A 288,358-nucleotide genomic window follows, 5' to 3' on the forward strand; every position below is an offset into this window, starting at 1 on the left:
AGCTTAAACTCACCCTCCTCCACCTCCCTCCCATATAAAAACTCTTCTTTCCTCTATTGCAACCCTATATAAAGACTCCTCTACTCTCCAATGCACTTCTGATATAAAGACTCCTCTACCCTCCACTGCACCCCTAGAAAAAAAATCCTCTATTGAACCCTTTCATAAAACCTCCTCTACCCTCTGTTGCATCTCTATATAAAAACTCGTCTATTCTCTATTCCAACCCTATATAAAAACTCCTCTACCCTCCGCACCCCCTCCACGCGCGCACCCCGACGCGCGCAACACCCCCCCCCCACGACGCGCGCAACACCCCCCCCACGACGCGCGCAACACCCCCCCCCCACGACGCGCGCAACACCCCCCCCCCCCACGACGCGCGCAACACCCCCCCCCACGACGCGCGCAACACCCCCACCCCCACGACGCGCGCAACACCCCCACCCCCACGACGCGCGCAACACCCCCACCCCCCACGACGCGCGCAACACCCCCACCCCCCGGGCGCGCGCAACACCCCCACCCCCCGCCCCCCAGTCCTTCGCCCGGCCTCTGCCCCAGTAACGGTTCCCACCCGCGCGCCCTCATTTGAATCTGTTTCCGGCGGCCCTCGAGCTGTTTCCGCTCCTGCGTGCTGAGCAGCGAGCGATGTGCGGAGAGCAGTGGCGGCGGGGGGAGGGGCGGACTGGGTGGCGACACATCAGCGGCCGCCTGCCCATAGCGAGAAAGGACGATGGAAGCCGCAGGCATCGCCGGCTGTAAAGCCGCCAGAGCGGCCGCTCCGCACCCTCTCTCCAAGGACGTGCTGGGTTTCGAGGATGACGACGAGGACGATGACTTGGAGGTGTTCAGTAAGGTGAGGGGCCGCTCCGGGGCGGGTCTGGGGGCTCGTCCCGGTTCAATTGGTTAAAGTTATGTTGTGAGTGTGGGGGTACCGCAGACACACATACCCACCCAACTCTGCTGGGCTGCTGCTGCAGCACAGGGCGGAGGGGATTAAAAAAACTGGCGTACTCCGACCGTGTAAACTCTTCTGGCAACTCGCTGCACCCAATTCTGAAGCAGTGATTTATTTTTTTCTCAACATGGGAGGTGACACCAGGTTATAGTCCAACAGGTTTATTGGAAACCACAAGCTGTCAGGTGAACGGAAAGAAGCGCGGAGGCACAGAATACATAGGCGGCACGACCACAGTCTGACATACTCAAGACTGTCAACGGATAAGTGCCGACAATGTAGTCTACACTCTCAGTTCTCCGCTGAAGCAAAACTCTCGGTCCAGATTGGTTTTAAACTCTCATTATCTCTGGCGTAACAAAGAAAACAACTCGCCCAGTTGTTTGCTTTTTCAGCCTGTGCACCATTAAAAAGGTGTATGGAGTGAAGATCAAGGGCTGAGTTTTCTCAGTTGCCGGGGGAGAGATTTGATTTATTGTTGTGAACATACAGTGACAAGTATTGTTTCTTATGTGCTGTACAGACAAAATGTTCTATTCATAGGAAAGGATACGAGAGTGCAGAGTGTAGTGTTGCAGTCATAGCTAGGGTGTGGAGAAAGATCGACTTAATGCAAGGTAAGTCCATTCAAAAGTCTGACAGCAGGGAAGAAGGTGCTTTTGAGTCTGCTGGTACGTGATCTTGGACTTCGAAGAAGGTGGAAGAGAGAATGGTCGGGGTGCGTGAGGTCCTTAATTATGCTGGCTGCTTTGCTGAGGCAGCGGGAAGTGTAGACAGAGTCAATGGATGGGAGGTTAGTTTGCGTGATGGATTGGGCTACATTCACAACCTTTTGTAGAAAGTTGGTGTCAACACTCAAACATCCAGTGTGTAGTAGGAAAGCAAAATACTGCAGACGCTGTAAATCTGAAATGAAACAGAAAATGGTGGTAAAATTCAGGGTCTGGCAGCATCTGTGAAGAGGAAAAAACAGAGTTCCTAAAGCTAAAACATCAACCACAGTGGTTAGCACTGTCACCTCAGAGCACCTGGCTCTTGGGTCTAATTCCTGGCTTGGGTCACTGTGTGGAGTTTGCACATTCTCCCCACGTGCATCAGTTTCCTCTAGGTGCTCCGGTTTCCTCCCACAGTCCAAAAAACATGCTGGTTACGTGGATTAGCCATGCTAAATTCTCCCTCAGTGTACCTGAACAGGCACCGGAGTGTGGCAACTAAGGGATTTTCACAGTAATTTCATTGCAGTGTTAACGCAAGTCTACTTGTGACACTAATATATAAGCTTGAAAACCTTAGACATCAGTATTTGGGAGTGGATTCAAGTCCAAACTGACTCCCTGCAACTCTGGTATCTGTTTCATTCTTGGGAAATAGTTTGAAAAAAGGAGGGTCGAAACCCCTACACATCTTCCCCATAAAGTTTACACACAGTTCAGATTTGCTTAGATTTGTTAACACATGTTAAGAGCATAAGTAGAGATGTTTGTTTTGTGTGATTGCTAGGGCATGTAGTAAATAATCCAATGACTTAATCTCGTGGCCTGTCTTGAAAACAAGTTAGGCAATTCAGGTTATATTTGGAGCTATTTTCATACCGGTAAACAAGATTGTCATACAGTGCTTTCACTTTGCACCAATTTTTTTTTAAGTATTGGTAAATGTTTTCTAAAGTTGAGATCATTTACCTGACGTTGCCATACTTCAAGGTGTATTATTATTGAAGTTTTAAAATTGGTGTAAATACACTTTCATTTAACAGCAATTCAAACTTCACATAAGAACATAAGAAATAGGAGCAGGAGTAGGCCATCTGGCCCTTCGAGCCTGCCCCGCCATTCAATAAGATCATGGCTGATCTGTCGTGGCTCAGTTCCACATTCCCGCCCTCTCCCCATAACCCATAATCCCCTCTCTTATCAAAAACCCTGGAATCAAGGCACAAGCCAGCTCTGCAAGAAATGATGTGAAGGAGGTAGCTTCGCAATTGCCTGGAGTATAATTCCAGTGCTGAATTAAGCTTAAATGTGGATTTAAGAAGTGTTTGGGTGTATCCTTGTAGACCTACCTGGTATGGAGTTCATAGATTATTCCAGGACCAAAATAGATTTATTTATTTGCAGAAGAACCTAGAGGAAAAGGGGATCTATTTAGGAGAGGGGGGCTGTGTGTGTGCAGGAGAGTCAGGGGACACTCCTGTACACATACAGCCCCTCTAGTACAATTAATTAATTTGCTCTGAATTCTGTTGTGACACGTACTGTCTATTGCAGTAATCTCCTTCTAGTGTGGCATCCAGAACTGAATACAGTGCTCCAGCTGTGGTCTCATGAGCATTTTATACAGCTGCATCATAACTTCCATGCTCTTGTATTCTATGCCTCGGCTAATAAATGCAAGATTTCTTGCGTGTTAACCATATTATCTACCTGTCCTGCTGCCTTCAGAGATCTATGGACATGCACCTTCTGGTCCTGTGCACATACTAGCATCCGACCACTCATTGTGAGTTCCCTTGCCTAGTTACTCCTTCCAAAATGCATTGTCTCTCACTTTTCATAGTTAAATTCAGTTTGCCACTGTTCTGCCCATCTGACCGACTGTCTGTGTTGTCCTATAATCTAAGGTTTTCCTCCTCGCTTTTTACCACATCCCAATTTTTGTGTCATCTGCATACTTATCAAACCTCTGACTTTCAAATCTAGATCATTAAGGTACACTGCAAACAGCAAGGAAACCTGCAGTACACCACTGGATGCAGGCTTACAGTCACAAAAACAACACCCATCAACCAAGCAAGTTTTGGATCCAACTTGTTCTGGAACCAATGGGCTCTTATCTTCTTGACCAGTCTCCCATGTCCAACTTTGTTAAAAGTTTTACTAAAGTCCATGTGGATTATATCAACTGCACTACTACCCTCATTACACACCTAGTCACCACCTTGAAAATTTCAGTCAAATTTGCTAGAGGTAATCTCCCCCTGATAAAGCCATGCTGACTATGTTTGATTAATCAACACTCCCCCAAGTGGAAATTAATTCTGTCCCTCAGTCTTTTCCAATAATTTCTGTGCTTCCTAGATATTGTAGGTGAGATTATTTTACAACATTACCTGTTAACTAATGTGTTACCAATACTTAACATTGGTGATGTCTATAGTACTTCAATTTTCTGCAATAGGGAGCGTTTATGACATGATTTTTGCTTCTAATTGCTTCAAATGCTAAAATTGCTTTACTACATTTGAAAGAATTTGTTTCGTCAACTCTAGTTGGTGTACAGTGTTTGAAAAGAAGTTTAACTTTTGATGAAATGTAATCCAGAATGTTATAGACCTATTGATATTCTTGTCTTCTGCTTTTAAGGCAAGGTTAAAGAGAGTTTGTATGGGATTTTGTGTGTCCTGTTCTTTCCAGTTTTGTTTCGTCCATTGATGTTGGCCAGAGAGAGGTTTGAGTACGTAATTCATGGTCAAAGTGTGGTTTGTCATTATTTTAAAGTCACGATGATTTTAATTTGTTATATTCCTTATTATATAAAGATGTAATTGGTCAGGAAATGAAAAAAAAAATCCTGGAATGTTACACTTTGAAATGGTTTGCCGCAATCAGCCTTACAAAATGGTAACAAAGGGATTGCTGCTGAAATTATATTTTCCAGTTAATTTGCTCTAAATTCTGTTGTAACACATTAAATAGGCATCTTTGTGTGAAAAAGCAGAGTCAAAGTACAATTAATCAGTAGTGAAACCAGCCCCATGTTTGTGAACCTTGCCGGTGGAATTTTTGAGTTAGTAAGACCATTTTAAAAAGGTGTTGGGTTAATAAGAACATAAGAACATAAGAACATAAGAAATAGGAGCAGGAGTAGGCCATCTAGCCCTTCGAGCCTGCCCCGCCATTCAATAAGATCATGGCTGATCTGTCGTGGCTCAGTTCCACATTCCCGCCCTCTCCCCATAACCCTTAATCCCTTCTCTTATCAAAAACCCATCAACCCGCTTCTTAAAAATATTTAGCGAGGCAGCCTCCACCACTTCAACGGGCAGAGAATTCCAGAGATTCACCACCCTTTGAGTGAAGAAGTTCCTCCTCAACTCCGTTCTAAACCGCCTCCCCTTTATCTTGAGGCTGTGCCCCCTAGTCCTACTGTCTTTTTTGAGCGGGAAGAGTCTCTCCACCTCTATCCTATCCATCCCATTCATCATCTTATAAGTCTCAATGAGATCTCCCCTCATTCTTCTAAACTCTAACGAGTACAAGCCTAGTTTATTCAGCCTCTCCTCATAGCTCAATCCCCTCAACTCCGGTATCAGCCTAGTAAACCTCCTCTGCACTCCCTCCAGGGCCAAAATATCCTTGCGCAGGTGCGGCGCCCAAAACTGCACACAGTACTCCAGCTGCGGCCTCACCAATGCCCTATACAGCTGCAGCAAGACCTCCCTACTTTTATATTCAATCCCCCTCGCTATTTATTTGAATAACGTCAGTGAATTTAAAATACAGTGAGCTGTTGTTTTGATCAGATTGTAATCTTTTTTGTACATGACCATAGAAATATGCAGTGTTATTTCAGCTGTTAGGCTCAATAAAATTGAAAGAATTTTTTAATTTGTCTTTGGGATGTGACCATTGCTGGAGAGGCCAACACTTGTTGCTCATCCCTAACTACCCCTTGGAGAAGGTGATGGGGAGCAATTCTTGAACTGATGGTGCTATAGTCATGTGCTGTAGCACCCACAGTGCTTTGAGAGACAATTCCAGATTTTTGATCGAGTCAGTGAAGGAATGGTGATACGTAGGTGGTACGGTGGCAAAGTGGTTAGCTCTGCTGCCTCTCAGCGCCAGGGATCTAAGTTCGGTTCTGGCCTTGGACAACTGTCTGTATGGAGTTTGCACATATTCTGCATGGGTTTCCTCTGGTTTCTCCAGTTTCCCCCCACAGTCTAAAGATGTGCAGGTTAGGTAGATTGGCCATGTTAAATTGCCCCTTAGTGAGCAAAGATGTTTGGGGAGTAGATTTAGCGGGGTTATGGGGTCAGGGTTTGGGATGCTCCATTGGAGAGTTGGTGCAGACTTGATGGGCCAAACAACCTGCTTCTGCATTGTAGGGATTCTATGATATAGGGTGGGATTTTCCAGTCTCATCTGTGGCAGGACCCGCTTCGATCGAGGACAGAAAATTTGGTGTTCCAGTCTAATACTATGATTTTCCAGTGTTGATAATAAGAATGGAAGATTTCAGCCATTATTTCAAGTCAGGATAGTGAGTGGCTCACAGAGAAGATGGTGGTGTTCCCAGATGTCTGCTGTTCTTGTATTTCTAGTGGGTAGGGGCTGTATGTTTGGAAGGGAATGGGGAGGAGCCTTGATGTTGCTGTAGTGCATTTTGCAGATGGTACACATTGCTGTTAGTGTGCAAGGAGAAATTGAATGTTTAGGGTGGTGGATGGCGTACCAATTAAGCAGGTTGCTTGGTCTTGGATGGTGTTGACGTCCTTGAAAGTTGTCGTTTCTGGCCTAGTGGAAGATTTTTTTACTAGTAGACTCACATTCAATAGCTTACATTTGTATCGCATCCTTTGTATGCACTGGAGCATACTGAAGTAGGTGGCACAGTAGCACAGTGGTTAGTGCTGCTGCTTCACATCTCCAGTGACCTGGGTTTGATTCCCGGCTTGGGTCACTGTCTGTGTGGAGTTTGCACATTCTCCCTGTGTCTGGTGAGTTTCATCTGGGTGCTCTGGTTTCCTCCTATGGTCCAAAGATGTGCGGGTTAGGTTGATTGGCCATGCTAAAATTGTCCCTTAGTGTCCTGAGATGCATAGGTTAGAGGGATTAGTGGGTAAATATGTAGAGATATGGGGGTAGGGCCTGGGTGGGATCGTGGTCGGTGCAGACTTGATGGGCCAAATGGCCTCTTTCTGCTCTGTAGGGTTTCTATGGACGTAACAAACTACTACACAACCACAGAATTAGTTTTAAAGATAATCTTTCTGTAATTATTGTTATTAATTAGGGCAATTGTGAGCCAGTTTGTACACAATAAGGTTCCAAAAACAGCAATGGAAATACATTACCACTATTTTAAAGTAAGGTTGGTTGAATTCTAAATATTTATCTTTAGAGAGAGAGAGAACCCAATTGTTCCTCCTATAATGCCTTAGACATCTACCTGAATAGGTATTTTGATCCTTGGGCCATCTCATCCAGTTAATGCCAATAACAGCACTCTCAAAAGCTCACTGTAATGTCAGTCTAAATGAACTGTTCAAATCCTGAAGTAGAGGTTGAACCTTTGACCTTCTGATTCGTACATGAGCCAAGCTGATATTGAGAGAGAGAGAGAACAAGAATCAGCAGTGTGAGGATAATGGATAAGGGAAACATTCCTGCAACTCAACATACAAGCCACTTGGCCCCACTCCAGCATTTATAATTGGCCCATTAAGCTGCTGCTCCAATTGCTTCTGGCTATTCAGTCTGTATTGTATAAATATTTTTAAGTTTTGGTCTAGCTGATTCTTCTTCTTTAGAAAGTATATATTATTTTTCTACTTTGAGCAAACACAGCATTCTTTACCTTTCACCACTTGCCAGCAGCATGTAATTCTCACTTTCACCTCAATCCTGCTTGAAATGTTCAAATGTACCTCAAGAATTGGACTCTGTTTGCTTCTGATCATCTCTAGCTGCTATACTTGCTCTAAAATTTACAAAGTGGAGCCTAAGCTGAAATGGAATGTGCAGTGCTGGCACAGATATGAATCCTGGCACTCAGCAGTTTTTCTTTATCTCATTCAACTTCTGATTTTTTGGTGTTGCTCCCATTGTTTCTCATTTTAAGCAGAGTTCTGCTGCTTTTTAACTTGCATTAGTGTATTTTTTTTTGAAGGACTGTCTCTTTCAAGTGCCTAGTGGTTGTTTCTTTTAATTTTCCACTTTTTAAAAAAATCTACACAACTCTCACTTGTAGTTGCATTTGCCAGTCAATTTTGGGATTTTTTTTAATGTAGCACAGAAAGAGGCCATTCAGCCCTTCTATGGATAGGTAAACTTGATCTTTCCTCACAACCCTTTAAAATTTTTAAATTTATTTTGTGCGCCTGATAGTTGTGTATGTTTCTGTAAAAGTCCACAATCCTTTAAACCGCTTGAGACTTTTCCAGTTTTTTTCGCTGAACTGTTCAAACTTCACCGCTGACCTCTACTCACCACCACCAATTTCCTAGCTTTTTAATTCTTCACCACCTTCGCCTTACCAGAATTGTAACCTCTTTCCCATCCACTGTTAATCTTTCCAAGGCCACATTTCACTTTTGGTTTATATTTCTCAGCTTATCATTCACAAAAATCTTCAGGACTGAATCTTCTGAATGCAACCTGGGAGAAAAATCATAGGTATATCAAAAATGTTTTTGTAAATTTTGGGTACTTAAATGTTAGTTATATTTTTAAAATTGGAGCTAGGGAAGAAAGGCTGTTTAACTAGCTAGAGCAAATGGATTTGGGAGGTCTTTTGGTTAAACCCCAAACACTTCTAAACATTGGCAACTGTGTCCTCAAGACCAACTTCTCAACTTTCACCTTCCATAATCTCACATTCAGCTTCACACTTATATTTCAAACAGCAGAGGTGTTAAAGAGAAGTGAGATGGCATGGCCAGCTGTCAGGAGGAATGAATAGTCAAAGCTTTGAAGAGATGGGTTATGCAGTGTTTTATACAAGGAAGAGTTACTGATTGACCTAGGGTAGACAGTATGGAAAAGTGGGTGCAACGTTTTTATTTCACCAAAGTTAGACCATGGCGCAGAGAAAGCATGGCACTTAGTGCTGAGCAATTTGCCACACAATCAATGATAAAAGGAGATATCAATGTTAAAATAAATGGAAGTGCTCTCTAATTCAAGTCGTTACCAAACACGTAATGAAAAGCAAAACACAAATTGTAATGTCAAAATCAATTTCTGTATAAGTTAACTTCTCGTGGTATTAAGAGTCGCGATCAGTTATAGCCTTGAAGTGAAGCAGGAATAATGATTAGGAATAATAGAACCAAAGCATGCAGACAGAATGCATTCTTTATTTCCAAGGTCAGACATTATTTTGTTCCATTTTTAAAATTCCTTTTTTGAGAAGTTCCTATGTCACACTGCAATTACACTGTCTGACCACTAATGGCACCGCAGCATTTACACAAGGTTACACAGCTGAAAAGCTTGAGCAGGTAGACACTAATTTCTTTGACAATGTGGAGTCCTTTACCACATTGATCACAACATTCCTATCATCAACAACACAGAGGCGGAATTAAATTTAATGGCACAAAAAGTAGTTGAAGAATTTGGGAATCTTGTAGGCTATATTCGGGAATGCCGAATCAATGGATGACCAGACTATGTTCGAAATAATCTCACCTGAAGCAATACTTTGAGCAATGAAGGCATCTTGATGTCAGTGGATGACTTGCTGATTTATGATGAGAGACTTGTCCTCAGACGCAAGATTCTTCAGAGAATGCACCCGGAGATCACTAATAAATAAACTTTAAACAATGGAACACAGTTTGCAAACAAATGTTTTTAGCATATAAATTTGACTGCAGGGAGGAAGATGAATAATGTGCAAATCAAACTAGAAATGATAATCCGTGCCATTGAGTGCATGATTTACCAGAACTGCAGCCAGAGGAAGCAGTGTGGATGCATGACCAGAATTGCAAGAGCTAGGTTTTGGAAGAAACACCACTACTGTGATCTTGTCATGTAGAGGCTGAAATGGAACAATTTCAGAATCTATACAGTGATGGTTAATTTATGATCCTACCAAGTTTGAGAGAGAACATGGAGAACTTGAATCCTGTGCTTCCTTTGAGGGCTGAGAACATGGTCAGAGACATTGGTGAAACTGCCGCAATGCTCATCTCCATGAACTAGGAACGAAGGCAGAAACTTTGGGGGGAATGTAGGATGATGTGGATGATTTGGGTGGGGAGGAGTTGGGCTCTAAGAAAGCAGAGTTCAAGTGCAAGCTTGGAATTTGGTTGTTTGGTGAGAAGGGGAAGGAGATATTTATTTTGGTTGGCTTTTTCTATCATTCTCATCCTTTAGAATTGACTCTTGCCATACTACGGGAAAGTAGCCAGCTATTTGGTGAGAATCTGATACGTTCTACTCTATTCCTAAGATTTAAAACCGTACACAACTTGATGGTAAAGTTAATAAAATAAAAAGCACCATAAATAAATTTAATTGAGCAACTGTTTAAAACACGCTAAGATAGCAAACAGGTGATGTCAAGGCTGCACTGTAGCATGCGGGAGCTCCTGGATAAGTCTAGAATTTCAAGCTTAAATAGAGCAATTATGAGGGCACAAAAGTGGACCTAGCTAGAGTGAACTGGCAAATGTGCTTAAGGGATAGATCAGTGGAGGTTCAGTGGCAGACATTCAAAGTATTTCAGAATACATAGAACAGATGCATTCCAATGAGAGAGAGAACTTCCAAGGAGAGGGCCTGTGGTTAACTGAAGAAGTTGGACATTATTGGCATATATTTGTGCAAAGTCAAGTGGCAGGTCCAAAGACTTGAAAGAGTATAAGGAACATCAAGGAATGACAAAGATTGATAATGAGGAAAAACTATAATATGAGAGAAATCCAGCTAGTAATACAAAGACAGACAGTTTTTTTTTAAATATTTTTTTAAATATTTAGAAAAACTTTTACTGAGTGTTAGTTTTATGGAAAGTGAATCTGTAGGACAGGTAATGGAAAGTAGGACTTTGGCAGATGAATTAAACGGGTATTTTGCATCCATCTTCACCATAGTGGAAACAAGTCACATCCCAGAAACGGCTATAATTCAGGAAATGGAAGCAAGGGAGGAACTAAATATAGTCATCAGGGAAATGGTACTGAGTAAACTGTCAGGTCTGTGGGCAGACAGATCCCCAGGTTTGGATGAACTTCACCCTAAGATCTTGAAACAAATGGATAATGAGATAGTTGATGTATTGGTTTTAATTCTCCAAAATTCCCTAGATTCTGGGAAGGTTCCACAGATTGGAAGGTAATAAATGTAACTCCTTTATTCAAAAAGGTAGGGAGACAGAAAGTGGGAAACTATAGGCCATTAGCCTAGCATTTGTCATAGAAAAAACATTAGAAGCCATTATTAAAAATGTTATAGCAAAGCACACGGAAAAAGATCAAAGCATTTGGGCAGAATCAACACGGTTTTATGAAAGGGAAATCGTGTTTAACCAATTTACATGTTGAGGATAAAGGGGAATCAGTGGAGGTACTGTATTTAGATTTCCGGAAGACATTTAATAAGATATTGCGAGAAGTAAAAGCTCATGGCATTGGGGGTAAGATATTGGCATGGATTGAAGATTGGCTAGTTAACAGGGATTATGGTTGGCATAAATGTTTTTTTTCTGGTTGGCAGGATGAGATGAGTGGTGTGTCACAGGGATCAGTACTGTGGCCTCAACTTTATATAATTTATATAAATGAATAAAAGGACTGAAGATAGCGGTTGCTAAATTTGCTGATGATAAAGATAGGTCGGAAAGTTAATGTGAAGAGGAGGCTACAAAGGCACATCAGTTCAGTGAGTGGGCAAGGAGCTAGCAAATAGAGTATAATGTGGACAAATGTGAAATTTTCCATTTTGGCAGGAAGAATAAAAAAGAAGCTTATCTAAATGGCGAGTGAATGCAAAGCCCATCAAGTAAAGAGGGTCCTAGTGCAAACGGCTAGTATACAAATACAGAAAGTAATTGGAAAAGCTAACAAAATGCTATCTATAGTAAGACGAATTGATTTATAAAAGTAGGGAGGTGTATTTCAATTGTACAGGGCACTGGTGAGGCCACATCTGGAATACTGTGTGCACTATTGGTCTCTTTATTTAAGGAAAGATGTAAATGCATTAAAAGCAGTTCGGGGAAGGTTTACTCGACTAACTCCAGGAATGGGTGGGTTATTTTGAGGAAAGATTAGTGAGGTTAGGTTTGTGTTTACAATAAGAAGCGACTCAGTCAAAACCTTTAAGATCCTGAGGGGTATTGACAGGGTGGATGTGGAGTACTGTATTAAATTTTACTGTTACCACCTAATTTATTTTACTGCAACGGCATTCATTACTGTATTGATATGGACATTGCTGCACAAATAAGGTGAAGCTGACAGTTAGCTTTTTTAGCTGATATTTAGGTTGTCGATCCAATTTGTTGCTCATAGTTTTGCTCACGTTGAAATCAAAGTTTACAGCACTCTCCAGCACACGGGACAAAACATGGCAGAAGGTTTTGCTGATGTGGAGATGCAGGTGTTAGACTGAGGTAAAAACAGAAAGAAGTCTCACAACACCAGCTTAAAGTCCAACAGGTTTATTTGGAGCAAATGCCACAAGCTTTCAGAACAGGCTGAAACTCCTACCCACCTAATGAAGGGACAGCCTGTTCTGAAAGCTTGTGGCATTTGCTAGGATTTTAAGCTAGTGTTGTAAGACTTATTTCAGAAGGTTTGGCTACCATTGCTTTGCCTCTTCATGGCATCAGACCTCAAAGTTCTTCCCTTATAATACAAATTACTAATTGCTAAGAATTCTAGGTTTTGTGAGGTGCCCATAATGTCAGTTTCACACATTCTGAGATTTGATTGATTTATTATTGTCACACGTATTAATATACAGTAAAAAGTATTGTTTTTTGTGTGCTATACAGACAAAACATACAGTTCGTAGAGATGGAAACGAGAGGGTGCAGAATGTAGTCGAACAGTTGTAGTTGGGGTGTAGAGAAAGATTAACTTAAGTCCATATAAAAGTCTGACAGCAGCAGGGAAGAAGCTGTTCTTGAGTCTTTTGGTATGTGGCCTCAGATTTTTGTATCTTTTTAACAAAGGAAGAAGGTGGAAGAGAGAATGTCTGTAGTGCATGGGGTCCTTAATTATACTGGCTGCTTTGTCGAGGCAGCAGAAAGTGTAGACAGAGTCAGTGGATGGGAGGCTGGTTTGCATGACAGATTGGGCTACATTCTTGACCTTCTGTAGTTCCTTGCGGTCTTGGGCAGAGCAGGAACCATACCAAACTGTGATACAACCAGAAAGAATGCTTTCTATGTGCATCTGTAAAAGTTGGTGACATGCAAATTTCCTTTTGTCTTCTAAGAAAGTAAAGGCATTAGTGGGCTTGCTTTCTTAACTATGGTGTTGGCATGGGTGGTGGGGAGGGCAGGACAGGTTGTTGGTGACCTGGACACCTAAGAAATTGAAGCTCTCAACCCTTTCTACTTTGTCCCCGTTGATGTAGACAGGGGCATGTAGACATAAATTGATGTAGACAGGGACTGCTTGTATTAAATTTTAGCCACAAAGCATTGAGGAAGATATGGCATCTTTCTCCACTTTTCTTCCTCACGCTTAATGGGGGGAAATGAAAACTGTTTTTAACCAAATGGAATGTGACTGTAGAACAAATGGATGCAAAACTGTTTAAGCCAGCAACTCATTCTTTTTCCATCCAATTCCCTGACATTGTGCAAGAGCTTACTTTTTAGTTCTAATTTTCCTAGCCCAAGTTATGACAAGTCAATTACTTTTCATTTCTACTAATGATTCTTAATTAAATTCCATGCAATCTTCTTGAGCCGTTAGGACAGTTATCTCTCTACTGAAAGTGAGTCTTTATATGTTAAACCTGTAATCCATATGAGTCAGATGGATGAATAAATGATTTGTCGATTCACCTGTCATTTTAGTTTAGACTGGAAAGTCTTCAGCTATGCTGTATCTCTGCTACTGTAATTTTAATTTTAATTCTTTAGAACCCTGTTACAGATTTAGGAACTCATTTTTTGAGTGTGTTTTTTAGACAGCTTCATAATCACGTTCCTTTACGTCTGCAATCTCACCCAGCTGACCATATCACCCCCTCCCAAAAACTATGTTCCTTTGACTGTGGCCATTGGTGCTCCCCTTCTCCCTACCAGTGGCACTACCCCTTCACTTGTCCTGATCCAACACTCTCTAATTTCTTCCTTAAGCCTTAACCATTCCACTTGTCCATCCTGCTTTAAGACCCTTCTTTAAAAACCCACTTCTTCCACCCTGATATTGGACATTCACTGTATAATGATCATTATGAACCACCCTACTGGCTGCATGGGAAAAAACTGCTGCTTGAACTGAGGTTAACTATAGTTGTGGCTTTTGTGACAACTTTGACCTGGAAACGAGCATTTTGTTTTGGACCGGCTGTGGAATCTGTGATTGTTTAAGAATGTTTGAAAAGGACTTTAGAGTTTGCATAAATTGTAAAAGAATCAATTGTAATTTTCTTGGGTAGTAAGAAATACTGGTCCACGTCACTTGGTGACCCCTTGTCTAGAAGCTCGACCAGGAGGAAGGAATTTAGGAAACAAAGGTGCTTCAGTAGGGGAAGAACAGAAGGCACACACTTACTAGTTACTGTGTGTAATACTGTTAAAAGGGGCAGAAAGCTGAAGAACAAACTTAGAGCTGGGATGGTGGATTGGACAATTCAACTGCTATGCTCAGTTTTTCCAGAGTAGGCTAGACCGGAAGTTTATTAAAAGAGTCAACCAAGTAAAGCTCTGGGGAAGTTGTTAGCATGACTTGTGAATCTGCAGAAATGCAGATGCTAACTTCATTCAGGTGCTAACTTGTATCCTTCCAATTATGAAGTGTTTGTTATTATAAGATACATTTACTGAAATACATCCTTGATTTTATGCAATAGGTACATAGAAATCCCAGCAGTTTCCACTTTAGAACTTGAGGGTTCATCTCTCAATTTCATTGTGTTTAGTCATCTTCGTTTTATCCGATATCCAGCTGTGTATTAGTATTATTTGGCAGGATGGAATGGAAGTTGAATTCAGTCCTCGTTTCTCAAAACAATGTTGTGGTTTGAGTCAAACAGAATTTTGGTATTATTGAATCTAGTATTTCAAAATTCTGAAAGAAAACTGGACATCTTAAAGGACTAAGGACTGAGAATTGAGAACCAGGCAAAGAAACATGAGCATAAACTGGCTGATGTGTATGAAGTGCTACTAAGGTGGCTTAGTCACCTAAGAGCTCAGAAAATCCTGGTTTTCGGAAGCTAGCACTAATGAGCTTGTCAATGGAAAGCTTCAAAGCACCAAATCGATTCCTGTGCTGCTGGAAAATGAGACCTAACCTTATACACACAGGTGTGTGTGAAACAGTAGACACGAGATGAATAGGTTGATTAAAGGATTCCCAGAGGTTTGAGTGAGGCAGCATTCAGTCCTTCAGTTTCGATGGATGATGACCTTGACATCTGCAGAAAGATGACTGATGCAGAAATTGTTTCTTCTTTGAAAGAAACAGAGCTGCAGAGGAAGTAAATAGAGTTGTTACGGAGCTGAAAATTCCTATCGTTAGACATTGTGCTGACTCATTGAGCCAAAAGATAATGAAGCACTGGAAATTCATGACACCATAATGACTTCAGATCTCCATCAAAACAAAAATCAGTGTACTTTGCAGAATAAAATAAATTTAGGGCATGAGTACCTTTCTTTAATGCCATACTGTATTTACTTTTAATGTTTTAAGCAGGAAAGAATTATTGTAACAAACTCTTGAGCATTTCAAAAAAAAGTGTGATGTTGATACTGTATTTGCCCATGTTGTAAGATGTATGAAATTTAGATGCCGTAAAATGTGGCATATAAGGTGACCTTTCAAGCCTGAAAATCCTTTCAAAATCAGGGTTATCCGTCAAGTATAAACTTTTAACCATGGGTGTGGGTGTTTGTCACTTCAAATGTGAAAAAGAAATCTTCCTCTTTGAAGCACAGTTATTTGACACATTAGCAAATGTTATGACTTTTAGCTTGAAATCAGCTTCATAGTTCATTTGTATTGTTGGAAAACTAATTTCTCTCTATCTTTTGACATGTGCTGTCTGTTCTATGTAGCGTGTTATAGCTCTTGCACATTTTTGCAACAAACTGTATTGCCTGCTTGAGTACTTGCTTCCATTTATAAGGTACTAAGTAAAAAATGCATTTAGGGTGAAAAGCTGAGGCTGACAACTAATGTGAGAATAGCATGTCATGGCTGGAAATAAGGGTCAGCCTATACGTCATGTATAATGCAAAAACATGATTGTTTGAGCTGGAAAAATGGGTTTTCCTTGCACAACGAGTTGACTTAAATGGCATGACTTATGATAAATAATGGTTGTTATGCACCAGACTAATTTTGAGTTTGTTGCTTCATAGGAATTTAAATTTGACCATAATTTAGGAGTTTTTCTGAGAGTTTACAGTCGTGTAATTCTCATGCTGGAGTAAAAATCTGGAACTCAGGATGTTTAGACAACAGAAAAGATACTGATGGATATTTTTCCATGAGCGTGGAATTTTCCTTGACTCCAAACATTTATCTTATTTTTGGGCCTGTGGTACTGGTAAAAGTAAATATGGTGTGTTTTCTGTATATTACATCATATTGAAATAAATGTTACCCTCAATGGTTACAAGCCATCACAGACTTGGGAAATCTTGCTGATAAATGTACAAGTCTGAAATTTAAAGGAAGGATCAAAGGAAGTTACAGAACTAGACAACGGACCAAGAATCCTGATGCTATCAGTTGATATACTAAACAATAATAAAACATTTTAAAAAGTGCTGTCTTTGAGTTCATTAGGTAGACTTATGTTGTTACAACCTTCTCCTGTAGCGACAAGTTAAAACGAGTATCAAATTGGATTCCTCCATCTCATTGCTTTTAGCTACTCAGTCAGAGAATGGTGAATGAGAAAAGGACAAATACTGCTGCCCTTTTAACCACTTCCTCAGCTTTCCCCGCCGCCTTCAATAATTTGTGCATATGTGCTTCCTGTTGTCTCCGCTCTCTCATTCCCCTTAGAATTGTGCCCTTAATTTATATTGCTCTCCCTGTTCTTCCTATTAAAATATATCACTTTGCATTTTTCCGCATTAAATTTCAACTGTCATGTATCTGGCTGTTCCACTAGTGTGCCTATGTCCTCTTGAAGTTTAATTCTACCCTCTGCTCACAAATTTTGTAATTGTGCCCTAGTCTAAACATTAATGTACATCAGAAGAGCAGTGGTCCTGGTAATGATTCTAGGGGCATACCTTTCCCAGAATACCAGCTTCTATTGGTTTACTAGGCTGATACCGGAGTTGAGGGGGTTGAGCTATGAGGAGAGGCTGAATAAACTAGGCTTGTACTCGTTAGAGTTTAGAAGAATGAGGGGAGATCTCATTGAGACGTATAAGATGATGAATGGGATGGATAGGATAGAGGTGGAGAGACTCTTCCCGCTCAGAAAGGACAGTAGGACTAGGGGGCACAGCCTCAAGATAGGGGGGGGGGGGTGGTTTAGGACGGAGTTGAGGAGGAACTTCTTCACTCAGAGGGTGGTGAATCTCTGGAATTCTCTGCCAGTTGAAGTGGTGGAGGCTGCCTCGCTAAATATTTTTAAGATGTGGGTTGATAGGTTTTTGATAAGCGAGGGGATTAAGGGTTATGGGGAGAGGGCGGGAATGTGGAACTGAGCCACGACGGATCAGCCATGATCTTATTGAATGGCGGGGCAGGCTCGAGGGGCTAGATGGCCTACTCCTGCTCCTATTTCTTATGTTCTATCACTCAACCAACTTTGTGTCCATGCTGCAACCATCCCTTATATTCCATGAATGCTAACGAGCATATTATGTGGCAATCCTTCAGATGCCTTTTGGGAGTCTGTATACGCTGCAATCACATTTATATCTATGTACACCACATTAACCACGTTACCCTCACCAACACACACTTACTTAATTAGAAAGCTCAGTCAGATGGGTTGCACACGACCTATTTTCACAAAATGCTAGCATTCCTTAATTGTTTGCTGTCAAAGTAATGGTGAAGCGAATGGTACTAACTACCCTTATGAAAGGTGTAGCAACTTCCAGCGAGGAACAGGTCCACCGTTAAATGTTAGTATTTGGACATTGCAAATAGAATTCTGCCACTGGACAGTTAGATTTACCAGAATGCATTGGGAAGTTGCTTTATTGTGTGAACTAAACCCAGAGCTAGTAATCAGTAATATAAATACCCTTTTAATTTTATACTTGTAAACATTGTCATTTTTTAATTAATACTCAGGTCAAGCGGTATCTGTGGAGGGAGAAGGAGTTCTCATTCAAGACCACATAAGTTAAGCCACATCTGCTGGCCTGCTGAGTATTACCAGCATTTTCTCTTTTTATCTCAGATTTCCAGCATCTCATGTATTTTACCTTCTGTGCTAGTTGTCATATTTGAAGTTTGGTCACATTTTGTACTCATTTGACAATTTTAATTTGTAAAATTCAATTCAAAACTTCACAAAACAACTCCTGGATTGAACTTTTATTTAAAATATAACAAAATTCAAATTAGTACATCTGTTCAGTCATGCAGAATAATATCTTAAAATCAGATTATGTAAATTCTATGTATTCTAATAATAATCCCTTTTCTATCTTCCGACAGGATGCTAGTTTCACCGATGCAAGTTCATTCAGTATCTCCATGCAGACTTCGCCATCTTCCATGATAAATCAGCACACTTTGGAAGATGAGCCTGACAGTAAAGATATTTTTGTCACAGTTGATGACCCAGAAAATCACGTCACAGCAATCGAAACTTATGTCACTTACAGGATTACCACAAAGGTAAAATAGTTACTGATGAATGTGATTCCAATATTTAATTCAGAAAACTGACAACATAATTTTGGTAATATTTTGTTGTAAAACAATAGTGAGAGTAAGTCTTGGTGAATGATAGAAGAAATCTAACAAAACGTAGTGATGCTCTAAAATCCAGATCGCCAGATGTAGAATCAAAAATACCCTGATGTAGCCCATCATTAGATATTTTCAGTATATTTTATGATGGCCTAACATGCTTTTCTGTCATGAAAATATTGTCAAATCTGAATTATTCTATTATTTCTCAGTCTTTTTTATTTTCTTGGTACTTTTTGAAGAAGGATAATCACAGGAAAGTATTGTTTGTCAGGCTTTTAGCTTTGCTTCATGTAGTTGTAAAGTAAATGTGCTTGATAACGAAACAAGCTGCTATATTTGAGTGCCATTTACTGATAAACTGGGCTGCTTTGATGCAAAACAATTTTTAGTGTATGCTGGATGTATAAAATTTACAAATAACTAAATCTTTGCTTAAAGCTATTAAAACTTAATTTTTGAAAGATTGAGTTGGCTTCCTAGCTGTCCACCACGCAAGTCAACCCACATACTAAATCTAGCACGCTTTTACTTTAATAAGATTAACTTAAAGTAAAATAACTCAACAACGTTTTGATAATAAAAGATAAGATTGCAATTCAAGGTCATAACGATAGGGTCTTGTAGTGTAGACTTTTATTCTTAAAATCAATGCTGCTTAATGTAAACAGTTGAATTACAAATTCGTATCTGCCTATGGAATGTAATCAATCGTTTTCTGTTAATAATTTTGGATACAATATAAAACAGTTCTGTTATTTCCCCAAATTTTGTAATTAAAAATATAATTTTAGTCTTAGAAGTTGGGTGACTCTAACTTCCTTTACTTAATAATGGATGGAAATTTAAACAAGGTTAGTGAGAGATTTTCAGTTCAAATTTCCTCAATGGGTTGCTTTTAAGCAACTTGAATTTTAAAACTTGTGTTGAATTTGAAGTCTTGGGAGAATTTTAAGTCTTAAGAGGCACGGAATAATGACAGCTCTTATTAAGGCTTTACCCCATTAAAAATCTTTATGAAAATTAAGCAGTAAATGTGCTCCTCCTTCATCTGATTTCAGTTTGAATTCAGTTCCTAAATAAACTAACATACTTCACACACATATCAATTGTTTCTGGGTTGTAAGATTTATTTTTTTCCCCCCAGTTACAGAAGTATTAATTTTATCTTCAGTTCACCAGTTTAAATGTTCATACACTGTTACTGGGGAACATTTAAAATGATTAATGTAGTGATATCAGATTTTGCCTCAAGTGGGATTTGTGTCAAATAAGATGTTATTTTCTGCGATTAGTGCATGTGCAAGGGAGAACACCTTTTTTAAAATACATTTTTCCAAAAAAGTGCCTAATTTATGAAAAAAGAATCGTGTTTGGGAGTGGAGACAGCTAGCTTATGGCATGACTACTATCACTCTTATTTTTGATGTTTAATTAAAATCATGGCCTTCTCTAACTAAATTCCTAGCACACTAGAGATTGCGTTTACAATAACTCCTTAATTTCTAATTTACTATACATTATTTTCTATCCAGGTTACCTTCAGACTATCAATTTTACTTTTTTAGCTCGGTGGCTGGGGCTAGACTTGCTGGGAGCAAGATGAAGTTCTAAATAAGAGTTGTGCTGCACTCAAACCGTTAACTTTATTTCTCTCTCCACAGATGCTGCCAGACCTGCAGAGTTTTTCCAATACTTTGTTTTCCCTGCTGAGAGATTTGTTTTTAACATTCAGTATGGTCAAGAAATCAGAATTAGTGGTTACCTTGCGTGGATAAGAAAGCAGTACTTTTTTTCTCAATAATACCACAGGCATTGAGACTGGCTTTTCTTGAGAACTTGCCAACATTGTGGGAAGCTTTATTAATAGTGATAGCTGCAGTTCTTTAAAATTAAGGCTTTACTGGAAGTCAACAATTTTAAAAATGTCAAGAGAAAACTATGCAGAGTTCTTTTCTCTGTTGGGAAAGTCACAGTGAATGGAGGTGCAACAGTGAGATATAGTGGGGCCCAAACAGGAGTTGATAGAGTAACTGAGGCTGCATGAGGATTGTGCTAAGCAGCCTAATTGCAGAATTTAGAAATTAACTGAAGTATGTCAGTCACTGTGAGGTTTGGGAGTGAGCAGGAGTTGAATTGGGCCAGGTAATTGATGTGAGAATAACTAATGCAGATTTGATAGGCTGAATAGCCTGTTTCTGTGCTGTTGTTTTCAACAAGTCTGACTTCAGATCAAAATGCAATTGGAATATTTTCATTGGCTTCTATGGTTTCTGGGCCATGGACGGAACCATCAACCAAGGTTCCCTTTTCCCTATCACTTGAAAGCCATAATTTAATCTCTGAGAACAACACCAAGCTTGAATGCAATGCTGGTTTTGTTTTTTTTCCTTGGCAGTAATGACCACAATGATTAACAACTGCTCAGCCCCATTTATCTTTGACAAGCTTGCAATGAGCCACCTTCTTGATCCATTGTAGACTGAGTAGTTTTTCCTATTTTCAGAGTGTTATTAAGTTAGGAGATTCCAGGATTTTGACTGTGAAAAAGGATCTATTTCCAAGCCTAGATGTGTGACTCTGAACTCTGAAATGGCGGTGTTCCCATATGCTTGTTGACCTTGTCCTTATGATGGTAGAGGTTGTAAATTTAGAAGGTGAGCTGAAGAAGCTTTGAATTATTGCAGATGAGGCAGTAGTGAAGGGAAGTAGTCTTTTAAGGTTGTTGAATCTGGTGCCATTGAACAAATTATTTTGGATGATATCAAGCTTCTTGGGTGTTGTTGGAGCTGTACTCATCCAGGCAAATGGCAAGTATTTCATCATCCTCCATGCATGTGCCTTGTGAATGGTGGACAGGCTTGGAGAATCAGGCAAAGAGTAACATGCCACAGAATTCCCAGCTTCTTATCTACTGTTGTTGTCACAGTGTCTACATGGATGTTCCAGGGACATTTCTGGTTAGTGGTGATTCCAGGATGATGGTAGAAAATTCAGGAATGGTAATACTGTTGAATGTAACTAAACTTATCTTGTTGGCCATTGTCACTGCCTGTTCATTTTACTTGGCACTTGTTCAGTCTAACACTAAAAGTTTTCCAGTTGTGCCGAATGCGAGCATGAACAGCTTCATTATCCGAGGAGTTTTGAATGGAATAACCCATGTACTATTATAAGTAAATATCCCAATATAGTAGAATCCCTACAGTGCAGAAGGTGCCATTTTGGCCCACCGCATTTGCACTGACTCTCTGGCAAAGTATCTTAGGCCCTATTCCTGTAACACCACATTTACCATGACTAATTCATCTAACGTGCACATCTTGGGATGCTTCGGGACAATTTATCATGTCCAGTGTATCGAACCTGCACAGCTTTGGTCTGGGGGAGGAAACCGGAGCACCTGGAAGAAACCCACGCAAACACAGGGAAAACATGCAAACTCCACACAGACAATGACCCAAGGCCAAATTGAAACCAGGTTGCTGGAGCTGAGAGGCAGCAGTGTTAACCAGTGCACCAACATGCTGTTATTTATGAACTTACGATGGTGGGAAGATCATTGATGGAACAGCTGAAAATTGCTTGGCGTAGGCCATTGTCCAAAGGAACTCCTGCCACGGTGTCCTAGAGATGAGATAATCAGCCGTCAACAACCTAAAAATCTTCCTTTTGTGTTAGGTATGACTCCAACTGGTGAAGGATTTTCCCATTGACTTCAATTTTATTCAGGCTGTTTGGTGTCACTTTGTCATATGCTATCTTGTTGTCAACAGTAGTCACTCCTCCTATCTGCTGGGACTCAGCTAGAATCATCGAATCCCTACAGTGCAGAATGAGGTTATTTGGTCCACCGAGTCTGCACTGACTGTCTGTCAGAACATCTTACCTTGGCCCACTCCCCCCTCTGCACACGCACATGCACACACTACCCGTACCTCATTTATTTACCATGACTAATCCACCTGACCTTTTGGTTTTGGTGGATAGGACATGTCTGAATATTTTCTAAATTGTTGGGTAAATACCAATGTTGCAGCTGTATTGGAAAAGCTTGTATTAGTCCAACCGATTTATTTGATAATAGACTCACAAGCTTTCGGGGTTAGTCCCTTCGTCAGGTGATGAAGAGACTAACCCCGAAAGCTTGTGAGTCTATTATCAAATAAATCGGTTGGACTAAAACCTGGTGTTGTCAGACTTTTTACTGCGTTTACGCCAGTCCAACGCCAGCATACCCACATCTTGGAAAAGCTTGACAGGGCAGATCTAGTTACAAGACATAATCTTCAGCGCTGTAGTGGGATGTTGTTAGTGCCGTAGCATTTTTTATATCCAGGCTGCTTTTTGATATCATGCGGATCAATCTGAATTAGCCAAAGGCTAAAATATCTCTAGGTAAGGATCTCCGAAGTGGTTGAGATGGATAATCCACTCCACACATCTGAATGAAGATGGTTGCAAATGCTTCAGTCTTATATTTTGAACACCTCTACTAAGCTCTATCATTGATGAAGATTGGGATATTTATGGAATGTCTCTTTTTTTCCTTTAGTTGTTTGATATCCACCCACATTCACAACAGGATGCAATCATTGTGTCGTTGTATAGTAAGCAGATACTGAGTATCTAGGCTTGTTTAAAAAAAATGGTTAATTAATATAAGATGGTTGAGAGCATCTACGCCACGTGCAGCTGCTCGAGAAGAGAGAATATTTTCAAAATGGAGAAAAGGACAAAAGTTGGTCAGGGAAGACTTTAAAAAATTGGAAGAACTGAATGATTGTCTATTTGATACTTTCTTTAGAATTCTAATTTCGTTTCCACTTGATAAGTAATTTTACTTGAATTAACAGGATTAGATTGCTGGAAAACAATTTTTATATCGCTACTTGCTTTATATAGCTGAATCAGTTTCAATTGTGTTTTCTATTTTACTGTTGACAATTGAAATTTAATTATTTAGTTAAGCCTTATTTATAATCTTGTGCACTATAAATTCATTACATTCCTTGTATAGCATGATAGTCTTCAGCTAATCAGCCTAAGTAAACCTTTGAACAGTTTGTTCTGCAATACCCAAATATCCACAAGAATACATGGATGCTCTTTGTAATGTAAAAAGCCTGTTTTGAAATACACAAATAATTTGTGCTGTTTTCTATATTTTATACAATCTATTTTGTAGACCACTCGAAGTGAGTTTGACTCTTGTGAGTATGAAGTTCGTAGACGTTACCAAGATTTCTTGTGGCTAAAGGACAAACTTGAAGAAACACATGCTACTTTAATTGTTCCTGTAAGTTTGGGGAAATTCTCTGCCAAATTGTAGATTTGCTTACATTTGCATGTTTTCAAAACACTTCTTGAAGTATTTTGTTCTTTTTGTATTAAAGTTCTTGATTAAGTGAACATAAATTCTTAAAACTGAAATTATTGTATTGTCACAGTTTGTGTCAGTGGGGTAGAGAAGCATACACATGATAAATCAGATCTCTGATCAAGAACACAATTCTTTTAACCAATCAAATCCCAAAGGTCATAGTTTCCAAGTATTCGTAGGATCATAGGAGCAGGAGTAGGCCAATCAAGCCTGTTCTGCTGTTCAATATGATCATTGCAGATTTCCTGCATTATCCCCATGTCCCTTTGTCATTGGTATTTAGAAATCTGTCAGTCTCTGTTTTAAACATACCCAATGACTGAGCTTCCACATCCCAAAGGTTCACAACCCTCTGAATAAAAGGAAAAAGATCTCCTCATCTTTGTCATAAGTGGCTTCTCCCTTATTTTGAAATTGTATTCTCAGTTCTAGACTCCCCAACCAGGGGAACCTTGAATGCATCTATCCTGTCTATCCTTTTTCATATTTTGCAGGTTTCAATGAGATCACGTCTTCAAAACCTTGGATAATACAGACCCAATTTCTCTAGTGCCTCTTCGCAGTACTGTCCCATTAACCATTTGGTTTCCAGAAGGAGGAATCAAACACATCGCAGCTATCATTATAGTGTCAAATCTGATTTAATTCTATTACAAAAATACATACTTGATTTCTGTACGCAGATTGCGTGGAAGAGAGGGACTGTGATAGTTTAGCATGTACCCCACTGTTTATCTTTTAAAGCAAACTTTTAATTTGTTATGCATGCATTGCATAATCATTTGCCAGAAAAGTCATAAACCTATGTGCAAACCTCTTTTCATATGTTGCAATTTGTCTAACACGTTTCCCAGCCACCCACAAAATTAACAGATTTGGCCTTCCCCAGATTGGACAATGATACAATTGTATTTATCCGTGCACTACATGATTTAGCCCAAATTCATGCGAGAATGCATGGACATATTGACTTATCTTGTGCTTGTGCTACCGTGTTTTCTTTGAATGGTTGCTTCAGGTAGTCCAAGTCACCTGGTCCCAAGGAGATAGTAACAAAAAAATGAAGTGCAACTAAGCAGTCAAATGAGAAAAAGAAAAGTAGATGCAACAAAAGATTAACAAGAAAAAGAATAATGGAAACAGTACAGTTTAAAAACATGAAAACAAATAAGTAAAAATAGAATGTAAGTAGGGTAACAGTGAAATAAAGTAATTGATGTATATAAGGATAATAGGAAAAGAGATGAAAGCATAGAGTAGCATATACATACGCAAGTCGCAGTGCAGTATTTTTCCAATAGGCTCAAGCTTTGAACAGGCCTTGTGCCCTGGAGGACTTGAAGTTGGCCTCTTGAGTCACAAAATGTTCACATGGCTGATCAGCTTGATCTGTACCAGAGGTCATTAGTATCAGCCTGTCAAATCCAGCAAATTTCTGTAGTCTTGAGATTTTTGTTGGCTTGATTCCCTAAGATCAAGCAAAACTCCATTGTATCTGTTCAACCATGCTGAGCCTAATCCTGGGGTCTGCAGTGTCCCTGAGCAGGGCTGAGAGCCCTGATTGCTGTTTTTACACCATGGCTAGTTGTAGCATTGTATGTTTGAAATCCACTAATGCAGAACAAATCAGCAATTGAATATTTGGTTTATAATACTCAACCTTTTATCCATTGAGCCTCCCTTCGGGTGTTTACTTATAAAAATTTGCTTTCACAGTGTATATTATTTATTGAACATGTACGTTTTAACAGCTAGGACCGGCATACTGGTCCTGTGTACGTGGTCTAGCATAGAAAACAACCTCCGATTAAATCCTTGCTCTATGCTCTGATATCAGAGGTGTGTTTTTGCCTATTTTCTCAGTTCCTGTTTTGTGACATTGAAACCTTTGTGATACTTGAACATAAGCAGGAATTCTGAAGTGGAAAGCAATTATTTATTGCCAGCTTAGTACGCCAACTATCATCAATGGAAATGCCCAGCAGGTTTGTTTATGAAATATCGATCTGATTGTGTGGAGCATGATTTTATTTTTGCATTTTTGCTCTGGTAACTTTACTATTTGTGTCATATGCAATTTTTACTCTTGTGGTTGAAACCATTGAGGAGATCACAATGCTAGCATAACATCATGGATGTTATTCTGCAACCAAGATGAATGTAACTTTGCAATGTTCTTGTTTTTCAAGCAAGCAAAATAACCAGTTGAATACTCTTGGAATATTTTGCTTATTTCATGGGCATGACTAACATAAAACGTTTGGACTGATTTTTTATAGACCCATTACTATTTAAAAAAATTTACAACTGGAATTCTTTCTTACACTCAAGTTATTTTAGCTATAAATAGCAGTCATTCCCATAAACTAAATTCATTTAGAGTGTGTATGTGTTTTACATGCAAGCTCTTAAGATTTGTTTTCTCTATTTAGTAATTTTATTATGAAATGAAGTGTCAAAATTAAACTTTTGTGGTGCTGTAGTTCATTGTGGATGAGTACTATATAATGATATGAACGTAACTGTTGTTAATTTTCTCTTTTTGCTTAGCCACTGCCAGAGAAATTTGTCATGAGAGGTATGGTAGAACGCTTTAATGAAGATTTCGTAGCAACGCGGCAGAAGGCACTACATAAATTTTTAAACAGAATTGCTGACCATCCTACTCTGTCTTTTAATGAGGACTTCAAAATATTTCTAACTGTACAGGCACGGGTAAAATCTATTCATGTATATCCATTAGATGAACAAAAGTAAGCTATGTGCAATTATATGCTTTAATGCACACTTACATTAAAGCAAGTCGGGAACCATGTTGCGAATAATTCCTGTGGCGGGTGGGATGGTAAAATTCCAGCCCATAGCTTTTACATTTGTTTTGTATGAAAAATAGGATTTTACAGCATAGTCTCTTTTTAACTCTGAAAGAGCTGCACATTTAGCAAATCTCAAAGACCTCAGAATCACAATCGACTGTCCTTCAACATGTTTTTAAGTTTCTCTTTTTAATATTTAGAAACATAGAAATAGAAGCAAGTGTAGGTTATTCAGCCTTTAGAGCATGCTTAGCCATTCATTTGGGCTGCACAGTAGCACACTGGTTCGCACTGCTGCCTCGCAGGGCCAGGGACCTGGGTTCAATTTCCGGCTTGGGTCACTCTGTGCAGCTTGCGTGTTCTGTCCTTCTGGGTTTCCGCCCGTAGTCCAAAGATGTGCGGGTTAAATGGATTGGCCATGCTAAACTACACCTTTAGTCTCTTAGGAGATGTAGGGTAGCGGGATTAGCGGGGCAAATATATGGGTTTACAGGGATAGGGCCTGGGTGGGATTGTTGTCGGTGCAGACTTGATGGGCCGAGTGGCCTCCTTTTGCACTGTGGGGCTTCTGTGATATTATAATTACGGCTGGTCATTGAATTCAATACCCTGATCTCACCTTCCCTTCCATATCACTTGATCCCTTCAGCCCCAAGTGCTATATCAAATTCCTTCTTGAAATCATGTGTTTTGGCCTCAGCTACTTTATGTGGTAGTGAATTCCACAGATTCGCTGCTCTGAATGAAGAAATTTCTTCTTGCCCCAGTCCTAAATGGGTTACCCCTTAATGTTACCACCACTATGTCTGTACCATTACATGCCCCTTACGCCCCTCTGAATACATATGTTGTCCTTTCCTGCCGGTCTTTTAATGATCATCAATTTATGCTTTCCATTTGCTTACCTAGCAGCCAATGGAAGTAGATTCTTGCCTGATTTACTGCAGTGAAACCTCCCATTTTTGACATTCTGCCAACTTTATTCTTGTAAAAACAGCCCCAGAGTTGCTGGCATCTCCTCGTAACTAAATCTCTCACCCCAAATCTGTTAAAGGATATCTCTTCTGCATGATCTCCATAGTCTCTAAATATCTTTCCTAAAGTCAGGTGCCCAAAACAAGGGGCCACAGTCTTGGGGATGGGGTTAGGCCATTGGATTGAAATGAGGATAAACAGTGTCCCTTAGAGGGTGGTGAAGTATGGAATTCTCTACCACACAAGACTCTGAAGGCCAAGTCACTGAATATATTTAAGAAGGAAATCTAGTTTTCTAGACACTGAAGGTGCCAAAGGGTATGGGTACATCCTGGGAGTTGTGATAGAGAATCAGCCATGATCATATTGAATGGTGGATCTGGCTTAAAGGGCCAAATAGCCTATTCCTGCTTCTATTTTCTACGAAATCTGAAATTCTCCCCAGAAAGCTGTTGAGGCTAGGTAAATTGAAGACTTAAAAATTCTGGTAGATTTTTGTTAGGTAGAAGAATTAAAGGGTATGGAGTTGAGGCAGATGGATTAAAATATAGATTAGCCATAATAGTTTGAATTATATATTCCCATTTCATCCATTGCATTACTATGGGTATACCTAATATGCAGTACAATTATTTTCATTTTGGGTTATTCCTGCTTATCTGTTTTAAAAATATTGATGCAGGATTTGACATCTCACAAGAAACTTGGTCCAGGATTCATCAGTAAAATGGGAGAAACAGTCAGAGCTGTTGCTAGCACAGTTAGAAGTGTTAAGAATCGACCTGACGAATTCATTGCCATGAATGATTACGTAGACATTTTCCGTCAAAAAATGGGAACACTGGATAAAATCAGCCAACGGATTTTAAAGGAACTGAAAGGTCAGTACAGCCTTTTATTGCAGCTTAAACAATAATCATAAAAGTTTGTTTGCTAGCGCTTTCTCTCGATTTTTAATATGAAATGGCTACTTGTAATTTATGTGTACGCAATGCCAGCAACAAATTGAATTTGTTTTGCATTGAAATTGTGCATGATTAATTTGGCCTTGAATAGACCCACTGCAAATAATTCTGTGACATGTCCCAAATCAGTCTTGTTACATGCATATCAATTTCAATAATCTGTACCAGCAGCAGTGATGGGAACAATTCCGTCCTTTAAAGTGACCAGTTGGCTGAATTTGAGTGATGCAATGTTTGTGTGTGGCATTGTTTGATGTATTTGTGTGGGGTTAACATTCACAGATAAAAATTGATAAAGCTGTTTTTTTTGTTGATGTTAAATGTGGCATTTTGGATCCTAGGTTAGTAAAATAGTCACAATTACAATAGTAATAGAGGAGAGTGAAGTGTGCATAAAACTCAGCTGCATGAACATTTCCAGAAGTTTGTTTGAAATAAAGGCAGTATTTTCGGAAGACTTATTTAAGTCCATTCGTTTTTGGAACCATATTTTTATCATGTGTCCTACTCTTAGAGTCAACTGCTTGGAGTCTCTCCAAGCAGCTAGCCAATACCATGTCATTGGTTAGCAGTAAGTGCAATCTCAGTGGAATGAACAGTTTTTTTGTTTTAAAATATAATTTTGTTGAATGTACACACTTCCCTCCTTCACAAATGTGTTATGAATGCACTCGAGGTAAGAATGGAGCACTTGTCTTTTACTGCTTGGGTGTAATGCCAGAGTAAATTCAGTGCGGTGTCAAATTGCTGAAGCGATTTTGTTCAACTTTGCCCCTCTTAATCTTATTCTTTTTAAGTATGTGTTTGTGTAAAGATATGCTCTGCTATGATAGCAGGATGCACAGATATATAAGATATAGCCCAATTTATATGACCTCCAGAAAGGAAGGAATTGGAGAGTTTTAAGTCTCGTACAGAATTTGTATGTGTGGGAGAGAGATGGATGGACAGATTGACCATGGGAGTTTAAATTTTCACCGATTCCATGGAACTTCTGCACCCAGAATTTGCTTTGAAGAATGAGGAAAAAAATTAACAAAAGGATCAAGGGGCATGATAATGTTATAGTTGACGATATAAGGTAATAGCTGAGACAAAACCAGAAAATGCTGGAAACTTTCAGCAGATCTAGCAGCATCTGTGGAGAGAGTACAGAGCTAACGTTTCAAGTCTGGATGTCTCTTCATCAGAGCTAACGAAGGGTCATCCAGACTCAAAACATTAACTCTGTTCTCGTGCAGATGCTGCCAGACCTGCTGGGATTTCCCAGCATTTTCTGTTTGTTTCAGATTCCAGCATCTGCAGTAATTTGCTTTTATCTTAGTAAATAATGGCTGAGTTTTTTTGTATTGTTAAATAGATTGATGATTGAACTGGGCTACAGCAGTTGTCCTACTGATCTCGGATATTGCAGTAAGGCCTGTTCAGGTGTTAGAAATGGTGGAAAGTTTCTTCTTGAGCGGTGCTCCCATGGTAGTTCCATTAAAAAATGAAAGTCCACTCTAGAATCAAGAGAACAAAAAATAATCTTAAATAAATGGGGGGGCTGGAGGAGGGGCCAGTTAAACAAATATCTTGACCAAATGATGGCTTTGCCAATTTAGGTGTTAGATTATAATATCTGTAATTTAGAGTTTGGAGGTGAGGAAGGTGCAAAACAAATTTTTTTACCCAGCAGCTTACAACAGTCCAAATAATTGGTGTCACATCAGTGAGCCTGGTATCTTTCAGTACGCAGTGTATAATACTTCCTCTACTGGCCTACATCAATTATTTTAGCACGTTTTTTGCATCTTATAAAATGTCACATTTTAGTTGCCACAGAATAACTTGGAAAACATTGCCAAGTCCCAGTCATCCCCAGCAAAGCTTCTGGAGATGTGATAATAGTTTTGCAGATGGCACCCTTTACATATAGTGCCATTAAAAACAAGTAATACACTATAACCTATCAAATCTGGAAAGACTGGCTATTTATGGCATCACAACAAAGTTAATATTATGGTGGTAAATCGTTGGCATTTTCTTGGGCACTATTTTAATGCCCTTTGTCAGGTACAAATGCCTCTGTCGTGCAGGAGGATAAATGGAGTTTGTGGAGAATGCTGTCAATGGTACGTTTCAAGGAGGTTTTTGAGGATGGCAGAGACATTTTTAATCAGTCTCTCTCTTTCGCAGGCATGCAGATGTGCGTGCACACACACCCCTCCATCCCCACCTTTTGGTCTAGTTGCTAGTGTTCATGATGAACCCAGTGTAAGGAAACTGTACTTCGAAAACATGCAAAATGCAGTATTTGAATGAATAAGACCACTTTTACTATTTTATGATGTTTTGTCAATGTTTTATGTCCTGAGGTACATATTTATATTGGGTTCATGCAATTGTGGTTAGGCGTTCTAATATTATTCTGAATTCCACTATTCCAAAATCTCAATGCCTTTTGTCCCTGCCATTCCAGACTAGAGAATTAAGTGCACCCTTCCAATTTGTTTCCAGAAAAATCAATAGAATTACTGTCATCAACTTGTTTGTGTTCTCAAATTCTGTTGTGCCCCCTAATGCTAGAAGAGATCTAGTGGCTTTCATAATTATTCCACTAACTCAAAACTGCAGGAACAAGTTTGGAATTAAACTGGAATTAACCCTCTGGAAGAAAACTGATTATATAATCAGATGTCAATTACCTTTTTAGAGTGGAAGTGTAGCTTTTTTAAAACCTTACGGCAGCACAATGGCACAGTGGTTAGCACTGCTGCCTCACAGAGCCAGGGACCTAGGTTGAATTTCCAGCTTGGGTTGCTGTTTGTGCAGTCTGTGTGTACTCCCCGTGTCTGCATGAGTTTCCTCCCACAGCCCAAAAGACATGCTGGTTAGGTGTATTGATCATGCTAAATTCTCCCTCGGTGTACCCAAACAGATGCCAGAGTGTGGCGACTGGGAATTTTCACAGTAACTTCATTGTAGTGCTAATATAAGCTTACTTGTGACACTAATAGATAAACTTTAAAACTTAAAACTTTACCCAGAAGAACAATTATGAAGGTGGGTTGGGGAAGAGATTAATAAATCTAATATCTTTCTCACATTTAGTCCTGATATATAGCCCATTTCTGGCAATACTGGGAAATATCGTTCTAATTTTCTCCACCTATTGTCAGAAGTAATCTATCCAATTAGGTAATGTATTTTTTTGATGTATGCATCTCAGTTCTTGTTTGTGATTCTTTGATCTGTTTTTTGAGGCTGCTAAGAGGAGAAGTCTGAAATATTTTCTAATTTTTTGGGATAAAGAACACTTGGCTGAGATGAAGGAATACGGTCCCATTTATACTCAGTGGTCTGAATCTGAACAAGAGCTGGCTGAACCTTTGAAAGGAGTAGCTAGTTCAATTGAAAACTGCTGCAAGGCCATTGAAGGACTTACAATGGGCCTCACAGAGGATTTGCTTCCTGCATTGCATGAATATGTTCTATGTGCAGAAACCCTCAAGGTAGGTTTTTTACTTAAATCTCAAGGTCACCAAATTATAAGAGTGTAGCCAAATCAGAGCTTATTTAAGTGGATTTATTTGTGCTGTTCCAAGGTTGTAGATGAAATGTGTAGTATTTTGGAATGAACAACTGCTGAAATTTGTTGTAAAACAGAATACTGCTTTCCAGTTTATATTTTCCTTTCAAATTCTGCATCTGTGCATTGTATAAGAAAATACATGGGTTGTGTCAGTTCATGAAGTTTGAAGTGAATTTAACAGAATTGATTGTTTAGATATAGGTTGCTAATTATTAAATACATGGAACATTACAGCTGAGTATAGGCCCTTCGGCCCTCAATGTTGCGCCAACCTGTGAACCAGTCTAAAGTGAGTATCAGACCTCGATTCTGGAGTCCCTCTCTGACCTCCAACTTGATCTGAGTGCACTGAGCACCAGGTCTGGATGCGGGAGTCTCCCCCTGAACTCCAGCATGATCTGAATTCAGTTAGCACTAGGTCTGGATGCTGGAGTCTCCCCCTGACTACCACTGGTTGTGCAAAATAAAGATAATTTGAAAATTTCATTGCAAATAATTCTTCGATATTATCAACCAGAAAATCAAATCAGGAATATGCTGTAGTGTTTAAGTTTAAAACAGTCCCAGGCTTTTTTCTTGTCCTTGGGATATGGGTGATGTTGGTAAGGCTACATTTCTTATCTGTTCTTAGTTGCCTTGACAGAATGATAATTGACTACCTTATTCAACAGCTGCAGTCCTTGTGATAGTACTCTCATAATACGGTTAGCGACTGAATTTCTTTCTGGCAGTTGCATGTTAGTTCTTTTGAAAAGGTTGAGCTGAGAACGATCTATTTTAGGATTTTTTTAAGTATATTTTATCGCATTGGCAACTATAATAATTCAAATAATTTTTGCCATTAAAATATTTAACAAAGTATTGGGATTGATGCTTCTTTTGAATTTTGCATCTTAACACCTAGTGCAGAAATGTTATGGAAAAATGATTGTACAAGATATGACACGAGTTTCATATTTTGAAGCTGTGCAGATTGATATCCTCAGGTGATAAGGTGGCACAGTAGTTGGGGCGGTGTAGTGGTTAGTACTACTGCCTCACAGTGTCAGGGACACAGCTTTAATTCCTGGTTTGGGTCACTGTCTGTGTGGAGTCTGCACATTCTCCCTGTGCCTGTGTGAGTTTCCTCCCATAGTCCAAAGATGTGCAGGTTAGGTGGATTGACCATGATAAATTGCCCCTTAGTGTCAGGGAGATTAGCAGAGTAAATACGTGAGATTATGTGAATAGATCCTGGGTGGAATTGTGGTCAGTGCAGACTCGATGGGCTGAACGGCCTTCTTCTGCACTGTGGGGATTCTATATGTTAATTTAAATTTTCTAACTTTTTCCTAACATAACAAATACCTAAACTATTCTATTAACTTATTAAATTTGTGGTTAGAAATGTACAAATCCTAATTTTGTATTAAAAATGTAGAAGGAAAAATTATGTTCCAGCGTGTTTATTTAAACAACTAAGCAATATGTCAATAATACACTTAAAATAATGAAGAAAGCTGTTGTAATGTGTTATTTTGTGTTCCACAGAAGCAGGAGTAGGCCATTCAACCCTTTGAGCCTGCTCCACCATTCATTTTGATCATGGCTGATCATCAAAATCAATACCCTGAACCTGTCTTCTCCCTCCATATTCCTTGATTCCTTTAGCCCCAAGAGCAATATCTAATTCTTGATATCATGCAATGTTTTGGCCTCAATTACATGCTGTGGGAGTGAATTTCACAGATGCACCACTCTCTGGGTGAAGAAATTTCTCCTCACGCTCGTATCTATACGCTTACTTTCAGCAACTGATGCATGACAACACCAAGGTCTCGCTGAGTATCCATGTCTCTCAATTTACACCCATTCAAATAATCTGCTACCAAAGTGGATAACCTCATTTATCCACATTATTTTGCATGTGCCATTCACTTAGCCTGTCTAAATCACACTGAAGCATCTCTGCATCCTCCTCACCGCTTACCCTCCCACCCAACTTTGTTTTATCTGCAAATTTAGTTTTATCTGCAAATTTGGAGATAATACGTTTAGTTTCTTCTTCCAAATTATTAATATATAATGTGAACAGTTGGGCTCCTAGCACAGATCTCTGTGGCATCTCACTGGCCAATGCCTGCGAATCAAAAAAATCCTATTCATGTCAACTCTTTGCTTCTTATCTGCTCACCAAGTTTTGATCCATCTCAAGATACTACCCATAATTCCATGCACTTTAACCTTACAAAGTATTCTGCTATGTGAGACTTTGTTGAAAGCCTTCTAAACTCTAAACAAACCACACCCACCTGTTCTCCCTCATCAACCCCACTAGTTACATCCTCAAAGAATTGCATTAGATTTGTCCCTTTGTAAATCCGTGTTGATTTTGTCTGATTATACCACTGTTTTCCAAATGTGGAGCTATGAAATCCTTGATAATGGACTCTAGCAGCTTCCCCAGTACTGACCTTGGGCTCACTGGTTTATAATTCCCTGTTTTCTCTCTACCTCTCTTTGGACAACTACCACCAGTGGCTCTAATATTTCCAGGGCCGCTTCCTTAAGTACTCTGGAATGAAGATTATCAGGCCCTGGATATTTTGGAGGTGTTCAGTACATTGGTCAGTGATTGACCTTATGAACACTTCCATCAAATGTTTGTTGCTTTTAGGGTTTGTTAACAGTTGTACTAGTATGCCATATTTGGAGTTCATTTTTGTACAAATCCTTGTTATGAGCTCTCTTCCTCTATCTATTTGTGTCTGTACTTCATTATTCCATAAGCATTTACTTCAATGCATTTGTAGGCTATTGGACTGTATATTTTGTACAATTACACAATATATTGTATCCTGCTTGCTAAGAATTTATACCTTACGTCATAGCTATCAACTTGATGTGTATGAAATTATAGACACTAAGCAGTGATCATTGTGTCGTAAGGTTTAGCATGATGGTAGAAAATGGGCAATACAGAGGAAGAATAATTTACTGGGGGAGAGCTGACTTCGGAGGGGCAAGAGCAGAACTGAGGTGGATAGACTGAAGCAAAGGTTGGAGGGAAAAACTGTAACTGTGCAATGGGCTACCTTCAAAAAAGAAATGCTTTGGGTACAGTGAAGGTATATTCCCTGAAAGGGCAGTGGTAGAGTAGAGGAGATTCACCAGGATGTTGGCTGGACTGGAACATTTCAGCTGTGAAGAGTGACTAATTAGGCTGGAGTTGTTTTCCTTAGAGCAGAGATGAGTGAGGGGGGCCTAATTGAGATGTACAAAATTGAGGGACATGGGTAGAATAGATAGGAAGAAACCTTTCCCCTTTGGTAGAGGGTCAATAACCAGGGAGTATAGATTTAAGGTAAGGGGCAGGAGATTTATAGGGGATTTGAGGAAAATCTTTTTCACCCAGGAATGGTGGGAGCCTGGCATTCACTGCCTGAAAGAGTGGTCGGGTAGAACTTAAAAGCTAGGAGCAGGAGTCTACCATATGGCCCCTTGAGCCTGCTCCACCATTCAATATGATCATGGCTGATCTTTTCATAGGCTCAGCTCCACTTACACTTAGCGCACTGTGAATTCTTAATCCTTTCCTGTTCAAAAATCTATCTATCTTTGCCTTGAAAACATTCAATGAGGTAGATGGCTAACGCAGATACAAGAGGCCAAAGGGTTTCTTTTTAGTGCTGTAAAACTGAGTCAAGATGAAGGGTGTATAACTTGGAAAATACATGCCATTTAAACTTTGACCCTTAAAAGTAATTAAGATATTAGATGTATTGGCAGTTAATCAAAATGTTAAGGAGTAGAATAAAACTATGAGCTATCAGTGTGTGATCCACATGGTACTGAATCCAGTTAAAAACTTTCTGAATCCATAATACAGCATTTTAAATGTAGTTATAATATAGACTAACACTTCTTTCCTCAGTCTGTTTTGAAGAGAAGAGACCTCATTCAGGCAAATTATGAATTACGAGTTGATGCCTTGACCAGTAAGAAAGCTGATAGAGAAATGGTGAGTATAAAACATGATTTTTTTTTGTTTTTAAGATCCAAAAATCAGTAATTTAAGCTAATGTAATTCAAATTGGCTTAACAGAATGTAAGATTATAAATTGTACAATTATTTTAATATCAAAAGTCTATCTGATATTTTAATATCAAAAATACTGTCAAAAGTATTCTGCTTATATTGGGGTACATAATTGATTAATCCAAACTTGTGCCAAAGTCAAATGTTAGCTACGTCTCAGTTTTCGATTAAAATGTATTATATCCACTGTTATCAGCTGGAACACTCAGATCTAAGCCTTACGATTGGTGCCTTCTTGGGTAAAAACACAGCAGAAATGAAACAACAGAAGCAGCAAAAGATTGATCACGAAATTGAGGAGGTAAATAATAAATACTGCAGTCAATCTGTATTCCATTGCTTTACTTTGAGGCAACGGCATTATGTTTGTGTCAGCGACGGGCTGATTTTGGTAGAATGTACAATTTTTCTTTTATGATTCAAACATGATTGATGTCAGCAGAACATTGCCAGAGCAGATTCAATCTCTGACAAATTTTGGAGAGAAATCCTTCAGCGGGTGTTATGATAATCATTATTATGCGAAAAGAACCTGATGTTTGGTCAAGAAGGGGCTCCAACTATGTCTGAATGTCATTTCACCCAGTATGGTGCTTAGTATTTCAGATGTCCTCAGAGTATGGAACATAAGCCCCATCATTTTTTTATTATTCAATCGTGGGACATGGGCATTGGGGGTTGGCCAGCATTTATTCCTCATCCCTAGTTACCCTTGGAGGGCAATTGAGAGTCAACCACATTGCTGTGGCTCTCTAGTCATATGTAGGCCAGACCAGGTAAGGACAGCAGATTTCCTTCCATAAAGGACATTAGTGAACCAGATGGGTTTTTCCAATAATCAACAATGGTTTCATTAGTAAATTTCTTAATTCCAGATATTTTTTATCAAAGTCAATTTCCACCATCTGTCGTGGTGGGATTTGAACCCCTGTCTCCAGAACATTGGTTGGGTTTCTGGACTAGTAGTCTAGCAATAATACCACTATTCCCTCTCCTTGTGCCTTTTTTCCATTACCTCCCCTTGTACCTTTTTTGCCTCCTTTCCACCATCAAGAAACCAACAAAACAAGATACAATCTTGACCTCCCTCTTGTTTAATCAGAGTCCTTTTAAGCAGCTTGAATTACTAACGTGATCTTCTAAAAATATTATAAAAGCATAAACCTGTAATGTAGGAGAGCTGAATATAGCAACTGAATGTGTACATAGATACTAATTCAATTATTGAATGGATTTGAAATTCAGAATTCATGGCTCAGGTCTTACCACATCAATCTGCTTTGTTAGTGGAAGAGAGGGAGCCATTTACTGTGCTACTGAGGTCCCTAATTTGTCATTGCACATGACTGTGACATATGCAAATTCCTTTTCAAGGAAATTTTGGAATAAGTTCATAGTGCACATGTACGTGATTGTGGCATGGAGCTGCAATTTATCGCATTCCTGGAAACTCAGGGCCAATGTTTGTAAGGTAAAGAACATTATGCCATATGATGCTGAAGTGCAGAAGCTGCGAGGACACAGCCTGATTCTTGTAGCTTCCTGTTGGAAAAAACTGACACAAAATAACATTGTTGTATGCATCTAGTGCAGATGATCTGAAAATTTATGCTTTTGTATTTGTTGCTTCATTTTGATGAAAACGTGTTTCCAATTTTTTAAAACTGCCACATCAATCTTACATTAGAAAGTTTTCAGTACCTAATTACCTACTTCAAATATTTATGCTGCCTTTTGAACATTAATCTATTTTGGCTAAGATACTTTTAAAGCCACTACTGTATGTGCTTAACAAAACTACAAGCTGAGTCATTCTTAACCCATGCAGAAACAGTTTTCCTGACTAAATTTGACAGCTCCAATCTTGAAAGTTAATGTATAAATGAATTCTTGAAACTGGACTTTGCATTGTCTTTCTGCTCATTAAATATTGTGTGGGGTAAATGCAAAAGTTATGATCTGCTAGTTCATTTTTAAAGCTCACTAGTTATGGAGAGAGATTGAAATTTAAGGTATTGTGAAAAACGTTTGCACTCTTTCCCATTACCTCCGCAAAAAAAAACTAGTACATAAAGAAAACCTGAATGTGTGCTCCATTTGACAATAGCAGTATCTCCACAACAAAAAATGGTATTGGATACAATTTTGATTTGTACAAACCTTCTTCAAAGTTCAAATTCAATTGTGGAGTCAATTTCGAATAAGATTTGCTCTGTACTCTCATATCCCAAGTGCTATATAGAAATTCAAAGCATCCCCAAGTCCCTCAGTATGAAATGGGGGTATGGTACGATAGTGTTATGTTACTGAACTAATAATCCTGAGACGCAAGTTCATATACCACAGCAGCAATTCAATTACCTGAATAAACCTAGGTTAAAAATCTATCAGCAGTTTTGGTGAAGCTGAAACTGCTGGATTGTCATTTGAAAATAAAGCACCTGGCTCGCTTAATGTCCTTAAGCGAAGGAAATCAGCTGTCCTTGTCTGGCCTGCCCTGTATGTTCTGTCTCTCAGCATCGTGGTTGACTCTGAAGTGGCCTAGTAAGACACTCACTTGTATTAAGAAAGCAGCCCATTACTACCATTTCAACAGCAATTAGGGATAGACAAATTGTCTTTCCCAACCAGGCTACATCTGTTCACGAAACTAAAAACAGCATCATGCTATTTCACAGAAGTCCTAGGGGAAGTAACAACTCAATCCAACATTTGAGCCAAAAGTTTGTTTTAAAAAGTTAAAGATAAACCCATTGAGGGAGAGGTTCAAGTTTATGTATTTTCTTGTATGTTGAGATTGGCAATATATATCATAAAGCTCACTATTGAGCAGGTGAGATCATCTGTATTTTTCTAGGCATTTTGAACTAAATACACTACAGCGAATCAGTTAGTGTTGTAGTTATCAGGCATTGAATTACTGTAAAGTTCAGTGAGAGCAGTTTAGAACACTTTTCTGTCTGGTTAATCTGAAGTGAGAGAACATTATGGGCAGTATTTTACCATTTTTAGTCTGAAAGCTGGGCGGGCGTGCAACTGGGAGAGTTCCAGATCTGTTTTTTTGGTGTGTTTTAGCCACCCCCTACCCCACCCCCCAGATGCACTATGGCTGCAAAATTCTGAGTGAGCCTGTTGCTCCCTGCAGAAGTCTGGGTGGGCTCAACGCACCCGAAAGCCTGCAGAGGAAGGTACTACGCATGTGCAGGCCTCTGATGGTGCACATGCGCAATAGCAGGGGTCTGTCAGAAAAGAGAGAGCTGTCAGGCCCCAGCTAGTGCAAGCTGTCTGCAGCAACCTCCCCCCCACCTCAATTGCAGGGTCCCACAGCTGTGAATGTAGCTTCTACCAAACTGCCACCCAGACCAATTGCTGACCCCCTCTTTCCCCCACCGATTGCTGCAGAGTGGGCTCCCTGGCAGTGCCCAGGTGCCAGGTTGGCACTGCCAAAATGGCATTGTCCAAGCGGCACCCACCGACTTGTCCTCGATCTCCCTGGGGGGCCTCAGTGGCCTCCAGTTCCACCAGTGAGGCCAAGTCGACTGCTCCCTATTCGTAGGGAGCATGTATATTCCCCGCCGACAAGATCCTGTTCCCAGAGAGGTCACAAAGGCAGGCAAAGCTGGACGATTGAGCGCCAGGTGCACTAATAACAATGAACAATGAAATTTAAATAAATTTTCAATAAATTAACCTGCCTCTCACCTATTTCCAGCAAAAGACTGACCCTGCATAAAATCCTATTGCTATAAAATGGCGCTGGTCACAAAAAACGGTGTTAATCGCTTTATGCACTTCTTTACAACCACATCGCGCCCGTAAATGGATACAACACAATGGTAAAATCCCAACCTGTGTGAACAGATTGCTGTATCTGAAAAACTGCAATAAATAAACTAAACCACCTGGCACCTAAAATATTTTTTAACCTTAAATTTGTTTTTAATGTACTGGTACCATGCATGACTCCAGTAATTAAAAGTGATTGCGGATTTTAAATAGACTACATGATCTAAATTTTAAATCCTATTGAATCTAAATGAGCTTACTTCCCATATATGTCACAGCCCCTTGTTAAATTCATTATTTAGCGCATAAGAAACCTTAAATGCAATGTCATGCCCATTATGAGAGAGAGAAGGATTAGTAATGTCTCTCTTTAGGCACCCTACTTATCTAATTATCACCCACAGAAATGCTCACCCATATGTTTCGAGTACATTGTTGAAGGGAGAACCTTTCCAGAAGGGAAATCACAAAACCTATCTTTAAATTAAAAATGTTACATCTCAATTACAGGGAAGTAACAATGTTGTGGATCAGCTCCGTTCAACACACGATTGCATACAAAACCTTACAACATGACACTGTTTATTTAGAAGATTAGAGTAATAGTAGCAATACTTGTCCACCCAGAAAGATGGACTGTAGCCTAGTGTTTCTGGATTGAACGTTGTTGTGAATATAGAGGTTGATGTGGCTGTAGAGGCTGATTTGAGAGTGTCAATCTCTTCCACAGCTGGCACAGATGAATAGTGTTGGCCTTGGGTCAATTTTTTTTCTTTTCATTGGGCTGTCTTTTCTGCCATCTGGTCGGTTTTTTTTATTCTTTTTCCTTGCCTGTCCTGACTGCTTGTCTCTAGATACTCCCCTTTCACTGACTCATCATTTTCAACTTGAGGATTCACCTATAGATAACTGTGTATCACAGACATTGTGCTGCTCACTGTAGAGCATTTCCTCAGGAAAGCAGCCCAGCCATTGTCCATTTGACACTTGACCCAGAGAACAGAGTCACCGCTGACTTGAGAAAAAATAAGGTGCTGGATTCCTTATACACTTATGTGCTTTCATATATAGCACAGCATTCTGTTTGCCAGGAGATGCCCAATGTGCATCTGAGGTGGCAGAGGCTGTTGAGTTGCTTTTCTTGGCGCAAGTTGTCCATCTTTGCTACTGTAGTGGAAGGTGCTAAGAACACAAGTGTGGTACTTGCAGAACTTTGTATTTTTGGTGAGTTTGCTATTGGCCCACACTTGCCACCTCAACTATGCTGTGACAGCTGTGATCTTGGCAATTCTGGAGCTGCTTTTAACATCAAAGTACAGGTTGCTGGTAATTTTTGACTCAAGCTAAGTGAAGCTGTCGACAGTATCCAGGGAGAGGTTATTGATGCTAATGGAAGGTGGAGTCTCTACGTCCTGGCCCATAACTTTATTCTTTCTGATGCTGATTCAATCCAAATTCCTTGCAGGTCTGGGAAAACCCATGTGCAAGTGATTTCAGTATGGGATGATAGCGTGGAATCCTCAACAAACTGCACGTCCAGTGTGGGACTTTGTGCTCTGAAATTAATAATACTCAAAGTAAAAGGGGAAACTTTAACTGGATGTGGTTTCCTTCAGGTTCATATGATGCCAGGAGCCTGTGTCTGGTGATGAGGCTGGACTGGATTGAGTTGTCACTATTTAGGATTGCAAATTTGTACAAAGCCCCCAAAGTGATGTGTCACCCTTGTCAACTGCTCTTGGTTGTACACTATTTATTGTTAGTCAATTATTTTATTGTTAATAATGGAGGAGTAAGTCAGACTGCAGCTTCTACAGTACACATACGCAGTTAAACACAGTGTGGAAGTTGTTGCCAGTGATATATTGCTGCTCCATGGAGTGCACTGTAACCATCCATGCTGATGGACTCAGCACTGAAATGCAGTGGTGAAGTTGTAGTACTACCCACTATTCCTAATTTCATTCAGGAATTAATGAATTTTCAATGACGTAAGCATCTTTTATTGCCAGACCACTTATTTGGCCTTGTATCTTTAATTTTACAAGTGTGGAGTCTCATTTATTTAGAAGTTAATTTGTGTTGGAGATTTTTTAACAATTTTTTTCCTTTTCTTTCTTATCTGTCTGTCTCTATCTCAATTCTATATTTCCTAATCTTCAGTTTGCTTTCCTGCTTATATTTTCTAGATTGCTTTGTGTTGATGAGGATTCTTCAGTTTGGTTGAAGAGCCTCAATGTTTCTTATCCCTTTCGCAGGTTCTATGCAGAATGCGTGTGCTGAATTCAATGCCACATTTAAGCTAGTTTCTTTCCAGTAGCTCTCAAAGAACTTCCCTGCTGACTACAAAATGCATGCCATTTTTGTGAAATTTGCAAAATGTTTCACAACAAAAAATAGTGCTTCAAAATGATTTTATTAGAAACAGGTATGAAAATTGAGTTCAGCTTGTCAGCTATGTTGTTGTTCTTGGTGTCTACTTGTGACCTGTGCACTAAGGTTTCAGGATTTTGAGGTACAAAAACTCTTCTAATTAAAAAGGTCTGAATTTTTAATTTCTAACATTAGGGTCTTCCATTGTGTTTGACCTACAAGGGTGAAAATGACTAATATTTATGAATTAAGCAGAATTTGTTTCAGTAAAATGTAAATATACTTAAGTAGTGAGGACAGCCTGGATATTCTATCCTCAAGGGCCCAGGACTCTTGAATGCCGACAGAACAACCGAAGTCCATTTTCTATAGAATCGGAAGTAATGATGAACTATGTCTCAAAAGAAATATACTATTGGAGCGATAAATGCTACGCCAACAAAGATACAAATTCAATTTTTATCTCCACACCTCGTTTCACTTCCTTTTTTGGGAATGGTCCAAATTCACCCTTCTATTGGGTTACAATGCAAATCATCTCGTGTCATCCCACCTTTGCAACCCTTGCCTTAAGGGTCACAGCTCAATCACTTCCTCAGACCAAGCAGGTTGCATTCCATTGCAAATAAATGATGTGTTTCTTTTTTGATACCAGTCAAAAACAAGGTCATGTTCTCTTTGTCAATATATTTTAACCAAACCCTACAATAAAGCTATTAAAATCAACAGTTAAAAACCACTTCCTATCATCACATCATAAAACAAAGGTTTCCTACTGGTACAGATCAATGTGTGATTTGTTTAAATACAAGGTGTCATCTTAAGTTCAATGACGTTAAATATTCCATCAAAGCAGAAAAACCCTTGAATTCAGTGGAACCATTGGAACCTTAAATTCATCAAATATAGCTTCTCACAATTACTTTCCTGTTTCCCAATTACATTGACTGTTATTTGTCTAACAGAAATTCTGTCTGACCATTTTAAAAACAGCTAACTTAAAAGTTCATGAACCTTAGTCCACCCTATACAAAATCCATAGACATATTATACTATTGTCAAAATCTAAACAGCACATAAAAATTTGTTATTTGCTTTGTCTGGTTCATGTGCTTGTATATTGCTCTATTTCTATACTTACTGCCTTACCAAACCAATTTCACATCTTTTACATAATTCTATTTCAAGAATTTAATGCTTATACTTTGATAATTGAATTCTTCTCACCTGTCTGTGAACCAATTAATTTTAATTTTATTCTTAATATGTAAATTAAATATTTTAAAATGACCCTTAACCACCATTCATTTGCCCTATAGTAGTTCACTGGCAATATGTCAGTATTTGCTTACTTGGTAAAATTCTTGCTACTTCACTTTGAAGGTTTTCGGTTCAATTATCATTTCTGGACTTGAACTTAAAAATCAAGGCTCACACTTCACTGCAGTACAGGAAGGGAGTACTGCTGTCAGAAGAACTATCTTCTGGGTGAGATGTTTAATTGAGGTGCTGACTACCACCTCAGGTAGACATAAAGGATCCCATGATACTATTTTGAGATGGAAAGTTATCCACAGTGTCCTGACCAGCAGTTAACCCTCAGTTAACATTCAAAACATTACCTGGCACTCTCACGTTGCTATTTGTGGGAGTTTACAGGTTGGTTGCTGCATTTATTCTGTTACAACAGTGACTGTATATCAAGAATAATACATTGGCTGAGAAGTGCTTTAGAACATCCTGTGCTTGTGGAAGGAACTGTATAAATGCATGCCCACCTGTGAGTTATTTAATAAGATGCATGGGTGTGGGTGCTTTTTGATTGACAGTTTTGTGAGAACGCTACTGTCCAATATTGCTAATCATCAATAGATGGCACTCTAACCAAAATACCAAATATTGTAATGGAAGCTTGCCTACCCAAGTATAGGAATGCTTTGATTCCAAGACTGTACACTGGTTTATATTTTTGTAATACAGTAAGATAAAATTATTATAACACATTCTGTTAAAAGCTGCAGCTTTAGTAACTATTCCCATTTTTTGTTTAATAAAAGCAGGTTTCCTGCCACATACCATGCATGCTGGAGAGTTGGGTGTCTCTCTCTCTCTCTCTCTCTGCAAAATGGTATTTTTATTAAATGCTTGGAGACAAACAAAGGTGACTGCTCTCAGATGTTTCCTTTCTTCTTTGGGAATGCAAATGGTTGGTGAGCTGCACCCCCAAAGGATGGAATGACTGAGCTCTGCAGCTAAACATATGCAGATTTAGTAACCTATTTCAACATTATTTTGCCACATCACTCCTCTACTGTGCATCTGTGCATATTTTAACTGCAGTATATTGTGTATTTGAACATTTTTTGCCCACATTAAAATGGATTACATGATTAACTCTAGTGTCTGATCTCATTCACATGAATGGTCCGGCACATGATCATGGGACCACATCTGTTTGCTTGCTTAACAGAAGTTTCTAGAGACCTGGCAGCATTTTCGTTTTGTTATTAGTTGTTGGGATGAGTATAGTTTGCAAGGCCAGCATTTATTGCCGATTCCTAATTGCTTGTGAGAATTTGGTAATGAGCTGCCGCCTTGAATTGCAGGCATTTATATGGTGTTGGTGCACCCACATAGCCATTGGGGGTGGTGGGTGGGAGGGAGGGTTGCAAGATTTTGACACAGCAACAGTGAAGGAATAGGGATATAGTTCCAAGATTTGATAGTGAGTACTTGGGGAACTTACAGGCTGTGCTGTTCCCAAGTTGCTCTTATCCTTCTGGGTGGGAAGGGGTCGCAGGTCTAAAAAATGTTTTCAAAGGAGCCTTGGTTAATATTATTGAAATATAAAAAGAACTGTGATTACATAAGATATTTGACAACCTCAGTGTCTCGAAAGTACTATACTTTTGAAGATTTGGTTATCACTAATGTTGGCAATGGGCATAATCGGTGAGCTGCCAGTAGTATTTACTGTACCAGACTCCATAAAAATCAGATACAAGCTTTTTGAAATAATTTCTTTGTGGTCTGCAGCAGCTGCTTGAGGATCACTGGTTAGATTGCTTAGTGTCATGTACCAATGTGTATGATGTGTACACACTGCCCATTTCAAAATATTTTGAAATTGCACCAGGTTCTTAATGTCACACTAGAACTCAAATATTGTTTCCAACAAAATGCCAGCCTGTTTCTAGCAGGTCAGGTAGGCAAGCTTCCTATTTCAGTACCCCGATCAAAATGGAACTGGCCAGAACAAATGAGATTGGGTGGTAAATGTTGTCCCTCCTATGTCATGCACTATTGTACCATTAATATCTAGCCGTCAAGAATAAAATGATTGCTTTGCCAATTTATACAAAGAACAAAGAAAAATACAGCACAGAAACAGATCCTTTAACCCTCCAAGCCCATGCTAATCATGATGCACTAACTAAACTGTAAAAAAACTTCTCTTGCTCAGTCCATTCCCCTCTATTTCCTATTTTATGTAAGAAACTTGTTACTTTAACATCTTTTTGTAAGTGTTTCGATGAAATTCAGTAATTAATTCCAAAATTCCAAATTCAGTAATTAATTAAGAAGTACTGAAGACTCAGGTTCAAATTCCATCATGACAAATGGTGACATTTGAATTCAAATCTGGAATTAAAAGTTTAATGATGACCATGAAACCATAATTGATTATCATAATTGCTAATGTCCTTAAGGGAAGGAGATCTGTTGTCCTTACCCAGTCTGGCCTACATGTGATTCCAAATGTGGTTTAATCTTAAATGGCCTAGCAAGCCACTTGGTTCAAGGAAAACTAATAAGAAGTCTTACACCACCAGGTTAAAGTCGAACAGGTTTATTTGGAATCACGAGTTTTTGGAGCACTGCTCCTTCATCAGATGAGTGAGTTTGTGTCCACCTCAGTCCAACACGAGCATCTCCACATCAAGGGAAGTTAGGGATGGGCAATAAATGCTAGCCCAGCCAATGACTCCCACATCCCATGTAAAAATAATAAAAATGTTAAAAGGCCCATTTCTATTCCACACCAACCTGCTATTTTGAATCTTTGCTGGCAATGAGAATTGGTTGCAAAGTATAATTGGTCCAGCATGTGTACATCTATTGAGTAATAAAATGAGTGTCAGTGATTCGAGGTAAAAATACAAAACCTAAAAAAAACTTAATATAGTCTAAATTACACAATTAGTGTCATGCATTTTTGATCTGGGACTTCCTTTTCACTTTTTAGCAAAATCCCATCCTGAGTGGTCCTAGTCATCAAATTCTCTGGTACACAAGAGGCCATGCTCACAAGCAATACATGCAATTTACCTGAAAGATGTGCAGGACTTTGAAATCAGCAGGGCATAATTGAAAAATCTGTGGGTATAGCTGCTGTTTGCCTGACAAAACTGATTTCAGTATGTATGGCACTTTGCTGCGTTGCAGTGTTTGAACAGATCCTGAAATAGACATTAGTCACCAGCATCAGCAACCACCTTCCCTGCCCTTTACCTCAGGCCCCACAGTTTACATAGACAATGGGCATGATGTTTGTTTCAGCTATCACTTAACCAGTATGGCATGAAGTATATACTAGAAGTGGAATGAGCACACTTGCGCTATTGTGAGCCTTCTCCAAGTCATGTGAGTTTGGATAGTGGAATTAGATAAGACAGAACTTTACATTTGGAGAACTTCAATTGGATAAGACAGACCAAACCTGTGGAAAGTGGATCTGATATTTTTATTCAATTGTTTAATCTCAATATAAGTTTAACAATTTTGCACTTAAATTGGCAAGTTTCTGACAGTTTACATCAGAACCATTGTTTTGGCAAGGCACTTGGGCTGCTTACAGAAATTAAAGGCAGCAATATTTGCTAAAAGCACATATATTACTGTGCTTCAAACCACTATCATCTTAGTTTCAAAAGGAATATTGCACCAAGCGATAACCACTGAAATTAGCTTTGTGTTGCCTGGAACAAGGGAGAGTTACCTTCTATATTTTAATTACCCATTGGTTTAGTTGGGCTTTTTCCTGAAAGAGACAAATTAAAAATTAGAGTCAAGAAGCCCATTCAAGCATTTACATAAAGCTATGTACTATCAATCTGGTCATATGTATTAGTGGGAGTAACATGGAAGTCTTAGCATATGGATTTACTGAGTCAAGTTAAAATGTCGACTTTAGAAATGGATTCCAATTCATCTGACTTTGAGTTTGCCAAAATTCCTGGCAGAACAAGTTGGAGGAAATGACAGGGGATCCTTGGAAGTTTGTTGATGCTTCAGAACTTAACTGGTGACATTTTGAATGTCTCTAATAAAGCAGTCAAAAAATTATTGGTAGGGGACAGATTAATGTTGTATATTGACTAAGTACAAAAATATATTCTAAATATGTTAAATTCACCTTGTCTTGAGATTTTAGTTATGTGAAGAATTTCATTGATTCGCTCACATTGATTCACAAACTGGAGGAACAGCATCTCATCTTCCAGTTAGGCACTTTATATCCTTCCGGTCTCGACATCGAATTCAACAACTTCAGATGATTAGCTCTACCCCACCTTAACCCCTTTGTTTTCATTTTATTTAATTTTTTACAGTTCCCTACCTTTTCTTTCTTGTCTGTCTGCATTTTTTTTCTCCCCCACTCTTTCCCCCTACTTTAAAGTTTGTTTATTTATTAGTCACAAGTAAGGCTTACATTAACACTGCAATGAAGTTATTGTGAAATTCCCCTAGTCGCCACACTCTGGGTTTATACACCTAACCAGCACGTCTTTCAGATTGTGGGAGGAAACCTGTGCAGACGCAGAACATGCAGATTCCACACAGGCAATGACCCAAGGTGGGAATCGAATCCTGGTCCCTGGCGCTGTGAGGCAGCAGTGCTAACCACTGTGCCACCACACCGCCCACTTATCCCCCTTCCTTACCTTTTCTTCCCCTTTGCTTCCCTTTCTCTGCCCCTCTCCCCACCCCCCCCATTTTTCTAAATTTCACCTTGCTTCCCACCCACACCCACACCTCCACACATACACACCCCCTCAAATTTGGCTATTCACACCCTTTATTCTCTCTGTGCACTGCCATTAGCAGCCTTTTCCCCTGGTTTCCGTGACTATGACTCATCTTTCATTCCCTCATCCTGCAGTATAAATACCTCCCACTTTCTATGCCTTTTAGTTTTGACAAGGAGTCATCTGGACTCAAAACGTCCACTCTTTTCCCTCCTTGCAGATGATGCCAGACCTGCTGAGACTTTCCAGCATTTTCTCTTTTGGTCATTGATTTGCTGAGCTGATTTAATTATAGCCATTTTGTCAGGCAACAATAATGAACATGTCATTTTCAGTTTACTGCAGCTGTTGCACACGTGATGGGCGTAAAAGCTAACACATGAATGTATATGTGATCTTATTAATTTCTGATTTGATCACTATTGTCCTCCCTTTGTGTAATTCAACTAGTAAATTTTTGGGAATATATTGTAGGTTCACAATACACTGCCTTACAAACAGCTGACACTTCTGGAAATAAGTTCTTGCCTAGTTCTGTGTATTTTTATAGCGCTAAATACTACATCATCTTTAAGTGTATTTTTGAACATCTAAAACCTTAATGAACAGTATCAGAAGATCTCAATTCTCGTCATCACTGTCTATTCACTAACAATTCATGCTCCTGCACTTTTGTTTAGCATTTGCTAATATAAACTTGCACATTAATATGACTAACTTTATTTTAGCTTCAGGCAGATATTGGGCGACTTGAGGATAAAGTAGAATGTGCCAATAGCGATTTGAAAGCGGATTGGGAAAGGTGGTCTATCAACATGCGGAATGACTTGCAATCTGCTTTCCAAAATGCAGCTGAAAATAATATTCATTACTTCGAAAGGGTAAGAAACTTTTACATTCAGATTCTTCTCCTTAGAGTTGGCAAAATACAGTTTGGTAATGAGTGAAGAATAATAAATAAATCAAGAGAAAATATATTTTTACTCTTATGTATGCATTGAGTTTTAAGTGAAACATAAGCATTATGCTGTTGCACTCCACCTGTCACATCCTGCTAACCTGACCCCATTTTAATGCTTGAAAATTGATGTAACTACAAAGTGAGGGTGATTGGGGAGGGATGTGGTAGCTGTTGTTGAGCAGGTTTTGTTCACAACCACTTTGAAGACTCTTTGAGACTTTAGAAGTAAGAACGATATGCACATGTGTAATGGAACCAAAATTCCAGTCCTTCTACAGTTAATGGTGTTTAGATCTGTCCTATACTTTGTTGGAAGTATTTACTTTCCCATTGCTTAGTATGTTGATCATGTTTCTAGCCTTAGTAGTGCGTTACTCATTGCTTGACAATAATAGCATAAGCAGGAATTTGCACTGCCTGTTATGTTGGATTATTCTGAAATGATGTTTAGATGCAGTGGAGAACTGAGTAGTTCTATCCACTGACTTACTCTTATTTTGAATGCTACATATGTAGCTCCTAGGAGGCAGTGCCTCCATCGCTGTTTCACCATCTCTCACTCCATGCATTCTCAACCCCCGTGGTTTTGAATATCCATTTTTAAGTAACTTGAGGGCTGCATATTACACAGCTGTCCTTCCAATCAGGTTTGTTCCCTACTTTCATATGACGCATTCGGCACATGGAATAGTGCTGAGGTACTAACTGGAAGTTTGAAACAATCTTCACTAACACCCTTGTCCATTTTGCATTTCAATGCATGCAAGTAAATCAAACAGTCATTCACCTAGATTTTCTGAGCTGACTTTAAAAATTCAAATTTCATTTCTACAGCACCTTCCACAACGTCCAGATGTCCCAAAACATTTTATCAGCAACTAAATACTTCTGAAGGATCCTCACTTTAAAACATGGGAAATGTGACTGCCTATTTGTTCACAATGACAGTACAGTGATCAGTGACCAGATAATCTGTTTGTGTTGGTTGAGGGATAATGATTTGCCAAGAAACAAAGGATAACTCTGCTTCTTTTCTTTGAAAGCCACAGGGTCTATTTCATCCACCTGAGAGTAGATTTGGGGCCTTGCTTTAACATCTCAACATTATTGCCTCAGCACTGCATTAGAGTGGCAACTTAGACTTTGTGCTGACGTCCTTGGATTAAGACTTGAACCCAGTGTTCCAGCTCCTAACAGCTATAGCCGACAAATGACAATATCAATATCAGTTCCAGTCTTAACTGGTAACTATCATGTTTGCTGTGCTATACCATAGGCGTGTTTATGAAGTTATGAAAGATTTATAGAATTAATCTAATCAGCCAGTTGTTGTAGAGTAAATGCTGTGTCGTCCATACTTTGCTCATCTGTTTTGTATAGCAAATGCTGTTGGACAGCCTTGACTTGGCAGATTTTTTTCCAGGCTGGCAGGTTTTGTAGATTGACTTTTTCAACTGTGAATGCATTACATTCAAGTGGGACGGGTACTCTGCACTATCAAATGGGACAGACAGATATACACACACACACACACACACACACACACACACACACACACACACACACACACACCTGCCCCAACCCAATTCTTAAAACACAAACTGTACAGCTGTGATTATGAAGTTGTTTGTTCATGGCTGTTACTGTTTGCATGTCTGTCTGGAGCTGGAACACTGGGTTCAAGTCCTAATCCAAGGACGTCAGCACTGTTACTGTTATATTATTATGGCATCAACAGTTAGCATCTTCTACTTGTTAGAATATACATGTGTTTTTCCCCCTCAAACACCATGGCTTTAACTTGCTATTAGTTTCAAGAGTTATAGATGCACCAGATATTGTAGCCCTCCTTCCCCCCTTCATTCAAGTTGGGTGCTCACTGAATGCTTAATTAGGACAGTCTCCAAAAGATTGAGAGGAATTAGCTGTGCTCAATACAATTAAAGTGGCTGTGCAGCATTCCATTTTCTGTCAAAGATTGGAAATCTTACAGCAATCATTGCAGTAATCAAATGTTTGAGCAAATATCAAGCAAACTTTGGCAAATGTCATTAGCTGCAGGCCATATTAGAATTCAAGGTGAACATTTTTAAACGCATTAAATTGCACTCTAGAAGATGTCTAATGTCACGAAAAATTTTGCAGTAAGAGAAAATTTTAAAATTAGAATGAGCAAGGTTCTGTGATGGACATGACAGTGGGTAACTTACAATGCTTCTGATGTCAGTGACTATAGGTTTGGAATTCAGGATAGCAGCAAAGTAAGATCTGATATTTATATTACAAAAGAGCATTAACCCTAATCTTTTTAATTATTACATAAACAGCAATACACTGACCTTAGAAAAATTTAAGTACAAATTATATTTCATTGACAAAAAGCGATTAAAAGAAGTTCTCCAAGAAGAATGAAAATGCTATTGTTTTGAGAATTTAATTATATTTTTAGATAAATCCTATGCGCTATAGTGCCTAGATATATACTATAAATGAGGCTTCGCATCAGAACCAAGAGGCGACCACAAGGAAGCAACGTTATGAAAAGTATCAATGCAACCGAGCTAAAAAACCCCAGCATAGCTTCAGCACCGGCTGAAGACTTAAAAATCAACTTGCTGACCTACACCTTGGAGGCAGCACTGAGGACAACTGGGAATGCTTCAGGGATGCTGTCGATACATCTGCACTGAAGATGCTCGGGCCCTCTACCCGCAAGCAGCGTGACTGAGGAAATACAGGCTCTACTTGTTGAAAAACACCGTCTTCATCGGGCCTGTCAGAATGACCCATCAGCTGCTAAAAAAAATGCTTTTACCAATGCTCACAGGACAGTCCAGAATAAACTGCGTAAAATGCAGGATGCCTGGCTGAGTGCCAAGACAGATGAAATACAGAGATACACTGACAGAAACGACTTGAAATAGTTCTATGAAACCCTTAACACTCTACGGACCTCAATCTCATGGGAGATCCCCCCTCCTGAGTACAGATGGTACAACTCTCATTAGAGAGGGCTCAGATCCTGCAACGATGGCCTGAACACTTTGAAGCCGTCCTCAACCGACCGTCATCTATTAACGATGAGAGGATAGACAGGATTCCTCAGGTTGATATCACCGCACTTGGAGTACTGTGTGCAGTTCTGGTCCCCACATTACAGGAAGGATGTGGAGGCTTTGGAGAGGGTGCAGAGGAGGTTTACCAGGATGTTGCCTGGTATGCAGGGGAGGTCCTATGAGGAGAGACTGAGGGATTTGGGGTTGTTTTCACTGGAAAGTAGGCGGCTAAGAGGGGATCTTATAGAAACATATAAGATGATTAGAGGTTTAGATAGGGTGGATGGTGATAGCCTGTTTCCTCAGATGGAGAAAGCTAGCACGAGGGGGCATGGCTTTAAATTAAGGGGGGGTAGTTATAGGACGGATGTCAGGGGCAGGTTCTTTACCCAGAGGGTGGTGAGGGACTGGAATGCCCTGCCTGCTGCAGTTGTAAATGCGCCTAGTTTGGGGGCGTTTAAGAGATTGGTGGATAGGTTTATGGACGAAAAGGGATTGGTTTAGATTAGTGGGTCAGTGTTTTTTTTTAAAAATAGGACTGGTCGGCGCAACATTGTGGGCCGAAGGGCCTGTTCCGCGCTGTAATGTTCTATGTTCTACCAGTGCCATGGATGACCCACTGGTAGTAGCCAAAGTCACGAAAGCTGTCAACTAGCTATCCAGTGGCAAAGCCCCAGGGGCAGATGCCATACCTGCAGAGATCTACAAAGCTGCTGGACCTGTACTTATCGAGAAGCTCACTGAGTTGTTCCAGTCCTTTAGAAAGCAAGGATCCATTCCTCAGCAACTTAAAGATGCTTCCATCATACACCTCTAAAAGAGGAAGGGCAGTTGACAAGTATGCGACAACCACCAAGGAATCTCACTGCGCTCCATCACAGGAAAAACTCCCGCAAGAATCTTGCTAAATCTGCTCACTCGTCTGGATCTGGCCCTGCTTCCAGAGTCACACTGTGGCTTCCGCAAGGGTCGCGGGACTATTGACGTGATTTTTGCTGCGCACCAACTCCAGGAGAAGTCAGGAGCAGAATTGCGAGCTATGCTCAACCTTCGACCTCGTGAAAGCCTTCGACACTGTAAGCCAACAAGGCCTGTGGAGGATCATGTCAAAGTTTGGCTGCCCACCCCCCCCCCCCCCCCCCCCCCCCCAACACCCAAAATTCAATCAGATGGTACACCAGTGCCATGATGGCCAGAGTGCTGGGTGGCAGAGAATCCTCTGAGGCATTCCCAGTCACCAGTGGCATCAAATAGGGCTGTGTGCTCGCAACCACACTGTTCAGCATGATGCTTACTGCCATGCTGAATGATACCTCCCAGGACAGTGTTGCTGGAATCAGCCTCAAGTATAGAATGGATGGGAAGCTCTTCAACCTGAGGAGACTTCAAGCTATTACCAAAGTGAAGGGGATTGTTCTGAGAGATTTCCTCTTTGCTGATAACTGCGCCCTGTATGCTGGCTGAGAGCCAGACGTGAGAGTCAGTATGGACAAATCTTCCACGGCTTGTGACAACTTTGGATTCACCATCAATATTAAAAAGACCGAAGTCATGCACCAGCTTGTTCCTCATACACCGTACACAGAACCCATAATCACAATCAAAGGGCAGAAACTACAGGCAGTGGACCAGTACACTTATCTTGGCAGCACCCTCTCCTGAGCAGTGACTATTGATACAGAAGTTAACTGCAGAATAGCAAAGGCAAGCTCTGCTTTTGATAGACTGTGCTCTACTGTATGGGAACGTCGAGGAATCAGCCCAGCAACACAACTGAAGGTCTACAGCGCTGTGGTACTCACTACCCTCCTGCACGCCTGTGAAGCGTGGACTGTTTATCGAAGGCATGCAAGACAGCTCAATCATTTCCACATGAATATTATGCATCCGATAGCAAGACAAAGTACCAGGCACTAAGATTCTCTCTAGACCAAGTCTACCATCAGTCCACACACTGCTGATGAGAGCACAGACCCGATGGGCAGGTCATGTCATCTGTATGCTAGACGAGCGCATGCCCAAGCTGCTCCTTTTTGGGGAACTCTCTGCCGGAAGATGCTCGCATGGAGGGCAGAAGAAACGTTTCAAAGACACACTCAAAGCCTCCCTGAAGTCGCTTGACGTACACACAACCACCTGGGAAACGCTGGCACAAAACTGTCCTACCTGGCGCTGCCTCATCCACAAAGGCTGTCAAGCTTATGAAGCAAGGTGTACGAGCTGCGCAAGCCCAGAGCCACCAGCACAACAACTGCAGTGCCTATAACAAGTCTGTCCAATATGTGCCAGGACATTCTGTGCCTGATCAGTCATCTTCAGACACACCACATCCAGCCTCAAAATCGAGGTCCTCATCAATGACGATGGACATAAGAACATAAGAAATAGGAGCAGGAGTAGGCCATCTAGCCCCTCGAGCCTGCCCCGCCATTCAATAAGATCATGGCTGATCTGTCGTGGCTCAGTTCCACATTCCCGCCCTCTCCCCATAACCCTTAATCCCCTTGCCTATCAAAAACCTATCAACCCACGTCTTAAAAATATTGAGCGAGGCAGCCTCCACCACTTCAGGCAGAGAATTCCAGAGATTCACCACCCTTTGAGTGAAGACGTTCCTCCTCAACTCCGTTCTAAACCGCCTCCCCTTTATCTTGAGGCTGTGCCCTCTAGTCCTACTGTCCTTTCTGAGCGGGAAGAGCCTCTCCACCTCTATCCTATCTATCCCATTCATCATCTTATATGTCTCAATGAGATCTCCCCTCATTCTTCTAAACTCTAACAAGTACAAGCCTAGTTTATTCAGCCTCCCCTCATAGTTCAACCCCCTCAACTCCGGTATCAGCCTAGTAAACCTCCTCTGCACTCCCTCCAAGGCCAAAATATCCTTGCATAAGTGCGGCGACCAAAACTGCACACAGTTTTGGACGAACAACAATATATGTACTTTTGATGATTGATAGTGAAGTTTGATTGGGAATAGCAAAATTCTTCACTGTCTTTTTATATACAAGTTGTTGTCATTTTTTTTGTTCATCATTCAATAAAAGTCCTGAAATGCCTAAGTTCAATAAATATCGCTATCGTAGTTCTGGAGAAGCAACTAAGTTCATAGAAAAGAGAATCATTGTTTACTTATTGGGTGCTTATCTCTGGTTCTTCATCTTAAAGTTCTATATAAAACATACAATACCAACTTCTATTTATGTAACACATTTAACATAAAAACATCTCTCAAGGTACTTTGAAAGAGTGAGCATAAAGATAAGCTGGCTGAGCCACGGCATGTGAGGTAGTGAAGAGTGACCGAATGGCTGGTCAAAGAAGTGGGTTTAAGAGAGAAAGGTAGAAAGAACGAATAGAAGTGAGTTCAAGTGGAGGTGGTGTAACGTCATCATTGGTGGAAGGGTGTAATTACAGCACTGCCACTTCATTGTGGCAGTTTCTACCGTTGAGCAGATTATGAAGCAGAGAAAAGGATGATTCAGCCTACTGATCTCTGCTGGCATTTGTGGTCCACGAGTCCACTCCCACCTTACTTCACATCTTATCACCATCATTTTTATGGAGTTAATGTAAACTTTCCATTGAATGCGTCTGTAATAATGGGAAATATAAATGAAGGTGAAATGTATGATTTTAAAATAAGAATGAACATTTATATATTGTGCTCTCCAATCCTGCTTGATTTCAGGACTAGATTTATGCTGACTTCTCATCAGTGTATATGTAAAACTGGTTTAATGTAATAGCATCTTTTCCTACTTTTAAAGTATTTTTTTTTACATTGGACCTGATAACTGATTAATCTTAGATTCTGTAGGTCAATTAGGGTCTGTGGAGAGAATGGGTCAGTTTATATTTCAGATGCATCACTTTGCCAGTGATGTAGGGCCCACACACCTGAAATGCTATCCTACTAAGGTGACCCCATAGTCCTTAACTGACCTGTTTGCAGCATTTGATGATTTTTTTCCAGGCTGCTGGCATCTATAATTTTTCTTTGAGGCTATTAATTCTATATTTTTAAACAGATTGCTTTTCTGTTTTAGTGCCTAGCTACATGGGAATCTTTCCTGGCCTCTCAACAGACTGAGATTAAAGCAGACAAGAATGCTAAAGAAAACACATAAAAAAACAAATCTGAAACTCAGCTAAGCTGCTGCTTGTAAGTATTACTTTGGCTAGAACGTGCGTATGTGCATTTAAGGAAAAATACTGGACTCTTTTTAATCTTTTTAAACCTTTTGATGGAATAACTTTAGTTACTCTTTTTGCATTTGTTAATTATTTTGATGACTTGAACACTCTGCGATCCAAAGAAAAAGCAGACCAATAGAATTATCCAATTTTAAACTTCAGGTAATGTTTAAGTTGATGCCTTTGCAAAAATTAGCTATGAATGCAAATGTTTCTGAAATAATGAAAGGATGTTTACTTAAATGAAATAACTGCCTTAAATAAATCGTGTCTTATTAGAATAACAATTTTACAAAAACATTCCTTTTCTGTTCCCATCTTCCCCCTGGTTGGGGAAATCTGTTGGACGTTTTGAGCGCCAACACCATGGCGTCACATCAGTGCAGTAACTTGCCAATAAATTGTGCCACTGAATATATTTCTTATTTTTGTTGCTTTATTTGAAAAGAAGACATATTTGGATCGAAATTGGGCTCTGGCAGTCATGCAAAACAGCCATTAACTGATCAGCAGCAGGCTGGAGAGTCTAGGACTAGGGAGCATCAAGTCAGAATAATGGGTCAGTCGTTTCAGATTAAGGTGGGAGGAAATTCTTCGCTAACTTGGAGAACGTGAATCTTTAGAATTCTATTGCAGAGTGCTGTGAATGCCATTTGAGTGTTTATGGCTGAGATATCTTTTTGGGCTTAAGCAGATCAGGCAGAAAGGTGGCTTAGAAGCCATGATTTTATCAAATGGCAGGGCAGATTTGAATAATTCTTATTATCTCATGTATGTTTTTACACCTACCCAGTTTATTTTCCATTGACTTAACTTGCATTTTCTGCGAATGCCAAAGACCAATTCTACCTACAGTTTATTTTAATGTGCCAGTGTATTCAACTGATAGGAGTGTATTGGTGTAAAATCCATAATTTTTTGCATTATATATTTTATGCAAATATTACTTTTAGAAACTAAATAGCTGGGGTTCTTAAAACTGTTATATATTATCACTATTATTTCTACTCTTTTCCTTAATAGCTTGTGCCTTTTTGAGGGTAATAACGTTCATTATTTGGTGATAAAAGTGCATGTTTATTTAATCCTCAATTACTAAGCCATTGATGAAAGAAATGTGGTATTTGGCTTTTAAAGAACATTGTGATGAAGCACACCATGGAAATTTGACATGCATCCACAAGCAGCATTTCTTCAACCAGGTTCTGTGCATAAAACACTTAGGTCTGTAATTTCCAGGAGTATTTTAAAATATCGTGGGCTGAAACAAAATGTACTTAATTGACATACTGGACCAAATAAGCACCAAAAATTTACTGTTCTTTTGAATTGCAGAGAAAGGTTTCATATTTTTATTGCTGATTGCTGGAAATAAACTTTTTTAAAAATAGTGTTCAAATTATTTTTCGATAAAGCAACTTTAAGTGTGAGATTTTTAAATGCTTGTTAACAAAAAGTACAATCAATTTCAAAATATTAAACCTAAACTTGCTGTCTAATTTGATATTTTGTTGGAAACCAGTAAGTGAAAATTCTTTAATGAAGTAGAATTGTGAACTACTTTAAATGTTTGTAATTTATAAATTTGTTTTCTTCCATGTAAAGTTATGGACGCTAGGTTTCGATTAAAACACTTTCCTGATTAGTAATATGCATGGCTCAGTTTGAATGTATTTACCTTCATGTACAGTATTGAGTTCTGTTAAATGCATGTTTGAAAATGTAGACATTGTATGAGAATGCCATTTATAATGTGGAGAAACAGTAATTGAAAAATAAAGATCTATAGCAATTAAACTAGTATCACGTTGCTCTGAATTATTTCAAGGACATAAGAAATGAGCAGGAGTGGACCATATGGCTCTTTGAACATACTCTGCCATTCAACATAATCTTGGACTTCAACTCCACTTTCCTGACTGCTCCATTGACTCGTTGAGCCCCCAAAACCTGTCTGTCCCATCATTAAGTATACTCAAAGGGGTAGTATCCATAAAGCTCTGGGGTGGAGGAGTTCAAGGATTTACAAACCTATGAGTGAAGAAATTTCTTTTCACTCCTAATGTGCCCTCTGCACTCTTCGTGGAACCAAAGTTTAATCCCTTGGTGGAATGGAGGGATATACGTGACCATAAGGCATGTCACTCCATAAGGTTACAGATTGTAACTGAGTACAGTTCTACTGCTGATGGCCCACATAGCCTCATGGATTGAGCTGCTAAGTCTGTTCAAAATCTATTCCATTTAGCATGGTGGTAATGCCGCACTAATGGACAGTATGGTGGCACAGTGGTTAGCATTGCTGCTTCACAGCTCCGTGGATCCGGGTTCAATTCCTGGCTTGGGTCACTGTCTGGGTGGAATTTGCATGTTCTCCCTGTATCTGTGTGGGTTTCCTCCAGGTGCTCTGGTTTCCTCCCACAGTCCAAAGATGTGCTAAATTGACACTAATATCAGGGGGATTGGTGGGGTGAATATGTGGGGTTACGCGAATAGGACCTGGGCTGGATTGTAGTTGGTGTGGACTCAATGGGCTGAATGGCCTCCTGCACTGTAGGGATTCTGTGAAGACAGGACTGTCATGCACAAATGGATCTGCAGCAGGTAAACTGGGTAGGATGAGGTCAAGTATGTTTTTTCTCTCTTGTTGGTTCCCACCTTTTTGGATTTGGATTTGGCTAGTTCAGTTAGTAGTGACACAACTGAGCCACTGTTGATGGATGTTGAGTCCCCTCTGAGTACATTCTGTGCCCTTGCAACTGCTTTCTCCAAGTGCTGTTTAACGTGATTTGTCGGCTGGTCAGGAAGGGAGGGAGAGAGGGAGGCAGTATGTGATCAGCTGGCAGTTTCCTTATCCATGTTTGACCTGATTCCATGCAACTTCACGGAATCCAGAATTGATATTGAGGGCAGCCAGAGCAATTCCCTCCTGATTGTATGCCACCACCTTGAGTGGGGGGTGTGGGGTTAGACAGGAAAGTGGAGTTGAGAGCAGAAGTAGATCAACCATGATCTTATCGCATTGTGGGGCAAGCTTAAAAGGTCAAATGGCTACTAGATAAGGACAGCCTCTCATAAGATCACCTCTCTACCTCTCTTTTTTTAAACTCCAATGGGTATAGACCAAACTTGTTCAATCTATTTTTATCCCAGGAATGAGTCAAATGAACCTTTAGCATTGCTTCTAACATAATTGTATCCTTTTTTCAAATTAGGAGATCTAAACTGTACCCTAGATGTGATCTCACCAAGAACCTTTTCTGCTGCATTAAAGTTTCCTTGCTTTCATATTTTATTCTCCTTGCGATAAACACATCCTGTAAGTTCCCCTCCAAGCCACACACCACACCATGGGTTGGAGCTATATCACCATTTCTTTGTCACCACTGGGTCCAGATCCTTGAACTTTCTTCCTAACAACATCTTGGTTGTATACACATGGGCTGCGATCTCTAACAAACTGGGTGTGCCTGCATCACATGGACTGCAGTGGTTCAAGCAGCCTGGTTTTTCAAATTGGTTTCATAGTGGATGTGGAAAGCAAAGTTGGATGTAACGGGAGAGGCCAATTTATTATCACCAGTTTTCCCGTCAAAGTTAGCACTTCGATACTGAATAATTGATAGAAACCCTTTGCAGAAGAAGGCCGTTCAGCCCATCGTATCCGCACCAACAATAATCCCACCCAGGCCTTATCCCTGTAACCCAACGTATTTATCCTGCTAATCCCTCTAACCTACATATCCTGGGATGCTAAGGGGCAATTTAGCATAGTCAATGCACCTAACCCGCATACCTTTGGACTCGGAGGAAACCCAGGCAGACACGGAGAGGGTTCATTCACAATCCTTTCACCCTAGCTATGACTGTAACACTACATTCTGCACTCTCTCCTTCTCTGTAAACAATTTGCTTTGTCTGTATCGCATACAAGAAATAATACTTTTCACTGCATACTAATACATGTGACAATAATAAAATTTTGTAGTTTCTTGTGGTCTTGGACAGGATAGGAGCCATACCAAGCTATGATATATTTGGAAGATAAGAACATAAGAAATAGGAGCAGGAGTAGGCCATCTAGCCCTTCGAGCCTGCCCCGCCATTCAATAAGATCATAGCTAAGATTTCAAGATGGAAAGCTTTAGCAACACGTCTCGCTTTTTAGCAATGTTCAAGTTCTGTATCACCAAGCAGTTGCTTGTAATCTGACGATGTTCCCCCCCCACCCACTCAGATGCTAATGATTCCTTGTGCTACAATATGAATATGCAAATTGTTATTTACATGTTCTTCTGCTGCACTTCACTGACACCATCTGCAATTGAAATGTTCGACTGGCAGGACAGAACTCCCACGCACTATGTAGAAATAAAGGGCTATTCACAAACAATTGGATTCAGAACTGGGAATAGAACACTTTGTAAATCGTACAAGCATTTTAACCCAACGTCTCTTTGAAGGAAGTATTTTTGTGAAAATGGCATTTTCTCCTATAACACCTTGAACACAGTGATGAGGTTTATATATTGCTGCATTAAATAATAATTTTGTACTACTTGTTCCCAGCTCAAAGCATGATTTAAAAATCCAGCAGAATTGCTGATTAGAAATTTACCTTTGCTCTACCAGCACGCCCATGGAAATTTCAGGAACTGTAGGTTTTGTTCTTGAAAGTTATATAAGATCACACAAAGATAAATATAGGTAAGGGAGATAATTTATCACACTTAGTTCAGCCTTCCAAACATAACTGTGGCCATACCATTATGGTGCATCCAACTGCTTTTTGAATGAAGTCTATTGCCTGTTGAACAATATCAAAAGTTAGACCTCCATTTTTTTTACTTTATCAAAGAGACCAGTTCAGATATCAGTTCCTTTTTGTATGTAGTGCTTCCCAACATTTGGCCTGAACCTGCCCTTTTACAGGATGGTATCGTTGCCCCCTTGTCATATGTTAATGAAGTACCACTGAGAATTATGTTTTTCTATTCTATCTAGGATCTTAGAAATCCTCTCATTGTTCTTTTTAAGGCTGAAGAATCTGAGTTTTATTTGCACATAACCCAGTTCTTCAGCCATGAGAGTCAATGATGAGGCCTTTGCACTAATGTCAAGGCATCAACCTTTCCTTTATGCTTCAGAGTAGCAGCACTGATTGTAGCCTGCCCAGAGCACTACACCCTCCGCATAATGCCCTTCTGGATGCTGATTTTGCAATGTAGTTCAGCAGTTTGTTAAATTTATTGATCACTGCTCTGCAACAAAAGATTTGATGACACTTTTAAGTGACTACTTATTCCATGCATTATAGTGGCCTGTTCATTACTTGTCACGATCAATATAAAATTATGAGGGTTGGTAATTGTTAAATGTTATTACTATGACCAGCCATAAGGAATGTGACATACAAGTTTTTTTTATATCTATTGCCTATTTTAAAATGTCATTTACACATTTGCCTCTGGACACCCTACAAGGAAATCAACAAAATGTATTTTAATGTTACTAGTCAGAATTTAAAATCTTGCTAAGTATTAATACTTAATTTGCATTTACTGATACAAGTTCATGAGGATTTTCTTCAACAATCATACCAAACTGATTGATTTAACATGGCAACTCCACTCTTCATAAAACAGAACAAATAGTCTGCAAAGGTGTGTGATATCTGCCTCATTTTTTGAAGATTCCTCTCATGTGCTGTCTTTTAGGGTGGCACAGTGGTTGGCACAGTGGTTAGCACTGCTGCTTCACAGCGCTAGGAATTTGGGTTCGATTCCCGACCTGGGTCACTGACTGTGCGGAGTCTTCCTGTGTCTGCGTGGGTTTCCTCCGAGTGCTCTGGTTTCCTCCCCCAGTTCGAAAGACATGCTGGGTAGGTGTATTGGCCAAGCTAAATTCTCCCTCCGTGTACCCGAACAGGCACCAAAGGGTAGCGCCAGGGGATTTTCATAATAACTTCATTGCAGTGTTATTGTAAGCCGACTTGTGACACTAATAAAGAAGTACTTTTTCTCATCAATCACTCTTAATTTTTCCAGACCACCAAGTCTTATTATCTTCATTATGGGAAGCATTTATATTTCCCATTTAAATTTTCCATTATTGTTATGATATAACAAGTTACATCCCAGTGTGTAGAAATCTGCAAAAGCTACTGCCAATTCAATAAAATTTCATTTGTCCCAGTTATGATGTTAAAATCACAATATCTTCACAATCATCCAAGGTGCTGTGAACCTCTTGAGTCTCCGATTCAGATATGCAATCATGGCAAGATGTTGAACAAATGAGATAAAATTGTGTCAGATTTAATTCATCTCAATGAAAACAACTCGCCTTTGGATAACTCCATCAATACAGCAATATAACCCAGTGTGTCCTACAGAGGTGTAAATAGGACAGAAATGGATGTAGAGGCAAAAATTGTTTAAAGTTGCATGTTTTATGTAGGGTATTAAGTTTAGAGTTTATAACGTTTGTTTTGTTAGCATCACAAGTAGGCTTACATTAATACTGCAGTGAAGTTGCTGTGAAAATCTCCTGGTCGCCACATTTTGGCATTCTGTTTGGGTAAATTGAGGGAGAATTTAGCACAACCAATGCATCTAACCTGCATGTCTTTTGGACTAAATGAGGAGAGGGAGATGGAAAGGTGGTATGGTTTAGGCAAAGGTTTTCTGAGCATAGCATTCAGGCAGCTGAAGGCATGGCTACCTATGGTGCACATACAAGATGTGGAGATGCCAGCGTTAGACTGGGGTAAACACAGTAAGAATTCTCACAAGACCAGGTTAAAGTCCAACAGGTTTATTTGGTAGCAAAATCCACTAGCTTTCGGAGTGCTGCTCCTTCATCAGGTAAGTGGGAGTTCTGTTCACAAACAGGGCAAATAAAGACACAAATTCAGTTTATAGAATAATGATTGGAATGCAAATCTTTACAGCTAATCAAGTCCTAAAAGTACAGACAATGTGAGTGGAGAGAGCGTTAAGCACAGGTTAAAGAGATGTGCATTGTCTCCAGACAGGACATTAGTGAGGTTTTGCAAGTCCAGGCAAGTCGTGGTGGTTACAGATAATGTGCCATGAACCCAAGATCCCGGTTGAGGCCGTCCTCATGTATGCAGAACTTGGCTATCAGTCTCTGCTCAGTGACTCTGCGTTGTCGTGTGTCGTGAAGGCCGCCTTGGAGAATGCTTACCCGAAAATCAGAGGCTGAATGCCCATGACTGCTGAAGTGTTCCCCAACAGGAAGGGAACAGTCTTGCCTGGGGATTGTTGAGCAGTGTTCATTCATCCGTTGTCACAGCATCTGCATGGTCTCCCCAGTGTACCATGCCTTGGGACATCCTTTCCTGCAGCGTTTCAGGTAGACAATATTGGCCGAGTTGCAAGTGTATGTACCGTGTACCTGGTGGATGGTGTTCTCATGTGAGATGATCGCACCCGTGTCGATGATTAGGTATGTCTTGCATATGTTGCTGGGGCAGGGTTGTGTGGTGTCGTCATCACTGTTCTCCTGAAGGCTGGGTAGTTTGCTGCGGACGATGATCTGTTTGAGGTTGCGCGGTTGTTTGAAGGCAAGAATTGGGGCGCAGCAATGGCCTTGGCAAGATGTGCGTCTTCATCAATGACATGTTGAAGGCTCTTGAGGAGATGTCGTAGCTTCCACCCGTGTCCCGTGTTTGTCTCCTGCGGTTTTTTGTTGTGACATGTTGGAACTGTTGATCAATGAGTCGGGCACCATATCCCGTTCTCATGAGGGTATCTTTCAGCATCTGGAGGTGTCTGTTGTGATCCTCCTCATCTGAGCAGACCCTGTGTATACGGGGGGCTTGTCCGTAGGGGATGATTTCTTTAATGTGTTTAGGATAGAAGCTGGAGAAGTGGAGCATCATGAGGTTATCCATGGGCTTGCAGTACAGTGAGGTGCTGAGGTGACCGTCCTTAATGGAGATGCATGTGTCCAAAAATGTAATCGATTCTGGAGAGTAGTCCATGGTGAGTCTGATGGGGGGATGGAACTTGCTGATGTCATCATATAGTTGTTTCAGTGATTGTTCACCATGAGTCCAAATGAGAAAAATGTCATCAATGTATCTAGTGTATAGCATCGGTTAAAGATCCTGTCCGGTGAAGAAATCTTGTTTGAACCTGTGCATGAAGACGTTGGCATAGTGAGATGCAAATTTGGTCCCCATGGCTGTTCCATGTGACTGGATGAAGAAGTGGTTGTTGAAGGTGAAGACATTGTGGTCCAGGATGAAGCAGATGAGTTGTATAATTGCATCTGGAAACTGGCAGTTGTCGGCATTGAGTACTGAGGCAGTTGCAGCAATGCCATCATCGTGGGGGATACTGGTGTAGAGTGCCAAGACATCCATTATGATAAGGTGTGCTCCTGGTTCAACTGCTCCATGTGTGCTGAGTTTCTGTAGGAAGTCCATAGTGTTGTAACAAAAGCTGGGGGTTCTTTGTACAATGGGTTTCAGGATGCCCTCAACGTAGCTGGAAAGGTTCTCTCAGAGGGTCCCATTGCCCGATGTGATGGAACAGCCAGGTGTGTTTGCCTTGTGTATTTCTGTGAGGCAATAGAGATCTCCAACGCAGCAAGTACATGGGATGACAGCATGGAGGGTGCTCTGAAGGTCCGGATCAAAGGTCTTGATCAGAGTGTTGAGTTGACAGGTATACTCATTGGTCGGATCTGGGGGTAACTGTCTGTAGCGTTCCTCAGTTGTTGGTACACTTCCTTGCAGTAATCCGTTCTGTTTAGTATGACGATGGTTCCTCCTTTGCTGGTTTGATGACAATGTTGTGACATTATCCCCTTTTCCTTACCTTTTTACCTCCTTTGCTTCCCCATTCCCCCTTTCTCTCAATTTTATCTCCTCCCCCGCCACACCCCACCCGTGCCACATCTTTATCTGTCACAGCTTTCCCTCTGATTTCAGCTTCTGGGCTGTTTGGCCATTCACACCTTCTGTTCTCCCTATGGACTGCCATTAACAGCCTTTCCCCTCTTTGTGGCTGTGGCTTATCTTTCATTCCCTCCCCCTTCAGTGTAAATATTTCCCACCATCTATACCTCTTAGCTTTGACAAAGGGTCATCTGGACTGGAAACGTCAGCTGTTTTCTCCTCTTACAGATCCTGCCAGACCTGTTGAGATTTTCCAGCATTTTCTCTTTTGAGCAGAGAAACGTACAATCCTGCTGTCTTGACCTTCTTACAGGGTTAGCTGCAGAGTTACACTGGTAAACAGATTATCCTGCTGCGTAACATGACAATAGCTGTGTTATAAAGAAGGCTTATGTTAGAAGTCAAATATAATTAAAACATTATTTAAAGAAATCTGGATAAAAAATCTCAATAGTGTAAATTCTAAGAGCAATAATTACCATAAACTATGCTGCAGTCAATTAGATACCAAGGCTAAGTTCCAGCAATTTAAGGGGCATAGCATATGTGAGTGCAGATTTTTGTTCCTTGTTGCTATGGCAACTCATTTTTATTGTTGTCTTGGAAGTTTTACACACGTACTGAGGCTTGCAATTTTAGATCAATGCTGCCACAATGTATTCCAGTGTGACTAGGGATTTGAAGTACAAATTCTCAATATTGTTCAAGGTATATTGAAACCATCAATTTGATGGAGGAAAATTAAGCTTATTTGTGTCTGTACTCGTTCAGGTTTTCTGTTTTGATTGGGCATACAAATCCATGGTTTATCTCTGTGTCACTTTGCTTTTTATGACCGATGGATGGAAACAGTCACGACATAGCTGTTTTCTGGTAATGAATTATATTGGTGAGTACTTGCACATCATTTGTCCCATGGGCTTATTTATGTGAATGAGTCAGCGGTTGTCTGGAACAAGAGCAGCACACAGTCCAATTTCCGGATGTTAAAAGTTTGAAGAAAATCGTAATTAAAAAGTCTACCAACGTTTTAAAAGCGTCAGTTCGACAGAACTTTGCTGTTGTCCAGAAACATTTGCAATTACTTAGAATAAAAGTGCTAAAATTTCACTGAAATACAAGGATTGGCTCAAGAAGTAGCCCGTAAAGAAATCAAGAAATGCACAAAAATGGTTATAGGATGTGGATTTTATATGGACAAAACAGAAAAATGTAAGTTAATGAACGCTTGAATTAGTTTGAGCAGTTGATTTATGGGGAAAACATCATTCTAAGTGAGAATGTTAGTGAGTTGGAAGGATAGACACATTGATTTTAAAATAGCACATAACGTTGCTTGAATTACACTGTGTCAGACCCACAAATTTATTGTTTTCAAGACAAAAAGAGACATCATTTTTGGAAATTCCATTTCCAAAACACAGTAATGATCTTGCAATTCCATGTAATTTAATTTGGCCACACTTTTAGTTGGCTGGTTCATAACATTTAGAATTTTCTCTCGATACCCTTCACTTCAAGGGATGGTGATGGCCTAGTGGTATTAGCGCAAGACTATTAAGCGAATGTTCTGGGGATCCGGGTTCGAATCTCGCCACAGCAGATGGTAGAATTTGATTTCAATTAAAAACAGTATCAGGAATTAAGAATCTCCTGATGACCATGAAACCATCTGATTCACTAAGGTCGTTTAGGGAAGGAAATCTGCCATCCTTAGTTGGTCTGGCCTACATGCGACTCCAGAGCCGCAGCAATGTGGTTGACTCTCAGCTGCCCTCTGAACAAGGACAACTAGGGATGGGCAATAAATCATAGAAACCCTACATTGCAGAAGGAGGCTATTCAGTCCATCGAGTCTGCACTGACAACAATCCCACCAAGGCCCTATCCACGTAACCCCACATATTTACCCTGCTAATCCCTTTAACCTACGCATCCCAGGACACGAAGGGGGAATTTATCATGGCCAATCAACTTAACCCGTACATCTTTGGACTGTGGGAGGAAACTGGAACACCCTGAGAAAACCCACGCTGACACAGGGAGAACGTGCAAACTCCACACAGACAGTGACCCAAGATGGGAAGTGAACCCAGGTCCCTGGTGCCGTGAGGTCACAGTGCTAATCACTGTGCTGCCGTGCTGCCCACCAGCAATGCCCATGTGCCATGAATGGATTCAAAAAACTTTATTACCTTGCTTTCATCCTTAAGACATTTCTTAAATCTACCTCTTTCATCTAGATTTTAACCATTTGACTTAATAGCTCACTTGGCTCAGTGTTATACTTTGTTTTATAATGCCCCTGTCACGATCTTAGAATGTTTTATTATACTGAAGGTGCCATATAAATATAGATTGTTGTTGCTGATTTACCTGTAAATTCTTAGATTTGCAGTCCTCCAAACACCAGGAATCACATAGAACATAGAACATTACAGCGCAGAACAGGCCCTTCGGCCCACGATGTTGCGCCGACCAGCTTTTTAAAAAAAAACAACACTAACCCACTAATCTAAACCAATCCCATTTCGTCCATAAACCTACCCACAGATCTCTTAAACGCCCCCAAACTAGGCGCATTTACAACTGCAGCTGGCAGGGCATTCCAGTCCCTCACCACCCTCTGGGTAAAGAACCTACCCCTGACATCAGTCCTATAACTACCCCCCCTTAATTTAAAGTCGTGCCCCCTCGTGCTAGCTTTCTCCATCCTAGGAAAAAGGCTATCACTATCTACCCTGTCTAAACCTCTAATCATCTTATACGTTTCAATAAGGTCCCCTCTTAGCTGCCTTCTTTCCAGCGAAAACAACCCCAAATCTCTCAGTCTCTCCTCATAGGATCTCCCCTCCATACCAGGCAACATCCTGGTAAACCTCCTCTGCACCCTCTCCAAAGCCTCTACATCCTTCCTGTAATGTGGGGACCAGAACTGCACACAATACTCCAAGTGCGGCCGCACCAGAGTTGTGTACAGTTGCATCATGACGCTGCGACTCCTAAATTCAATCCCCCTACCAATAAATGCGAAGACACCGTATGCCTTCTTAACAACCTTATCTACTTGATTCCCAACTTTCAGGGATCTATGTACACATACACCTAGATCCCTCTGCTCCTCCACACTATTCAAAGTCCTCCCGTTAGCCCTATACTCAACACATCTGTTATTCCTACCAAAATGAATTACCTCACACTTCTCCACATTAAACTCCATCCGCCACCTCGCGGCCCAGCTCTGCAACCTTTCTAAGTCACCCTGCAAACTATGACACCCTTCCTCACAATCTACCACACCTCCGACTTTGGTGTCATCAGCAAACTTACTAATCCACCCAACTATACCCTCATCCAGATCATTAATAAAAATTACAAACAGCAGTGGCCCCAAAACAGATCCCTGAGGCACACCACTCGTAACCGAACTCCATGACGAATATTTACCATCAACCACCACCCTCTGTCTCCTATCTGCTAGCCAATTCCTGATCCAATTACCTAGATCACCCCCAATCCCATACATCTGCATTTTCTGCAGAAGCCTACCATGGTGAACCTTATCAAACGCCTTACTAAAATCCATATACACCACGTCAACTGCCTTACCCCTATCCACCTCTTTGGTCACTTTCTCAAAGAACTCGATAAGGTTAGTAAGGCACGACCTACCCGCTACAAAACCATGCTGACTGTCTCTAATCAATTCATTACTCTCCAAATAACTATAAATCCTGTCTCTAATAATGTCTATAAATCCTGTCTCTAACATGTAAGAAATTGGACTTACTCAAAATTATTACACTGAGCTTTCCTATACTGGGTCTCAAATTAGGATAAATTTTGATGACTCAGCCTGCTTTCTCAATACCGAAAGACATTTCAACACAGCTAAAACTGTAAGTTTTTTAAAATCAGTTATGAGTTGAAGGAGCCCATCACTGCATGAAATGACCCAGTGTTAGCAAAACAATGGCAGTTTTAAAGGATTTATATTTGTATTAGTAAACATTAGAAATACAGAAGAGTTTTAAGTTGGTTTAATTTATTCTCCAATTGCATTCTTGCATTCTCCAAGGCAGCCTTCACAACACACGACAGTGCAGAGTCGCTGAGCAGAGACTGATAGCCAAGTTCCGCGCACGTGAGGACAGTCTCAACAGGGTCTTGGGTTCATGTTGCACTATCTGTAACCCCCATGACTTGCCTGGGTTTGCAAAACCTCACTTACTGTACTGTCTGGAGACAATACACATCTATTTAACCTGTGTTTAATGCTCCTTCCACTCACATTGTCGGCCTGTTTAAGACTTGAATAGCAGGTCAGTTGCAAAGACTCGCATTCTAATCAGTAATCTGTAAACTGTCTGTGCTGTTATATGCTCTGTCTGAGGCCAGAACTCTCCATTCACCTGAAGAAGAGGCAAACCTCGAAAGCTTGTGAGTTTACTATCAAATAAATTGATTGGACTTAAACCTGGTGTTGTCAGACTTCTTACTGTGTTTACTCCAGTCCAACGCCAGCATTTCCACTTAATGTGCAAAAGCAGACTTCAGAGGTAAATCAAAAGTTTATGACATTTCCATAGAGTCTGGGGATCAATAGTTAAAGCAATTGCGAACAGTTCGTACAACAGTCAAGATAAAGATAAAAGCGAAATACTTCAAATGCTGGAATCTGAAAACAAAAACAGAAAATGCTGGAAAGTTTCAGCAGGTCTGGCAGCATCTTTGAGGAGAGAGTGGAACCAATGTTCAAGTCTAGATGACCCTTATGTTGGCTCTTTCTCTCTCCACAGATGCTTCAGACTTGCTGAGATTTTCCAGAATTTTCTGTTTTTGTAGTCGAGACAAAGAAATCCTGAGGAGGGTTAGTTGAAAATCCTGGATGCTGGATTCTTTTTTTAAAAGTGGAGCAGAAGCTTTATTTAAAAGAGTCATTTGAAAAACCTGGACTGGATTTTGTACTGCAAATTGCTGATGGAAAGCAGTGTTGTGAAAGAAAACCTTAAAGCGTGTTTTTTGGGAGTGAAGTTTGGAGACTTTCATGTGACAATTATCTGGAGGGATTCTGAGGAAAAATCCACAGACCACAACTTGGCTTCAGAGTGGAGTGTGTGTTTTGACACAGCCAATCTGTGTGTTTAAAGGGACTTTGTGTTACTGAGACTACTGTAGATTTAGTAAGAAGTCTCACAACACCAGGCTGAAGTCCGACAGGTTTATTTGCAGTCACGGGTTTTTGGTGCCCTGCTCCTTCAGGAGCAGCGCTCTGAAAGCTGGTGATTCCAAATAAACCTATTGTGAGACTAATAAATGTACCCATCCCAGTCCAACGTCGGCACCTTGTTGTAGATTTAGATAGTGTAATATCTGTGTTAACTTTAAAATCAGTGTGCATTTGTGAAGCTATGGGGGAAGTAAAGGTATATTGTTTCTTAGTCCAACTTTTTATGTTTAATTTTTTTTTCTTGCTATTAAAGCTAATTAATGATCCTGCGACTCTCCTTCTCCATGTTTTTCACAAGCAGTAAACAATCTTTTAACCAGGGTTCCATTCTGGGATCTTTCCATCCAGTTATAACGTCAATTGGGACCGTAACATCAGTCAGTAGGAATTCAACGCTCAAAGCTACTCTGCTGATCACAGTTCATCTATACCTCATTTCCATTTATCTGTTTTTGTTCATTATTCTTACCCAACAAACATTGCCTCAAATCTTACACCAGACAAACAGGCTATTTGGCCTCATAGGTTTATGTTGCTATTTATGTTCCACATCAGCCTCCTTCCACTTTGCTTTGGCTGCCCTTATCAACATGTCCTTGTGTTCCATTTTCCCCCACACATATCTAGCTTTCCTATAAATAACCTACACTATTTGCCTGAACATTCTGTGGTGACTTCCATATTGTCATCACTCTCAATTTCGCCTGAATGCCTTATTGGATTTATTAGTGAGTTATATTTATAACTCCCCAACAAGTGGAAACCTCTTAACTCTATTGGCAAACTTAATTGTCATAATGTTGTAAATTGACTCTGTATCTACTTCTTTTAGTGTGCATCATAGAATCCCTACAGTGCTGCAGGAGGCCATTTGGCCCAATTAGCCTGCACTGACAACAATCCCACCCAGGCCCTATAACCCTGTATTTACCCTGCTAATCCCCCTGACACTAAGGGGCTTGGCCAATCAACCTAACCTGCACATCTTTGGACTGTGGGAGGAAAACCGGAGCACTTGAAGGAAACCCACGATGACATGAGGAGAATGTGCAAACTCCACACAGACAGTGACCCGAGGCTGAAATTGAACCCAGGTCCCTGGTGCTGTGCGGAGGCAGTGCTAACCACTGTGCCACTGTATCTGTCTCCTCTCATCAAAATGATTTGAAATGATAAAATGATTTAACTGGGAAACCCAGTCCTGGAAATCTAGTTTCATAAGCTTAATAATAGCTCTCGGCTATTTAGGAGTTAAATGTTAGCGTCATAATGCTTAGTCAGTTTGATGGTGCACATTTTGTATCACCGTCCAAAGTTAACATTATCCCTATGGAATCTTAGGCCAGGCTTTCTGGATGACTTTTCCATTTTCGTGCCTGAACTAGGCAATGCAAAAACCACCTTCCGTACATGTGGAAATTAAAGTGAAACCACACAGTATACTCACTATTGTCCATGGGCTGCCACTCCATCCACACACTTTTATTTATACAGCTTTTATACAGCTTTAACCACAATCAGATTTTGTGATGCAACGGAATTTCAGTTGATTTACTTTTATTTGCCTGAAGGATTGTGGAGGATTTGCCCTCAATATTTCTTACCCTGTCATTCCATTTGCTGAAACAGTACTCCGTGTTTCCTTTAATAACTGTGAAGGTGTATCTGAGATGTACCTTATAGGCACAAGCTAAAACATTTTTATATTTAAACAAGTGAAGGCTGGTCTAGATCTCCAAAGCTTTGGCTAATGATGGGTCAGAGCTCATCAAGTCAGACTTCATTCTTCCATAGGATGTGGGCATCACTGGCAAGGCTAGCATTTGTTGCCCATCCTGAATTGCCCTTAAAATGAGTTGATTGCTAGGCCATTTCATAGGGCAGTTAAGAGTCAACCACATTGCGGTCACGCTGGGCAAGGATGGCAGACTTCCTTCCCTAAAGGACTTTTGTGAACCAGATGAGTTTTAACAGCAATCCACAATGGGATGGCAAGGTGGCGCAGTGGTTAGCACTGTTGCCTCACAGCACCAGGGGCCCAGGTTCGATTCCTGGTTTGGGTCACTGTCTGTGTGGAGTTTGCATGTTCTCCCTGTGTCTGTGTGGGTTTCCTCTGGGTGCTCTGGTTTCCTCCCATAGTCCAAAGATGTGCAGGTTAAGTAGATTGGTTGTGCTAAATTGCACCTTAGTGTCAGGGGGATTTGCAGGGTAAATGCATTGGGTTATGGGAATAAGCCCAGGGTGGGATTGTAGTCAGTGTGGACTCGATGGGCTGAATGACCTCCTTCTACGCTGTTTGATTCTATGATTCATGATCATCATTAGGCTTGTCATTCCAGATTTTTATTGAATCCAGATTTCACCATCTGCTGTGCTGTGATTCGAACCTGGATTCCCAGAGCATTACCCTGGGTCTCTGGATTACTTGTCCAGTGACAATAGCATTGTGCCATCATCTCCCCCACTTTTAACTAAGTAGGCTCAAGAGGTGCAATCCAGTCTTTTCCCCTCATTTTTACCTTTCTTGATATTCACCTGAACACACTGTTGACACAGCAGCATTTTAAGGAAATAGATAGTGTTTAAGGAAACCATAACTCATTTGTCAATCCCCTGGACTGCCCTGGCAGCACCACTTGTACTGGAGGCAATGAATACAGGGAACATCTTACTATTGGGCGAATTACTTGAATTTTGCAAATTCCCTTGAAGCTGGGTTTGGTAATGGCACACAGCACACAAGAGGATAAATAATATGCAATATCGAGGAGCTGACTTGCCTGTGGTTGTAGGATCCTACTTTCTGGAATCTCCTTTTTAAATGTCTCTGCCTGTACACCACAAATCAATCTCTTCAGCATAAACAAATTACTGTGGATGCTAGAAATCTGAAATAAAAACAGAAAAGGCTGCAAGCACCCATCTGATCAGGCAGCATCTGCAGAGAGAGAAAAACATTACTGCTTCAGGTTAGAATCATAGAAACGTGACAGTGCAGAAGGAGGCCATTCAGCCCAACTAGTCTGCACCAACAACAATCCCACCCAGGCACTATGCCCACAAACTCACATATTTACCCTGCTACTCCCTCTAACCTATGCATCCTGGGACACTAAGAGGCAATTTAACATGGACAATGCACCTAACCTGCACATGTACCACCGTGCTGCTGCAGGTTGCTACCTTTCGTCAGAAGTGGTGGACAATATAGACTTACCTGCTTAAAAGCTATTCATCTCTGCACATCTTTTGGTTATGATGAGAAAGCTCATCAAATCTGAAACCTATTTCTCTCTGCATAAACTACTGAGCATGTCTGACATATTCTGTTTTATTCTGTAAATTCTTTACATTATTAAAAATAAATTTGAAAATGCATAAAAAATCCATGGACTATCTTTATGGTTGATTTTGTGCTCAGAAAATTATAGGAAAAGACTAAAGTGAACAATATTCTATGTGCTCCAAATAATAGAAAAAGGCACAAAAAATCCTTCAAATAGATGTCATCACACCCTTCTGGTTATTGTTACTGTGCTTGCATGGATCACTGACCATACCATCATTCCCTCAGCATGTTTAAACACATTATATTGCAACTTGAAGGCTTTGCTACACAGTTAATTCCTTCTGAACAGTGATTTCTTCTGAATGCCCTAATCAGACTGAGTTAAATTGAAATAAGAATATAAAATGTTGGAAAAACTCAGCGTGCCTGTCAGCATCTGTGGAAAGAGAGAAAAACAGAGTTAACATTTCAGGGGGAATTTTCCCATCCCTCCTGCCACGGGGAATGTAGCAGGCAGCACACGGATCATGCAAAGGTCCGCTGAGGTCGGGTGGGATTTTCCAGACCAGGGGTGAGTGCGGCCGGAAAATCCCGCCTTTCAAGTCCAATGTGACTCTTCCTTGGAACTGGTGAGAGACAGGAATGTGATGGGTTTCATGTAGTCAAGGAAGAGGAGCGGGGCAGATGGAGCAAAATGGAGCTCTGACTAAAGGTCATCCTAACTTGAAGCCATGGCTCTATTCCCTTTCACTAGTGGTGTTTGCTATCAAATAAACCTATTGGACTTTAACCTGGTGTTGTGAGACTTCTTACTGTGTTTACCCCAGTCTAATGCTGGCATCTCTACATCTATTCTCTCTCCACAGATGCTAAGATTTTCCAGCATTTTCTGTTTTTGTTAGAGCATGTTAGAAAGTTGGGCATAGTTTAGAGGGCAGAACTGATTAAAAAATAAAGATGTCATGGAGCACAAGACAAGGTGAGTAAGGATTAAAACTTAAGGATTAAAGGTAAGGATTGTATGTAGTAAGGATTAAAATTTTGGTTCAGAGTAGATGTCAGTAGCAGAATAAAGGCCAGCACTATCTGGAAGCAAAGTAGCAGAATGTGTTAATAGCAGAAAAAGGGTCAGTGTTGGCTGAAAGCAAAATTTAGAGAACAAGATATAGCCTGGCATTTTTGGGAGGGAGGGGGTAATTAAATTTAAATTGGAGGCTCCATTTTGAGTTCAGAAGGCTGTCAAGTGTCTAATTGGAAGATGACATGCCATTCCTGCAGTTTGCACTGGTCTTCACTGGAATATTGTAACAGGCAGAAGTGTGAACATGACAGAAAGATAGTAAATCGGAATGGCAAACAACAGGAAGGTTGGAGTCATGCATGCGGACTGAGCAATGGTGTTATGCAAAGTGATCACCCAGCCTGCTTTTGGTCTCCCCACTGCAGCGGAGATTGCATTACAAGCAGTAAATACAGTAGAGTAAATTGAAAGACGAGCAAGCGAATCACTGCTTCACCTGCAAGGAATGTTTGGGAGTCTTGGATGGTCTTGGAGGGAGGGAGTGGGAGGGCAATTGCATCGGTAGGTGCTGTAAGAAAAAGATGAGGTGTTAGGGATGGCGGAGGGGTGGATCAGGAGGGAAGAGTCCATTGACAAGGGAGATGAGGAGAAGATGTGTTTGGTGGTGGCATCGTACTGGAGTTTGCGGACATAATGGGGGATATCCTTTGACTATGAAGGCAGTGAGGATAAGAGGAACCTTATCATGATTCTGGAAAAGACAAGAATGAGTGAAGGTGGAAGTGCGGGAAATGGATCAGATGTAGTTGAAGGTCCTGTTAATCACAGTGGGGGAGGGAGAGGAGGCTCCTCAGCTGAAGTTCTCTGGTGTTTATATTGAGTCAGAAATTGGCAGGCACTATAGTGGTATGTTAAAGGTGCATGCTGTTATTAAAGTCTAAGAAGTTCAGCAACATGTGGTGAAGAAGAAGGGTGGAATTGTCACAAATTATGGTGCAATGACAATAATCTTTTCCTCAATGTCAGTAAAACGAAGGAGATAATCATCGGCTTCAGGAAATGAAAGTGGAGGACATGCCTCTGTCCACATCAACAAGAATGAACTGGAAGTGGTTAAGAGCTTCAAATTTCTAGGTGTGCAGATCACCAACAACCTGTCCTGGTTCCTCCACGCTGATGCTGTGGTTAAGAAAGCCCATCAATGCCTTTAATTTCTCCGAAGCTAAGGAAATTCAGCTTGTCTGTAATGACTCTCACCAATTTTCACAATGTACCATAGAGAGCATCGTCTCTAGTTGTTTCACAGCTTGGTATGGCTCCTGCTCTACCCAAGACTGCAAGAAACTACACAGGGTCATGAGTAAAGTCCAGTCTATCATGCAAATCAGCCTCCAATCCATTGACTCCATCTACACTTCAACTACCTCAGAAAAGCAACCAGCATAATCAAAGAACCCACACACCCCACTACTCTCACCTTCTTCTGTCAGGTATAAGATACAAAAGTCTGAGATTATGTACCAACCAACTCAAGAACAGTTTCTTCCCTGCTGCCATCAGACTTTTGAATGTACCTACCTTATATTAGGTTGATCTTTCTCCAAATCCTAGCTTTGTCTGTAACACTACTTTCTGCACCCCCTCCTTACCTTCTCCCCTATGTATTCTATGAACAGTATTCTTTGTCTGTATAGCACTCAAGAAACAATACTTTTCACTATACCCCAAGACATGCAACAATAATAAATCAAATCAAATCAAAATCAAATGGTTGGATAAAAGCAAATTACTGTGGATGCTGGAATCTGAAATCAAAAGAGAAAATACTGGAAAATCTCAACAGGTCTAGCAGCATCTGTAAGGAGAGAAAAGAGCTGATGATTGTCAAAGCTTTGTCAGCTTTGACAAAGGGTCATTTGGACTCAAAATGTCAGCTCTTTTGTCTCCTTACAGATTCTGTCAGACCTGCTGAGATTTTCCAGCATTTTCTCAAATGGTTGGATGATTGGTGTCAATCCATTTGCAAATCAGGAGCTCATGGTCAGTCTCCCTCTTGGTTTCAGGGAATTGTTGGATGTGCTTGAAGAACATATTCAACTTGTGCTAAAAGTTTGGGCTTGTAATTCGTGGTGTAGCACCCCTTTTACTGAGAGGATTTAAATTCCTGCAATCTCGCTAAACCTGGGAGACCTGAAAAGAGAACAGGTGAGGTTGTCATTAACTGTTCCTCCAGATAGTAAGTTGTTCCTGGAGAATTTTAGATTTCATGTTTTCATTTTTATTATCTTTAACACAATGTTGGTCTCACTCTTCATCGCCGCACCCCCGCACGTCCAGTAATTTACAAATGCAGACATGATTTGACTTGAACACCAAGGGGAAAAGTCTAACAGGGCATCCTATGCCCCCAGTATTATGTGCCAATTATTAATACTCTTTGCGAGTGGAAGGTGGGTCCCGGGGTGGGATAACACAATGGACGAAGTGAGATTCACTCCAGGAAGTTTGGCTCAAGCTAATCTGATTTTTGTAAAGTAAATACAAATGTACTGTCAACCTATATTCCTCCCCCCAAGCCCAGAGAGACCCACTACAGAAATAGGTGAGTGGCGCTTCTACCTGCCGTCAGTCGGCGCGATTGGTGGAAGGGCAGGAAGGAGAACCTGCGGTTACTCCCTCTTGTAATTCCCCATTCAACCGGGTAACAGGAAACACGGCAAAACGGAAAATCCCGCAGAGCAACCACATCCGTCAGATCAGGTTTTAAGGAGACGAGAGGGGCGCAATGAGGGCGAATCGGCAGCAAGTGAATGGGAAGATCAGACCACGCAGGTACTGAGACTCTGCTTCCACTATGATAACTGAGGCTGAGCTGGAGTGAGCTATGAACTGGTCCATAGATTTGAAAAGTGATAAGTAGACAGGGTTAGTCATGTTGAATTGTTGGCTGAGGTTTGTTTCACCCCAAACACATATTAACATATACAAGCTTTCTTTTTGTAATGCTGGTCTAGCTTGGCTCCTCAAACTGCAGTGTAAAACTGAGTGTGAAGCCATTGATTGTCACTGAGAATTTTGTAAGCGGTTTATTTGGCTTGTACTGAGTGAGTTAGCGAGCGTCCCATCTTAGTTCATTGGTGTATTGATGCCAAGGTGTAAATCTGTTTTATTAGGAATGTGTTATCTACAATGCAATATTCAGGGATTTTGCAAACATGCACATTTACAGCAACTGTTGAATAGAGTCAGACTTTAACGAAATAATGAAAATTACTAACGTGAGTAAATTTGTTGAATAATTAACCCAGTTACCCACTAAAAGTTCTAAAAGTGTATAGTAATTTAGTCATTAGCATTAACAGTGTAGATTAGATAGCCTAGTGGTATGATCTCTAGACTATTAATCCAGAAACTCAGCTAACGGTCTGGGAACCCATGTTTGAATCCCGCCACGGCAGATGGTGGAATTTGAATTCAATGAAAAATACCTGGTGATCTACTGATGGCCATGAAATTGTTGTCCATTGTTGGAAGAACACGTCTAGTTTACTAATTCCCTTTAGTGAAGGAAATCTGCCATCCTTATCTGGTCTGGCCTGTGTGTGACTCCAGAGCCACAGCAATGTGGTTGACTCTCAACTGCTCTTTGAACAAGGGTGACTAGGGATGGGTAATATATACTGACCAGCCAGCGATGCCCGTGTCTCAAGAATGAATAGAAAAAAATGGGGTCTGGATAACATTTGTGAAAATGTGATTCAAATAATTTTCTCCCATGGAGAGTGACCACATAGACCACATGAGTTCCATTCAGCTCCTTTGGAACTTCCATGTAGAAAGCACATTGAGTGGAATTTAGTTTGCACACCAGAAATGAACTAAAATAGAAGTTCTATGGTTGAAATGTAGATTTCTGGCTTAAATATTCAAGAGGAAAGTAGAAAAATTTTAATATAACTACATTTGCAATATACAGCACAGAAACTGACCATTCGGCCCAACTAGTCAGCATCTATAAGCCTCCTCCTCATCTATCTCACATCAGCCTTTCAGCATATTTTTCCAGTCCTTTTTCTATCCATTTATTCATCTAGTTTCCTTTGGAAAAAATTTTAATTACTTGCTTCAACCACTTATGCACATTTTAACTACTCTTTGGATATGGAATTATCATCCTTATTGTAACTATTGTGTATTTCTGTCAAAAAGTTCCCACATATTATGTTATATTGGATGATATTTCACTAGATTCTCTCACATTATATATCATATTACATTATGTTATTATGTTTTTTTTGGATGTTTACATAGTATATATTTTTATTGGATTGTATTATAGATACTTTATTGGATTCTCTCATAAGTGAAAACAATGGGCAGACTTTTCCCAACTGTGAAGAAGTTCCAGAGTTGAGGTCCAATTGGATTACAAGGGTGGCAGGACATCTGTGGGGATTTTACTATTTGCAGCCAATTACAGCTGGAAGGTGGAAGAAAGTTCTGTCCAAAGGGTGGCACTTTGTTGAAAGACAGGAGCCAGGTTCGATTCCAGCCTTGAGTAACTGTCTGTGTGGAGTTTGCACATTCTCCCTGTGTCTGCGTAGGTTTTCTCCCATACTCTAAGATGTGCAAGTGAGGTTGATGGGCCATGCCAAATTGCCCATTAGCTTCAAGGGATTGGGTGGATTAGCCATGGTAAATGTGTGGGATTACAGAGATAAAGTGGAGGGGAGAACCTAGGTACAATGCACTTTGGGAAAGTTGGTGCACATTCAATGGGTCAAATGACATCTTTTTGCATTGGGTGGAGTCACTGGACAGACTGGACACAATTATAGAGAGCATTGGAAGGAGTGCTGTTCATGAAAGCCGTGCAGCAATGATTAGAGTCAGAGCAAGGCTGGTTGTGATGTTTAGTGACACTGCCCTGGAGACGCTCCTGCAGTCAGCAAGGGTACAGAGAGAGAGGAGTGTTCTTCCTAGTATATGGGAGGAGGAGGCAGCAAGCCTCAGAAAGAAGGCATGGCTGGAGTGGCTGAGGAAGTCCACAGCTCTGAGGTTGTTGCACAAACAAGTCTTCAGTGCTGGAAGCATTTCTGGTATGACCTGGCAAGGTGAATGGCATTCATAATAGCAAATCTGCAATCCTGCATAGTGTCCATGAGATGTGAAGCCAGGTGGCTTATCCATGCGTTAGGCATGAAAAGGGATCAGTACCCATAGTGAGATGCAGGGCTGAATTCTTTCCACAATGATTGTAATCCTGCCTGTGGGAAAAAAAAACACTCTTTGAAAGAAAGTGGGATCCAGGAGGTATATTCGCAGAAGTGGCGAAATAATGTGGCCATGAGCAGCGCTCCCATCCCGAGTAAGTAAAGCAGCCTGTCTCCCATGTGTTGCCAGCCCAACAGAGAGTCAGCAGTTCAGCAACACTGCTGTTAGCAATCAGTGGCCATCGCTAAGATTGCAGCTTGCGGAGAAGGTTGATATGATTTGATTTGATTTATTATTGTCACAGGTATTAATGTACTGTGAAAAGTATTGTTTCTTACATGCTTTACAGATAAAGCATACCATTCATAGAGAAGGAAACGAGAGGGTGCAGAATGTAGTGTTACAGTCATAGCCAGGGTGTAGAGAAAGATCAACTTAATGCAAGGTAGGTCCATCCAGAAGTCTGACAGCAGCAGGGAAGAAGCTGTACTTGAGATGGTTGGTAACGTGAACTCAGACTTCTGTATCTCTTTTCCAACGGAAGAAAGTGGTTACCAAGGGTGCCTCATTTGAGGAGGGATAAATGGGATTGGAGGTTAGCAGGCTCTGGTGATTAGAGGGAGTTGTAAAGTATAGGTGACGGCATTGCCATGGCACTTACCATTGTTGCTGGGATATGGGCCACCTCAGCTGTTATTTGGGTGGCCCAAAAAGGAGCCCCACCCACCTCACCCCTCACCCTCAATAGCCCCTGTATTTAACTGAATGGTTACCTGTGCTGTAGCCTGACCTGCCATCATACCCACTCTCCCGAACTGGCTCAGACAAATGTCCACAGAGATGGGAAATATTAATTGGACACTGAGGTGGTTCAATTGGGCTCCCAGTGGGTGGCATCCCTGCCAACTTTCTTGCTGCTGGCAAACTGACATGGAAACAGGAGGATGTTGGGTAGGTCCTCAACTATTCACCTTCCTATGCCATCTTTGCCAACCTACTTGCCTCCAAGCCCATTGGCAAAGGCCTGGTTAAAAGTTGACTCACATTGAAGACCCACAGTCGATTAAGAGGCGATCACTATGTTGCCAGGATTAAAGGGTCACTTGCGACAGACTTCCCAGTAGCACGTTCCTGGACAAGGGACTGGGCATAGACTGATGAGTGCAACTGGACTGTGAGGCACAAAGAAACACTGTATGTACATGCTTGCAAAAGAAGCCTGTTCAAGATACTAGGGAATGGAGAACTGGAGGTATCTACTGTTGATGGAGGAGATAATTGATATAGCTTCAGTTGTTACCAAGGGCAAGGTGAGTGTGAAGCTCATAGAGAGTGAGCAATCTGATGGATGCAGGCATCAAATTTTCTGACCTGTGGCCTTTGATGATCATAGGAAGCACCAGGTCAAGGACAGACAGCAGAAGTTAGCTGAAAATGCTATATGTGAACATCGCTCTTATCTGCCCCAGTAGTAGATGAGGGAAAGCCAAATGCTCTGATTCAACAGAGAGCTCAGTGAAGGACCCACCATCTGAGGATAGAGCGTCACATCATTCTAATGCACCCTGCACCAGTGCAGATACTCTCACGTTTATAGACCATTGAGTTGCGCTTCAAACAGATCCAGGTAAAGGTGCCTTGCTCAGGGTTATGAGCCATGGCCAACAGGGGAACTGGTGAATTTTGATGACGCTGCCACAAGAGCTGCAATCTTAAGGGACAATAGCTGCTTAAAGGTGGAGAATATTTCAGGAAGTGGACTTACTATCCATTTAAGCACTCAAGGGGACAGCAGCAGAAAACCACTTCATGTGATCTTATCCTGGTCACATTACTCACTTTACAATGAAGTTGAAAATGGGTGGTCATTATAAAGAAAGAGGAAAGTGCAAGACCACAAGTCATGGAGAAATGAGTAGAAGGCATGGCCTTGGACAGATCATCACTACAGTGCAGGTGGCACCAGCTGGTGAGCTGGGCATAGACGTGCATGAGCAGGGAACAGAGGCAGTGACAGCAATGGCTACTCCCCATCAGAGGGCTGAGGATGAATACAGCAATTCTCAGCTTTGCACAAAAGGTGAACCTTTGGATCATTAGCAAAGCAATGTTAGCTGGAGCAGCATAAACCCTGTGGACATCTGCCAGAAATACCAGAGCCTGTATGCTGCCATTCTGTACGATGGAGGTCTCCATGCTATGAGTGGCACAATGCCTCTGGCATTTAAGCACCATTAAGAGAGTGGCTATCCTGATGGAGAGCCACATGTAGCAAACCATACAGTGGTTGAAGGAGTCACACCTCAATCTCCAAAGTGTTGCCTTACCCACGGGTTGTGTTGAGTGGCAAAATGGCCTGAGGTGCCTGAACTTTTTGCAAGGCATTCAACCATTTCATATAAGCAGGGAAGGGCAGGTGGAACCTTGAAAGGCCAAGGAGTAACTGCCTGAGGCTTTCCAGAGCTCACGTCAAGGCATGCCTTGATTTCTTGGTAGATGCTTAATGATAGCATGAACACCGCATGCAACCTTGATAACAGAGGCAGCCGCTGCACAGATGCAGACAGCTGTGAATTTCCCTGACTCAGGCAGCCAAGTGCTATCTCTGTGTCCATCTCATGCACCACAGCAGCATTGAACAGCAACCTGCCTCTAAATTAACTGTGGGTACCAGGGGAGGATGGTGTATGATCACTTGACAACATTTACATAAATGCCCAAGTTTGTGCAAATTTAAAGACCTTGTGATGCATCCTACAGTGGTTTATTTGTTCATTTATACAGCAGATGTTGAGGTCTTGAAATGGAAAGTTTGAATACATGTGTCCAGATGAAGTTGATGTTGTAACAATGTGATCACTGAGATGGTAATGGTGTCTAATGAAAGGCCATCGAGATGACCTCAGGGAGAAGACTGAATTGTCTCCAGGGATTTTAATGGTCTTTTGGGAGAAATGTGTTCTTGTGAGTGAGTCATGTCTCTCTCTGGCAAGCATGTCAATGACTATTGACATCAGACCCACTGGTGTGTTTCCATTGATTACTTAGTCTTGACCATTCTCCAAATGTGGTCATCATTCTCCAACACTGCTCCCCTCAGAGATGCCAGCGTTATACTGGGGTAAACACAGTAAGAAGTCCCACAACACCAGGTTAAAGTCCAACAGGTTTATTTGGTAGCAAAAGCCACTAGCTTTCAGAGTGCTGTTCCTTCATCAGGTAAGTGGGAGTTCTGTTCACAAACAGGGCATATAAAGACACAAACTCAAAATAATGGTTGGAATACGAGCCTTTACAGGTAATCAAGTCTTAAAGGTACAGACAATGTGAGTGGAGAGAGGGTTAAGCACAGGTTAAAGAGATGTGTATTGTCTCCAGCCAGAACAGTTAGTGAGATTTTTGTATCTGGAGATTGGCAGTTGTCAGTGTTGAGTACTGAGACAGTTGCAGCAAAGCCACCATCGTAGGGGATGTTAGTGTAGAGTGCTGACATATCCATTGTGACAGGGAATGCTCCTGGGGTGATCCTGGGTGCTCCTGAGTGCTTCCCCTCAGGAATTTCAGGTTGTGAAGATAAGTATGATATGTCAGACCCTGGAAGTGCATATGGCCGAAGTTCCCGCAAAATATCTCCAGGCATAGGGCAATAGAGGTTTAATCATAAAAGTAATAAAGTTTATTTATCAGTCACAAGTAAGGCTTACACTAAAATGAAGCTAATGTGAAATTCCCATAGTCGCCACAGTCCAGCTCAATGCATCTAACCAGCGCTTCTTTCAGAATGTGGGAGGAAACCAGAGCATCTGGAGGAAACCTACGCAGACGCTGGGAAATCATGCAAACTCCACACAAACAGTGGCCTAAGCTGGGAATCGAGCCCAGGTCACTGGCGCTGTGAAACAGCAGTGCTAACCACCGTGCTGACTTACATGGAAACACCATGGAAAAAGGCCCTTCAGCCCAACTTGTCCATGCTGCCTAGTTTCTACCAGTAGGTTAGTCCCAATTGCCTGCGTTTGGCCCATATCTATCTATACCTATCACCCATATAACTGTCTAAATGCCTTTTAAAAGACAAAATTGTACCCATCTCTACTACTACCTCTGGCAGCTTGTTCCAGACATTCACCACCCTCTGTGTGAAAAAATTGCCCCTCTGGTCCCTTTCGTATCTCTCTCCTTTCACCTTAAACCTATACCATCTAGTTTTAGATTCCTCTACCTTCAGGAAAAGATGTTGACTATCTACCTTGTCTATGCCCCTCAGTATTTTATAGTCTCTATGAGATCACCTCTAAGCCTCCTACGCTCCAGAGAAAAAAATCCCAGTCTGTCCAGCCTGTCCTTATAACTCAAACCATCAAGTCCTGATACCATCCTAGTAAATCTTTACTGCACTCTTTCTACTTTAATAATATCCTTTCTATAATAGGATGATCAGAACTGTACACAATACTCCAAGTGTGGCCTTACCAATGTCTTGTATAACTTCAGGCGACGGTGCAGAGGGACCTCGGGGTCCTTGTGCATGAATCGCAAAAACCCAGCTTGCAGGTGCAGCAGGTGGTCAGGAAGGCGAATGGGATGCTGGCCTTCATAGCGAGGGGGATTGAATATAAAAGTAGGGAGGTCTTGCTGCAGCTGTATAGGGCATTGGTGAGGCCGCAGCTGGAGTACTGTGTGCAGTTTTGGGCGCCGCACCTGCGCAAGGATATTTTGGCCCTGGAGGGAGTGCAGAGGAGGTTTACTAGGCTGATACCGGAGTTGAGGGGATTGAGCTATGAGGAGAGGCTGAATAAACTAGGCTTGTACTTGTTAGAGTTTAGAAGAATGAGGGGAGATCTCATTGAGACGTATAAGATGATGAATGGGATGGATAGGATAGAGGTGGAGAGACTCTTCCCGCTCAAAAAAGACAGTAGGACTAGGGGGCACAGCCTCAAGATAAAGGGGAGGCGGTTTAGAACGGAGTTGAGGAGGAACTTCTTCACTCAAAGGGTGGTGAATCTCTGGAATTCTCTGCCCGTTGAAGTGGTGGAGGCTGCCTCGCTAAATATTTTTAAGAAGCGGGTTGATGGGTTTTTGATAAGAGAAGGGATTAAGGGTTATGGGGAGAGGGCGGGAAAGTGGAACTGAGCCACGACAGATCAGCCATGATCTTATTGAATGGTGGGGCAGGCTCGAAGGGCTAGATGGCCTACTCCTGCTCCTATTTCTTATGTTCTTATGTTCTTATGTTCAACAAGATGTTCCACCTGTCGAAGGAACAGCCAGTTCCAAAAGCTAGTGTCGTTTGCTACAAATAAACCTGTTGGACTTTAACCTGGTGTTCTTACTGTGTTTACCCCAGTCCAACGCCAGCATCTCCACATCCTGTGGGATAAGCCACACTCTCCTTTAAAGGTGGCAGGGTTAAAGTTGATCCCTATTAATTACACATAGGGTGGAATTCTTGGCCGCGCGGTTTTAAAAGCTGGAAATTCTTGCCCAACAGTCAATGGTGTTTCACATTCTCGGCCTGTGGCAGGCGGGATGGGAGAACTCCGGCCATAATTGGCTGATAATAAATCAGCAGCCCTTTTTACGTTTTGTTACCATTGATCACTTTACTTTAAATATTTTTCTACAGGTGGGACAGCAAACCTATCTCTTACAATCGATGGGAAGTGAATGATTATGCCAATGATGAAGGTAGGATTGAATATTCTGCATTTTCATTTCACTAGAACATAGGAATTAGGAGCAGACGTAGGCAACTTCAGCCCTTGGAGCATGCTCCCCCAGTCAGTCAGATCATGGCTGATCTCCTCCTAGTCTCAAATCCATCTCCCCACCTTTTACCATGTCCCTTTGTATCTTTTTTTATTCCAACTTTCTAACATTTTTGGCCCCACTATGTGGCTTCCTCCTAGCGAAATTCCAACTCTGTATGGGAGCTACTTTGGAAATGAGTTGACCTGGAAATTCTGTGGTATTTTATCAACTTGACTCACTCTTCTCTCTGGGTCCTAAGGTTATCATTTCAAACTCCACTCTAATACCTGAGCACACAATGTAGTTGACTCTTCAGCATTGAAGAAGTGCAGCATTAGCAGATATAACGATATTTCAGAGGTGCTACCTACTTGCTTATGTGGATGGAAGAGATCCCGTGGGCTGGATCACACACTCCAGTTAGTGGGTTTGAAGACAGGGGGGGCACATCAAATCCAGGGCCTGCCTCCTAGCCACCCTCCATCCCTCCTGTTCCTACCACAGTTATACCAACAGTGGAGATGGCATTGGGTAGCCTGCCCATCAGTGAGCCAATTGAGACATTTAAGTGTATAATTAATATCCACTTAAGGGCCTCAACAACCACCACCTCCATCACACTGTCAGTAGAGGCCTACTCCAAGCACCCAGCCTGGCAGCTCTCCCTGCGAAGGCTGCTAATGTTTGGGGGCAGGATTTCCCTTCTTAATGGGCCGTAGGGAGCTACCAAGGAATTACCCCCAAGTTTTCCCCTGCCTCCCCTCCCATGTTCGTCACTGGGACCTATCAAGGCCACTTGCCTCCTTGAGCCATGAGTTTATTGCAGAATCATTGAATCCTACAGTGCAGAAGGAGGCCATTAGGCCTGCATACTGACAGCAGTCCAACCCAGGCCCTGTCCTCATAACCCCACATATTTACCCTGCTAATCCACCCGATACTAAGGGGCAATTTATCATGGACCATCAACCTACCCCATGCATCTTTGGGCTGTGGGAGAAGACTGGAGCACCCGGAGGAAACCCACACAGACACAGGGAGAATGTGCAAACTCCACACAGACAGTCAACCGAGGCCGGGATTGAACCTGGGTCCCTGTTGCAGTGAGATAGCTGTGCTAACCACTGTGCCACCCACAGTATGTAGTATAGGAAGTGGCCACTAAAACGAGTGGAGCTGCTGGTAGTGGAGAGGTACCGGCCTCTAATTGTCTGGCAGCTCTCTGAGGTGAGGCTTGTGATAGCTTCAGGGGCAGCTGTTGGTCCCCTTGGCAGGCTCTTCCCTATCGTTTAGCTGGGGGTAGTGGGGAATATAGCACCCCATACAATTTGTCCCCTTGACACTGTGGAGCCCTGGAGTTCTCGTCATGACAGGCCAGCAGTGATTTCTCAACCCCACACCATCAGAACCAATGAACTGGTCACTTACTTCAATCTGACCTCACTGTGTGGATGGATAATGGCTACCAATAAAACAACAGTGACCGCCTTTCAAAAGTATTTCATTGACTGTGAAGCATTTTGAAATATTTTGAGGATGTGAGAGATATTAGAAAAATACAAGTTGTTTAGTACTATTTTGGCCATTTGTACAAGAAATTTTTAGCCAGCTTGGATTGGATTACGGCCTGAAAATCAGCCTGGTGTGTTTACCCTTTAAAATTTATCTACGAGGCGATTTGTTTTGGCAGCAGGGTTCAAATGCCTCAATTAGAGTTAATCTTCTAATAGATGGGTATGAATTCTTTGTGAGGGATGACTGAGTGATAGCATTCTTCAGAAAATTCTTTCCTAATATTCCTTCATGCCCTACTTACTGCTTGTGATTGTTAAGGAGATCAAAGTAAACAGTGATAGAAAGAGTGGCTGTTATGTTTGAGCTGTGCCAAACTCAAGTTAAAGCTCTATTTTGCGTACTACGCGCAGTGTGGACGCTGCACCTTAGCAAGAATATATTGACCTTGGATGGGGTGCAGAACAAACTCATCAGAATGACACTGGGACTAAAAGTGTTAAATAAGGAGGCCGGATTGCACTAACTTGCATTGAGTAAGGGGCAATCTAATCAAGGTGTTTAATGCAATCAATGGTCGGTTGATAAGGTAGATAATAATCAATTTTCTTTGATAGGGGAGTCCAGGCCAAAGGGACATATTTAAAATTCAAGCTAGACCATGCCAGAAATCACTTCTTCACAAAAAGGCTTATGGAAACTTCACGTTATTGTGCCCTCTCCAATTTTGTTGAGGTTAGGACTATCTATCCTGAGCTATGATTGATAGGTTTTTGTTAGATATTAGGGGTTACAGTCATCTTTGGATGAACTGGGTTACTACACAGATTTTGAAATTTTTATTACGTGGCAAAAAACTGCAGCAGGCGACGGTGCAGAGGGACGTCGGGGTCCTTGTGCATGATTCGCAAAAACCCAGCTTGCAGGTGCAGCATGTGGTCAGGAAGGCGAATGGGATGCTGGCCTTCATAGCGAGGGGGATTGAATATAAAAGTAGGGAGGTCTTGCTGCAGCTGTATAGGGCATTGGTGAGGCTGCAGCTGGAGTACTGTGTGCAGTTTTGGGCGCCGCACCTGCGCAAAGATATTTTGGCATTGGAGGGAGTGCAGAGGAGGTTTACTAGGCTGATACCGGAGTTGAGGGGGTTGAGCTATGAGGAGAGGCTGAATAAACTAGGCTTGTACTCGTTAGAGTTTAGAAGAATGAGGGGAGATCTCATTGAGATGTATAAGATGATGAATGGGATGGATAGGATAGAGGTGGAGAGACTCTTCCCGCTCAAAAAAGACAGTAGGACTAGGGGGCACAGCCTCAAGATAAAGGGGGGGCGGTTTAGAACGGAGTTGAGGAGGAACTTCTTCACTCAAAGGGTGGTGAATCTCTGGAATTCTCTGCCCGTTGAAGTGGTGGAGGCTACCTCGCTAAATATTTTTAAGACGCGGGTTGATGGGTTTTTGATAAGAGAGGGGATTAAGGGTTATGGGGAGAGGGCGGGAAAGTGGAACTGAGCCACGACAGATCAGCCATGATCTTATTGAATGGCGGGGCAGGCTCGAGGGGCTAGATGGCCTACTCCTGCTCTTATTTCTTATGTTCTTATGTTCTTATGAACATACGGATTGGGAGCAGGAATATGACATTTGGCTCTTTGAACCTGCTCCACTACTCAGTAAGATAATTGTTGATCTGATTGTGATCTCAATGCCACTATCCCCCTATCCCCAGTACCTTTTGATTCCCTTGTTGGTCTCTCTGCCTTTAAAATACACAATGGCACCCATCTCTGCTACTCTGTGTTGAAGAGAGATCCACAGACTTACAACCTCTGAGAGAAAAAGAAATTCTCCTCATCTCTACCTTAAATGGAAAGCCCCTTATTTTTAAAATGTGTCCCTTAGCTCTGGTCTCTTTTAGAAAGGGGAGCTTCCTTTCACTCTGTCAGACCCTCTCAGGATCTTTTTGTGGCACACAAGGACAGGTCCGATGGGAGTAAATTCAATATTGCCATGAAATTTGGGGGCTATTTTGAGCCCCCACTCTCCGTCTCCAGGAATTGTGGCGTGTACTCAAAATCTGGACAGTGCGATTTGTGTCAGCGAGTTTCCGAATTCCGATCTTCCAGCTCCCTTGCCGGTGGAGTGACATGAAACACATTGTGGGACTGCAGAAAACTAACTAATACATCGGCATGTCATTAGCAAGCAGTCTCTCCAGGACTCCCCACAATGCCAACCCGTGCCAGGGAGTGAGCCTCAGTGAAGCCTCATGGGGGAAGGTGGAGGGATTCATTCAGGTTGGGTTGTAGGCCGGAAGCGGATGGAGGAGGAGGAGGGCATGCTGGTGATGGCCATTTTGCAAGGGGGTGGGGGGGGGGGGGTGGTGGTTGGGGAGGTTGAGTGCCGGGTCCAACTATAGATGAGGCGGGGAGAGAGGGAGAAGGGGCCAATGATCAGGAGAGCAGGGACCAATGATCGAGAGGAAATCGGTGGAGGGGAGGGGAAGGCAGTGCCAACTGCAATTGGGGTGTGGAGAGTTGTCCCTGAGATCACTGTGGTGGGTTGAGTGGGGGGAGAAGTTTATTCTTGTTATGATCTGTGCATCCTTTAAAGATGGCACCCCAAGCTGAGTGCAGCTGAGTTTTGCTGGTGTGTTGGGGTCCCGCCCCCCTGTATGATGGTGTGAAACACACCCCCTTGACCTTTTTAGGCAGACTCTTCTAAGATCTGAAGAAAAAGAATCATGTTTCTCTAACATGCCAGTTTCTCTCCAGAATCAACACTCTGCCTATATCTTTTTGGTAAAATTTCCCTCATTGTTCCCCGAGAAGTAGATCAGAAATATGCATCTGCTATGTGAGCGCTTCCATTTGAGTAATAGGTGATGACCCTACAGAGTGGGCAAAATTACACATTTTTTTGCTTTATAAAAATTAATTTCTCTCAGAGATGTACTGAAGTGACACGAGTGATGGTGTAGTTATGGGTCTGTTCAGAACTGCTGGCTTTTCTGTGCCAATGAGAAGAAAACAATTGCCAGCCTGATTTCTAAATCATATTAGCTTTGGCTGAACTTCTTTACCCTTTCCGACAGCAGCAGCCCCTGGATAGGAGAGGATGCGGAAGGGCAGCATTTGGCCAACCCATCAGCATCACTTTATCGACTGTTTTACTTGTCGCTCGTGTTGATGAAGTGGAATTATATCTGCGAATCATTGGCAGCAAATGTTTTCTGTTTGGCTCAATACAAGCACCAAGGAAACACATGTCTAATTGTTGTGTTACATGCAGGAGGTAGATTCTTGTCTGAAATAATATGCCGTTGTGCGTTAATAGCTGGTTAAAAGTAAGTAATCCAATTGGTTGCCCTACAGGTACTAATTCCTGCTGGAATCTTGTGTTTCTTGGTTACTATCACTGTTATTATGCAGGCAAACACTGCTTTGACTGTCCGAGGGATATTATGAGGTCGTGAAATGTGCTTCGTAAATGCTAGATTGTTCTTTTCTTTGCTTGGCTGGGTGGAGCCATAAGAACTAGAACATAAGAACTAGGAGCAGGAATAGGCCGTCTGGCCCCTCAAGCCTGCTCCATCATTCAATAAGATCATGGCTGATCTTTTATCAGACTCAGCTCCACTTAGCCGCCCATTCACCATAATCCTTAATTCCTTTTCTGTTCAAAAATTTATTGATCCTTGCCTTAAAAACATTCAATGAGGTAGCCTCAACTGCTTCACTGGACAGGGAATTCCACAGATTCACAACCCTTTGTGTGAAGAAGTTCCCCCTCAACTCAGTCCTAAATCTGCTTCCCCTTATTTTGATGACATGCCCCCTAGTTCTAGTTTCACCTGCCAGTGGGAACAACTTCCTTGCTTCTCTCTTATCTATTTCTTTCATAATCTTATATGTTTCTTCTGAATTCCAATAAGTATAGCCCCAGTTTACTCAATCTCTCCTCATAAACCAACCGTCTCAATTCCAGAATCAACCCAGTGAATCTCCTCTGCACCCTCTCCAGTGCCAGAATATCCTTTTTCAAGTAAGGAGACTACAACTGTACACAGTACTCCAGGTGTGGCCTCACTAGCACCTTATACAGCTGCAACGTAACCTCGCTGTTTTTAAGCATCACCCCTCTAGTAATGAAGGGCAAGATTACATTTGCCTTCTTAATTAACTGCTGCACCTGCAAACCAACTCCTTGAGACTTCTGCACAAGGACACCCAGGTCCCTCTGCACAGCAGCATGCTGCAATATTTTACCATTAAAATAACAGTCCAATTTATTCCCACCAAAATGGATGACCTCACATTTACCAACATTGTATTCCATTTGCCAGACCCTTGCCCACTCACTTAGACTATCTGTACCCCTTTGCAGACATTCAGCAACCACTGCACACTTTGCTCTGCCACTCATCTTAGTGTGATCTTAGTGTCATTCTATGAACTCCTCCTCAAGGCTGCCTTGACTGATCTGGTTTGACCAATTGATATGTAGATTTAAATCCCCTGTGATAATTGCTGTACTATTTTTACATGCATCAGTTATCTCTTTGGTTATTTTTCACCCCACCATAAGGTCATTATTTGGTGACCTATAGACTATGCCTATAAGTGACTTCTTCTCCTTACTATTTCTAATTTCCACCCAAATGGAATCAACGTTTTTTTCCATAGAACCTATATCATCTCTCAGAACAGCCCTGATGTCATCCTTAAGTATCAGGGCTACACCACCTCCCTTATCTTCCTGTTGGTCCGCCCGAACAGTTTGATATCCCTGGATATTTAACTCCCAGTCATGACCATCCTGCAACCATGTCTGTAATGGCCACTAAATCATACTCGTTCGCACTGATTTGTGCCGTTGACTCATTTCCTTTGTTTCGAATGCTACAAGCATTCAGATAAACTGCACTTATGCTAGTTTTTGTATCTTCTTTTTAATTCACTCAAGCAGCTCAACAGCAGAGATGTGCGGGTTAGGTGAATCGGCCATGTTAAATTGCCGCTGGTGTCCCAAGATGTGAAGGCTCGATGGATTGGAGAGGAAAAACTTGACATACGAGGAGTGTCTGAGGACTCTGGATCTGTACTCGATGGAGTTTAGAAGGATGAGGGGGGATCCCATTGAAACTTACAGAATAATGAAAGGTCTGGATAGAGTGGACGCGGGGAAGATGTTTCCATTAATAGGAGAGACTCGGATCCGAGGCACAGCTTCAGACTAAAGGGATGTCTCTTTAAAACTAAGGAGGAATTTCTTCTGAGGAGGAATTTTTTCAGCCAGAAGGTGATGAATCTATGGAATTAATTACCACAGAAGGCTGTGGAGGCCAGGTCATTGAGTATATTCAAGACAGAGATAGGTAGGTTCTTGATTGGTAAAGGGATTAAGGGTTACGGGGAAAAGGTGGCAGTATGAGATTGAGAAACTTATCAGCCATAATTGAATGATGGAGCAGACTCAATGGGCCAAATGGCTGAATTCTGCTCTATATTTTGTGATCTTTATTACTAAATTGCCCTTTAGTGTAGGTTAGGTGGATTAGCCATGCTAAATTTGTGTGGTTATAGGGTCAGGGTGGGGAGGGGGCCTGAATGGCCTCCTCCTGCACTATAGGAATTCAGTGATTCAGAACTGAACAATGATTAACACTAACCTACCAAGACTTATTCCATAGGCCCTGTAACATCTTCCACCAGAATCTATCGGCAACAAGTGCGGCTTTGCCAGTATCACACACACCCCAAGAACAAATTTTAAAATATGAAGGAAGCAATGTGCGCTTTGAGGATCAACAGTTAATCAGTTCTTTGTTGGTGCTTCTTGAGGTGTATATCTCTCTGTTTGACTTTGCTCAGATTACATCAGTAAAAAATGGGCCAGAATTTTACCAGGTCGGCTGCCACAGGAATTGGAGTGGACGAGGGGTGGAGCATGGGAAGATCTCAGGACAAGCTAAGCTGTAAAATCCAGCCCTATGGTATTGACTTCCACTCCGCGTATGAAGAGAGTCCTAGGTTTCGCATTTTATCTGAAAGACAGTGAGCCTGAACTCTTTATGTGGAGGAAGGAGAGGGTGTAGAATGTCTGAAAAACCTGGCACTCTGAGGGCACTGAGAGTTGCCAAACTTGATGATGAGACCACCTTTATTCTCTATGAATGATATCCCCACCCACCAACTGGACCAAATGGCTAATGGGCAGGAGGAGAGACGAGTGGCAGGAAGCTTGCGAACAGCATCAACCAATGATTAGAAGAACAACAAAGAACAGTACAACACAGGAACAGTCCCTTCATCCCTCCAAGCCTGTGCCGATCATGATGCCTGCCAAAACTAAAGCTGTATACACTTACGGACTATCCTTCCATTCCCATCCTACTCACGTATTCGTCTAGATGCCACTATCGTACCTTCTCCCACCATTTCCCCGGGCAGCACATTCCAGACATTTACCATCCTCTGTGTAAAAATACTTGCCTCACACATGTCCTCTAAACTTTTCCCTACGCACCTTAACCCTATGTCCCCTGGTACTTGATTTTTCTGCCCTAGGAAAGAGCATCTGACTATTCACACTGTCCATGCCATTCATAACCTCGTAAAACTCTAACAGGTCACACCCCCCACCCCACCGCCCCCCTCAACCTACGTCGTTCCAGTGAGAACAAACCGAATTTAACCAAGGCTAAGGACTCGTCATCTTCATGGCTTTGTGAGGGTATGGATCAGAAACCCCAAGATATGTTATGAAGTTAGACTAGACCCCAACTATTGGCTATTTTGGCATTTATGTGAGGACAAAATGTTTCACTCCAGGGATGGGATTTTCCAGCCTCAGACATCCCGAAACCAGGAAATCCCTCTCCTGCACATTTTGGGTGATGGAATGCTTGGGGAAAGACTGTTAATATTGAGGTCACAATCTCCAAAAATGCAGCACATCCTCAATCCTACACTGAGATAGGTTGATGCATAATAGAATAGATGCATAAGTCTTTGGAAACATGACTTCAACCCAGTAGACACCTGATTGAGAGGGGAGTAATGCCAGTTGAGCCAAGATGACAGTTTATGTGGAGATCTGTTTATTTTATTAGTGTTACAAGTAGACTTACATTCATGCTGTGATGAAGTTAGTGTGAAAATCACCTAGTCGCCACACTCCGGTGCCTGTTCAGGTACACTGGGGGTGAATTTAACATGGCCAATACACCTAACCAGTATGTCATTCGGACTGTGGAAGAAAATAGGAGCAAACCCACGCAGATACAGGGAGAATGTGCAAACTCCACACAGACAGTGACCCAAGCCGCGAATCAAACCTTGGTGCTGTGAAGCAGCAGTGCTAACCACCCCCTTGGTGCTGTGAAGCAGCAGTGCTAAGCACTATGCCACCATGCCACACCATTTACCCAGGATTTTCTGTTGTCCCGTTAGTGTCAGTACTTAGTTCTATGTCATGGTGCGTGAGCAGAAAAGAATCATTGTGCCCGGGGGTGCTTGAATTTTCTAAGGTCTGCCAGCAATCTCGGGGTTCAATATCTCCCACCCCATTTCGAGCCTGTTGTCTGGTGTAAAAGGCAGCGTGGAATTTCTGGACAGTGGGCATGACATTTTCATTGGAAAGTTGTTAAAATGACCTTTTGTCTCTCCTCTGTCAGTCTGGGACTGCATGCGAAATGCTATCAGGTTTGCCTCAGGTTGAGGGCAGCTGACCTTGTGACGACATCTAATTCATGCTCCACTCCCCCCGCCACCTTCCGGCTCTACCATCTCGTAAAACTCCTGTATGTGTCCTGACGGAAGGTCGGGAAACCTGTCTAACAAATCATTGTTGCCAAGGTCCCACCATCACCAGCAGTGAGATTTAATGAAGCAAAGTAGCGAAGCAGTTTGCAAACCCTTTGCAAGAATTAACCCTATGGCTGCCAGGAGTGAGATGACAACATTTGTGGCTCAACCGATCCCTTTCAAAAAAATTCTCAACTTCCACACTGTGGAACAAAATTGTTTCTCTGTCACCTTAATATCAATCATATTTTAGAAAAAAATATGAATAAACAAAATATTAAAAATTAAACAAATTATTTTCAATATTCCGTCTTCTTTATTTCTATTTCTGTTCCTCTCCCATTCTTTTATTTATATTTTACCTTTCGACTTTTGTGTAATATTTTCCAATGTATTGTTTAATGAAGGGAGCCAATTTTTTCTGTCTCCTCAGGTTGGAGTTTACCAACAAAACATTATGCTTTGATTTTTTTTAATGTTCATAGAATCATCATAGAATCCTACAGTGCAGTCGGAGGCCATTTGGCCCATCGAGTCTGCACCGATCACAATCCCACCCAGGCCCTATCCCATAACTCCATGCATTTACCCTAGCTAGTCCCCCTAACAGTAAGGGACAATTTCAGCATGGCCAATCCGCCTAATCCGCACATCTTTGGACTGTGGGAGTAAATCAGAACATCAGGAGGAAACCCACACAGACTTGAGAGTAATGTGCAAGCTCCTCGCAGATAGTGACCGAAGCCGGGAATCAAACCCTAGTCCCTGGTGCTGTGAGGCAGCAGTGCTAACCGCTCTATCACCGTGCTGTCCTATTCATTCGTGGGATGTAGGTATTGCTAGCTGGGCAAGCATTTATTGTCCATACCTGAGGGCATTTAAAGGCCAGCCACATTGCTGTGGGTCTGGAGTCACATGTAGGCCAGACTGGGTAAAGATGGCAGACTTCCTTCCTTAAAGGAACCAAATGAGACCAAAAGAAAAAACGCTGGAAAGTCTCACAGGTCTGGTAGCATCTGTAAGGAGAGAAAAGAGCTGACGTTTCAAATCCAGATGACCCTTTGTCAAAGCTAAAAAGCACAGGAAGTGGGAGATATTTATGCTGCAGGATGAGGGAATGAAAGATGAGTCATAGCAACAGAAAGCAGTTAATATCCAGTGAACTGGATGGGTTTTTATGACAATGGTTTCATTGTCATCATTGGATTTTAAATCCCAGATTTTTATTGAATTCAGAGGTCACCATCTACCATGGTGGGATTTGAATCTGGGTCCCCAAAGCATTACCCTGGGTCTCTGAATTACAATAATACTAAGCCACCACTCCCTGCTGCTTTTGGGATTGCTGGTATCTGGCTTCGAAGGCAATTTGCTGTACCTGCAAATTGAACCCTAGTAACGAGAGAATCACCTTATCAAGCCTCTTCAGTTAAGAGATCCTGATCACTGAATCAGCACTCTAACTAGTGGTCTAGGTGGTACAGCAAAGATTAATAAGGGAATTTTATAGTTAGTTCTTTTGTTAATTGTTGAGCAGCACATATATTTTCAGTGGTTAAATCGTCCTATTACAGCAAAAGTGTACATAGCTCCCTAGATTTCCAGTGTTGGCTCTAATGAGCTATAGGATGCCAGTGATGGAAGGGGGAAAAGTCTGTGAAGGATGGACAAGGGACCAGTGTTACAAAAACATGGAATTTTATAGAGACTGTAGATTTGGTTAAGGTTGTGATGATAGGATGGGGAAAGGCCAACAAGGAACTTAAGCAGGAAGGTGATTTGATTTGATTTATTATTGTCATACAGTGAAAAGTATTGTTTCTTGCACAAAATACTGTTCATAGAGAAGGAAATGAGAGATTGTAGAATTAGTGTTACAGTCATAGCTAGGGTGTAGATAAAGATCAACTTAATGTGAAGTAAATCCATTCAAAAGTCTGGCAGCTGCAAGGAAGAAGCTGTTCTTGACTCGGTTGGTACGTGATCGCAGACTTTTGTATCTTTTTCCTGAAGGAAGAAGGTGAAAGAGACAATGTCTGGGGTGCATGGGGTCCTTTATTATGCTGGCTGCTTTGCTGAGGCAGCAGGAAGTGTAGACAGAGTCAGTGATAGGTGGCTGGTTTGCATGATGGATTGGGCTACATTCATGACCTTTTGTAGATCCTTGCGGTCTTGGACAGAGCAGAAGCCATACCAAGCTGTGATACAACCAGAAAGAATACTTTCTACGGTGCATCTGTAAAAGTTGGTGAGAGTCGTAGCTGACATGCCAAATGTCCTTAGTCTTCTGAGAAAGTAGAGGCGTTGGTGAGTTTTAACTATAGTGTTGGCATGGGGAGACCAGGACAGGTTGTTGGTGATGTGGATACCTAAAAACTTGAAGCTCTCGACCCTTTCCACTTCATCCCCATTGATGTAACAGGGGCATGTTCTTCTTTACACTTCCTGAAGTCGATGACGATTTCCTTCGTTTTGTTGACATTGAGGAAGAGATTATTGTTGCCGCAGCAGTTCGCCAGATTCTCTATCTCATTCCTGTACACTGTCTTGTCATTATTTAAGATCCGATCTCCCCTACGGTGGTGTCTTCAACAAACTTGAAAATCAAATTGGAGGGAAACTTGGCTGCAAGTCATAGGTGTTTTAGGAGGAGAGTATGGGGGCTGAGGATACAGCCTCGTGGGGCACCGGTGTTAAGGATGGTCATGGAGGAGGTGTTGTTGCCTATCCTTACTGATTGTGGTTTGTAAGTTAGGAAGTTCGGGATCCAGTCGCAGAAGGAGGTGCGGAGGCCCAGGCCACGGAGTTTGGGGATGAGTTTCATGAGAATAATAGTGTTGAAGGCTGAGTGTAGTCAATAATATATAGTCTGACATAGGTATCCTTATAATCTAGCTGTTCCAGGATTGAGTGCAGGGCCAGGGAAATGACGTCTGCTGTGGACATGTTGCAGCGGTGGGCAAACTGCGAGAAGGTGAGAACTAGGGGAAAGATACAAAAGGTGAGAAGTAAGGAAAAGATACAAAAGGGTCCAGATTGCCAAATTTTTCACTCAGAGGGTGATGAGTGTCTGGAATGAGATGCCTGAGGCAGTAGTAGAGGCGGGTACAATTTTGTCTTTTAAAAAACATTTAGACAGTTACATGAGTAAGATGGGTAAAGAGGGATATGGGCCAAACATGGGCACTTGGGGCTAACTTAGTAGTTAAAAACTGGGTGGCATGGACAAGTTGAGCCAAAGGGTCTGTTTCCATGGCTGTAAACCTCTATGACTCTAATTGGAAGCATTTGAAGAATGGGAGCACAAGTAGTTCAACGGCAATTCTGGAGAAACGTGAATAGGACTTGGTGTGGGACAAAACGCAGGTGAATTGAAGTTTACAAAGTGCTGAGGCTAGCAGGGTGCATATCTGTGAACTGCTTCTGGATATGTGAAAGTTCCATCTTTCATTTCTTAACTCTCACCTTTTCTTTTGACAGCAGTTTAGAGATCTTTGGTTTGAATTCCATTGGCTTACCACTTTGTAGCAAATTTCCATCGTGCGTTGAATTAGACCACAGACCATAAGGCATAGCAGCAGAATTAGGCCATTCGGCCCATCGAGTCTGCTGCGGCATTTAATCATGGCTGATATTTTTCTCATCCCCATTTTCTTGCCTTTTCCCCACAACCCCTGATCCCCTTATTAATCCAAGAACCTATCTACCTCTGTCTTAAAGACACGCAATGACCTGACTTCCACAGCCTTCTGCGGCAAAGAGTTCCACAAATTTACCACTCTCTGGCCGAAGAAATTCTTCCTCATCTCTGTTTCAAAGGATCGTCTCTTGAGCCTGAGTTTGTGCCTCAGGCTAGGGTCAATTTAGAAATCAACTTGAAGTGGGCACTGCTTCATGTTTTGTCTCCACCTAAAACATAATAGATTGGAACTGGATTCCGCACTGAAGTGTACATACTTTCATGTTTGTCTTTCGTCTGACCTTAAGTTTAGTAACTTCAGGACTCTGACAAGATTGTCGAAATTCACTGTGCAGCAATACGCCAAAATGAAATAGGGACCAATGAAAAAAGACAGATCCTTCAGCTGAGTCTGCTGATTGCTGAACTGCTGTCAATTTCTCCAACCACAATGTAACGTTATTAGAAAGGGCAGGACTGTTGGCCACTTTTAATTCAATTTGGTTGAAAAACTGAAATGAATCAAGCTATTTCTAACCCGCGTATATCACATTCACTAATATAACTAACAATTCATACAAAAAGTGGACCCCATTGTCCTACCTAGTGTTTTGACATTAGTTCCTATTCAAAGAGTTTGTTAGCTTTATTAGTAAAATCAGTGGGCATAGTTTACATTTTTATAATTGATCAATATTAAAAAACAAGTTTCATATTTTTGTGTTCATATTGATACTCTAAAAAGAGGCATTCTCAACTATTCCTGTTGATTAATACGGTTTATATCTGTTAAGATATATGAAAATCAATCCAAGCCATGGTCCTGAAAATCAAATTTTGTGCATTTCCAAAGAATGCTTGTACACCTTGAATCAAACTGTTTATTTCTAAATGAAGATCTTACAGCTGCACCCAATGAGAGTCACGGCTAATAGAAAACAACCTGAAGGTTATTTGGGAATAGCAATAATTTACATGACTCACAGGGAGTCTTTCGTAATTACAGTAATTATAATCTTCCCCTAGAGCTCGGTGATTTTTATCTCGTAGGTAACTGCACAATGTAAACCAGGAAAGTCCTAACTTTGATCTCGAATCAGCCTGCATTTAGCTGGATTCAGGAAGGGTGACAGTAGGAGGGCTTCACAGCAGGAGCTCTACAATTCACCTCAATGCTCCAACTTTGAGATTGGAAAATAGCCAGGATTCCTGGTCTTGAGCACTTGCTGATAATCCTTATGCATGGCCACCGGTGGGGAGAGGATTGGGTTTGATGCCATCTCCCCTCCTGTCAGAACACCTGACAACACTGACTGCCAAGATTCACACTTGAATGAGGGGAACTAGTGCAAGACAACGGAGGCTGCCAGTGCCTGTGGAACTGTTTACAGTTTATTTTAATTTATTAGTGTCACAAGTAGGCTTACATTAACACTGCAATGAAATGCCTGTGAAAATGCCCTAATCGCCACCCTGCTGTTCAGATACACTGAGGGAGAATTTAGCATGGCTAATGCATCTAACCTGCACTGCTTTCGGGCTGTGGGAGGAAACCAGATCACCAGGAGGAGACTCCTCACAAACAGTAACCCAAGTCGGGAATCGAACCACGGTCCCTGGCACTGTGAGGCAGGAGTGCTAATCACTGTGATATTGTTCCCCTTTTACTGTCTAGTAGCAAGGAGCCCACCTCCATTGGCATCGGAAACTTTCCCTCTGATTTTAATACCTTCACATTCGCTTTATCCAAGACTTTCTTTACTGACCTTCATCCAATTCAACCCAACTCCTCTGAAAATATCCTGCCCTGCTTATTTCCTCTACTTGCCCTGCATTTGATAACCTGGAATGGTTCCATATACATCCCGAGAAAAATCTTAACTGTAGTTGTTTGATGATAAATCCCCCCATAGATCTATTGATCCTTCAACTGCCTTTGGGCATTTCAAAGACCTTTTTTTTGGTCACCTTTCAATTTATTTCATCACAGTTTGATATATGTTTCTCCTTTTGATTTGATTTGATTTATCATTTTCACATGTATTGCATGCAATGAAAAGTGTTGTTTCTGGCACGCTATATGGACAAAGTATAGCGTTCATAGAGTACATAGGGGAGAAGAAAAGGAGGGAGTGCAGAATGTAGCATCACACTCATAGCTAGAGTGTAGAGAAAGATCAGCTTAATGCAAAATAGGTCCATTCAAAAGTCTGATGGCAGGAGGGAAGAAGCTGTTTTTGAGTTGGTTCATGTGTCATCTCAGACCTTTGCGTCTTGTTCCCTGTGAAATGTTTTGCCTCCTTTAAGATAAAATATTAATTTTCCTGCATTTATATAATATTTGTATCCTGTTTAGGTTATTGCCAACTGCAGCTATGTCAACTACGTGCCCATTTGAAATGCAAAAACCTCGATGAGAAAACAATTATCATTTCATCCCACTTGTTAAATCCTACACCTTGTTCCAGTAAAGGAGTTACATCATGTATGAATGCAGAGCAGTTGATTGTCCTGGAAAGTGAGAGTTCTCCCTTGCAGCAAGTTGCAGCCAAAGATCTGGACAAGGTTGCTAATAATTCTCTGAATACAACGGAATCATTATCCGAGGGATGCACATCCACTTCTCCAAATACAACTGAATCGTTATCCCGGGGCTGCACATCCACTTCTCTGAATACAATGGAATCATTATCCGAGGGACACACATCTAATTCTCCGAATACAACAGAATCATTATCCGGAGGATGCACATCTAATTCTCCGAGTACAACGGAATCATTATCCAGGGGATGCATATCTGCACTGTCAATAGGAAAACATTCAAATGGACAGCAAAACAGTAATATTCAAAATGCAACCTGTTCCAATCCAAAGAGTGCAAAGCATATCTTATCCATGCCAAGCTATGGGCTACCTGGCAATCATTTGAAAGATCAGGTACTGAAAGATCAGGCGCAAGTCATGCAGTCAAGGTTAGCGATGTTGGAGTGTGTTGAGCATTGCAACAACAATCCCTGTAAAAAACCTGGCCAGGTTTGTGAATTGCCAACAACAAAACAACTCATGCACAAATTGAACAGGATACCACCCAACTATTCAAGAGTTGAAAGGAAAAATAAATGTTTGGAAGTCTGCAGTGAAGAGAAGACTAGCTGGAAAGAAAATCCATTCCGAGCCAAAGGAACAGTGTGTAAAAAAAGCACCCATTCAAGGAAGTTGAAGAAAGTCAGAGGTGGCAATGCAACATCTAAGAAAAATGAAAGTGGCAGTTACGTAAGGGGCAGTCCCATCGACAAACAAATCAACAGTAAAAGTGTTCAGGATTCTGATAATTCTGATGCCGTTTTATCAATAAGGTGTCTTACAATATATCCTTTGCGGCCAACACTTGACTTGGCTACGGAGGGAAAGAGTACATATTCATATAAACCTGGCAGTGGAAAGTGTGATCACACAAGTGACATTCTTCAAAGCTTATCCAAAGAAGAAATGCAATGGAAACGCCAAAATTATCAACTTGCTGCAATCAGCCTGATGGAAGATGAGAATCCATCAGCCAAAGCAGCAAAATACATCACATTGCCTGATCGACAGAAGGTTGGTAGTACAAAGTCTATGGTGAGCACATTTTCTTATTAATTTGCAGCACAAAGTGTTGAGACATGTAGGATTCTCAGGGGGCTTGGCAAAGTAGATGCTGAGGGATTGTTTCCTCTTGTGAGAGAGTCTAGCAGTAGAGGGTATAATCTCAGAGTAAGGGGTTGCCCGTTTAAGAAAGAAATGAGGAGGAATTTCCTCTCTGAGGATAGTGAATCTGTGGAATTCTTTACTGCAGAGGGCAGTAGAGGTGGGATTGTTAAGTTGTGTTCAAGGCTGAGATAGACAGATTTTTAATCAGCAAGGAAATTGTGGGGATAAGGCAAGAAAGTGGAATCGAGGATTATCACATCAGGTTAGTCATGATCTCACTGAATGGTAGGGCAGACTTGATGAGCTAAATGGCTTAAATCTGTTCCTTCATCTCATGGTGTTATGTCTCTTATCACAAGTGGTCAATTTCCAGCCACAGGCCAACCTCACAACCTGATTTTTTTTAACCTTTTTTTTCTGTGACTTATAGTGTTGTCCTTTATATATCTGGAGCTTTTCAAAATACTGCCACGGCCTTGGCACAGTGAGTCGAATGGCCTTTTATTCCAGTTTCATTCTATGTTTTAATTAGCTACAACGGACAGTGAATACTGATTTAATGATCTGCAATGCACAACACAAGGTCTCAGCAATCTGCATGGAATCAACTTCCGTCTAGAACCTATTGAAGTTTCATTACCATGCACAAACACTGCAGATTTCATGTTGCATTTTGTTATACAATTTCTATACCTTCCAGGTCTAAAATACAATATGTAAGTTATTAGATTTTTTATGGGATCATCGTAATGTACAATTTTATCGATAAACTTTTCCAAGTTCTGATCAATATCTGAGTTTGATATACATAATTAATTTTCAATGTGCACAAAGGACAAATAAACTGATGACTTGAATTACAAATAAATAAAACATTTCAAAACAACATAATTTATTCTTTTCAAGACTGTTTATTGTCATCCAAGGCTGGATGAACAGGTATTTCCTCCAATCAACATTGGGATGATAGAAGCCATTGATTCAGTCCTCCCAATTCTATTCCCAAACTGTCTCCACTCTTCTCCCTGATAACAATCTTGGGTTAAGCTCGTCTGTTCAAAATACTGATGCCACATTTGATCCTGAGATGAGCTTCCAACCTCCTATTTGTGCCACTACTAAGAATGACTGTTTCCACCTCCATCATGTTGCCAGATCTCACCCTGTCTCAGCTCATCTGCTGCTGACACCTTCATTTATGCCTTGGTTCCATTCAGACTGAACTATTCCAATGCACTGGTGCTTTGACAAAGGGTCATCTGGACTCGAAATGTCAGCTCTTTTCTCCCCTGCTGAGATTTTCCAACATTTTCTCTTTTGGTTTCAGATTCCAGCATCTGCAGTGATTTATTTTTATGCCAATGCACTCCTAGTTAGTCTCCCACATTCTATCCTCCATAAACTTGAAGTCGTCCGAAACATTGCTGCCTGTGTCTTAACTCAGTAAGTCCTTTACCCTGTGCACGCTGACCTCCTTTGGCATTCAGTCAAGCAACATCTTGATTTTAAAATTCCCATCCATTTTTTTCAACACCTTTCATGAACTTGCACCTCCCTGTCTCTGTAATCTCCTCCAATCTCATAACGTTGTAAGATGTCTGTGCTCCTCGAATTCTAGCCTCTTCCCAATCATAACTGCTCCACCATTGATAGACATGCCTTCAGTTGCCTAGGCTCCATGACCTAAAATTCCCTCTCTACACCTCCCGGCCTCTCTATTGTTCCTACTTTATTATACTCCCTAAGACTTACCCCTTTGACCAAGCTTTTTGTCATCAGACATAATAGGCGGAATTTCCACCTGGTATGGGAATCGTAGCAGGTGGGACACGGACCATGCAAAGGTCCATTGACCTCAGGCAGGATTTTCCCATTTTGGGGTGAGCGCGGCTGGAAAATCCCATCCAATGTCTACACATGTGGCTTGATATTGTATTTTGTTTCATAACATTCCTTTGAAATACCCTGGAAGTCTCATTTCGTTAATGCTGCGATATAAATTGTTGTGGTAGTATTTAAGACCTTGATGCTTATGTTTAATGGTAAATATCCATGCTCGCATATTGAAGCAAGTTACCAATGGCATTGCTATGGCTATATAAAGAAAGAAGAAAAGGATATTACACAATATTTCCCACTGTGCAGTTACACTTTGCACGGTATACAGACTGTCAGTTGGCTTCCTTCTAACTGTTGAGTCCCCTGGTTGTAACAATTGGCTGTCACATTTCAGTAACAGCAGTGCCTCTTTTTCCTTTTGTAAGCAGGCTACGACGGTGCTTCTTCCTGCTTTCCGCCCACATCCTTTTAAACCACTTCAGCAAAATAAGGAGACCACAAAGTTCCAAAATCAAGCAACATGCCTCCAGGTAATACACGTTAAAGTCCAGTTTATTAATTTGTATCAAAAATTTAAAAGCATATTTATATCATGATTTGAACCAATTTTGTTCTGTTCTTAATTTAAAATTATGGTCGCTCGCTTTCATTCGTGTACATTTTCGTTTCCAATTTCTGCTGGAATACTTCTTTGTTTTGGTGATTTAATTTAAAACTGATTAACTTCCAAATAATAAAGAATTAAATAAAACATTATTTAGAAAATAAAAGAATGTGGGTACCACATCTCTAACATATTTCAAACAAACATTCTGCATTTATCCATTGTATCTGACGGAACCACATTAGTTGAACTTGTAAACCATAGAAAATGAATTCACATTGAATGGTCTATTAAAAATTCTTAAAAATTTGATTCACACTTAGATGCAATTATGATATCCACTCAATATTACATTAGAATTTTATAAATCATAATTAAGTGTACAAATACAGAATGTAATGCAACATTGTTCATTGATTGCCGATACAGAAGATTTAAAATTAATTCAATATCTAAATATTGCATTTTTATCTTGCAGGAAAATAATTCTATTAAATTGTACCATTGCACTTCACGTACACCAGATGAGCGGTCAGTTCAAAACATCGCAAAGATGGCATCACCTGAAAATCATATTACTACAGCTCAATTATTGCACACTATCAGAGACGGAATGCACCAAAATCAGGATACAATCCAAATAAACAGGTATTTCTTTTGTCTGTTTCAAACATTAGTCCTTATATACAAATCTATTGAATAACTATATTGTCAACCTGGCTGACTTGTTTTATTATCAAACTCTGTTGTTACATTTTGTAGCCTTTTAAAGAAAAATCGCAGGACGGAAGAAATCAACAGCAAACATCTCAAAGAAGCCTTATTTCTGTACTTACAAAAGACAAAGGAAATGCATTAAGCTGTAAACAGATAAGAAAAAATGTATAATTTCAATAAATTTTACAGTGTTCAATAGTTTTACCTTATTACACCTGTTTTTTTAAGAATTTCTTGACATTTATGCGTATGTGTATTTGCATGATTTACTAGGTGATATTAACATTAATGCAAAGAAACATAAATAATGCTTGAAAGTGCAGGCTGTACCTAGGAATTTGGGAGGGATGTGAATTTTACAAGATTTCTTATTCCTCATGCATTACTATTCTGCATAGTAATTCCTGCCTTTCTTACTACTTCATTGTTAAGCACCCTGCTTTACTCTGTAAGTGTGTGTGCAGGTTTGACTTGTCCTGTCAGCATCTTTCATTTCTTTATAAAATCACTGTGGAGTGAATCACACAAATAAAAAGTTGCTTCAACAACTGTCACTATTGCAACTTTGAGAATGACTGTGATCAAGATGGTGAAGCCCGTGAAAGTAAAATGGGTTCCAACATAATTTGAATAAATGTTATGTAGCCAATAATAATTTTCAATCCCGCTGGTAAATTACAGTTCAATGTAATTGTTTTTACTACATTGCAGTATGTTAAAATTATAATTTTATAAAATATAAGAATCTATACCAAATCGTACACACAGTGGTTAAAGGATAGTGCATCAATGAAGTTTAAACGTGTCCTGACTGTGCTGTTCTGAAGACAGTGACATGTGCTGGGTCCATGGGTATTGATGGAACTTCCATCAATAAGAAATTCGTGATGAATCACAAATAGGGAGTTAATGGGGTGGAGACATCAGAACAGATTCAGAACTTTCTGAAAGGTCACTGGATAGTAATCAGAGCTTGGAATATTTTTCTGGTTTCCCTCTTCACTCGTCCCACCCCCCCCTCCCCCGCCATGATCAGGTTAATTGTATCATTCTGTATCACTACCTTAGCTAAAGTCCAGGAGGCCCTGTGGCACAGGTGTAGTGTCCCTACCCCTAGTCCAGAAGTTCTGGGTTCAAGTCCAATGCCAGGACTTATTGGTCAAAGAAAGAACACTCATAACACTGTCTAATGGCTTCTGGAATCCTTCTACTATTCCCTAAAGCAGGAAAAAAGTACATATATGAAGATACACTTAAACGAAGCTTAAGAACTGGGATCAAAATGGTTACTGACAGCAGATCACCAAATTTATTACCTGTTGAGTGAGCTCACATTATGATTCTATATTCAATAGTTAAGAAAATGCTAGGAAAGTGTTTTAATGCAAGTATTTATCAACCCATATTGTTGAATGTTGTTCAGAGGACATGTTGAAAGCAAACGTAATTTAAACCACAATGTGTTACTTTTGTAATTATTTTGGGTAGCAAAACAATCCATCTTACACATATATTATGCTAATTATAAAATTGTACTCACTATAAAATTTGGTAAATAATTGCAGCCTTATTTATGTTTTAATGAGACAGAATAGTGGCTGCTAGGTTCCACCAAATGGAAATTCAAATAAGGCAGTATCTTGCACATTGAATTGTATAGTAAAAAAAATCCAACTTAATTGCAGAATTAAAGTAAAGCCTTACTGTGTTGTCCAGCTTTGAGTTACTTTTTACACACTCACTGTAGTAACAGAAATAAAATTTACCAACAGCCATTAGAACAAAGAATAATGAGAATGCTGTAAATCACAATGCTTTTCATGCAGTATTGCTTAACATATATTAATTATTTCTTGCTGCACAAAGAATACAAAATAGGCATTTCTTTCAAAAAGATTCCTGTATATATTTTGTTGGGTTTTTTTTAGAAAAAAAAGCATTAATTGCACCTGAAAGTTTCGGACAGCTTATGTGTTGTATGGTTTAGCAATAACGAGAGAAAGTTGGAACATTAGTCTGTGCAAGGTGGGGGGGGGTTGTGGTTGTGGTGGTGGGAGGATTGTGGAGTGGGGTGGGGTGGAGTGGTGGTTGTGGGGATGGGAGGGAGAGAGAAAAAGAAACACAGATAAATGCCAAATGTATACTTTCTGTCCCTCTAGAATGGTGCAATGTGCTTAAAATACTACAAATGTCCTGTTTACTACCAAAATCACTTTTATCTTGTGAAGGAATGACCAGTACGCTGAAGGTGTCATATTAAGTGAGACTGTATCTTGGAATTCATCCCAAACGTGAGCATTGAAAGGTAAATAATGAAGATGTGCAGGACCGAGCTTCAGGTTGAAGATCATGTGACTTCTGCAAATGCGTGATTCTGTAAAATGGAAAATAGTGAACTTAATTCCATTACTACTGAGTACAAAGATACGTGTTTGATCGTTACTCAGTAAGTAAGTTAACAGTCACATCTTGTATTTAACCTACTTGTCGTTTCTTTTTAAAAAAAGCATTTATAAAAAGTTCCAAATTTATGTCTGTTGTATCAACCTGTGCACCACTTTTCAATGTGCTACCTTAAATGTTGATATAAGTTCACTTGCTTGGAGGCCTGATTCATACATAAAAATCTTAATTTAATAGGCATAACTGTAAATTTGCAGTCTACATGCAGCAGAAGATAACACTGTTGCCTTTTTACCTTTCATTGCTTAAACAATTAGGTTATCAAATCTGTCGAATGTATTATCCAGTTTATTAAAATAGTGCATGAGGAAAGTCTTCCCTGATTGATAACTATAGGTACAGATAATCTCTTGTTTGTAACATTTCTATTTCCAATTGGCATCAAAGTTAGAGCAGTCTAGAGAACATTAAAGCACTTCATAATTTCAACATGAGGACTTCAGATGGTCGAGAACAGTTGAGCAAATTGTGTAGCAGATTCCAAGGTTGCTAATCCTTGCAGGAATGTACTATAAATACAACTCCATGACAGTTTTTGAGTCTATCGATTCTATTCAGTAAATCATATTGTGATGGGAGATTGCCGGTTGAAGAATAATTCAGTCCGATGGAGATTGTAAGATCAGTATTTTCATGGAAAATCCTACTGCGTCTCATTCCAATGTTCTATCCGCCTTGTTATGGAAGTTGTATACCCTGCTTTTTTCTATCACCAATCAGTCTGGCTGACATGAGAGCATCTGAGACATGCCTAATGAGTGGCAATCTTCATTTATTTTTGAAGTTATCACCGTCAAAGGTTAAAATGCCTATGTAAGGGAGAGCCTGAACTTGATGGCAAGAATTCCAGAAAGATTTCAGGATCATGATCGTGATCATGATAGCCAACAATAACATTGATTTCAGCTATAGGAGACCAGCTTTGGTGTACTAGATTTAATTTTTCTTAGAATCATTGAGGTTTAGAGCATGGAAACAGGCCCTTTGGCCCAACTTGTCCATGCCGCCCCTTTCTTTCAACCTCTAAGCTTGTCCATTTTCCCATGTTTGGCCTATATCCCTCTATAACCATCTTAGCCATGTAACTGTATAAACGATTTTTCTAAGACTAAATACTACCTCTGGCAGCTTGTTCCAGACACCACCTTCCGTGTGAAAAACTGCCCCTTTAAACCCTTCTATATCTCTCCCGTCTCACCTTAAACCTATGCCCTCTAGTTTTAGACTCCCCACTTTGAGAAAATATGTTGACTAGTTGATCTATGCACCTCATTATTTTATAGATCTCTATAAGATCACCCCTAAACCTCCTATGCTCCAGAGAAAAAAGTTCCAGTCTATCCAGCCTCTCCTTATAACTCAAACCATCAAGTCCCGGTAGCATACTAGTAAATCTTTTCTGCACTCTTTCTAGTTTAATAATATTCTTTCTATAATAGGGTGACAGACTATGGGTTGACAGCTTCAGACAAATGGCAAAGCAGGCAATTCTTGAGATTCCTGATCTCTCCCACTTGTTTCAGGCTGGGTAATCTGCACTACAATTTGTCTTAAGCTATTGATGGGAGGAAAAGGAGGCCACACTATCAACTTCACCACAATGTTATAATCCTGTCTATCTTTGCCAGGTTCTCTGAATTATAGAGATCGGAAGAGGATAGTAACATGCCCACCCCTCTTCCCATTGCCTGAAAAGGCAAGTTATACAGATTTTCAAATTCAGGAATCATGTGCAGGTTTGGTTGAATGACCATGCTAAATTTCCCCTTAGTGTCGGGGAGATCACAGGTAAATACCATGGGGTTATGGGGATGGGGCCTGGGTGGGATTGCTGTCAGTGAGGCTCAATGGGCCGAATGGCCTCTTTTTGTACTGTAGGGATTCTATGAGGAGGAAAACGTGGCAGCTCTCGGCATTCTCTCCAGTTGATGATTTCACTGCTGAAGGATAAGATGCCTAGTTTCCTGCACGATTTGCTGATGAGACTGGATCATGTTCCAGCTAAATTGATTTTCCATTGGGTTCACAACTTCAGACAGATAGCGGAGCAGGCAACCCGGGCATGTGCACCAATGCATCCTTACCCTGGGACTTGGACCTTCTGTTTATTTGCTTGAGGTACTAGATCACTGTAATATTGTGTGTGCCAATCAGAACTGAATGAGCTTTTGCAAAGTCACTCTTGAATATCAGCAGGTCCAACACTGAGTTCTGGTGGCTTTGTGGGTCTGAGTGCATCGGATGTATAATTGAGCATCGATAATAAGGGGGGGTGGGGGCATCTGGAATGGAAAATATTTGTAATGTCACACATCTGCTTTTTTATATTTCTAATTGTGGCACCATTTTGTCAGGGGGGGGGTGGTTTCAACTGATGAAGTCCTTTTTACTGTCCACTTAGTGTCCATCCTTAATTGTTCTTGAGAAGGTGGTGAGCCACCTTCTTGAACTTCTGTAGTCCATGTGGTGTCGATAGCCCACTGTGCTGTTAGGAAGTAAGTTCCAGGATTTTGATCCAGAGACTGTGAAGGAGCGGTGGTACAGTTCCAAGTCAGGTGGGTGTGGGTCTTGGAGGGAAATGTGAAATGGTGGTGTCCCCGTGCATCTGCTGCCCTTCTCCTTCGGGGTGATAGAGGTCACGGGTTTGGAGGGCGCTGTCGAAGGAGCCTTGGTGAGTTGCTGTGGTGCATCTTGTAGCTGGTACAACTGTGAAAGGAATGGAAAATTTGTCAACATTGCGCACCTAACTGACAGCTGGAAAGGTTCCACGCTGGCAATGTGGATGTGTAAAAATGATCCACCTCGCCAACATTCTGTGCAGGAGTGGTACAAAGTCTGTGAAAATTCTGCAATGTAGCCTAGGGGAGGATAACTCTTCCTGTTTCAGTCTGGGATCTGCCTTTGATGAAATATCGCAGTTATGTTTCACCCAATATATGAACTGCACCCCAGATAAATCTAAATTATTTTGAGAGACTGAAATTCAAGTCAATTTGAGTTTGGCTACAAAGAAGTTGGTGTTGAGTGATAAATGCAACCTTTATCAATTTAACATTAAGCCATCATTAAAAGGCACTTGACAAAATGATTTCTTGCAGGGGTAAGTATAGAAGAATGAGCAGGGATTTCGTTGAAACACTTAAAATTCTGACAGGGATGGACAGACTGGATGCAGGGACATTGTTTCCTCTGGCTGGGGGAGTCTAGAACAAGGGGTCACAGTCTCAGAATTGGGGGTACATTTGGGCAGCACAGTGGTTAGCACCTCTGCCTCACAGTTCTAGGGATCCAGGTTCGATTTCAGCCTCGGGTCTGTGTGGAGTTTGCACGTTCACCCTCCGGGTGCTCCAGTTTCCTCCCACAATCTAAAGATGCGCAGGTTATGCGGATTGGCCATAGTAAATATGCAGGATTGTAAGGATAGGGCAGGGAGGGGGATGAGTCTGAGTACAACACTACTTCTGAATTGCCTCCTTCTGCATTAGAGGGATTCGATGGTAGACCATTTGGGACACGGATGAAGAGAAATATTCACTCAGAGGGTGGTGAACCTATGGAATTCTCTACCTATGGAATTCCTTCTACCTATGGAGGCCAATCACTGTGAATATTTAAGAAAGAAACAGATTTCAAGACACTAAAGGTATGGGGAGAGAACAGGAGAATGGCATTAAGATCTAGAATCAACTATGAACATATTGAATGGTGAAATAGGCTCAGTGGGCTGAATGGCCTACTCTGCTTCTATTTTCTATGTTTCAATGTAAGGGAAATGAAAGTAATTTCCATATTTGCTTAGAAATGATGACTGATGTGTATTAGTTAACACTGGCTGACATTCTGGCTTGGACTGATAAGTGGCAAGTGACATTAGCATCACACAAGTGTCAGGCAATGACCATCTCCAACAAGAGAGAATCTAATCATCTCCCCTTCACATTCAATGGATTACCATTGCTGCATTCCCCCACTATCTACTACCTTGGCATTACCATTGACCAAAAACATGTTGTGACCATCCATATAAATACTTTGGATAGACAAACAGTTCAAAGACAACGACAAACTCACCTCCTGACTCCCCAAAGCCTGTCCATCATGTACAAGGAATGTGATGGAATCCTCTCCACTTGCCTGGATGAGTGCAGTGCCAACAAGACTCAAGAAAATTGAGTACCATCCAGGACAAAACAACATACTGATTGGCACCCCATCCACTACTCTAAAAATTCACTTTTCCCATCACAAATGCAGAATGGGAGTAGATGCACTATCTGAAAATTTTGAAAGTGGAGAGGTTTCCAACCAGTGGAAAAGCCATGCAACCACAGGTAAATTTATAATCCACATATAAACTGAACTGTAATAGCAGGCACTTCAACAGACAAACTAGCAACCATAACAAACAAAGGACAAGCAAGCAGTTATCGATAAAAGTTGATGGAGAGCAGAATGCTGTGGGAAAAAGAAAAGCAATTTATTGCCTGGAGGTTAGAAGCCCCAGAATAATGATTCAAAAAGGAGACCACTTCCACAGGAGCCACAGAATGCAGTGCATGAACATCACCAATTGGCACATTTCTGACTCTACAATATACAGCCCAAGTGGACTGAGAGTCACAACACATTTGTGAGTGAAACCCCGCAGCTCGCCAGTGCTCGTAGTCCTTGCACACGTGAGTCACTTTCGAGTAGTTTTCCTTTTAGGCACCCCTTCAGGATGGAGGACAACTTGCTTCCATTCCAATTCAATGTGATCTGTGAAGGCTGGCAAATCCAATGTGTGATCCACACAGATTCTGCCATATGTGGTGCAGGTTGTGCTCGAAGGGATAGGCTGTTTGGCAGTTTGTGAGGTCCCTCCCCCCCTCCCCGACACCTTTACTTCACCAGATGGAGTGTCTCAACATGTTCAATCTCTTCCCAGATGGACCTTGGTGGGTCACAAGTCAGGGTCTCCCATCAGTCAGTGAGTATGCTTGACCTCTCTCTGCATAGATGGATGTCTTGTGGATATCCGTAAAGCATTTCTACTGTCTTCTGGGAGTCCCTCCATGACCGGTTTATGAATAGAGCAATTGCTTCATGAATCCTGGTATCAGGCAGATGGGGATGTTCGTTCACTCAGAGCAGGCTTTGAGTGATCAGTACCGCAACACTGGGCAAGTTGGCTTGGGAGGGGGTTCTGCTGTTTGACTGCCTTTCTTGCCATCCAACTTAAAAGACCTTGTGAAAGCACCACTGTTGATACCTCCCCAGTGCTTTGGGGTTACAGCTGTAAGTTGTCCAAATTTCCAATGCACAAAGGATCGATGCTGCCCATTAAACCATGATCTTAGTCTTGGGTTTGAGATGCCAGTCCTCAAATAGTCTCTTCCTCCAGTTAGCCAAAGGTTAACTGGCACAGTGAGGATGATGATGGAATTTGATTTCCCAATCTGCCTTTGTTCAGAGGAAGGCACCTCTCAAGATACAGAAAATGATCCATATTTTCCAGCATCCCCATTGATATTAATTGATGAGAGGAGGTGTTATGCTGTGGGAACTGGTTGGAAAAGTTTCCTGGTTTTTAGTAAATGGCCCATTTTCTCACAATCTTTGGTGAAGGAGTCGACAGTGACCTGGAGCTCAGTTTGTGTGAGTGTGCACACAAAAATGTCATTTGCAAAACTGAAACAAAACTGAAAGGTAGCACGGTGGTACAGTGGTTAGCACAGCTGCCTCACAGCGCCATAGACCTGGGTTCAATTGCCTTGGGACACCGTGTGGAGTTTGCATATTCTCCTTGTGTCTGCGTGGGTTTACTCTGGGTGCTCTGGTTTCCTCCCACACTCCAAACACGTGTGGGTTAGGTTGATTGGCCTTGCTAAATTGTCCCTTAGAGTCAGGGGAATTAGCAGGTTAAATATGTTGGGTTACGGGGATAGGGCCTGGGATGGAATTGTCATCAGTGCAGGCTTGATGGGCTGAATGGCTTCCTTCTCTACTGTAGAGATTCTATAATTCTATGACGGAGGTTGGATTGGTTTTGGTTTTGGATTGGAGGTGCTGTAGGCTGAACAGTTTCCCGTCTGATTTGTAGATTATCTCCATGCGTGTGGATGTGGGTGAGGTGCAGTATTGCAATGAAGAAAATGAAGAGCGTTGGTACAATGACACAGTCTTGACCCCAGTGTTCACTGAGATAGGGTTTGTGGTGGCTCTGTTATTGAAAAACACAGCTTGTCATTGTGGATAGGCAGAAGATGATGACAAATTTCTGAGGTCCAAATTTGAGGGGCATCCTCCCTAAGCATTTGTGGTGTCACTTGATGAGGGGAAAACTGTAGTGTGATTCTGGAAGGAGTTCCGCGGTCTCTGGGAGGATGAAGTTGAAGAGGATTCCTGCAGACGGCCTGGAGACTTCTCTGTGGTTACAGTAATCAGGCTTGTCTCCCTTCTTGAGTATATCATGAATGGTATGTACGGTTTCTTCAGCTTTGTCAAGATGATCTATAGCCCATGCACGCAAGGGCCCACACTGCAGAGAGCTAAGCATAGAAGGCAATTTATCAAGAACAGGGAGGCAGAAAGTGCTCGCTGAAGAATACATTTTGAACAACTCCTCAATCAAGGCTTCGTCATTGACTCAAATGTTGTCAACTCTATTCCTCCACACTCTGTCCAGCTCGGTTTTGGAAGTAACCCAGTCTGGAACCATTTGACAGCTGAAAAACAATCAGGCCCTTGGAGCAGATGGAATCCTTGCTGAAACTCTTGGCTGCACAATCATCTGGGAAGAAAAGTGCTTGCGGATGGATCTCAGGGGCACTGGGCTTGTGATTAGATTCTTAGGTGTAATTATTCAGGTAATTCAGGTCTGAAAAAAATACCCAAACCACAAGAGAGACAGTATTGAAATCAAACTGAAGGCATTTACACTCCACACAATGGCTGCAGTAAATGCACTGCAATTGATTTGTATGCTGTATCAAAAAAGAAATGATCCACAACAGAGTAAAAGTTAATGTAAAGTAACAATAAATCATTTTGGAAGAAACTTAGATGCTTATGTTCTTATGTTCTTATTTAGCGGAAGCCAAGTAAATAAGAGAAAGTGATAAAAGGATATGTTGATAGGATGAGATGAAGGAAGGTAAAGCATAGGCATCTGTTGGGCTGAATGGCCTGTGCCTATGCTATTAATGTTATGTAAGGCTGGTTATCTAGACATGAGCCCAGTTGGTTTTATGGGGCATAATGCACAGCATAGCCTTTGTGAGCCAGGAGGCATCCTCCCACTTCTCCTTCCCTTCCACAATAGAGTGGCACAGATGATGTTTTTTATTCATTCATGGGATGTGGGCGTCACTCACTGGGCCAGCATTCATTGCCCATCCCTAATTGGCCTTTAACTGAGTGGCTTGCTAGGCCACTTCGGATGGCATTTAAGAGTCAACCGCATTGCTGTGGGTCTGGAGTCACATGCAGGCCAGACCAGGTAAGGATGGCAGATTTCCTTCCTCAATTGAAATGAATGAATCAGGTAAGTTTTTATGTGACAATTGACAATGATTGCATGGTCATAATGAGACTTTTAATCCCAGATTGAATTCAAATTTCACCCTTGTGGGATTCAAACCTGGAGCATAACTCTGGGTCTCTGGAGTGTCTGCCCATTGACAATACCACTACTCCACTGCCTCCCCAAGTGTCAGTGCTTGAAATCTCCTAGTAAGCTGACCTGGTATTGTGTCAGTGTGGTTGCATATATGTAAGCCACAACAATGTTTTAAAAAAAGAACATAGGTTCTAGGGGAAAAAAAACAGTAAATTGATGCAACCAAGTTACCCTTGGTTAGTGATAAAAATTATGAAGTCATTGCTTCTGCTGGAACGTTACACGCAAAATCTTTAAATAGTAGATTCTGTGAATAGTGCAACTGTTAACACTGAAGGCGTCCTCAATCTCAGTCTGAAAGATACTAGTCACAGAGAGCTTGAGGGGCAGTGCAACTTTGATGTCCATTGGCAGTGCCATATAGTCCTTGGAGCAATTAGAGATCACCTTGAAGAAGATGGCACAACTTCAGCCTCCTCAGAAGTACTTCTTCTGGTTAGTTGTGTTTAATTTGCCTCAGCTCATCTGAAAACCTCATCGAAGTCTTTGTTACCTCCGACTCAACTATTGTAACACAACCTGGGGTCATTCAAAACTTTAGTTCCTGGAAACTAATTCTCACCAACCTTCCCCCACCACCCCTGTTCTTGCTGACCCACATTGGCTCCCATTCTGGTGGATGCCTCGATTTTCAAATTCTCGTCCTCGTATTCAAAATCTTCTCAACCCCTCACCCTCCAAATCTCTGTGAACTTCTCCAGCCCCAAAGTCAGATGAATTTGCTGTCGATATGAAGTGGTCTCTGTTATTTATGCATAAATGGGACAGCAATTGCAAGCGAGGAGCAGATGTACAGTAAAATGTCAATGTCCAAAGGTCCATGTTGCAGCTCTCCAAGGTTAGTTTTGAGAAAACAGCATCTTGCTGTCTGCCTCACCATTGACCTGTAATGAATGGCATGAAGTTGTGTATTTCATGGTAGCTACCAACTAACCTTGCCGCAGCAATTTAAATTCATCACTCCAAGCACAAGTTCCCTGAAAATAAACTATTGGAGGGGTAGAACCTCATTTCTTCAAGTATTAGTTGTTATTGGTGATCTTAAAAATGTTACATTTAAAATGTTTTTATCTCTTCTCTCAATGCAATCTTTATTTTCATCTCTGTGCTTGTTTTGAAATTGAAGTAATTTAATTTTATTCACACTTTTTTCAAGGTCTTTGCACTGTTAATTTTGCAATGTTTCAATTTGATTGGCTAAGGAGTTCACCGATTCTCCCAGGTCTTATATGCCCAGTGTCCCTCACAGCAGTATTTCATCTCACACTTTCAGCAACTTGTCAGAATAAAAAAAAACAACCTAAACATGGGGGCACCATGAACCAGAGGGCACAACCTCAGGCTAAAGAGATGATACTTTTAAAACATGGATGAGGAGAAATTTCTTCAGCCAGAGAGTGGTGAATCTGTGGAACTCTTTGCAGCAGAAGGCTGCCTTTAAGACAGAGATAGATATGTTCTTGATTAATAAGAGGATCAGGGGTTATGGGGAAAAGGCAGGAGAATGGGGATGAGAAAATTATCAGACATGATTGAATGGCGGAGCAAACTCGATGGGCCAAGTGGCCTAATTCTGCTCCTATGTCTTATGGTCTTATGCAAGGTGATGCTTAACCACGAGCATATGCCTTTAAATGCAATGCTCATCAAAATTGTGGCCTAGTAGTGTTTCAAATAAGAACACTGCTTACACTTGCACAGTGGTTAGCACTGCTGCCTCACAGCTCCAGAACCCAAGTTCGATTCCCAGGGACTTGTGCAGAATCTCACTGTGTCTGCATGGGTTTCCTCCGGGCACTGTAGTTTCCTCCCACAGTCTGACAGATGTGCTAGTTAAGTGCGTTGGCCATGTTAAATCCTCCCTCAGTGAACAGGCGCAATTAGGAGATTTTCACAGTAACTTCATTGCAACGTTAATGTAAGGCTATTTGTGACACTAATAAAAATAAACTTGGTGCATTTCAAACAGCAAACGGAAAAGCTTATTGCACATAGAGATTCTGCAACTTAAGCAGACAGAGGCACACTTTTGATGATCATCTTACTTTAAATTTAATTAAATGGCCACTAGTTATCAATATTCAATGTTGACTATTGTAAAATTGTTTTCTTCATTGTAGAATAATTGAAGCAGTCTCCATGTAAGTTTGCATTGATTTAAAAGATGTCCTCAAATCTCTTTATTAAAATGTCAAGATTAATTACTGAGATTAAAAGGCTGTTTTCGAACAAAAGTAATATTTGCTTTTGTTAGCAATGAATGTCAATTATTCTGAACAGCTGGTTTCGTGGAAGCCTGGACAATTTCTTCACCCCCATTACTAATTCTCAATTAGTGCAATAAAAGGTTAGGAATTACTGTTTTATTTATCATTAGTAATAAAGGCAATAAGCATGCTAAGTATAAAACATTAATAGGGTTTAGTTGAATAAAACAGATCATGAATACTTTTTTCTAGCTTAGTTCAAGACTATACTTTGTTAGTGTCACAATGGTTAACCTATTCCTTGTTCTTATTGTATAAAACATGACTTCTACCAACTCTCATTCGTATGGTTCCATCAAATCAGCACTGTGCTTTGTGACATTATTAAACTTCAAAACTAAAAGACTTCAAATGTTTTTAATTCTTTACTTGCCCTTATGCACAACAAAACAAAAATGGAAGTGAACTAACAAAGCAAAACTTAAATCACTTCACTGGACAGGTTTCATTGTTCCAAGATAGAAAGGTTGAACAAATGGAAACAAAAATGCCCTTGCTAAGCCCACCTCATTTCATGCAGAATTCTTGATGTGAAATAGTTCTGGGAGGTAAAGATAATAAAGTTGAAAGTTTGTAAATACTGCAACAGCTGACGTCAAAACCAACATACCTTTCATAAGGGATTGTTGAAGACGATCATCGAAGTTCCACGTGGGAATAATAATCTCTGTAGTTCATCTATGTTTAATACAATCATTAACAAAAGGGTTTTTTTTAAAGAAACTGCTTTCTTTATATCTCCCGATTTCCCCCATCAAGAGTTGCTGGATAACTGAATGTGCAATTTAACCCGGGGCTTTGCGAACTGTGTCCTGGTTTAGCCATCCTCAGTTTTTGAATGTTTTGCTTAAATTCATACTAATAGTTTACCTGGGTAATCCATGGATTACATGGGGTCCTTATAATGACCAATAGTGTTGTTTAGACATCAGACATAGAGAAGTCAATTTAATAGTCAATCCCAGAATTGGTGTGATCGTGATATCGGATCTAAATATTACTGTCAATCGTGTCCATCTCAAGCATTGAGATTGTATTAAGATCAGTTATAAATTGGTAGAATATCTTTGATTAGAAAGATATGATATATTCCTGTAGGTAATCCAACTGGAAATTACAATAATTAATCAGCTTAAGTTTGTGAAGCTATTGGCTGCCAAGTCCTGTCACATGATTGCTGCATTATGGGAACTGATCAAATGGCCATCAATTTCTAACTTAATGACTCCTGGGGAAACAGTTCTGAGTATTATCTTCAGAAATGGCTGTGTGATCGATTTAACTGAGAGCAAATTGATATTTTTTCAAAATGATCAGTATTTCTTAGGATTGAAGAACATGTGAAATTATCAGTTTTGTCATTGTTTTAAACCATTACTGCAATAATTGGTATTTAGAGAAGTAAGTTATTGTTCTTCCTTCTTTGTGTAATCAAAAATAATTCCTTGGTTGTAAGGATTAACTTTGAGTGCTATTTCCTACATGTACATGGATGATACTGTTAGTATCTTTAATTTCCAAAGGGCTTAGGCACTCAATGAGATAGGACCTGCATTGATGGCTGTGTCAGTAAGAACAACATGCAAAAGAAGCACAGTGTCTTCAGCATTTCAAGAGCAATATCATTAACTAAACCAATTAAGAACCAATAGTAGCACCAAGTATAGTGTGCACAATTTACTTAATTTGATAAAAGCGATTAGGTGTCTATTCATAAAAAATAAAAATTAGAATTAACAGCTTCAATTATATAGAAAGCTTAGGGAATTTGCAGAGAAGGTTGAGAGGAGATTTGATGAAGGTGCTCAGTTTCAGGAGGGGTTTGGACAGAGTAAATGGGGGAAACTGGTAGGAGAATCAAGAAACAGAGGGAACAGAGTTAAGGTAACTTTTTTTATTCTTTAATGGGATATGGACACCACTGACAAAGCCAGCATTTGTTACCCATCCCCACCTGTCCTTGAACTGAGTGGCTCGCCAGGCCATTTCAGGGAGTAGTTAAGAGTCAAGCACGTTTCTGTGGGTCTGGAGAAACATTTAGGTCAGACCAGATAAGGATGGCAGATTTCCTTCCCTAAAGGACATTAGTGAACTGGATGGGTTTTAACAACAATCGATGATAGTTCCATGGTCACCATAATTGAGATGAACTTTCAATTCCAGATTATTTTATTAATTGAATTTAAATTCCACAAGTTACCGTGCTGGAATTTGAACCCACGTCCTCAGGACATTAGCCTGGGCCTTGGGCTCGCTAATCCAGTGACATTATCACTACACCAACACCTCCCCCGTTAATTATTAGAAGAAGCAATGATGACATGAGCAAAAACATTCACAAAGCAAATAGTTAAGATTTAGAATGCACTGAGAAAGTTTCTTGAACTTGGATAATTTCTCTCCAATATTCCAATACCATTGTTAATTGACAGAACCACCCCTTCACTTTTTCCTAAGTTCCTATACCTTTCAATATTTAGCTCCCAATCTATGTCATCCTGTAGCCATGATTCTGATAGTACAAACAGAATAAGTACTACCAGTTTATCTAGTTTATTTCAAATGCTACGTGTGTTTAGATACAAGGCCTTTAGTTTTGTCATTTTATTATTTTTGTAGCATCTAGCCTTCTCTGCTAATTTGCTCTTTGTATTTCCTGTCCCTTCCTGTTATGGCTTGTTTATCATTTCCTATATTAGTATCTTTCTCTCTTCCTTTGTCTCCAATCCTTAGTTTAACATGTCTTCCCAAATTTAATCCCTTGCCACACTATCCAGTTTCAAACCTTCTTACATTGCTTTAATAGATGAAATCTGGCCCTGGAGGTTGCCAGAAGTATGAGATGAGCTTTTGCCCTTGATGGGACCTCTAGAATTTAAGCAAATAGGACAAGAAATTTTGGGGGGGTGGGGGGTGCAGAGATGACAAACTACACGTCAGTTTTTGAGGGGGTTGGTGGTTCAGCCTTAAAAATCAGAATCCTGGCACCGACCCACCCACTTCCACTTTTAGAGTTTGGGTGGTGAGTATGTGACAAATGCATGCCAGGCAACCGGGTGGGCATTTTCTACAATGCTCTTTGTTATTCAACTTTTCAAATTTCACTGTTGAACTTTGGAAAAGCAAGTTAAGGACTGTCAAATCCAGTGCCTTTACTGGATCGAGCATAGGGCCGCTTGTGATATCTCCTCTTTCCAATGGTCTTAACCCAGTGTCCTCTGATCTCTCTGCAGGCCTCTTTTCCCACCGGCATGACCTTCCATTACATCCCTTGACATCAGATTCTTTCCCCCCCAATTCCCTTCACTGAGGCCTGTACAGCTCCCATTCCTATAAAAGACTCTCCCACTGGAATCCAGAGATCAACATTGCCGTGTAGTAGGATCTGCAGCTCTACCCATGCCAGGTGTGGGAGCCCTATGCTGAAATTTCCCTCTTCCCCCTTCCTCACAACCGCTGTGATCTGACTATCCATCCCACCCCTCCACCCACCATCACAATACCCCTGGCTCACTCCGATCATTGAAATAAACTCCCGAGCACAGAAGTTCTTGGTCTTGTAGCCTTCAATGGCTTTCTTGTCACCTGACCCAAAACCAAACTTGTCAATTAAACTGGCTTCTCAGTGGGGAGCACAGTCAGTGATATCACAGTTAAAACACCCAGCATGTGCAGGAATCCCAATTTCTAGCCTCCTGCAGCTTACTGCCCTCCTCACTACCCACCCACGCAATATCCAACAATTACAGCCTGAGAAACGAATCTCCACACTTGTTAACATTCTGTATTCGAAGGGTTGTTTGGCAGTAATTATCATTCTGACACCATTGGAAAAGGGTGCATTTAGACTGAAATGGACAAGTTGCAACATTTCATAGTGAGTTTAGTTCATGCCAAGCACAGAAACTTCATGCCATTCAGTGCAATTGCATGTTGAAAAAGAAAGTGCTTTTACTAGGCTGGAGAAATGCCTCTCAGACAAGAACTTCCAGGTTTACAAATTTAATGATGCACCAAGAATCATGCAATCCCTATAGTGCAGAAGGAGGTCAGTGGGCCCATCGAGTCTGCGCCAACTCAGAGGGTGGAATTTTCCTGTCCTGCCTGCCACAGCGAACGGGACACAGACCATGCAAAGATCCATTGACCTCAGGCAAGATTTTCTCGACTTGGGGCGAGTACGGCCAGAAAATCTCACTCAGAATCTGACCCAGGCCCACATGCCCACCTGCCTGGTCCTGCAAACCCCCAATCCATCTTACCAACTCAAGTTGGGATGCTAAGGCACGTCTGCCCGAAGTTCATATGATCCCATCCGAGGCCAATAGAAAATGCCGTTATCCGAGCATCGCCTAGTAAAATTCTGACCTAAGTGGCAATTTAGCATGGCAAGTTCACCTAACCTGCACATCTTTAGATGGTGGGAGGAAACTGCAGTACCCGGCGGAAATCCACGCAGATGGGGTTTCTGGATAAAGTGCAAACTCCACACGGTCACCCAAGGCCGAAATTGGACCTGGGACCCTGGCACTGTGAAGCAGCACTGATAACCACTGTGCCTACCCTCACTTAAACCATTGTGCAATTTACTCATATATATATATAAAATTGAGTGTGGTTAACCTTGTAATTTTGACAGGAAATTCTGGATCAAATTTTGTAGGAGGAAGTGACTTCCTTATTTGAGTTTAGGTACTTTTTCATAGAATCCTATATTCATGGAATCCTCACAGTGTAGAAGGAGGCCATTTGGCCCATCAAGTCTGCACCGACCACAGTCCCACTCAGACCCTATTCCCATAACTCCACATATTTATCCTGTTAATCTCCTGACACTAGGGTCAATGTAACATGGCCAATCAACTCGCACATCTTTGGAGTGCGGTAAAACCGGAACTCCTAAGAGGGAACCCACGCAGATACATAGTCACCCAAGGCCAGAATTGAACCATGGTCCCTGGCGCTGTGAGGCAGCAATGCTAACAACTGTGCCACCGTGCCGCCCCTGCCTAAACCTGCAAAATTCAATAATACCGTACAGCTAAAAGAAGAGTCTGTCATTAGTCAAAATAAAAAAACTTTAAAGGGTTCTTACTGCTGATAGGAGATAGGAGAAGGTGAATATTTGATGTGTTTCTATGGCATCATGCTGTGTATTATTTTAATTGAGGGCAGTAACTCATACAATACGAAAAGGGAACAGATGCCCAGGAGCCTGTGTTAACGTAGCAGTGGAGCTTTCATAACTCTAATAGCCCACAGCATATTTATGTCAACTGTCTTTTTGCCTTGAGAAAAGGCAAGTGATGTGGATATGATTTTCCACATGCACTTACCATCTTTTTGAGTCTTTAATTTTTCAGTAATTTCCATCAGAGCGCTTAGCTCTTGAACTCTGCTGACTCCTGTGTCAAATGTCTTCGTTTTTCATCAACCCATTCATGCTTGTTACAAGGTTCATTGATATTTGTAAAAACAAACGGACACAAAAATCCTGAAACCTCAAACAAAAAAAAAAGGCGCTCCATTCACCCTCTGTGTTTCCAATCAGTCAAAGTCAGAAGGTCTGTTCCCTTCTCCTCGGCTCATCTCTCTGTGGCACAGCAGTTGGATATTTCTGCATGAGTGGTAGATGCAAAATGACAGTTTCTCTTACGAGCGCTCGGTACCAGAGGCAGTTAGCACAACCATTTCATTCACACGGCAGCACAGCCCTCCCATTGGCAAAGCCAAAGAGGTACTCAATGGGAGCCTCAATTGCTGTGACTAGCCCCTGTGAAGCAATATCCAAAGTTAACCTAGGAACGTGTTTGCATTCAAGCATCAGCTGTCTCCTCAAAAGGAGAGTCCAGAAGGTGTAGCTACCTCACTCTGTCAGCACTCCAGTGATGGAGCGAGAGACCGCAGAGCGCTGTTAGTTATTGCATGAATTGCTTCTTCCAGTGCACCTGTTTATTGTGCTAATCCTTCAGCTGTTATGATCATCAGTTTGATTCCATTTTACGCGCTGCTTACTTGAGGTTACACTTTTCAAAATTATTTTAGGAAAATCCTTTTTAAAATCATTATCTCCACTCATTGAAAATCAGACATCTTTCACCTTTGTTGTCACATACAAGAAACCTATTAAACTCAACACTTCTCTACCTCTGCACCATGATTTAAGGAATGAAATTCTGCCTTGGCAATGCTGTAATTCCCATCCTCTTTCCCATCTTGCTACCACCTGGAAGAATCCCTGGGTGTCTTTAAAGGTGGAGGTTAAGGAAAGTCAAGGGGCAAACAATTGGAAGAGAAAATATCAAAATGAATATATCTGCCTTCCTTTTAGAGCTGGGGCAGTGTTCAGAAGTGGCACGGTGGCACAGTGGTTAGCACTGCTGCCTCATAGTGCCATGGACCTGGGTTCAATTCCCAACTTGGGTCACTGTCTGTATGGAGCCTGCAATTTCTTCCCGTGTCTGCTTGGGTTTCCTCCAGGTGTTCAGGTTTCCACCCACAGTCTGAAAGACATGGTATATTGTCCATGCTAAATTCTCCCTCACTGTACCCGAACAGTCGCTGGAGTGTGGCGAATAGGGGATTTTCACAGTAACTTCATTGCAGTGTCAACATAAGCCTACTTGTAACACTAATAAAAAAACCTTAAGCTTAAACAATCGTCACTTTGGAAGTGGTCGCCTCCTAAACTGGAAGAAAAACAGTGACATTAATGACCGTTAGGGCCCAATTTTACCATTGCATTGCGTTTCTGGCACGAAAATTTGGTAAAGCTGGGCGTGAGGTGAATAGCACGATCCGCGCCCACGTCCGCACCAGTTCCCCCTTTACCAAGGCCCAAAAATGGACGCTATCGGGACAGTGCCCGGAACGGATGCAACGGGCTGGACGCTCAAACTTATCTGCATTTCCCCCTTCACCATCACGTTTGGCCACCCAGATTCGGTGCGAAACAGACATACTCGGCAAAAGTCTGTTTTGGCCACTCCAGCCTCTGAAGAGGTAGGTTCAGGGCTTCCAGTGGCTCTGTAACTCAGATTGATGGTGGATGGGGGTGAGGGGGCGCTGGGAGGGAAGGAGGGTGCGGGGTGGGGGAGGCAGGTCAGATCACTCTCCGTGAGGGGGGGGGGGGGAGGAGGAGGGAGGCAGGCCAGATGGATCTCTGGTGGGCAGGGGGTGGAGGGTGCAGGGATAGGGAGGGTCTGCTGCCACTCTGCACGCAATCAGTCGGGGTGAAAGGGGAATCCGCTGCCACTCTGCGGGCGATTGATGAGGGGGGAAGTGGGGCAGGTGGTTGCGATTGGTCGGGGCAGCGGGAGGGTGGCTGGATAAGGGGAACAGTTATGTTGTGGGGGGGGTTGGGGCAATGTCGGTGAGGGCCATCGCTCCCGCTTTTTGCAGCCCGGGAGTGATGTGGTAGGGGGGGGGAACGTCTTTCAAAATTTTTTTACTGTGCATGTACAGCTGAAGGCTCCAATTGGAGCAGCAGCATTTCAGGCATGTTAAACCCCGCCCACAGGCTTGTGCAGTGCGATTCAGAATTGCTGCTTTTATTTCAGGCTGAGTGGTATGGCTGGAGAATGGGTTTACAAGCTGGATCTGAAATGCGCCCAGGTCCAGCACTTAGAATGAAAATGGTAAAATCAGGCCCTTAGTGTGCAATTTTTCGAGCATCAGGCCTTTTCTGCTCTTAGTGCCGTCTGCTGAAAATATTAGACATAGTGTGGACCCAAGCTTCCACGCTGATGCAGTTTCTGTTTGACTATGAGCCCTTGAGCCTCTACGAACACCTGAGGCAAGTTGTCCACCTCCGGGTAATGGAAAGACTAAATGCGTTTCCCAGTTTGAACCAGCTGGAATTATTTACTGAGTGAACAGGAACCTTTTTGAACTTATCCTTCCCACGCCCAAGGGTGGCACAGGAAATTTACTTTTTCCAGATTATACACAGGAAAGCCTCAACAAACCTTCCCAATATTTGTCTCCATGCTTTTGGATAAACAGTTAGACGATGCAATTTACTAAATAGGAACAAGAGCAACTGAGGAAGACATACAGGCTAATATAAGAACATGTTAAGTTACCTCCCTGTCAGTAGGCTATAATCTTTTATGATACGCTGTCACACTTGATTGCATGGCGCATGAAAAAGCACAAAGGGACCTTTTGTGTCATTGCTGCTTTGTCTATTTTCTGCTCACATAGAATAACTTTTTGCGGTACATTTATCTTGTGACTATCAGAGATCCCATAGCTCTGAGTTTGATGGCAGTGCTGTAAGATAGACTGACCAGAAGAAGAGGAGAAAGCAGTTCACTTGGTTAGCACTTTGCCTTCTGGTCTTAACATCCACCACTGGTGTACCATCTGCAGGATGCACTGCAGCAACTTGCAAATGCTTCTTCGGCAGCACTTCCCAAACTGTGACATCCAGCATCTTGAAGGACAAGGGAAGCCGGTGCATAGTGTTACCATCGCCTTCCTGTCCTGGCTTCATCATTCCTCCATTGGTGTGGGATCACAGTCCTGGAACTCCACACCTAACACTGTGGAAATATCTTGACCATACGGACTGCAACGATTCAAGAAATCTCACCACTGCTTTCTCGATATCGGCTAGGGATGGGGAATAAATGCTGGTCTTGAGAAGCCAGTAACTTCAATAAATATTTTTTAAAAGATCAGTTCTGAATTATTCCTACCTGAATCCTGCCATCTGATAATATGTTTGGCTTCTTTACCACATTTGCCAACTGTACATGCAGAGGAATAGCTGACAGAAATTACATAGAATGTCACATGCTTCCTTTCAAAATTACTTACTTACCACAAAATTCTCTGAGGGCTTCCATCTGCGGTCATTTTCTTAATGATTACACATAATTTTGAAAGTGGCATGTCTTACAAATACTAAGTCCTAGCCAAACTATGGATGCCCAGAACTGCTGTCAGGCATATTAAAAAATGCAAGCACTGAAATATGCTGCAGTCTACAAGCTAGAAATTTGCTTTGGTGGAGAGGAGATTAGATATTGAAAATTTAAATTGAAATTCCCAAAAGATTCCCAAACAAAAGTTATTCCAAAGCATTTCAGGAAAATGTATTGTTTACTCGTAAATGTTATATTTTGCCCAGTCTTCATATTAATCGCTTTAATATATCATAAACTTTATTTCAAATAGTGAGTCTAACTTAGTGGAGAAACCAAAATCGTAGAATCATAAAATCCCTCCACTACAGAAGGGGGCCATTCAGCCCATCAAGCCTGCATCGATCATAATGCCGCCAAAGGCTTATCCCCTTAATTGCACATATTTACCTTACTATTCCCCCTGACACAATGGGGCAACTTACCATGGCCAATCAACCTAACCTTCAAATCTTTGGACTATGGGAGGAAACCAGAACACCCGAAGGAAAGCCATGCAGGCACAGGGAGAACATGCAAATTCCATACAGTCACCCGAAGCCGGAATTGAACACAGGTCCTTGGTGCTGTGAGGCAGCAGTTCTAACTACTGTACAACTGTGCCAGCTGAAAATGAAGACTAAAGAAAAATAGCTTCAAAAATAAGTGAGTGATTCCCAAACTCCCTTTATCTGGAATTCCCTGCCCAGGACTAATGTGGGACAACCATCACAGAAAGATCAAGGAAAAGGGAGACCACCATCTTCACAAGGCAACTAGGGTGGACCAATAAATGGGACTTCTCCAACACAGCTCAGATCCCAAGTCCAAATAAAAAATATGAATTGATATGTTTGTGATTGAATTCTGACAATTTGTACTCTCTTGAATTCATTCATTTATTATGTAAGCATGATTCTAAACCGCTTCAAGCATCAACAATGTAAATTTCAACTTAAATTGATGTTTGTTTTATGGTTATTTCAGTACACCTTCATAATGGAATTCTCAGTGTTTACTTAGGACTGCAGGCCAGCAGCACAACGGATGACAATAGCATTGATAAAGTAACAGAAATGGACTGCAGAGGAATATATTTTACCAGATGATTTACAAGCCCTATCAAGAGATTAGTCTGTATCAGATCCAAAAGACCCATTCCTCATTGCTCCAGCTTGTGCATGAACTGGGTGGTTCATATGCAGAACATTCCTGAAGGGAGCAACTTGAGGCTTACATGAAATTGGTCCTTGGGCCCAGTCTGAATATTTCAGATATGTTGCCTGTTGTGCCTCCAGAGGTATCTCATCCATGTCAAGGGATTCAAACTTTGGATCACTTACCTTGTCGCCAGCAGGTTTCAGATAAGCATTGGGGGACAAAAGGCAACCAATTGCTGGCAGCGGTTCTCAGGAGTACTGTGGAGCCTGGAGCACGTGTTTTCTAAGCAATCTACCCAACACTTTTCTACAATTAAGCCTCAACTTCTAGGATCCCTTTGGTCTCATTCAAGGCTTTATGAAGTTCCATTATCTTAATTATTAACCATGATCCCTGTAGGTATAGTGCTAATGGAAAGTGAACCAAGGCCAATAACCTGGATTGATTGGGTGGATTTTTATGAGAAGGATTCAACTAGCGTAAAAATGGGAGAGTTACAGATCCGTTCTTCTGGGTGAGTTTTCATGCCTAATCTTGGGCATGAAAACTCACCCATGCAAAATGGTGTAGACTGTTTCTAGCTACTGCAGGCATTGGGCTGGGCTTAATTTGCCAACCAGTCTGCAAGGGGAGCTGTTGCGCATGTGCAGACTTCTGTGTCTGCACATGTGCAATAGCAATTGCAGAGGGAGCTATTTTGCACGTGCACACCATTCATTCTTCACACGCACAATAGCAGCAGCAGAAGTCTGACAGACAGAGAGAGAGAACTGTCAGGCCTCTGCTGCTGCAGGCACCCTGAACAAACACCCCCTCCCACAATTGTGGGAGCCCATGGCTCATCGTGAGCCCCACACTGCCCGAAATGCAGCCCCCACCACCCCTACCACTGCCCAGACTGATCGCACCCTTCTTGCAATAATCGTGATGCAGAGTGGGCCCCTTACTCTGTCGATCCAACCAGCTGCAGACTGTGCAGCAGGCCCCCTCCGTCCCCAATTGGCCACCACTTCAGGTCCTGCACCAGCCACCTCCACCTCCCCCCCCGCCCCAATAGGCCCCAACTCCATAAGCTCCATCCCCATAGGCCTCACATCTATAAGCCTTGCCCCATAGCCTCCAATTTCTGGTGAGAAGTTGAACCTGCTAGAAATCCGACTCTCGTAAAATCGTGATAGCCACAAAATTAGGCGTGATCCTGATTTCTTGGCTCTCAAGTGACTTTACTGGTTCTCTCCGCCCATTGATGGGTGAGCCAGTAAAATTCCACACATTATGTCCATGTTGTTTTATGAATGAAGTTGAACTTCGTTGTTTGCCAGAATGCCTACTCAACGCTGAGATGCGTTTCCATCTCAGGAAACCTGTTGACAGGAGCTCCTATTGAGTATTGCTGAAAGAATTGAGGTGGTGGTCTCACAGAGATTCATCTATAATAACATGACTCCCCAAGTCTAATGTGTCAATCTGATGCCATCCTGGAAAAGGTAACACATTTTAAATGCATGTCTTAATTTATTTAGGAAGAGAATATTGGTAACATACCTGTACAGCACTTAATTTTCCTAACGGACTTTCCACGTGTGGTAGAGAGATCAAAGGGATGTCAGTCACGTTGTCAGGCTGTAGTTTTTCATTTGCTGTATGTCTTCCCTTAAAGTTATGTACCACACATGCAACCTTTTCATATGCAAAATAAGAGAAAAGAAATGTAACAGTACAAATTGTACCACCTGGGTTAAGAGGTCAAGTCTAACAGAAAATGTTCTTACAGATATATAAATTGGCTTAAATTAAAGAAGACACCACTATATTTTGTTTATGTGTCAACTATGAAAAAATTATTGGCCTGAATGTTGCAGTAGAAATGGGAATGAAACTGTCACCATTTGCTATCATGACTCCGCTGAAGTTCAGTAAAAAGTCTGACAACACCAGGTTTTAGTCCAACCTATTTATTTGATAATATACTCGCAAGCTTTCGGGTTAGCCCCTTCGTTAATTGACAAAGGGGCTAACCCGAAAGCTTGCGAGTATGTTATCAAATAAATAGGTTGGACTAAAACCTGGTGTTGTCAGGCTTTTTACTGTGTTTACGCCAGTCCAACGCCGGCATACCCACATCATGTCCGCTGAAGTTGCCAGCAAGCTCTGGAGTCTACACATGCGCAGCCAAACATGGAAATACAAATATTGTTGTCAATAATTCTATGCTTCTCCTTGAGGTGCCCTGTTGAAGTGCCTTCCAAATGCAATCGATTAGAAATCTCTGAAATGACAAGAACTTCCCCCTTTAAGTTGTAATAGTTCTAGTGGATCCTCCCTACCTCCTCCATACCCAAACAATATGCCTTGTTAATGAGCTGTAACTGGATTTTTAATTAAGCATTAGGTCATAATCACTGCTGAACAACCACTCAAGCCCTGGAAAATAACTTTTCTATTTGTGCAAAATAAATTTTTCCCATTGTGTTAAAAATTCTGCATTTTTAATAAATACTTTTTAAAACATTTGTTGTGATATTTCAGCTCCTATTGTGTATATCCCATCCACTTATTTCACTCTCTGTGGAAAAATATTTTAAAAATGAATGATAATCGGTGCATTGACTTCCTGGTTTGCTGTCTGTGAGAATACTTCAATGTGTTCAGCTGCTTACCCTGCCTGATGGCATCAGTGTTGCTGGATGCCTGGACATCTCCTTGACTTGGCACCAGATTCAAATCAACATTGGAAAAGCCAGAACTTCTGTTAAATCTTTATGAGCAGCTTTTTTCAAAGACAGTGATAAGCATTGTCACTGCACTGCTGATTATTACATCTGGGCCATTTCATTTCTTTTACTGCTGAGATCAATTTCTATCCTTTTAGACTGGGGCACACATATTGATGACTTTCTGCTCTTTGTTTCCAGGCTCTAGCTGTGTAATTGATAGGAACTCAGGTATGAAGATATATATATATACAAATATATAAACCACAATAGGATGGGGAATGCTAATAATAATGGAGATTGATGGTTAGGTATTGGAAGGGTTTATGTAGTTGGATAGTTGTAGGCTGAACAATGGGAGAGGAACTGTTAGAAGGAATGTAGGAATGTGAGGATAGAAATTGATCCTCCTTTTACCAGTTTTTGAGGCCGAACACGAGGCCGAAACAGATTTATTTGTGCAAAGCTAAGTTCTGAGGCTCAAGAACAACTGAAATACATCTATCACCATTTTAGACATATGTAGTATTTAAGCATTCTGTGCAGCTGCCTTGCACTGGTCTTAGGTTCTTTGTGTATGCTAATGGAATATTGCCTATTTGAGACTTCTTAGCCTTTGTACTCAGTGCTGGGTGTAGCAAGCATTGGGGCTACTTTATACAGTTTTGTTAGGATTCCAGCAGCCCATGAATCACTAGTCACCGAAACCTATAATTATTTTAAAAGTTAAATCCTGTGGAACTGGGAGCAAAAGGAGTGTTCCTTCCAATGCCACAGAGTTCCCAGGGACCGTGTGAGCCGATGCATGCACACCTCCCCATTCTTCTTCAATACAAGAATAAGGAAGCCTGGATAATCAGAGAATCCCTACAGTGCAGAATGGGTCATTTGGCACATTGAGCCTGCACTGCCAATAATCCCACCCAGATCCCATCCATATAACCCCACATATTTACCCTTCTAATCCCCCTGACACTAAGGGGCAATTTATCATGGCTAACCAACCTATTCTGCCCATGTTTGGACTGTGGGGGGGAAACGGAGCACCCAGAGGAAACCTATGCAGACCCGGGGAGAATGTGCAAACTCCACACAGATAGTCACCCAAGGCCGGAAATGAACTCGGGTTCCTGGCACTGGACTAAACACCGTGCCATTGTACCATCTTAGGAAAATCCGTACGGAAAGTCCACTTTTCCCATCAACTAAATCCATTGATAATTAACTGTATTGGAAACATAAATCGAGATGACCACAATTTGCTTTTCACATAAAATCTACATTTAGAACAGTAATAATTGTTACACTGTGTAAGTATTTAATGACTGAATTTCCACGGCATTTTGAAAATACGCTTTGAAGCGCTTTTAACACTGAGAAAAATAATATTCAACGATTATCATTTCACTCTCGATTAATTTCAGTTTCATTTAAAGGGATCAGTATTGCTTTTAATTTTAATTGAGGGGATGGAACCATGATAAATTCTATCATTACAGCACTTGCTGAGTAAAATACAAAATTGAAAGTATGCTAGATTAAAATTTCTGTTGCCGAGATGCCTAAAAGTCCATAAGGAAAGTCCACTTATCCCATCACCGAGGGCGACTCTGCATTGAGATGATTTAACTCATTCATTTACCTTTCTAGAAATTAATGGCCAAATTTATGCTTACACTATAGTTGTTTTCATACATTTGGGCACAATTTATTCGATTTTAGGAATACTGATCTTTATTTTTTACTACTGAGCAACTACTGGAGTTTGCACATTCTCTCCGTGTCTGCGTGTGTTTCCTCTGGGTGCTCTGGTTTCCTCCCACATTCCAAAGATATACTGGTTAGGTTGATTGGCCATGCTAAATTGACTTAGTGTCAGGGGGATTAGCAGGGTAAATATGTGGGGTTACGGGAATAGGGCCTGGGTGGGATTGTGGTCAGTACAGACTCGATGGGCTGAATGGCCTCCTTCTGCACTGTAGGGATTCTATGATTCTATGATAATTTGGCTATTTACTACAAAACAGAATATGCTAGCAATATTCAGTAGGTCTGGAAGCATATGTACGTATTTCCATATTTTCTGCTTCTATGTCTGATTTCCATCATCCAAAGTAATTTGCACTTGTGTTCGTTCATTTAATAACTGACTTGTGTAGTCCAAGAATTCGGTGTTGAGTTTTGCATTCAACCTGAAGTTCCAAATTCAAATGTATCCACTGCAAAAATACAAAATGACCACCTTCACGTCGATATTTCTAGTTCTTGTTTGACCTCCTAAAATCATAGAAATTATGACATAGAAGTTAACTGCTTACAACTGTGCCAATGAAAAGTCTCAACCTAAGCTATTTCATCTAATTCTCTTACTGGGAGGGATTTTACGGTTTCACTTGACCCGAAATTGTAAAATCCCGCCCAAAATCAATGGACCTTCCCATTGTCCACCCCTCGCTCATGATGGGCGGGGCGGTAGAATTCTGGTGACCACGTAGCCTCTTAGGGTTTTCCTTTCTTAAATGTTTTCCAATGGGTGGGATTTTCCAACTGCACACACCCCCAAGACTGGAAATTCCCCCCATTCCCCCATCCCCAAGGTCAACAGACCTTTGCATGGTCTGGCAAATATTCTGTCCTGCCCACCATGATTCCCATAGTGGGCGGGATGGGAAAATTCTGCCCAATTAATTAAGACATTTGCCTGTCAATAGTCCCTGCTTTATTTGTGCTCATGATCCTCTGTGTAAAAGAAGTTCTCCTAACTTGCCCTTCTGTTGATGTGGGGTTAAGTCTTGAACCCCTCGCTACTGATTCATCAATCAGTGAAACCACCGCCCAAAGTTTTTTGGTCCATCTGGATGGTGGAATTTTTCAGTCCTGCCAATGGTGACTCCTGTGTCATATTCACTGGGTACGGTGGAACCAGAGTTTGCAGTGGGATGCAAAACCATGTGGACATTGGCAGAATTCAAAGATCTCAGTGCTGGTAAATGGTGGGTTGTCTCTGCCTCCACAAAACACACTGTGGGTGGGGGGACTGGAAAATCCACCCATTCTTACACAGTTTGAAGTCTTAAACCTCTTTTATAATTAGATCTTCCCTTCCCTTTAATTGAATTAGATAAACCCAAATATTAATCATTTTATGGCTATGCTCAACTTAAAAGGCCCTTCTATCTGTCTTATTATTTTTTTTAAAACGCCTTATGCATCTTAATTACATCACTACTTAAGGGAATACAGCTGGGTCAACTCAAATTGTCCTCATAATCTATCCACCTAATCTCCAGTAGCATTCTTACGTAATCACATCGTACTCTCTCCAAGGGAAACATATCTTTCTTGGGGGTGTTGTTTCTAGAACAATATGATCCAACCCTGTAGAAAAACAAAGCTCTTATATAGCCATTTGGTTATGTATTTAGGAATTACATCAAAGGCAGATTACATATTACATCCTTTTGAAACTGTTATTCACTGCAGTAAATAGCTGTGTCAACGGAATTGAGTAAGCCAGAAGCTTTTGGAACTCAGCCAAGCATTAACAATGGTCACAGATATTAAGAAATTGGCTTTCAGCTCCAGATCCTCTGAAAATGAAAATGAAAGAACAATAGGTATTACAGTTCCAATTCAAAGCTGATTGCCGATCAGTCAACAGGATTGAGCAGGTGTATTTTTTAACTAGGGTAAGCTTTTCTCTAAACAAAATATATCTGTTATGCAAATTTCAGTTCAAAACATTGCAGCAGAATTTTCCAGAACATTTTTCCACAGTTTTGTATGCATAATTGCACTTACCCGACTGGGAAAAGAACTGTAATGCTTGTCAAAACTTACACAATGGCAGTCAATGTAATGTTCAACTTACATTTGCAGGACAGAGTCCCATGATGAATCCCCGCATTAAAAACAGATCTACATTACAACACAGAATTTATTGTGACAGTTAAAACTGTCAAAATATTTAAAACTTACCTGTCAGAAACTCTTTGGCAGGATTCCCCTAGTGGTCACAAACTATCCAAGGAGATAGCCTTATTTTGGGCTTCCAAAGCCCTTGTCAGCATCAGAAAATAGTGTGGAGAAGGAAATTCAAATTTCCTATGGCCCTCACAATGGTGACCATGATCTCAGAAGAGGCGCAAGTGTGTGGTTTACACTCAGGGCCTTCCTGACCCACAAAAAAGACTATGTGAAAATGGCATGGGTTTGGGAAGTGATAGGAACAATGGGGGCGATTCTCCCCAAAGTGCTGAATTGGTGGGAAAACTGTTCTAGATCATGATTGATTTTTCAGTGAAGCTTCACGCTTGAATCTCCGAACTCTGTCCACCGCAGAGGTCACGATTGTGAATCTCATTAAAAACCCGGGGGGGGCGGGGCCTATTCGCACCAGAGTCTCACAGCTCCGGAACTCTGTGCATGCGCAGTGGTCCTGATCTGTCAATCTCCCCATTAGCTCAATGGCTGGCCAATCCGGGGCCCTCACAGCGTTGCCCCTCCAGCCTTCTCTCCCACAACCTGAACACGGCCTCCACAACAATTCTCGGGCCAACCCTGACCTCTGCCCTACACCAGAGCGCCCCAATGTCCAGTCCACAACTAGCAACGGTGATCCCCCAATCCCCTCACCCTGGCAACCCCCTCCCACTGACCACCCCCCCCCCCCCCCCCCCCCCCACCGGGTCAGCCCCCTCCACCCAGGATCAGCCTCCTATCCCCCCGGGAGCCAGGCCTCCCCCCGCAGACTACCACCTGCCTCCCAATTGGCCCCGATTGCAGGCCTCCCTCCAGCTCAGACTGATCGCCATGCAGAGTGGCAGTGGGACCCCTCACCCGCACTGATTGCCCCTACGCCTTGCCCAAAATAGGACCTGCCCCTGAGCACTGCCCGACACCGCATGGGCAGTGCCAAGGTGCCCCCTGAGCACGAGCACTTTGCCCCTTGGGCAGAGCTGGGAACGCAGGCTGGCACTGCCAGGGTGCCCATGCTCAGAGGGCACTACTTCCCGCCGCCCGATCCCCTGGGAGCCTCCGATTGCCCCCCCCCCCCCCCGGCCTTCATTCCGGCTGGGTCTCCTGCTAGTTCCCTGACTTTAAACCTCATTGGAATGAAGTGCTTCTGAAAGGGTGGGAGATTCAATCGGGCATAGCAAATTCCCAATAATCACATGCAAAACAAATTGAAGAAAGATTCAAATGACTTACTTGTCTTCCTGCCGGTTTCCAGCGTGGTTTGGACTCCAACTGTTCTCCAGCTCTGGGAGATGCACATGTGTTCCTGGAACATGTGCAAATCCCAGAAAAAGGCCAATGACACTATTCTCCCCACGGGACCCGCCAGAAAAGTTGTGGGTCGTGATGGGAGAATCGGGCCCAATATTTCTCTAGCTGAAAATAATTAAGTTCAGCATTTTTTTAACCTGATTCCTATCTCCATTGGGAGATGAAAATTTGGTCCCTTAATGCTTATTTCAGAAACCGTTCTCCAAATTTGGCTCCCCTGAACAAAGACAGCGTCAAGGCTGTTTCAACAATAACATGTCCCTTTGTAAGGCTAAATATTGGGATGTTCACTGATGACCGCATTATGTTCACCTCCATATGCAACTCCTCAGATAATGAGGCTGTCTGTGCCTGCAGACAATGATATCAATGCTTTGGCTGATCAGTGCAAATTAATAGTCACACCACAGAGGAACCATCTCCAACAAAAGATTAGCTAACTCCCTCCTCATGATATTCAATCTCGCTGCCATTACCAAATCACCCACTTGTAACAGTGTCCTAGATTGACATCATTGACATGGAGAGGGTGCAGAGGAGATTCATAGGTTGATTCCAGTCTTGACAGAGTTGGCTTGTGAGGCGAGACTGAGTAGACTGGGACTATACTCACTGGAATTCAAAAGAACAAGGGGAAATGTTATAGAAACATATATGATTATTAAGGGATTAGATAAGATAGAAGCAGGAAAGTTATTTCGACTGGTGGGTGAAACTAGAATTAGGGGGCACGGCCTCAGAATAAGGGGGAGCAGATTTAGGACTGAGTTGAGGAAGAACTTTTTCACTCAAAGGGTTGTGAATCTGTGGAATTCCCAGTCCAGTGAAGCTGTTGAGGCTACCTCATTGAATGTTGTTAAGGCAAGGATAGATAAATATTTGAACAGTAAACGAATTAAGGGTTATGGTGAGCGGGTGGGTAAGTGGAGCTGAGTCCACGAGAAGATCAGCCAAGATCTTATTGAATGACAGAATGGGCTCGATGGGCCAGATGGACTAGTCCTGCTCCTAGTTCTTATGTTCTGATGTTCTTATGATTGGCATCCAACAGCCAAAACCATGTTCCTTTGTGCCAGACATGACTCCAATGGCAATATAATTGGACAGTTTTTAAGCTGATTCCCATTGCTTTCAATTTTACCACACCTTTGTACCGCACTTGGTAAAAGCTGAGGGCCGCCTCCGTCAATGCGCTTGTGGAATTTAGCTCCTGTAACTACATTTGCATCAATGCTGTGTAAAGTCTGGAGCTGAATGGCATTCAAATCATGGCATCACATTATAAGCAAGAACTGCTTGAAGGAACTGTTGATGCCTCTTTTTATCACTTTGTTGTTTGGGTGATAGGGTGCTAATTGGCTGGGTTGTATGTATCCTGTTTTTGTGAAGGGACATATTTGGGCAATTCTCCATTTGGCTGGGTAGACACCACTATTATTATTATACAAGAAAACTTGACTAGAGACATGGCTGTTCCTGCAGCACAGGTCGTCAACCAAGATGTTACCAAGACCTGTAACAATTGCTTTGTCCATCACATGCTACTGCACGGTGAAAATGAAATTGGCTGAAGACTGGCATCTGTGAGGGGGGAGACTTCAGGGGGAGGTTAAGAAGGAACTTCTGTTTGTCACTTCTTCATGAGCATCTCTCAAAAAATGATCTCAACTATCTTGAAGGTTTAGTGCAGCAGGAGCATGGAAAAAAATATTATCTTCAAGCTCCCCTCTAAATCACACATACTTTGCAAGGGATCGGAATTTGGGTTGGGAGCTGAGGAAATTGGCACATATATTTCCAAAATTTGGCTGGAGCAAATGATTAAATGTTGGAGAAGCAATCTAATGTCAAACAGGCAGTAGCGTGGTCAAGGAAAGGATGGAGAATAAGGCTGAGTATCATTAGCATATATGCAGAAGCTGACCAAGTCAACATATACTATGAATGAAGCAGGTTGGCTAGTGAGGAATTCTTGAAGGAGGAAGAAAATAGAAGTCATTGATAAATACTCCTTGGCTATGAATTGATAGATTAGAAAGAAACCAAATAGGGACCACTGAACCAGACTGTGGGGGAAATAATCTCTCCCTCAAAGAAATGAAGGAAATTGTCATTGACTTCAGGAAGCTTAAAGGGGAACATGCCCCTGTCTACATCAATGGGGACGAAGTAGAAAGAGTCAAAATCTTCAAGTTTTCAGGTATCAAGATCACCAACAAACTGTCCTGGTCCCCCCATGCTGACACTAGAGTTAAGAAAGTCCACCACCGCCTTTACTTTCTCAGAAGATTAAGGAAATTTCGCATGTCAGCTATAACTTTCACCAACTTTTACAGATGTGCCCTAGAAAGCATCCTTTCTGATTGTATCACAGCTTGGTATGGCTCCTTCTCTGTCCAAGACCACAAAAAACTACAAAAGGTTGTGAATGTAGTCCAATCCATCATGTAAACCAGCCTCCCATCCATTGACTCTCTCTACACTTCCCACTGCCTTGGCAAAGCAGCCAGCATAATTAAGGACCCTATGCACCCCAGACATTCTTTCTTCCAATTTCTTCCATCAGGAAAAAGATACAAAAGTCTGAGGTCACATACCAACTCAAGAACAGCTTCTTCCCTGCTGCCGTCAGATTTTTGAATGAACCTATCTTACATGAAGTTGATCTTTGTCTACACCCTAGCTATGACTGTAACACTACATTCTGCACGCTGTCATTTTCTTCTCTATAAACAGTATGCTTTGTCTGTATAGCGCACAAGAAACAATACTTTTCACTGTATGCTAATACATGTGACAATAATAAATCAAATCAAATCAAAAAGTGTTGGAGAAGGATGATGTAGCCAACCATACTGAACATTACAGAGATTGAAGGCAAGGGGAAATAATGCCTCAGGTCACAACTACAGGCTTCAGTTAGGATTATTTTCAACCTGTTAGAAGTGTTGGAATCCTGAATCAAAGAATTCCAGCATGGATCTGTGAGCCAACACTTCCAAGGACCTTGGAGTAGAAAATTTGAGATGGGATGGTAGTTCACAGCTTAGAAAGGTTTACAACTGAGTTTGTTGAGGAGCAGCAGTTTGGTTGCGGGTAATGTCTGAGAGGATTTGCATGGGTAAGAGATTTTGGTGATGAGTTGAGCTGGAGAGTGTTGAAAATGCCTTTAAGGGACATGGTATCATTATATCAACACCACAGCAAGGAATGAGATGGAGAGGTGTACACTCTATTCATCACCTCATTTATACAGTTGAGAATGGAAACTCATTCTATTAACAATGACCTCTTCAAGCCCACCCCCAAACTCTCTATAGCATAGTTCATTGGATCTCTGATGCGTGATATGTGTTTCCACAGTTTGAGAAATGTTATCTTAAATAAACAGCTTGGCTTGAATTATTTAAACTTCAGTCCAAAAATAAACCTTCCATAAATAACCTTCTAACCATGTTTAAATATGTCTGATTTATATATTTAATTGTGTAGAATACAATAACAGCATGCGTTGGTATACTTAAAATGTTTTTACTTGTTTAGTCTCATGGAATTTAAAAGATACTCACAGTATAACTATATCTACACATAGGGCCCAATTTAACCATTGCATTGCACCTGTTTTTGGGCGCAAAAGCTTGGTAAAGTCGGGTGTGAGGCGAATAGCATGATCTACGCCTGCGCCAGTGCCAATTCCCCCTTTACCCAGGCCCAAAAATGAACGCGATCTGGACCACGCCCGAAATGGGTGCGACGTCAATTTAAGTGTACTTGCATGCATTTAAATTGACTTAATAAGGTGGACACCCAATCTTACCTACATTTCCCCCTTTACCATCGCATTCACCTGTGCAGATTCGGCGCGAGAAAGACATGCTTGGCAAAGGGCTGTTTTGGGCACACCAGCTTCTGAAGAGATAAGTTCAGAGCTTCCAGCGGCTCCCTAACTCACATCGGTGGTGCGGGGAGGGAGAGAAGGAGATGGGTCAGATCATTCTCTGGTTGGGGGGTTTGGAGGAGGAGGAAGGCCAGATGCATCTGTGGTAGGGCGGGGCTGGGGAGGAGGGGGGTGTGGCGGGTCAGATTGTTCTCTGGTGTGGGGAGAAGAGGAGGGAGGCCAGATGTATCTCTGGTGGTGGGGAGAAGAGGAGGGAGGCCAGATGTATCTCTGGTGGTGGGGGTGAGGAGGAGGGAGGCCAGATGTATCTCTGGTGGTGGGGAGAAGAGGAGGGAGGCCAGATGTATCTCTGGTGGTGGGGAGAAGAGGAGGGAGGCCAGATGTATCTCTGGTGGTGGGGGTGAGGAGGAGGGAGGCCAGATGTATCTCTGGTGGTGGGGGTGAGGAGGAGGGAGGCCCGATCGTTCCCTGGTAGTGGGTGGGGGGCAGGGACAGGGGTATCCGCTGCCATTCTGCAGGCGATGGGTGGGGGAGAAGGGAATCAGGGGTGGATAAGGGGACAATTATGTTGTGAGGGTGGGGCAATGTCTATGGGAGGCCATTGCTCCCACTTTTTGCAGCCCGGGCGCAATGTGGCTGGGGAGTGTTTTTCAAATTTTTTTTTGTTGCACATACATAGTTGAAGGCTCTGATTGGAGCAGCAGCGTTTCGGGCACGATAAGCCCCACCCACAGCACGATTGAGATTTGCAATTTGTTTTCAGGCTGAGTGCGTATGGGGACGCCTGAGAACAGCTTTACAAGTCACATCTGAATCACGTCCAGACTCAGCACTTTGAATCAAAATGGTAAAATCAGGCCCATAGATTCCTTTTTGTAATAAGTACGTCATTTGGTGATTTATATCAGAGCCTCAGGGGAGGTGAGTGATTGCCCTCCAAACCATATACTATCCTGGGTTAGAAATATGTCATCATTCATTCTATGTCACTGGATAAATATCTCTCCTCCCTAACAGCATTGTGGATAACCCTACACCACATGGACTACAGCAGTTCAAGAAGGCATCTCACCACTACCTTTATAAGGGCAATTAGGGGTTACCACTGGCCAGAAACTGAATTGGACTAGCCATACAACAACTGTGGCTGCAAGAGCAGGCCACAGGCTAGGAATCCTGTGATAAGTAATTCACCTCCTAGCTCCCCAAATCCTTTCTACAATCTACACAGCATAAATCAAGAGTGTGACGGAATACTCTCCACTTGTCTAGGTGAGTACAGCTCAACAACACCCAAGGAGCTTGACACGATCCAGGGTAAAGCAGCATACTTGATTGGCACCCCATCCACAAACATTTATTCCCTGCACCATTGACGAACAGTGGCAGCCATGTATACCATTTACAAGATGCACCGCAAGAACGCACCTTCCAATGACCACTACCATCTCTAAGGACAAGGGTAGCAGATACATGGGAACATTACCATCTGCAGGTTCCCCTCCAAGCTATATCATCCTGACTTGGAAATATATCACTGTTCCTTCTTTGCTGTTAGGTCAAAATCCCTCCCTAATAGCACTGTGGATGTACCTACACCGCATGGACTGCAGCAGTTCAAGAAGGTAGCTCATCACCACCTTTATAAGGGCAATCAGGGACGGGCAATAAATGCTGGCTGAACCAATGAAGCCCATGTCCCTTGAATAATTAAAAAAGCTCAACTCCAAGAACATAGAATTCCATTTTTTCCTTCACTGCAAAGCAATAGGGCCAAAGATTTGTGATGCTGGGGCACAAGAACAATGCATTGTGGGCAGGTGGCAGAATCGAGGTAGAATCCATGTGCCTTCAGGGTGTCAGTTGGTACATTAAAGTGCCCCAAATAGTCAGGCATTTCACCTTGCCAAGCAAATGAACGTAACATTTCACAGAGTACATTTCTCAATAATTTGAGCCATAGTATGTGTTGCCAGGGACACCTTGTGGCTCCCGCATACAAATGCACAAAGGGTGCTGTGGGATGGGAGAGGTGCAGGTCCTTTAAATGTAAATGAGAATGAGAATGGCTGAGAAATCTCTCGCCGTTGATGTTGCTTTGCTAAGAGTATGGCATCACACTTCCAACTGAGTATCCTAGGAAGAGTGGGAGGAGTTTGAAGAACTTCCTGGCTTATTTTCCCTAAAGAATTGATCATCAAGTACTAGCTGCAAACCAGGTCCTTGCTAAAGTGGAAGCATTCTCCAGCTTCCTGCCACTAGGAGCGGCATGGTGGCGCAGTGCTTTGCACTGCTGCCTCATAGCACCAGGGATCTGGGTTCAATTCCCAATTTGGATATCTGTCTGTGTGAAGTCTGCACGTTCTCCCCGTGTATGTGTGGGTTTCCTCTGAGTGTTTTCTCCCACAATCTGATGGTTAGATGCATTGGCTGTGCTAAATTCTCCCTCAGTGTACCCGAACAGGTGCCGGAGTGTGGCGACTAGGGGATTTTCACAGTAACTTCATTGCAGTGGCAAGGTAAGCCTACTTGTGACAATAATAAATAAACTTTTAATCGCAGGTGCATCTGGTGTTTGGGTGCACTTACACTGTAGCGACTAATAGCAGTGAATCTGCACCTCCTACACATGAGGTGGGAACCCTCGTGGTGCTATAAATGGTGTGAGGCTCTGCCTAAATTATTGAAATGTCTCTGACCTCTGAACACTAGGGGGGTGGAACTTCTGCTTTGCCATATTTATAGCAGCAAAATGGGATCGAGGGAAATTTGAGGACGGTTTGCAACCCAAACAAAACTGCTAGTATTTAGTTTTGTTTGCTCACTTTTATTCCTTAGATTTTTAAAAAGTATGTCCTGTATGACAATAACATCAATGTGCTATTTTCCAAAATGCTGCCATCGGACCTGATTCATTCTTCCAGGCATTCATTTACATTTAAACAAAAAAAAAATCAAAATGGTACCCAAGAAACAGGAATAACGTTAGCAAATATAAGTAATACTGTGAATGACAGAACCGTTAGGAACATTCACATGCAGAGGGAAATGGGCATGCAGGTCCATAGTTCCCTAAAATTGGCAACACAGTTGGCCAAGGTAATTAAGAAGGCATATGGCATGCTTGCCTTCATCGGCTGGAGCACTGAGTACAAGAGTTGGCATGTTTCAACGATAAAAACCTTGGTTAGGCTGCATTTAGAGTATTGCATGCAGTTCTAGTCACCACACTGCCAGAAGGACGTGGAAGTTTGGGAGAGAGTGCAAAGAAGTTTTACCTGGATGTTGCCTGGTCTCAAGGGTGTTGATTATGAGGAGAGGTTGAGTAAACTAGGATTATTTTCACTGGAAAGACGAAGGTTGAGGGGAGAGTTGATAGAGGTCTACAAAATTATGAGGCATAGACAGAGGCTTTTTCCTAGTGTGGAAGTATCAATTACAAGGGGGCACAAGGTTCAAGGTGAGGGGAGGAGAGTTTAAGGGAGGTGTGTGGGGGAGGTTTTTCACCCAGAAAGTAGTGGGTACCTGGAACATGCTGCCAGAGGAGCTGATGCAAGCAGGCACATTAGCAACATTTAAGGGGCATCTGGATGGGTACATGAATAGGGAGGGAATAGAGAGATACGGTCTGAGTAAGGGCAGAACGCATTTTTTAGATCGGGCATCATGATCGGCATGGGCTTGGAGGGCTGAAGGGCCAGTTTCAGTTCTGCACTTTTCTTTGTTCTTTGTTTTTAATAACCATATTTAACTGTTGTGTTGAAAGATGGGATTATGCCTCTTCATATGATACAGTTCTATTTATATCAAAGGAGATTTTAGCATAAAGCTGATCGCTAGTGGAGAGTAGTCAATTTTGCTTCATTCTTCGAAATATATTGAGAATGAATTAGGCTCATCCTTGACCTCTACAAATCTCTTGTGTATGGAAGTTCAATTACTCAGGGAAAAGAGCAACTAAGTACAGTTTGAGCACTCTACCAGAAAAAAAAGTAGCAGCAATGTACACAAGCTGTCATTTTGTGATGAATGACAACTCTTTTTTAGGGAAACAGGTATTCTCCCATGACCACTACACAGAGAGCACACCTCAAATCTGGTAACTTCGGGAACAATTCCATGCCCGACTGCAGAACTTGCTGGTTTTGTGGAAAAATAATTGGAACCTCTTCAATGAGCGAATATGGGACATAGGAAAACCAAATGATATGATTGCAAAGCAAAGTGGTTGACTCTCAACAGCCCCCGGGCAACTAGGGATGGGCAATAAATGCTGTAGGAAGTCTCACAACACAAGGTTAAAGTCCAACGGTTGGACTTTAACTTGGTGTTGTGAGATTTCTTACTGTGTTTACCCCATTCCAACCTTGGCATCTCCACACAATAAATGCTGGCCAGCCCGCGATCCCCATGTCCCATCAATGAATTTAAAAATGCATTTTAGGTTAACAGCCATGTCATTGCTGATATGAATTCGCTTCTCACACATTGCATTTGATAACTCTTTCATGCCATCCTCACTTCCCTAACAGTGGAGTCAAGGTTTGCTAAGCCACTCAGATCGTGAGGAAGGTAAGCGTCCAAGTTTTGGACATGGCTGGTTTTCTGGTAGCCGGATTTGAGATATTCTGCTGTCTGGGGAAAGAGGGAGATCTAAATTCTTAGTCATTTTTAATATATTCAACACTGAAATCCATAAAGTAAGAAGTTAAATCCATACAAATATATTCCCAGCAGTGAAAGCTGCCAGCTGTTGATGCAAGGTCCTTGGAAGAATGATGGCGGAACAATCTCCCAGCACTAAAGCAAGTCAGTAATATTCATTATCAGGACGATCTATCACATAAATATACTACCATCATTGATTATGCTAGAGGGCCTGATTATTTATTTTTATGCTTTTCCAGGATGTGGGCAAGGCCACATTTATTGACTGTTCCTCTTTGCCCTGAGAAGGTGCTATTGAACATTCCTCTTGAACCATTGTGGTTTTATAGGTCCAAGTAAGAAGTCTCACAACATCAGGTTAAAGTCCAACAGGTTAATTTGGAATCACAAGCTTTCGGAGCGCTGCTCCTTCCTCACCTGTTGTGACTCCAAGTAAACCTGCTGGACTTTAGCCTATGTTATAAGACTTGTTATCTATGCACACCCCAGTCCAATGGGGTGTGCACAGAAAGGATAGCAGAACTAGAGGGCACAGCCTTAAGATAAGGGGGGGTGCAGTTTAGATCAGAGTTGAGGAGGAACTTCTTCACTCAAAGGGTGGTGAATCTCTGGAATTCTCTGCCCGTTGAAGTGGTGGAGGCTACCTCGCTAAATATATTTAAGTCACAGGTAGATAGGTTTTTGATAGACAGGGGAATTAAGGGTTTCGGGGAGAAAGCAGGAAAGTGGAACTGATCCACTTCAGATCAGCCATGATCTTATTGAATGGTGAGGCAGGCTCGAAGGGCTAGATGGCCTACTCCTGCTCCTATTTCTTATGTTCTTATGTTCAATGCCAGCATCTCCACATCATCGGTGTTATAGGTGCCCCCATGATAGTGTTGTTAGTTCGGGAATTCCAGGATTTTGACTCAGTAATAATAAGGAGGATTTGTCACTTGGAGATAATGTTATTCCTACAATGTTACTAATCTAGTCCTTCTTAATGGTGCGGCCACAGGAAAAGGAGATGCTTTGGACAAAACCTTGAGTGCAGTGTATCCTCCAGATTGCATGTACAGCTGCTGCTGAAGAGAATGGATCTTGAGTTCTGTGCCAGGGCATTGGTCAAGTTCTGTTGATGTTGTTGAACTTCTGGAGGGCTGCTGTGACTGCATCCTCACGAGTTTTTTTCATTCATTTGTGGAGCATGGCATCACTGGCTGGCCATCATTTATTGGTAGCAATAAAGCAATGAAGGAGCAGCGAACGCTCCAAAAGTTAGTGGTTTTTGCTACCAAATAAACCTTTTGGACTTTAACCTGGTGTTGTGACACTCCTTACTGTGTTTACCCCAGTCCAACGCCAGCATCGCCACATCATTTATTGCCCATCCTTAGTTGCTTGAGGGCAGTTGAGAGTTGCTGTGGCCCTGGAATAACATGTAGGCCAGATCAGGTAAAGACATCATCTGCCGTGATGGGATTTGAATCCAGGCTCCCAGAACATTAGCTGAACTTCTGGATTAATAGTTTAGTTATAATACCAGTAAGCCATCACCTTCCCCAAGTTAATATGGGTATCTCATGATGTGGAGATGCCAGCGTTGGACTGGGATGGGCACAGTAAGAAGTCTCACAACACCAGGTTAAAGTCCAACAGGTTTACTTGGAATCTCAAGTTTTGGAGCGATGCTCCTTCATCACTCACCTTATGAAGGAGCAGTGCCCCAAAAGCTTGTGACTCCACATAAACCTGTTGGACTCTAACCTGGTATTATGAGACTTCTTACAGTGTATTTCACCACGTATCAAGCTGGAGCAATGGTGGATAACTTTGGAGGAGTCAAGAGATGGGCATACTGCAGAATATCCAGGCTCTGCCACTTTGTCATGATATAGTGGGAGTTTAGAGAAAGGGGATATGTGACTTGAAGATCAATTGGAACTGGATATGTTCCCAAGACATGGATAGAGAAACAAACCATAATATAAGAACCTACCAGACTTAAGGAAATCTGCTCTGAAAGCTGCCTGAATCAAAATTGGATAATAAGTTGGGAAGATATATTAAAGGAAAAATTGCAAACCAAACAAAAGTAGAATGTTTTTAAGGATCTTTCCAAAGTGGGCACAGGATTGAGGGTGTATTGTGTTGAAGGTAATACTGAGCTTCAAGTAAATAGTTAATAAAGTTAACTGTTAGGGTGGCCCGGTGTGACACAGTGATTAGCACTGCTACCTCACAGCGCCAGGGACCTGAGTTCGAGTTTGGCCTTAGATGGTTGTCTTTGTCGGGTTTGCACGCTCTCCCCTGTCCGCATGGGTGTCTGTCGGGTGCTCGAGTTTCCTCCCAAATTCCAAAGATGTGCAGGTTAAGTGCACTTGCCATGACAAATTGCCCCTTCATGTCTTGGAATGTGTAGGTTAGGTGAATTAGCCATGCTAAATGTGCAAGATTACAGGGATAGAGTGGAGGGGAAGGCCTAAGTAAGATGCTCTGTTAAAGAGTTGATGCAGACTTGATGGACCAAATGGTCTCCTTCTGCTCTGTTGGGATTGCATGTTGACCATGGCTCAGTTAGTTATGCTCTTAAAGGCCTTAGTCAAACACTGTGGTACTGACAGAGCGCCGCACTGTCAGAGATCTGCCTTCATGACATTATAAACCAGGATCCTTCTCGGGTAAATGTAAAATATCCCATGGCTGTAAAGTGTTTTAAGGTCGATTGAGTGTGAGTAGTGCTATATAATTGCAAATCTTTCTTTCTGTAGAACAGGGAAGTTAAGATAATAGAAGTCATTTATCATCAGAAGTACAAAGTAAGAGATTATTATAATATCACATTAAGTGACATCATGTCTTTAAACATGGACAGCATTCAGTATATAATTTTTTCAAACTGTATTTTTTTAAAAAATGGGCACTAATATGGTGGCTGAGGGGGCCAGCAAAGGTCAGGTGACTTTTGCAATCTCTGCTCACGTCTGAAAATATTTCTGAAAGGTTCTCACATACAAATGGGAATCACATCCTTATCAGCTCCACGGAGAAATCCAACAAACCATTGCAACCAGACATTTCAGAGCCGTAAAGGTGAAATATGATACAGGGTCTTCCAGTGAGCTAATCATCAGTAGTGGGATGGGTTATCAATCATTCCCCTACTTGTATCAATCACTTTCACTCCAACTCGTTACGTGGAGGATAGAAAGAGCTGAAACTTGCCGTCGTGTGACTGAAACAGGCTGCAGATAATAAATCAATTATTCTAAGAAGCAGGGAGATACCAGTGAGTCTGCAAAGAACACACATTGCCCAATGCTAGAGCAGGGCTGTAACACCTAAACCCTTCTAAATCTAGAGACAACGACACCTTAAAACTCTCCCAGCCTGATACTTTGAGTCATCCTGTAAACAAACCTGGCCTCCTGGTGAGAAAAACTATGTGGCTAACTAGTATCCCTTCTCTTTGAGAGAATCCTATAATAATTCCTGACAACAGCCAACTCTAGCTATTGAAACCACCAAACTACCCCAGCAGAGTGAAAATGCCGTTTTCCATAAGCCTACAACAACTGTTCTCCCAATGATGAGTCAAACATACAAAGCATGAACTATTCCTTTGTTTACAACTTGTAAAACTGTGCTATCCCCTCAAATTATGTCATTCTTGAGTAATTACATGAGTAATGTAGTTTTTAGACTTTCAAGGTGAAAGTGTGAATAAATAATCTTCTTTATTTACATCTATGAAGCTTGCTGCTTATTGTTTAAAAATGTGCAGCTCTCTATCAATGCTGACCCATCGACTGTGCAGGTCACCAGCAATACTGACCCACCAAATGTGCAGCACTAGCATTTTATTGACTCACTGGCTATGTAATACCTCCTCAACACTGAATGTGCGGGTTAGGTTGATTGGCCATGCTAAATTGTCAGGGGATTAGCAGGGTAAATATGTGGGCTTATGGAAATAAGGCCTGGGTGGGATTGTGGTCGGTGCAGACCCGATGAGCTGAAGGGTCCCCTTCTCTACTGTATGAATTCCATGATCCTCAACGGCATCCCTAAATCCTGAACCACAACTATGTGGCACTCCCTTAACAATGAACCAGCGACTGTGTGACAATCCCTTAACACTACACAGCGACTGTGTGGCACTCCCTTAACAATGAACCAGCGACTGTGTGACAATCCCTTAACACTACACAGCAACTGTGTGGCACTCCCTTAACAATGAACCAGCGACTGTGTGACAATCCCTTAACACTACACAGCGACTGTGTGGCACTCCCTTAACAATGAACCAGCGACTGTGTGGCAATCCCTTAACAATCAACCAGCGACTATGTGGCAATCCCTTAACAATGAACCAGCGACTGTGTGACAATCCCTTAACACTACACAGCGACTGTTTGACACTCCCTTAACAATGAACCAGTGACTGTGTGACAATCCCCTAACATTACACAGCGACTGTGTGGCACTCCCTTAACAATGAACCAGCGACTCTGTGGCAATCCCTTAACAATCAACCAGCGACTATGTGGCAATCTCTTAACACTACACAGCGACTGTGTGGCACTCCCTTAACACTACACAGCGACTGTTTGACACTCCCTTAACAATGAACCAGTGACTGTGTGGCAATCCCTTAACATTACACAGCGACTGTGTGGCACTCCCTTAACAATCAACCAGCGACTGCGTGGCAATTCCTTAACACTACACAGCAACTGTGTGACACTCCCTTAACACTGACACACCGACAATGTGGCACTCCCTCAATAATGACTCACTGACTGTGCGGCATCCTCTCAATACGCACCCACCAACTGTGCGGCACCCTGCAATACACACCCACCGATGGTGCAGCAGCCCCTCAATACGCACCTACTGATTGTGCAGCACTCCCTCAGTAGGCACTCACCAGCTGTGGAGCACTCCCTCAATAGGCACTCACCAACTGTGGAGCACTCCCTCAATGAGCATCTACTGAGAGTATGGCACAGTTAGGGGTTGAGAAATAGACACATCTTCCATTCCAAAAAGACACTGATTACAGACATTAGGGGAAAAGGTACAAGGTTTACAGTTCTCTTCTGACCCTGTCTGTAATAATATATAACAAAGTATATAAAGTATTTTGATAAAAAGTGGAATGGCCTACCAGAAGCAATGATGAAAGTAGAATCTATAATTGTTTTAAAGGTAATAATGTGAGTATTTGAAATAGAAACCTTAGAAAGGAAATGGGGAAAGGGCAGGGAAAATGGGACAAAGTAGAGAGAGACAGTGCAGCTGCTAAAAGGAAAGTTGGCAAATGATTTTCGAAAAAGGGGGGTATACTTTTGCATGTATATACTGCAGGCAACACACCAAATAGAAATGGATCAATGAAATATAAGAAATGAAACAGCAGAATTATATTCCTTAATATAATGGGCGCAATCTTACAAATATTTGTCTGAGTGTAAGGATCAGACCAAAAACCGATGTGTATCTCTCCACAGTCGAGTTTTCTCTCCAGATTTTCTGGAACTCAGTGCGGAGAAAATCTGGGGTGTGGTCTGTGCTTTGTTGTAGAGGTGGGGGAGAAGGCCTGTTAGAGCTGGAAATGCTAACTCCACAGAGGTTGCAGTGCCATCTTTAAAGTGCATCCTGACCTGCACTAAAAGTAAACATCCATCACACCCCCATGGACATGGAAGGCCCACCACCAAAAGTATGGGTTGGCCACTGCCCCCCTCCCCACACAAGCATTGGGGTGATCTCCTGCAGACATCAAAGAATCCCCCCTCTCCTCCCTTCCCTTCCCACACATCAGGACACTCTGCCTCCATAAGCATGGCTCCCTCCCCCTACAGGCAACAGGGCCAGGTTGGCACTGCCAGGGTGCTGGCGGGCAGTGCCTGGGCATGTCCCCCTCCACCTCGGGGCTATACTTACCTGTGCATGCCCGGCTTGGTAATCACAAATGATTTTTGTTTTTCAGAACCAGTAGTTATGTGACGTCACACCAGCTGGGTGAGAAGATAGATTGAAGGCAGACGCAGTGACATTAAGCCCAATAATGATATTCAGATATTTTATAAAATATATTCATCAGGCTAGCACCCTTCCTGGGCATGAACCTGACCATGTCATCAGAGGGAGGGGCTGGGGAGATTACCTTCAGAAATCCTATTGGCGTAAATCCCAGATTTGGCCATTTGCAAGGTTTAGCGGCCATTAAGGCATTTGTGCCCATATCCAACATGGCTGCTAACTTGTGGCCAATGATCATTTTGTTTGTTGGTGGGCTGAGAAACCTATCTTTGGTCATTGGAAAAAATGGATAGCAATGAATTTACTCACAATCTGCAGTGCATCACATTTAAGAAGGTTAATAGGATCAGTTGGAACATGGTCGCGAATATCAAAGCAAAAGAGATTGCAACAGATGGGACCTTGGCTGAATTTTTCATACCCCAAGCACTGGAGTAATGTCAAATGACTTGGAAAACAGCTGATGTTTTCCAGATATTGGGAATATGATCCTGGGAATTAAAAGGTTGCTGGCTTGACAGCTATAAGAACATAAGAAATAGGAGCAGGAGTAGGCCATCTAGCCCCTCGAGCCTGCCCTGCCATTCAATAAGGTCATGGCTGATCTGATAGTGGTTCAGTTCCACTTACCCGCCTGCTCCCCATAACCCTTAATTCCCTTATTGATCAGAAATCTATCTACCTGTGACTGAAACATATTTAACGAGGTAGCCTCCACTGCTTCAATGGGCAGAAAATTCCAAAGATTTACTACCCTCTGTTCGGAATTGACTCCCCCTTATTTTGAGGCTATGCCTTCTAATTCTTGCTTCCTTTCTAAGTGGAAATAATCTCTCTGATTCTACCCTGTCTAGCCCCTTCATTGTCTTATATGTCTCTATAAGATCTCCCCTCAGCCTTCTAAACTCCAACAAGTACAGGCCCAATCTACTCAATCTCTCCTCACAAGCTAACCCCCTCATCTCCGGTATCAACCTGGTGAACCTTCTCTGTACTCCCTCCAAGGCCAATATATCCTTTCACAAATAAGGGGACCAAAATTGCACGCGGTATTCTAGTTGCAGCCTCACTAGTACCTTGTACAATTGCAGAACGACCTCCCTGCTTTTATATTCCATCTTCCTCGCAATAAAGGGCAAAACATTGACATTTGTACTGAAAGAAGCAATCTGTGAATGCTTAATAAGAGTAAAAGCAATAATTCAACCCAGTATGAAATTCCAGACTATGACAGCAGATTTATTGGACTCCTTGAAGAATGCACTAGGACTAGTGGCCAAAAGCAATGTTATACATCTCAGCTACCCAATACCATTTGATTAGGTGTCTCGCATGACATTTATGGCTAACTAATACTATCGGGAAAAAGGAAGATGTCATAAATTTAATCCTAAATCAAATGGGGAAGAAAGGTATTGATCAATGTTGGTAGTTTTAATTGGACAGTTGTGACTAGCAACACTCTTGGTTTCAACTTAGGAAACTCTGATGGATACTCTCGTATTTCCTGCTGTTTCTCAATGGTGCCTATTCTGTGCAGAATGTCTCAACTGACTGGAGATACCAAATTGTATGGGAGAGCATGCTGTTCAAAGCAAAATGACAGAGTTCGGGGAACTTGTAGAGAAACAGGGCAGGTGAATCACAAATAACATAGAAAATAGAAAGAAATGAGCTGATATCTAAAGTAGCAAAAATGGCTACAATATACACATATAGAATCTAAGTAAGTTAGCCAAAAGAAATCTAAATGCACAACTGTCCAGATAGTGGGATGTCATCATAGACTATGGCCAGAATTTTATTTCCCCGCTGGTCACAGGAATCAAAGTGGGCAAGGGGCAGACAACGAAAAGGCCTGTTGATCTGAGAGTGGGATTTTATGGTTTTGGGGTGAGCGGACTGTAAAACCCTTCCCTATGGGCAGGATTTTCCAGTCCTGTCCACCACAGGATCTTACAGTTGGTTGAAGATGAACGCCTGAGATGGTTCGCCTGTGGCATGGCTGGCGAGCGGCACAAATGGCCATTGACTTTGGCGGGACTGGAAAATTTCACAGGCAGCCAATGGCGAGCCACCTCTGCCACCAGAAAACCCATGCGGGGAGGCTGGAAAGTGTCAGCCTGTGGCTAAAGATGCACAGAATCTAAATTTGTTACTGACACTAAGGGTATGAGTGAGAGGATACCTTTATGGTCATGTGCGGACATCATGTTTACGAAAAAATATAGTGGCAATGGAAAACATCAGTGAGGTAGCCTCTTGTTTGGCACCCCCTTCGCTTTAAACATCACTCCGTTGACCACTGGTGCAGAATATACCATTTACAAGATGCACTCCCCGGACAGCACCTAAACCTGCATTCTCTCTCATCTTTAAAGAATGGGACAGCACAGCGGCAGAGTGATTAGCACTGTTGCCTCACAGCGTCAGGAACCTGGGTTCATTCCCAGCCTTGGGTGACTGTGTGAGTGGAGTCTGCACGTTCTCCTTGTGCCTGCGTGGGTTTTCTCTGGGTGCTCTGGTTTCCTCCCACAGTCCGAAAGTCATTTTGGCTAGCTGGATTGGCCATGTTAAATTGCCCCTTAGTGTCTCAAAATGTGTAGGTTGGATGGATTAGCCACGGGGATAGAGTGGGGGAGATGGCCTGGGTAAGATACGCTAATAGAGGGTCACTGCAGACTCGATGGGCTGAATGGCCTCTTCTGCACTGTAGGGATTCTATGGGTGAAATTTTTCCGTCCAGTGCACCACAGGAATCGGAGTGGGCGAGGGGGGCGGACTATGCAAAGATCGGGGATTTTCCAGTCTTGGGGCGAGTGTGGCCATAAAACCACGTCCGATGATTCAGTGAAATCACACACTCTCCTGATTTAGAAATATATCGCTGTTTCTTCATCATTACTGAGTTAAAATCATGTAGCTGACAGCACCTACACCACATGGACTGCAGCGGTTCCAGAAGGCGGCTCACCTTCTCCGGAGCAATTTGGAATGGGCAGCAAATGCTGACCTTGCCAGTAAGACCCACATCTCAGAAATAAATAGAAAATTCCTGCCTCACTGGGTGATGTGCACCAAAACTGCAGCTGCCTTTGTTAGTATGGAGTGAAGAGACTGCATATGAGGCAATGAATTATCCTTTCTGCATAGATCATGAAGCCATTTCATGCGCTGAGAGTTGTAACCGCATTTAATTTCTTCTGTCTGTCTGCAATTACAGTCCACGCTCTACTACATAACAGGTCAGGATTGTCACCATTTCTACCACTCTGCTTTAATCGATCTCATTAAATTGCACTGCTCTTTGCTTATCTTAAATCAGTTTCAGCAGAAGAGTCCGATGTACTGGGCCATGTATGACAATGTCAGCAGTTCTTAGTTCAAAATGAAATTAGAAAAGAGTGCAATTCCAAAAGTGCCTTGCTTTTGCCTTGCACAGTGGTTAGCACTGCTGCCTCACAATGCTAAGGACCTGGGTTCGATTCCCGGCTTGGGTCATTGTCTATGTGGAGTTTGCACATTCTCCCCGTGTCTGTGTGTGGGTTTCCTCCAGGTGCTCCGGTTTCCTCACACAATCCAAAAGATGTGCTGGTTAGGTGCATTGGCCATGATAAATTCTCCCTCAGTGCACCTGAACAAACACCGGAGTGTGGCGACTAGGGTATTTTCACCATCACGTCAGTGTCAACCTTCTTGTGACACTAATAAATAAACTTCAAACTCTTCATTTCACATAATTATTTTTTAAAACTACACTCGTGTTAGATGTGTATCAATTTTGAATATTGTTTATACCTGTGAAAGTTTGTACCATCATAGCATCCCCGCAGTGCAGAAGGAGGCCATTTGGCCCATCAAGTCTGTGCCAACTCTCAGGTAGAGTATCTTACCCAGGCCCTATCTCCGTATCCCTGCATAATTACCCTACCAAATTCCCTAATCCCCTACACATCTCGGGACACTGAGACGCAATTTAACATAGCCAATCCACCTAACCTGCACACCTTTGGACTGTGGAAGGAAATTGGCGCATCCAGAGGAAACCCACGCAGACACTGGGAGAACATGCAGACTCCACACAGTCAGTCATCCAAGGCCGGAATCAAACCCGGGTCCCTGGCACTGTGAGGCGGCAGTGCTAAGCACTGTACCACCATGCTGCCCATTATGTTGCCCACCATGACATCATGTAGATCTGCTCCTCTTAGCTGAGAGGTCAGTTAAGAGGGGACACAAGTTAAAAGTGAGGGCTGGGTGGTTTAGTGGGGATTTGAGGAAAAATGTTTTTACCCAGAGGTCTGGAATGTGCTGCCTGGGAGGGTGGTGGAGGTGGGATGCCTCACATCCTTTAAAAAGTACCTGGAATAGCACTTGTCACGCCATAACATTCAAGGCCATGGGCCAAATGCTGGCAAGTGGACTTAGGTGGTGGGCAGGTCAGGGCCTTTCATGCGTCGATGCAGACTCGATGGGCTGAAGGGATTCTTTTGCACTGTAGTATTCTGTGATTGTGTAACTCTACATAGGCACAACGGTACAAATTAGGAGCAGCAGTAGGTAACTCAATGCCTTGAGCCTACTCCACTATTCAATAAGATCATGGGCTATCTGACTGTAACTTCTACCCCACATTCCAGCCTAACCCAGATAACCTTTCACCCACACAGCCCTTTTTCAATCAAGAATCTGTTAGGATGAAAATCCTTTCTCAATGAGAGAACTATGAATAGGCTGATATCCCAGTTAGCATTGCTATTAAGTATTTTCTATGCAATATAGCTCTATAATTTGATCCTGACTTGGCAATAGAGAACATCAGTGAGAGATGCTCTGGAGGAGGCAATCCCACACTGCTTGTGTTTTTAACAATGTGCGTAGCCAAACTCCAGCATGGTGCCAAATGCTTTTGTCCATCGTTGGGATCTGTGCATCACTGACAAGGCCAGTGTTTATCATCCATCCTTAGCAACCCTTGAGAAAGTGGCAGTGAGCCAGCTTCTTGAATGTCCGCAGACCACGCGGTGGTGGAACTTCCATGGTAGTTTAAGAAGTTCTCAGGCGATTTGATAAACATGGTGAACAATTTTTTGAACTTGTAGTTGATTTAATTGTTTGAGCGCACCACACAAAAAAAACATTGAATGTTTAAAGACCAGCGGGAGAGCTCTGCAGACACTCATAAACAGAGAGAAGAATTCCAATATAAGGAGAAACATAAACAAAGTCCATTATCTGTCGTATAAATGCACCTGTAATTCACTTCCTGCTGGGTGTGAGTCTTCAGAAAATAGCTGATCTTAACTTAACACAGCAGTTAGATTAAATAACATTTTCGTGGCAGCTTGTGGTGAGTTTTAGCATGCTTTTAACTAACCAGTGTTGTACCTCATCTGACACAAAGGATTATTTTAACTCATCTCACAGCATACATGTTCTTTGCAGAAGCAAAATTCATCACATGCTGGATATCAGAAACAGAAGCAGAAAATAGAACCATAGAACCATAAAACACTACAGCACAGAAACAGGCCTTTTGGGTCTTCTTGGTGTGCCAAACCATTTTTCTGCCTAGTCCCACTTAACTGCACCAGGACCATATCCCTCCAATCCCCTCTCATCCATGTACCTTTCCAAGTTTTTCTTAAATGTTAGAAGTGAGCCCACATTTACCATTTCATCTGGCAGCTCATTCCACACTCCCAGCACTCTCTGTGTGAAGAACGCACCCCCTCAACAATATTCCCTTTAAACTTTTTCCCCTTCAACCTTAACCCATGTCCTCTAGTATTTTTCTCCCCTAGTCTCAGTGGAAAAAGTCTGCTTGCATTCACTCTATCTATACCCATCATAATTTCATACACCTCTATCAAATCTCCCCTCATTCTTCTACGCTCCAGGGAATAAAGTCCTAACCTATTCAACCCTTCTCTGTAACTCAGTTTCTCAAGTCACGGCAACATCCTTGTAAACCTTCTCTGCACTCTTACAATCTTATTAATATCCTTCCTGTAATTAGGTGACCAAAATTGCACACAATATTCTAAATTTGGCCTCAGCAACGTCTTATACAACCTCACCATAACACTCCAACTGTTATGCTCAAATGTTGGAAATTCTCAACAGATTGCTGGACTGAGATTTTTGTTGCCCTTCATGTCAAGCCCTGAGTTCTGCTGTCATAATGGCAAAAGTCTGAATGCTTTGGTAGTATGGATTCACTGATCTTTGAGCTTCCACTGCAGCATGGAGACATTTAGGGTGGTTTTAACCAGTGCTGCAATAAGAGTGGCACAATGGTTAGTGCTGCTGCCTCTCAGCACCAGGGACCCAGGATTCATCTGAATGACTTGTACGCAGTTACTGGGCTTCTGTCACCTCGCTGATGCAGTGATGGAAGATACTGGCAGCCGCTTCCACCTGGAAGTTTGAGGGCACTTGATGGTGCCATCCTTGCCCTGTTGTTTGGATGTAGCTGCTGATATAGTGGGTGATGAGAGACTTCAGGATCACTTACTTTGCTAAATCATAGGTGCCCCACATGCTGCTTCTGGTTCAGCTGGGAGTAGAATTGCTCCTTCTGCTGAGAGTTCTTCCCCTTCCCCCTTTACACAGTTACTCTTCTATGCAGCCTCTGTGCTCCATTAAGGACTGCAACTCTCACCCCCATAACTCTAACAAGTTTTCTGTTGGACAATGCTCCAATGACTTCCCAGTCAGTGTACAGCAAAATTTTAAAAATCAACAAAGCTTTTCCAGGAACACACCACAGTAACTCCACAAACTGTGCAAGAGCAAAAGTACTTCAAAAGTGCCTGAATTGAAAGTTGGATGCCTGGCCCTTTAAATGATGCAAGTGGGCCGGGGTGGAGGTGGGGTTCTTGTGCATGTTTAGAAGTGAGTGAATATTGACTGCACCTACAAGGTCCAAATTGGCAAAAAGATACAGAAGAGGAGGTGATGGCGTAGTGGTATTAACACAAGACTATTAATCCAGAAGCTCAGCTAATGTTCTGGGCTTTGAATCCTGCCACAACAGATGGTGGCATTTGAATTAAATAAAATTCAACATACCTAGAATTAAGAATCTACTGATGACCAAGAAACGATTGTCAATTGTTGGAAAAAATCCATCTGGTTCAGAAATGTCCTTTAGCAAAGGAAATCTGCTGTCCCTATTTGGTCTGGCCCACATGTGACTCCAGAGCCACAGTAATGTGGTTGACTCTCAATTGCCCTCTGAAATGGCCTAGCAAGCTGCTCAGTTTCAAGGGCAACTCAGGATAGGCAATAAATGCTGGCCAGTCAGCGACACCCAAAATCAGCCAAAGGGGCAGACTGACATCACATTCTGCATGTTTCTGATGCACAGCATTCCCACTGTGTGCTGCTACAGCCACCTGAACTCCCAGCCACCTGAAGAAGGGACAGGCTGTCCCGAAAGCTTGCGGTGTTTGCTACAAATAAACCTGTTTGGACTTTAAACTGGTGTTGTGGGATTTCTTTCTGTTTTACCCCAGTCCAATGCTGGCATCTCCACATCTTGGCTACAGCCACGCCATAGATGGCAGTTTTCTACGTTCCACTTTCAGCCTTCCTTGCAGTGGCTCCAGTGGAGCTGCAGAGTTAGATTTTGCAGCCATAAACTTTCTCTTAGTTTTCAAATGATTCATTCATCCAGCAACAGTCTCAACATCTTAAATATTCCATTTTAAGAATGAAGCCAATTCAGAACATCACCTAATCCTTTAATCTCTTGTGTCGCTGGAAGTTATGGGAAGTTTTGAAAGTTGTAAAATACACTTCCTACTCAAACAGGCTAGCATTGATCTAAATCAAAGTTTAAATCCCTTAAAAATGCAAAGATCTGTAATTCTATTGCTTTTCTTTCTTAAAAGGTAGAGTGTATATATTAATTTGGATCTCTGCTTAATACAATCTATATATAAAATTTCTATAATTTATAGTTTCAATTGCATTTCTTCAGCATTAACAATACAATTGGTTGTCCTTGACAGTATTATTCACTGGAGCTATTTTCAAAATTGCATTTGTTATGCTGGTGTTTGTATGAGTTTAGCTAACGTCATTCTTTTTCTCAGAGTGTCTATTTCAATTCTCTTTCTGCACCTAATGCAGGCTTTTGTCTGTTTCCATAGTTAGTTATTCCTGGAACTGATCAATAATCTGTCACCAGAGGCTTATATCTTGAGGGGTGTCATTCTACATCAGATGTGGCTGACTAGGAGTCTCTCCCAGACTTACCGCCAGCCACTGACGCATTGGAAAGACTTTGTGGGTTGACACTTAACCCATTTGGCTGCGTTATGAACAGACCTTCCTTGGCCAATAAATCCTGGGGTGGGACTTGAAACCGGCGCTTCTGGCTCAGGCAGCAGGGATGCTACCCACCGTGCCACAATTCCTCCTCAGAATACCTATTACAGATGTTAAACTGAAAACAAAATCATACCATCTTACGAGGGAATTAGATACTAAAAATAATGAAGATAACCAGACTTGAATTCACTGCTAATAAATGCATATAAATCAAGATTATAAATAGAAGAAAAAAGTGCAAAAACAATATCTACTTCACAATTCTGGACAATTTCTGAAGTATGTTCTGTCATTTGTGTATTATCATCATCTACAATAGCAAAATGAACGTTTTCACTCTATACCATAAATTACAGCTCTACATTGCTGTTCTGCAAAATCGAAGTACTGTATATACAGTGATAACACTAATTATTTAAATTGCCCTGACATAAACTGGAAATCATATTTTAGTATGGATCAGTACATTCATTGGATTAAACCAGATGCATTTCTAAAAGCTTCGTATTTCATTATTAATATATTGCTACTAAAGATGACCAAAGAAACACATTTTGGAGACTAAAGTCATAGAGGTTTCCAGCATGGAAACAGGCTCTTCAGCCCAACTTGTCCATGCCGCCCAGTTTTTTTACCACTAAGCTGGTTCCAATTGTCTGCACTTAGCCCATATCCCTCTATATCCATCTTACCCATGTAACTGTCTAAATGCTTTTTAAAAGACAAAATTGTGCCCGCCTCTACTACTACCTCTGGCAGCTCATTCCAGACACTCACCACTCTCTGAGTGAAAAACGTGCCCTTCTGAACGCTCTTGTATCTCTCTCCTCTCACCTCAAATCTATGCCCTCTAGTTTTAGACTCCCCTACCTTTGGGAAAATCCTGTGGAATATTTCATTTTGTGTAGACATAACTGTATCGCTGAGCTAGACTCTAAACAGGTCAAATGTTTGCTCCTCATACTGTTGGAATAAATTGAAACCTCTTTATTCTCTAATTTTCGATAAATGAAAAGTGAAGAACACACCACAAAACAGATGAAGCCTTGAATAATGGATGTGGAGCACTGATTACTGCCTCTTGAGGAGCATCATTGTAACTTCAGTATTCGATCTAAAGTTATTGCAGTATTCACTCACCAAGAACACTCCTACAGCGGTTCCTATGATGAATCCTGCGACAACATCTGACCAGTGATTTCGATATTCCGCTACCCTGTTTATTCCAGTCAGAAACGCCAAACACATGAGACCCAAACAGAGGAGAGGTTTCGCAAGTCTTGTTCCATTGGTCTTCACAGTACATGTGACGTACATCTGTGGTAACAAAGAGAATTAAATCACAATCTTAAATCTCTTTCACATTACAATGATCACACTCTCTGTTTAAAATGTTTTAACAAGAGGTGAAATCTCCTTGTAAGTTGACCATCTTACTCCCCCATTCAGGGTTACGAGAACTGAATCAACCATGGATACCTTGCAATTGTAGTTGAGATCGGAAGTAAATAATACTAGAGGAATAACTGTTCACCTTTCCAATATCAAAAAATAGGTGAGATTCCCCTCTCCCTATCCCGCTGCATGTTTTTCCATGGTGGATTTGACTCATAATTGGCCATTGTTGGGATTTTCCAGACCTACCAATCTTTGGCGTTTTGCATGGCCTACTGCCAACAGGCAAGGCTGGCAAAACCCACCCTACATGTAATTAAATCAGAAAACATTGGCAAATCAGGCAGCACTGTCCTGAAATACTAACTCTGTTTTCCTCTCCCCACAAATGCTGCGTGATCTGTGGGTGCTTCTGTTACTTTTCATTTCAATCACACACTTTTAGCGCCTGCTGCATTTTGCCTTGTGAATTAAAAGCTATGCAGTTAGGCTGCACTTGGAATATAGTGTTTGATTCTGATTGCCACACTACCAGAAGGATGTGGAGGCTTTGGAGAGGGTATAGAAAAGATTTACCAGGATGTTGCCTGGTGTGGAGGGCGTTAACCATGAGAGGCTGGAGAAACTTGGTTTGTTCTCACTGGAACGGTGGAGGTTGAGGGGGCGACCTGATAGATGTCTACAAGATTATGAGGGGCGTGGACAGAGTGGATAGGCAGGAGCCTTTTATCAGGATGGAAGAGTCAATTACTAGGGGGCATAGGTTTAAGGTGCAAGGGGCAAAGTTTAAAACAGACATACAAGGCAAGCTTTTTAAACAGAGGATGTTCGGTGCCTGGAACACACTGCCAGTGGAGGTAGTGGAAGCAAATATGATAATAACTTTTAAGGGTGTCTTGACAAATACATGAGTAGGATAGGAATAGAGGGGTATGGTCTCCAGAAGGGTAGGGGGTTTTAGTTCAGTCAGACAGCGGGGTCGATATAGGCTTGGAAGGCGCTGTAATTTTCTTTGTCCTTTGTTCTTGCATAGTGTTTCTTGCACAGTGATGTGTCATGTTGATTTGTTTCATGTACTTTAATAGACATAAAATACATGGTATAACTTACGAATTGGTTTAATATTTACCATTGCACATTTCCATTTGTGTATTTGCCAATTTCATGCACATTGTTCGTGTGCACACCTTTCAATCTCACTATATCCACATGAATAGTGAAGAGTAAAATTGTAATGCACGGTAATAAATCAGGAGGTAAAGACTGGAGATAGGGTTTATTGTGTGGCATTCATGAAGTAACACAGCTGAAGTAAGAATATCAACAACAGATATGACAGATCAAAGAACAAAGAGCAAAAACACAGGAACAGGCCATCTGGCCCATCAAGCCTGTGCCGATCACATTGTCCTAGATCAACTGCTTATATCCCTTTATACCCTGCCTGTTCGTGTGCCTATCTAGAGAAGTCTTAAATGTCACTAATGTATCCTCAACCACCTCACTTGGCAGTGCATTCCAGGCCTCCACCTCTGTGTAAAAAAAAACTACCCCTGCACACCTCTACTGAACCTTTCCCCCCTTAAGTTGAACTTCTGCCCCCTTGTGATTGTCATTTCTGCCCCGGGAAAGAGCTTCCAACTGTTCACCATATCTATGCCCATAATAATTTTATAAATTTCTATCAGGTCACCCCTCAGCCTCCATCTTTCCAGGGAGAATAATCCCAGTTTATTTAATCTCTCCTCAAAGCCAATACCTTCCGTACCAGGCAACATCCTGGTAAACTTTTCTGTACTCCCTCCAAAGCCACCACATCCTTCTGGTTGTGTGGTGACCAGAATTGGACACAGTATTCCAAATGTGGCCAAACCAACTTTTTATATAACCGAAAGAGAAAATGCTGGAAAATCTCAGCCGGTCTGGCAGCATCTGGAAGGAGACAAAAGAGCTGATGTTTCGAGTCCAGGTGACTCTTTGTCAAAGCTAAAAGGCATAGAAAGTGGGAGATATTTATACTGCAGGGGGAGGGAATGAAAGATGAGTCATAACCACAGAAACAAGGGGAAAAGACTGCAAATAGTTGTCCTTAGAGAGAATAAAGGGTGTGAATAGCCAAGTGGCAGAGAAACTGTAAACTGTGACAGATGAAGGGGTGTGTGTGTGTGTGTGTGTGTGTGTGTGTGTGTGTGTGTGTGTGTGTGTGTGTGTGTGTGTGTATATGGTCCTAATGGTCTGCCATTTATTTCATAGATCTCATCTAGATTGGAACTACCAAAATGCATTACCTCGCATTTATCTGGATTAAATTCCATCTACCATTTCTCCGCCGAATTTTCCAGTCTATCTATATCCTCCTGCATTCTCTGACAATCTTCATCACTATCTGCAACTCCAGCAATCTTCGTATCACGCGCAGAAATGCTTCATCAACTTTGAACCGAAAGTTATTGTGACAGGGACAGTCAAAGTGATATTGCAAGCAAATGCAAAGTCTCTTTGGAAACAGCCCTGTCATATTGCACAAATAAAACTCACATTTTCCAATACAGATGAAATAATGAAACAACTTTAGATGGAGATTAACTTCAAGCAGAGGAGCTTGTCGAAAATTGAGATGGATGACAGGTACTTCATTTTAATAAAATCAATTCTTACTTCATTAGGCTTGGTTCAAAAAAAAAGCAATGTCAGAATTTGTGAAGCAATTCGAACCTCTTTTTCCAAAGCAATATTAACTTGATGAGAATTTTGAATGTTATTGCACATTTTATTAAATACAAGCAATTTTTCAGATCTGCTTAAATCTTGAGAACTGCCTTCAATCTGAACAAAATCAGACAACATGGGAGGGAAACATGGACTTCTAGTGGAGACCCCCAAATCATCCCAATATATTGAAAATGTACATTTATTTGCCAATATAACACATTTCAACATGCCTTATAGACAATATATCACTGTTAGATTGTTGGCCAACAGTCAGTGCCTAGCAAAATTTCAGAAAGTGACAAGGAAATGAACTGTCTATTTGTCTTTGTTTAATGGAGTGAACTGTAAGGGAAACTGAGGTACAGAGATGATTGATTGTGGGCAATCTAATTTGAGAAAGTTAGAAATATGGGTATTCCAGGGCAGGAATCTCCAAACTCACCTGTGGCTGGGATTCTCCAGTCCCGCTGCTATGAATGGAGATTTGGCTGAGTGCTAAATTCTCCTTACCTCCTCACGAACTGGAGCGCCTGAATCGGACTTTAATGGAGCATGTCTGTTTCGTGCCAATTCAGGGTGGGTGAACACGGTGATAAAGGGGGAATTGCCAGTAAAGTTGGGCGTGCAGCCCATTAAGTCAATTTAAATGCAAGCAAATACATTTAAATGGCTGACGTGCCTATTTCGAGCGCGATCCCGCTCGTGGCCATTTTCAGGCCTTGGTAAAGGGGGAACCGATGTGGAGGCAGGCTCTACTCACCTCACGCCCGAGTTTACCAAGTTTTGTGTCGAAAATGGGTGCAACTTGATAGTAAAATCAGGCTCTTAGTGTCAGAGGGATTAGCAGGTAAATACATGGGTTACTTGGATAGATCCTGGATGGGATTGTTGTTGGTGCAGGTTTGACGGGCCGAATAGCCTCCTTCTGCACTGTAGGGATTCTAAGATGATTCTATGATTCCTCTCTCTCTCTTTCTTTTGGAATATGAATGTCACCTAATTCGAGTGTCAACTCTGTGAGAGGCCAATCAGCAAACTGAGATTTTGCAATAATTGCAATATCTTTTACATCTGATAGCATCCAAAGAACCAGCGAACCTAATCCAGCTGCACTTAAAATCTGTGCCTCAAGGACAATCAAAGGGCATTGTGTGTGCACGTGCATCTGTGTGTGTGCATGCATGTGTGTGTATACATTGTGTATGTGTGTGTGCATGTGCGTGCATATGTGTGCGTGCATATGTGTGCATGCACGTGTGTGTGCTTGTGTATATGTGTGTGCACGTGTGTGTGCACATGTGTGCATGTGTGTATGTGTGTGTACATGTGTGTGCAAGTGTGTGCATGCTCATGTATGTGTGTGCATGTGTGTGTCTGTGTGCATGTGCATGTGTGTGTATATTTGTGTGTGCGCATGTGTGTGTGTGCATGTGTGTGCGCGTGTGTGAGTGTGAGTGTGTGCGTTTGTGTGAGTGTGTGCGAGTGTGTGTGCATGTTTATATGTGTGGGTATGCATGTGTGCATGTGTGTGCATCTGTGTGCGTATGTGTGTGCGTGTGTGAATGAGTATGTGTGTGTATACATGTGTTGCACATGTGTGCATATATGTGTGTGTGTTTGCGCATATGTGCGTGTGTGTGGAGATTATGTTTCCTCTTGCTGGACAACCTAGAACTAGAAGCCACTGTTTAAAAATAAGGATTCACCCACTTAAGACAGATGCAGAGAAACCTTTTCTTCGGAACTCACTTCCACAAAAGGCAGTGGGAGCAAAATCTTTGAATGTTTTCAAGGCAGAGGTGGATAGATAGCCAGTGAGGTGAAGCCAAGTGGACTACTCCTGCTCCTACTGGTATGTTCATAAGCCTTTATTGTCACCAACCAAGAAGGTTGAATGGAAGGGAACCAGCTCCTCCCTTCTCACCTGCTTGTAACACAAGTCATAGTGCTACAATGATGCTGTCAATGCTTCCTACATTTCCTTTATATGGGGAAAAAAGTGATAATATACATATTGAACTAAGCAGTAATGATGGCAAAATCATTAATGTTGCCCCTCTTTCTTCATAATGAATCCATAAGTTTTTAATAAATTAGGAAATGTCATCAATAAAAAAAATGCCGTCAGTCATCAGGGTAATAATTATAATCCAAAAATTATTTGATGTATCTCAACAATGTGATTGAATCAATTGTTTTTGACTAAAACATTGCTGTACATTTGGAGCCAGCTCCAGTAATTTCCGGTGATTGCTTGAACTGATGGGTAACGAGTCTTTTTAAAGGTCGCCGCAGGGAATGGCTGCAGGTAGAATGATACGATGCAAGAAGTTTACTTACTGCCAGATACACTGCCGCGTACACACTTAAAGCTGCCTCTTTGGATGGAAAGCTTTTCCTGGCTTTTATGATGTCGTCTACGTTGCCAGTGCAGGCCTCTTCACTGTTGATGAATTGCACAGATTCATGTTGACAGCCGAGTGCTGTGTAATTGGGTTTACAGACTGTGAGAAAATGGGGGGCTAGATTTCCTGTCACCACTTGTCCAGCATTTACAAATATATCTGTGGCAAAAAGTCCAAATGCATAAACTCCTGGGAAAGATAAGATACCAAAAGGTAATTAGAAAACAAGATATGTTTGACCTAAAATCTTGAAACAAAATGGTTTATTTGCATACGCTTGTATATTTTTCATTTGAAGTTCGTTCAAGCTTGCTTTTTCAATAAAATAAAGGCGAAATATTGTGGATGCTGGAATCTGAAACAAAAACAGAAAATGTTGGAAAATCTTGGCAGGTCTGGCAGCATCTGTGGTAAGCACTGCTGCCTCACAGTGCCCAGGGACCTGGGTTCAATTCCTGGATTAGGTCACTGTCTGCGCGGAGTCTGCATGTTCCCTCCCATGTCTGCAAAGGTTTCCTCCAGGTGCTCCGGTTTCCTCCCACAGTGTGAAAGACATGCTGGTTAGGTGCATTGGCCATGCTAAATTCTCCCTCAGTGTACCTGAACAGGCGTCAGAGTGTGGCGACTAGGGGATTTTCACAGTAACTTCATGAGGTGTTAATGTGAGTCTACTTGTAATACTAATAAATAAACTTTAAACAGTGTTAATATAAAACTTCTTGTGACACTAATAAATAAATTTAAACTTAAACCGTGGAGACAGAACAGTGCTAATGCTCTGATGAAGGATCATCCAGACTCGAAACGGTAATTCTATTCTCTCTCCACAGATGCGATCAGACCTGCTGAGATTTTCCTGCATTTTCTGTTTTTGGTGTTACTTCAATGTCACATTGGATTTGGATGCCCTCTGCATTACGTGATTGCTGTGTCTTTGCATCAGTGCCCCTATCAGCTACTGGCACCTTCTTTGTATGCAAAATATGTTGTAACGTCATAATTAGATTCACCACCTGTCCGATGAGCTTCAACAGATATTCCATTTGAGTAACTCTCTGACCACTATAGCTAAAACGATAGTAATAGTTACATAGGTGAAATTAAACTGGAGATGATGGATAACTGTATGGCGAGAAACCTCTAATTAAACCTTAACCTTAACTTGCACTATTAGCAGTTTAATGGCACTGAGTGCAAGAAGGAGTGTCAGTCATTGAGGAGGTGGGGGACCCTGATGCCAGACACTGAGTGGGGGGGCGGCTTTAACCTCATTTTGAGATTAAGGCGTCCTTTAAAAGGGGGCCCTGATCCCTGAGGAGCAGACTTTGTTGGTATCTTTAGGCCCTGCCCCTCTCACTCACATTACAAATCAACCCCCCTCCAAAGAAATGTCTCTGAATAGAAGCCTACAAGATTATGAGAAGCGTGGACAGAGTGGATAGTCAGAACTTTTCTTCCAGGGTGGAAGACTCAATTACTAGGGGGCACAGGTTTAAGGTGCAAGGGGTAAGTTTTAAAAGAGATGTACAAGGCAGACCTTTTTTACACAGAGAGTGGTGGGTGCCTGGAACTCGTTGCCAGGGGAGGTAGTGGAAGCGGATACAATAGTGACTTTTAGGGGGGGTCTTGACAAGTACATGGACAAGATGGGAATAGATATGGGGATATGGTCCCCAGAAGCTGAGGAGGTTTTAGTTAAGTCAGGCAACATGGTCAGTGCAAGGTTGAAGGGCCTGTTCCTGTGCTGTAATTTTCTTTGTCCTTTGTTCTAAGTGGGGGTGGATTGCTATCGGGATCACGCTGACTGACCCAGCAGGAATGGCATTGCATTTTCGCCGGAGATGACATTTAGATTTTATTTGGAAAACTGTGCCCTTTAAGTTTCTTCCTTCCCATGCCTTACGTCTGTACAGTTAGGAAGTAGAGGGCCATGGTGAAACTCAGGCTGATGAGTGAATATTTAAGTAAGTTAAAAGAAAGAGTTTATTAGAAGAATAATTGTGGCCACTGATCTTAAAATTGCTTTCTTTGGATGCTTTGCATTTATTTTTTCTCAGTTGTGAAATAACAGCATATGCACGGAAGCAAATGTGAGAATGACAGATAACCCAGCATATTTATTTGCTCTCATGCCCACGTGCCTGTCCTTGGCCTGCTGCAATGCTCCAGTGAAGCCCAATGCAAACTGCAGGAGCAGCACCTTATCTTCCAATTAGGCACATTACAAGACTCAACATTGACAACTTTAGACTGTGGGCTTTCTCATCCCTCCTAAACCCTTTTTTCAAAAAAATACATGTATTGCCTCGATGCAAACCACCCTCTCCCTCTCCCTCCCACACACACCAAGCTGTCTTTTCTTCTTAAAGTTGTTACATTTTGTTGCAACCTTTCACAGCTACAGTTTAATGTCTAAACATCTCCTCTCTCTTCAGCCCCGATGAAGTGTCAAACGGACTCAAAATGTTAACCCTGTTTTCTCTCCTTACAGATGCTGCCAGACCTGCTGAGTTTTTCCACCATCCTCTGTTAATTTTTACTCTGTTGACTGCAGGTGATCAGAGACTTCACAAGTTTATCAAACGATGGCCAACTCTGCAACCGAACATCAGCAGGTTTCTGCTATGTTATGGCATTGTCAAGAGATTTCTGACTTTGTTAGGATCAAAAGGTATTTATTGATAAGAGAAACTTAGTAGAGGAGAATTACAGACCTTCCACACACCTGACGAAGGAACACCGTTTCCGAAAGCTTGTGGGATTATTATCAAATAAACTGGTGGGACTCTAACCTGGTGTTGTGAGACTTCTTACTCTGTCTACCCTGGAGCAGAGCAGAGCTCCAATATTTACAAGCTTACTACATTGCTGCTCAGTGATTCTGCCTACGGGAGGACTCCACCCTCTGGTGTGATCACTCACTCTCAGTTCCCCCTTTGGTCTCTCAAGTCAGGTGACTTACTTCTATTGTACTGTCTTAAAAAGGCAGACACCACATATATAAAAGTTTCCAAGTGGCAGTGCTAATGTGAGAAAGAATGCAAAGGGGGAAGTCATGCTTGAGGTTTCACTGCTCACACTCTAAGTGAAATTTTTGGATTGATTCAGAATGCTAAGTTTTACGGAGCAATTTCCATGTCTCTGACAAATAAGCACTAAGAATATTCGTCGCCGCTCTCATGATGTGATGATCAACTGGGGTCTGGAAGCCATGACATGTGTTCCACCTGAACCACAATACTTTTTTTAATTCATCATTTTAGAGGACAGGTACATCGTTGGCTAGGCCAGCATTCATGGCTCACCCCTAGCTGTCCTCCATTTCAGAAGATATTTGAGAGTCAACCACATTACTGTGGGTCTAGAGTCACATGTAGGCCAGACCAGGTAAGGATGACAGATTTCCTTCCCTAAAGGACATTGGTGAATCAGATGGTTTCAACAATGGTCATAATCAGACTTTTAATTCCAGATTTTTTAAATGAATTCAAATTTCATCATCTGCACTGGGATTTGAACCCAGATCCCCAGATCTTGTTCTGGGTCTGGATTACCAGTCCAGTGGTAGTACCACTGTCTCCCTTTGGAGTTTGGCCTCTTGATCTTGAGATCCATAAGGCTCAACATGCATAGAAAGAGCAATGTAAAAATTGTCCATTAAGAAAGATCATTGGGTTCATCTCCAAACAAAGAACCTGAGATATACGGAAACTCAACATGTAAAAAATGGAAAATTCAATATTCTTGCCAAGTTCAGCTTACAGTTCAGAGGTAAAGTGAAAAATCTACTATTTCAAAAATAACTTGTTAGATTTACAAAATAAGTCAAAATATAAATTATGAAGCTAAAAACAACTTTTCACAGTAACTATCAGCAATATTGAAACGTTGTTTAGTTCTCAAGAACTTCACCCAGCAGCTTAAATGAAAAATACAGAATGCTTAGCATTTCTATTTAAGTATTAATCTGATCCTTAAAGATCATAAAGGAAAGAGAAAGAGCTGTATCCAATCTCTGGATGATCTAGAGTGCTCCTGAACCAATGAAGTACTAAGTAAAGTGTAATGTAAGAATTAAGGCAACCAATTTATGCACTGCAGGGCAATAATAAGGAGGTCCAGCAAAGTGATGGAAAATGTCATCAACAGTGCACAGCAATAATCTGCTCACTAATGCCCAGTTTGGGTTCTAGGGGGACCACTGGGCTCCTGAGTTCATTACAGATTTGGTTCAAATATAGAATCATAGAACCCTACAGTGCAGGTAGAGGCCCTTCGGCCCATCGAGTCTGCACCGAACACAATCCCACCCAGGCCCTACCCCCATATCATACCCACTAATCCCTGAACACTAAGGGGCAATTTCTTAGCATGGCCAGTCAACCTAACCCGCACATCTTTGGACTGTGAGAGGAAACCGGAGCACCTGGAGGAAACCCACGCAGACATGAGGAGAATGTGCAAACTCCACACAGTGGACAAAGGAGCTGAACTTAAGAGGCTTGGTGACTGCCTTTGACATCAAGGCAGCACTTAACCAATAGTGGAATCAAGGGGCCCTAGTAAAACTGGAGTCAATGAGAATGAGGGGGAAAACTCTCCCTTGGTTGGAGTCAAACAAAACACAAAGGAAGATTGTTGTGCTTGTTGGAAGACAACAATTCAGACACAGGGCATTACTGCAAGGTTCCTCAAGGTCATGTCCCAGGCCCAACCTTCTTCAGCTGCCTCAGCACTCACCTGATGAAGGAGCAGCACTCCGAAAGCTCGTGCTACCAAACAGGACTTTAACCTGGTGTTGTGAGACTACTTACTGTACGGGATATGGAGATTGTGCAAGAAGATCGCTTTGAGGTAGAGGACCAGCCAAGATCTAGTTGAATGGTGGAGCAGACTCATGGGGCCAAAATGGCCCACTTCTGTTCCTATTTCCTATGTTGCAATATTCTTCCCCTTAATGCTGACACAAGCTGTTCTACTGATCGCGCCCTTCCCAAAATGTTTCCAGTCCTCTCTTCAAGGCACTGCTGTAGGCCGATAATCAGTATTTCCCTCTCTCTTTCCCTGATTAGAATGTCAGCCCACTCAAATGGCAAACTACATGTAAGCAGCTTGATTACTGCCCGTAGTTTATCTCCTGTATTCAAATGAGCTCCAGTCACAAATATCAATTCGGCTTCTCGCCAACAACTGTGGATTTAGTGCAATGGACACTCTGCCCAATCTGGACAACATATGACAATCACCCACTGCTGATTACCTTTGTACAATATTACAAACCAACTACAGTAGTGGACTACTAGAATTAAATTGATTTATCATTGATTTTCCGATGACTTTTTAGTTTGGAGCGAAGGAGATGCTTTATATTTACATTGCATGTGCTCAGATTCTAATGCTAGTGGAAGACAGCTGCTTGCAGTGACTAGGTTTAATTCATTGTGAAAAATTTGATCATTGTGGGAGGACAGCCAGGCTGGGAGACAAGAAGTGCTGGGGGAAGAAAAATATCTCAAAACAAGGATGGCACTGGGCACAGATGCACACACATTTTATTCTGCTTTATTCTTCTGATCAGTGTAATTTACAGCAGATGGGCTGCTTGAAGTCTAATTGGTTCAAATTATCACTACTGGCTCTGAGTCAGATGGTCACAAGGTCAAGCCCCCCTGCACAATGATGTATAAGTCAAATAGGATGCTCTTGTTGTGCTGTCAGAGGCATTCTTCCAGGTGAGGTGCTAAACCAATTTTCTGTGCACCCTCTCAAAGGGTCTAAGCTGCTTTTCTTTCCCTGGGGAAAGACAGGGAAGTTGTCTTGGTCAATATTCTCAGCAGAAGTCACTTGATCTCTTTCACTTCAGTTCACTGCACTTCAACTTTCTCAGGAAGCTAAGGAAATTCACTAAGACTCTCGACAATTTTTATAGATGCACCATAGAAAGCTTCCTGATGTATCACAGCTTTGGTATGGTTCCTGTTCTGACCAAGACTAAAAGAAACTACAAAGGGTTGTGAATGTAGCTCAGTCTATCACACAAACCAACCATCCATCCATTGACTCAATCTACACTTCCCACTGCCTTGGAAAAGCAACCAGCATAATCAAGGATCCCTGAATCCTAGATTCACTCTCCTCTATCTTCTTCTGTTGGGAAAATAATACAACAGTCTGAGTTCATATACCAACCGACTCTAGAACATCTTCTTCGCTGCTGACATCAGGCTTTTGAATGGACCTACCATATATTAAGCTGTCTTTCTCTACACCCTAGCTATGACTGTAACACTACATTCTGCACCATCTCCTTTCCTGCTTCCCTATGTACTCTATGAACAGCATGTTTTATCTCTATAGCGTGCAAGAAACAATAGCCGGAATTTCACTGCCTTGCAGAATGAAATTCTGCATTGGCCTCGGGTGGGATTTTACAAGCCTTACCGAGTGAGGTCGTAAAATCCCGCCCAATATTTTTCACTGTATCCCATTGTGTGTGATAAATCAAATCAAAAGTCCCCAGGTGAACAGCAAACTAAAACCAAAATCCATGCTATCTGAGCTGTGTAACACCAAATATTGGTGTTACGTATTGGTGTTACACCAACAGTCTTTTTGGCTTTGACATTAATGGTGAAGTATTCTGGATTTTTTTGCAGAGTGTTGCAGTGGGTGTGAAAAACAGGGTGGAAGGCGCTAGTGCCAAGAGCAGCTTCCTCTGTCGAAACTTAAATAAAAGCTTAAGAGGGGCTTGTTCCAAAATATTATAATAATGGGCCTCCACGGAACACAGCCTGCTCAACCTCGGAACCCCCACCTTGGAACTCCCCTACCTCCACCTCAGAGTCCCCAGCCACCATGGAACACCCACCCAAGTAAGAACTACCCCACTCAGTCCGGCACTACCTTCAGTATTGCCCCATCACACTGCCTGGGCACCCGGACACTGCCCCTGGGGCACTAAGCTGACTGCCCTTGCTCAGCATTTTATATTCCCAAGTGACATTGATGGATTTTTTTGGAGGACATCAAGCTGCTGTCTTTCAGGGATCACTAATCTGTTAATAAAAACTAAGATACTATAATTTTTTTGGGATGTTTTCTCTGTTTGGTGTATTGGTGGAGTACTGGATATTGCCTGGCCATATATTCTGGTAACACACTTCTTTTGGACGCATTCACCATCATACTGTTATGTTTGCCTAATATCTTATAATCTCTTTTCCACATCTGGTGAATGTTGCTTGATTTCATGGGCTTTTGCTATAACCTTGTACTTTCTCTTTTTTATCCGATATATTCAAAGGCTTCACTAATCCTTTCCTAGGAACATCACCTGCCCTGAGCAATTGTTTTCTTTTGCTTTCTAATCTCATTCTGTTGTGTTTTCTGTTATGCTTTTTGAAAGTTAATCTTCTCCCATTTGCAAGAGATTTGTTAGGGTTTTATCTCAGATCACAACTATTATACAATCACGTGAAAACTCATGTCTGAGAATCCTGTGGTTGCAATTTTCTCCTAGCTGGTACAGCAAATTTATGAATTTGCATATTTGATGATGACATCTTTTTGGATACTGAATTATGCCTGAAGATGTCATTGTGTGAGCTTGAAGCCTCGTCAACTCCCTGGCCTGCTGTTACATTATCTTCAATAGCTCCTATTGCATAGAATAAGGTACTGACCACATTATTTTTGTTCATTCTCATACAAACGTGAAGTTATTCTGAGTATGAAAAACCTCTCCTTCCAATTGTCCCGGTGCTAAGGCTGCCATCAGTGCTTTGGGAAGTTTCTGAGGGTGGCAATATAGACTCCATGCTTGTCCTAAGCTTGGGATCTCTTTTGGCTTCAGCGGCTTGCCTTCCATGTTATGATCTGCTTTCATTGCAGTCTGGATTCTAGCCCTGTGCATCAGCCTGCATCCCCTGTGCCTATGATGCTCTGCTGTCAGGTGGGTCATCAATCTTTATTTTCTTCTTATCCTGTTTCAAAGGATTTGTAGATCGGTCAGGTCTGTCGTCTTCACTTGGAGTTTTTCTGGGTTTTCTCTGCTCTGTCTACTGTCAGTTGTCTTACAATTGGGGGTCCAGTGTGGTTTCTTTAAGGTTTGCCTGTTATACTGTGAATGCAACCATAGATTGTTATTTGTAAGAACCATTGTGGTTCCATTTACAGATCGATCCACATCTCAGTACTTCACACAAAGTCATACTTTAACTACCCATCTGATCACAGTTCCATAATCATGTGATATTTCATCATTGTTACATTAGCAGTTACATTAATATCAGATGTTTCTGATGTCAACTCTTTACAGGTAACAACACATTCTCTGCTCCAGAATGCAACTGTGCATATTTTAATTCCCAGACTTCATGTAAACCTCACTAGCCCACCTCCCAATATGTGGTGTGTGGAGGGGCTGGGAGGGTGGGGCAGTATCTTCTGGGAAGATTTCCTCATGGAATCCAGAGGAACATTGTCAGGGCACCTAAATAACATGGGTAACTTCAAGAATGGTATCCACCCAACCGACTCCCAATGTTTTGTTTAAAAAAATACATTCATCAGTGTCAAAAGTAGGCTTACATTAACAATGCAATGAAGTTACTGTGAAAATCCCCTAGTCGCCACACACCGGTGCCTGTTTGAATACACTGAGAGAGAATTTAGCACGGCCAATGCACCTAACCAGCATGTCTTTCGGACTGTGGCAGGAAACCGCAACCACTGTGTCACCCATTGGGTGAGTCTAGTTGAAACTGTCCCTTTAGTCACCACCAGGGATTGTCAATGTTGCTAAGTTACTTCGAAGGGGTCTCAATAATGGCTTTGCTTAGGACCATGCCACTCTCAAAACTAAAATAACCTTGCATGTCCAAGGATTATGGAATAAAGAACAAGATTTTGCTGTGTCCTCCTCATTTCTTTGGCAACATTTTGCTTTGCCAATTAATTAACTAGCTCGTTATCTGAAGCAAGCTAATCTCTTCTGGTCCTGACCATAACTCTGTGCTATCTAATGGCAGCTCACTGCACAAAGCACTGAAGGCAACTGTAAGGAATTGGTCGATTTAAAATCTCCATGGAAACATGTCGAACTGATGAACTTCTGAAATGCAAATGCCTGAAGAACACTTCTGTTTATTTATGGCCAGAAAAGAATGCAGCAAGCACGTTTTAAAATTCTTGCCAGTGAATACATTTTGGATCTTTTACCTGCGTTCCACTTGCAAGACGAAGATTGATAGAAATATTTACATCAACATTTTCACTTTGGAAGGAGAACAACAGTGAATAACACCGTTCAAAACTGATTTTTCAATTTGTTGTTGAATGATGGCTCATTGAAGTTCATGTATGCCAATAAAAACAAATACTGATTTTCTTTTAGAATCATTGAATAGAATGATGCAGATGGAGGCCATTGAACCCATCGAGCCTGCGCCAATTCTTCGAAAGAGCACCGTAACTAGGCCCACCCCATGCCCTATCCCCCCTAACCTTGCTAATTCCCCTAATCCCCTACACATCTTGGGGCCCTAAGGGACAATTTAGCATGGCCAATCCACCTAACCTCCACATCTTTGAACTGTGGAAGAAAACCAGAGGAAAATCAATTTTTAATATGAAATGGTTGATTTTTAGAAATGGTTTTGGCTTATTTTAAGTTGAGCTTTCTTATATTTCTGCTTCAGGCCCCAGTCAGGGGATTTTCAAGCTTTTTCCCTCAACAGATGTGGATCAAGTTACAATATAAATTGTGAAGTTCAGTCAGAGAACAACACCCAAGGGAAGCAAAGGTTAGCCAAATCGTAGGTAACTGCAGAAATAATGATTATTTTCCACAAAGAAGGGCTTGTCTATTTATTTATTGAACTGTCTTCCTGCACCCTATGAGCTTCATGGAATAGGAAGGGACCAGGTTTCCTTGTAATGAATGAGCTGATTATGATCAGGGTGCCAGGAAGCATCTTACAATTGATCTTAGTGTGCCTGGACAAGAGAGAGGAAAAGGTCAGTTTAGGTTCAAGCTTTGGAAAGCTAGCCTCTCATCCCCCCGCACCTCAGGAAAATATATGTTCTCGAAACTAGGTCCAGCATGACTGTGATTTTACCATTCATTAACCATTGAATTGCTATAGGGCAGATAGAGGCTATTTGGTCCATCAAGTCTGCACCGGCTCTCCAACAGAGTATCGTACCCAGGCTAATGCCTTCCTGTCCCTGTAACCCCACACTTTTATCCCACTAACCTAAAAATTTGGGGGCAGCACAATGGCATAGTGGTTAGCACTGCTGCCTCACAGCACCAGGGATCCGGGTTCAGTTCCTGGCTTGGGTCACTATCCGTGTGGAGTTTGCACGTTCTCCCTGTGTCTGCGTGGGTTTCCTCTGGGTGCTCAGGTTTCCTCTCACAATCTGAAAGACGTGCTGGTTAGGTGCATTGGTCATGCTAAATTCTCCCTTAGTGTACCCAAATAGGCACCAGAATATGGTGACTCGGGGATTTTCACAGTAACTTCATTGCAGTGTTAATGTAAGATTACTTGTGACACTAATAAATAACTTACCTTTGGATACTAAGGGACAATTTAGCATGGCCAGTCCACTGAACCTGCATATCTTGGGACTGTGGGAGAAAACGGAGCACCCGGAGGAAACCCGCACAGACACGGGGAGAATGTGCAAACTCCACACGGAGCGTCACCAAAGACAGGAATGGAATCTGGGCCCCTGGCACTGTGAGGCAGCAGTGCTAACCACTGTGCCACTGTACCATCCATAAGTGGCCCACAAACACCCATTATTCAGGTTAGCAACTGAATAATGTTGATATAGACAAGATAGTTGGAGGATTGCACACTAGAATGAGAAAACTGGGGGTGGACAAGAGGTTCTCTATGTACAGTTACAACAATACACCAGGTTGCATGAACAATAGAAATTGTACCCAGTAGGAGTCTCTTGATGGCAGAGCAATCCCCCAGCAAAATTGTCACTTCCTTATAGCATAGAATGGCACTGCTGATAATGGCATACTTGCTACAGCCTCTAGCTTCTCGCCTTTGAATTAAATGTAAGAACAATGTGGAAAGAAAATGGCTCAGAGGATAATGAGGAAGATGGATTGAAAAGAAGTGAGTGGGCCACAAATATTGCCAATTAAATCTCACTTCGATTTCCCCTTCTGTTATATCCACTTGAAATGAAATCATTTTGAAGACACAGAGATATTTTGAAAGCTGAAAGTGACATTCTACACTCAAAAGGTTGATGTCCTCAGAGTCCGCCTATTATTGTAGATGTCACGCCATTAAGCTGGGAAAATTTTTGACATAATTTTTGCAAGTAGTTTACGAGCGTCTTCTAGATTAATAATCCATTAACATTAAAACCAATTTCCGTGACAAAGCTTATTAACTTTTTGACAATCCTGGATGGAAAATGTATTTAACACAATCCAGGAGCTTTATCCATCAGCAAAACGGGCGCAAGTAGGCAGAGATACGTGCCTCACCCAAATTGTCAGCCAGTGTGTATTAAACAGAGTCAGTTTTCCCATATGTCAGTTTGTCAGGAGTCACAAAAATCATTAACTACTTTTTCCCACGGGATTGGAATTGACAATGTTAACTGATTGGATTAGTTGGGAAGCAGGACTGCCGGGCTTCAGAATCAATCCAATCATTTAGGATCAGAGTGGGGATCGTCCAAATTAGTTAGACATGCACATAATCTGAAGATAAACTGTCTGTTTCTGAGATGTGCACTTAGAAATATATCTATTTAATATTTGTTCCCAAATAATAAATACGTTGTTAAAAATACGTTGGCAATATTTGTGGCCCACTCACTTTTTAAAAGCTTCTTACTTCCTCAAATCAGAAGAGATAATGCTGGAAAATCTCAGCAGGTTTGGCAAAGTGAGAAAAGGACTGATGTTTCAAGTCCAGATGACCCTTTGTCAACGCCTTGATAAAAGGTCATCTAGACTCGCAACGTCAGCTCTTTTCTCACCTTACAGATGCTGCCAGACCTGCTGAGATTTTCCAGCATTTTGTTTTTTGGTTTCGGAGTCCAGCATCCGCAGCAATTTGCTTTTACTTCCTGAAATGATGGTTTTGATTTTTAACTCTCAGACAGGAATGCAACACAGTGAATCTCCTTCCTATTTAGGAAGGCTAGCGTGGAGGCTAACAACTTGGCTTTATTAACATAGATCTGTCAACTTCCTGCCCAGCCATTAAAATTAGATGCCTGGAGGCCTCCTCCTGGGACCTACTGGAATGGACCCTTTTCTGATCATAGGTCGAGGGTTGAAAGTGAAGGGTGTGGGGTTGCTGGGGGTAGGCTCAGGCTTTCTTTATGGGGCTTAGCAACTGTTCTTAGCAGATGTGAAACTTGTGGACAAGCTACTCTGCATCCATCAGTTTAAACGTCAGATTTTACTCCAACTGCAAGATCTTCATACCTATAAGTAGAGTCTGCCTGCCTGGGCAGGCATCCATGCGATGTCTGATGTAATTGGCCTTATCAGGATGGAGAATGAATAGGTTAGCTCACTGTAACATCCCCATGCTCCCCTAACCACTGCCGCCCACCTGTCGTCTGTTCATGTTGATCCTGAACTTTCAGGAAGACACTAAGCTGTTTTCTTATCTGAATATTTATTTTCTTCAAGGCCAGTCACAGATGTTTTTTGGAGCTATGTATGAATGCATTAACTGTCTACATTTGAGCGTCCTGGATTAGAAAATAAAATAGAATTGGTGAAGGTGTGGAGATGAGTTATTATGGGTTTAAAACATTGTTCTGAAGTTCTCATGATTTACCATTATGTAAGGCATGTTACTGTGATGTATGCTCAGACCAAAGGGAGTTGTATATTGCAGTTATAGTATAGCACTGAATGGTATTTTAAATTGTTTAGCTGCCCATGGTGGGAGACACTTAATTACTAGGCTATAATGCAGAAAACAGTCTAGAAATCTCATCGCTATATTAGTCAACATCCACAGTAGATTTGTGAAAAGTATCTCTCCTCAGGCACTGTCTTCCTTTCCTTCAAACCTGTCAACATCACCCTCTCCTCAAAAACCCAACAACCCCTTTTTCATTGCAATTACTGCTCCATCTCCAGCTTTCCCTACCTCCTTTGAACATGTTGACACTTTACAAATCAGAGCCCTTCTTTCCCAGAGCTTTGAATCCCTTCAATCAATCAGGTTTCCACTCCAATCACTGTCTCATGAAGGCATCTATTGAAGTCACAAATAACATTCTTTGTGACTGTGAAAATGATGAACTATTTCTCCTTCTCGACCAGCCTGCAACCTTTTGAGGCAGCTGCCCAAACCATTTTCAACAACTGTACACCATCATCCAGCTAGATAGGATTGCACTTGCACGGTTTTCCATTGTTATCCATCCTGATGAGCCAGAGAATCATTTGCAAGGTCCTCTCTTCATGCCCCTGCACTGTAACCTTTATGATTCCATAAGGATGTATCCTTGGGTCCTTCCTATTCATTCTCTATCTTTTGGCGACATTATATGAAAACATAATGGCCGGAATTTTCCATCCATTCACGCCAGTGGAATTTTCCCGTCCCGCTGCACCGAACCAAGATTTTGCTTGTTGCCAATTTCTTTGTCTTTGCTGCAGTAGGAGCGTGGCTCAAACGGACAGTAAGATTGCACCCAATTTCACTTTTCACCTGTAAGCTGACAACATCAGGTTCCACTTCAGCCCCACCTCTCTCAACTCCTTTGCTGCCTCTAAATTTGACTGAATGAAATTTCATCTAACTAAATACTGGACGGTAGAAGTCATTGTCATCTTAGCTATTGATTCTGTACCCCTCCCTGGCAATTGTCTGAGGTTGAACCAGGCTGTTCACAACTTTGGTGCCATATTTTATCCTGTGACGAACTTCTCAGTGTATATTCACACTATTACTAAACCACTATTTCTAGCTATGTAGCATCACCTGACTCAGTCTTTAATTCAGTTATCTGCTGCTGAATCTCAGATCCATGCTTATATTAACTCCAGGCTGGACTATCTCATCACACCCTGTCTGGCCTCCCACTGTAAATTTAAAGTTATAAAAGGTTATTTCTTGCAATTTAACTCACAATGGTTAGCACTGCAGCCTCACAGCTCCAGGGACCCAGGTTCGATTCCGGTCTTGGGTACGTCCATGTGGAGTTTGCACGTTCTCCCTATGTCTGTGTGGGTTTCCTCCGGGTGCTCTGGTTTCCTCCCACAGCCCAAAGATGTGCAGGTTAGGGGTATTAGTGGAGTAAATACAAGAGTTACAGGGATAGGATGGGAGAGAGGGCATGGGTGAGATACCCTGTCAGAGTTGGTGCAGATTTAATGGGTCGTATGGCCTCTTCTGCACTGTAGAGATTATATGATTCTAAGTCCCATTCGCCAATGTTCCCTTAACTTCCATTTTCTCTATCTAGTCATTTTGTTGTACTGCGCAGTCTTTTTGCCTGGAGGGTGTAGGGTTCAGGGCCAAAGAATGATGGGTGAGGGCAAGAGTTGGCAATAAATTGGCATTGGATCTATAAAGATGCATGACAAGTTGGTAGGGAGGCATAAGTCAGCATGGAGGTTTTTTGGGTCATGGTGTTGGTGAAAAGGTATAGGTTGGCATGGGTATATGAGGGATCCTGTGGGGTGGGTAGAGGGGTATATGAATACATGAACATACAAAATAGAAGCAGAAGTAGGCCATTTGGCCCATCAGGCCTGGACCATCATTTGATCAGATCATGGCCAATCTGCTTGTGTTTCAAATTCTACATTCCAAATTACTCCATTGGCCTTTGAGTCCCTTGCTGAAGAAGACTCTATCTACTTTTGCCTTAAAAATACTCAATAATCCCCACTCCACCAACTTCTGAGGCAGAATTTCGAAGTCACACAACCCCTCTGAGAGAGGAAAAAAATCTCCAGTCTCTGTCCATAAATAAGGAGACTGAAACTGTACATAATATTTAAGATCCCACTGATGCCCTGTATAACTGGAGCAAGACAGCCTTACTTTTATGTTCAGGTCCTCTAATAATAAAGTATAGGATTCCATAAACCTTCTTAATTCACCGTTGTACATGCATACCAACTCTATGGTGGTGGAGTATGGATGGGGTATGAAGGGTGGATGGTAGGGGGGGTGAGGGTTAGAAGGCTGGGTCACAGTACAGAAGCACTGAAGCTGGCCGGTTAAACAACATTGATTCAATAATGTCTTTTCTGATACCTCGACATATTGCTAATAGTTAAAAAAAATGTTTAAAATGGTTTAAACAGCGCATTATCAATTCTGACGAAGGTTCATCCAGACTTGAAATGTTGGCCCTGATTTTACTGGCACGGTTGCCCAAAGTTCATAAGATCGTGCCCGAGTCCAACATTCCGCGAGCCTTGCCCGCCCCAATTTCGGGGCAGCTGTGCCAGCAAAATCAGGGCCATTGACTCTATTCTGTCTCCACAGACGCTGTCAGACCTGCTGAGATTTTCCAGCATTTTCTGTTTTTGTTTCAGATTCCAGCATCCGCAATAATTTGCCTTAATCAATTCAAGTAATATTGGTGCTTTCATGGGACAAGGTCAGATGCGATAGCGAGCCGATTTTTTAGATGAAAATATCTGCAACCACATTCTCTACATACCTGATTCACAACACTGAAAAAAGTCCAGGCAGCACTTGACATTTAAAAGCACTGAAATTATGCCGCGATCGTTTGAATGCTTTACCTGAAATCTGCTGCTTTATCAGAGATGCTAGTCCAAATAAAATATATGGTTTAATTTCTCTTAAAAGAGGTGGACGTGCGATTTTCAGATAAGTTGCTCAGTATAATGGGGCACTAATTCACTCCGCAGTCTGAGAGCTGTAGTTGCTGTTTGTTTTATTATGTAATCACTGTGAACTGTGCAGGGGAAAGATTGACAGACTGAAGTGCATAGATTTTGACCATCCAAAGTTCTCAGTATGAATCAATGACAGCACCTGAATGTTCCAGACCTGAATGGCTCTCATTCTACACTTGGCTCGTGTTCAATTTCTGAGAGTGCCTTTGATATATTTATAAACTGTATCTTGTGTTATCAGCTGGTAGCAGCCATTGCCGTCATTAAGATTACCACCTGCTAATGCTGTTCGGTGAGAAATAGTAAAAACCATTCCCTGAATATAATGTCGTTTCGGCCAATCATTGCTTTGATTTCAGTCCAAATCTGAAATGCGGGCATGGGCACAAAGTCTGTCATTTGCAAAGATCAACAAATTTCAGTGAAATAGTAAATGAGTTCCTCATTGTGGTCTGTGCTCTATCCAAAGCTCCACTCTGTTCCTGGTATCAAGCTGTCACAACAAGGCAGAAAACCTGTTCAAATTATAACTATTTTCGAGAGACATTTAAGTTAAAGCTCTTATGACCATGTCAGAATACAGAACAACATTTAATGTATCTTATTATTTTAATTCATTCAGTAACGCAATTGGTACATTTGATGATTTTGTACTTTCCACGATATGTTATGTATTTACTAATGAAAATAATATTTGTCTGCACATTTTAAAGGTTGTCCTTGATACAATTGGAAAGGAAGTACAATAATCAGCATTGTGATTTTATGTATTGTGTATCTTTTTTTGAAATTTAGAAAATGGTAGCCTTGTGTGATTAAAAAAAAGCATGCTTTGATCAGATAGAACTTTAAACGTTACTCTTACCAAGGAACCTAACTGTTCTGCGCACCAATGGATTGATGTAGCAACAATCTCCAGTTATTATGGTCTTCTCACGGTTTCCAAACTCTTTAGTAGCTGATTGAAGGAAAAATACAGCCACTTCTCCCACGATCATCTTTCAAACAATAAAGAGATTATTGCATTTTAAAATTAGCCGAATGAAGCATGGTCACTGTAACAGACATGCACTGCCACCAATTAGTTAATTTGTGTCACAGGTAAGCTTACATTAACACTGCAATGAAGTTACTGTGAAAATCCCCTAGTTGCCACATTCTGGTGCCTGTTCGGCCACACTAAGGAAGAGTATAGCACCAAACCAGCACATAAAGTAAAGTTAATTAATTAGTCACAAGTAAGGCTGACATTAACACTGCAATGAAGTTACTGTGAAATTCCCCACATCTTTCAGACTGTGGGTTGAAACCACAGCACCTGAAGGAAACCCATGCGGACATGGGGAGAACATGCAGACTCCACACAGATGGTGACCCAAGTCGAGAATCAAACCCAGGTCCCCAGTGCTGTGAGGCAGCAATGCTAACCACTGCACCATTATGCAATTAGCATTGAACTGAACCCTCTTCAGGTTTGCTGGAACATTTTGTCAAGGCTAATATATTCATTGCCGATTGAACCCAAATCACAAAGCAATGAATCAGACACAACCTTTACTTATGGCTAATACAATAGCATGCAGCTATGTTTGGAAAAAACATTACATAGATTTAAATGTGTATTAATTGAGCCAGATGTAATTGTGTAACACAATTATTCATCAGCAAAGATTTTCTTGTTCAAACTTGTTCTACTCTAAAGATACAAAGGTACTAGATTTTGAGGTTGAACCCTTGGTCCACTGTTCCTGACCTCAATCCGCCTACACTGCTGTCAGCTAGTTGAGCAAACCCAACAAGCAAGCTTATGTACAATTGTTTGAAATACTAACAATACCTTTCTTAGCCCCAAATTAAAAATTGAACCAGCTCTGACAAATGTTCTAAAAATGTGCCACTTAACAGTGAAGCAACAAAATGTTCAACCTAATGGTGCACTATTGTTACTGTGGGTCCATTTGACCAAGCATAATTGCCTGGCAGTGAAATGCAAATAGGACTGTCAGGGACAGAGGTTAAGCTGTAGCACATTTTAAAGGAAGAACAAAGTCTATAATTTCCCCCCAATTTTTCAAACACATCTTTAGCCACAGGTTCCATCTAGCAAAGTTTGCATCTTAACATCCTACTTCTGCATCTAACTGCACAGGTAGTTTGGGACAAGTTGTTGAGCCCTCTCCAACCTCAAATTTAGGGGTGCAATTCTTACTGGGAATCTCCTGGCATGGGCAGTAGGTCCGCTCACTGCTGCTGTTAGTGTCAACCTATGAGAAAACCTATGGTTTATGCGTGTCTACCATTCTCGCTTTCTTCACTGTAGCCCACAGCCCTCACCGCTGCAGCTCCATGCATTGTTTTCTGTCTCTTTGCTCCCTCCCTCAATCAAGTGCTTGCTGTTTGTTGACTTTTTCTCCTCTGTTTCAGTGTATATCTCCCTGTTTGTGTCTATCTAACTCATTTTGGGAGGCGATGGCCGAGTAGTATTATCGCTAGACTATGAATCCAAAAACTCAACTAATGTTCTGGGGACCCGGGTTTGAATCCCGTCACGGCAGATGGTGGAATTTGAATTCAATAAAAAATTTCTGCAATTAAAATTCTAATCATGACTATTGAAGCCATTGTCGATTGTCAGAAAAAAACCCTCTAACTCACCAATATCCTTTAAGGAAGAAAATCTGCCGTCATTACCTGGGCTGGCCTACATGAGACACCACAGCCACAGTAATGTGGTTGACTGTCAACTGCCCTTTGAACAAGGGCGACTAGGCATGGGCAATAAATGCTGGCCACCCGGCGACATCCATGTCCCACAAATGAATAAAAAATCTCTTTTGTGTGAGACTGATAGAGAAGCTGTTGTAGAAATTGAAGGAAGAAGAATAATATCAGGACAAAGCAGACCGCTTAATTGGCACCCCATCCACCACCTTCAACATTCACTTTTTCCACTGATGCACAGTGGCAGCAAGGTCTACCAAGTTCCAAGATGCAACTTACCAAGGCTTCTTTGCCAGCACCTTACTAATCCACAATCTCTACAAGCTGGAGGTTCAGGGCCAGCAGAAGCTTGGGGAAGCCACCCACCTACAAGTTTCCCTCTAAGCCACACACCATTCTAACTTGGAAATATATCACCGCTCCATCACTGTTGTCAGGTCAAAATCTTGGAACTAATTTCCTGCAACACATGACCTGCAGCGGTTGAAGAAGGTGATTCGCCACCATTTTCTCAAGGGCAATTAGGCATGGGCAATAAATGCTGGTCTAACCACCCAGATCCCATCAAAGTGAGAAATAAAAAAAAACATTGTGACAGGGCAGAGAGAGAGGTTTGCAAGGACCATAGTCAGGACTGAATGAAAGTTAGGAAAAACTGAGATTGAGCACTATTTGAGGATAAGTATTAATTATTATTTACCTGTTTGCACTCTCAAACCTCTTTCATTCATCAACAAATTTGAGTTACTTCAATGGTTTAAGCCTACTGACAGAAAGGCCTTATAGCCCCAATGCATAAATAGACCTGTACCAAAGCCAGCACCACTTCTGGAGCATCCATCATTTGTGGCACTCCTGTTGCGCTAAATAAGATAAATGAAGAAGAATCCAGCAGGAGGATCCAGGTACACAGATTCTTGTGCTTTATGCCTCAGAGCTATACAGAAATGACATCAGTTTTTATGTCTAAACAGGTGTTTAATTTACAATGTGGAAATCCCACTTCCCCAAAGGATCTCGTACCACAAGGTTGCTAATTAATCCTCTCTCATTACATAATACCCAGTCGAGGATGGCATGCTCTCTAGTTGGCTCCTTGACATTTTGGTCGAAAAAACCATCCCTTGTACATTCCAGGAAATTCTCCTCCATCGCATTGCTACGAGTTTGGTGAGTCCAATCAATCAATGTGCAGATTGAAGTCACCCATAACTGCTGTATCCTTACTGCACATATCTCTAATTTCTTGCTTGGTGCCATCCCCAAGCTCACTACTACTGTCTGGTGGTCTGTGCACAAATGCCACTAGTATTTTTTGTCCTTTAGTATCCCACAGCTCCACCTATACAGATACCCATGTTAATATCCTTCCTTACTATTGTGTTAATCTCCTCTTTAACCAGCAACGCTACCCCACCCCTTTTCCTTTCCATCTATCTTTCCTGAAGATTGAATACCCCTGGATGTTGAGTTCCCATCCCTGGTCACCCTGGACCCAGTCTCCGTGATCCCAATTACATCACACTTCACCAGGGTTATAGTCCAACGGGTTTATTTGAAAGCACGAGCTTTCAGGGCATTGCTCCTTTGTCAGATGAAGTCTTGCTCTTAATTAGATTTCTGTTTCTGCCACTATACCCAGATTTAACTAACAGCACACAGAAAAAAGGTTAACAATCACACAAAATCAAATACTAAACAAATGAACAATTGAATGCACGCCGGTCATTTATATGTCATGAATAAGCACAGGACTGATTTAACAAAAATGTGAATGGAATCTAGAACAACATACCTAGAGGAATAAAATATTCAGGAGGGTAGAAGTCATGCTTTGGCTATATAATAAACCTGATGGGACCGCACTTCTGGGCAGCACACCTTAGGAAGGATGGAATGAAGAACGGTTGTTCATGTCACTTTTTTTTTAGCTGCTAAGCCAGTCCCAATTGCCCACATTGGGTCCAAATCCCTCTATCCCCACCATGCCCTTGCTTTTTAAAAGACAGAATTGTTTCCGCCTCTACTACTATCTCTGGCAGCTTGTTCCAGACACTCACTACCTTCTGAGTGAAAAAATTGCCCCTCTGAACCCTTTTGTATCTCACCCCTCTCACCTTAAATCTATACCCTCTAGTTTGAGACTCCCTTACCTTTGGGAAAAGGTGTTGACTATCTAGCTGATCTTTGCCCCTCATTATTTGATAGGCCTCTATAAGATCACCCCATAAGCCTCCTACACTTCAGAGAAAAAAGTCCCAGTCTATCCACCTTCTTCTTATCACTCAAACCATCCAGTCCTGGTAGCATCCTAGTAAATCTTTTCTGCACTCTTTCTAGTTTAATAGTTTTCTAGTTTCTAGTTTAATAATATAATACGATGATAATACTGTTGAATATCAAGGGGAAGTAGTTTAATACTCTCTTCTTGGAGATGTTTACTTCCTGGCAATTCTGTGATGTGACTGTTACTTGCCACTTATCATCCCGAGCTTGTATCTATTCTCAACTGTTAATGTATGTGGGCATCCGGTTCAAAATGGGAGTGGGATTAATACCCAGTTAGTGTGTTGTGTGGTGATACTGGTTGAAAGGCAACCATTGGCTTAATAGTATCATGTAATCTTTAATATCCAGCTGATGTTATTGAACAAAGGCAATTTATTGTCTCAAAGGATGGCACTGCTCCAGGCTGCTCTCCCGACACAGGAGTGCCAGTCCAGGTTGTATGTCAAAGTGCCCACGCAGGGGGTTGAACATGTAACACTCTGATCCACTGTGGTGAGTGCACCACCCTCCCACACATGGCAATTGTCACCTTAGAGGAATTTCTTGGTCAAGCAACTTAACCAGGCTTATTTTTCTTTTGTCTGAAGTGTCAGTACATCAAGAAAGCAAATAGGTTAAGTAATACCATAATATTGGACTGATGCAGAATGTAAACTGCAGTGTCCAAGTGAACATTTATACTTCGAAGACTATTGAATATCTCCAGTGCGTTGCACATATTCATCCACATGGCAAGGCAGCTCCTAGACTTCATGCATCTGCCAAGATTTTAAATACACGAAAGTTTGTTACTATCCCTCAGGATATGAGCATCTTAATGGATCAAATGATGGAAAATGCTCTCACTTGGCAGGGCATTAATGCTTTTTAGTTTCTGAAGGTAGACAACGTGTATTGTAGACAAATTCCTTCTCTTCCCGCTCTTCAGATTCCAATTCTGGCCTGAGGTCACAGAGTCTTGCGTCTGTATCTTGAATATGAACTGATGGATAAGAGTCTACATTACAAGATAAAAGTATTGCTTGGCCTTGTTAGCTGCTGAGGCATTGCATTGGTCTTCAGATCACATCACCGTTCAGTCACTTAAGATGCAATCCACTCAACAGCTGCCAGATCCATTATTCTCTAAGTGGTGAACCTGTGTAATGTAGAAAGCCTTGTTAAATGCAATAGAGTGCTTGTCGTTTTTGCATAGGGAAAATCTTAAAATAGACTGGGGATAGTAATAATCCAAATAGCATAACTCATGTGCATTAATTTAAAGGGACCATGCACTAAAATAAAACGGACCATGCACAACAATTGAATTTTAATTTTAAAGCGATCATTGTGCACCAACTGCAAACTTTGTGACGTTGACGGCAGGTATTCATTATGTTCTGTCCAGGGCTGATTTCACAACAGGCACAACAGGGACCCCTGAGACTCCGCACTAGAGATGGGTAATTGGAAAATCGATTCTCATATCAAGATCATTGAAACCATGACAGAGAGTGAACTTTGAAGCTACCAGGTTATGTAAATTAGATGTGATAAACCATTCTATTTCTTGAAAGTATCGGCAATTTTCCAAATGATTTTTATATGATGGAATACTGACAAAAATCGTTCTCTATTTTGACGTAAATAGATACAACAGTCATGGCCTACATCTACCTTGATAACACACTGGGGTATGAAAAATATTACTCTTATTATAAAGCTATGGACGGCATATGATCAATGAATGGTATAGCACAGAAGACCTATCTTGCTTATGCTGGTTTTTTAGCCCAGCGACCCAACCCCTTTCCCTGTAGCTCTGTAATCTTTTATTTATGCAATTCTCTCTCAAACATTACAATTCAATCTGCTTCCTCCAGTCTATTAGCCAATGCATTCTGAATCACAACTCGCAGCGTAAAAAGAAAATGCTTCCTCCTGTCATTTCTAGCTCTTTTGTCAATCACCTTAAACCTGTGTCCCACATCTCCCAACCCTCCTTCCACTGGACGCAGTTTATCCTTGTTCATTCCATCAAGACCATTCATGATTTTGACCAGCTCTGTCAAATGTCCTCTTAACCTTCTTCACCCCGGCTTTTCCAGTCCCTCCATATAATTTGAGTCCCAGGTGCCATTGTGGTAAATCTCTTCTGCCGAGGCCTTAACATCCCACCTAAAGTGTGGTGCACAGAATTTAACACATTACTACAGCTGAGGCTTAATCAAGGTTTTATAAAGGCTTAGTATAACTGACTCACTTTTGTAAAAGGTTCCTCTGTGAAGAAAACTGAGGAGCCCACATGTTTTTAAATTGCTGTTCAACTTAGGCTTCCCCATTCAAATGTTTGTGAACCTTCAGGTCTCTCTGTTTCTGTATTTAAAGTATTTAAAGGTTTCATCTGCCTGCCCACCCCTAAAATCTGATACTGTTTTCCTCATTATTTACCACCATTGTTAACTTTCAAATTATATATTGTATATCCAAGTTCAAATCATTAATCCAAAAAGACAGCAATCCTCATTCCAGCCACTCTCTCCAGTCGGAAAAACAGCCATTCACTTCTTTTTCTCTGCAAATTGTATCCATGCTGCCACTCCCACTTCATAGAGGGGAGGTGTTAGTCTAGTGGTATTATCACTAGACTATTAATCCAGAAACTCAGTTAACATCCTGGAGATTGGGGCTCGAATCCTGCCATGGCAGATAGTGGAATTTGAATTCAATAAAAGAAAATATTTGGAATCTACTGATGACCATGAAACCATTGCCAATTTTTTGGGGAAAACCCATCTGGTTCACTAATACCCTTTAGGGAAGGAAAATTGTCATCCTTTCCTGGTCTGGCCTACATGTGACTTCAGAGCCATAGCACCATGGTTGACTCACAACTGCCCTCAGGCAGCAAGGGATGGGCAATAAATGCTGGCCAGCCAGTGACACCCATGTTCCACAAATGAAAAAAAAATTATCACAGAGTTCAATTTTTCTCTTGCTGTACTGTTACATGGTACTTTGTCAAATATCTTTCAAAAGTTCAAATACACAACATTGACTGCATGATTCTCATTAACCCTTTTTGCTATTTCATTAGCTCAAGCAAGTTAATCAAAAGAAGATGTGCCTTTAACCAATCCTAGCTGACTTTCCTTTATTCACCCAATACTCTTCCTCAAGCCAATTATTCTTTTCTTGGACTATTGCTTCTACAAGTCGCCCCATCATAGATATTATCTGCCTGACCTGGAGTTGTTGGATATATTTCTTTCTCCTACGTTAATCAGGGGCGGAGCATTTGAAATCTATATCCAATGAGAATCTGTAGATTGTGGCCAGAACCTCTGCAATTTTCAGCCTTACTTCCCTCAGTAACCAGCATCCAATCCAGACAGGGTGACTTTTCTACTTTCAAAATTGTAAAGCTTTTAACTGTGTTCCCTTTATCTATTGCCATCCTACCCAATTTTACTACTGCATCCTCTGTTAGTGCTGAGCGGCAACATTCTCCTCTTTGGTGGTGTACTTTAGCTGGCTGCCTGCCTCCACAGTCAGTGAACTCAAAGTCCTAAATCTAATTCTTACTTTGCTCTTCCTCTAACTCCGCTTTGCAATCTTGCCTTTTTTTATATACCTTGACAACTACAGTGCCTACATTCAATGCACCCTTCAGCATATCATCTGTGATTCTCGGGGGCATCAGTGTTTAGATTAAGATTAGGTTAAGGACAGCAGTTAAGGTGAGGTTAAGGATAGATGAGATGCATAGGGGCATTAGAGAGAAGATTGATAAGTAAATAAATATAAAAGTTATGGAAGGAGATGGAGAAAAGCTGAGATTATGTAATGTGGGAGAAGGAAATGTGGAACATAAACAACACCAAGCAGAACAATCTATTTCTATGCTAGAATTCTACATACTCTATTGTAGCCACACTATAGATAAAATTAGTCTTTATGCTTCCAAAAATTCTGAGAAAATTCGGAATTAAATGTTGTCATAAGACTATGTCCCTGTTTGTTTCTTGAAAATGTGATTTTCTAACTTTCAACTGACTGGAAATTTTGCAACTTGAACTGAGACAGAGTAAACTGCTTAAAATTACAAGGTCACATTCCAAGGTGAAGGCGAGAGACAATCAAATCTCCCTTAAGGGAATGTGACGAGAAGGGCATTTCCTGCAATCCAGATTCCCATCGAAACTCCTAGCTGCCTGAGGAAGAAACTTAAAAACACAAAGTACTGACTATTGAAATGATGGCTGCCACAGAGAGGAAAACCTGAAAACTCTTGAAAGTACACATGGGGTGAAGGGGCAAAGCTATTCACCTCTTGAAAGAGATTGCGAGTGACACAGATGGTGTTAAGAAAGTTTCTGGCAGAGGAAACAAACTGATGGTTGTTCTCTCTCCATCTCTCTCTTTTGGAATAAGAGTATTGTACGAATTAAGAAGAAAAACTCTTGCAGAAACTTAACGACAAACTGAGATCTCATAATAATTCCAATAACTTCGACAGATGTTATCCAGGAAATCAGCTAACCCAAATCGGCTGCAGTATTTTTAAAATCTATGCCTCAAGGAGCACCAAGTTATTGGCATTTACTCAGCAATAATCTGTTACGGACAATCAGTTTGGGTTCAGCCAGGATCTCTCAGCTCCTGATCTCATAACAAACATAGTCAAAAAAGCTGAATGCCAGAGGTAAGTGAGGTGAAAGTGACTGCCCTTGACATCAAGGCTGCATTTAACTGAGAATGACATCAAGGACCTCTATTGTCAATGAGAATCAGGGGAAATTCTTTGCTGGCTGGAGTCATACCTGGCACAAAGTAAGATGGTTGTGGTTGTTGGAGGTCAATCATCTCAGATATCACTGCAGGAGTTCCTCAAGATGGTGTCCTAGGCCCAACCATCTTCAGTTGCTTCATCAATGACCTTCCTTCCATCATAAGGTCAGAAGACGGGATGTTCGCTGATGACTACACAAAATTCAGCACCATTTGCAACAGATACCGATAATCCAAATACAACAAATGCAACAAGGCCTGGACAATATCCAGGCTTGGGCTGACAAATGGCAAGTAATATTCATGCCATACAAGTGCCAGGCAATGACCTTCATCCACAACATTCAATGACATTATCATCGCTGAATTCCCCACGATCAACATCCTGGGGGTTACCATTGACCAGAAACTGAACTGGAACAGCCATAGAAATACTCTGGCTACCAGAACAGGTCAAAAGCTAGGATTCCTGTAGCATGTAACTCATTTCCTGATCCATTCCGCCACCCCTCCCTGCCACCCAACCACCTGCATCCACCCCCTCCCCCACTCCTCCCTCCACAGCCTGTCCACAATCTACAAAGCATAAAAATGTAATGGAATGCTCTCCACCTGCCTGGATGAGCACAGCTCCAACAAAACTCTAAAAGTTTGACACCTTCCAAGACAAAACAGCCCATTTGATTGTTACCCCTTCTACAAACATTCACTCCCTCCACCACCGATGAACAGTGGCAAGAAACAGGGACTCATCAAAGTTCCTTAGGCAGCACCTTCCAAATCCTATGACCAATACCATCTAGAAGGACAACAGCAGAGGATATATGGAAGCACCACCATGTAGAGATTCCTTTCCAAGTTAGTCACCATCCTGACTTGGAAATATATCACTGTTCCTTCACTGTCACTGGGTTAACATCCTGGAACTCCCTCCCTAACAGCAGTGTGGGTGTACCTCCACCTCAGGGACTGCAGCAGTTCAATCAGGCAGCTCATCTCCATCTTTTGAGGGGCAACTAGAGATGGGCAATAAATGCTGGCCTAGCCAGTGATGCCCACATCACAGAAATGAATAAAAAACTATCATAGGACACTTAACTATATCTTCTTTTACCTTTTACTTATTGGATTCTAACTCCCCTTATTTCTGATGTGTGTGTGTGTGTGTGTGTGTATGTCTAATGACTGCATGAAGGCCAATTGTTTGGTGTTAGCCGAAATCTTGCTGCCATTCATGCTACTGGGATCTTACAGTCTCGCCAACCTCGCATTCTTGCCACAGGTTTCCCGGCACTGAGGGGTGCATTCAATGATGTAATGACCTCAATGAGGCCCATGAGGTTGGGCCTCTTGGAATATGAAATCCCTGATTGAGGTAATGATTGCCTGTCCGATCAGAGAGTCTCTCTTGTCTATATATTGAGGAGTGTCAGGGCTGCTGACACTCTGAATTCTGTCTTTTTACCTGAAGCACCCCTCAGAGTGGAATTGAGTTTATAAATAAAGGGAATTTGGGGAAGGGATACCAGCCTCTGAGAAGTTAAATGGGAAACCCAATTGACAATAGCAGGACCATAAGTTCCCACGGCCTCCATCTGCTGCCAAACACGCTGTGGAGAAAAATGTTTTTAATAATTCTTTGACTTAAGAAAAGCTCGTTTGACTGACTGGCTCCTTACTGCTCACAACTTAAATGTTAAATACGTTCTGATCTTAAAAAAGGCATATTCTTGCAAAAAAGACAGTTCATAGAACATAGAAAAACTACAGCACAAACAGGCCCTTCGGCCCATAAGTTGCACCAAACATGTCACTACCTACTAGGCTTACCTATAACCCTCTATCTTACTAAGTCAAATCTTTGTTGTGACCAGCTGAGGAGGTTGCTCACAACAATGTAAGCAATATCTAACAGGGACTCAGTCTTGTGAAAAATGATTGTAAACAAAGTTCGACCAGCTTTTCAGCCTTGACACAAAATGGATCCCTCACTTATGAAATGGTTTCTTCACTTGCTCCTGATCAAAAACACAATTAAAATTCTACCGTCTAATGCTTTCTTGGAAATAGTTGACAATTAACTATAATTCTGTGAGGACCTATCCTGCAATTTAGTCATCAGAATGATTGCGTACAGCCAGATCACTATTATTAAATAGCTATTAAGTAGTAATATTTATTAGAGTGCACATGTGCAGCTGTTTAAGAGTACCATAAAACTTTCACTGAGCAAATGCTGGTGTTCGTCCCATGAAAGGTGGAAAGTAGTCATTGACTTTTTGGATTATAGAGAAACAAAAATGAAGACATTGGGCCAGATTTTTGTCTTCAATTTTGGAACCATGACTTGGCCCATTTCCTGTCGTTGTCCCAACTTCTTAAAGTCAGCTCATTCACCAGACATTTTGACCTCTGGGTGTCAGTTATAGGCTGGAGTTGGGGCTGCTGCATCTCTGTTTACTGGGCCGTTTGTTCAGTTTGATCCATGGTTCTTCAGCCCTCTTGGTTAATTCCAATTGAATCCTAGGTTGGTCACAAATAAAAAGGGCGGCATGGACAGGTTGAGCCGAATGGTCTGTTTCTTTGCAGTAAGCCTCTATGACTCTATGATCTCATCCCTTCACCCCCCCACTCATTTCCCATTCCCTCTCCATGCCCCCTCCATGCCCTCATTCATCCTCCATAATGACTTGCTCAGCATCCATTATGTGCAAAAGTAATGAGACATATAATAATATCAACAGAAGCTGGTGACCTGACATTTAATGTAAATTAATTTGTCTTGTCAAAAGCCTTATTATGAATGCTTGATTCCATTCCAAAAATGACTAATGAACTCAACTAAGTGATGGGGGGGGTCGGGCGTGGGGGGAGCGGTGGCGGCTGTTTACACAGTTGCAAAGGCTAGCTTTGTTTGGTTGACAGCTTCATCGCTTTGTAATAACTTCATCCTTGTTTCAAGTGCTTTCAATACCTTTAGAAAAAAATAAAGATTTCATTCATGGAAATTTCAATGGTTTGATTTTGATTTGATTTATTATTGTGATATGTATTAACATACGGTGAAAACTATTGTTTCTTGCATGCCGTACAGACAAAACATACTGTTCATAGAGAATGGTTTGTTTCATTGATGTTTTATGAGAAGGTAAGAAGGGGAATTACTTTTCAAAGGGAATGTTGAATGCCTTATTGTGACTTTTTATTCAGCTTATGAGCATTTCAAAGTCTTGACAGTATTGTTATGTGGCTTATTTGTTCTGTACCTAGTGGAAGCTGGAAGAAGGCTTGAAAGACACAGCAGGGGTCAGGACATTAAATCAATGTCAAAATCAATCCATCGGGCTCTCTGCATACTTTCACATCTGATTCTCTATGCTGTGGAATGGAGAAGAGGTCTTATCCCCTGGAGAAATGGTCTTATGCAACTGAACCCTTACATGGTGCTGGTCAATTTAATGCTCCCTTTGCTATGAAGAGGGACAAGATTGACTGGGCTCGTACTCACTGGAATTTGGAAGAATACAGTAAGAAGTCTCACAACACCAGGTTAGAGTCCAACCAGTTTATTTGATAGTAATCTCAAAGCTTTCGGAAATGATGTACCTTCGTCAGGTGTGTGGAAGGTTCTGATCAGAGAAGAGCATATGAAGTCACACACGGTTTACAGAATACTGATTAGAATACAAGTCTTTACAGCTAACCTGCTATTCAAGTCATAAAGATGCAGACAATGTGACATTTGGAAGAATGACAGGGGATCTCATAGAAACATATAAAATCCTGATGGGACTGGACAGGCTTGATGCTGAAAAAATGTTCCTGATGTTGGGGAATTGCAGAAGCGAGGGTCACCATCTAAGAATAAGGGGTAAGCCATTCAGGACAGAGACGAGGAAGAACTTCTTCACTCAGAGAGTTGTGAACATGTGGAATTCTCTACCATAGAAAGCTGTTGGGGGCCAGTTCATTAGATATGTTGAAGGGGGAACTGGATTTGGCCCTTGTGGCTAAAGGGATCAAGGGGTATGGAGAGACATCAGGAGTGGGATACTGAAAGTGCATGATCACCCATCATCATATTGATGGTGGTACAGGCTTGAAGGGCTGAATGGCCTACCCCTGCACCTATTTTGTATGTTTCTATATTTAAGGACAGAATCCCTTAATCAATCACTGGACTGAAAACGTACTTAAGTTATCACAAGTAGCTTAGTGGTTAAAAACTGGGTGGCATGGACAAGTTGGGCTTTAGGGCCTGTTTCCACGTTGTCAACCTCTATGACTCTATGACAAATCATTACAATATGGCACTTGAAATTGGCAAGAGATTTGAAACTTGCCCATCAATAGGTTCCTGGCTCCAGAGCAGACCTCCCTCACGGTTCATGAGGTGACTTACTTGGTGTGATTCCCAGGGTCTCCAGGAACCCACCGGCCAACATGATAATGGAAATGTAAGAAAAACTTACATTTGGAGCAGGCATTTAAATAGTGAACCTGACCTGACTTTCAGGGAATGTCAGGAGGCCAGATTTCCTGACCCAGAGAAAATGATGGACGGTAGGAACTGGGAGATAAGTTTTAAAAGACAGCCCATCACTCCTTTCGTTTCAGCCTCCTGACATGGTTTTTCTCAGCATCAGAAGACTCAGCCTCGGGTGCTGAGTGCCCAATTTACAAAAATCAAATCGGGAGCAGATGGAATCATTCAGCAGAATTTTACTAAAATATGTCGGGGTGTCAGGTTCTGACTGAATGCCATCTTTAACCTTGGGCAGTGCCAGCCCGTGCCAAGGCAAGGTCCTGGCCCTTCCCAGGCTTGTCCCTCTCCTTCTGTCGGGCCATACGTACCTTGGTGCCCCTGGCAGGTTCCCCTTGACTGATTCCTAGTTCTGTTTGGGTCAGCATGGTGGTACAGTCTGGTCAGCACTGCTGCCCCACAACACAGTAAGAAGTCTCACAAAGCCAGGGACCTGCGTTCAATTCCAGCCTTAGGTGACTGTCTGTGTGGAATTTGCACATTTCCCCATGTCTGCATGGGTTTCCTTCGGGTGTTCCAGTTTCCTCTCACAATCCAAAGATGTGCACACATTAGGTTAATTGGCCATGCTAAGTTGCCCCTTACTGTGGACAAGCAGGGTAAATACGTGGGGTTATGGGGATAGGATAGGGTCTGGGTGGAATTGTTTTCAGTGCAGGCTCAGTGAGTGAATGGTCTGCATCTACACTGCAGGAATTCAATGATTCTACATGCCCGTTGTGAGCCTTGCCGACATGATGTCACGTAGGTGAGGTATGAATATTCAGTGAGGGGGGTCATGTTACTGGGAAGTCCTTTAGTGATATGTAAATGTATTAAAATTAAATGTTTGAGCTTCCCACCTTGTTTGGGTGGGACCTTCATTATGTCATGGGGTGGAGAAAGCTAGGAAACACAATCTCATTTCCTGACTCTTGTGGGATTTTGGGCCCGCGTTGTCATTTACGCTGATGGCGAACATGGGATCAAAATCGCCCTCGTTGTTTTGTTTGCCATACAGGAAGCAATGGTAAAGGCTGGTAATGTGGATAAAAAGAATAGACGGCGAGGCATATGGACCGATGAAGCATCCATTAATTAAATCTTGATTGGTTGTATCACATGCCATCATGCGCATCATCTAAAATAAATCTAACTTCACAGTTCATCAATTGTTCACGCTATTTGTGAGTTTGACCAATTCAGGGTCACTGATCTGTAAGGACAATCTTCACACTGCCAGCAGCTGTTGGTTCCATGAACAGTTAAGCACTAATTATTATGACAGCAACAATCAATTCTTGTGTAGCCATTTAGGAATCAGTATACTGATGGCAGGCAGTCTAAACAATAATGTAGTATGGAGTGCATTCTCATCCTGAGATTCTAATACTGCAACATTCAATAAATTGCATCAGAACTTAATCTGACAGCGAGATAGGGCACAAAACCATGTGTCAGATGTAATTATTCAAGTTTACCACTTTAACAAACAAGAATAAGGTATGTGATCCATGGCAATAAATGTGATATGGTGGTAAGGCATGCGAAATGCAGCCCAAGACTAACGTATGAATGTAAAATCTCTTTGAAGCGCCACAGTGGTTAACACAGTTGCCTCACAGCAGCAGGGACCCCAGCTTGATTCCCGGTTCAGGTCACTGTCTGTGTGGAGTCTGCACATTCTCCTCGTGTCTGCCTAGGTTTCTTCTGGGTACTCCAGTTTCCTCCCACAGTCCAAAAGATTTGGTGGTTTGGTGCATTTGCCATGCCAAATTCTCCCTCAATGTACCCGAACAGGCACCAGTGTGTGACGACTGGGTGATTTTCACAGAAACTTCATTGCAGTGTTAATATAAGCCTACTTGTGTCACTAAGAAATCAACTTGAAACTAATTGCCCTTGAACTGAGTGTCTCACTAGGTCATTTCAGAGGGACAGTTAAGAGTTAACCACATTGCTGTGGCTCTGGGAGTCACATGTAAGCCAGGACGTGTAAGGTTGCAGATTTCTTTCCCTAAAGGACATTAGTGAACTCGTTGGGTTCTTATGACAATCGACAATGGTCATCATTAGAATTTTAATTCCAGATTTTTTACTGAATTCAAAGTTCGCCATTTGCCATGGTGGGATTTGAAGCCAGGACCCCAGGGAGTTTAGACTCTGGGTTGCTGAATCCTCGGTCCAGTGACAATACCACTATGCCATTGCCTCTCCAATTGTCCATGTATGCATTCCTCAATGCAACTGAACTGTATGAATTATCCTGTTTTGCATTAGCACTGCACCAATTGTCTTCATCCAGTTGTGCCATGTCAATGGCTGAGCTTAGAGACATCCAAAAGCAGAATATCAAGTGACCACAAGATGTCAAATCTGAGGCGAGGTGAGATGAACATCAAAAAATCAAAATATGCTGTCAAGGGCTCTAGTCACATTGGGCATTTAGACTGGAACATGAATGTAAATGCTACTACGATTTATTTCAGTCAGGTTAACAACTCTGTGAAGTTAGTGGAATTTCAAGTCATTAACTATTTATAAGCTATTACTCACAACATGACTTAAAAGGCACCATGTTTCATTGCACTCTTTTTCAGCTTCAGGAGAGTTCCTTATAATACCATGAGATGTGTTAATGTAAGTTAGGTGAGTCACATAGAACATAGAAGAATGCATGTACTCGTTTTATCATTAATACCACTGTGCTGTTTTTCGGGGGTAAATAGCATCAGGACAAAATGGGTGTGTTTGGTTTGTTGGGAAATTTAAAATGTCAAAAATCTGAAACAGGAGTCCTAACTGCCTGAAAGCTGCCCACTTAAAAAAAAAATGAGGTGGTCATTGGAAGGCCAACATTTATTGATCTACAGTCCATTCACAATTGTTTTTAAGAGAATGATACTTCTCTTGGCACACCCAGAGTGCTGTCAGGGAGCGAGTTCCAAGGTTTTGGAAATGTGATATAGTTCCTAGTCAGGATGGTGTATGATTTCTGATTTTATTGGAGATAGAAAGGTGGCCAATTCATTCTTAGAACGTGGGTCAGTTGTTGAAACATTTTAAGGATACTGAATGCTTCTTTCTTTTTGTAGTGTTTCTCATTTTAACCAATGCTTTTGTTGGGCTTCCTGAACATTGTGAAACCCAACCGGTAAAAGGAGACAAGAAGGATTGAATCTATCAGTTAAGTGATTTCACAGCGTGGCTTGAGGGCAGAAAGAGAAGTGCTTTCTCTAGCTCCAACAAGTCGACTTTTGAACACGGCAACACCTAACTTTGCAAATTCCACCCAAAATAGCCACATTACTGACCCTGATCCTCTTTGAAATTTCTGACAGCCCTCTGACCACACCATCACTTTTCTGATCTCTAATCCATCCCGTGGTCACCAATCTATGATTGGCAATCCTGACCTCCTTCATGGCCTCTGACGTTACTCCAAACATCCATCACTCTCCTGATCTGGGGCGATACGGTAGCACAATGGCTCCTGGCATGGGTCACTGTCTGTGTGGAGTTTGGAGTTTGCACATTCTCCTCGTGTACATGTGGGTTTCCTCCGGGTACTCTGCTTTCCTCCCACATTCTGAAAGACGTGCTGGTTAGGTGCATTGACCCGGACAGGCGCCAGACTGTGGCGACGAGGGGGATTTCACAGTAACTTCATTGCAATGTTAATGCAATGCTTGTGATTAATAAATAAATTTAACTTAATCTCCGACATCTCTCTGATCTCCCCTGGCACACCTCCAAATTTTCTACATAAGAACATATGAACTAGGAGTAGGAGTAGGCCAACTGGCCTCTCAAGCCTGGTCTGCCATTCCATAAGATCATGGTTGATCTTTCAGCTCCAGTTACCCGATCATTCACCATAACCCTGATTTTTTTACTGTTCAAAAATCTATAATTGCCTTAAAAACATTCAATGAGGTAGCCTCAACTCCTTCACTGGGCAAGGAATTCTATAGATTCACAACTCTCTGGGTGAAGAAGTTTCTCCTCAACTCAGTCCTAAATCTGCTCCCTGGTATTTTGAGGCCATGCCTCCCTTCTAATTTCACCCGCCAGTGGAAACAACCTCCCTGTTTTTATCTTATCTATTCCCTTCATAATCTGGTATATTTCCATAAGACCTTGCCTCATTCTTCTGAATTCCAATGAATATAGTCTTATTCTACTCAGTCTCTCCCCATAAGCCAACCTTCTCAACTCCAGAATCAACTTAGTGAATCTCCTGTGACACCCAGCGATCTTTGACAACCTTCTTGACAACCATGAAACTTATCCTCTTCTACTGCTGCCTTTTCTGGAACCTTACCCACAGACAAGCAGCCAAACCTGTCAACCAGGCTTCCAGATGGGGAATCTGTTTAAAGAAAAGCACCTAAACTTGGGAACATTTGGGAAAGCTCATTCTACTGGCTTCCTGACCAGAACTTCTTCCGACCACAAAGTCTGAAATGTCGCTTCAGTGAATATTGGAGCCTTTAATTTCAGAAATGTTAATTACCTGCAAATAACATAAATGAACTGCACCTCTAAGTTGTTTGAAAAATTCACAACACGAATAAAGTTGCGACATAATGATTCAAAATGCCTTAAAATTTTATCATATGAATGAACATCACAGTTATTTGGATGCTGCTTTAACAGGGTTTGTCTCACTTACAATACAGAAATATACAATCATTTACAACATTAAAATAAATGCTAAATTAATTGCATATGACTGCTTTAAGTGTTGATTTGTAATTATGCAGTATAACTTAGAGTATGCTCTGTTATAAACTTTTAAAAGTGAAATTTGACATGTTTTTGTGGATTTGCTTTTCAAAAATAATGGCCCATAATTTGCTGTCAAAATAACTGGTGGCACTCTATTATGTGTCAACAGATGCTATAGCAACTCTCGATGAAGGTGGATGTGTAGTTAAACTCAAATATCCAAAAGTTCCCGTCCAATTAGTGCCATGAAGATAGCATCTCGCTACTAGTTCTTCACTAAATTGCATTGAATTGTGTAAAGTTGCTTTTACTGTGTGATCAATATGAATCATACTCACCACAGGAGGTCTTGCCTATTACAGTCTAGGAACTCTTTTCAGAAAATGATAGTTGTTAGTTACTGCCAGTTAATTTAGCTGCCATTGAAAAATAACTATTACAAATGTATAGTCTCATTTGTGCAGGTTTTAATTGTTGGAGATTTTGTAAGTGTAAAATTAAAAATTGATTTTTGTTACTTTACCTCTTTTGCCCTTCTCTTTCATAACTCAATTTTCCTTCCCTTCTTTTTCTCTTTCTGTACCCACTTCCACATTAAATTAAGGATTCTTATTGACACTTCTACGTTCAAACTCTGCAATATTACTTTCACAATCCTTCAATCTGATTAGCTAAAGGAGATGCACAGTTCCTTGTCCTGGTCACAAGTTCAGAATTAACTGCTTCCCTCACTGCAATATTATCAACTGACACTTGTAATTAATTGCAATGCAAATTTAAAAAAATATCTACACATGCAAGAGCAAGTCTAACGAACAGTGAGCACCATTAGATAGCTCGGCAAAGCAAAGTATGTCTCATTAGTGATCGTTACCATTTAGTTCATGAGCTGCTTGCTAGAAGTTGAGTGGCAAGTGCAAAACTGCAGTACGTTAACATGTACACAGATATCCATATTTCAATGAAGATGACAAGACAAGTTTATTTTAAAAGTCTAAAAAAGGCCAGACAATTGGGCCAGGATAATATTGGCACGGTGGCACCATGATTAGCACAGCCCCAGGAACCCAGGTTCAATTCCAGCCTTGGGTCACTGTCTGTGTGGAATTTGCACTTTCTCCCCATATCTGCATGGGTTTCCTCCGGGTGATCTTGTTTTCTCCCACATTTCAAAGATGTGCAAGTAAGTGGGTGTTTTCCCATGCTGTCTGTCAGGGGAATCATTGCAGGCAAGGGAAGGACCATGGAAAGGCACATTGACTTCGGGCTGGATTTTCTGGTTTTAGGGCAAGCGTGGCTGGAAAATCCCTACCATAGTGTCAAGGGAATTAGTAGAGTAAATACAAGGGATTACAGGGTAAGACCTGGAAAGAATTGGTGTCAGTGCAGGCTCAATGGACTGAATGGCCTCGTTCTGCACTATAGGGATTCTGTGATTCTGACATTCTATTTGATGAGAATTTGAAATCTTTGAAGGTGCAATAAATGTTTCTAATCCAGATTAGTTATTTTAACCAATTAATGTGTGTAGATTCAAGTTTCAGAAATCCATGGCTGCAAACTTAGGCCCTCTATCAATGCAGGTGTCAGTGGTGTGAGCCAGGGAAGCGACGTATGGCTGCCTGCCTTTGCTCACATCTGGGGTGGCCCATGTAGATTGCCATGCTTGAAAGCTGAATAGAGCAGGTTCGTGGTGCCTGGACCAGATCTATACAGGCCTGCAGAATGGGCAGAACATGATGTCAATGTTTAATGCTAATTTGGCAGCTTTTTTTTATTCATTCGTGGGAATGGGTGTCACTGGCTGGCCTCTAACCTACCTATTTCAGGACAATTTTAGCATGGTCAATCAACCTAACCCGCACATCTTTGGACTGTGGAAGGAAACCCACACAGACACGGGGAGAATGTGCAAACCTCACACAGGCAGTCACCCAAGCCAGGAATCGAACCAGGATCCCTGGAGCTGTGAAGCAGCAGTGCTAACCACTGTGCTACCGTGCCACCCTAAGGGAGGAGCTGAAGGTCTCTCAACACAAGCCTGCGTCCATCCAAACTATTCTGAATGGCAATATTTGAAGTGGCTCTGATTCATCAAGAAGCTGGTTACCATGAAACTGTGCAATCACCTCTATTGGAGCATGAGGACACTGCAGCCAGTGCCTGTCAAGATCATTCCTAGTTACAGTTTCCATATCTCGGCATCTTTCCAAGCTGGAGTCAACATTGCCAAAGACTTTCAGTGCACCATGTATCACTGCACTGGGGTGGGGGAGTCACCAACACCCTATGTGTCAGGACAGGGGACTTTGTTGCCATTTTTCCCAGGGGAGAGAAACTGTAGGTCTTTCCAGGGTAGCCTGCTTCCAAACGGCGCAGTCATTGACATGAGTCTAGCGTACCACATCTCAATGGGTATGCGTACCAGACATGCTGCAGCCTTTATCCACCTTCACAGCTGTTGATGTGTGCATGTGCCTCATAAATACATCTATCCCCATATTGAGGACTTGAAGCACCGGATAGGGTCAGCTCAGTGTCTCCCCTCAGGCAGCCTTTTGCTTGGACATTCTTGGTGGAACTATTACTTGGAAAGGCATGGATTGATGAGGGATAGTCAGCATGCTTTTGTTATGGGAAGACTGAATAGAGCTTTTTGTGGAAGTAGTAAGGAGGGTTGAGGAGGGCAGTGCAATGGATGTTGTCTACATGGATTTCACTAAAGCATTTGACAAGTTCTCAAGTGAGATCCTATGGGATATAGGGGAAAGTAGCAGGTTGGATCCAAAATAGGCTTGGGGATAGGAAACAAAGGATAATGATCGATTAATGCTTTTGTGAATGAAAACAGTTTCCAGTGATGTTCCACAGGGCTCAGTGTTGGGACCCTTGCTGTTTGTTATATATATTAATGATTTAGAGATAAATGTGACTGGCATGATTTACAAAATTTGCAGATGACACAAAAATTGGCTGCATAGTTGACAGTGAAGGGGATAGCTGTTGACCCCAGAATGATATCTACGGCTTGATTGATGGACAGAGAAGTGGCAAGTGGAATGCAATCTGGAACAGTCTGAGGTAATGTATTTGGGGAGGGCAAATAAAGGAAGGGAGTGCTCAATAAATGGGACACTACTGACAGAGCTCAAGGGAGTGAGAGAACTTGGACTGCATGTCTGCCAGTCCTTGAAGGTGGGAGGACAGCGTGGTCATGAAAGCGTATGGACTGCTTTCCTTTATTGGGCAAGATTTTGAATACAAAAGCAGGGATGTAAGAATGGTTCCAGCTCAGCTTTCCAAAATTGCACAACCCTGTCTTTGTTAACAGAAGACTATAACAGGGCAAAGGCTGTTGTTACCACCCTTCTGCAAGGCAGTGGGACTTGGCTCACCTACCAAAGGCATCTCTGGATGCTGCAGAATTTCCACCAGTGATGTCTCTATAGAAAATTAAAAATAAAGTGTGAAGAGAAATGAATTCCGACATTCTCACTGAAGCCAATTCCTCCACCATTATAACCCAAGATTATACAAAATCAGTTCTATTGGTCTGGATGCACCTGCATGCCAAATAACCAGCTTCCGAAACCTTCTTTCACAACTTTAAGATGATACCTGACTTCAAAGGGCTCGGACACAGAAATGAAAGGCACATTCTAGAGGCCTTGTTGAGAAGGGGAGGAACATGCCATACAACTTACCATCCAGCAAGTCACAATACAATCAGAAATGGGCTGAATGAACTCTGCTACACAGAAGCAATTAGACAGAATGAGAGATAGCAGAATCCTGGCACGTGAAGCCCAGCTTCCTCTTTGCCTGAAGACCTAAGGCTGCAGGACTTGTTGATTCACCCGAGGATATACAAATTAAGATGCCTGGCAGATGTCACCCTGGTTTTGAGGGACTGATGATGTACTGGACAACAGTGTTTCACTCCCTGAGCAAGCATTTGGTATGTGACCAAACCAAGAGGATCATGCTGGTAAATGTCCTCTATCCTGGCAGCAGTCACGATCTGTTCAACAGCTGCCCTTTAGCAGCTGCACCATCTGTAAGCCACCCTAATGAACCAGAGTGCTGCTATTTGGTAATTAAGGTCTGCATTGTCTACATATGATTCATGACTCCCCAGTACCAGCCAACCGTATACGAATAGCACTCGTTCAACTATTCACACATTCTTTGAGTTTCATATATGTCTTTTATTTCTCCCAAGCTCCCTCTTCATGCCTCTTTTTATCTCACATTGTTGTCACTTTGGTCATTTAACCATCCCTTGTTTCATGCTTAATCACTTCAAAGCACGTCATTTCCCTTATTGCAACTTGGAGCTAGTGCTAACAACACTGAAGTGCTCCAAAAGCCTGTGGCTTGTGCTAACAAATAAACCTGTTGGACGTTAACCTGATGTTGTGAGGTTTCTTACTGTGCTTACCCCAGTCCCAATGCCGGCATCTCCACATCAGGAGTACAGGCTGTCACACTTCAAGAAGCCAACTCACCACCACCTTCTCAAGAGCAACTAGGGATAGGTAATAAATGCTAATCTTGCCAGCTATGCTCACAGGCCATGAATGAATAAATAAAAAGTGGCCTTGCTTTTTCCAAAACTCCCGCCTGAAGTCAATGGACCTCTCCATTGTCCACCCCTTGCCCGCTCCGATTCTCGTGGTGGGCAGGATGGTAAAATTCCAGCCTTAGTGTCCTTTCTTTACCCTATTTCATTGCTCTGATCTTGCTAATACACTGTTCAATGGTAATATCTTCCATTTCTGATAAAGGGTTAAGACCCTAAGATTATCAACTCTGGTCAGGTGTATCCCTGAAGGTTTCATCATATGGCTTTCTGCTTTTAATCCACATTCCTACACCATTGGCTCAAATCATCAGGTGACCTGTCCTTGCCAGTTCAGAATGGAGCAACCTCTTTGCAATACAATTGGATTAATCTTGATTGGTCAGTGAAACAGTCTTTTTTCTCCTATCACCAATACTTTTTATAACTAATAAATAAAATTAAAGAAAAAAGAAACACAATTTTATTTAATGTATCCATAATATGCCTCCTTGGATGCAACAGTGTCCTATGGATTAACAATTTCCAGAGACTCTAGGACAAATCCTAGACAACCCTTCATATACCTGAAACATTTCAAAATTAATTCAGGACATCCTTGGTAAGGCCAGGATTTGCTGCCTATTCCTATATAGCTGCCTTCAATGTTCAATCACATTGCTGTGGATCTGGTGTCAAATGTAAACCAGGCCAGATAAGGATACCAGCTTTCCTTCCCTAAATGGTATTACTGAATCAGATGGGTTTTACACCAATCACTGATACCTGGCATCGTCACCACCACCGAGCCTAGCTTTCAATTGTAGATTAATTGAATTGATCAGTGTGTCAGTGTACTATTAACCACAGTTTATGACAATTACCTTGTCAAGGGAATGGCTAGACAGACATGTGACAGTGATTGTCCTATAAATAGAGACAGCTATTAGGTGGAGAGCTTCTTGTAGGTTAATGGTACCGAGGAAGTGTCTTACAACAAACTGGCTTGAACCTAAAGGACCAGTCTGGATTGATTCTTCCACCACAGCCACTTATAAGTAACATAGTGACCATGGTGAGATTTGAACCCATGTCATCAGAACATTTGTCTGAGCTTCTGGATTGCCAGTCCAATTATATTACTGCTAAACCACTGCATCCCCTTTGTGATGTTAGTGTGCCTTTAAGAATTTTTTTTTTAAATCATGTTCTGTGCAGATTGTAAGCAGTTTTTTTTTTCATTGTGGTACTGGCTGCCTGCTTAGCAGTCCTTTTATAGCTGCTTTAATTGGGTATTGTTTGTTTTTACTCTGGACCTCATACGTCCTGGGACTTTTTTTGTTATGACCCTGAATTGTTGGAGGAGGAATGATTGACAAATCAGGTGGTGGGAGTTCTTTTAGTTTTGGGCTGCTGTTTTATTTAAGTATTTGTACTTCAGGTTAGATGCAGGCAGGTTTTCTCTCTCTCTCGCTGGTATTATAGATTCTGCAAGCTTGTTGGAAGCAGGACTTCATGCCTTTCTGGAGTGAAAATTGTTTCTTCCAGTGGTTTACTGGCTAAAGACTAGAGGTCATTATCTCTTCTTTGGTCTTATAGACATCTATAAAATAATGAAGAGTATAGATCAGGTAGTCAATATCTTTTCCCAAAGGTAGGGGGATCCAAAACTAGAGACCATAGGTTTAAGATAAGAGGAGAGAGATACAAAAGGGTCCAGAGGGTGGTGAGTGGCTGGACAAGCTGCCAGAGGGAGTAGTGCAGTGGGTAAAATTTTGTCTTTTAAAAAGCATTTAGGCAGTTACATGGGTAAGACGGGTAAAGAGGGATATGGGCCAAAAGTGGGAAAGCATTTAGCTTAATGGATAAAAAAGGGGCAGCATAGACAAGTTGGGCCAAAGGGCCTGTTTCCATGCTGTAAACTGCTTTGACTCTATGATCCAAGTGGACTTCACAAAGCACTTGGAGTTTCTGACCTAGATTATAACAGTTTAACTGTGGCTGCTTTTACCTTTGCTGCTTTAACTGCCGCCTCGCCTGCTGAGTATCTCCCACAATTTTCAGGGGTTTTTTTTGTTCCTGATGTCACTGATAGCGTTTGTGCCAATGCTTTTGCATAGTAGCAAGAATGAGTCTCCACCCATCAGCTCTGCCACTGATTGCCTTGCAACCCATAATCCCACGCTGTTTTTCAATTTATCAGGTTATTTATTTCATATGAGCCGTAAGAATCATCATCTCCTGCATGAATTCTATTTATGTTGCCTTCAAAATGTGCAGTGACTATCCTGAACTGCAAAATGGTACCAGAGGAAAGATATTGATTCATGTGTTGAAAGTGGCAGGTCTGTCATATGAAGTGAGACAAAGTCAGTTAAGATTACATTCATTGGAGTTTAGAAGAGTGAGAGGGGATCTCAGAAACTTAAGTTCTGACAGGATATGGACTCAGAAAGGATGTTCTTAATGGTAAAGGAATCCGGAAGTAGGGGTCATTGTTTGAGGATAGAACTGAGGTGAGGAAAGCTTTTTTCACCCAGAGGGTGGTGAATGTATGGAGTTCATTACCACAAAGTAGTTGAGACCAAAACATGGTGATTTCAAGAAGAAATTAGAAGCAGCTAATTCAGGGTTAACGGGATGTGAAGACGAAGAGGGAAATCAGGATAGTGATTTTGATCAGCCATGATCAAAATGAATGGTAGAGCAAGCTTGAAGGGCTGAATAGCTGACTCCTGCTTCTAGTTTCTATATGAATCAGGAGACGTAAAATTTTGGCAGAGATAGCAACAGGTGGGATAACATGTGCCTTTTAATAAGGAATGGGGGGAGATTCATGAGGGATATTCCTCAGTAACACTTGGGATCAGTGGAAGAATCCCAACAGTCATGCACAACATGACTTCTGTTTTCGCATCTTTCCCATGTTGCATTGCCTGCCAAGATTTACTTGTGTCCAGGTGAGAATTAGTTCAAGACTTGATACAGAGAAACTCTAAATGTCCTCTTAGTGAAACATTTCTCATTTAGATTTTTAAAGAGTTAAGTTTGCAAGTGATGCGTTGGCAGGCAGTAGCATAGTGGTATTTTTGCTGGACTGGGTTTAAATCTTTCCATGGCAGATGATGGGACTTGAATTCAATAATAATCTGGAATTAAAAGTCTAATGATGACCATGAAACCTATTGTCAATTGTTGTAAAATCCCACCTGGTTCAGTAATGTCCTTTAGGGAAGGAAATCTGCCATCTTTACCTGGTTTGGCCAGTATGTGGTCCAGATCCACAGCAATGTGGTTGACTCTTAATGCCCTCAGCAATGGGCCGTAAGTGCTGTTCATGTTCCATGAATGAATAAAGCAAATATACTAAAGCATTCCCCAATATACATATTCAATGTTGGCTTGGCAGCAGCATTTTCATCCCAGAATCATAAACAGCTGCAGTGCAAGTAAGGCATTATAGTATTAGTGAATGGCATAATATGATACATTAAGTGATAATTATCCCATCAAATCTAATGTCCTGTTTATAATGGCTTTAATTGCATCAGGTCCTGGCTATTGTAGTCATCCTCTCCCAAGGAAATACAGTTTATAGGCCAGCATATAAATGGTCTGGACAAATTTAGTTAACAAACAGTCTGAGGCCTTTCAGTTGTAATTTGCACATCAGGTGAGGACATATATTGGAAGTACTCTAGAAAATCATACACCACAGAGAATGGCCATTCTGTCAATTGTGTCTTTGCCAGTTCCAATTCATTCCACTCCCCTGCTCTTTCCCCAAAAAACTGTTTTTTTTTCCCTTTCCAATTATACATCAACATCCTGCGGGTCACTGCCTTGACAATGATGTTAGGTGGACCAGCCATATAAACATATTGGGAGCAACCTAGAGTCATAGGATCATAGAGTCATAGCGGTTTACAGCATGGAAACAGGCCCTTCAACCCAACTTGTCCATGCCGCCCTTTTTTTAAAACTCCTAAGCTAATCCCAATTGCCCGCATTTGGCCCATATCCCATATCCCATGTAATTATCTAAATGCTTTTTAAAAGATAAAATTGTACCCGCCTCTACTACTACTCCTGGCAGCTTGTTCCAGACACTCACCACCCTCTGTGAAAAAATTGCCCCTCTGGACACTTTTGTATCTCTCCCCTCTCATCTTAAACCTATGCCCTCTAGTTTTAGACGCCCCTGCCTTTGGGAAAATATATTGACTATCGATCTTGTCTATGCCTCTCATTATTTTATAGACTTCTATAATGTCAGCCCTCAGCCTCTTACGCTCCAGAGAAAAAAGTCCCAGTTTATTCAGCCACTCTTTATAACTCAATTCATCAAGTCTCAGCAGCATCCTGGTAAATCTTTTCTGCTCTCTTTCTTTGCCCCTTGAGCCCTTGTTCGCCATCTGTGTGAATGCCGATTGGGGCTCAAGATCTAGAAAGCACAGTTCGCTCTGGTGAGAACATACTTTGGGTCTACCCTGCCCCTCGCCAGTGACATCATCAGATTCTTACCCATAGTGGGTGAGAACCTGACTCACATGCATTTTTATATATTTTAATATGATTAATTGCTCTCCAGATATTGACAATGCACTGATGTGGTTTATAACATGTTCGCAAGACGGGAACTTGCTGTGGGAGTCTCTCCAGTGGTGTCAATGTAAGGATAGCACTCAGGAGAGAGGGATGTGGCCTGGCACTGCCCCTTGGCACATGTTAGCACCATGTCCATGCCAATCTGGTAGTGCCAACCAATGCCAAAGGGCAAGCCGCATGGGGATGGGGGGAGGTGGTCCATTTAAGTGTGGTGGTTGCGATTGGACAGAGGAGCAGGGGACTCTGTTGGTGGTTGTTGGGGAGGGTGTGAGATGGTGTAGGTGGGTCCTGGCTCAGATTGTATGGGGGGTGGGTGGGGTGGTGGTGGTGTGAGGGGGGGGAGGTCAGAAGGTGCCTATGATCAGAGTATGGGGTGGGGGGGGGAGAGAACCAATGATCTCCTTAAGGAAGAAAAGGAGTCAATGATTGGGGAATTTAGAAAAGTGCCAACTTTCTTTGGGATGAGAGGGGCGGTTTAGAGGAATGCTGACTCTGATGATTGGGGGTGGGGAGGGGAGCCACTGAGACCTGCATGGTGGGCTAGGGAGTGGGGAGGAAGGTTTATTCAGGCTATGATTGGGGAACCCTGCCCCAATCTTTGTCCTACTAGGTTTTGTTAGTATGTTGAGGCCCCACCCCTCCTTTATGACAGCTTGAAACATGCCCCCCACCGCCCCCCCCCTTGATTTTGTTTGCAGAGTGTCGTAAGATCTGGAGAGGAAACCCACCTGTTTTTCTGAAGAGAGATATGCCAGTTTTCTTGCCAGAAACAATACTCTGCCATATTTTGGTAAAGTTTCACACTATTGCATCAACAGCAGAGGGAATTTTGCAGAGAGTAACTCACCTGACTCTGCAAAGCTTATCCATCATCAAAAAGGCACAAGTTAGGAGTGTGATGAAACCACTCTTCACTTTCCTGGAGAAGTGCAGCTCCAGCAAAGTCAGGATGTTCCGTGCCATCTAGGACAAAATAGCCCATTTGATTGGCACCCCATTCACTAGCTTAAACGTTCACTCCCTCACAGTGACAGTAATGTGTGCCATCTGCAAGATGCACTGCAGCAACTCGTCCAGGTCCTTCAACTATAGTGACCTCCACCACCCGGAAGGACAAGGACAGTCGACGCATGGGAAGACCACCTCTTTCAAGATCCCTTCCAGGGCCCAAATCCTCTTGACTTAGAACTGTATCACTGTTCCTTGACTGTCGCTGGATCAAAATCCTGGAACTCCCACTGTGGGAGTAACTACACCACATGGACTGCAATGGTTCAACAAGGTGGCTCTCTCAAAGTCAACTAAGGATGACCAATAAATGCTAGCCTTACCAGTGACAATCATAGAATCCCTACAGTGCAGGAGGAGGCCATTCGTCCCATCAAGCCTGCACCAACAACATTCCATTCAGGCCCTATCCCTGTAACCCCAGATATTTCACCCACTAATCCCCCTGACACTAAGGGTCAATTTAAGATGGTCAATCCACCTAACCCACACATCTCTGGGGTGTAGGAGGAAACTGGAGAAAACCCACGCAGACACGGGGAGAAAGTGCAAACTCCTCACAAACAGTGACCCAAGCCAGGAATTGAACCCAGCTCCCTGGTGCTGTGAGGCAGCAGTGCTAACACACACACACACACACACACACACACACACACACACACACACACACACACACACACACACACACACACGCGTGTAATAGGATTTAATTCTCATACACCATTATCAATAAAACAGATGTCATAATTTGAAGAACTAAAATATCAAAAGGACCGTAAACATGTAGAACATAATTTAGATAAAACCCCTTTGTGATTAGAGCTCATGAAACATGGAATGTACAAAGAAGGGGAAATGCAAAGATCAAAGATTTTATGGTTCTCATGACACATCTAAAATAAGACAGTTGATGTCAGCTGTAGAAACATATAGCAACCACAGACTTGGGTAGCTTAAACTTATTTTTTACTCATTATATAATATCAATCAGGTTGCTACCATAAAATTCCATGTCACTGTCATATATTGATGTACATGTTATCAAAAAATCCACCAAGATTGAGATTGCATCTCTGTATTTGGATGCTGTGCCAAAACCCATCTCTCAATGCATTAATTATTAAAACTTCTCATAAATAAATGATATAAACCCTTTGAAATGATTCATTTTTAAGCAAGTATTAATTATGCTCACCAAATTGGATCAAAAATCCAACTATGTGTAAAGTTGTTCAATGTGTAAATCTTTTGTGCGTCAGTTCTTGAATTATATTAATATGGGTTGACCTCTGAGAAATATTTCCTTTCTCATTAACATGTCTCGAACTCACAATTCCCCACTTTACAAAAGTGACACAACCTTGAAGCCAGGCATACAACACCTTTATTAAATTGGCTACTTAAGAAGGTTATGTAAGTAGTAAACAGTAAGATAGTAATTCTATCAAAGTTCCATTAATATAAATCCTGTTTCTTAAACTGTCATTCACTTGCAGAAAAATCAATAACAGCAATTTAAACAACCACCACTTGCATCTATGATTGAGATATGTATGTATTCATGACTATAGCTGAATACTTACTAGAAAACTGTTGTGTGACAGATTGTTTATTTAACATTACTACCTCAATTAAACATTTTAAATCTACTGCAATAGGTATATCCTAAATGTCAGCCTTGGCTGAGTTGCAGCACCGTCGATATAAGGTACATTTATGGCACATGAGATTATAAATCTTTTTGTATAAGTACACTGTTGTACCATAGTAGCTTCAGTCTACTATCACTTCATAGTGCTGTTCCACAACTCATAATGGAAACATATGCCAGCAATTTAACAATGAAGTTTATTTATTAGTCACAAGTAGGCTTACATTAATACTGCAATGAAGTTACTGTGAAAATCCCCTAGTCGCCACACTCCATGCCAGTTCAGGTACACTGAGGGAGAATTTAGCATAGCCAATGCAGCTAACCAGCATATCTTTTGGACTGTGGGAGGAAACCAGAGAACCCAGAGGAAACCCATGCAGACATGGGGAGAATTGCAGATTTTGCACAGACATTGACCCAAGCTGGGAATCGAACCTGTGTCCCTGGGACTGAGAGGCAGTCACTGTGTCACCGTAATAAGATTATTAGCAGAAGGTGCTGGGAAAGAAGAAAGCAAAATATCTGGACTTCCACAGAGGGAAGAGGGTGGAGGCCTGGGAGGTACAAAGGGAAGAGCCTGGCATTGTAATAAAAGCTTCTGAAGAGTCCTAATTGCAATTTGAATAACTGGCAAAGCTTCAAACTTGTTTCATTCAGTTTTGCTTGCCAAAAATCTGACGACAAATTAACTTGCTACAACATTTTACAGCTGCAAACACTCTCAATCATGGTCCCTTTTGCCAAATGAAATTTGCAATTTCCTCTCAGCGACCATTCTGTTTTCTTTCTTTATGACACCTGAGTTCTCATTTAGCTCCATTTTTAATATATCCTTCTGTTCAGTTGCTACTTTTCTACATGCTGAAGTAACTTGTTAACAAAGAGCAATCAAGGGCTTTCTTTTTAAAGTTCATAATCTTTGTGTTGCAATACTTCATACACATGCCATTGTAAACCTTTACGCAAATACTTTTTTTTTAAATAGATTGAGTTTTCTCATTTCAACAATTAGCTGTTCATCTTTTGGCACTACTTCAAGTGGCAACTTACAATCACAGACCTCACCCATGACATTTAACATATTTTCCCTTCTCTGGTCATGCATTTGGCACAATGGATAGCACTGCTGCCTCACAGTGCCAAGGATTTGGTTTTGATTCCTGCTTCAGTCACTGTTTGCATGGGGTCTGTACGTTCTCCCTATGTCTGTGTGGGTTTCTGCTGTGTGTTCCAATTTCCTCCCACAGTCCTGAAAGACCTGCTGGTTAGGTGCATTGCCGTGATAATTTCTCCCTCAGCGAACAGGCGCCAGAGTGTGGCGACTCGGAGATTTTCATAGTAACTTCATTGCAGTATTAATGTAAACCTACATGTGACATGAATAAATAAACTTCTAGAACGTTTATTGTAGTCTTCTGCAATGCAAATCTATTTTATAATCCCTTGTAACTTAGCACAGTCATAACATTCACCTATGTTGCCGTATCCAACTTAAATAGTTTCTTTGTTGGTTGTTCCCATTATACTTGTATTGAAAATTAGATTTGAAATCTGAATTTTTCTTTTACCAGCTCACTATTACAATCATAAACTGGAAGAACAATTCCCTTATAATATTCATTCTTGACCTTTCACTTCTAATATTTAAGACTTTCCCTGTACATTCTGCACAATCTGCTCCACAGTTAGCTGCAGGCCTTTCTTCTGTTATCAGTCTGTTTGACACAAAGCTTTCTTCGGTTCTGCATATCTTCTACTATTGCTTAGATAGCTACCTTATAAAGGTAACACTCCTTATTCTCAATATACTCTGCAGCTAGACCTTCTTGCTTAAACTTGGTGAATACCTGCTTGGAACTCAATATAGTCTTTACCATTTACATTGTCTTTGCTTATCAGGTATGGCCAATGCTTTTACAAGTATAGAGAAAGGAGGAGAGTAGCTAAAGTAAATGTGATATCTTAGAGACAGGAGAAATAATCATGGGGAATGAGGAAATAACATAGATATCAAACAAATACTGTGTACTTGTCTGCATGGAATCAATGGACACAGGGAATGGGCTGCTGAGATAGAGGTTCAACAATGATCACATTGAATTGCAGAGAAGGCTGGAAGGGCCTACATGCCCCAATTTCTTATGTGCTTATTTTGATTTGATTTATTATTGTCACATGTATTAATATACAGTGAAAAGTATTGTTTCTTGCAAGCTATACAGGCAAAACATATCATTCATAGAGAAGGAAACAAGAGAATGCAGAATGTAGTGTAACAGTCATAGCTAGGGTGTAGAGAAAGATCAAATTAATGCAAGGTAAGTCCATTCAAAAGTCCGACAGCAGCAGGGAAGAAGCTGTTTGAGTTGGTTGGTATGTGACCTCAGACTTTTGTATCTTTTTCCCGAATGAAGAAGGTGGAAAAGACACTGTGTGGGGGTATGTGGGTCCTTAATTATGCTGGCTGCTTTGCCAAGGCAGCGGGAAGTGAAGACAGAGTCAAAGGGTGGGTGATTGGTTTGTATGATGGATTGGGCTACATTCATGATCTTTTGTAGTTCCTTGCGGTCTTGGGCAGAGCAGGAGCCATACCAAACTGTGATAAAACCAGAAAGAATGCTTTCTATGGTTCATCTGTAAAAATTGTTGTGTCAGGCAAGTGGAGTTAACGATTCGCCATTTCCATTGAAGTTAATTGCAAATTACCACACTGGGGGAGTTTTCCTTGGGATATGGAAGCATGTTTGGAGGTGGGGCTGGGGAGGGGGAGCCAGGAGAATCGGGTTTTGTCAGTCCCCCAGCATAATCGAGCCTCTTCAAGCTTCAGGAAGCTTCAGTGCAGCGACAGCAACCTGGGTGGCGGTGACAGGAAGCCAATCTGGATTTATCAGCAACTCATTTGCAGGGATTTTCTGGTGTAGATGTGATTTGACCAGTGGGCCTCCTGCGGTGTCTCCGTTTGACAGGTAACGGGGTGGGGTGGAGGGGAGGGTGCAAGCAGAACAGGAGCCTGCAACACCATGACAAATAAATGTCACATGCACAGCTGCAGCATTCTCACTCTACGCAGGATGAAAGCTGCCAGCCAGCCTTGCAGTCTCATGTGCTGACTCAGCCACCCATCTGTACAACCTGCTCACCATTAGTAACTGGGCAGGGATTCTAGAGGTGGCCTCTTAATTGGGTTCATCCTGTGAAATTACCCTGGGGTGGCAGAGGTGGGGGAGGCACACTGCTGCTTGGATACAGTTGGGATTAGAAAACAAGTCTTGGCTGTTGAACGATTTTGAAGTCCGGAAAATACAGCCCATTAAACACAATGTCCGCGATTCTCCTGAATGAAATCCTAGTGCTGCTGCCAGCGGGAGAATCAGAGCCTCCCTGACTGGCGCCGCTGGCAGCGCTGCTGAGGTGGGATTCAATGGGCGGAATTTGCCCGTCCCGCCTGCCACCAGAATTGGGGAGGCCCGGGACACCAGCGGTCTGCTTGGGGGAGGGATGTCGCACCCGGATTTTCAGTATGAATCCCCCTGAGGCACTCTGCAGTTCACGGAATGAGGGAGATTCATTTTGAAAATCTCTCTGAAAGAAAACCAGTGGGAGTTGCTCCAGTTTTTATGCAAATTTGGCACTTAGAATGTTTTTGGGAGAATCCCAACCATTCCTTTTTTTCTTTAGAAAGGATAATTTCCCTTGAATAGCCATTTCCAAGCCCTTAATCTTCCAGCTGGCAGGTTTTTAGGACAGGCAGATTATGAAATTGAAGGATTGGTATTCCTTCTTAGATTTTTAGGCCAGCAGGAGAAATTTCCTGGCATGGGGGAAGCCTGAAGAAGAACAGGCATCGATCTCTGGAGTGGTTGAAGGAAGCCTCCATCAGAAGCCCCTTTTGGTTGTGGTGCCCTTAAGGTCCAATAACTGCTGGAACCACCCTCCCCCCACCCAATTCCTCCCTCCAACCTTTCCCCCAGCACCTGATTGTTCCCTTTACACTCCAGCTCACACTCTACCCTGGGACCCCTTAAACTTACCCTGTCCTCCGGATCTAGGACTACTTCAGATAGAGAGAAGCGGAAACCCTGCCGTCCAAAAATGTCGGCCCCCAAGCTGGATTCAATCTGAATTTAAAATTTTCCCAGTTACTGGATAAAGTCATTTTTGTCCATTAGAAACTTCGAATCAATTAAAAAAGTAAACATTACTGGGCTCTTCAATATTTTGCGAACAGGATTGTCAGTCTTACATCGGCTTCTTAAAAAGTGAAACATTTGCTGCAACACTACCTGTCTTCTGCAAAAAATATTATTTCCATCATATTCCTCAAGGATCTCCTCTTCCAAATAGCCATCCATTCTGCTCTTTAATTCACTGGCACTAAGGATGCAATGGCGGCACAGTGGTTAGCACTGCTGCCTCACAGCGCCAGGGACCTGGGTTCAATTCCCGGCTTGAGTCACTATCTGTGTGGAGTTTGCACATTCTCCCTGTGTTTGCGTGGGTTTCCTCTGGGTGCTCCGGTTTCCTCCCACGCTGCAAAGATGTGCGGGTTAGGTTGACTGGCCTTCTAAATTGCCCTTTACTGCAAGGGAGATAAGCCCTGTGGGGTTATGGGGATAGGACCTATAGGGATTGTTGTCGGTGCAGGTTTGATGGGCCAAATGGCCTCCTCCTGCTCTGTAGGATTCTATGATTCTAGGGTTGTATCTACATCCATTGTATTCCATATCCACCATTTCGTTTGTAAACTGTCCATTAACTCTCCCCACCCTGAGTTTGAGACTATTGATGGATTTTAGGGGAGTGGTGGTGGGAGAACGGGGTTTGCAGATTTCTGATGCCAGCCCTCCCCCGACTAGACAGTAAAGTTGATCATCAGGCACCACATCTGAACCAAGCCTGTCCCATAGCCATAAAAGGTTCCCATTGGGCTAAACCCATGAGAATCGGGCTTCCCCCCACCTCATAAGAAGTCACGCCCTCAAGAGTTCCCAGCCAATCAGATTGGCCGGCAGCTCTAACAGCCATGCAGCATCAGAGCTGAGTAATGTGGCTGCAAGGAGGACCAGGGAGACAAGTAATGGCTGCTAGGGAAGGTAAGTTTTAGCTCAGGGAGGGATTTGAGAGCCCAGTGAGTTGGGAGAGGGAAATGGAGGCCAGGCTCTTAGAGACCAGGCAGCGGGGAATGAAGGGAAAGGTGACATCTTGCGGGGTTGCCATCAATGTGCACAGGGAATCTCCCAAATTATATGACCTCCAACTTCCCTCTTTCTGACCTCTTCAAGCTGGTCTGAAAAAGCATACTACCCACTCCTGCCCAAGCCAGCCACATTTTGGTGAGGACAATGTAATATCCCAGTCAATTGGCTTGGTAACACAGTTGACCTTTCATTGAATATGATGGATGGCCTGCTGATTATGGGGCAACAGCTTAAGGATGGATAGGTCGGTGGTTGGCTGGGCACCCTTCATATTTTACATGCATCCCCATCACCCAACCCAACCAAAAAAATATCCAAATTGGGGTTGGGGGGGCTGAGGAGTGGATTTGGTGCTGAACATATAATCTATCCCTTTATGTTCTGGTGTAAAATTTGTGATTGTGTACGGTATGCTATAAGGGTGGAATTTATATAGGCCTGCCAGGCTCAGTAAAACTTCTACAAATTGTAGCATTCCCAATTTCCATCACTATTTCTTGGTTTCAGGCACCAAATGCAAGCAATTGCTTCTGTTTCACTTCTTCAAATCGCACGTTTGAATGTATAGATTTTCTGACAATCACCAAAGTGTCAAAGTAAATGTTATTGGAGTTCAGTTTTTAAAAATTCACTTTAAATGTGGTTAATTATATAAGCTTTGAAAAGTATGTGCGTAGAATACGTTTTAAATTGCTGTCTCTACCATAATTAAAGCACTTGGGGCAAATTATACAATTTCCTGTATATTATTCATGTTTTAATTTTCTACTTAAACTGGGAAATAAATTTAAATGCAGGAATTCTTTCTGTGGGTTTGAGCCAAATCTATTGATCATTTCATATATCTATTTCCTGAAGCATTGAGTATTGCTTTCATCTGGAAATGCAATATTATAGTTGAATGTTTTATATTCAAGTGAAATGTAGTTCGAAAACGTGGTGTGTTCGGTTAGCATACCTAACCAAAGACGCACAGGTTAGGTAGATTGGCCATGCTAAATTGACCCTGGATTAGCAGGGTAAATGTGTGGGGTTATGGGAATAGGGCCTGGGTGGGATTGTGATCGATGCAGTCTCGATGGGCCAAATGGCCTCTTTCTACAAGGTACATGGTAGGGATTCTACTCGATGGTTCTATGACCTCTGGGCACAGTCAGGCTGATGGAATTACAAATGTGTTACATAGAGATCACAACAGGGAACCAGTTCAGCTCAATCAGGCATATGTTGGTGTTTATCTTGTACGTGGGCAGCACGGTGGCATAGTGGTTAGCACTGCTGCCTCATTATGCCAGGCACCGGGCTTCAATTCCGGCCTTGGTTGACTGTGTGGATTTTGCACATTCTTCCCATGCCTGCATGGGTTTCTTCCAGGTGCTCCAATTTCCTCCCACAGTCCAAAGATATGTTGCTTAGGTGGATTGGCCAAGTTAAATTGCCCCTTCGTGTCCCATGATGTGTAGGTTAGGGCAACTGATGAGGTAAATATGTGGGGTTACGGGATTAGGGCCTGGATCAGATGCTCTGCTGAAGTTGGCATAGACTTGATGGGCTGAATGGACTCCTTCTATGAACAGAATTAGTAATCCCAATATCTGTTTCCATAACCCATTGTTGTCCTCTCCTTAAAATTCTTACCTGAACTAGTTTTTAATACACTAATTCCTCACATCCCTTTCTGAAAAAAAAAGTTTCTCCTGACCTCAATCCTAAATCTCCTCAAATTCATCTTTTATCTATGCCCCGTCAATCAACGGAAACAGTCTACATCGACTTACTCTAACACACACCATCACAAACCAGCTCTTTCTGATTGTCATAAAGGGTCCATTGCAAATTAATTTGAGCAATCTCAATACTGTTGCTGTGAGATTCAATTTCACCTCATGCTCAAGGTTCACCATAAGTTGAGTATCTGTGAGAAAAGCTTTAAAAATTAGTTGGCCGATCACACTTGTCTAATTTAAGGTGCTATTTTGAGATTGTGGCTGAGGTGTTCAGATGAGTTTCATTCTGTACCTGTTAGCAAAGTACTCCTGTGGTACATGGATCTTAACTGAGTAATAATTCCTCAATGCTGACCTCTCTTACATTTAAAGACTGAGTATACCTTTTCTGAAATAACTAAAAAATATCTGAATTTATACGGTGTCTTGTCAAGTCTTTGAGAGTATTTTGCATGGAATTAATTATGTTTGAACTGCAGTCACTGGGGCTCAGCAGGCAAACCCAGCAATTAATCTATACTACCACTGCAGCAATGAGGTGAATGAGTTCAACCTATGCCTAGTTGAGGTGCATAAGATGAATGATAGAAGCTATGAGGCCTGAAGGCCAGAATAGGATCAAGCTGAAAATGATGAGCACAAATAAATTCAGAAACAAGAATTATCTGGAAGGGCTGTCTGCAGATAAACAGGGAAAATAAGACAGCAAAGGAATTTTGAAATGTTAATATGCATAATCTGCATAGATAATCAATGTAATTTACTGTGATTTTTCACACTGCCTAACACTTTACCGCTCTTCCATATCATGTTTATTCTTTCAGTTCTCAACAAAATATGTCTGTGTGTCTCCCATCGATTCCATTGTACTCTCCCCTCTCTTTCTCTGTGCTTCAGTGCCTTGCAACAGATGGAACAAGAATCTATAATTTATTTAAATACACAGTGGATGACTTGTCAATGAATTAATCTAGCTGGGTCACTGGGGAGCCTTGTACATTCATGGCAGTTGTTCCTCCTCATGCCCCATTGTTAGCCTGTGTGGTCTGGCTGATCTGAAATCTATGATACTCAAGTAACGGCTGGGCTACAAAAGAAAAGGCTCCAAATTGACATGCATTACCTAAGATGCAGGGTTTCTGTCTAGCATGGAAGTGCCTACCTGGACCCTGTCTAATTTGCTACTCTAAGGAAACTACCACATTGATTAGCTTAGAAAGGCCTTCTGTGGCCTTTGTCACCATGAATATGAGCCAATCACACTATCAAGTGGATTGCTCCCCCATACAGACTTTGGACAGTCACTTCGTTGAGGGGGAATGAATGACAGACAACCTCATTGAGACATAGAGGATTCTTGGGGGCTTGACAGAGTAGTTTTTTTCTCTCTTGTGGGAGAGTCTAGGACTAGAGGGACATCAGCAGGTTGTATTTGGCTCGCCTACCAATAGGGATTGGAGGACATTTGGCCCAATGGTTATCGCTGTTGTCTCTCAGTGCCAGGGACCTGGGTTCGATTCCAGCCTTGGGTGACTGTTTGATTAAGGTTCAATAATGAGACTCCATATAAGAATGCATGCTAAAAGAGCCTGGCTCAGGCAGGTGCTCGAGCTGCCCAGCAGTTGGCCTGGAAGAGGATTGCAGTGCTTGCAACAATAGTATGCCATCGTCCACTCATTCTGAGACCCTATTGCTCTATCCCGTGGCCTGAAACACAAAAGTTTTGCTGAAGGTAAATGAAAAGCTGAGAGGCTTTTTCCTGAGGGAAAATAAATTCAGTGTTTGACTTTGTAAGTGTAAATAACAGGAACAGCAGCTGCCGTTGGCTCCTTTCTTGGCCGACTTTCTCTGGGATAAAGTTGAAGCTGGTTTAATTCAGCAGTTGATCAGAATGAAAATGTAAACATTACCTGAAGTTAAAAATAAAATTTGTTCTCGAGCATGTTTTGGAAACATTTGGAAGAAGGTCTATCTCGTAATGAAAAGCATTTAGCGTACAGTCAGAAGTTCCTACCAGGTGCACATTGGAAAACTGTGCACACTGCACAAGTTTGGAGTGAAGAGAATAATGCAGTTCATGTGGTGCTGGAATGGGTATGCCTGAAGTCAAATATCGAGTAGGCCTCAGGCCTCGTTTACATGACTCTGATGATTGGAAACGTCCTGCTGGACATCCCTAGAAAGCATACTGGTGAAATTAAGCATTCTTCAAGAAGTTCTTCCAGAGAGAGAGGGAGAGAGGAAGCAATCAGGAATTAATAATCAGGAGAGGGAGAGGGTAATCATCTAGAGAGAGGTGGTGGCAATTGGGGAGATAGAGCAAAAGGAAAAGGGGCAATGATAGAAGAGAAAAGGGACCAGTGATTGGGAGATGGATTGGTGAGTTACTGGGAGAGACAAGGGGCATAGCAATCGGGAACTAAGAGGTATAAAACTAAAGGGCCACAGCTGTGTTATAAATGTAACCATGTTGAAGCTATTTTACAAAGACCCTTCCATTATGGATTCATAGAACATTACAGTACAGAAAGTGGTCATTAGATCCATCTTGCCCACACTTGCTTTTTGGTAGAAAATTGATGGCACAGTGACACAATGGTTAGCCCTGCTGCCTCACAGCAGCAGGGATCTGTGTTCGATTCCTGGCTTGGATCACTGTCTGTGTGGAGTCTGCACACTCTCCCCATGTCTGTGTGGGTTTGCTCTGGTTTCCTCCCACAGTCTGAAAGGTATGCTGGTTAGGTGCATGGCCGTGCTAAACTCTCCCTCAGTGTACCCAAACAGGCACCGGATAGTGGTGACTGGCAGATTTTCACAGTAACTTCATTGTAGTGTTAATGTAAGCCTACTTGTGACACTAATAAATAAACTTAAACTATAACTGAAGGGCCTGTTTGTGCAGTAGTGTTCTATGTTCTATAAAACTACTCAGAGCATGGGTACGAGAGACAGCTATTTAGACCCTCAAGCCTGCTCTGTCATTCAATGTGACCATGGATGAGTGGTGACTTATCTCCAGATACCTGCCTTTAATCTACCTTTGGTTAACAAAAAAAAATCCACAAGTCTCAGATTTAAATCTTACAACTGATTTGGCATAAATTATCATTTGTAGAAGAGAGTTCCAAGCTCCTACCAACCTTTGTATTTAGAAACCATTTCCAATTTCACGCCTGGAAGATCGGGCTCTGATTTTCAGACTATGCTCCCAAACGAGAAGAAATAGCTTCTACCTAATTTTTTCTGGTCCTCTCAATGTCTTGAAGATTTGATCAAATCTCCTTTGCAATCTCTTCAGGGAATAGAATGCTAACTTGTGTGGTATCTCTTCGCAATCTCTCTGCGCCCTCTCCAAGGCCTTGCCATCCTACCTGAAGTGTGGTAGCCAGAATTGAACGGAACAGTGCAGTCAAAGCCTAACCAGTGTTTTATCAAGGGTTAGCACGATTACACATAAACTACCACCCTTCATTTGGGAATAAGTCTTACAAGTCTTACCTCAGAGAGCAACAGCTAATCTGACTGACTGGCAGCTTTGGAGTCCCAGCAGCACCAGAGGCAGCAGGGGCCAGAACTGGGGTAAACAGTCCCTAGATTCTATAAGTCCCAGTGCCCAGAAACAGATAAGTGCCCAGTGGGAGGAGAGGTGAAGGCTTGGCGGGAGGTAGGGGGGGTGGGGTGGGGTGCATGAGGAGTTGAAAAAGAGAATGGAAATGGACCACCCACAGGTATCAGACCTTGTGGGCAGAGGGACCCTAGTGTGTGGATAGTAACCCCATCCCTTCCCACCCGAGACCTGCACAGTGTGACTAGCCAGGTCTTCCTCCCATCCTGGCCCTGGGCACCTCCCACCAGCCTCAAAATTGAGGATAGAGCAGAAAGCAAACCTTCATAGAATCCATACAGTGCAAAAGAAAGCCCTTCAGCCCATTGACTCTGCACTGACTCTCTGACAGAATATCTTACCCACCCATGTTCCCCAGTCCTTTCCCCATAAACCCATACATTTACCATGGCCAATCCACCTAACCTGCACACCTTTGGCACTAAGGGGCAATTTAGCACGGTCAATCCACATAACCTGCAAGTCTTTGGACTGTGGGACCAAACCCGAGGAAACTCACGCAGACACGGGAAGAACATGCAAAATCTACACAGACAGTGTCCGAAAGCTAGAATTGAATCTGTGTCCCTGACACTGTGAGGCAGTAGGGCTAACCATCCTTCATGCCATCCCTAATTTTGACCTAGTCAAAACTTGATTTGCCTTTAACAACTCCATGCTGACAGTGACTTATTAGCCCATACTTTTCCGAATGCCGATCTACTTTGTCTTCGGACTTTTGTTTCTAAAAGCTTCCTCCACCCATTTTTGGGTGGACTGGCCTGTATTTGTTGGATTTATCCTTTTTCATTCGTGGGTGCATCATTTGCAATCCTCCAGCCTTCTGGCATCATCCCTCCACTCCTAAAGCCTCAGAACATTTGCAGATTATGCCCAGAGCCTCCACCACCTCTACCTTTACTTCCTCGGTAACGATGAGATATCCTGTAAGATGGGGTCACTTTTCTACTTTGGCACTACCTTTTAAATTCCACCTCTTTAGCGATTTCCGTCCAATCCAAATTCTCTATTCCCTTCTGCTTTACTGCCCCATTGGCCAAATCTTCCTCTCTGCTGAGGACAGATGCAAAATATTCATTTTTTACATCACTCGTGCCCTCTGCGTCCACAGGACTTAGGCTCTAATGAACCTCACATTTTCTTTGACTACATTTTTGTTATTCTTTTTATGATAAACATTAATGTGTATTTATTTTTGCTCTTTTGTCCTCTTGCTCCCTTTTTAGATCTCCCCTGTACATGCAACAATTAATTTGGTTCTTTACCCTATTACAAACTATTACAAACAAAAAGCTTCCTTTTTCTGTCTCATTATAGCTTCTTTATCTTCAGTCATCCAAGGTATCCTAGCTTTGGATGCCATTTCTTCCCTTTCATGGGAACGTGTTCAGTCTGTACCCAAACTATCTCTTCTCTGAATGTAAGATAACAAAGACACCTATGTCAGACTTCTATTTATTGACCACAGCTCACCCTTCAACACCATTATTCCTATGAAATTCATCTCCAAACTCCATGGCCTGGGCCTCGGCTCCTCCCTCTGTGACTGGATCCTGAATTCCCTAACCAACAGACTGCAATCAGTAAGGAAAGGCAACAACACCTCCTCCACGATCCTCCTCAGCATCAGTGTCCCACAGGCTGTGTCCTCAGCCCCTTACAATACTCCTTATACTGCTATGACTGTGTGGCCAAATTCCCCTCCAACTCGATTTTCAAGTTTGCTGATGACACCACCGTAGTGGGTCGGATCTCAAACATTGACGAGATGGAGTACAGGAAAGAGATAGGAAATCTGGTGAATGGGTGCGACAACAATAATCTCTCCCTCAATGTCAACAAAATGAAGGAGATTGTCATTGGCTTCAGGAGGCTTATTGGAAAACATGCCCGTATCTACATCAATCAAAACAAAGTAGAAATGGTCGAGAGCTTCAAGTTTTTAGCTGTCCAGATCACCAACAACCTGTCCTGGTCCCACTCTGCTGTCACTATAGTTAAGAAAGCCCACCAACTCCTCTACTTTCTCAGAAGACTAAGGAAATTTGGCATGCCCACTACAACTTTCTCCAACTTTTACAGATGCACCATATAAAGTATTCTTTCTGAATGTATCACATCTTGGTATGGCTCCTGCTCTGCCCAACACTGCAGGAAACTACTGGGAAAAAGATACAAAAGTCTGAGGACACCTACCAACTTGCTCAAGAACAGCTTCTTCCCTGCTGCCATCAGACATTTGAATGGATCTACCTTGCATTAAGTTGATCTTTCTCTACACCCTGTAACTCTACATTCTGCACCCTCGCCTTTCCTTCTCTATGAACGCCATGCTTTGCTTTCCTCTGTATATTAATACATGTGACAATAATAAATCAAAAGAACATGAGAAGGAGGAATAAGAGTAGGTCATGTGGCCCCTTGAGCCTACTCCACGATGGGATGCCTCCTACACAAAAAACATTCTTCGTAAATATATGTTCTTATTGGTATTGATAATCTCAGAAACCACTCGTGATTCACACAAGCCTTTCCCTAGTGGTAGTACCATGACTTAGTCAGACTAGTTGAGCTGCAAAGTATTTTCTGCTAAAATACTTTGTAAATGCTTCACCATGGTAACTGGAAACTTCCATTTTACAGGTTGCTTTTGGGCATCGAAATACAATAATATATTAACGCTAATGAACAATTACCGGGGCCATTTGTAACAAACAATCTTCATCTGTAGCCGAAACCGTTTTGTACAGTGGTCACTTGTCCATGAATGAAACGCTTTGTCAGGTAAATAAAGAATGGCAAGTTTGTAGCATACAGTTATGCTGAAGATTTTGCTTTATATGCATGGTTCTTACAAGCAGCGCCACTGAAATAACTGATGTTATAAATAAAAAAAAAGCAACATCTGCAAATGTAGTGGAAAATTGAAAACTTGGGTCATTTTTGATTGAATGTTTCCAAGGTTTTTCATGAGCTGGCCACAAGGCTAATTGGTCTGAGCAATTCTTACATGACCTTCCATTACTGTCAAGAAACAAATCCACTTTTTCAAGGACCTAACTAGAAAAATGCTACAACTTCTATAAATCAATGGAAATTCTATGGTTACAGATGGGTAAATCTAGTCCTTGTCAACTGTCGTGGAGTGAAATTGTTAATTACAGTTATTTTTGGAGAAAGACGTCAGGCTGAATTGTCAGTATGGTGAACGTGAGCCGGAGAAATGCATCCAAGCTTACTCTAACAGGCCTGTGAGCATCAACCGGCAGCAGGTGGGACTTCACTCGGACGGAAGTCCCACCTTGGAGAGCCGTTGGCCAATCTGATTGGGAGGAGAGTAGGGGATGTCCTGGGGGACAGGGAGTTGAGAGAAGGGATAATCTCGGTGTTGGGTGTTGGCAGGTAGGCTGTAAGGGTTAGATGGAATCGGGGGAGTGGGCTGGAGCTCCCAGGTCCCTGAGGGGAGGATGCCCCAAATCTGGGTGAGGTGGTGGGGGGGGAGGTGGCTTCCCATCTGAGACCCTGCCCCCAGCCCACTGTAAAGTCTCATCCATGCACATCTAAACTCCACCTCCTCCCCTCCAGCCTCCCCACCCCACCTCAGAATGGCATGGTGGTACAGTGGTTTGCACTGCCGCCCCACAGCGCTAGGGACCTGGGTTCATTTCCTGGCTTGGATCACTATCCATGTGCACATTCTTCCCATGTTTGTGTGGGTTTCCTCCGGTTGCTCCAGTTTTCTCACGCAATCTCCTTGGATGAAGGAGTACAATATCAAGGGTAGGAGTCTTAACAGTGTTGAGGAGCAGAAGGACCTTGGGGTCCGGGTCTATAGGACTCTTAAATTGGCCTCGCAGGTGGAGGATGTGGTCAAGAAGGCGTATGGTATACTGGCCTTCATTAATCGAGGGATTGAGTTTAGGAGTCGGGAGGTAATGCTGCAGCTTTATAAGACCCTTGTCAGACCCCCCTTGGAGTATTGTGCGCAGTTCTGGTCGCCTCACTACAGAAAGGATGTGGAAGCTATTGAGAGGGTGCAGAGGAGATTTACAAGGATGTTGCCTGGATTGGGAGGCATGCCTTATGAAGATAGATTGAGGGAGCTAGGTCTCTTCTCCCTGGAGAGACAAAAGTTGAGAGGCGTCCTGATAGAGGTTTATAAAATGTTGAGAGGTATAGATAGGGTGGATTCTCGGAGGCTATTTCCCAGGGCTGAAATGGTCACTACGAGAGAACACAGGTTTAAGGTGCTGGGGAGCAAGTGCAGAGGAGATGTTAGTGGTAAGTTTTTCACTCAGAGGGTGGTGAGTGAGTGGAATCGGCTGCCGTCGATGGTGGTAGAGGCGAACTCGCTGGGGTCTTTTAAGAGGCTTCTGGATGAGTACAAGGGATTTAATGGGATTGGGAGTTACAGATAGTTCTATGGCCTGGTAGGTATGGATATGATCAGCGCAACTTGTGGGCCGAAGGGCCTGTTTGTGCTGTAGTGTTCTATGTTCTATGTAATCCAAAGATGCCTGGGTGAAGCAGATTGGCTATGCTAAATTGCCTCTTAGTGTCAGGGGGACTAGCTGGGGTAAATGCATGGGTTGTGGAGATAGGGCCTGGGTGGGATTGAGGTTGGTGCAGACTCAATGGGCCGAATGGCCTCCTTCTGCACTGTAGGATTCTATGAGAACCCACCACTGGGGGAGGGAAGCATAAAACTTTGCTAGCATTTTGTTCCTTTCATAATGTTCCATATAAAAGCTTTAGTTTTATTATCTACTTACAATTAAAGAACGACAGAAGAATCTGCTCCTCTCACTATTCAGTGAAAGGAAGATAGAGAACATTTGACAAACAAGATTCTTGGCTGGCTCGGAATGAGTAACTGGCTTGTCAGCTAAAATAAAGCAGTTTATCTTGCTTTGCCATTTTACCAAAAAACTGATTTCTGCCTTGCACTTTTTTTTCATTATTAAAAGCAAATATTGTTGATGTAGAAAATCTCATAATTATTTTGTTAAAATGCAGGAACAATAACAAAACATGCTGAACATTGCATGGTGTTTCTTTGACAAACAAAGCAAAGGACATGCTTTATCAACACGTTGAACATTTTCAAATTAAATCCAGTGTCACAAAACAATCTAGTGCACAGATGCACCATTTAAGCTCTGAACTTTTATATACGTAATATACTGAAAGACCCTGTCATTTAATGTCATAATTGGTTAATTCATGGTTTATTTTCCATAGGTGACAGTTGTGTATAGACATGGCTTCCTATATGTCATAGGTGATACCATCAATTTTGGAACGCCCATTTTCAAGAATCTTTACTGTTTTTTGAAAGCTTTTAAACATTATAGGAAACAAGTGTCTGATGTGATGCTTGGAAACAGGCTATAGTAGAAACTAAAATGTGGAGATGCCAGCGTTGGGCTGGGAAAGGCACAGTGAGAAGTCTCACAACATCAGGTTAAGTTCCAACAAGTTTATGTGGAATCATGAGCTGTTGGAGAACTACTTTTTCATCAGGTGATGAATGAGCAGCACTTCAAAAGCTCCTATTCCAAATAAGTAGAAGCTAAATAAGCAAAACTAGACTACATTTTATATCACAGCAATAATTTTGATCTTTGCTAAACCCTTATTCAAATTGTATAAGTTTATTTTACTGAGAGCACTTGTAAAGGTAGCATTCACAGTGTTAGGCTTTATGTGCTTGGGAAAGGTGTTCAACAGTTGGAAGAGATACAGGGCTTCAGAACTGATTTCAAATGAACATATTTAAAGCTCGAAAAAATGCAAGCATATAAAAAAACAAAGCATCCCTCCAGCAACAGTATGCTTCCCATATTATAGCACAGTTGGTTTTAATTTATGCCTGGCAATATTGTAACTTGGCTTCTCATATTCTTTTGGCTATTGTGAATAGAATCTTTTTCTGAATTTGGCCCGTTTTTGTTCAGTTTGTGGGTTTCACAAAGCTGATACTTCTTGTTCAGCCCTCGTTACCCTTGAGAATGTGGTCACAAACCTTCTTCTTGACACTCTGCAGTCCCTACGGTGAAAGTGCTTCCTGAAATGCTGGCTGAAATGCCAATCAAGAGAACTGCCTGTCCTGGATGGTGTCAAACTCCCAGAGCAGTGTTACAGCAACACACATCCAGGTAAATGGGCAATTTAGAATTGTGTGCACTATAGTAGGTTAACAATTTGGTCCAAAAGAAGAGTTGCAAGTGGATTATAGGGAGCTGGCATGTGAAAAGGTGCCAAACAATTTATACTCTTTTGAGTGTATCAAATAAACATAAGGTCAAATTATCAAATGTAATTTAAAATAGCTTAAAGTAATAACCTTAAAGGGGTACTCTAACTGAAGAAGAAAAACCAAAAGTATTTTATTGACTTTAACTAAAAATGCTATTGGAGGGGCTAATTAGGCAGCATGGTGGCACAGTGGTTAGCACTGCTGCCTTACAGCGCCAGGGAGTCAGGTTCAATTCCCAGTTTGGATCACTGTTTGTGCGGAGTCTGCATGATCTCTGGGTGCTCTGGTTTCCTCCTGCTGTCCGAAAGCCATGCTGGTTAGGTGCATTGGCCATGCTAAATTCTCCCGCCGTGTGTCTGAACAGGGGCCGGGGTGTGACTAGGGTTCTTTCACAGTAACTTCATTGCCGTGTTAATGTAAGCCTACTTGTCACAGCAGTAAATAAACAATGGAGCATTCCAGCTCCTGTGGTGCCCACCAATCCAGAAGGGCCCCCGATTTGTACTCTTTTGATTAAAACTGATGGTTCAGTAATATAAGCAAATTAGAGGGGTGAGAGCCCTTTGTTGGGGCAGTGCAGCTAAAACAAATTGTCAAGAGGAGACTTAACTAACTAAACCAAAACATCATTGCCAGGGATGACGATTCACCACAGCCCTTACAATGCCCACTGGTTGCTGAATGCCTGAAGCATGACAGTGGACATTGTGTGCCCAAGTAGTTTATATATAGACAGGGAGATTGAAATTAACCTTCTAGTCTAAGACTTCCATATGATCAAGCGTAGTAGCAGAATCAAAGATGTAGATCTAATTAATTGCATTCCCAACCAAACATTAGAAATCTAAAGTGAAATTGCTATCACATGACTTTAAGTTAAAATAATTGAAGTGGGGAGGAAATTGCCATAGAATAGGTTGGTCTAGGGGGGAATAGTTGGGAAGAACAATAAAACAAGGAGAAGTAACGTTAAGTAAATGACAAGTGATAGAACCATGTTTTTAATGGTTTTACATAGAGGTGAGTCAAGTAATACATTGAAAAACTGGGTAAATCTGATTTCCCTGTGGGGAGTTGTAAGAAGGATTAGCAGGTTGATTATTAGCTTGTCGAACTGCATCATGAATGCTTCTTTCATGGCAACAGGTCCTGGTGGGGACTTGAACCAAGAGTTTGTGGGGCAGAGCGCAGGCCGATACCTATGGAGTCACTAGTCATCCTAGTACTTCTATGCTACCGGTGTTAACTCATACAATGATTTTTTTAAAATAAAAAATCATGTTTGGAAAAATGTACAAATGCCACCTGCAAGGTATATTTGGGGGAAGGGGGTAGGGGGCACCTCTTATCAAGCTCCTGCCTGGATTGGTCTTGCTCCTCAATGGGTACTCCACTTAGATGTACATTGAGCTTGTAATCATATAATGGTTCTATAGATCTTAAAAGTGCCTTTCTCAAGACTGGACTCTGGAGATGCACAAGCATTACCACTTAACCTAACTCCACAGTGGTATTCCAACCATTTCCTGTCATAAACTAACCAGTTAGTGGTGTCATTCACTGAAGAATTCAGAGCTGAGCAGGATTCAGTGATTACAAGCCATTTTCCAAGAGCAGTCAAGAGGTATTGGTTCTGTGGTTAAACAACCATGGCCAACAAAATCAGGTTAACACTGCTGCCTCACAGCACCAGGGACCCAGGTTCAATTCCAGCCTCGGGTCACTGTCTGTGTGGAGTTTGCATGTTCTCTCCGTGTCTGCATGGGTTTCCTCCAGGTGCTCCAGTTTCTTCCCACAGTCCAAAGATGTGCAGGTTATGTGGATTGGCTGGGCTAAATTGACCCTAGTTTCAGAGGGATTAGCAGGGTAAATGCATGGGATTACGGGAATAGAGTCTGGGTGGGACTGTGGTCGGTGCAGACTCGATGGGCCGAATGCCCTCCTTCTGCACTGTAGGGATTCTAAGGTTCTAAGGTATGAAGCTAAAAGAAATAAGTTGCACAAATGCAAGGAAAAATGGAAAGCTAACTGACAGAGCATGAAACCGATCATAGAATCCCTACAGTGCAAAAGAGGCCATTCAACTCATTGTGTCTGCATCAACCTCTGACAGAGTATTTTACCCAGGTTCTCTCCTCCACCCTATCCCTGTAATCCCACCCATTTATCATAGCTAATCCCACCCAGTCCTTCACATCGGGGGACACCAACGGGTAATTTAGCTTCACCGATCCACCTAACCTGCACATCTTTGGATCGTGGGAGGAAACCAGAGCACCCGGAGGAAACCCACACAGATGCAGGGAGAACTGCAGACTCTGCACAAACAGTGACCCAAGGCTGGAATTGAACCCGGGTCCCTGGAGTTGTGAGGCAGCACTGCTAACCACTGTGCTATAACAAAGTAGTAAAGGGTACAAAAGTGGAACCTGAGAAATCAGTGGAAAAACATCAAAGCTAACAGAAAAATTGCGTGATGCAAAAGAGAAATAAAAAGGATAGAGGACCATTTATGCTTAATGTAAGTGCAACATTAATTGGCCCTAAAGAAATAGTAGATTTATTAAATTAATGTAACAAGAAGGGTAAAATGCCCACATTGAACGTAAAATAAATAAAGAGGAACTTTAATATATGGTTTTAAAAAAAAACATGTATGCTTAAGCCAGTCAAACTTTCAAGATCTGATGCTTTTCACCTTAGGGAGAATTAAGTAGGTGAGGAAATTTCAGATACATTAATCCAAAGCTTTCAAGGTTCAGAAATTGTGCCCCAGAATGAAAAATTGCAAATGCCATTCCATTATTTCCTTGGAAAGTGAGGAAGAAACCAGGAGACCACTGGTTTATCGTTTTAACATCGATTGTGGGGATGTGACTGCAATTTATCCTCAAAGCTAAAGTGACTAAGAACATGAACCAGTGTTATCTCTTCAAAGAGACCCAGCAATGGATTTGTAAAGGATCTAACTCATCTAACTGAATTTTTTGAGGAAGTCATTATTTTAATGGATAAGGAGGTGTGTATGAATGTTGTCTATATTTGGACATCTGGAAGGCATTTAATTATTACCAGGAATGGGAGTACGTAGAATTGTAAGTGATTTTGAGATACAGTCAGCGATTGATTCAGAGCATGAGAAAGATGATTAAAGGTTCACACTCTGACTGATGGAATGTAATGTTCTCCAGAGATCTATGCTAGCATATTAGCTTTTCAGTGCATATTGTACTGACTTAGATGAAGGACTCATGATGTGGAGATGCCGGCGTTCGACTGGGGTAAACACAGTAAGAAGTCTCACAACACCAGGTTAAAGTCCAACCAGTTTATTAGATAGCTTGTGGGTTTACTATCAAATAAACTGGCTGGACTTTAACTGGTGTTGTGAGACTTCTTAGATGAAGGAGTACAGAGCTATATATTCAAATTTGCAAATTAGGAGGCATGAGTTGTTTGGATGGAAGCCTGAAATTTTAAACAGTTGGAGAAAGACTAAGCAAGTTGGAAAGCCATGACATGGTGTCAACTATGAAGAAGAATGTGGTCAGTAATCTTGGAACTTGAGAGCAATGATTCAGAATATCTTCTTAATTATGAGAAACTGGGACCTGTGGGAGGAGGAATGGGATTTTGGTATTCATGTGCATGAATCACTGAAACTTAGGCTTGGTCAACTGATATTTTCAAGAATGAGACTGCAAGATTTTTGTGAGTTAAGTGTATCAAGGGATATGGATTAAAGGCAGGTAGATTATGTTGAGGTCCAGGTCTACAATCTCACAGAATGATAGAATATACCTGAGAGGTTGAATGGCCTACTCTACTTCATTGTTAACATTGCAAAGGGTCTATTTTATAGTATATTTATTAGCATCACAAATAGGCTTACATTAACACTACAATGAAGTTACTGTGAAAAACTCCTAGTCGCCACACTCTTGCGCCTGTTCGGGTGCATTGAGGGAGAATGTAGCACGACAAATGCACCTAACCAACACAACGTTTGGACTTGAAGGAGAAAACCAGAGTGTCCAAAGGCAATCCATGCAAGCATGGGGAGAACATGCAGACTCCACGCAGACAGCAACCCAAGCCGGGAATCAAACTCGAGTGCCTGGCACTGTGAGGTTGCAGTGCTAACCACTGTGCCACTATGCCACCCAGGTTTTGCCAGATTTGAATTGCTGATTGGGGCACCTAAAGAAAAGCCCCAAAAATTTAGCAATGGCCCAAAAACACTGACAGAGAAACTGATCCACTCTTAAGTTTGCCATTGCGGTGCCTATATTGTACCCTACAGAAGTATTACAGGACAATTTGGGGGAAAAAAACAATTGCTGTATTCATTTTTACAGCTTGCTCCTGGCAGAATTGCTCTGCGATTTTCTTATTGTGGAATCCATTGTTTTTCACTGTGGGTTGTTTTGACTGATTTGGTCTGAGCCAAAAGCATTCTGCAAATGTATAAATTTAAGTATTGGGGGCCTTGTTTTCTATGAGAAGATCACATGTCCTCCGTTTCATCTAAATGACAAAAGGTATAATTCCTGTTTTTTGTTTCTAAAGATTATCAGAATCAAGGCAGTCTCTAAATCCTATTACTTTGATAGAGGATTGCAAATCCGAACTGCAATTGTTACTTTATAAGTACGGTAACTTAGTTGTAACTTGTGGCTTCACATTGCTCTGGCATACCTCTGTAACTAAGTGATAACGCACAACCTCTAAAAACAATGGTTGCAAAAATAGTGTGATGATTGAGACACAATATAACGTTTTCGATTTCAAATATTAATGTGCATAAGCTCTCTCTTTTAAAATGCACATAGGGATATTGTGTGGGGGCAGCAATGTGTGGTCAAGTGCTTTTTTTTAAAAAAAAGTCGAAACCAACTCACCCAAAAATAGCCACAGAAAGTAAACAACTGCTGGAGCTATTTCAGATCCATTGGTCTGCGCTCCCTTCCTTTATCAATCAGCCTGTAGCTTCTAATTCGAAGTGACAACTAGAACCGAATTTACTGGCGCTTGAGTCAATAATTGCGGCATTTTGGATCCATCTATAATAAGTCCACGTATTTTGTTATATCCCCGCACCTCCCCGGGGAGCTTGCTGCCCTCTGCGAATGAAACATCTCGCAAAGAAGCATGTTTCTAAGCGTTTGTCACCGGCATCAGGAGAGATGTCTTTGGAATTCAGCCATTTAGGCAAAGTGAGGAGTGGGGGGGAGGGGGCGGAGATGAACCTGGGCACCCTCATCCCTGGCTTCAATGATGCCTCTGGCGTCTCCCTTCACTTTTTAATAGTGACATATGGAAATACAGCCACGCTCCCCCTCCCCTCCATCCCCCTACTCCCTCTCACTCCACCCCATCGACAGTTGGAACTGCAAAGGGGATGGGAAATGAGATTCCCGCTCACTCTCTTTATTGCCCCCTTCTCTTATGTGTAATGCAATTTCATAATCAGCGGCACCAGCCCGTCACTCGGGTCTTGACATTGCACAGGGGATGTTCCAGTGACATGCTGGTGAATGTAAAAAAAAAGGGGGCCAGACTGCTTTGTCAATTCACAACTTCCAGGTCAGTGGTTGAGGTGAAGGCAGTGAACTGATGGAGCCACTCAGTCCTTAACCTGGGAGAGGGTGGGTGGAGAGGGAAGGGGAGGGGGTGCTGCTACTCCCCTTTGAAGCTGGAACCCATGCGTACAACATGTTGGGATGGCTTGAAGAAAAAAGGGGATTGGGGGAGCTTTATGGGGGACCAATTCCTAGCACATCCCTTGTTACAATTCAGAGTCTTGCTACCAAACGTGGGTCCAATAACTGCCCTCCGCTGGTATGGAATGCAGGTCCAACTGACAGTAAGAATTGGATGTATGTTATACACACACACATATACAAACATCAGAACGGCGCAATACATAACGCAAGCCACAAGGGAACTCGATTCTTAGGGCAAGAACTGTACAACCCCAGCCCCCCACCCCCACCCCCACCCCCTACCATCGCCTCCTCCAGCCCCTCTGCCTTTCAATGCTATGCCACTTTGCAACTTACCATAACAGGGGGGACTCCGGCCACTAGGGAATAGAGGAGAGCCGGCGGAATGGCACTGCTTTCGTCGGGTCCAGGGTAGGGCTTCGTGTACGAGCCGTCATGACAGAAAAATCCCTGGATGTGAACATTGAAAGTGTCCGTGTATTCGAAGTAATAAGCCAACATGACAGTCCCTGCCATTATTACCAGCTGGAAATAAAGCATGGTCGTGCGAGAAAGAAGGTGGGTGGTGGTGGTGGTGGGAGAGGGGGGAGGAGGAGGAGGAGGAAGAGGGGAGGGGGGAATTTGTTGAATAATAACCAAAAGAAAACGTAAAAGAAAAAAAAACCCAAAAAATTTCCTTCTGCTGCTGTGTAATTTCTGTATAATCCACACTCCACGAGGCAACTATCGCTCCATTCACTTGCTGGTTTCGCTAAGCAGATCTCCACAGCCAGTGTCTCATTAAAGCGGCTAATCCATTCAGGAAAGGACTAAATTGCCCGCACATTGTACATCCACCGCCGTCACCAGTTCAGTGGCTGTCCGTGTGCCAGGATGAAAATAAATTAGGGAAGGGAAGGGAGTTCAGCTGCAAGGCTTGACTGTGAGGAGGGCAAGTGTCCCCTCCTCCCTCCCTCCCTCTCTCTCTCTCTGTGTCTCTCAATACTCCTAGTATTCAATGAACCGGACTGATGTTCCCCAGTGCTTTCAACATCTGGCTCAACACACACACACACACACTCACACATACAAAACAGCCTCGAACCGATTCCCCAACCCCTCCCTAAAAGTTCATTTAGGAGGTTGTTGCCCCCAGAGCTGTGTCAGCCGACGAAATTGATGAGGACACATCTCTCTCTGCCCCAGCAAGCAGGAGGGTCCCTCCAAGGTTGAGTGGGAGTTATGGGCTTGTGAATATTAGAAGCACCCCCTCTCCCCACAACCACCACCACCCTCCCCCCTCCCCCACGAGGTCTATTCACAGGTCGCTTCGCTCAATCTCACAGACCCGCAATTAGCTTTTAATTGCAACAGTTTCTGATCGTTTCTGCATGTTAATAGTAAAAAAAAAGCGAATACCATCCCACTCCTCCCACACACACACACCACCCCGCAAAATGACAGTGTTCCACTGACACGGCCGTACTGATTGCATTCAATTGGAATATTTCCAAGAAGAGACATTTTGTTCTCATTGGCATTGTTTCTTTTTCAATACTTAGAAACTGTAAATACGTCACTCTTCGTATCAGACAATTGGCAAACTAGGTAGTCTGGTAAACTACTGATAAAACCTTACACCAGCAAATAGAATTACCATTCATGACCTCACAAAAACAGGTACTGTAACAAAACAATCTCATGCTAGACTCCCTGTAATCTGATTATTGTAGTGTAATTCCAAAATGAAAAAACAATGTTCAACACTTGGAGAAGGTTAATGCACCTTGAAAAATTAACACTCTTCTGAATTCTTGTTTTCTCCAGTTTTCTGCCTCTAAAACTGTTCACCCCTTCCCGGGCAGAAAACCATCTGCCCCTGGTTCCATTTTGTATCCTACCCAAATGAGCAACAACACTGAATGACCAAGTGTGACACCCCATGGTGTCAGTCTCAGCTTATTGGTAGCCCTTCTTGACCGAGTCAGTCAGTACCTTGTGGGATCGAACTCCAATTCATGGATTTGAGCACGTAACCTAGGCTGATAAATACATTAGCCAGAATTCCTGGAGGACCGGAGATATTTCCCCCCATTGGAGAGAGACAATTTTTTTTATATAGCTTTAGGGGCACCACTTTGCCAAGGTGTCCAAGAGCGTCTCCCTTAACCACTACAGCTGTCGCGGGGACTAAACACGGATTGTTGGCGATGTTCTGCATCACGGTCGAACCAACTTAAGGTAACCAACCCCCGTGTTCAATGCTGGACTGAGGAAATGTGGTGCTGTCCAAGGTGCTGCCCTGTGAACAATGCATTAAACTGAGCTCCCATCTTCTCTCCCTGCTGGTTGTTCAAGGCACTATTTGTTGCATACATGACCATTAACTTACATCCCTAAAATAATGTATCTGGCCAATTATCTCATTGCTGTTTTTGCCAAGTGAAGTTACCTTTGGAGTTTCCCTACATGACGTCAGGGATGATACGGCTACAGTGCTTTGAGGGAATCCTGAGCTCAGGCAAGGTGCTAGATGAATGCAAGTTTGTTTTTCACCCATCCATACACAGGGACTTCAAGAAGGGCATTCTATTCAACAGAAAAGTTGCTGCAACCCTGGGATGCTGAGGGTGTGATCAATTAACTAATTTGTGATTGAGCCTGTGACAATGCTGATTAAGTATGGTTCAGTCACCTATTGTATAAACTCATTGGGGGGGAACTCCACTGCAAAGCATGTTGGGTGGGAAATGGGTCAGGCATGTCCTGTGTCTGTCCCATGGTTTCAGATAAATTTTCATGGTTGAGACTGATCTATTTGAGGCAAGCTTCCAACACTTAATGAGCTCCCTGAAGGAGGTGAGATGGGGAATAGGGTGGTGGAGTGAAGGTGAGGACAATCCTGTAGCTCTTCTGTGGCACCAAGATATGCTCTGTTCTCTGTCCTTTATTATGCACTTGCAAAAGTGATGTATGAGTGTAAGCTTTTATATGGGATTTGTCATTTACAGAATCCATCACCGAAGCAACTATGTGATGAAAATGCAACATTGTTTTTTTTCTATCTTCTTGTGCAGATATGATAATCTGTCATCTCCAAACTGTTCAACATTTAGTTTGCAAAAATAGTTGTGATGGACTAGGTAAGAGTTTGAAAGAGTTCAGAAGAATGAATAAAAGATTAGGGTAACTTTCTTTTTTTAGCATCGCCCTAAGATGTGCTTATGACAGAATTCACTTTGTTGAGGGGTCAATCATGAGGGGACACCGTTTTATTGTAAGAGGCAGGAGATTCAGAGGAGATTTCACTCAGAGAATGGTGGGATTCTGGAATGCATTGCCTGGGAAGGTAGTGGAGGCCGGAAACTTTACAACCCTTAAAAAGTATTTGGATGAGCGCTTCAAATATTATAGCATTCAGGATATGGGACAAGTGTAGGAAAATGAGATTAGCATGCCTTTAATGGTAGATATTGTAGGTGCAGACGCAAAGGGCCAAAGGACCTTTTCTGTACACCATGACTCTATTGGACTTCCATGGGGTCAGGCAATCTCTTTTTGAACAATTGAAAGCTCTGAAGACACAGGTTGATTGTCAGGTCAATCTTTAATAATGAGGATTGATACCTCTGCTTCAGTTCAACTTCTCATTCTTTCTGTCTTCTATCCTTGTCTCTGCAATTCTTTGCAGAAATAAAGCACAACAGATGTTATCAGTAATTTATGCTGCAGCATGCGTGATCATTAACCTACTACTTTTAAACCTGGCACAATCAAATCCTTTCAATGGCCACAAGTTGCTCACAAAACTACAGTATAACACAGCATCAATGTGGAATTTCTTGGTAATATTATTTAAATGTGCATTCCCAAATTTCAGCATTGCTGTTCGTTCTAAGTTTGCTCAAGGATAAACAGATCAGTGAAAATAAAATGCTTGGATTGTTACAGTCTGCGTGGGGGAACCAAAAACCAAATTTACTGAATGACTTCAAATAGGGGAAGCAATGGCATTGTGGTTTTGTCACTAATTAATAATCCAGAGACCCAGGCTAATGATCTGAGGACCAGGTTTGAATCCCAACATGACAGATGGTGAAATTTGAATCCAATGAAAATCTGGAATTAAAGACCTAATGATGACCGTGAAACAACTATGGTAAAAACCCATCTGATTCACTAATGTCCTTTAGGAAAGGGAATCTGCCATCTTTACCAGACCCGGCCTACTTATGACTCCAGGCCCATAGCAATATGGTTGATTCTTAATTGGCCTCTGAAATGCCACTCAGTTCAGTGGCAATTAGGGATAGGCAATGAATGCTGGCCTTGCCAGAGACACCCACATCATAAATAAATAAAAAAGAATAAAATCATTTTGTAGTTTTTTTTACTTTAAGTGAATCAAAGCCAATGAGTTACATGAATTAACAGGCAATTGATATTTCAAATGGAAGGTAAATTTCAATTTAAATAGTTGGTACAACAAAAATACATTTTACACAATCACAGAGCCTTGATGAGTTCCTGCAGTGTATCTTGCAGATTGTACATACTGCAGCTACTGTGCATCAGTGGTGGAGGGAATGGATGTTAATGCATGGAATGTCAATGAAGTGACTTGCTTTGCCCTGGATGGCATTGAGTTTCTTGTGTGTTGTTGGGGCTGCACTCATCCAGGCAAGTGAATAGTATTCCATCATACTTCTGACTTGAGCCCTGTAGGTAGTAAGTTTTAGGGGAGTTAGGAAGTGAGTTATTCAACACAGGATTGCAAGACTTTGATCTGCTTTTGTAGCCATCATATTTATATGGCGTCCAGTTCAATTCCTGGTCAATGGTAAACACCCCCCACCGCCCTCCAGGATTTTGATAGAAGATCTTAGCTGGACCATGGGTTCTTTAATGTCATGAGGATTCTGAAACCATACTTAGCATGATCTTACTCAATGGTGGAGCAGGCTCAAAGGTTGAATGGCATACTCCAAGTTCATATGTTCATATAACACTAACTGAGCGTAACATTGCTGCAATGCCCCATACAGTAAAACCTGGCAGAAAGAACTGGCAAGTCAAGAACTGCTTTGGTTCCAACAAAAATTGCCTGGACTTCTACTGATCTAAGCTCTCATGTCCTTTCCACCCATGAAACAATCCGAATACCAACCCATGTAACTTGTCTTCATGTTGGCTGGCAGGTACTGGCAGGGTACAGATGGGGCCTGGACATTTAAATAGTACCAGCGTCAAGCTGCTGAGAATGGAAAAGTTTGGCGTATGCCTCATCCACAATCACCCCAAAACCCATTCCTTTTTTTTAACATTCTCTCTTTGGAGTTAACCAATTAACAATGGGATTTCTGCCCATGCTCAAGCCCACCAAAGGGGTACAGTGTCTCTACAGGACTCTTGTGTCTGTGCTGGGTGAAATCAAACTGTTCTTTATCCCTTTATTTCTCGTTCTGCACATGATTTAGCATTGAATACATTAGGACGAAACTGGTCTATATTTAGCAGTATGTAACTGGTTCCTTGCAAATTGATAACCTGTTACATGCAGAGCCGGTTTTAACTTTCCAATGGCTTGGAAAGTATTGCCAAGATTATTAATTTCAAAACAAGTAAAAGTGACAGCGAGAGGAGAAAATGACTTGCAAAAAAGAGCTTGTTCACAGAATGCTATGAACTCCAGTGTAAAGAAAACTGAGTGTGTTGGAATTTGATTGTCGATTCACATATAATCTCATTTCAGACTGCAACTTTCAAACCCACCTATTCTACTTCACCCTCCTTCTTAATCCTTCCCTGCTTTATTTTTCAATTGCTCAATATCAGTGTTTAAGGAGATGCATAGTCCATTGTTTATCAAAGTCTAGGCATCCTGTTGGACTCACCGTGCCAACATCAGTTTGCATTTCCAGCTACTCTGTGGCCAAAACTTGGTAAAACAGAAATGTGCATGAGCCAGTCTGACTAACAGATGGTGGGGTGCCCTGTTCCAGCAAAATCTCAGCCAGTGTAACAGGCAGGAAGATCATGCTAAATGACTTGTGTCCATTGAAGCAACACTAGTCACCCATTGTTTGCAGTAATTAATAGTGTCTAATATAGCCTCCTTTCCAGTTACAGGAAGTGTGCTGTATTTTGTTACTAATTCAGATGCATCTGCTTCTAAGTATGTGAATGTGCCCCTGCCAGTGGAAAATATGTCGTTAAAATGGGTTGGGAGATAATGAAGTGTGTTCTTGGCATATTTACTGCCACTGCACAGACTTGCTATTGAAGAACAACAGACCTCCTCTAACAAAATGTACATGGGTCCTAGCATCCCAGAGGTCATAATCCCACTATGACAATAAATCTGCTAAGTCTTGGGCTGGTGATAGAAAGCTCACACTTGGCAGAGGAGTACCTCTACTCTGCCAATATGGATAGTGGAAGCCCATCTATGCTCAAGGAAGGCCAAGCCATTCATTTCAAGTACAGGCATTTATTTGTCCTCTGTGTACATATCTTTGATTAGTTTTAAGATGTTGTGTTACAAATCACAACCACTGTGCCAGATGAGTTATATTTTGAACAGATACTGCAACTCAAGACTGGGCACCCTTGAGGTGCTGTTGGCCATTCAGCATCAGCAGAATTTTATTCAACCACGATCTATAACCCATTCTGTCATTACCATCAAGCTGGGGGATCAATCCTAGTTCAATAAAATGTGCAGGGGGGCATGCCATGAGCAGCACTAGGCACACCTTAAAGTTAGGTGAAGCTACAATACAGGACTACTTGCATGCCAAGCAGTAAAAGCAGCATGTGATGAAAAAAGCTAAGCAATGCCACAACCAGTGGATGAAATCTAAGTTCTGCCATCCATCCTATCGTGAATGGTGGTGGACAATTAAACAACTAACTGAGGAAGGAGGCTCCCTGACTATCCCCATTCTCAATAATGGGTGAACCCAGCGATTCAGTGCAAAAGACAAGGCTGAAGTATTGCAACAATCTTCAGCTAGGGGTGCTGAGTGGATAATCCATCTTGGCCTCCTCCTGAGGTTCCCAGCATCACAGATGCCAGTCTTCAGCCAATTCAAATCACTCCAATTGATACCAGTAGATGACCGAAGGTACTGGATACTGCAAAAGCTGTGGATCCTGACAACATTCCTGCTATAGTACTGGAGACTTGTGCTACAGAATTAGTTGTGCCCCTATCCTATTTGTTCCAGTATAACTACAACACTACAACACTGGCATCTGCCTGTCAATGTGGGAAATTGCTCGGGTATATCATATCTATATAAGGAAGGACAAATCCAGTAAGGTCAATGATTCCTCCATGAGTCTACTCTTTACTCAGTAAAGTGATGGAAAAAACATCAAGAGTGCTATAAAGGGAGAATTAATCAGCAATAGCCTGCTCATTGATGTTCAGTTTACGTTTTTCCGGGGCTACTCAGCAACTGAACTCATGACAGGTTTGGTTCAAAGGTGGACAAGAGGTGAGGTGAGAGTGACAGCCATTGACATCAGGGCAGCATTTAATTGAACGTACCATGAAGAGTTACATCAAGAGTTGCATGAAAATTGAAGTCAATGGGAAAATCTTTCTCCTGGTTGGAATCATAACTAACACAAAAGGAGATGGTTGTGGCCATTGGAAGTCAATCACCTTTGCCTCAAGATATCACTGCAGGAGTTCCTTAGGGCAGTATCGTAGGTCCAACTGTCTTGAGCAGCTTCAACCTTCCTGCCATCATAAGGTCAAAAGTGGGGATGTTCATGGATATGTGCACAATGTTCAATACCATTCTCAGATCCTGAAGCAGTCTATATCCTTTTGCAGCAAGACCTAGACAACATTCAGGCTTGGGCTGATATGTGGCAACTAACGTTTGCACCACACACATGCCAGCCAATCATCATCTCAAGCAGGAGAGAGTCCAACCATTGCCCATGAAATTCAATGGTATTAACATTGCTGAATTATTTCACTATCAACATCTTTGACTGAATCTCAATTAGACCAGCCATATAAATGCTGTGGCTACAAGACCAGTCATGATGTGGAGATGCCAAACGCCGCATACTGGAAACCAAGATAGAATACATATTCTCAACTTGCACTCAGGACACAAACCAGCTGCAAAACTCTGCCAAACAGATGATACAAAGAAACTACACCATCTACATGCACACCAAGAACAGGAAACTTGAGAAACTCGGCATCACCACCAGCGACAACCAAGCCTCCCCCGGCACCACAGTAGAAAACAGAACTACTGCAGGGAAGTCTATTCTCAACTTGTCAGACTACACACTTCAACCAGATAAAGTCGAAGTTCTCAGCCGAGGGCTCAATTTCTGCCCCACCACCAAAATGTGTCCCGTCAGTCTCGCAGCAGACACAGAGGAATTCATCAGGCAAATGAGGCTGCGGGAGTTCTTCCACAAACCCCAAGAGGCCAACAGCAAATACATTGAGACAGCCAATAAACAGGAGCAGCTACAAGAGCAGGTCAGAAGCTGGGAATTCTGTGGAGAACAACTCACCCCCTAACTCCCCAAAACCTGTCCATCATCTCCAAAGCACAACTCAGGAATATGATGGTTCAGTAAAGTTCCAACAACACTTATTATCCAGGACAAGGCAGCCCACTTGACTGGTACTATTGAAGCACACTCGCAGCAGTATGTACCATCTACAAGATTCATTGCAGAAACTCATGGTGGCACAGTGGCACAGTGGTTAGCACTGCTGCCTCAGAAGCCAGGGACCCAGGTTCAACTCCGGCCTCGGGTCACTGCCTGTGTGGAGTTTCCACATTCTCCCCATGTCTGCAAGGGTTTCCTCCAGGTTCTCCCATTTCTTCCCACAGCCCAAAGATGTCTGGTTATGTTGATTGGCCATGCTAAATTGATCTTAATGTCAGGGGATTAACAGGCTAAATATATGGAGCTATGGGAATAGACCCTGGGTGGGATTGTGGTCAGTGCAGACTCAATGGGCTGAATGCTCTCCTTCTGCACTATAGGGATTCTAACTAACCAGCACTCCTTTGACAGCACCTTCCAAATCCTTGACCTCTACAACCAAGAGGAACAAAGGCAGCAGATGCCTGGGAACACCCCCATATGCAAGTTCCGACTCTGAAACATTGGAAATATATTGCTGTTTCGTCACTGTTGCTTTGTAAAAATTCTATAGCTCCCTCCAGAGCAGCAATGTACACAGACTTTCATGACAGGGATTGTAGCAGTTCAATAATTCAAGGTGGCACGGTAGCACAGTGGTTCACACTGCTGCTTCAATGTGCCAGAGAGCTCAGTTTGATTCCCGGCTTGGGTCACTGTCTATGTGGAGTTTGCATGTTCTCATCGTGTCTGCATGGGCTTCCTCCGGGTGCTCCAGTTTCCTCCCACATTCTGAAAGATGTGCTGGTTAGGTGCATTGACCTGAATAGGTGGGTGGACTGTGGCGATTTCACAGTAACTTCGTTGCAGTGTTAATGTAAGCCTTACTTCTGACAAATAAATAAACTTTAACTTTAAGACAGTTCACCAGCACCTTTTCAAGGGCAATTGGGGATGGGCAATGAATGCCCATGGGGAGAACATGCAAACTTCACACAGATAGCCACTCAAGGCTGGAATTGAACCCAGATCCTTGGTGCTGTGAGGCAGCAGTGCTAACCATTGTGTCACTGTACTGCCCCATTTCATTTTTCAGAATGAGATTAAGCTATTCTTCTTTCCTTGTGGGATGAAAGACACACTGAGGTGGGATTCTCTCAGTGAAACATTCCAAGTACATTTCCCATACTAAGCGAGCAACACCTATATCACATGAACAAATAAAAAGAGATGCATTTATGTACACTGTCTGGGCCATTTTATTCAAATTCTTGCTCAGCCTGTCAATTTATCCAGATTGGGTATCTAAACCAAAATCATCAGAGATACCAAATTCAAGAGAAATATTTAGAGAAAAGCACAAAGATGTAACTCCATAATCACTCCGCATTCCAATGTGATCACCGGCCTTCAGTTCCTCTCCTACCCCACCCCCCACCCAGTTATTGATGGAAGTGTATCTCTGGGGAGGGGTTGTTCCTCGGGCATGTGGCAGTATGGATGCCAGCAGGCTAAAAAAAGAACTGAGTCTTCTGTTTCACCCTGTGTTTTATCCTTGCGTAGGCCCTCAGTCTGTAGATAGCTGGACTCAGCAAGCAATCTTTTGCCTGAAGTTTAAATGTTTTGAAATGTGGGAGAAATGTCGGGCAATGTGTTTTCTGCCTTGGATCTCAATTTCATAAGCTGCTGCTGGGGAATAGGAGAACCCACAAAAAAATTGGTGGATAGAAAAACAAACCCCCAAACAATGTTTGCGACTCCACTCACTACGGACATAATAATAGATAGACTGGCTATGCCACTGCTTCTAAAGGGTTACTTTATTACTTTAATTTACACACTGAAGGAAGAGCTATGATCCCAGAGAAAGTTAACTGGAGAATTCAGTTTACGGTGATGATTAAAATTCATCAATTTCATTCCTGGGTATTAAAAACACCTATAAAATTCATTCTGCAATTAACTGAAGATTGTATCTTAAACCCATTGCACTTAGATTGAAAAAGAAGAATGACAGTTCAAGGCTATTCCTTTAACCTGAGTAATGTTTTATACTTTACAGTATGACATTCTCAATACACTGATTCATGAGTGCTAAGACAATGCTGAAGATTAATATCAATACTTCTCGATAGTGGCATTATATATGGATTCTCTTCACATTCCCTCCGGGCTATATTGAAGGAAGCCACCAGACTTGTTCGACCAGCAGAAATATCGGTCTTCTCAACGTAATCATTACAGTTCATCCAGTGAAAATAGGCTTCTGATGGAGTATTTTTTATTCATTCGTAGGACTTGGGCATCACTGGCTGGCCAGCATTTATTGCCCATCCCTAGCTGCCTGAGGGCAGTTGAGAGTCAACCACATTACTGTGGCTCTGGATGTCACATGCAGGCCAGACCAGGTAAGGATGGCAGATTTCCTTCCCTAATGGACATCAGTGAACCAGATGGGTTTTTCCGTCAATCCACAATGGTTTCATGGTCATCAGCAGTTTCTTAATTCCAGATTTTTTTAAATTGAATTCAAATTCCACCATCTGCAGTGGCAGGACATGAATCCGGGTTGCCAGTTTCTGGATTAATAATCCAGCGATAATATCACTAGGCCATCGCCTCCCCGAGTGGGTTTCAGATCTTGTTGTCAGATGCAGACCGGTTTGCAGTTGTTGCAGGTTATCAATGTGTTGCTGTGGGTCAGCACCTTCTGTCTGTAGAGTGGGAGATGGCTGTGCACTCTCTCCTTCCCTATGGTCGCCTTGCAGTTGCTAAGCACATGAGCTGCCTTTTCACCTTCTGAGAATATACTTATTTGGTATCTTGTGCATCTCGGATTTGAATATTTCTCATGGCTGATCCATCAAGCTGTCTGCTAACCTCTCCACATTACTCATTTGCTCTTTTCTCACTGAAATTTGTAGCTTAGCATTCTTATTTTTGGGCACCTGTTTTCTGATTCTAACAGTGAACCTAACCATCTACTATTTCCCAACTGTTTTCATGTTCTCACATGGTTAGATTCATAAAAGACCTACAATGCAGAAGTAGGCCATTCGGCTATCAAGTCTGCACTGACTCTCACCCAAGCCACGAACTTTACCTCACTAATCCTCCTAACTTCTAAGATTTTTGGGACACTAAGGCGCAAATTTAGTATGGCCACTCCACACCTTTGGACTGTGGGAGAAAACCGGAGCACCCGGAGGAAACCCACGTGAAGTCCCCAGGACCAGATGGAATGCATCCAAGGGCTCTGAAAGAAATGGCGGAGGTGATAGTGGATGCCTTGGTGGTTATTTTCCAAACGTCGCTGGATTCCAGGGGAGTGCCGGAAGATTGGAAAACGCTAATGTTACGCCATTGTTTAAGAAGGGTGGCAGGCAAAAGGCAGGGAATTATAGGCCGGTTAGTTTAACGTCTGTTGTAGGTAAAATGTTAGAATCCGTCATCAAGGAGGAAATAGCGAGGCACCTTGAGGGGAATTTCTTGATAGAGCAGACGCAGCACGGTTTCGTTAAGGGGAAGTCGTGTCTGACAAATTTATTGGAATTCTGTGAGGATGTGTCTAGGGCGGTTGATAGAGGAGAGCCGGTGGATGTGGTCTTTCTTGATTTTCAGAAGGCGTTTGACAAGGTACCTCACAAGAGGTTATTGCAGAAGGTAAGGGGGCATGGAGTTGGGGGTAGGGTGTTAGCGTGGATAGGGGATTGGCTGTCAAATAGGAGGCAGAGAGTGGGGGTCAATGGGTGCTATTCGGATTGGCGGTTGGTGACTAGTGGAGTGCCCCAGGGGTCGGTGCTGGGGCCTCAGCTATTTACCATTTATATAGATGATCTGGAGGAGGGAACCGAGTGTACGGTGTCGAAATTTGCTGATGACACCAAGATTGGTGGAACAACAAATTGCGCGGAGGGTGTGGAGAGTCTGCAGAAGAATCTAGATAGGCTGGGCGAATGGGCCAGGAACTGGCAAATGGAATTTAATGTTGGCAAGTGTGAGGTGGTCCACTTTGGTAGGAATAATGGTAGGAAGGACTATTACTTATGTGGCGAAAAACTGCAGCAGGCAATGGTGCAGAGGGACCTCGGGGTCCTTGTGCATGAGTCGCAAAAACCCAGTCTGCAGGTGCAGCAGGTGGTCAGGAAGGCTAATGGGATGCTGGCCTTCATAGCGAGGGGGATTGAATATAAAAGTAGGGAGGTCTTGCTGCAGCTGTATAGGGCACTGGTGAGGCCGCAGCTGGAGTACTGTGTGCAGTTTTGGTCGCCGCACTTACGCAAGGATATTCTGGCCTTGGAGGGAGTGCAGAGGAGGTTTACTAGGCTGATGCCGGAGTTGAGGGGGTTGAGCTATGAGGAGAGGCTGAATAAACAAGGCTTGTTAGAGTTTAGAAGAATGAGGGGAGATCTCATTGAGACATGTAAGATGATGAATGGAATGGATAGGATAGAGGTGGAGAGACTCTTCCCGCTCAGAAAGGACAGTAGGACTAGGGGGCACAGCCTCAAGATAAAGGGGGGGCGATTTAGAACGGAGTTGAATCTCTGGAATTCTCTGCCCGTTGAAGTGGTGGAGGCTGCCTCGCTAAATATTTTTAAGACGCGGGTTGATGGGTTTTTGATAAGAGAGGGGATTAAGGGTTATGGGGAGAGGGCGGGAAAGTGGAACTGAGCCATGACAGATCAGCCATGATCTTATTGAATGGCGGGGCAGGCTCGAAGGGCTAGATGGCCTACTCCTGCTCGTATTTCTTATGTTCTTATGACATGGGGAGAATGTGCAAATTCCACTCAGTCAGCTGCCCAAGGCTGGAATTGAACCCAAGTCCTTGGCGCTGTGAGGCAGCAGTGCTAACCATTGTGCCACTGTACTGTTCCATTTCATTTTTCATCTGACACAGATGCCACTTTAATCTAATGCCTTTTTGCCTCTGCGTGATCCATATCCCTCCATTCCCTGCCTATTCATGTATCTACCCAGATGCCTCTTGAACATTGTTGTAGAATCTGCTTTCAACACCTCTTCTGGTAGTGTGTTCCAGGCATTCACCACCATCTGTGTGAAAAACTTGCTCCTTACATCTCTTTTAAACTTTCCCCCTCTTACTCTCAACCTTTTCTCCTGAGTAATTGACCCTTTGACCCTGGGAAAAAGACTCCGACTATCCACTCTATCCAAACTTGTCATAATCTTGAAGCCCGAGAAAGAAAAGTCAGAGATCAAATAATTATATGAGAGAACACAACAACATGGCCAATGCACCTAACCAGCACATCTTTTGGACTGTGGGAGGAAACTGGAGGACACCCATGCAGACACGGAGAGAATGCGCAGACTCCACACAGACAGTGACCCAAGCCGGGAATTGAACCTGGGTCCCTGGCACTGTGAGGCAGCAGCGCTAACAACTGTGCCGGTGTGTACAGATTTATGGAACAGATGAGCAATTTTTCAACCAGAGCTGAAATTTCAAGGCAAGGACTGGAGTACAGTAAGCAGCTAGCTCTCGTCCCAATGTTTGTAAACAGTAGCACAACAACAGACATCGCAGATGTTGCAGTTAATGAGTTTTTGAAGGTATTGTCTCATGTATCACCATGCATAGATGAGAGGGCCAGATGGAGGGCAGCGTGAGTCTGCTGCCTACAAAGTCTGTATGGTTGGATGGTACTTAGGGAGCTCAAAAGTGCAGGGGAATAGATCATGCTGCTGTTCCTATTCAATGGGTCAGGAGGATAATGTCCAGGCTTTGGCTGACGAGAGGCAAGTAACATTTGCAAAACACAAGTGCCAGGCAATGACCATCTCCAACAAGAGAGAATTTAACCATCGCTCCATGATATTCAATGGCATTACCATCGTCAAATCCCCCACTGTCAACATGCTGTGGGTTACCATTGATCAGAAAATGAACTGGACTAGCCACATAAATACTGTGGCTACTAGATCAGGTCAGAGACTAGGAATCTTGCGGTAAGTAACTCTGCTCCTGACTCCCCAAAGCCTGTCCACAATCAACATGGTACAAGTCAGAAGCATAATGCAATGTTTTTCACTGGTCTGGATGAGGGCAGCTCCTATAACACTCAAGCAGCTTGACAAAGCAGCGTACTTGATTGTCACCCCATCCACAGACATTCACTCACTCCCTCCACCGCCAGTGAAGGGTGGTAGCAGTGTATGTTAGCTACAAGCTGCACTGCCACTAAGGCTCCCTAGGCAGCACTTTCAAAACCCATGACTGCTACCATCTAGGATAAGAACAGCAGATACCTGGTAACACCACCACTTGGATATTCACCTCCAAGTCACTCAGCATCCTGATTTGGAAATATATCACCTCTTCTACAGTGTTGGTGCGTCAAAATCCTGCAACTCCCTGCTTAACAGCACTGTAGGTGCCCCTACACATCAAAAACTGCAGTGGCCAAGAAGGCAACTCATCACCACCTTCTCAAAGGCAGCTAGGGATGGGCAATTAATGTTGGCCAGCCTGGAGATGAAATCATCCTGTAAATGAAATTTGAAGAAGTGCTGACCTAATCTCCGGATATCAATTTGACGCATGTATGAGAATCATTTTGACTGACACCACAGATAAACTGGAAGGAGTTGGAGAACAGAAAAGTGAAGGGCAATGGCGTTCTTAACTGCCACTGAAATAGCAAATCCCAGGTTTATGCTTGGCTACAGATATCCTTGCAGAAGCTTATATAACTGTGCAATTAGTTCCATGCTGACCTGCAACAATTGAAACAATTACTTTACCCACCACCAAACTAATGAACCATGGCCTGAGATATGATCGGTAGCATCATGGCAGTTCAGCTTGGTGTCTACAGATCTTCTGGGCATGCTTGCTATTACCTTGAAACACTTAAGCTATGAGGTGTTGTGACTGCAGTGCCTTGAATGCACCCCCTATCATTAATTTTAAATTTTCCTATCAGCCACCATGAGTCTATGCACAGCTGGAAGGCTTGCTGTTGCTCGAGCAGGATGAATATAGTTTCTTTTTGTGCCCACATTTGCCTACAAAACAATAGTGGCTGTACTTCAAATGTTCAGCAGTGTTTCAGGAGTGTTCAAAAGCATTCCGTTTGGGTTTTAAATGTTTTAGGCTGACTTGAGAGTTTGATAGGTGCTAGCTAAATGCATGTTATTTCTTTCTCCCCCGCTGTGCCCCACTCAACAGGTAAATTCTTTGACTAAAGCAGTGGTCTCCAAACTCCGATCCGGATGTGGCCCACTGCAGGCCGGATGTGGCCCGTAGGCTGTAGTTTGGAGACCTCTGGTTTAAAATATGAAAGTCATTGACAAAGATAAATGAAAACATGCACATCTATCCATGACATCATTGCGATCCACATATCATATTAACCATTGACCTGACAAAGGGCTGTTCAGAATTGGACTTGAAAGATAGAAACCAGAAGCAGGAGTAAGTCATTTGGCCCTTCAAGCCTGCCCCACCATTTATTTTGATCATGGCTAATCATCGAATTCAATATCCTGATCCTGCCTTACCGCCATATCCCATGATCCCTTTAGCCCCAAGAGCTGCATCTAATTTCTTCTTGATATCACTCGACATTTTGGCCTCAACTACTTTCTGTGGTAGAGAATTTCACAGATTCACCACTCTCTGGGTGAAGAAATTTCTCTTCATCTCAGTTCTAAAAGGTTTATCCCTTATCCTTAAACTATGACCCCTAGTTCTGGACTCCCCCATCATTGGGAACATTCTTTCTGAATCTACCCTGGCTAATCCTGTTAGAATTTTATAAGTTTCTATGAGATTCATTCTATGAGGCTCAAATTTCATTCACTCCTCACTCTGCTAAATTCCAGTGAATATAATCCTCACGGACTTAGTCTGTCCTCATATGAAATATCGCAGAAATAAGCCTGGTAAACCTTTGCTGCACTCCCTCTATAGCAAGGACATCCTTCACATACTTGTCAGCTAAAGTTGGTGGCAGCAAAGATGCTGACCATAGGCTGTTTCTTCAAATTATTTTTAAAATTCCTGTTTATATTTTCATAGTCCCTTCAGGTCTCCGCCTATCCTGGGCCTCCCTCTCTTCTCCTGATCACAGACACTTTGACTATCACCACTTTGCAAATCCTTACTTAACTTGCTGTGGGCCGTTTCCATGGATACCCATGAACAGCCTTATGACCACTACCCGTCCGCCCTCCTCCCCGTACCCTACACTATCAAATATCGAACTTGCATGTCAGGAGATGACTTATGTGTCATTCCTGCTATCTTTTGGCAGGAGTCAGAGTTGGAGCATTTAAATGAAGCTTTGGAGGTTAAAAGGCCCCCAGTCCAATGCTTCAGAATTTCAAATTTGTGATTGCCTGCACACAATGTCATATTTAACGTGATATGGAAGAGGGCGATGTGAAAGTGCAACTTGGAACAAAGATGCTAGCATTGTTGCTATGGTGCTACTATGAGACAAGGAAAACAAGCGGCGAAAGCATTGAGAAAAAAAAACTGAAAACAGAGCAAATGTATTCTTAAGTACATATTGAGGCAGTTATGATGTCAACGGAAGAACTGATCATGCAGTGCATGCTAAATGGTGCCTTGTTCATAAACTATCACTGACATAAAGGAAATCAGAATTTTATCAATTATGAATGAATCCAATTGCCTCATAATTAAATACTAAAACCCCAGATATCATACTGAGAGTAGGAGCAAAGCCATTTTGGTTAGCATGAGCAAATGAACTTACACATGATCTACATATAATGTTCTACCTTTTAAGATGCATTGCCCACTCCAGAATGGTGCCCAGATTCTGAGGTTTACATCATATCCAATGCCGTGCTGAGTGCCAACACTGGCTGCACTTTGCCCCCACATGAATTAAGTAAATTGATGCAAATTGTGATTTCAGTGACAGAGAATGTCTTTTTAAATCACCTGCTTTCTGCCTTACTCCTTCTTCATTTTCCAGCATAATGAATGATGAAGTCGTGCGTAAAATGGTTGTCAGACTGTGTTTTATTGCTGCCCTCAAAATGGATAGCTCCTCAGGTATGCCAAGCCTGCGAAGGGAATATACTATGATCACATTGGTTTTAGAAATTGGTTTGACAACCACTGTTTGCTAAGCTTTGCATTTCATAAATAAATGCTGTCCTGACAATTGTGCTAAGCCAAAAAATGATAGTGAGTGTCAGGCTAACAAAAGAAGCACTCTCCCAACACCAGTGAAGGTGATTGCCAGACTCACGTTTCCTGTAAAATTCAGTCTTGGATTAAATTAACAGCAATATTTAAGCAATGATAAATCTCCCCAGATCATTTCACAGTACTGGCTGTTGTGCATGGAAAGACATCATGGTTGGGATTCTCCAATCTCAATCGCAGCTGGGAATCTCCGGTCCCATTAATGTGAATGAAGATTTGGCTGAGCACCAAATTCTCCGTTCTTGCTGGCAGTGAGGGAATCAGAGAATTCAGGCCCACTGGCTAAGCTTTGCAGCAAAAACAGAGCAGCCCGCTGGGACTGACACTTCATCCACCACCTTCAACATTCACTCCCAACCACCACTGATGCACAGTGGCAGCAGTATGTACTATCTACAAGGTGCACTGTGGCACAGTAGCACAGTGGTTAGCACTGCTGCTTCACAACTCCAGGGACCTGGGTTTGAATCCTGGCTCAGGTCATTATCTGTGTGGAGTTTGCACATTCTCCCTGTGTCTGTGTGGGTTTTCTCAGGGTGCTCCGGTTTCCTCCCACAGTCCAAAGATGTGCCGGCTAGGTTGATTGGCCATTCTAAAAATTGCCTCTTAGTGTCCTGGGATGTATAAGTTAGAGGGATTAGTGGGTTAATATGTAGGGATATGGGGATGGAACCTGGGTGGGATTGTGGTTGGTGCAGACTTGATGGGCCGAATGGCCTCTTTTTGCACTGTAGGATTCTATGAACTCACCAAGGCTCTTTCGACAGCATCATCCAAACACTTGACCTCAACCACCTAAAAAGACAAGGGCATCAGCCGCATGGGAATACCACCACCTGCAGGCTCCCTTCCATGTCACTTACCATCCTGATTTGGAACTATATTGGTGTTTCTTCACTGTCACTGGGTCAATATCCTGGAACTACTTTCCAAACAGCACTCTGGGTGTTCCTACAACATATGGACTGCAGCAGTTCAAGAAGGTAACTTACCACCACTTTCTCAAAGGCAACTAGGGATGAGCAATAAGTGCTGGCCTAGCTTACGACACCCACATTCCATGATTGGCATAGTGGCACAGTGTTTAACACTGCTGCTTCACAGCACCAGGGATCCAGGTTCAGTTCCCGGCTTGGGTAACTGTGTGTGTGAAGTCTCCCCACATCTGCGTGGGTTTCCTCCGTGTGCTCCACTTTCTTCCCACAGTCCAAACGACATGCTGGTTAGCTGCATTGGGCACACTAAATTCTCCCTCAGTGTACCCGAACTAGTGCTGGACCGCGGTGACTAGGGGACTTTCACAGTAACTTCATTGCAATATTAATGTAAGCTCACTTGTAACATGAACTTGTAAAATGGACTTGTTAAATGTGCCAGACAATGAGGCTCCTACACCTCAGATCTGGAGACAATGAGGGCCTCCTTGGACCAACGTCCCTGTTGGACACTGACTGCTGAATGTTCAGCTCCCTCATCCTCCTCCTCCTCATCCACTGACAAGGCTGCCTGTTCCTCCTCTGTTACCTCCACCACTTCGCTCCCCCCCGCAACCTCCCCACCCGCATGCCCACTGTGTGAAGTTGTGCAGTACACAGCAAGTGACCATTATCCGTGCCACCCTCTATAGGCTCCCACCAGAGCTATCCAAACAGTGGAACCACATCTTGAGGAGGCCTATTCACTACTCGATGATGCCCCAGGTGGCAAAGTGAGCCTCATGGTAATGGTCTGGGGCCTTTGCACAGTCATCATCAGCCATGATCTTACCAGATAGCTTTTGTCCCTCACTAGCCATCCCCTTGGTTGAGGGTGAACACAAGCATGTCGGGTATCTCCAACTGTTTCAGGATGTAGGAGTCGTGCACGCTGCCAGGTTAGCATGCAGAATGTTTAGGAGGTGGTCATTCAGCTGGATATTCATAGAATGGTATCCATTCCTGTTAATGATGGGCACCCCATTTTTACATGGAGCTTGAAAGGCAACACTGATGCCATCTATTGCCCCCTTGGACCTGGGGCATCCCAGCGATGGCAAAGAATCCTTCAGCCCAGGCAATTGTGGGGGAGGCTGCTGTGATTTAGAAATCCTATCCACTGCCCTGTAGATATGGCCAGATTGAGCAGCTGTGGGGCTGAGACAAGCAGCAAGATCCTTAATGGGGCTTTGAGTGATTGACTCAACAAACAATTCCTCTTCGTCTCATGGACCAATTGGCAGAACACCGATTCAGCTGATACTGGGGGGTGATGTGTTCATTCACTTAACTCTCTTCAGCTGATCCTCTCATCTACCAGGCCCGCAGCTCTGACTGAGAGGTTTGACAGGTAAGAACGACAGATTTCCTTCCCTAAAGGACATGAGTAAGCCAGATAGGTTTTTTCTGACAATCAACTATAGTTTCAAGGCCATCAGTAAATTGACCTGTTGGCAAATCTCCATCAACTGTTCCTACTCAGTGGGGTCATCAGGCACATTTAGGATCTTACCCTTTCAAGACTGACTGTGGCCCATAAACAAAACCCTCTCTTTTTATTTAAACAATTCATCCAAATACATTACATTCCGTGTTGTTCGTCCATCGTCATCGATGAAGACCTCGATACCATTAATCATTTTGAGGGTGGTTGTGGTGTATCGAAAGATGACTGATCAAGGTTGAACTGGACACTGATGATGATGGTGTCGAGACTAGCGCTTGATTTGGATTAAAGTGAGGGAGAGTTGCGCAGCGCAGCCTCCCTCTCTCTTCCTAATTCCCATCTACATCCAGTGGCAAGACAAGAGTCAAGACGGCTGGAGATGGGACTAAGCGCAATGGATGACCAGGATGTCTTCTGTGTCTTGTCCTGCTCTCCGCATTCCACGATGCTTGCAGAGATCGCCTTCTTGACCGTTGGACCTTCCATTGGCCTCGTCCGCTCAATCCACCAGAGTCTGTCTTCACATGCTGGGACAGACATCTCCCTATCTCACCAAGGGTTGAGACCCGTCGGCTACCCTCACCTGGTTTAGCCGGCTTGTCGAAGCCGTTGCCTGGGGTGTGGCTGTTGTCGCATACAAACATCTACGGGGAGCCACAGGTGAGAGCTGAGTGCCAGGTGGGGACAAAGGGTGGACAAACCGCCCTGAAAAGGACGCGACATGTTCCCCCACCAGAGATACTACCCCTCCCTGACACCCCATACACGCCCCATTACAATCCATATGCGTTGTAAATTACAATCCAAAGATATTATGATTTCACAATAAATGATTAAAACAACAAGCTGATATTATCACAGTATCAACAACAAATATACCTTCCATAATACAACAGCAAACAACTTCCCTTCCAATGAAAATGGAGTCCATTGAAAGTTAAATTATCTGTTGCCTTTGGGGGTTACACCTTCCGGGGTTTCGCAGTCCAGGATGTCACCCTCCAGGGTGTTGCCTTCTATGATGTGCGAATACCAACTGGAATAACAGTTCTCAACCTACATGTGACTCCAGAGCCACAGGTTAGTTCTCAACTTCTTTCTGAAAAGGCAAGTCACTCAGTTGTATCAGCATTTCAAGGAGGCAGCTCACCACCACTTTCCCAAGGTCATTGAGTGGACAATGCCTGGCCCAATAATGTGGTTGACTCTCAACTGGCCTCCAAGGAAAACTAGGCATGGGCAATAAATGCAGCCCAGCCAGTGACGACCATGTCCCACGAATGAAAAAAAAACATGATGAGTCATGAAACCGACACCAAGCTACATAATGACAGGCCCATTGTCAGAGAATGACATTTTAGTGGTTTCTCTGAACTCTTCCCCCACAGCATGAGGATGCTCAGCCAGCCCACTCCCGTGTCCTGGTGAGGGGGGAGGGGGGTGGGGAGGTGGGAGGGAGGGACAGGGAACCTCGAGGTCACCCCTGAGGTCATCCTGGAACCATCAGCATGGATACCACAGCCCACAGCTGCTTTGCGAGACTGACACCGTCATACACCCCAGTACAACTTACAAGTTGCGTCATATCTCCTTGCCCACACTCAATGCTCAGTGTGAAAGGTCCCTGCTTTTCAGGACCTGTATCAATTCCTGTCTGCGTGACTTCTGGCTGGAGGGATGGGAGCATTTCGAGCGGCCATTAAATTGGCCTCCTAGCTCACTAATGCTAAGGAGGCCATTTGAGTATTCATAGGTTTCCCACCCATTCTGAACAGGATGCAGTTGGGGCTGGTGACACGGCCTGGGAGGGTCACAATGGATTTGGTGAATGGCACAAAACCATTTTTCCACCGGCTCCTGCTTCTCTGGACCATTGTGATACTCACTGAAGCGAATGGACAAGGAGAATTCCCCCCTAAGTAAATTAGCTGGACTGTCAAACTATTCCAACACTGACAACACCCCCAACAATGTTCAGCCCCCACCCCACTTTCCCCTGAGAATGTTCATTTCCGAGCCCATCCTAACAAATGTTCACTCCCCTCCCAACTTTGATCACTCCCATCCTGACAATACTCAAAAACATCCTGATAATATTCACTCCCCCATCTCAGCAATTATCAACCCTATCCTGGCTTTCTCCCCCATACCAAACAGTGCTGAGTCCTCTCCATAACTAACCTTCCAATTAACTTTCGGCATCAGCCAGCCAGACAAGAAAGTGTCAACATGTGCATTCCAGATTCCCACCACTCTCTGACTGAAAACATTTTTTCTCGAATCTCCTGTTTGTAGAGTTTACAAGACTTTCCTTGTGTCTGCGTGAGTTTCTTCCGGCTGCTCCAATTTCCTCCTGCAGTACAAGGATGTGCAGATTCAGTGAATCTGACAAATTTACTGGAGTTCTATGAGGATGTGTCTAGGGCAGTGGATAGAGGAGAGCCGGTGGATGTGGTCTTTCTGGATTTTCAGAAGGCGTTTGACAAGGTACCTCACAAGAGGTTATTGCAGAAGGTCAGGGGACATGGAGTTGGGGGTAGGGTGTTAGCGTGGATAGAGGATTGGTTGTCAAATAGGAGGCAGAGAGTGGGGGTCAATGGGTGCTATTCGGATTGGCGGTTGGTGACTAGTGGGGTGCCCCAGGGGTCGGTGCTGGGGCCTCAGCTATTTACCATTTATATAGATGATCTGGAGGAGGGAACCGAGTGCAGGGTGTCGAAATTTGCTGATGACACCAAGATTGGGGGAAAGGCAAATTGTGCGGAGGGTGTGGAGAGTCTGCAGAAGGATCTAGATAGGCTGGGCGAATGGGCCAGGAAATGGCAAATGGAATTTAATGTTGGCAAGTGTGAGGTGGTCCACTTTGGTAGGAAAAATGGTAGGAAGGACTATTACTTACGTGGCGAAAAACTGCAGCAGGCGACGGTGCAGAGGGACCTCGGGGTCCTTGTGCATGAGTCGCAAAAACCCAGCTTGCAGGTGCAGCAGGTGGTCAGGAAGGCGAATGGGATGCTGGCCTTCATAGCGAGGGGGATTGAATATAAAAGTAGGGAGGTCTTGCTGCAGCTGTATAGGGCATTGGTGAGGCCGCAGCTGGAGTACTGTGTGCAGTTTTGGGCGCCGCACCTGCGCAAGGATATTTTGGCCCTGGAGGGAGTGCAGAGGAGGTTTACTAGGCTGATACCGGAGTTGAGGGGATTGAGCTATGAGGAGAGGCTGAATAAACTAGGCTTGTACTCGTTAGAGTTTAGAAGAATGAGGGGAGATCTCATTGAGACGTATAAGATGATGAATGGGATGGATAGGATAGAGGTGGAGAGACTCTTCCCGCTCAAAAAAGACAGTAGGACTAGGGGGCACAGCCTCAAGATAAAGGGGAGGCGGTTTAGAACGGAGTTGAGGAGGAACTTCTTCACTCAAAGGGTGGTGAATCTTTGGAATTCTCTGCCCGTTGAAGTGGTGCAGGCTGCCTCGCTAAATATTTTTAAGAAGCGGGTTGATGGGTTCTTGATAAGAGAGGGGATTAAGGGTTATGGGGAGAGGGCGGGAAAGTGGAACTGAGCCACGACAGATCAGCCATGATCTTATTGAATGGCGGGGCAGGCTCGAAGGGCTAGATGGCCTACTCCTGCTCCTATTTCTTATGTTCTTATGTTCTTATGAATCAGCCATGCTAAATTGATCTTTAGTGTTCCAAGATGTGTAGGTTAGGGGGATTACTGGGATAAATATGTGGGGTTATGGGATAGGGCCTTTGTAAGATGCTGTGTCAAAGAGTTTGTGCAGATTTGATGTGTTGAATGGCCTCCTGCACTGTAGGAATTCTATGATTCTATGAATCTTCTGCCGCTTACTCTAAAACTATACCCCTCATGATTGATCCCTCAACCAAGGGGAACAGCTACTTCCTATTCACCCTATCTACACCCCTCATAATCTTATACAGATCAATCACGTTCCCCCTCAGCCTTCTCTACTCTAGAGAAAACAATCTGAGCCAGTCTCTCCATACAATTCAAATCCAGGCAACGTCATGATGCATCTCTTCCGTACCTCTGTAGTGCAATCACATCCTTCCTATAATGAGGTAACCAGAATTGCATGCAATATCCCAAGCCCAGGCCAACTGTCCAAGTGCAACATTACTTCCTTGTTCTTTTACTCTAAGCTGTAAGATATGTGTGAAGATTGGGAGTCAGACTGCCACTTTTGGTTGAAACATTTCCTACTTGATTTACAGCTCAGTGATCAGTTCCCCACCTATATTCACCCTTCTTACCCAACAATAGTGCCACGCAGTGGCACAGTGGTTAGTACTGCTACCTCACAATGCCAGGGACCCGGATTCGATTCCTGACTTGGGTGACAGTGCAGAGTCTGCACATTCTCCCTCTATCTACGTGGTCTTCCTCCGGGTGCTCCAATTTCCTCCCATTGTCCAAAAGATGTGCTGGTTAGGCGCATGCTAAATTTTCCCTCAGTGTACCCGAACAGTGCCAGAGTGTGGCAATGAGGGGATTTTCACAGTAACTTCATTGCAGTGTTAATGCAAGCCTACTTGTGACACTAATAAATGAACTTGAACTTAATAGTGTGCAATAGCCAAATACTGCCCAGCACAATGAAAAGATTTAGCTAAGCAGAGGCGACAGCGTTCTCTTATTGTTAATAACTCACACAAAAAGGCTTGTAATCTATCAATCACACGTATACTCAAGTCAAACCCGGCACCAAATGCTGAATCTATGCCCCCATGTGAGTGGGTTTGTTAAACACAAGTGCTTATCATGAAACTGGCTTCCCCTTAATGAACAGCAGGTTTACAACCTTCTTTCCGTATGGTAGTTTGGATTGAACAATAGTGCCAGGCTTAGGCATGATCAACAGTGAAAGATAAAAGAAAAAGGGATAAGTAATTAAAGATTAGAAGATAAATGAAGCATTGTAGTAAGTCAGAAACTGCAAGTTCAGCAGATCCTTCAGAAATGATTAAAGGAGTTGGAACATTTATGCAAAAGGCTTTGTGGTGATGTGGAATCCTGAACAATGTAGCTAGACTGAATAATTTGAAAGGGCAGCCATAAAGGTACGGGATAAGTATTTATCTCTGTTATCAAAGGCTGCTCTTTTAAGCTATAATCCTTCACAGGAGTTGGCAATTCTCGATTAAAATACGGAATGCTATTACTTCTGAAATACTGAAATAATATTGAAAGGAGATGCGCAGATTAGACAGATTGGCCATGCTAAATTGCCCCTTAGTGTCCAAAGATGTGTAGGTTAGGTGGATTAGCCATGGTAAATGTGTGTGCACTTATAGGGATAGAGCAAAGGTGAGGGGAAGGCTGGGATACTGTGCTCTTTTGGAGAATTGGTGCAGACTCAATGGGCCGAATGGCCTTTTTCTGCCCTGTAAGGATTCTATGGTTCTGTGGAGACGGGAGAGAGCATTGGTCTTGGCAATTTTACCTTTGGGAAACCTGGAAAAAAGGATTTCACTCAGGCTTTGCTGAATTTAATGGCAGAACATTTTTTATGTTTATTGCCCAGGTGCAGTTGATCAGGTTGGTAGCGGGTAGGCCTATGACACTGGCTGAATTTGGGGAGCGAAGAGGAGGAAGGGAGGAATATTGGAAAGTTGGGGGAGGTGAAGTGGGAGGTGAATCAGAAAAGTCAGGGGTGAGTGGAAATCAGAAAAGTCAAGAGGCTAGATTGGAAAGATCAGGGAACTAGATTGGAAAGATCTGGAAGGGAGAGAAAATCCAAAGGCTATCACAGGTTGGAGCTCAAGGGAAGAAGGGAGATAAACTGTGGGATATGGGGCGATTCAAAAGGCCAAGGGAAGTGTGGGGGATGTTGGGAGTGAGGTTGTTCTTTCCATGGTGGGGAGATCAGAAAGATCACAGGGACGTCAAAGAGTGTAGCTGAGACATTCAGCATAGGAAGGCAAAGGTTAGGCAGTTCATGGAGGATGGAAAAATAGTGCTGCACTAGTGAGAGATTGCAGCTTTGACTTGATTTGATTTAATTTGATTTGATTTGATTTATTATAGTCACATGTATTAGCATACAGTGAAAAGTACTGTTTCTTGCACACTATACAGACATAGCATACCGTTCATAGAGAAGGAAACGAGAGAGTGCAGAATGTAGTGTTACAGTCATAGCTAGGGTGTAGAGAAAGATCAACTTAAGGTAAATCCATTTAAAAATCTGACAGCAGCAAGGAAGAAGCTGTTCTTGAGTCGGTTGGTACATGACCTCAGACTTCTGTATCTTTTTCCCGATGGAAGAAGGTGGAAGAGAGAATGTCCAGGGTGCGTGGGGTCCTTAATTATGCTGGCTGCTTTGCCGAGGCAGCAGGAAGTATAGACAGAGGCAATGGATGGGAGGCTGGTTTGCGTGATGGATTGGGCTACATTCACAACCTTTTGCTGTTCCTTGTAGTCTTGGGCAGAGCAGGAGCCATACCAAGCTATGATACAACCAGAAAAAGTGCTTTCTGTGGTGCACCTGTGAGAGTCATAGCTGACATTCCAAATTTCCTTAGTCTTCTGAGAAAGTAGAAGCATTGGTGGGCTTTCTTAACTATAGTGTCGGCATGGGGGGACCAGGGCAGGTTGTTGGTGACCTGGACACTTAAAAACCTGAAGCTCCTGATCCTTTCTACTTTGTCCCCATTGATGTAGGCAGGGGCACGTTCTCCTTTATGCTTCCTGAAGTCGATGACAACCTCCTTTGTTTTGTTGACATTGAGGGGAGATTATTGTCGCTGCACCAGTTCATCGGATTCTCTATCTCATTCCTGTACTCTGTTCTTGTCATTGTCGGAGATCCGACCCACTATGGTGGTGTTGTCAGCAAACCTGAAAATTGAATTGGAGGGGAATTTGGCCACACAGTCATAGGTGTATAAGGAGTATAGTAGGGGACTGAGAACACAGCCTTGTGGGGCACCCGTGTTAAGAATGATCATAGAGGAGGAGTTGTTGCCTATCCTTACTGATTGTGGTTTGTGAGTTAGGAAGTTCAGGATCCAGTCACAGAGGGAGATGCCAAGACCTAGGCCATGGAGTTTAGAGATAAGTTTTGTGGGAATAATATGTTGTAGGCTGAGTTGTAGTCAATAAATAGGAATCTGACATAGGTGTCTTTGTTATCTAGGTGTTCCAGGATTGAGTGCAGGGCCGGGGAGATGACATCTGCTGTGGACCTGTTGCAGCGGTAGGCAAACTGTAGTGGATCCAGGTAGTCCAGAAGGCTGGAATTGATTCATGCCATGACTAGCTTTTCAAAGTACTTCATAATGATGGATGCCAGAGCCACCGGCTGATAGTCATTAAGGCTTGGTTTATCTTAGATACCGGGATGATGGTCGTTTCCTTGAAGCAGATAGGGACCTCAGATAGTTCGAAAGGGAGGTTGAAGATGTCTGCGAATACCCCTGCCAGCTATTTCGAGCAGGATCTGAGTGCATGTCCGGATACCCCATCCAGGGCAGTTGCTGTCCATGGGTTGATTATTGAGAAAGCTGCTCTGACATCTGCAATGGTGACCCCAGGTATAGGTTTATCCAGGTGAAGGGTATGCTCTCGCTGACCTCTTACTCAAAACTGGGCATAGAATGCATTGAGCTCATCAGAGAGGGGCGCATTGGAATCGGCAATTTTACATACCTTCTTGTAGCCTGTCATGTCTTGCAGAACTTGCCACAGTCAGGAGGGGTCCGAGCGGCTAGCCTGAGAAATTAGCTTGGCCCGGTACTGCCTTTTAGCATCTTTGATGGATCTCTTTGGTTTGTACCTGACTTTCTACATAGGTCAGCATCACCTGAATTGTATGCCTCAGACCTGGATTTCAGCAAGCAGTGGATATCCCTGTTCATCCATGGTTTCCAGTTGGGGAAAATACGGATTTGCGTCTTTGGCACACAAGCCTTCTACACATGATGAAGTCTGTTACTGTAGCGGCATACTCATTCAGGCTGGTCACAGAGTTTTTAAATACTGACCAGCCCACTGACTCCAAGCAGCCCCGTAGGAGATCATCCGATTCCTCAGACCAACATTGCATGACTTTCTTTGATGGATTCTCCCGCTTCAGTTTTTGCTCGTATGCCAGGAGCAGGAGTGCAACCTTGTGGTCTGATTTGCCAAAGCGTGGGCAGGCGATAGAACGATAGGCATGTTTGATATCTGTGTAGCAGTGGTTTAGGATGTTTGGGCCTCTGGTGGAGCAGGAGACATGTTGGTGGTAACTTGATAGTACACTCTTGAGCTTGGCTTGATTGAAGTCTGCTGCCACGATGAACAAGGCCTCGGGATGATTCGTCTCAAGACTACTCGTAGTAGTATATATTTCGTACAGTGCGATCTTCACGTCTGTGTGGGGTGGGACGTAATCTGCCATCAGGATAACTGCCATCAGGCTGGTGGGTGCCATGGTGGTTTGGGAAAATTGTGGCTCTGAGGTAGCTGTGATCATAGGTGTGGGTTACAACCAGCCTTGCTGGGCTGGGTACAAACACTCCAGCTGCTCTTGGCCCACAAGCAGTGTTGGAAAGACTTTAACTCCTGAATTAGCAATCTTCACTTCCCTTTCACTTTCAGAGTGTTCCGAGACAAGGAAACTGGGCTAGCTGTTGTGGCATTTAAAACAGGCTAAGATTTGAGCCACGGCCCTCCAATAGAATGTTTAAACACAGAATGTTTAACCACCTCCTTGGTACAAGTTGGTTGTTTGCATCCATTCCACTTCTCTTAAAACTGAAAGTGTTTGGGTTTGTTACAAACCGGGTTTGGGTTTGAGGGTTATGACCTTTTTACATTCCACTCATTCCAAACACAAGCATTTTTGGGGATTATAGCTTTCCTCATTCTGGAAGGGGTGGGAGGTGAAGGGAGCAGTAGTTTCTGTTCAGCCACCAGCCTAAAAATTGCTCAGAAATAACAAACACAATAAAAGCAAAAACCCTATGAAGAACATTCCTGTTTAAGCCCATTGTAATACCTGTCAGTAGTATAATTTAGCACTGTTCCTAGAAGTTTATTTCATTGTCTTTCTACATACAAGAATGAACAAAATAGACACTGCGTTTATTTCCTTTGAGGGTGAACTGTGGTTCTGCCTTGGTTATTTTCTGTAAGTGCAGTAATTTATAATCATCTCATAAGATCAGCGCAAAACGTGGTAATTGCTGCTGGAAATAACAGCTGGATTCCAATGGTCATGATTTATTTGCTGAGAAACTTTGGTTCAAAAGTATTTTGTTGAAATGTAACCTGGATATACTGAATTCATAGAACCATAGAAACCTACAGTGCAGAAGGAGGCCATTCAGCCCATCGAGTCTGCACCAACCACAATCCCACTCAGGCCCTATCCCTATAACCCCAAGCCTTTACCCTAGCTAGTCCCCCCGACACTAAGGAGATATTTAGCATGGTCAATCCAACTAACTGGTGCGTCTTTGGATGTGGGAGGAAACCCACACAGACATGGGGAGAATGTGCAAACTCCACACAGACAGTGACCCAAGCTGGGAATTGAACCCGGGGTGCTGTGAGGCAGCAGTGCTAACCATTGTGTCACCGTGTCGCCCATTCATCTGAAAGTCTCTGCTGCTAAAACATTTTTAGGAAATGTACTATAGAACAGGTGACCATAGTTGGGACCAAAACATCTTCTCCATCCAGTGAATTTAATCTTAGAATCCCAACAATACAGAAAGAAGCCATTTGGCCCATCGAGTCCGTACTGACCACAATCCTATCCAGGCCCTATTCCCATAACCCCAAACATTTACCCTGCTAATCCCCCTGACTCTAACGTCAATTTAGCACGGCCAATCAGCCTAACCTGCATATCTTTGGACTATTTAAGCCGCATTTGAAACATTATACTGACTCCTAATAAAACAATACATTCTTCATCTGTAAATATTAAGAACCAGCCATTATCTGTACTTCCAACAGAACATGTGTTAAATAGCTCCTCAAGGTGCTTGTTGGACTGGGTTTCTATTCTAACAATAGCTGCATGTAATGCAAAAATAATGCAAATCTGCTTTCATTTGCATGAAGCACAGAACTTTGCTTGCAAACACTCTGATTTCTATTTTTATATAAAATGTTTACCCTGGTAAATAGCCTACCACTGCTAAATTTTATTTTTTTAAAAAAGTGCCATCTCAAATAATGGCCACCTGCTACTATTTTTCCTCTGAGCATAGGGAGAAATAACCTATGATTGGCCTTTTCAAAGGTCCTCTAACACTGTAGGAGTGTAAATGATTGAATGGAATCCGTTTCCCTGTCAGTGTTAACAAGTTCAGGTCCCAGGATGTGGGTCAGTGATTTGCTGTTGGAAAAAATATTTGACACCATTTATTTGGAAAATGAAGTGTTGGCCCTGTGCATTACTCTCTGTGGTTTCCAGCTTGGCATGTATGGACATACTGGCACCGATTTGTTTAGATTAGAAGAGACGCATGGCAAACAGTGATAGCATAAGCAAAAGACTCCCTATCCAGGATGGCACCTTATGATAAGCTTGGCTTAAGGTTCCTACATTTCTAGTAATATACGAAAAGGGAACTGGGAGGTGCAATGGATTAGGCCTGAAGCCTTTCATCTCTGATAGCGAGGTTCAGATTCAATCCAGATTGATGGCTAGAAAATCTCTGCTTAATGTAAGGTCTGCACATGAAATACTTTGATGAAGGCGAAATACTTCAGATGATGGAATCTTAAAACAAAAACAGAAAGTGCTGGAAAATCTCAGCAGGTCTGGTCTTTTGCAATGTTCAAGTGAAGCCCAACCGAAACTGAAAGAACAGCACCTCATCTACCATTGGGTACTTTTCGGCCTTTAGGACAGAACATTGAGTTTAATAACTTTAGAACATGAACTCGCTCTTCCACCTTCATTCCATTTACATTTATTTTATTTCATATTTTCTTTTCATCTTATTTTTATTCATCCATTTTTATTCTTTCATCTGACAATCATAGAATCCCTACAGGTCAGAAGGAGGTCATAAGGCCCATCGACCTTTAATCCCCCTAACACTAAGGAGCAATTAACTTAACCCGCACATTTTTGAAGTGTGAGAGGAAACCGGAGCATCCAGAGGAAACCTGTGCTGACATGGGAAGAATCTGCAAACTCCACACTGACAGGGACCCAAGCCAGGAATCGAACCCAGTTCCCTAGCGCTGAGACAGCAGTCCAATCTGATATGCCATTTTCTTATTTTTAGTTTTCCACTTCTGAAATTCTGATCTCTATCTTGACTTCCAAAATCCACCCCACCCCCAGGGCCAACTGCCACATTCCTCAGGTTGTGCCTCTGTACCTCTGTTCTGCCATTCATACACTCCAATCTCTTAATGGACACTCTCAGCATCTTTCTCAGCCTTTATTATCACCATTTACATTACCTTTGTCCAATTACAGCCCCCTTCAAACCCTCTCCCAACTTCATTGCATAAACCTTGTCCTATTTTGTTTGCCTTTAGCTCTGATGTAGAGTCAACAAGACTCAAAATGTTGGCCCTATCCTCTCTCCACAGATGTTGTCAGACCTCAATATTTTCCAGCATTTTCTGTTTTTATGACATGAAATATTTTGTTGGTCTCAACCCAGTTTCTAGTGGACACGGCCTCACAGTACAAAACTCTCTCAAAGTGAAGATTCTATTCCAAGGCATCACATAATGATTGTTAGGGGCAATTGATCATCGCTGATGAAATAGGGGATATATTTTGCGATTACATTTAAGGTATACTCGTGGGAGAATGTACGTAAATTTTGCTCTGTGTCTAACAGTGTACTTGGGGTGTTTGATGTTCATATGAGAGTCTCAAGAGGAAAATGTTCCTTTCTTCAAAATCTCCCTCACAACATTTTCCAGAAACTATATTTGCTCAGTTCCCATGTGCTCAAATAGTCTAAAATCTAAATCAGGGTGATAATGATTCACTGTGAAGAGGGTCCTCCAGCAACAATACTTCCACAACAAAAGCAGAAAATGCTGGGAAATCTCAGCTATTCTGACAGCATCTTTGGGGAGAGAATAGAGGCAATATTTTGAGTCTGGATTCCCCTTCATCAGGGTTGAGAGAATTTTACTACCCCCTCCCCTGCCTTTCAGGGCAACTGCTACATTCTTGAGGCAGTCCTTTAACAATCTGTACCTCTGACATTCACACATTCTAATCACTTAATAAGACATCTCACAACACCAAGTTAAAATCCAACAGGTTTATTTGGATTCACGAGCTTTGAGAGCACTGTTACTTCCTCAGATGAGTCCTTAGCACCTTCTCAGCCTTCTGTATCCTCAGTTACATTGCTCTGATGAAGGATCATCTAGACTTGAAACGTTGGCTCTATTTCTATTTCTATTTCTATTTCACCAGATTCATCAGCCGCACTCACAAGACAGCCCCGAACATCACCCAAGCACAACGCAACGCCATCCACGCTCTCAAGACAAACAGCAACATTGTCATTAAACCAGCAGACAAAGGAGGGGCCATCGTCATACTGAACAGAACGGATTACTGTAAAGAAGTGTACCGACAACTAAACAATGAGGAACACTACAGACAATTACCCACAGATCCGACCAAAGAACACGCTCGTCAACTCAACAATCTGATCAAGACCTTTGATCCGGACCTTCAGAGCACCCTCCGTGCTCTCATTCCACGTACTCCCCGCATTGGAGATCTCTACTGCCTCCCAAAGATTCACAAGGCAAACACACCTGGCCGTCCCATCGTATCGGGCAATGGAACTCTGTGTGAGAACCTCTCCGGCTACGTCGAGGGCATCCTGAAACCCATTGTACAAAGAACCCCCAGCTTTTGTTGCGACACTACGGACTTCCTACTGAAACTCAGCACACATGGAGCAGTTGAACCAGGGACACTCCTCGTCACAATGGATGTCTCAGCGCTCTACACCGACATCCCCCACGACGATGGCATTGCTGCGACTGCATCAGTACTCAATGCTGACAACTGCCAGTTTCCAGATGCAATTTTACAACTCATCCGCTTTATCCTGGACCACAATGTCTTCACCTTCAACGACCAGTTTTTCATCCAGACACATGGAACAGCCATGGGGACCAAATTTGCGCCTCAATATGCCAACATCTTCATGCACAGGTTCGAACAAGACTTCTTCACTGCACAGAATCTTCAACCGATGCTGTACACTAGATACATCGATGACATTTTCTTCCTCTGGCCTCATGGTGAACAATCACTGAAACAACTATATGATGATATCAACAAATTCCACCCCACCATCAGACTCACCATGGACTATTCCCCAGAATCAGTTGCATTCTTGGACACACGCATCTCCATTAAGGACGGTCACCTCAGCACCTCACTGTACCGCAAGCCCACAGACAATCTCACAATGCTCCACTTCTCCAGTTTCCACCCTAAACATGTTAAAGAAGCCATTCCCTATGGACAAGCCCTCCGTATACACAGGATTTGCTCAGATGAGGAGGATCGTGACAGACACCTCCAGACCCTGAAAGATGCCCTCGTAAGAACAGGATATGGTGCTCGACTCATAGATCGGCAGTTTCGATGCGCCACAGCGAAAAACCGCACCGATCTCCTCAGAAGACAAACACGGGACACAGTGGACAGAGTTCCCTTCGTCGTCCAGTACTTCCCCGGAGCGGAGAAGCTACGACATCTTCTCCGGAGTCTTCAACATATCATTGATGAAGACGAACATCTCGCCAGGGCCATCCCCACACCCCCACTTCTTGCTTTCAGACAACCACACAACCTCAAACAGACCATTGTTCGCAGCAAACTACCCAGCCTTCAGGAGAACAGTGACCACAATACCACACAACCCTGTCACAGCAACCTCTGCAAGACATGCCGGATCATCGACATGGATACCATCATCACACGTGAGAATACCATCCACCAGGTACATGGTAAATACTCTTGCAACTCGGCCAACATTGTCTACCTGATACGTTGCAAGAAAGGATGTCCCGAAGCATGGTACATTGGGGAGACCATGCAGACGCTACGACAACGGATGAATGAACATCGCTCGACAGTCACCAGGCAAGACTGTTCCCTTCCTGTTGGCGAACACTTCAGTGGTCACGGGCATTCAGCCTCTGACCTTCGGGTAAGCATTCTCCAAGGCGGCCTTCACAACACACGACAGCGCAGAGTCGCTGAGCAGAGACTGATAGCCAAGTTCCGCACACATGAGGACGGTCTCAACAGGGATCTTGGGTTCATGTCGCACTATCTGTAACCCCCGTGACTTGCCTGGGTTTGCAAAACCTCACTTACTGTACTGTCTGGAGACAATACACATCTCTTTAAACTGTGATCAGTGCTCCTACCACTCACATTGTCAGCCACTTCAGGTCTTGAACAGCAGGTTAGGTGTAAGGATTCGCATTTTAATCAGTAATCTCTAAACTGTCTGTGCTTTATATGCTCTGTCTGAGGCCAGAACTCTCCATTCACCTGACGAAGGGGGTAACCCCTCGAAAGCTTGTGAGAATATTATCAAATAAATAGGTTGGACTAAAACCTGGTGTTGTCAGACTTTTTACTCTATTTCTCTCCCCAGAGATGCTGTCAGACCTGTTGAGACTTTTCCAGCATTTTCTGTTTTTGTTTCAGATTCCGACATCCGCAGTATTTTGCTTTAATCATTTACATTCCCTTTGTCCCATTCCACCACTACCTCCACCCCCCAACCCCGCCTTCGTTGTATAAATCTGCTGATTCTTTTTGCTCTCAGCCCCGATGAGGGGGTCATCTAAAATCTAAACGTTGGCTCTATTGTCACTCCACAGATGCTGTCAAACCTGCTGAGATTTTCCAGATTCCAGCATCTGCAATATTTTGCTTTTAAACAATACTTCCATTTATGTTCATTCTTTCTTCTCTTGTGCATGCCCCTATGAGTACCACCCAGGAAATAACCGTCTTTCATCAGTTTAATTTTTTGGTATTTGAAGTGTGGTGCCTAAGATATGACAGATTTGGCCAATGCAGAATGATTGCACTCCCATGGCATTGCTGAACTTGAGGCAGAGGATCTAATAAAATGTGATGTGTGATGTGTGGATGGTCAAAATGCAGAAAACAAGAATTATTTTTTTAAACAATGATTTGTTATGGAATACAGTGCCTGAAAGAATGTTTGTAGTAGACTCTACAGCAAGTTTTAAAAGGATTTATACTAGAAAGGGAGAGAAAAGTACAGGGCTATGAACAAAGAGACTCTTTATAAATGAAGATAAAGATTATTTATAAATAGAATAATGATTAAAAATATAGATTCTTTATAAATAAAGATAATTCTTTCTGGTTGTATCACAGCTTGGTATGGCTCCTGCTCTGCCCAAGGCTGCAAGAAACGACAAAAAGTCATGAATGTAGCCCAATCCATCACGCAAACCAGCCTTCCATCCAATGACTCTGTCTACACTTCCAGCTGCCTCGGCAAAGCAGCCAGCATAATTAACACCCACACACCCCAGGCATTCTCTCTTCCATTGGAAAATGATACAAAAGTCTGAGGTCACGTACCAAACAACTCAAGAACAGCTTCTTCCCTGCTGCCATCAGACCTTTGAACGGACCTACCTCACATTAAGCTGATCTTTCTCTACACCCTAACTACGACTGTAACACTCCATTCTGCACTCTCTCCTTTCCTTCTCGATGAACGGTATGCTTTGTCTGTATTGCGCACAAGAAACAATAATTTTCACAGTGTACTAACACATGTAATAATAATAAATCAAAAGAAGGCAAGTAGGGCTATTTGGATGGCTCTTTCAAAGAGCCAGCACAGGCACAATAGGCTGAATGGCCTCCTTCTGTGCTGTATGGTTCCATGATAAGGAGGAATTTGAATATATTATGGTTTGTTTGAATTAGGGCTCATTTACTGATGAGAGAATTACGTTAACGACCACTAGTCATGGGGTGACTTCCAGATCACACTCCAGTCTTTTGCAGACGAGCGGCATGCTGCGAGCTGAACAAACCAACTGATGTAAAAGGACTTTGTGCTCATCAAGCTGCTTTTGTAGTGTCTGCTTCCTTTGTAACACTGCAGTTCGGTCTGCCTCTCATTCGAACAAAGAAGCAGTTTGCATAGGTTACTGTCACTGCCTAATAAATACTGTTGTCTTAGGAAAATCCAACTAATCAATATTATTACAGACGGAAGCTGGGACACTGCACCATTATGTTCCTCCTGCGTACTTACCATATCACATTGAAATCAAGGCTGGAAAAGTTACTTAGCAACAATGATGCGCTCTTAACCAGCTGGTATTTGCTATTTTCAGCTCTGAGTGAAATGATTTTTTTTTGTGATGTATCTACATAAATACAGGAAAAGTACAGAGATTCTGTGTAAAATATTTAGGATTTCTGAGAACAAAAAGAAATGGTCTGAAAACCATCCATGCCTGAGAATTGTTCAGTAGGTCAGGTATGTTCCCACACTGTCAAATCAGACTGGACAACATTGGGCTGGGTACACTTAGCTCCCTGCTGTCAAAACATTAGCTTATCAGCTTCCTTCAAAGTTACGACTGAATTGTAAATGGTAGCTACAAGTAAGGGGTCTTTCACACATCAGGGCTGTTCATGGTTCAATTTTCATCAGTAAATGAGTAAATCAAAAAAAAGACACATGGAAAAGGGGACAGGTCATTGTGAGCAGGGACCTTGCTCAGAAAATTAAAATAGGGCCTTTTCCTGGAGCATTTCTTTTAAATGAACATTCTCAGTACTAATTGACATTAATATTGCTTTTTATCCAGAAGAAAATTGACATAGAATCCCTACAGTGTAGCATCATGGACAATGTTGCCTTCAAGTCCACCCAAAGGGAAAAGCTAACAATATTACCATTATGTGGGAGCAGATACTTTGGTTAATGATCTGGATGTTTTACTTCTTAAGATTGATTGACACATATGTTGGTTTGGGAATGGCAGTGTGAACCCAATTCCAGCAGGAGGGCTGGCGGTGGCGGGAGTGGTGACGAGGATTGTTTCCTGCTGCTGAGGCTGATGAGAAACTATGCCATGCCTTCCATCCCCGGTGTAATCAGATATGCATCCGGGAGCTTCGTTCTATAGTAGATGAAAGCCAGGCTGTATGGAAATGAATAGAAAGGATTAAACAGACAGCCTGACTGTGGTATTTACCGTCACTGTGAACAGATACAACAAACTATCACATCTCAGACAGCACTAATACAGTTGCATCCCAGGTGAGATCTTTCTAAGGCTACAGCAACAGTGAGAGAATCCACCTGATAGATAGAAAAATAGAAACATAGAAACTAGAAACAGGAGAAGGCCATTCAACCCTTCGAGCCTACTCACCATTCATTTTGATCGTGGCTGATCATCAAATTCAAATTCAAATTCAATATCCTGATTCTCCCTTCCCCCCATATCCCTTGATCCCCAAGAGCTGTATCTGATTTCTTCTTGAAATCAGACAACATTTTGGACTCAACTACTTTCTGTGGTAGTGAATTCCACACATTCACCATCCCCTGGGTGAAGAAATATCTCCTCATCTCGACTCTATAAGATTTGCCCCTTATCCTCAAACTATCTACCTTATCTACCTAAACTACCATATCCTCAAACTACCTGGATTTTAGCAAGGCCTTTGATAAGGTCCCTCACGGGAGGTTAGTTGGCAGGTTCAGTCGCTAGGTATACATGGAGAGGTAGTAAATTGGATTAGACACTGGCTCAATGGAAGAAGTCAGAGAGAGGTTGTGGAGGATTGCTTCTCTGAGTGGAGGCCTGTGACTAGTGGTGTGCTGCAGGGATCGGTGTTGGGTTCATCTATACCAATGATCTGAATGATAATGTGGTAAATTGGATCAGCAGATTTGCTGATGATACAAAGATTGGAGGTGTAGTGGACAGCGAGGAAGATTTTCAAAGCTTGCAGAAGGATTTGTACCAACTAGAAAAATGGGCTGAAAAATGGCAAATGGAATTTAACGCAGACAAATGTGAGGCATTGCACTTTGGAAGGACAAACCAACGTAGAACGTACAGGCTAAATGGTAGGACTCTGAAGAGTGCAGTTGAACAGAGGGATCTGGGAATACAGGTACAGAATTCCCTAAAAGTGACGTCACAGGTGGATAAGGTCGTAAAGAGTGCTTTTGGTACACTGGCCTTTATAAATTGGAGTATTGAGTATAAAAGTTGGAGTGTTATGGTAAGGTTATATAAGGCATTGGTGAGGCCGAATTTAGAGTGTTCTGTACAGCTTTGGTCACCTAGTTACAGGAAAGATGTAAATAAGGTTGAAAGAGTGCAGAGGAGGTTCATGAGGATGTTGCTGGGAGTTGAGAAGCTGAGTTACAGAGAGAGATTGAATAGGTTAGGACTTTATTCCCTGAAGCGTAGACGAATGAGGAGAGACTTGATGGAGGTGTATAAGATTTTGATGGGTATAGACAGTGAATGCAAGCAGGCTTTTTTCACTGAGGCTAGGGGAGAAAAAAATCAGAGGGCATGGGTTAAGGGTGAAAGGAGAAAAGTTTAAAGGGAATATTAGGGGGGGCTTCTTCACGCAGAGAGTGGTAGAGTGTGGAATGAGCTGCCGGACAAAGTGGTAAATGTGGGGTCATTTTTAACATTTAAGAAAAACTTGAATAGGTACATGGATGAGAGGGGTATGGGGGTATGGTCCAAGTGCAGGTCAATGGGACTAGGCAAAAAATGGTTCGGCACAAACAAGAAGGGCCAAAAGGCCTGTTTCTGAGCTGTAAATTTTCTATGGTCGCCTGGTTCTGGACTGCCCCAGCATTGGGAGCACTCTTTCTGAATCTATACTGTCTAACCCTGTAAAAATGTTATAAATTTCGATGAGATTCCCTCTCACTCTTTTATACTGCAGTGAATATAATCCTGTCTGACTTGTACACTCTCCCTGTGTCTGTTTCCTCCAGGTGCTCCAGTTTCCTCCCACGGTCCAAAGAATTGCGGGTTTGGTAGTTTGGCCGTGCTAAATTGCCCCTTGATGTCAGAGGGACTAGTGAGGATAAATGCATGGGGTTATGGGGGTAGGGTCTGGGTGCGATTGTGGTCGGTGCAGACTCAATGGGCTGAATGGCCTCCTTCTGCACAGAGGATTCTATGATTCTATATGGATGAGCTAGGGGAATGGGCAAAAATTTGGCAGATGGAGTTTAATGTGGATAAATGTGAGGTTATCCACTTTGGCAGAAAAAATAAAAAGGCAAATTTTTACCTCATGGAAAATAGATTCAAAATGCATCTGGGCAGAGGGATCTGGGTGTCTATGTTCATGAATCACAGAAAGTCAGTATGCAGGTGCAGCATGTAATAAAATAAAAGGCAAATAGATGTTGGCATTTATTGCAAAAGGACTGGAGTGTGAAAGTAGAGATGTGTTGTTACAATTGTGTCGGGTGACGGTGAGACCAAGGGACTGATTCTCCCAGGCTGCTGCATTGCTCTAGCAACATCAAGGGTATCAACAGAAGCCGTTTGGCAGGCTCCCCACTGGGCGTCACAACCTTGCGCATCTCCGGCTCCAACTTTTTTGGAGTTGTCAGCTCTGCACCGGAAATCGACACGGAGCTTATTTAGATATTAAAATTTTAATTTCAATCCTATTAGCGGGCCCGGGAATGAAGTCTCCAGGCCCACTACCATCTCCCTCCCCTGGCCGGAGTGGTTCACTCCAACGAGGCTTAGAACAGCTCCCCACGAACGGGGAACTGGCAGCAGACCGCACTGAAGTGAACAGAGGCCATGGAGGACCCCCAGGATGTTAGTGATAAGGGAGCCATCCTCTCTGGGAGCCCTGGCACTGCACAAGGGGCAATGTGGCAATAGCCAAGGGGCACCTTGACACTATCCATTGGGCATCAGGTAGACTGAACGGAGCGGAGCCAAAGGGGTGGGGCCAGAGCAGTGGAGCTAGAGGAGCAGTGGTGGGTCCTATAGGGGAAGTTCAATGGCAGTGGTAGGGGGGTGTCCTGCTGTCATTCTGCCTTGGGATCGTGGGCAGAGGGATGGAGGAGATGATCAAGGTTGGCAATGCTGGCAGGGAAAGAGGGGGTAGGGTTGGGGAGATCACACTTGATGAAGGGACACCGTTTCCAAAAGCTTGTGGGATTACTATCAAATAAACTGGTTGGACTCTAACCTGGTGTTGTGAGACTTCTTACTGTGATCAGGGTGGGCCAGGAGTGCTGGCCCAGAGATGTCCAGGAGGGCAGTGATTGGGGAATGGGGGTGTCAAAGGGGCAGCCATGTGGGTTGCCACGCTGGCCAGTGCGATCGGGAGGCAGGCAATCCACACCATGATTGGCACATGCGCAATGGAACAGACAGTGTTATGCTGCTGGCCTCTCCAGTGGAAATAGACCCGGCACATAGATTTAGTGTGCACACAGATTTTCAGTGTGAATCTCCCTAGTGCACTCTGCAATGCATAGAATGTGGGAGATTCGTTTGGAAAATCCCGCTGAGAAACCAGTGGGAGTTACTCCAGTTTTTATGTGAATTCAGCACTTAGAACTTTTTTGGGAGGATCACCCTTCATATCTGTTAGAAGGAGCATTAAAATCATGGAAGAAATCATCATAGAAACACTACAGTACAGAAAAAGGCCATTCAGCCCATCAAGTCTGCACCGACCACAATCCCACCTAGGCCCTACCTTCATATCCCTACATATTTTACCCATTAATCCCTCTAACCTACGCATCTCAGGACACCAAGGGACAATTTAGCATGGCCAATCAACCTAACCTGCACATCTTCGGACTGTGGGAGGAAACCGGAGCACCTGGAGGAAACCCACGCAGACACGAGGAGAATGTGCAAACTCCACACACAAAATAAGGTTCCACCTCCCCCATCAAGTGGATGTTAAAGATCCTATGACATTATTCTGAAGGGGATTGACCCCTGCTGTCCTCATCGCTATTTATCACTGAAATAAAATCAACAAAACAGATTATCTGGTCATTGACCTATTGTTGATGGGATCACACTTTCTGCAGGGTCACAGTGACTATACTATTATTGACCCTAAAGTGCTTTGAGATGATCTGAGGATGTAAAAAGTGATTTTTTTTTAACATATGTTCTTTTCCTTGCTACATTGCAAAGAATGACCCAGGTGAATGTGCAAAAGTCTTGTGCAAGATAATGTGTTTCCCTGTAAATTTTGTATATCTATTGGCAGCCATCTGAATTTGTTTTATCTTTCAACTTCCAACAAGAAATGTTCGGCTTTCAACAATAAGATTTACTAGCTTTTGGCTTAAAGCGAATAAATTAGCTTTCGAGTAGCACAGTGGCACAATGGTTAGCACTGCTACCTGTTGGACTTTAACTTGTTGTTGTGAGAATTCTTACTGTGCCTCACAGCACCAGGGACCCAAGTTCGGTTCCTGGCTTGGGTCACTGTCTGTGCAGAGTCTGCATGTTCTCCCTATGTCTGTGTGAGTTTCCTCCGGGTGCTCTGGTTTCCCCCCACAGTCCGAAAGATGTGTTGGTTAGGTCCATTGGTTATGTTGAATTCTTCCTCAGTGCACCTGAACAGGCGCCTGAGTGTGGCGACTAGGGGATTTTCACAGTAACTTCATTGCAGTGCTAATGTAAGTTCACTTGTGACATTAATAAATAATTTTTAAAAATCTCTGCATGCCCTTGTATTAAACATACAAATTTTGAATTATGACTGTTCCCGAGATTCTCACTCCACACTGCTGCCTCACCACATCAGGGACCAGGTCTTGAACACTGGCTTGGGTCACCGTCTGTGTGGAGTTTGTACGTTCTCCCCGTGTCTGTGTGGGTTTCCTCTGGGGGCTCCGGTTTCCTCCCACACTCTGAAAGACGTACTGGTTAGGTGCACTGACCTGAACCAGGTAGTTACCAGAGTGTGGTAACTAGGGGAATTTCACAGGTAACTTCATTGCTGTGTTAATCTAAGTCATACTTGTGACACTAATAAATAAACTACTTTATTTTAGTTTGGTCTGGTGATCAGGGTGGGTTCCAACTCTAAATTTCCATTGTCTTCATACTACATGTGTAGTCAACACAAAACATGGAGTTTTTTTTTATTGGTGTCACAAGTAGGCTTACATTAACACTGCAATGAAGTTACTGTGAAAATCCCCAAGTTGCCACACTCCGGCATCTATTCGGGCACACTGAGGGAGAATTTAGCATGATGAATGCACCCAACCAGCACGCCTTTTGAACTGTAGGAGGAAACCAGAGCACCTGGGAGAAACCCATGTAGATACGGGGAGAATGTGCAGACTCTGCATAGGCATGACCCAAGCCAGGAACTGAACTTAAATCCCTGGTGAGGCGGCAGTGCTAAACATGCCAAGCTTGTTTTGCATCAGTGCTATAGTTGCAGGGTCTTTTCAGTATCTTTTCTTTGTTGTTACAGTGAAAGAAAATTTACAACAACTTTTAGATAAATACATTACAGATTCGGCTCTTCGATGTGTTGGTTTCTGGTGAAAGCTTTTCCCTAATTATTTAAGCCTCACTGCTTGAAGTGTAATTTTGATGCAGCAAAATTATTAAAGAATTAAAAAGGCAAACATTTGTCGTGTCAACGACTAGCTCATTAAACACAATAAATCTATCCTGATATTCTGAGAAGAATGATTCATTATCCTAATCAAGAATGAATGGTTGTTATCATTATTTTAGCAAAAATCTCTGCTTGAGAATAACGATATGAGATGTGAATCCCACAGCTACAGATGTATCAGTATTCAAACAAAGAGAGAAAAGTACAGAGTTCTCCTGGGGCAAATTTTAAACCCTTAATCATCCAACTTCTTCCAATGTGATATCTCCAGCTCTATGAAGACTCACACTGAAGCAAAGAATATCCTTGCTGCGACAGGCTTCTGCCTGATATTAAAACAAATCTCCTTCTGATGCAGAATGACCTGCTGCATATTTTTGCCAGTTTCTGTGCACAGATTTCCAGTATTTGAATTTTCTCCCTACCTTAATGATCACTCTTATACCTCTTTTTGCCGTGGTATAGGGTTACACCCATTGATGGAAGGAGATATTGCAATTTGTGACAGTACCCTGCCTTTAAGAAATGTATTTTAATCATGCTTCTCTGCAGTATGCTTTGTTGGTACTGTGTTGTCTGCAGCCGGTATCCTCAAATTGTTACTGAGCCAGTATAATAGACATCATGCAGATTTCAATCTGAACAAATGCAGTGTCCTGTGGTTTTTTTCAGTGTCCCTTGGGATTGCTGAGTAGAGCTTGATTGACAGGTCAGTTGATACGCATGAGATGATGAAAGGTGCTTTACTATGCAAATCTTTTTTTGTTTGACAGCATTCCAAGTTTTTAGTTGTTTCTCCATTGCTGCCAGAAGCTGGTGGAAGAAAAAAGTAAAGTTAAAGTTTATTTATTAGTCACAAGTAAGGCTGACATTAACACTGCAATGAAGTTACTGTGAAATTTCCCAAGTTGCCACAGTCCAGCATTTGTTCAGATCAATGTACCTAACCAGCACATCTTTCAGAATGTGGGAGGAAACTGAAGCACCCGGGGGAAAGCCAGGCAGACATGGGGAGAACATGCAAACTCCACACAGACAGTGATCCAAGTCAGGAGGTAAACCCAGGTCCCTGGCACTGTGAAACAGCAGTGTAACCACTGTGCCACCATGCCACACTAAGGCAACGCCTCAGAGAATCAATCTGATATTCAAAGAACCAATTCATAGCAGGTGTTAAAAAGCTGCAAATCCAGCATCACATGAGCATATTTGCCCCTGTCAATTCTAAAGAAGGGTAAACTTTTGTGAGATGGTGTTTAACTTGGAACAACAGAGCTAGCTAGCTCTTAGGAGTATACTGTGTATTGTTTAAATCTTATAATTGGTAAAAGTTATGCTAATTCTTTTTATTATATTTTAACTGTGTCCTTAACTAAACTTTGTTTGATAAAAGTTCCCTCATGGGTCACTTGAATCATACATGGAGTGGAACACCTTATGCTCACCCATGCCAAATGTAAAAACTTAGGGTCTTAGGCTAACTTCATAAAGAACCTTGGAATATCTGGCCTGGGTCTAAACAAATTCGTCATCCAAACATACGCACAGTTCCATAGAAACCTGGGGTGCATTTACACCACAATGTTAACGTTGCTTAGACACAGTTTCTGATTTGTTGTAATGCTATAAAGTTACAACTTAAATCTGGCCCAATTCGATTCCAGAGCGAAGTAGTGTGAAAGTCTCAGAGGGATGTAATCTCACACCATTTGGGTTTGATACCATATGGAGTCCAATTTGAGAATGGAAAGAAAGATTTGCCTTAGTAAAGCACCTTTCATCACTTCCTGACACTGGAAATCACCTTGTGTGCAGTGTCAAATGGTGGGAGTGAAGAAAGGAGCAATTCTTCTTTGACCACCTCACTTAACCAAGAGTTAATCTAAGAGTTAGTAATTGCTGACAATGCCACTTCCACTCTCTGGGCAGCACAGTGAGACAGTTGGTAGCGCTGCTGCCTCATAGCACCAGGGTTCGATTCCTGGCCAAGTTCCTGGCCAGGTTTGATTCCCGGCCTGGGTCACCGTCTGTGTGGAGTCTGCAGGTTCTCCCCGTGTCTGCGTCGGTTTCCTTCAGGTGTTCCAGTTTCCTCCACTGTCTGAAAGATGTGCTGGCTAGGTGCATTCAATTCCCGGCCTCGGTCACTGTCTGTGTGGAGACTGCACATTCTCCCTGTGTCTACGTGGGTTTCATTCAGGTACTCCGGTTTCCTTGCACAGTGCATTGGCTGCACTATATTCTCCCTCAGTGTACTCAAACAAGTGCCAGAGTATGGCAATTGGGGGATTTTCACATTAACTTAATTGCAGTGTTAATGTAAGTTACTCATAAATAAAACTTTAAACTTTAAAAAACTTTAAACTCAGCCATTTAAGCTTTACTGATACACTGAGGTTCGGGATGGGAAGAAGAATTGGAAGCTACAGAGGAGGGAGACAATTTAAATCAGCTTCTGCCTGGACAGAAACAATATTGCAGCTGTGACTGCAGCATTCAATGCAAGCACTTGGTTGGTTCCTGCAGCTTGGGGTCTTGAATGACGTCCGATGCTGTATTTTTGATTTATTTATTTGTGTCAAAAATAGTCTTACGCTAACACTGTAATGAGGTTACTGTGAAAATCCCCCTGTCGCCACTCTCCGGCCACCTGTTCGGGTACGCTGAGGGAGAATTTAGCGTGCCCAATGCACCTAACCAGCGCGTCTTTCGGACTGTGGAAGGAAACTGGAACACCTGGAGTTTAGCTCAGGCTGGCATGGATCTGTCCGCAGAGCATTTCATCTATCAAGTTGCTTTCAATTTGGGGTATATCTTGAATAATTACTACTCAGTGACAGCAGAAGAGGCCTTGATTTCTATTCCCAGGTGGGAAGGCTGCAAATTGAGTGATCAGGCCCACTGACACTGTCAGTTAGTGTTAAATTTTTAGTAATAGTAGACCTAAATGTGGTTGGTGTACTTGGTGACCACTTTTGTGCCCTCAGAGATGGCGTGTTTGGTTATTTCCCCTGGCAGCATGAGGTGGACAGTGTTCTGGATCTCGGAATGGTGTGTCTCTGATAGTGAGTGAAGTGCCAGACCTCGGAGGCGATGACCTCAGAAATGTCACCCATGAACGAGTTCATGATGCTCATGACCTCAGATGAGATGCAGAGGAAAGGCAGACCTGAGTCAGCACCCTGGGCACATAAGTGGAGTAACTCTGCTTCCAGGTTTGCCTCCACTTCTTTGGTGGGTGGGGGGGATGGGGGGGGGGGGGTGGTGGTTAGGTAGGTGGGGGGAGGGTGATTCTTGGTGACATTAGTCAGCGACTGCTTGGCAACCTTGTGGCACACCCCGCCCTTGGCCATAGCCAGCAGCTCAGGTGGTGGTACGCCAGGCCTCATTAGAATGCCACTTGTCAACCTCTGAACTCTGGAAAATAATGGGAAGCAGTCAACAGGAAATAACAGTTCCAAACAGGAAGTGTACATGAGACACATGTCTATTAACATATCATAACTATAGATGGGTAGCTTCTCTTAAATGTGACCTGAAAGAATTTATCATGACAGGCTGTCAAATTGTGACAAAAATGTGTGAGTTGGAAGGAATGTTTCCCAAACATGAGGTTCAGGCTTATTTTACTTTATGTTATTCTTTAATCAATCCTGGAACTCCCTCCCTAATAGCACTATGGGTGTACCTTCACTGCATGAACTGCAGAACTTCAAGAAGGTGCCTCACCAACACCAAGGGCACCATTAGGAATGGGCAATAAATGCTGGCCTAACCAGTGATGCCCACATTCCATGAAAAAAATTTTTAAGATTTATATTCATTCTGTTGTCATATTTTCTGTTTATTTTATCACGCCCTTTTAGGTGTATGCTGGGAAAACATTATAATTGCACCGATTTAAGCAGCCCAGAATTGTGTCAGCAACTTTAAAATGGTTCACGTTTATATTTCCCTATCACTGGCGGAAGAAAATGTGCGATAATTATAGTGGGGCTTGAGTAGGCCACATAAAACAGCTTCTGTGACATTTATAATCTGCTCTTTAATTGTTTCAGGGCAATGATCATGAAAATATCTCCTTCAACTTCCTGCAATGCCTGGGGAAAATATTCTTTTGTAAATTCCACTTCACTGAAATGAAAATAAATTTGAAATGCGTTTAAAGTTGAAAAAAATAGTAATGGGCACTTTCATTTCACGTCACCAATTAGAGTTTTGTTTCAGATGTTCAGAATAAAAACACCTTCTCTTCCTTGGACAATGCTTCGCTTTTTTTCTGGGTGGAAAATCATTACATCATTTCTGAATCTGCTATAAACATGTTGCTTAGCACTGACAACTTTCTTTACTGGTTCATCTGTGATTCATGGATGAAATAAAAAAAAGAGTTCATAGTTCTACAATCTTTAGTACTTATGCAATTAATCAGAGGAAACAGTGGTCATAGTCTGACTTTCTGATCCAAGGGATTGCTTATGATGTTTGACAGTTTATGTGGGGCTTAGCAAGTCCATGAGAAAATGGATATAATGCAAAAATATCTTTATGAGTTTTTGGCAAGCTATGAAAGGATGGATTCTGCAGAAATATACCTACAATGTAACTTTAGCCTACAATGTAACTTTAGACATTTGGTGAATCGGTGGAATTTATTTAACACTACATAGGTTTCTGTATGGTCCGTTATTTAAGGGACGCACACATTTTATAATGTAAGGTATTTGTTCATTGGAAGGACTGCACTGATTTAACTGACTTGACAGTGATGTCAGGCGTTTCTCTTCATATTATCTTGTAGATGAGATTTTGTGTCCGTTCTCTAGTGATTTGTGTTGAATTGTTTAGTTAACTAAAGCTTCTTCATTCCATTTGCCAGTACATCTAATTTGACAGCATCGGTCATATGGGATTGCAGTAACAAAGTTTACTGCTTTAATATCTTTCGATATTCAGCCTCAGTTGTTAACTAGCCATTACTTTTTAATAAACATGTCTGCTGTTATGCCTTTAAATGATTAATTTGTTTCCCTTTTTGTACAATTTGTCATTATTTGCATAATAATGTTTGTGGGCTGAGAGACTGTACGATTAGACTGAGACATTCAGATTGCCTCTCTTTTGTCATTGAAATTTTGAAGTAAATACTTTGTATTCAAATCTGCCCTGTGGTAAAGCATTTCAAAATCTTTCATTCTAAAAACCCTAATGTCCATTATGTTTTAAATGATTAATGTAAAGTGGACAACAATAATGGAAATTATTTCTGGCCTGTCTTACTTTTTTTTTACTCAGCTATTATTTCTTCGTAAAGCAATAATTATGTCAGCATTGTTGGTGATACTTCTCATAACCATTGTACACTGAGATTTATAAAGCTCTGACTCAACATTAATACACCCTCACCCCTCCCTGTGGAATCTTCAACGCAAAGTCAATTTGCGGCTAGTCCAATCCAGTTAGCTTCCTGAAAGGTTAAAATTACCCTCTTGGTCTAGGTAATGTTTGTCCAGTTCACATAGAACATAAAATCACTCCAATGCAATAGGAGGCCATTCAGCCCATCAAATTTGCACTGATTCTCCAACAGGTCCTATCCCCATAACCCTGCTAATTCTCCTAACATACACATCTTGGGACACTAAGAGTCACCTGTATAAAAGTGATGTGTTGTTGCAATTATACAGGGCTTTGGTAAGGCTACACCTAGAATATTGCGTACAGTTTTGGTCTCCTTTTCTGAGGAAAGATGTTCTTGCTCTCGAGAGAGTACAGCAAAGGTTATCAGGCTGATTCCAGGGATGGCGGGACTCATAGATGAGGAGAGATTGACTAGGTTAGGATTGTTTTCACTAGTGTTCAGAAATATGAGGGGGGACTTCATAGAGACGTAAAAAAATTCTAACAGGACTAGACAAGGTAGATGTAGGGAGGAGTTCCTGATGGTGGGTGTGTCCAGAACCAGGGGTCACAGTTTGAGAATTCAGGGTAGACCATTTAGGATGGTTGGAATTGAACCTGGATCCCTGGTGTTATGAGGCAGCAGTGCTAACCACTGTGCCACCCATCAATCATTGCTTGAAAATAAAATACTGACAGAAACCATGTGGGATATAACTAAGTTAAGAAGATCGCACTTCTCCCTCCTCAGTTCAGCCGTCCCTCAAGATCCTGAGCTTATCCAAAGTTCTGCTGTCCATATCCCACTGGCAGAAAGAGCCATACACCCCATGCCTGCTGATTTAAATTGGCACCTAGACCAGCCGCAACTCAATCTTAAAATTCTCATCCTTGCTTTCGAATCCTTCCTTTCCCTTCCTAACTCTGTGACTGTTTTCAGTTAGCCACTCCTTCACCTGCATGGGTCCTACGCTCTGGAACTCCTTCCGTAAACCACTCCCCCTCTCCCACTCTTTCTTCATTTTAAGTTGCTCCTTAATTCTATTTTTTTGATCCAACTTTTGGTCATTTGTCCCAACATCTGGCCATGGGCTCAGTGTAAAATTCTTTCTGAATCGGTTCCTCCAGCTGCAGAACACCTTGTGACCTCCCCTCTGCCAGAGTATTGGAGAATCCTATTCTTATCATGTCAATGACACATTTTACCCCACACACACGATCATCCTCTAAAGCCTCCCTACCAAAAGCACCCCCTCAGTGAATCCCCCTGCCAAAGGCCCACCCCATGAATCTCCTGCCAAAGGCCCCCTCCCCTCGTAAATGTTCTGTCAAAGCCTCCCTAGGAATCACCTGTCAAAGTCACTGAATCAATCTCTTTCAATCCTTTGCCAAAACCCCCCACCCCACCATGAACCCCCTCCCAAAACCTCCCACCGCCTTAAAAAGCATTTAGTTTATTTGCCAGGATTTATATATTTTCTTAAAATGTGCTCTCAGGATGTGGTTGACATTGCCAAGGTAACAATTCCTCTTACTGAGTAAGAGTACTTAACTTCGTCGTCACTGTTGCTCTGCTTGCCAGGATGTTTTTCTGCCCAGCAACAGAAAAAAACAAGGAATCACATTGGTGAATCAGACCCCTGCCGCTCCGAGCATTGGCTACAGATAGGTTGATCAGTGGCCCTATGAAAAGCCTATGCTCAGAGAGTGCGGGCTGTGACTGGTCAGTTTGACTTCTCCTTCTTTGATTTGTCATGATGTGGAGATGCTGGTGTTGGACTGCGGTAAACACAGTATGAAGTCTCAGAACATCAGGTTAAAGTCCAACAGGTTTATGTGGAATCACAAGCTTTTGGAATACTGTTCCTTCATCAGGTGAGACGCACCTGATGAAGGAGCAGTGCCCTAAAAACTCGTAATTCTACATAAACCTGTTGGACTTTAATCTGGTTGTCAAATAGGAGGCAGAGAGTGGGGGTCAACGGGTGCTATTCGGATTGGCGGATGGTGACTAGTGGAGTGCCCCAGGGGTCGGTGCTGGGGCCTCAGCTATTTACCATTTATATAGGTGATCTGGAGGAGGGAACCAAGTGTAGGGTGTCGAAATTTGCTGATGACACCAAGATTGGGGGAACGGCAAATTGTGCGGAGGGTGTGGAGAGTCTGCAGAAGGATCTAGATAGGTTGGGCAAATGGGCCAGGAACTGGCAAATGGAATTTAATGTTGGCAAGTGTGAGGTGGTCCACTTTGGTAGGAATAATGGTAGGAAGGACTATTACTTACATGGCGAAAAACTGCAGCAGGCGACAGTGCAGAGGGACCTTGGGGTCCTTGTGTATGAGTCGCAAAAACCCAGCCTGCAGGTGCAGCAGGTAGTCAGGAAGGCGAATGGGATGCTGGCCTTCATAGCGAGGGGGATTGAATATAAAAGTAGGGAGGTCTTGCTGCAGCTGTATAGGGCATTGGTGAGGCCGCAGCTGGAGTACTGTGTGCAGTTTTGGGCGCCGCACCTGCGCAAAGATATTTTGGCCTTGGAGGGAGTGCAGAGGAGGTTTACTAGGCTGATACCGGAGTTGAGGGGATTGAGCTATGAGGAGAGGCTGAATAAACTAGGCTTGTACTCGTTAGAGTTTAGAAGAATGAGGGGAGATCTCATTGCGAGCTATCTTGGATCTGGTGCTATGTAATGAGGCGGGTAGAATTAGGGACCTTGCGGTGAAGGATCCTCTTGGAGAGAGTGATCATTGTATGGTGGAGTTTCTGTTGCAGATGGAGGAGGAGAAAGTGGGTTCCCGGACACGCGTCCTTTGTTTGAATAGAGGGGAGTATGGTAGGATGAGAGAAGAATTGGCGAATGTGGACTGGGGGAGCGCGTTGGAAGGTAGGTCTGCTGAGGAGCAGTGGAGGATCTTTAAGGAGATCTTTCTTGGTGCTCAGCAGAAATTTATTCCGATGGTTAAAAAGGACAGTAGGAAGAGAGGTAATAAGCCGTGGATAACGAAGGAAGTGAAGGAAAGTGTTAAATTAAAAGCGGAGGAATTTAGAGTAGCTAAGAGCAGTGGGCGAGAAGAGGATTGGGAAAGGTTTAAATGTCAACAAAGATTGACAAAAAAGTTGATAAAGGAGGGTAGAAGAAGCTATGAAGCTGGGCTAGCGCTTAATATAAAAAAGGATAGCAAGAGTTTTTATAAATATATAAAAAGGAAGAGGCTGGCTAGGGTGAACGTTGGTCCCTTAGAGGATGAGAAAGGGGACCTAGTGGTAGGGGATGGGGATATGGCTAAGGTCTTGAATAACTTTTTTGTTTCTGTCTTCACGGAGGAGGATGTGAATAATTTGCCGGGTGTTAGCGATGGAAAGGTGGTAGGACTGGAGGGTCTTAATGACATTACTGTTACTAGAGAGGTGGTGCGCGACAGACTGGAGGGGCTGATTGTGGACAAGTCCCCAGGACCGGATGGAATGCATCCAAGGGTTCTGAAAGAAATGGCGGAGGTTATAGTGGATGCCTTGGTGGTTATTTTCCAGACGTCGCTGGATTCCGGGGAAGTGCCGGAAGATTGGAAAACGGCTAATGTTATGCCGTTGTTTAAGAAGGGTGCCAGGCAAAAGGCGGGGAATTATAGGCCGGTTAGTTTAACGTCTGTGGTAGGTAAAATGTTAGAATCAGTCATTAAGGAGGAAATTGCGAGGCATCTTGAAGGGAATTGCTTGATAGGGCAGACGCAACACGGTTTCATTAAAGGGAAGTCGTGTCTGACAAATTTACTGGAGTTCTATGAGGATGTGTCTAGGGCGGTGGATAGAGGAGAGCCGGTGGATGTGGTCTTTCTGGATTTTCAGAAGGCGTTTGATAAGGTACCTCACAAGAGGTTACTGCAGAAGGTCAGAGGACATGGAGTTGGGGGTAGGGTGTTAGCGTGGATAGAGGATTGGTTGTCAAATAGGAGGCAGAGAGTGGGGGTCAATGGGTGCTATTCGGATTGGCGGTTGGTGACTAGTGGGGTGCCCCAGGGGTCGGTGCTGGGGCCTCAGCTATTTACCATTTATATAGATGATCTGGAGGAGGGAACCGAGTGTAGGGTGTCGAAATTTGCTGATGACACCAAGATTGGGGGAAAGGCAAATTGTGCGGAGGGTGTGGAGAGTCTGCAGAAGGATCTAGATAGGCTGGGCGAATGGGCCAGGAAATGGCAAATGGAATTTAATGTTGGCAAGTGTGAGGTGGTCCACTTTGGTAGGAAGAATGGTAGGAAGGACTATTACTTACGTGGCGAAAAACTGCAGCAGGCAACGGTGCAGAGGGACCTCGGGGTCCTTGTGCATGAGTCGCAAAAACCCAGCTTGCAGGTGCAGCAGGTGGTCAGGAAGGCGAATGGGATGCTGGCCTTCATAGCGAGGGGGATTGAATATAAAAGTAGGGAGGTCTTGCTGCAGCTGTATAGGGCATTGGTGAGGCCGCAGCTGGAGTACTGTGTGCAGTTTTGGGCGCCGCACCTGCGCAAGGATATTTTGGCCTTGGAGGGAGTGCAGAGGAGGTTTACTAGGCTGATACCGGAGTTGAGGGGGTTGAGCTATGAGGAGA

At 42.4% G+C, this 288,358-nt stretch overlaps 2 protein-coding genes across 6 annotated transcripts; one reads left to right on the forward strand and one right to left on the reverse strand.

Annotated features, from left to right (window-relative positions):
- Nucleotides 1–640: 640 nt before the first annotated feature.
- Nucleotides 641–58,770, forward strand: snx7 (sorting nexin 7). 4 transcript variants are annotated; one of them, XM_080195281.1, is made up of 11 exons: nt 641–859; nt 18,519–18,701; nt 23,965–24,075; nt 26,710–26,874; nt 28,633–28,831; nt 32,210–32,409; nt 36,403–36,489; nt 36,764–36,868; nt 49,484–49,636; nt 56,822–56,937; nt 57,092–58,770. In XM_080195281.1, the coding sequence occupies exons 1-10, from the start codon at nt 737–739 to the stop codon at nt 56,900–56,902; spliced, it is 1,407 nt and encodes a 468-aa protein (XP_080051407.1). In that variant the 5' UTR covers nt 641–736; the 3' UTR covers nt 56,903–56,937; nt 57,092–58,770. The 4 variants fall into 4 exon arrangements, with proteins under 4 accessions (XP_080051407.1, XP_080051409.1, XP_080051406.1 ...); XM_080195283.1 differs by having other exon boundaries at nt 57,993–58,770; XM_080195280.1 differs by having other exon boundaries at nt 56,822–58,770.
- A 48,511-nt stretch (nt 58,771–107,281) lies between these two features.
- On the reverse strand, nt 107,282–236,168 carry LOC145348313 (phospholipid phosphatase-related protein type 5-like). Of its 2 annotated transcripts, none has more exons than XM_080196511.1 (6): nt 235,790–236,074; nt 182,920–183,052; nt 166,098–166,351; nt 160,791–160,967; nt 130,257–130,391; nt 107,282–108,625 (listed from the first exon to the last, which is right to left on the reverse strand). In XM_080196511.1, exons 1-6 carry the CDS (start codon nt 235,991–235,993, stop codon nt 108,599–108,601), a joined length of 930 nt encoding a protein of 309 aa, XP_080052637.1. In that variant the 5' UTR covers nt 235,994–236,074; the 3' UTR covers nt 107,282–108,598. The 2 variants fall into 2 exon arrangements, with proteins under 2 accessions (XP_080052637.1, XP_080052638.1); XM_080196512.1 differs by lacking the exon at nt 107,282–108,625 and adding an exon at nt 111,076–111,420 and having other exon boundaries at nt 235,790–236,168.
- Nucleotides 236,169–288,358: the final 52,190 nt, after the last annotated feature.

The sequence above is a fragment of the Carcharhinus amblyrhynchos genome, chromosome 9 (genome assembly GCF_965287045.1).
Source record: "Carcharhinus amblyrhynchos chromosome 9, sCarAmb.v2.hapA, whole genome shotgun sequence".
NCBI classification, from domain to species: Eukaryota; Metazoa; Chordata; class Chondrichthyes; order Carcharhiniformes; family Carcharhinidae; genus Carcharhinus; species Carcharhinus amblyrhynchos.

Bases quoted from the DNA above. Each gene is read 5' to 3' on its own strand.
- snx7 (XM_080195280.1), top strand. From the start codon at position 737: ATGGAAGCCGCAGGCATCGCCGGCTGTAAAGCCGCCAGAGCGGCCGCT. The intron at 24,076-26,709 runs GTAAGTTTGGGG...CTTTTTGCTTAG, and splicing joins ATGCTACTTTAATTGTTCCT to CCACTGCCAGAGAAATTTGT. The intron at 36,490-36,763 runs GTGAGTATAAAA...CACTGTTATCAG, and splicing joins AGAAAGCTGATAGAGAAATG to CTGGAACACTCAGATCTAAG.
- LOC145348313 (XM_080196512.1), bottom strand. From the start codon at position 235,993: ATGCTTTATTTCCAGCTGGTAATAATGGCAGGGACTGTCATGTTGGCT. The intron at 160,968-166,097 runs GTAAGTAAACTT...TTGTTACCACAG, and splicing joins ACGCGGCAGTGTATCTGGCA to ATGTACGTCACATGTACTGT. The intron at 130,392-160,790 runs GTGAGTGAATAC...GCATATGAAAAG, and splicing joins CCGCTGTAGGAGTGTTCTTG to GTTGCATGTGTGGTACATAA.